Consider the following 281,029-nt stretch of genomic DNA (forward strand, 5'->3'; position numbering starts at 1 on the left):
CGGCCTGGGGCTGGTCCAGCACTTCCTGGGGATGCCAAACCCCCCCCAGTGGGTCTTTGCATCCTGTCGAGCCCCCACGGGGCAGCAGGCGCAGGTGAAGCTGGGCTGGGTTTAGCGGGTGCTGCTGGGGATGGGAGCTGGAGACAGGGCACAGGCTGGAGCCGGCAGGGTCTTTCCCAAGGAAGGGCTCCAGCACCAGTGGCACAAGGCAGCGGTGGGACACGGTGGCACCGGCCATGCATGGGATGTGCCGAGGGGACAGTGGCCCGTGGTGCGAGCAGGAAGCATGGAGCGCTCACCATCTGTCGGCAGGAGCTGGAGCAGGGAGCTGGGTGTGAGGCAGCGCAGGGATGGAGCCACAGCAACATGGGCTGTGCCTGCGGAAGGCTCAGCCTGTGCGCAGCTCCTCCTGCCCTTCCATGCCCACACGACCCCCTCTCCTGCAGGAGCTGCAGCATTTGGCCTCCAAGCACCGCAACCTGGTCATCATCCCGCTCGGTAGGTGCCCTGAGCAGGTCCCTGCCCGATTCGCCTCTCTGCCCAGCACCACAGACCTGGCGAGTGCCCTGGTGCTGTGCACACCGGGAGCCCAGAGCCGGGAGGCAGCCGTTCCTCTGGAGACACCAGTGCTGCCATCTCCACGCCAGGATGTGAGGGACTGAGCTCCGTGTATCGCCCCTGCAGAAGTCACCGACCCTGCCAGCATCAAGGCGGCTGCAGCCAAAGTCGGGGAGCACTTGGGGGGCTCGGGGCTCACCCTCCTCATCAACAACGCAGGTATCGCAAAAGCAAACTTACTTGATAACGAGACACTGGAGGACATGACCCGTGTTTACACCACCAACACGATTGGGCCCCTGTTGATGGGCCAGGTGAGACCCTCACTCAAGCTGAGCTGTCCCGGGGCAGCACCAAAGGCAGGTGGGAGGGGGTCCTGCCTCTGCTCCACATGATGAGAAGCTCGTGGAGCTGTGTGCTGGAGCACAGGAGCTGGAGCCGCTGGCTGGGGCAGTGGGAGGATGCTCCAGTGCTGGTGCCAGTGCTGACTGCTGCAAAAGCAGCTGGTTCTGTCCCCTGTGCCACCTCCATGTGTGCTCTTGTCTTCTCTTTCTCCCTGCAGGCATTCCTGCCCTTGCTGAAGAAGGCTGCCCAGGGCAGCCCAGGCTCAGCACTGAGCTGTAGCAAGGCAGCCATCATCAACATGTCCAGCTCTGCTGGCTCCATTGAGGATGTCTATATGTGGGAATATGGACAAGTTGCATCATACCGCTGCAGCAAGGTACTGCCACACTGCACCAGGCATGAGCTCAAGCATTTTCCTCTACACATGATCTCACATCACCCATCAGCCTCACATTCAGTCCCTACACCTCTCTGTGCTGTGATGGAGGTCCCTCTCACAGCACATTCCTGTGCCTGGCTGTGGTCCTACATGAGATGGACCTGCCGGGATAAGCCTTGGAATGCCAAGCGTACACAAGGGGATAGTTCAGCAGCACCGTCTGCCCTGGAGAGCTGGCATCATATGGGTGCACACCATGGGGTCTGCATTTGCAGACTTGTCCCCTTGCAGCCAGCCTTGTCTTCCCACTACCATCCCTGCGGCATCTCCCCACAGGCTGCTCTGAACATGCTGACCAAGTGCCAGTCCTTGAGGTACAAGGAAGATGGCGTCCTCTGCGTTGCTCTCCACCCGGGATGGGTGCAGACTGACATGGGGGGCTCAGGATCACATAAGGTAAGAGAGCTGTTGACCAGGGTCTGGAAGAACCAATTTATTTAGGTTCCAGTGAACAGTCCCAGACATGCTGGGCTCTGGGGCAGCTGCTGGGCAGATACCTTGAGCTGGAGGCATGTGAGGGAAGCAGATGGGGGACAGAGAGCTCTCCTTGCCTTATGCTGGCCTCTCCTCACTCTTCTCCCTCTGCCCCTGCAGCCACCCTTGACAGTGGATGAGAGCGTGCAAGGGATGCTAAAGGTGCTCTCCTCCCTCTCCGAGAAGGACACCGGCACCTTTCTGAGCTGGGAAGGGAAGGTCATTCCCTGGTGAGATGCCAGCCAGGATCTTGGCAGTGGGGCCCTGTGCTGATGCACCATGTTGTGCCCAAGCCTTAATAAATGTGTCTGTGAACAACGAGCAGCACTGTTTGAGCCTTCCTCTTGGTCTGTGGTTCACTGTCATTGTCAGTCTTCAGTAATGCTCTGAGAGAACTTCTCAGAGTTATTTCTGCGTGTAATTGAGCTGGGTTGGTCTGAAGATTGGTTCTCCTCCTACTGGGGACCTGGTTGTCATCCTGGGAGTGCTTTGTCCCTGTGCACAGGGGGGCTCATCCCATAGGTCTCCCTCTGAATGGCAGCACAACCTCCTGCTGCTTCAGACACTCCTCCCAGTGAACCCGTCCTGGTCATCCCACTGCTTTCCTACTGAAAACCTGGTAGGATCTGGTTGGTTGAGGATGGCTGGGAAGCCCTCACAGCCCTCCTTGACAGAGTTGGGGTCACAGTGGGACATCCCAAGTCAGGATGGAGCTGGAGGCCTTTGGGCGAAGTCAGAGAAGGATGTGGCCATCGTGGAGGAAATGTTTCCTTCTCACTCTCCTGCTACTGGAATTAAACAAGAGGGTGAGGATGATGAAAGCGTGAACACCCACAGTTTGGACAAGGATGGCAAATCTGTGTGCATATGTGTTTCCAGTGCTCAAGAATCTCACCCCAGCTGGTGATGCTTTCAGGAGTTATTTTCTGAATATTGTAGACAACATCAGCTGTGAAAGTAGCTGCGGAATCAGGGGGATTGGGGAGGAATGGGCAGATCTGACAGGTGCTGATCATCCCTTTCTGACTCAGACTGGCAGTCAGGAATCCTGGGTTCTCTTCCTGAGAATCTTCCTCTGTTTCTGCCTTGCTGCCCACTTCCCAGGTAGAAGCCCCTGGCATCAAGAGCTGCTGATCTTCTTGCAGAGGGGATTGCTGATCTGGCGCTCTCAGCCACAGTGGCCATGCAGAGCAGATGAGCACGGGGAGGGCTGACAGAGGTCCGTGCAGTGAGCCTCCAATCCTTCTTCCTTTACTTCCCCTGTTCTCAGGGTGTCGAATTGTTAGTAATTAGGATATTCTATGTTCTTAAAGACTGCACTGTAAACAGTGAGGTTTCAGTTGTTCAAAGACCTGTGTTTCAGATGTCCAAGGTTGTTGCAGATGAAGGCACTCACAGCTACTCTGAAGAAGATGTTCCTGGTAAAATGCATTAAAACCTCTGCCTGCCCTTGCACCACCCTTGAGGTGTATGCTAACTGATGTTAAGGCATGACCAAATGCTTCCACGTGTCCTGAGAGCAACCTCAGGTTGTTCAAGACAAACAGGCCACCAAGAAGCAGCTTCTCAGAAAGACCCCTTGGATGTCCCTTTTTTGAGGACCCTTCAGCTAGAGGATCTCTTCTTTAATTGCTTTCACTCTTGACTCCATGCCATTCACTGGTTGTTGGGACTACTGCTTTTGAACTGTAATTTATTGGAGCTGTTTTTTTCTAAAGACAAAGTTCATGGTCCACCTTTATGGCCCTGCTCACCTACTCATGAGGGCAAATACCAGAGTTTCTGCTGACTTTTACAGGCTCCTTCTAGAGCAAAGTGTATACAAGTCACTTGTAGACACAGCAGAAGCAAAGATGGGGACAAGAGTCTGTGTTTGGAGGGCCTCTTCTCTTTCACATGACCCCATCTCTTTCACATGACCACGTGTGATTGAAATATCTGATGTGTGCATGGGTTTGAGGGGCAGGAGGACAGAAGCATGCTCCTTGTGGTTTGCTTCTCCATTGCTTTTCCATGAGTGTGGCAGAGATTTGGCTGGAGTGCACTGGCTTGTTGCCAAGCACCACGGACTTTGTCATGGGATCTACGCCTGTCTTCCCTGCTCTCCCGCAGCACCTATCCCCCAGGGACACTTAGGAGCTGTCGCCATCGGATTCGGCAGGCTGCCCTGGAGCAATATCCTGTCTGAACCTTGGAGCCGTTCTGCAGAGGTGACTTTGTTCCGCTTTATCTGTTCTCTCGCTGATGTAAGAGTCATCCCTCTGCGGTGTGAGGAGGACACATGTGCAACTCTGTGTACACAAGACCGTGATATCATCCTTTCAGGCCACCTCTAAAAGACAGGACACGGACTTTGTCTTCAAGTCCATTGGCATTCTTCCCATACAAAACAGGAAAGTCACTATGAGATTTTTTTGATTACTTTCACCTCACTGTGGGCAGCACTGGAAAGCTGCTGGGAGCCCTGCTCAGTGTCAGTTGGTCCCTCTCCTGTGCTGCACCTACCCCTGACAAGCAGCGTCAATTCTGCTGTGTCCTGCTCTCCTACACAGTAGTATGGTTGACATAGGAGGATCCAGGAAGAGTCACCTGGAGTTAGACCAAGGCTTTAGCTAGCCTAGCATCACACTGTCTGTCCTAGAAATAGTAATGGTGGGCCTTTGATGGGTTTAAAAGTAGACACTGTCTACGGGAAGAGTCCAAGATGTGAGGATATGCTTGTTGCACCACTGCATACCTGGGAACCTGCAGCTTGCACAGGGCCCTTTGTCAACTCTTGTCATTGCTCCTTGTCAACTCTGAGCTGTGCAGCTTCTAGTCTAAAGCTGAGGGGCTCATACTAGGCAAAGAAAACTTTGCTATAGGATGTCCAAGTAGCCATGACTTCTCAGAGCAGAAGAAAGAATCTATGAACAAGGTAAAAATGTCAGCAGATTGCTCTCACATAACTTTGTCTCTGTTTCAGACCCCAGGGAGGAGATAAGCAGTAGTATCAGACAAAGCCCTAATTTTCACGTGGGTCCTGGCAGTGTCTTCATGGTGCCACAGTACTTGTCTTCTTGTTGGGTGAGGAGCTGAGGCAAAGTTTTCAAGTTTTCCGTAATATTTCTATTGATTCTTCTCTTCCTTCTGGGATAATTTCAAACTGGAGGGACCCCAGAATTTCCTGCACATGAATGATACAGGAAAAGCATCCTTGAGAGGATACCAGATTCATACAAGTCCTATGTTTGTGACATAGCCGTGCCTTTGGTGACACTTGAAGGCCCAAAGTGTCCTTAAATGCCTGTTTCCCAACTTTCTGGGGTCAGGAGTGGTTTCACCTCCTGTGCTTGAGAGGAGTTCCTCAGATCACTGATCTGAGCCTGAGGCTGTTCAGTAGTGTCCTTAATGGCCGTGAGGAGGGTGGCTATGAATTACAGATGCCCTGACATGAGCCTGACAGGGTCTGCAAGCAAGCTAGAGGAAAGGATTACAATTCAAACCAACCTTGGCCAATTCTACATGTTCATGAACAGAAGAAGAGGCAAGAGATGATCTTCAATAAGGGAATCAATTTCTTCAGAGTTTAGGACCAGAAGCCGCGGAGCAGACTGATGGAGTCTTACATGTGCTCCCAGGCCATGGAGGTCTTGTGCCACCCCATTTCATAACAGAGCTCTCAGGGGCGTTGCATATTCTGCTTTGGAAAGCAGCAGCCCTAAGAGAACTTCTCAAGTCTCTCCATGACAACGCTGTTAATGAAATGTGCAACAGGAATGTGGTGTGTTCTCATTTGCAGGTTTAATTTTATGCTTTCCCCTGAGAAAGAAGTCCTGGAATGTCCCTCTGTAGGACCTCTGAAGGTCACACAAGACAGAGAGGAGGAGATCTGATGGGATCTGCCTGTCATTCTTGCTAAATAGCCCCAAAGATGCTTTCTGAAGATCTTGCCCCTGTGTAGTTCCAGAGAGTCCTACTGAATGTCTCCTTTTTCCAGGAAGCCAGTCTTGGTCTCCATTCAGAAGAGAAGACTCTGGGGAGACCTTATTACAGCCTTTCAGTTCTTCAAAGGGACCTATAAGAAAGACAAGGAGAGACATTTTAACAGGACCTGTTCAACAGAACAAGGGGTGATGGTTTTAAATTGAAAGAGGGAGACTCAGGCTGAAAGTGAGGAAAAAATACTTTACACTGAGGTGGAAAAACACTGGCTCAGGTTGCCCAGAGGTGGGGGATGCACCATCCATGGAGACATTCAAGGCCAGGCTGGGTGCGGTTCTGGGCAAACAGGTTTAGTTGAAGGCGTCCTTGCTCGTTACACGGGGTTGAACTATATGAGCTTTGAAGGTCCCTTCCAACCCAAACTTTGACAATTCTATGATTCTGTCTGTCTAAGAAAGGAAAGTAGTGGAAAAGGCAAAGGAAGAAGGTCACCTGCCAGGTGAGCCTCGTAGAGAAATGGAACAGAAGGAGTGACAAAGAGAGCAAATCACTTACATTGCTTTCCTCTCTCAAACACTTCCTCCTTCTCCTGCACTGAGTGTCCCCAAAACACAGCCTTTAGTTTGTGACCACCACAGTGCAACTCACAGAAGGGACGTCATGGTGCCTCCAGGCTCTGGTTATTGCAAAAGTCAATGTTGCTCTCTTTGTTCCCTCTAGCATGTGGGTGCTAGAGTTAAACTAAGTGCTGCCAAGGTTTTCTGCAGAGCCTGGCACTGAGCTGCTCATGAGCACAAGGCAGAGAACTGCCTCATTCCATCCTACTGTCAGCTCATCCTCTTGGGTATTTTCAGCTTTCTGCCAAGAAGTCAGGAGAGCTTCTTTGAGGGTGGAAAATGACAGTGAGCACAAGCAAACTCTCGGCATCAGACCTCACACTGTACTTCCAGTTTTCAGGAAGAAATAGAGGACATTCCCATCGCACCAGGAAACCAGCCCACAGGTCAGGATCTGGATCAGCTCTGGCAGTGGCTGTAATGGGATGTGGGTGGAGGTCCCAGGGGATGCTGGACAGGGTGACTGAGGTCACTCCAACTCCTCCAACAAGCCATCTTCATGGTTTGGGAATGTGCGCTGACCTGCTGGAGAATTTCGTCTCATAGAATCATAGAATCATGGAATCCTAGAATGGTTTGGGTTGGAAGGGACCTTAAAGACCATCTAGTTTTCCATCACCTCTGCCACAGGCTCAGTCAGTCATAGAATCATAGTCACTAGATCAGAAAAGACTGTTAAGGTCATCAAGTCTAATCATTACCCAAAACAGCCAAGTCCAACCATGTCGCCTGCCCTGGGCTTCCCTGAGCAGTGCTGCCAGAGAATGATTCCCCTGAAGGGACCATGACCAAGCAGGGTGGTGACAGTGGAGCCCTGGGGATTTTGGATGAGGGACCCTGAGGACATCCTGGGTTATCTGCACCTCCCTGCTTAGATCCTGCAGCATCACTCAGCTCCCCATTGTGGTATACTAAACCGAATTGCTCTCTCTGCACGATGCTCCCAGCAGCGCTGTCCTGTGAGGCAGCCTCGGTCCCTTGCTGCAGTCTTAGCACTACCAGCATTTTGCAGTATTTAGGATCCTGTTCCAGACTGCTGCAGCTCCAAGCAGCAGCTTCCAAGTTCATTTGTAGCCGCTGTCATGAAATACCGTGATTTTGTTCACTGGTCTGTGCTGGATGCCCCATGCCAGGGAAGGGGTGGTAAAGGAGCTCTCCTCTCTGTGGTCCCCACATGTGGCAGGACTTCTGCTGTGATTGTACAGTGGTCAATACTCTGAGCCGTGGCCGCAGCAACCTCAGTTTGAATCTGAGTCACAGCAGCCGTTTAGCCAATCCAGGCTGAAGATGCAAGGGAGGCAGCTGCAAGGAGGGTGGTTTGCAAAGGAACATGCCCTGTAAGGTGGCCACGAGCTCTTATGTGAGAGTTAGATTAGATACTAGATATCTCTGGTGGGAGATTGAGATGAGATCCGAGAAAGAAGTTCTTCCCTGTGCACATTTGCATACATCTTTTAGGCCCCCTTCCAATGCCTAAAGGGACTACAAGAAATCTGGAGAAGGGACAAGACAAGGCGGTGTGGCTTTAACCTGTCAGAGGGGAGATTGAGATAAGTTCTTAGGAAGAAGCCCTTCCCTGTGAGGGTGCTGAGGCCCTGGCACAGGTTGCCCAGAGAAGCTGTGGCTGCCCCATCCCTCGCAGTGTTCAAAGCCAAGTTGGATGGGGCTTGAAGCAACCTGGTCTAGTGGAAGGTGTCCTGCTTGTGGCAGGGATTGGAACTGGATGAACTTTAAGGTCACTTCCAACACAAACCAGCCTGAGATTCTATGTGCTATCTGCTCCTAAGAGTGACCTGTGGCGATTTCCTGACCTGTAGTCAGATCCTGTAGACAGGGTCTCTCCAGCGAGGAAGCCGTTCAAACCACTGCCTTTACTCTTCAGGAGCCTTCACACCACGGAGACACCCTGATTGCTTGGTCATTGTGCCCTCTCCTGACCGCTGTGCATAACTCACCCTGGACTGCAGCTTTCAGTAAAGCCGTGACAACGAGCTGAGTGAGGTGTTGCACAGCGTTATCTCAATTTATTCACCACTGTGGAGGAACTGAGAGCAGCAAAGAGCTGCAGCACTCGGCAGGTTGGCTCAGGTGTCTCACTGAAACGCTGAAAACACTTATTTCTTTACTCAGAGAAAGCTCAAAAGGAATTTTTCCTTCTAAAGATAGTACAGAAGGAAGAGAAAACAATCTAGAGAACCAGGCCTTTAGCCCCAGCAGTACCTATCCCACTTTTACACAGCTGAGAAGCAAAACCACAAGGAAATACATAATTTCTCCATCCTGTGTTTTTTTCTTCCCCCAGCAAGTCAGCTTGGGTTTATAAAGCCATTAGGCTACATGAAGAATAATGTACTGTGCTTGAGCAACTGCTGTATGTTCAGGCTGGAAAATGTCAAAATCCCAAAGGGGATATTTTTCACCCAAAATTACTCAATTTTCTGTTAAAAGAGTTTCTATCTCACAAAAACAGCACTGAAGTGTGTGTACACATACTCAGTGCAACTCAGGGCTTGGCTGAAGCAGTGTGGTGGCCCCATGGGCCACTGCAGCCTCTGCTCTCACATGAGCTGTCTTCTCTTCAAATGACTCAGGGCTCTGCTTTGGTTGGAGTGGGTTTGGGGTGACAGACAACAGAATCACGGTATGGCTGAGGTAGGAAGGGAGCTCTGGAGGTCATCTCAATACCCTCTGCTTCAGCAGGGCCATCCAGAGCTGGTTGCCCAGGTCTGTGTCTAGACAGCTTTTGAGTATCTTGAAGGATGAAGATTCCACAGCCTTGCCGGGCAACCACAAACCCCTGTGCCAGTGCTTGATTACCCTTACAATGAAAAAGCATATGATGTTCAGATGGAGTCTGCTGTGTTTCAGCTTGTGCCTGTGACCTCTGGTCCTGACATTGGGCACCACTGGGAAAAGCCTGGCTTACCTCCTAGGAGAGATGCTCCAATCCCTTCAGCATCTTCATGGAGGTTGTCACATAGAAAAAGAAGGTGACAACAGGAACCCAGCCTTTGAGGAAGCTACTTGAAGATGGTTGGTTTGGGCACCTGAACCCCCATCAGTGAGAAAGGGAGCAAGAGGAGACAGTCTCCTCCTTCATTCCCATCTCAGCTCTCCCAGGAATGACTGCCCCAGCAGGAGGATGAGCTCCTAAAGGATAAAGCCTTCGCCTGAACAGGGGCTTGAACCCTGGACCCTCAGATTAAAAGTCTGATGCTCTCCCAGCTGAGCTATCCAGGCTGACAATTGGGGTTTTGGGGGACGCTCGAGACAGGCAGTGAGGACCCCACTTCACTGTGGCACTGGAGGGACAATGTGAGGACTTGCTTTGGCCTCTTCCACCCCAACAAAGCCACCACAGTGGAGGGCATCCTCCCCTGACGAGGAGCATCACCAGGACCAGGACTTCTACCCTGCCCTGGCAGGTACAAACACCAGATTTGCCCTGCTGGGGACAGCCAGAAGCCACGGTGACAAAGGAGGAGGGGGAGGAGAACGACGAGGGTCTTGGCACGAGCCGCGCTCCCACGGGACCGACCCTGGATGCGCCCGGGAAGCGCTGGTGCCGCAGGGATGCGCTGGCAGCAGCAAGAGGGAGCTGTGAGCGGCTGAGAAGCTCCGCTGGCTCCGGGGGAATCCGGCGGCAGGAGAGCAGCGGCCGCGGGGCCGCGCCAGGGCCGGGGCCGCACCGCGCTCAGTGCCGTGCGCTGGTGCTGGGGCGATCGCGGCTCGAGCCCGAGCCTCAGCAGCAGCCTTGCCAACAGCCAGGCCTTGGTTTGCTCTTCTGCTTCTCCAGCCCTGCAGAACGGGGCCCCTTTGCTCCAAGGGAATCCACCGGACCAGCTCAGCACCCACCAGTGCCCTCAAGCCCCACACAGACCCAACCGCGCACTTCATCCTCCCTGGGAGAAAGAAGACATTTTCCCATCATTAGAGCTTTCTTGAAGCCAACCCACTTTGCTGGGGCCCGTGTTCCCATCCTGACCAAGCTGGAAGGCAAGCCTCTCTGGAAAGGCTGTGTGTGCCTTTCTCCCTTTCCCACAGGATGTGAGGAGGTGGGAAGCAGCAGCTTTCTGCCCCAGAGCTCAGCTTCAGAGAAGATGCTGGGTAGGAAGGATTTGCATGCAGAAGATCAAAAGGCCGCACTGCGGGTGGGCTGTAACTCCCCCCACAGCATCCTCTGCTCAGCACCAGCCCATTACCCTGCTAGAGCACACTGGAAAGGATGAATCACACTGGGACGACTGTGGCACAATGGGAAGGCTGGGGCAAGCCCATGAACACTTGAGTTCTGCTCCATCACCATGGTTCAGCATCATTTACCTCTTCTCAAATGCTTTCCTCTGTCCTCTCCAACAAGGAGCAGCTCTTCACCCTGACTGCATCATCAGGTCCAGCAGGTGAAGGTTTGATCAGACACATGGCCATACTGTTCTGCTGACTTTCTGCAAACAGAAAAATAATAATTAAACCCCCCAATTTTCCCATCTCACAGCCCTTTCCCGGGCGCAGCCCTACATGTGGTCCTTAAGGCAAACCAAAGCATGGAGACCATTCCCACTACCCACAGCCTCAACCACACACAAACAGCTTTGCCAGGCTGACAGCCAACAGCAGTGATTTTAAGGAGAAAAGTTAATTATGCCATGATGAGTTCTGGGCTAAGTAGACATCCCTCAAGCAAGGGTCTGCCTAGAGAGGGGCTGCAGGGCAGAGAGCCTGATAAGGGCAGAGCATGGGGCAGGACTCAGGGTGAGCAAAGATTTCTTTTAGCTCCTGTTCATGCTCGTAGAGGCTCCTCAGGTTTCTACCCAACATGTAGAGCATAATCAAGATGCATCTACAGATCCTTCCTCCCTTGAGTCCTGAACACTCAGCTGGTGCCACCAAGCTCAGTCCAAGGGTGACTCTGAGCACTGAGATGGGATAAGGAGCCCCCACACCCTGTATCTAACCTTCTCATCTCCACAGCCAGTTTGTTCAGCTTCATCTGTGAGATTAGTAAGGCTTTCCTTGGGCACACCAAGGCTTGGGCTCACCAGGAGACTGGCTGAGTTGAGGCAATGGAGTCTCCCAGTGGAGTAGGTAAGGGTTGTGTGTCACATGGAGAACATTCCTGCATCCTCACATGGATTTGTAACCCTTCCCTACGAAACACATCACAGGGACACTTTCAGAGCAGGCACTGCGGCCGTGCATTGCAGAAACAACTGAAGCTGAGGTGTCACCCTTCTTCCTTCTCATGGGACTGGACTGTGCTCCAGGGTAGCTAGGGACCTGCCAGCAGCTCCCATCAGTGCCCTTGTGGCAGCATCAGCCCCACAGGCCAAGGGCAGGAGGAGCAAGAGGGAGCAGGCAGGGAGCAGGAGGAGCGGGTAGGGAGCAGGAGGAGTGGGCAAGGAGCGGGCAGCCCCGTGAGGTCACTCGCGGAGCACCGTGCATGGGGAAGTGCACAACGCCAGCACACAGCAGAGGGACACCAAGGTACCAGGAAGCTCCTAAATCCACATGCCCGCTCTGCCGGTACCCCCGAGCAGCGCCCTCGGGGCACGAAGAGCCGCCGGGCACCTCTAGACTTCATGGCATGTCCCCAACGCCAGTCCTTCGTCCCTCCCCGTTCCTCCTCCCCTGTCTGCAAGGGCCAGCCCCTTGCAGTTCTTCCCTCCCCTGCAGCCCTTGGCTGGACCTGCGTAAAAAATATCAAAGGCTGTTTTGCTTGGAGACGTCCGGAGGATCCCGGCCATGGGGAGCAGCAGCACCAGGCTTGTGCTGCTGACGCTGTCGCTGCTCCTGCAGCCCGCGTCCCAGTTCTGGCTCTTCAACGTTCTCTTTCCACCCACCACCACCCCAGAAGCTCCCCCGACCAACAGCACGCCACCCGTGGTACTTGGTAAGGTCACACCGGCATGGGCACCACATGGGGTACGGGTGGGCATCCCCAGACCCAGCAGTGACACTGGCATGCCAGCGGCTCAGTGGCTCTTGGGTGAGGGGGCTCTTTGCAGCCTGGTGCAGGAGCCATCAAGGAGAGGTGACACATGGCTCCCAGGTCCCCTCCAGTCCACTGGGCTGGGGATACAGGGCTGGCTATGCTTGCACAGAGGTAGGAGGTCAAGCTGAGCACCCCAGAAAGCCAATGGGGCTCTAATATCTCAAAGCTGGCCCAGAGCATATTTTAGGGCTTGCTTGGTTCTGGGGGGCTCTGCTAGCAGTGGGATGGGGGCTGCGGCACACCCTCATCTGCTGCTTCCCTTGGCTGCTGCTGCCAGTGCATCCACCACCCCTTGCTCCCCAAATCCCACCCCATCCAGTGTCACCCACCACCACTGGCAGTGGTTACCTGAAGGGCATCCATCTTGCATCCCACCCACTGTTCACCCTGCCCAGGGGATGGTGTAGAGGAGGTTGAGCCAGGAGGTGTATGGAGGGGCTGGGGCATCACCTCGAGGAGGTGGAAGCAGCAGCACCAGCTGGTCCCTCTGTCTTGCACGGCTCTGCCTTCGTTTGCTCTTTGTGCCATCACTGGGGACAAGAGCTGGGATTTTGCCATGAAACCTCTGCTGAGCAGAGTTGGGGTTTTTACTCTTTTTTTTTTTTTTTTCCTGAATCGAGCTGAGTTTCCCCTTTAAAAGGAGAAGAGAAAAAGCAGAACAGCCCTGCTGCAATGCTGAGGGCTGACCCTGCCAATTGCCCTCCAAGAGGCACCAGAGAGCCTTGGACAGTGTCTGGAGCCCCCATGTCCTGAGACTGGTCCTGCTCAGCCATAGAGACCTGGGTGGTTGTCACCAGGGGCCTCTTCTCAGGGTGATCTGTGATGGTCAGAGCATCACCCCATGCCCCTACTGCATCGTTGAGCCCCTGTCCCGTGCTCAGCTGTGTCTGGCTGCCCCACGTGCTACTCAGCATCCGTACGTAGCCCATCCCCCTGGAGCGGATGTCCCAGAAGCCCCCAGTGCCCTTGGGATCACCGATAACCCCTCTGCCCACACAGGAACTCCCTTAATAATTACCTAATGTCCTCTGGAAGGGGAGGCAGAGCTCAGGCTATGTGCCAGGGCCGGGGATGCTGGCTGTGCATCCTTGGGAGGCATCAGACCAGTTTGTCATCCCATTCTTCTCTGGCCAAGGAGACGCCCTCTGCCCACTCCCGGCCTGGGCTCTCGTATGCCAGGTCCACTGGTCAGCCTGATCTCCAGCCACATGCTTTGAAGACAGGATTAGAGCCTCCCTGTATCCCTGAGGAGATGACACAGAGGTGAGGAAGCTCTGAAGCGGGTTGAGGGAAGCAACTTCTACATCTTCTTCCACTTTCGCATGTGACAAGGCTTTCAGAGCCTGCAGCCATGCCCCTGTACTCCTTGGTCATGAATGTGCCACACTGTGAGTGCCAGGGTGAGATGGGAGAAAAGCTCCAGGATGCCCTTGTACCCCAAAACACCAGCACCTATAGACCTCTGGGTGTAGGGACACTCAAGGCTGTTGGGGACCATCCTGCTCAGGTGAGAGATGCTGCTGATTTGCATCCTTCAGCCCCAACACCAGGCAGCATGGCTCCCATCACACCATGCTTCTGGGGTTTCAAAGCCGCAGCAAAGCCTGAGTATGGGTCCAAGAGCAGCACAGGGCAGGCATCTACAGGGATTTTAGGCAATGAAGCAGCTTGTGGTGTCCTTGGTAGAAGCATCTTACACGGGTCATCTGTCAGACAGTGTCTGCAACAGCAATGAAGGTCCACACCATCCCCAGTTATGCATTGCTGGCCAGTCCTCAGACCTGCTAGGGCCATGGAAGTCACCACAGAGTGCTCCCAGCCCACCAGTCCCTTGCAGTACTTTCACCTCATGTCCTCATCGTCAGGGCCAGTGCTGGCACCAGGATCCAGCTCTTGGTTCCTGCACACCAGCTGGGAATGCTTTCCATGGTGCCTGATCCCACCACAGGCACATATATCAGGGTGGCACCGGGATGCGTGTCCCATTCCTGCTGGGAACCACACTGAAGCTCCCTGAGGCAGACCAAATACTCGGGTGATAGTCACCCTCCATTGAGAGAACACAGGTCACACACATCAGGCTGTGAACTTGCTTGAAGCCACACTGTGTTTACCACACACTATTTGCAGTAATTCCCACTGGATATGGTTCTGCTCAGCACCAAACCATTCCAGAGACCTTGTGCAGCCTGCATGGAGGGTTTAAAGTTCAGAAAAACAGTGCAGGCCTCAGGAGCCAGCACCGGGGTGACTTTCACCTCCCTGGGGACTCTGTTCACCTCGAGCTGTGCTGCCACCCCAGGACACAGTGCTGGAGGTGTGGCAGAGCTGGGCAGTCCTGTGCAGCACCGACTCGTTCCCTAAGCTACAGCCAGGAGAGGACATGGAAATCCAGCCAGGCAGGGGCAACAATCCAGCATGCTTTGTGCTGGTGGCGATTGGCACGTTTGGACCAAGGGTAGCAGCTCTGGGGGTCACACTGTGGGAAAGGCAGCTCAAGAGGTTTCTGAGGATGTGTTTTAGTGTCCATTCCATGCTCAGCTGCATCTTGGATCTGAACACCCTCACTCCTGCCCAGAGCAGGACGTTCTCTAGGGATGCTGCTCCAGCCCAGGTATCCTCAGGCAGGCATCCTCATGGAAGTCCTTCCTGGGGCAGGGAGAAGTGGGATGGGGTCTGTAGCTGTCTCTGCTCTCCCTCCGTGGTGCCTCCAGTGCCTGGGTGTCTCGGGAACCAGCTGGAAGCGAAGCTGGACAAGCCAGATGTGGTGAACTGGATGTGCTACCGCAAAACCGAGGACTATTTCACCATCTGGCTCAACCTCAACACCTTCCTGCCAGTGGGAGTTGATTGCTGGATCGATAACACCAGGTAATGCTCACCCCCATCCCAGGAGCTCCTAGGGAAATGACCTACCAGGGATCTCCCTTCCCTCTCCTCCCCTGCTGGCCATGACCTAGCACACATAGAAACCCATGGGAACACCAGGATTGTTTGGGAACAAGCTGGCTGGCTCCTGCTCCAAGTGCCCAGACCTTTCCCATGACATGTGCTCATGCGCAGCACAATGGAGGTGCTGCCACCCTGCCTGGACACAGAGTGAGAGGTCTGCTGCAGTCTGCTCCATCAGAACCTCCTGTCCTGAGATGCCAGGCCATCAACATGGATGCTGGTTTAGAAACAGTTGCCCAGGTCCAAGCTGCCACCAGTGATGTCCGTCCCAGCCCCATGTCGTAGAATCATAGAATCATAGAATGGATTGGGTTGGAAGGGCCCTTAAAGCTCATCCAGTTCCAATCCCTGCCACAGATAGGGACACCTTCCACTAGACCAGGTTGCTCCAAGCCCCATCCAATCCAGCCCTGAACACTGCCAGGGATGGGGCAGCCACAGCTTCTCTGGGCAACCTGTGCCAGGGCCTAACCACCTCCACAGTAAAGAACTTCTTCCTTATATCTAACCTGAACTTCCTCTGTTTCTGTTTAAACCCATCACCCCTTGTCCTATCACTACAGTCCCTTGTGAAGAGTCCCTCTCCAGTATCCTTGTAGGCCCCCTTCAGACACTGGAAGGCTGCTATGAGGTGTCCATGCAGCCTTCTCTTTTCTGGGCTGAACAGTGTTCTCAGCCTGTCTTCATACGGGAGGTGCTCCAGCCCCCTTGGGGATGTGGCTCTTCTACTACTTTCTGCCCTGTCCCCTCAGGGTGGTGTACAACCGAACCTCTCGGAAAATGTCCAATGCCCCAGGGGTGCACATCCGCGTGCCTGGCTTTGGCAAGACCTATTCCGTGGAATACCTGGATCAGAGCAAGCTGGCAGGTGAGAGGAGGAGAGTCCCGGGGTGTCCAGGTAGCTCACATGCTCCCTGTCAGTGTAGAGAGCCCAGTGCACATGCAAGTGAGGGACCCTGGCCTCAGGGACACACTCCCTTTGAGTGCTGGCAGGGACCATGCATCATTGACCCCAGTGCATGTGGGGCCACCACCTCTGGCTGGAGTCACCAAGCTATAGGTCTTACCAGAAAACACTGTCACCATGACCACAGCAAGGGTGGAGAAAATCAACAGAATACAGACCTCATTCCCACCTTTCTCTCTGCCCATAGGTTACCTCCACACACTGGTGCAGAACCTGGTGAACAACGGCTATGTGAGGGACCAGACAGTTCGGGCAGCTCCTTATGACTGGAGGGTTGGGCCCCGTGAGTCTGGGTTTTGGGGAGGGAAGCAGGGTGGCTGTCATGGGCTGGGAGAGCCACTGCTAGGGGGAAACCCCTGGGCAGTGGTTGATACCCATAATGGTGGGTGCTGTCATGTGAATGCATGGTGGCACGTATGGCCACTGTACCCACACCTCTGTCTGGTCAGGGTTCCTAGGGCCAGCCCTAAAACCCTGTGGCCATAAATGAGGTGGCCGAGAGCTGGTGTCTCTCTTGTCCACAGAGGAGCAGCCTGAATACTTCCAGAATCTGAAAGCACTCATCGAGGAGATGCATGATGAGTACCAGCGCCGCGTCTTCCTCATCGCACACAGCATGGGCAACCTGAACATCCTCTACTTCCTGCTGCAGCAGACGCAGGCCTGGAAGGACCAGTACATTGGGGGCTTCATCTCCCTGGGTGCCCCATGGGGAGGGTCCGTCAAGCCCCTCCGTGTGCTGGCGTCTGGTGGGTGACTGTTTGCAGCCACTTCTTGGTTTTCTTTCCCTCCTGCACAAACGGAAGGGTAGTGGTGGGCAGAGAAGGGACACAGTGGTGGAAAAGGTGAGGGATACATGGCTGAAGGGTCTGTGGAGGCAGTACTTGTGCTCTGGTGCTGATGCTGCTGCATCCTGCAGTGAAGAAGGCATCATGGAGGTTCCTACCACAGCCCCAGCAGCAGGAAAGTGGCCCAGGGCACGCTCTAGAGTTTGCTCTGGTTTCCATGGTTGGAGCTGGTGGGTTTGTGTGTATGGAAAAATGCTGGGTCCACCTGCAGCCTGGCCATATCCTTCCTTCTGCACAGTTCTTGCCAGACATCCTGCAACACAGCCTGCACTATGCAACAAGGGCTAGGGGTGCCAAAGCACCCATCCACAAATCTTGGGGCCAGAGCAGCAGTGTAGGTCATGCTTGTCCCCATCCCACCGCCTCCCTAGGCATCTGCACCACCTCCATCCGTGCAGGACAGTGAGGTTGCTGGACTTTGCTGCAAACCCTGCATCTCTTCTGCAGTAGAGGACATGGAGGCCATCCCCCAATAGACTTTGCTATCTTCAGGCTTCAATCTCCCTTAGCCCAGTTCCTCTTTAGCCTGTTTGCAGCCTAGAAAGCCACAGCCATTTGCCTAATGCTGACAACCCAGAATATCTCCAGGTCACAAGCTGAGCCTCCAAAAATGCATGGGGTTAAAAATCATGTGCTTGAAGATTTATCATCTGGCCCCTTGCATCACTCTTAAGTCACCTCCTCGTATTTTTCTCTGTTGGCACAAGGTCCAGAGGTAATCTGGGATTGTTGTGTGGTTTTAGGACTCCAGACACACCAACAATGCCAAGGCTTGCAGGAGACATGCACATTGGCCACCTACTATCAGCACCATCCTCGGGCTCAGCTCTCTCCTGTCCCTGCAAGCAGGTGTGGAGGTGCTGGGATTGCAGGGAATGTCCAGGGCTGGGTTGGTCAGGGCCATCACAAGTCCAGGTTTGTCCACACTCAGCCCCTCCAACAGCTAAAGATGTGATGCCAGAGAAGAGTTTGGAAGGTTGCTCTGGATATCTGCAGCCAGAGGGGTGAGGAGAGTGCTCAGCAGGGAAAGATCTGAGATGGAGTCATACTCCAGACCAGGAGACAGATGTGAGTCACAGCTGGATGGGCTAACCCCAACACAGCCCCACAAGGAGCCCCATTTGTGAGAGTACCTTTCAGTGCTATTGCTGACAAGCCCCTGTGTGTCCTGCAGGTGACAATCAGGGCATCCCACTCATGTCCAACATCAAGCTGCGTGAAGAGCAGCGCATGACCACCACCAGTCCCTGGATGTTCCCAACGAATCTGGCCTGGCCCGAGACCCATGTTTTCATCTCCACACCCTCCTACAATTACACCTACCAGGACTACAAACGCTTCTTCACTGATGTCAACTTGGAGGACGGCTGGTACATGTGGGAGGACATGAAGGACTTGCTGAAGGACTTGCCCCCTCCTGGGGTGGACACATATTGCCTCTACGGCACAGGCTACCCCACCGTGGAAACTTACATATATGATGAGCATTTCCCTTATGAGGACCCTGTGGACATGATCTATGGTGATGGGGATGACACAGTCAACACACGCAGTTCAGAGTTGTGCAAGCGATGGCGTGACCAGCAAAAGCAGAAGGTGCACGTCAAGGAGCTGCGAGGCGTTGACCACCTCAACATGGTCTTCAGCAACCTGACTCTCAGCTCCATCAACGAAATCCTGCTGGGGAAAGCACAGAAGCAGGGGGAGCCATTGCAGGTGAGATCCAGCTCAGAGGCGAGGAAGGCGGGGAAGATCCTACCTGGGCACAAGGTCCTTAAGGAACCCAAAAAGAACTGAAAGGAATGAGGGCCAGCTTCTCTCCATGCTGGTAGCCACCACAAGCTGTCATGCAGGGGAGCAAAGGACTTGGAGCTGAGTTTGGAAGGAAAAGGAGCAAGACCTGCAGCTCAGGTGGATGGGCTGGCACCCACTTCCACACTGAGTGGGGTTTTTTTTGGGGGGAATGACAATTAATTATACTACAGAGGCTTGTCACTTCCCACTAGTGGGTGGATAATTAACCGCACTGCCAGCTCATTAACATCCCACTTGTGAATTACACCGTATGCAAAAGCCGTCATTGCTAGCAAGCCATGTTTAGGCACTTTGGAGGCTGTGGAGCACATGGGGCTGTAGCCTCTGCTGACTTGGGACAGATCATCTTGCATAAGAGTGGGCTCTGCCTTACCAGGGTGGTCACGGAGGTGGCATGAGGGTGTTACAGCAGGTATGGCCTCCAAGAGCAGCTCTGCCAGCTGCGGCATGTAGTCAGGCGCCCTGGGCAAGACCAGCTCAGAATCAGCATATTGCCAAAATAATAAATATACTTTGCTTTCCGAGCCTGCTTGGTCCTTGCCCGGTGGGTGAGTGACACCAGCCAGCACCCAGCACTGAGCACTCGCTGGCACCCCAGGAGCTGGGGCTTTGGGAAGAGACATGTGCTTGGCAATGAAGCTGGGATTGGTGATGTGAGAGGACTGGCAGCATGATTGAGGTGACAAATGATTGGGGTTGGTGACATGACCAGGGTGATGATGCAACTTGGGCTGGTGACACAAAGAGGGTTGGTGACACAGCCCAGTTTGGTAACATAACCAAGGTAGGGGATGCATCTGGACTGGGGATGCAGGCTGAGCTGGGAATGCAGCCGGGATGGGGATACAGCTAGGATGCACTCCGAGGCCCCGTTACGGAGCGCAGCGCCACACGTCCCTCAGGCCTCCTTGTGCCGTGCCCCGCTCTTCACAATTCCGTTCCGCTGAGCCCGGGGCGGGGCCGGGCGGGCAGCAGCGCGGCGCCGAGCTCTTCGCAAGCGGTGCGCTCCTATTGGCTCTTTCTCTCAGGGCGCGGCGCCGATTGGCGGGCCGCTGCGCGTGCCCGGGGCGGCGGCGCGGACTGTGGCGGTGTCGCGCTGGAGGCCATGGTGCTGGACCCGGCGGCGACGGCGGGGCTGGGTGGCAGCACGGCACCCACCCTGGCCGCCCGCCATGGCCCGCCGCTCTGCTCCTGCCCGTCCCCGCCAACACCGCCACCTGCGCTCCGTTGCTTGCGGGGAACCCGGCGTCTGTCGGAAACCGGGGCCGTGATGCGGAGGAGCGAAGGCTCAGGGATGGGCGGGGGTCTGCGCGCCGCCGCGTCCCTGCCCCATATCGCGCGGGGTCGCGGGGAGGAGGGCGGCGGGCGGCGGAGTCCCTGCCTGCTCGTAGCGCTGCGGCCGTGCAATGTGGAGTCGGAGCGGGAGCGGTTCTTCCGCGCCAGCTTCGCGTATGACCCGCAGTTCGAGTACGCCGAGCCCGTGCCCGCCGCTGTACTGGATAAGTACGCGGCCGCTTCCGATCGCTTCGTGGCTCAGGTAAGGCGGGGACGACGCGGGGAGGTGCCCGCGGGGGACGAACGAGACGATGCTGGGCGGGAGGTGAAGGAGGAGGAGAAGGGACCGGACCCTGTTCCCCGCTTTCCTCCCGCCACGTGCCGTGAAGGTGTGGGTACCCTTCTTGTTGGGTGATGTCATAGGGATGGGTCACGTTGGGACCACTCATGGCTGGTCCATAATCCATGTGGCACTCGGCTGCCCGCCTTCCCTCCCGGCTCTCAACACCTCTGACATCCTGCCTGCATCGCCCTCAGTCCGTGATTTGTAAACGCCAAATTACAAGGCTGTCCGCGGTAACCGTGGTGGACGTACATGGTGCCGCCAGCACCAGCCTGGCTCGTGCTAATGGATGCACGGCGGTGGTTAGGAGCTGATGCTCCGTTAGGGGCGCTTCGCTGGTGTTTGGTTAGTGTTTTTATTTAACACTTGTTGCTGTAGAAGTAACAGCTGAGAAGCTGGAGCACATGGGTGACCACGTGGGAAATGGTCCTTATCTTGAAGGTTAAGTCTGGCTTGTTCTCTGGAAGTCCTCAAAGTTGCTGGTGGGGTGGCATCCTTACAGCATCACCAAATTTTGTCAGTAATGGTAACAGTTGATGTACACTCCACTTAAGGAGGCTGTTATTTTGCTTAACTGTACCTGTTGCTGATACACGACTGAAATAGTCCTGCCAGGCTCTTTGCTACAGGTAGTAGTAATGTGTGGATGTAGGGTGCAAACAGCACTGGGAACACACAGGTAGGAACGATCCTGGTGCTCTGCCTGCACACAAGCCTTTCATAGGTGCAGGCAGGGAATGGAACTGCTCCATCCCTTCACTCTGTGCTTGGAGCATACCCCAGAACCAATTCACTCCTCATACAGGGCATCTCACTTCTGCAAGAGCATCCTTTCCACCACACAGACCATTTTGGTTGCATATGTGGGAGCAGGTATAAAACCTCTTACCCTAAGTTCATTTTTGCACCCCAGAAGTGTTTTGTTTCCACCTCCAAGTTGGAGCTTACATCTGGTTTCAAATAACAACTGCTTCACCAATTTATTTATTGTGGTTTTTTGAGTATTTACTTATTTTTCCATTACTTCCCACATATCTGCCTGAATTATTATGCTGATGATTGAGGCTCTTCCTATAGCCAGCTTTCTAAGCACTTAGTATTTCCAATGCATCTTTCCTGGGTAAACTGGTGCCAGTGGTGCTGTGGCAGGGGAGATGCTCTCACCCCCATCAAGACCTTGGTGGCTTTTCAGTGTTTTCTTCCTGCATTTAAGTGCTTTTCACTCTCTTAGTAATACAGTAAAATGAGTTGTTTAGAGCTATTTCCCCACTTGCTTTATCTTTTTGACTTACAATGTAGTAAAAGATGAAGTTAAATGTTCCTAATCAGTATGAACAGTCTTATCCTGGATCCTGAAACCCTTTGCAAGAGATGTAAAGTGTTGAGTTTCTACCAGTGTTTTTCCAAGTTCTACACTGACAGTGCAATGGGACAGTTATGTCACTGTTCCTTTGCTTGTACCCTGCAGTGACCTCTTTCCAGTCTCTTTTATTTTGGGAAACCTTTTTCCTTGCCAGCTATTTTCTATAAAATGCCTTTATTAAAAAAAAAAAAACTGCATTAATTATGGAGCTTAAATAAATGAGACATTTTGCCAAGCCAGCATCCTTGGAGAAGAGGTCTGAGGACAACACAAGAGGGATGTGGAGTTGTTGAGCCCATCCAGAGAAGGCCATGGAGACGCTGCGAGGGCTGGAGCAGCTCTGCTCTGGAGACAGGCTGAGAGAGCTGGGCTGGTTCAGCCTGGAGAAGAGAAGGCTCCTTAAGGGGAGACCTTAGAGCAGCTGCAGTGCCCTAAAGGGGCTACAAGAAACTTGGAGAGGGAATTTTGACAAGGGCCTGTAGGGACAGGACAAGGGGGAATGGGTTTAGCCTGCCAGAGGGGAGATTGAGATGAGATCTTAGGCAGAAGTTCTTCCCTGTGAGGGTGCTGAGGCACTGGCACAGGTTGCCCAGAGAAGCTGTGGCTGCCCCATTGCTGGCAGTGTTCAAGGCCAGGTTGGATGGGGCTTGGCGCAACCTGGTCTAGTGGAAGGTGTCCCTGCCTGTGACTGGGGATTGGAACTGGATGAGCTTTAAGGGCCCTTCCAACCCAAACCATTCTATCATTCTGTGAAACCAACACCATCTCCCCGCTTCCAGCTTACTGTTCCACCACCTCCTCTACATGTGCCTTGTGGGGGGGGAGGGGGAGGGAGAAATAAACCAGGAGGATTTTTCTAGCCCCATGGTGGGGGATCATCCCCTGGAGATCACATCCCTGGTTTGTCATGGGATCATGAGCAGCACCAGCACAAAACTGGAGCTGGAGAATTTATGCCACTGCATATGATGGGTGCATCATTTTGGGCTGCCCGGGGGGATGCTCTGTGCCTCTCAGAATGCTGAACTTGAGATCTTAGGAATTTTGCTAGTCAGGACAAGCTGGAGTTCTTTGGTCATCCTACTCCTGGGCACCAGCTGTACTGGGTTTCACTTGGCTTGGTGCTTTAGGTCCCCCAGGAGGAGAGAGCAAGTTTCTGAGCAGAGGTGGGAGGAAGAAATGATCCTTCTTCTGCAGCTGTCAGCAGCAGGTACCTTGTGATGCTGCAAAAATCATCCTGAATATTCAGTGAATGAAATAAACCACCCAGATTAAAAAAAAACCAACAAAAACAACTGTAAAAACCTCAGCAACTCAAAAAACTGCACAACTTCTCACACAGTAAGTGATTGGAGAATAAAAACGAGCTGTGCAGAGAAGACTGTTCAGGGAAGGAAAATCAGGACCTTCTGGGGTGAAGGAGGCTGTTCATTAGATACAGACCATGAAGTCCCTCTAACAAGGTTTGGATGGTTTGAGTGCTGGAGGTGGTGCTGAGGGCCCATCTTCTGATCCTGGGTGATCTTAGAGATGAAGGAGGGGATGGGACCTCTTCTGAGAGCAAAGAGGGGTCAAAAACTGTGTAGACAAGGCCATTAGTGACATGGTTTAGTGATGGCTTTGGCAGTGCCGAGGAGCAGTTGGACTTGATGATTTTAAAGATCTTTTCCAATCTGGTTTATTCTATGACTTGAAGATTCTATGCTCAGCAGTAGGAAGGTAAACAGGCATCAGTCAGGAGCAGGAGCCTTGGCCTGGGAAGCTCAGCAGCAGCTCAGCCAGGTTTACAGATGCAATAAAACTGCTGGAAAAACTCCAGGAGTGGTTCAAAGTCATCGTCTGGTTTGGAATATGTATAAGTAGGATGGAGAAAGTCATTGCTTAAAAATGTCTACAATGAAAACTCCCTTCTGGGAAAGGAAATGTGCTGTTAAATGCTCTTATTTTATACACACTTCATAAATGTTAATGATAATAAAATAGCACGTGCTGCTTCTAACCAAGGTGAAAAAGCTGTTGGTGTGCAGCCCACTGGTTGTGCCCAGAACCTTGTCTGGAGAGGTGTAAGCAGTATTGCTGCTGAGCTTGCAGTCTAGCCCTTCAGTGAGAAATGATCTAATTGATTAACCTGATCTAGTTGAAGGTGTCCCTGTTCATTGCACAAGATTGGACTAGATGAGCTTTGAAGGTCTTTTCCAACCCAAACTGTTCTATGACTATAAAACTCTTGGAGTAAAAAGCAAGCTGGTAAGCTGGACCTCTTTGTGCAAGCGCTAGGATTGGAAAGGAGAACTGAAAGCAGAAAAGTTGAAGATAATCCTGGCTTTAACCTCCTGAGGCAGCGTGCTGTGACAATGCTCTTTCACTTCTGCTTTGCCCTGTTCCTACACCAGATGCTTGCAAGGGTGATAAAAAGCAGCAAGAATATCCTGTGGGTCATGCTGATTGTACTGAGTGTCCGTCTGTCCTGGTGGCCACCTACAACTGGCTCAGTCTCCTTGGATCTTTAGATACTGCAGAACCACTTCACAGTGGGGTTATGTCCGCTGGGTATTATTGCATGTGTGATTCTAAAATGTGTTTATAAACAGGAGAGTGTTTGCACTGATGTTTCCTTTCTTTGTGCAACAGGCAATCAGGATCATTCGTGCTGTCCTGGAGAAGTATGGGACCTACGAGAGCTTTGAAGTCGCCACAGGCGGGAGGCTGCTGAGCAAGTGCCAGATCTGGTCTGTGATCCGAAAGTACATGCAGAAGGAAGGCTGTGTGGGGGAGGTAATCTGTGTCCCTGCTTCATTGCTTGTAAAATACAAATACTTAGTTTCTGATAAAAAGGACTCATTAAGAAGAAATGTTTTGGGTACAAAGAGGAAATATGTCTTCTGTCATGGTGGCCTTTTCATATGTAGTATCCTTTCCATGTTGGCTGTGTTTGTTCTACCCTGGTGCTAGGACATGGGTGCTGGCTCCCCATCTATTTCCCATGATTTTTTCATTTTATCTCCCTTTTATGCTTGAGAAGTAGAGAGAGGAGCTGCTGCTTGTCTGCGTGGCCATGCAAGGAGCCATTTGCTGCTTGCATGAGGTATCAGTTACCATGAGGAAGTCATCTCCTGCAGTGGTATGGCAAACATCTTCAACAGCTGCCTTCACTGACATGGCCAGGCAAAGCCAGGGAAGAGATTTCCTGTGGGCTGTGCTGGATAATGGCACTTTGAAACTCCACACTTTGGTTTTAAGGCTGGGAAATACATGGGCACATTTGACAGTAGCCATGTGGGATGAAGCAAGGGGAGAAGTTCAGCATCTCTTCATCTGGTTTCCCAGTGACCCCAGCAGCATTCAGTGTGGGATGTTCTGCAGCTTTGGTTAAGGGGCATTTTGTCCCCCTTCTGCCAGCAAGGTGTGGGCAAAAAACTTCCACCATCCTGGATTCAAGTGCTGAGTATTTCTGAACCTGGCTTTGCTTTCTTTGGCTCCTGGTGCTCCCTTCAGCTGTTGGCCACAGGGCAGGAGCCCACACAGTGCTGGCTGGCATGGCGGTTTCCTCACCACTGCCTTGTGGCCAGGCTGTTCTTCCTAGCTCTGATTTTTCACCTCCATCTCCAAACAGGGTCATTCACAAGGATTTCCCTAAAGCACCAACTTGCTTGGTGCTACCCAGCATATTTCATGCAGGAGGGAGCAGTTCCTGAGGTCCCACCTGCCCAGGGGACATTCCTCTGCCAGCCTCCTTGGTTTGCCCTGATACTTCCTGGGGGTGGCCCTAGAATGTGGTTTGCGCATCTTGGTCTTCCTGAGCCTTTGCTTAGGACAGAAGGATTTCTGCAAATCTCTTCCTATAATGCCCCATCCCTGGCAGTGTTCAAGGCCAGGTTGGGTGGAGCTTGCAGCAACCTGCTCTAGTGGAAGGTGTCCCTGCCCGTGGCAGGGAATGGAACTGGATGAGCTTTAAGATCCCTTCCAACCCAAGCCATTCTGTGATTCTGTGATTCTAATTCAGCTGCCTTTTAGTACCTGGAACCAGTTCCAGTACCCAGCCTAGCAGCTGGCCAGTCTTACTTACAGATCTGCACTTATGACTTGCTTGTTGTGGTCTATCTATTGATTTTATTGACTAAATTCAGCTATTCCCCTCTTCTCCATTAGTCTAACCCAAGTTATGCTCTAGCTGGGCAGAAAAACATCTTTTTCCTTACATGTTGGTGTACAACTGGCTTCCAGCCCCGTGTAACTTTCCCTTTGCTCAAAGGAACACAGTGTTCAGTAATTACATTTGCACATCAACATGTGAGATCCATGGCTATTTTATTGAGAACTTTTGTAAGTGCTTTTAAAAACTTTAAAGCATTGATTCATTTATTGTTACCCATTAGGAATTTTGCTCAGTTGCTCTGAGGGAGGGAAGAGTTTTATGTGCTTTTGGTACAGCGATGTTGGCCAAGCTTGTTCCTTGTACTGGACAAAAACTTGCTGCAATTTCTGCATCACTGATGATTTAACACCCTGCTGGGAAGCGGGGTGGTTTCACATGTGTATTCCCCACTCCACACCCCTCTGTCTATGATTCTTGACTTCCACCTGCTGTGCCCCAGGCTGTTTGCTTCCCTGATGTGTACTAATTGTGCTGGCTTTCTTGAGATGAAAAACTCTAGCAGTGGCGGTTCTGTTAGCCCCAGACTGACCCACTGGTGTGCCAGCCACCTGCAGGCAGTGTGGCTGCACCGATGACACTCACTCATTGCAGGCAGCATGGCCACAATGGAGACATTCACTCACTGCAGGCAGCATGGCCGTATTGGTGACACTCACTCAATATAGGCGGCGTGGTTGGTCTGGTGACACTTACTCTCTGGTGAACACACTGCAGGCAGAGTGCACACACTGGTGACACTCGCTGCAGGCATAGTGGCAGCAGTGTGACACTAAATCACTCTAGGCAGCATGGCTGCACTGGTAACAGTCACTTGCTGCATGCAGCCTGGCTCCACTGGTGACACTCACTGCAGGCATTGTGGCCACATTGCTGACACTCATTCAGTACAGGCAGTGTGGCCGCACTGGTGACACTCACTGCGGGCAGCGTGGCCGCACTGGTGACACTCACGCACTGCAGGCACTGTGTCTGCACTGCTGACACTCACTTATTGCAGGCAGCATGGCTGCACTGGTGAGACTCACTCACTGCAGGCAGTGAAGCTGCACTGTTGATAGTCACTCTATGCAGACAGCGTGACTGCACTCGTGACATTCACTGCAGGCAGTGCGATTGCGCTCGTGACACTCACTGCAGGCAGTGTGGTTGCGCTTGTGACATTCACTGCAGGCAGAGTGGCTGCACTCATGAGATTCACTCACTCCTGGCAATTTAGCTGCACTGGTGACACTCACACACTGCAGGTGGCGTGGCTGCTCTAGTGACACTCACTCGTTGTAGGCAGTGTGGCCACACTGGTGATACTTGCTGCAGACTCCTTGGCTGCACTGGTGACACTCACTCATCACTGCAGGCAGTATGGCCAGGCTGGTGACACTTACTCACTCTAGGCAGTGTGCCTGCGCTCGTGACATTCACTCAACTTTGGACACTGTGGCTGCACTGGTGACGCACATTCACTGCAGGCAACATGGCTACACTGGTGACACTCAGTCACTGCATGTAGCAAGGCCACACTGGTGACGCTCGCTCCCTGCAGGAAGCTTGGCTGCACTTGTGACATTCACTCACTTCTGGCACTGTGGCTGCACTGGTGACACTCACTCAGTGCAGGCAGTGAGGCTGCCCTAGTGACAGTCACTCACTGCAGGCAGTCTGGCTGCAGTGCTGACACTCACTCACTGCAAGCAGTGTGGCTGCACTGGTTACACTCATTTGCTGCAGGCATCATGACAGGGCTGGTGACACTCACTCGCTGCAGGCAGTGTTCCCGCACTGGTGACATTCACTAACTTCAGACAGCATGGTTGGGCTGGTGACACTCATTTCAGGCAGCTGCCTTTTGTCCCCAGCGTCCATCAGTGAAGGCAGGATCCTGCTTACTAGCACTGCAGGCAGCATGCTCCTGGGTAAGTATTTGCACAATTATTAACTTGGCATCTTCAAAAGCTTCTTTATTGGGTCCAAGGTGCAGATCCTGAAGCTCTTCTGCTTTTCTCTGGCTCAGAACTGTTCTGGCACTGCTGGAGCTCAGAGGTCTCCATATGGATTTTGGGGAGCGAGCTGCCAGTTTGCAGCAGAGAAACCCCTGACCCCATTGGTAAGTGCTGTGTGGCAATCTCTGGGGTTGTGAAGTGTTGTTAGTTCAACAGTGGTAGCTGGCATCATCTTGGATCCCACCACAGGTGCCCCTCCACCTCCAAGCTGCTCAGTGATGGAGCTTTCCTGGCATGCAAGTTCCTGAGCAGTTCCAGGGAGTTGGGGTGAGGCAGGAACCTCTGCCGTGGTGCCATCAGCGGTCTTCCGTCTGGGAACAAGCTCTTTCTCCATTGCATCCCCAAAACCTGAGCAGAAGCTTCATGGACCATGAGGATGCGCTGGGGAACCTGCACAGCTCATGAGAGGTCACAAACATGGAGAGCTGCTGTTGCTGCTCCAGGGATAGGACTTTGGCTGAAGTCACAGACCCTGTTGTAACACCATCTGCAAAGCTGGGGGGTCCCAAGATAAGGCAAGTGTTGCTGCTCAGTGAGTGGATGGGTGGCTGCAGCTGGAGAAGGGCCTTGGGCTGTGTCACGGGAGTGTGCAAAGCTGTGGAGTGTCCCTTCCCATTGCTTCTGATGGCTGGCTCTGCATGTGGGGACTGTTGGCACCTCTGTTTAGTGAGAAAAATATATCACTTCATTGCCAAAAAAAGGGGAAAAGATAAAAGAACACAAGCCAGTACCTCAAAACGTCACCATAGGATCACAGAATGGTTTGGGTTGGAAAGGACCTTAAGATCATCCAATGCCACAGGCAGGGACACCTTCCACTAGACAAGGTTGCCCAAGGCTCCATCCAGCCTGGCCTTGAACATTGCCAGGGATGGGGCATTACAGAAAGAGATTTGCAGAAATCCCTTCTGTCCTAGGCAAAGGCTCAGGAGAACCAAAATGCCCAATCCACATTCAAGGCCAGGTTGGACAGGCCTTGAAGCAACCTGGTCTAGTGGAACGGGGTTGTAACTGGATGATCCTTGAGGTCCCTTCCAACCCAAACCAGGCTGGGATTCCATGATTCTTTGTTTAAAGGTTTAAAGTCTGTCCAGTGGCTCTCCCCTCCTGCATCCCAGGATTTCAGTCTCCACTAGTTGGCAGTTGGGATGGCCATGTCAGATATCCAGGGTTGTATTACCATCACACAGAGCTGACCTATGAGATGGGAATTGGTTAAAATCATACCAAAACCTGGCTCATTCCCACCTCCTTAGTTCTGCTTGTGGTGAAGCTGTAACCTTTCCTGCCTCTCATTGCTGACAACAGAAGCTGCTGCTGCTTCGAGAAGTCTTCTCCCCACCAAAAACTCCCATGAGAACTCATGAGGCTGGTCGTGATGATCTTGCTGGAAATGAACCTAGAGCATAAAACTAGTTTTACTCTGCATCAGTTCCCTGCCTCAGTTTATCTCAGGTCACCAAGGTCCATGGTGAAACATGGGAGAGGGCAGCAAAATTGCATCTTTACGTGTTTTGTCCTGCTTACTGTAGCAGAAACAGAGCTCAAGAGTACACACAACTCAGAAGTGAACTGGCAAGTCTTTTCTCAGAGATGGAGGGATTCTCCTTCATGCTGGTGTATTTTACTACAGCTAAGAAATTGCACTGTAAGCATTTGATACCAGTTTGTCTGCCTGGTGGTATGCTCTGTTCTGCTGCACTTCAGTTTTCATGAGCAGCTTGGCATAATAATAAATATAAGTTAAAGCAATCAATTCAGTCTCCTCTTGTTTTTGTTTTAAAATGCGAAGAATTGTCCTGTAGCAATGTGTGTGCACGTTTTCATTTTGAAAGATGTCAGCTGTGCAATAATAGATGGGGTTTAGAGTTAATGTGTATGTGGGGGATGAATTTTGCGATGAAATTGTTACGTCCTGAGCAAACCTCGAATGCGGGAGCTCCCGGGGCTGCCTCCTCTGCTGATGTGGCTTTCAGTTGCTGCAGGGCTGAAGTTGGATGATGAGAAAGTGCTGCTTGGCTGGCACATTACCTCCTGTTAACACAGAGCAGCAGTCTTGGCTCCATCACTTCCCAAAATAGTTGATATTTTCTTTGTAAAGATACTCACCAGTCCTTTGCATGCATTGCCTGTCCCTGCTGTGACTGCAGTGGGCACATGCAGATCCTTCTGCGAGGATGGGCTGGTGTGGATCTGTCATCAGTGCTCCAGTCGTGGAGCCTTGAAAGGGAGAATCCACGGGAGAATCCACAGGAGAGTCCATGAAAATGGAGCCAGAGCCTTGGTTCCCTTATGGGGTATTTACTGGGGGTCTAGAGGTTGGACCCACAACAAAGCAGGTGCTGTTGGTTGTTTCAGTGTCTGATTTTACTGCGCCATCCCACCACTAGTGGAGATGGAGGAGTGGGACCAGGCAGGTCTCAAGGATGGCCATCAGTGTGGACATAAAACTATGGGGAGCCCATAGGAATGAGCTGGGGGTGGGAAGGGGAATACTGGAGGCAGAGAGTTGCTGGAGGAGGCTGTAAAGAGATAAAGGAGTTATTTCATCCGTGTGTGGAATCATCTTTTTCCTCTCAGTGCCCTCCCTGCCTGCTCCTGCTGCCTGTGGTTTCTTTGAGGAGCTGCAGCACAAGCTGATGATGGTGCAGCAGTGCTGGACACATTGTCAGTGACTTTTTCTTATCATTCACCCCCCATCAGCTTCTGCTTAGAGCCAAGACCCCACTGAGCATCTCCTCCTCCTGCAGCAGTGCTGATGGAGGTTGCCTCTTTCTTCTGCAGGTGGTGGTGCAGCTCACTGATGACCTCCTGTCGCAGGCGGTGATGATGGTGGAGGACAGCCGGCCGACGCTGGCCATCAACCTGGCTGGGGCCCGGCAGCACTGGCTGGAGGGGATGCTGCGCCATGAGATCGGTCAGCAGTACAGTGACTGTGGGTGATGGGCAGAGCAGGGGCAATGCTGGAAGCATTCTCTGGCTGGTAATGGCCTTGGGGCTGTGGGGACTACAGACATGGTGGTACCCCCTGGGTCCTTGCAGGAGGCATCCTGGAGGCAGGTTTTGGAAGGGGGTGAGGCCACTGGGTCCTTCTCTGCATGAGGGGCCAGGGGGTGTCAAGCACCCACCCGTGTACCCATGTGCCTGCCCGGACTGCAGAGCAAGCTGATGTCCCATGGCAGCATCTCCAGCCAGGACTGGAGCCAGTACCCATGGATGTGACTTGGCAAAGGGTGTTGGGAGTTGAGATTTTGGGAGGCTGTGGCCACTGGTGCTCACTCCCACCCTCCTCCTCAGGCACCCACTACATCCGGGGGGTAAACAACACCCGCCAGCCCTGGCACAGCTCTGAGGGCCGCAAGCAGTACAGCCTGAAGCCTGCCAACCCCACGGAGGAAGGCTTGGCCAGCTTGCACAGCGTCCTCTTCCGCAAGCAGCCCTTCCTGTGGCGGGCAGCTCTGCTCTACTACACCATTGAGCGCGCCAGCCGCCTCTCCTTCTCCGCCCTCTTCCAGGACCTGGAGCAGTATGTCCAGGATGCTGGCATCCGGTGGGAATACTGCGTGCGGGCAAAGCGGGGCCAGACTGACACCTCGCAGCCAGGTAATGTTCGGGGGGGGGGGGGAGGGGGCAAAGCCTTTGGGATTTGAAAGGGATTTTATATTCTTTTTAGAAGAAAAAACAGTGGTGGGTTTGGTTTGCACCTGGGTGGGTTGGGAATTGCTGGTCCTGTGGCCATGGCACCATTGGAAAGGGTGGCTCTGCCCAACCCACATCACTCCCCGTTCCCATCAGGTGATTCCAGTCTGATGGGAGCGACTCACACAAGGAGGCAGCAGCCAAAAGAGAGATAAAATGAGCATTTCTGGACACAATTTAGATTCTTGCAGTGGATTGCCGTGAAAAAAAATAGTAAAGGTAAAAAACTGGTGAAAATTGGAATGGTAAAAAATGGAAAAATATGGTAAGGAGGAAGATGTAATGACAGCTTTTAGCATTTAAAGTTAGGACATATTTAAGGTTATTAAGCTTTCTTCTTGATGTTTTGTTTTGATGGGGGGGGTGGGCTTTAATGGCTGCTTTCTAGGGAATACAGACTGGAAGTGACACAAAGCTGACCTGGGGTAAAGTAATAAGGCAGGCAGGCTGCAAAGAAAAATCACAAATAATTGGGAGGAAAGGTGAAAATATCCCAGGGAGAGGTTTGGGGCTCTCACTGCTTCTGGCTACCTCCATGGTCACCAGCGCTGCTCCCCAGTGCTCAATCTTTGGGATCCAGCAATCCTGGCCTTGAACTAGAAACATCTGGTGCACTCATATCACCCCAGCCCAGTGCCATTGCTCTGGTTATAGTGGTCAGCAGGTGTTGGGGTGAGTGGAATTTGATGGGGTCCCAGGCTCCTGCTCCCTGGCCTCTCCTGCTTTTTCAGGCTGTTTCAGTAAGGACCAGGTCTACCTGGATGGGATTCTCCACATCCTGCGCCATCGGCAGACCATCAACTTCCCATTGCTGGCTGCACTTGGAAAGGTAACAGCCAAGGAGAAAGTGGGAAACACTGATCACAGAGTCTTGTCCCAGCCTATGGAGATGGGCTGAGAGCTGGGTGTGTTCAGCCTGGAGAAGGGAAGGCTCCTTAAGGGGAGACCTTAGAGCAGCTGCAGTGCCTAAAGGGACTCAAGAAACCTGGAAAGGGGCCTTGGACAAGGGCCTGTAGGGACAGGACAAGGGGGAATGGCTTTAACCTGACAGAGGGGAGATTGAGATGAGCTCTTAGGCAGAAGCTCTTCCCTGTGAGGGTGCTGAGTCCCTGGCACAGGGTGCCCAAAGCAGCTGTGGCTGCCCCATCCCTGGTGAGCTGCAGGGCTGGGACAGACACTTTTCTTGGCATGGTTTGGGATGGGGGGCGGGGGGGAGGGGGGGCTGACTCCGCCTCCCTGCTTCCCATCAGGTCTCCTATGAAGATGTGAATCGGCTGAAGAAATTTGGGGTATTGGAGAAGGCCCGCATCCCTCATTTCATGCAGGACCTGGAGCGGTACATGAAGCAGCTGGACCACATCGTCACCACCAACTGCCTGAATGAGGAGGAGCTGGAGCAGCTGCTGCCTGACTGAGGGGCAGCAAACCCCCAGAACCAGCACCCCAAGGGTGTAACTACTGGGATTTATGTGATATGTATTGGAACTGGAGCCTGGAGGAGCAGGCAGAGCCTGGGCCTCCCCCTGTGCCCAGACCACCACTGTGCATGTTCCGCTGTGTAGGGTAGCGCTGGTGTGGTTCGTGTTGATGTGTTGTGTCCCCCACACTGTCCCCTCTGCACTTGTGGGGATGGCTGTGTGGTTCCACATGGGTCTGGGGATCTGGAGAAGAGGGTTCAGAGGGAGCAAGGGCAATGCTGCAGCATGTGCTGGCACCCCAGATGAGGCTACGTGGCGCAGTTGTAGTGGTGGGGGGATGTCCTTAAGGTAAATTGGGTGCTCCCAGTAGAGTGGGGGGCACCTACTGAGGGCTTGGGTCTCTGGGCTGTGCTGGCAGGGAATAAGGGCTGGCCCATATCAACTGATCACCCTATGCATGCATTTCCCCTCCCAGTTCCTTCCCTCATACAGCAGGAAGGACTTTAACCTCTCCAAATCCCTGCTCTCCACCACAGGTATTTGCCCACCATTAACCATCGCCTTGCAGCCACTGCCTAGCTCTGAAGACTCAGGGTGGGCATTGGACTTGTTAGGAAAAAGCATGTAATAAAACTGGTGTCATGGAAACACTGTGTGGACAAAAGGTCATGGGGAGCACTGAAGGCCAGGCTGCATGCAGGCAAAGCTGCATGGCCCCAAACTGCTGTGTCAGCAGCTGAATGGGTTCACCAGAGTACATAAAACAAGTGGGCAGGGACATGAATAAACCACAGCAGGCAAAAGCAGAAGCTGCCCCTGCACTGCTCCTGGTCTCTAACATATGATCTCTACTGCAGTTGTGCCACCCATAAGAGGGCCTTTTTAGAAAACAAAAAAACCCCACAGATTTGGTTTTAGCTTCTTGTCACCTTTCATCCCACTGAGCTCCTGCAAAGCGAGCCCAGGCTACTTTGTGGCTCCAGGAAGCCCAGGCTCAACTGCAAAAGCTCCTGGCTTGACTACAAGCCCAGCTCACGGCACCTCCAGCTGCCTCACACTTCAGGTCTGGCAGGGGAGCTGTAGCCCCTCTGCAAGGTGCAGATGCTGTGGCAGCACACAGCAAGCTTGGGAAGAGATAAGATCACTTGTACTGGAAGGGATTTTGCTTCCCTCTGGTCAGATCTCCAGTATCACACTGGTGTTTTTAACAGCTCCCCCCTGTTTGAACACACTGCCAGCATGGTCAGTTAGACTCTGCTCTTTAATGTACTATTTCTTTCAACGTTGCCATCCCCAACCTCAAACGCGATGCAGCGCTGCTTTAAGAAGGTCCTGCCACACACCCCAGCACCACCCCCCTCATCATCCCGAGGAGTAAGGCCTCAACTGGCAATAAGAACCAACCAAGGGAAGACTCTTGGTGCTAAGAACCAACCAAGGGAAGACTCTTGTGGTGCTAAGAACCAACCAAGGGAAGACTCTTTTGGTGCTAAGAACCAAGGGAAGACTCTTGCAGCCTTTCTAGCAGAAATGGCAGCAATGACAGAGGGCAGCGTAGCTACTACGGTGGTTTGGGTTGCATCCCTGATGAAATAACAGCATGGAGATGAGAAAGGGTTAATCTTTCTCCCCAGCAGGGCTAGAAGCGCTTCATCTGGCGGCGTTCTTGGCGGCGTTGCTTCTTCTCGTTTGGTTCCTGACCGGCAGGTGAAGACTCAGCTGTAAACCAGGGCCCCAGGATGTTCACCCACAGCAGGTAGAGAGCACGCCCCGGAGCCTGCAACACACACATGGCACAAACTCGGTCACACTGGGGCTGCTCCCCCTGAGGAAGACAAAGGAGTTGGAATATCCCTCCATGCTGGATCACAGGATGCATGGAAATCAAAGGCAGGCATCCAGTATACACGGCCTGATTTCATATGGTTAAAGAACTTGCATACATATCCAGCGCTTAACATTCATGTATGGAAAGCCCAGCATCAGGTCCGAATTAGCTCCATCTGCTCCAACATTCTGCCTCTCCCTCCTTCAGAAAACACACACATTTCTCTGAATTAAACAAATGTTACCCAGATGGTCTCCAGGGGATAGTCCGGGTCTAGGCTGCCCTCTGCCAAACTACTTAGAAATATGTGAGTACGGACTGAAAAGAGATAAGCTTTCTAAGATTCACTGGTACAGGTTGCCCAGAGAAGCTATGGCTGCCCCATCCCTGGCAGTGTTCAAGGCCAGGTTGGATGGGGCTTGGAGCAACCTGCTCTAGCGGAAGGTGTCTCTGCCTGTGGTAGGGGGTTGGAACTGGATGAGCTTTAAGGGCCCTTCCAACCCAAACCATCCCATGATTCTATGATAAGATTGCCTTACGTACCATTGTGGGATACAGTCGAGCAAATCTGGGATTTTTTAACTAACTGGAGATTTTTCTGATCTTCTGCAAAAGCAGTTTTAGCTACAGGCACATGACAAATGTGTCAGGAGTAGAAAGAGTCTGGTGCGTTAAGGGGAAATCAAAGCCTACAGCATTTTATCTACCAAGCAACTCAGTGTCCAGCAGTTCCCAGCCTCAGACTGTGCTGGTGAATGACTGACAAAACCAAACAAGAAGAAACACAGTCTGTTTGTCACAGTCACAAAAAGGCTCTACACACAAAGATGGCTTTGGTTCGCCTAATGTTTCTTATTGCCCTTTTCACAGGACCAGAGAGGAAGGCCAGGGCCAGCAATATCCAGAAGGATCAGGACTTCTTTCCCTTGTACGGCCTCATTTTTAACAAGATGTGACAGGGAGATTAAAAAGTTTATCAGAAAACAGTTTTGGCCTGAAACAGGACACTGAAATGAAATGGATAAATAATGTCCCCAGTCTTGAAGGCATGGACAATGCAGAGCGACAAGGACAACCATAGGGGCTTACCAAGAGCCAGAAGTACCAGAGGTAGAGAGAGAAGCAGCTCAGCACTTGAACTATGGCTGTCAGCAGGATCACATCCTTGAGGTGCCTGAGGGAAGAAAAGCAAAACATGAACCTTCCATTCCAGGCCCTGCTGCATACACCAGCTCCTCTGGCACCAGAGCCTGTCTGCACTGCCTCCCGGGAGCAGCTCTGCCTGCCCACTGCGGCTCTGCTTGGCCACACGGGGTAATCTAGAAGAATCAGAGCACTAAACAACAAAAATAAATGGATCTGATGAGTTAAAGAGCCAGGCTTCCTATGAAAAGGGACATTGAGAAGGCTGAGGAATGCAGAGGGGTGGAAATCAGCAACAAAACCACTTCCCCCGCAGCATGCAGCACCAGCCAGTGCCTGCTGATTTGACACACATTATGGCATGAAGCTGAGCTGCTCACGGCTGGCTGCACTGAAGGGAAATATGCATCTTCCCCATGCCACTTCACAGACACTCAGAGTTACCAAAGGGCTAGGTGCTGCATGGACAAGCACATCACAGCCTGCGTGGTAAGCTAGAGCAAGATGGCTCCCTCTCCCCTCCTGCTTATCCGACCCTGGGATCTTCCACACCAGCCTGAGGCAGAGCCAAGAGCAGCTAAGGAGGGGAACAAGCTGCCCACACTTCAACTACTGCTCTCAGGACACCTGACACCTGGAGAGGTGAGCAGGTATTAGTTTCTTCAACAGGAGTCATGGGACGTGTCATGGAGGGTTAGAAAACACCAACTCTTTCACTCCCATTAAATCATTATCTGCCAGAGCAAGAAACGCTTGAGCCAGATCCGAGAATGGGGTCAACAAGACAAAGGCAAAGTAATCAAATAGCTTGTCTCATTCTGGGCAGCACAGCAAAGTGACCACAAACAGCTGGCTCAGACTGGGACACCATCATCAGCTCAAGATGCTGCAGAATCCACCATCAACAGCTCCATGACCAGACACTGAGGTGTGGAAATCTCGTGCCTCACCAGAGGACACAGGGGTGATGGCAGAGCTCCCACAGAACCAGCTCTCCTAGAGACCAACAAGGTTGCCTTCCTCAATTCCAGAGCAATACAAAAATCTGCTTCAGTTACAGACAGCAGCAGGCAAACCCCACCAAACCCACAGCGTTCCAGAAGCAGCTCCAAAAGAGGACGAGTTCATCTGCTGCAGCACGCTCAGCCGAGAGGCAGGGAAACATCCCCTGCATTCTGGAAGTAACCATTAGCCTGGGGTAGTTCCACCATCCCCAAAGTGTCAATTTAGAGCTCACAAACAGACAGTCAACAGGAGGAGCACTGAGTGTTTGTAAACACTTTGTGCTGATGTACCAGCAGGGTTAAACTCTCAGGGCTAAGGGCTCTGCACAGGTACAAAGGCACAGGGTAAGGATGGGAACTTGAGCTGTACAGCTTTTGTTTTGAGAGCTCAGCCTCCCCTGTGCTTTGCACAGCCTGTGCCTTGGACAAGCATCAATTCATTCCAATGTGTTATAAAACTCACCCCAACAGTGTGTTGGTCAGGCAGAAAAACCTCAGCACCGCAGTACTTGTCACCTTTTCACAGCAGGTAACGGGATCCATTGCCAACTCCTGTCAGTCATTTCCCTTGGCACCACCATCACACATCTGCATGGGGCAGGTATCAGGGCACCCACCCTGCCTTGGTGCATTACACATCTCCCAAAGGCACTTCCCTCAACCAGGATACCCTGGATGACACCAAACGTCTGTATTGTCCTTATTCAACTGTCCCACAGTGCCATTCACAAAAAAGGTATCCAAAACATAGAATCCCAAACTGATGTGGGTTGGAAGGGACCTTAAAGCTCATCCAATTTCAATCCCCTGCCATGCGCAGCGACACCTTCCACTAGACCAGGCTGAGCCAGAACAGTGTAAAATGGGAGAAAAATGCTCAGCTGACCATCAGGAAAGAGAAATCACTATATGTGCATAAAGCACCCAGCTTACAAGTCACACTAGAAATAACTCTCTCTTCCTGGCCGCCTTGTTCCTTGGCTCTTATACCAGGCATCCAAGTCTCTCTGGCTGCAGGTAGCTAATCTACTATTCCACTAACAAAACTAGAGATGAGAGCTCATTCTGTACAGACAGCAAGTTCTGTGCTGCACAAGCAGGTCTGCCTCCTGGTAACACCTGCTGGCTGCAGGAACAAAACTCATGTTAAAAAAACCAGAAGTGTATTACTCAATAGATGGCCCTTCCAGCATGAGAGCACTTCATGTGATGCAGCAGGCCCAGCTAGAAGCACCCTTGAAAAAGCCTGCCAGCGAGATGACAGAGGTAAACCTGAAATCATAAGCCAGCGATGTGGGAGGGAAGGGGACAAGGACTCCAGGTACCTCGCTCAGCACACACTTAAGAACCCCAGCAGGTGGGCCAGCAGATGGAGGCTGAGGGCAAGGAGACAGAGAGCAAAGCTATGTGTCCACAACTGCCTGGCAATTTCCTGTAACTAGTTTGAGGGAAACTGTTAGAAAACATGTAAATCTAGAAGCTGTTTCTGCTGCTTCAGTACTGTTATCTCCTTATTTTATGTAATAGAGCTCTTCAGGAATTGCCATTGTGTGTTGTCTGACCAAGCGTTAGAGCACTGCAAAGAACACTGGACATGCAAACACTTGCTGCTGTCTGCAGACACATGAGGCATTCACAAGCACAGGGAGAAGAAAAGACTGAGGAGAGAAGCTGGTAAAGGCCATGTTGGACGGGGCTTGGATCAACCTGCTCTAGTGGAAGGTGTCCCTCCCTGTGGCACAGGGCTGAAACTGGATGAGCTTTAAGGACCCTTCCAACCCAAACCACTCTGGTTCTATGATTCTAAGATAGAGAGGAGGTCTGCTAGTGTGTAGAACAGTTCTAGATGCAGCTAGGATGGGGTAACTAGCAGCCTTTCTGCTCTGTTGAGCACTACCTGCAGAGCTGGTTTAAGAAGGAACGTATGTGTCTGTGTGTTGCAGAAGCATGCACAGTATCAGCACTGTTTCTGCACTGAAAGATGGCTGTAAGCAGCTCCAGCTGAACCATTTGGTATCTCTTAACTGCGTGCCTCAACCCTTCAGACAGTGACTGTTCTAGGCTGACATACCCATACAGCAGCTGGTGACTAGTGCACGCCAGGCAAAGCATTCAGATAATGAGGGAGAAGTTCTTCACTGTGAGGGTGGTGGGGCACTGGAACTGGCTGCCCAGAGAACTGGCAAATGCTCAATCCCTGGCAGTGTTCAAGGCCAGGTTGGAGGAACCTGGTCTAGTGAAAGGTGTCCCTGCCTGTGGCAGGGGGTTGGAACTGGGTGACCTTTAGGGCCTTTCCAACACAAACCAGTCTGTGATTCTATGATTCTCAGATGAAACAACTCCAGCTCCTCTCACACCTGTGGGCAAGCTGAGGTAGGAGCAAAGGCTTGGGCTCTCCCCCAGGTCTCTCCTGGCTCTGTGAACACGCTCAGGCAGCAGGTCCTGCTCACCTGGGCTTGTGTGGACACTCACTCTGCCATCCCCTGCTCCATATTCAGGTCAATTCCCCCGTCGGCAAGGCTGCCATCATCTGTGAAAGACGGCTTTGCCATGGAGCTCATGGACCGGTAGCTTGTGCCGTACACCACGCAGCTGAAGATGAAGGCTACCTGCAGCAAGGGAACAGCCGTCAGCCGCCAGAGCCGCCACCTTCCCGAGGCACAGCGGGGAAAGGCCGCGGCTCTCCCCAGGGGCAGGCCGCGGAGCCGTCGCAGCTCACCCATGTCCAAGCGGAGGCGGAGGGGTAGAACATGACCAAGTTCACCACGGCGTAAAGAGCCTGCGGAGAGAGTATGGCCCGGGTCAGCTCAGCTCAGCTCAGCACAGCACGGCACAGCCCTTCCCGCCCGCCCGGGCACTCACAGAGGCCGCCAGGATGATGCGGAGGTAGAAGCGCAGCGTCTCCCGGTTCTCCTCGAAGATCTGCTTCTTGCCTTTGGTGCCTGCCTTTCCCTTGGGCTGCGGAACCAAGAGAGGCCAAGGTCAGCGGCCTTCCTGGACCCCCGTATCCCCGCGCCCCGGCCCCGCCACTCACCGCCATTGCCGCGCCGGCTCCGCGCTCCGCTTCCGGACCCGCCGGGAGGGACCCGGAAATGGCGGCACGGGCAGTCCGTGGGACTTGGGCCGCGCGCTTCTCCCCGTGCCCTCCCTGGGGCGCGGGTTCTCCGCTTGCCAGCCCCAACACACACCGGGGCTGTGCAGACACGGGGTTAGATGCCCCACTTCCCTCCCCCCTCCGTTCCCATCACCGGCTCTCGAGACCCGCAGCACCCACCCGTGTCAGGGCCCTGCTCCCTCAGGAGCTCTGCTGACTCCGGGAGGTGGTGGGCTGCATGGAGGGGCTGCAGAGCCCTGCGGGGCAGCGGCCTCCCGCACCCTGCCCTCACCAGCCTCGGCTCCCCAGTAACAGCCTTTGTATGGCAGGGATGCTGCTCTCCAAGCTTCAAACGCACCACTGGCCTGTTTGCAGGAGCTGAGACTGTTCAAGTTGCTCCCTGCAGCACACCTAAGCCTTCCTGGGCTGGAACCAGCCTTACCTGTAGCCCGATTGCCACTTTCCTGGTAACAGTCCTTCTTTGGCAGGGCTGAGGTTAAGGCTGGATTTGTCCTTAAAGGTCTTTTCCAACCTGGTTGATTCTATGATTCTTCAAGTGAGGAATGGTGACAGGACTCCATGCTTGCACCTTATCACCAGGAACCTGCCAGCCCTCCAGCCTTCATGCCTGGTGCTGCAGCTCCCACACCACCATCCTGCTCTTGCCTGCTTTGATCCTTTTCGTAGGATCCCAGACTGATTTGGGCTGGAAGGGACCTTAAGACCATCCAGTTCCAACCCCTTGCCACTGGCAGGGACACCTTCCACTAGACCAGGTTGCTCCAAGGCCTGTCCAGCCTGGCCTTGAACACTGCCAGCAATGGGGCAGCCACAGCTTCTCTGGGCAACCTGTGCCAGGGCCCCACCACCCTCACAGGGAAGAACTTCTTCCTTATATCCAACCTAAATCTCAGCTGTTTCAGCTTAAATCTATCACCCCTTGTCCTATCACTACAGTCCTTAATGAAGAGTCCCTCCCCAGCACCCTTGTAGGCCCCCTTCAGATACTGGAAGGCTGCTATGAGGTCTCCACGCAGCTTCTCTTCTCCAGGCTGAACAGCCCCAACTTTCTCAGCCTGTCTTCATACGGGAGGTGCTCCAGTCCCCTGATCATCCTCGTGGCCCTCCTCTGGACTTGCTCCAACAGTTCCATGTCCTTTTTATGCTGAGGACACCAGAACTGCACACAGTGCTCCAAGTGGGGTCTCACAAGAGCAGAGCAGAGGGGCAAGATTACCAGGATCACTTTTTGCAGAAGCCCTACCCCAAACCTTTGGCAAGAACACAGCTGTGAGTTCTCCACAAGTGTTTATTGTCCCAGTACATGGGGAGCAGAGGCACGGCCAAGCCATGGTGCCCTGCAGCAGCCATTGTGACAGCAGCACCCCTGGAGAAGCTGTAGGCACGAGGAGGTGAGGGGCACCGTAGTGGGAGGTAGCTTGTCATGGTGCAGTAGTGCAGCAGCAGGGCTGAAGTGTGCAAGTATCTGCCCAGGGAGGGGGAAGGCACCAGGATTGGCACAACACCATGGCACTGAGTGGCAAGTATAGACCAGGGTCTTCTCCTTGCACCAGGCATACTGGCAGTGGGCCCCTGCCCAGCTGATAAGGTGCTGGGGAGAGGAAGATTGTACCCTAAAGACCCCCCTTCCAGGACAGGGAGCACACAGGGCTCAGTGAAAAACCATTTCAGTGCAGGAGGTGCCTGGCTGGGCAGGCACATGGTGCTCTGGAGATGACATCTGCTCACCAAACCAAGGGGAAAGGGGCTTTTATCCTTTTTCTAACCATGTCTTTGTCAAGAGAGGATCCCCTGCACTCATGGGGAGAGGCAGGCAGCATGGATTAGTGCCTTTGTAGTGCTGACCCCCCCCTCCAGCTTGTCCCAGAGCTGACGGCACCTTTATTCCAGCCCTATCTTTGTCCTCTTTGCTCAAAGCTTGGCAGTGGTGGGGGGTCAGCACCACCCCAGAGGTGGTCGGCTGCCTGCAAAGTATATAGTCTTGCCTGTGACATGGGGGCAAAGCAGGCAGGTCACCCCACCTTAAACAAGAGCCTGATGCTTGGTGGCTCATCCCTGTACTCCCACAGGAGGGCAAGACACAGGTAGGGAAGGGCGGGCTGTTCACCCCGGGATGGGCAAGGTGCAGGCAGCATGTGCCCAAGCTCCTAGCCAGTGCCTGGGCATGTCCCTTTGGACTGGAGATGAGGGACAGAGAATAGGGGAACGGAGTTGATTCTGGGGGACATAAGGGAGAACTGGGCACAAGGAGGAACTCACTGCTCTGCGTGGCTGAAGTCATAGCAGAAATTTAAGTTGCTGGGGGGCTTTGGGATGGGAGGGGGTGCATCGGGAATGCTGATGTTTTCCAGGTCCAGGAGCCGCAGCTTGAGCTCCATGGACAGCAGGACATCAAGGTCCGTCTGCATTCGTTCACTCGTCATCTCCTTGCCCAGGAGCACGTTCAGCCCATCTGTCCAGAGGCAGAACTGGGGAAACAGCACAGGCACCTCTGGCAGCAGCTCAAGAGGCCACCTCTCCTCTCCTGTGGCTCCCATCCCAGGGCCACACACGTGCAGATCCCTTCCTTCCCTGCTGTCCCCTGGCAGGGACAACTGGCTGCAGTGGGCCCATGGAGCTCACCTCATACCGGGTTGGGGCAACGAAGTTGAGGCAGTATTCCTCCATGTCATACACAATGGAGAAGGCCAGCTCCAGGACATCCTGCACAGGGGTTACATGGCTTCTCAGCTGTACTCTTTCCAGCCCTGGCAGGGTTCAGGGCAGGAGCTGCCTCCCAGCCTCCTCCTCTGTGCCCCAGAAGACCCAAGAGGTCTCCAGTCTCAAGCCACTTGCTCCAGGAAACCACCCAACCTGACACCATCCACCCACCACCAAAACCCATTCACCAGATGGGGAGGGCAGCACACTGGGTCCCCTGTGCAGAGCTAGGGTGTAGTGGGACGTGCTGACCTTGTTCTGTTTCCCAGAGCTCTTCTCCTTTGTGTGCGGACACTCCTTCCCCACGAGCAGCATCTTCATGTCTGCAATAGGAACTGGGGCAAGCAGAGGAGCTGTAAATGCCCGCTCTCCTCTCCTTTTCCCCATGTCCCCAGGGCCCAGTAGAGCCCAGTTATGGGGGCTCACAGCCATCCACAGCTCGGGGAAGGGAGGGAGGCTCCATAAAGCCCCATTGGAGAGCCAGCACACACCAGTGGGCACTGGGCCAGGAGGCAGCAGCCATGCAGTGGGGCAATTCCTATGTTAAGGCATTCCCAGCATGTCACAACTTGAGTGAGCAGAGGTCTTCCTCCCTCCTTCCCACCCTCTCCTCTCCATCACCTACTTTTCTCCAGCAGGCTCTCGATGGGGGGAGAGTGCACCCCCTCCTCCACATCTCCATAGTGCAGCACCTTGTGGTTGGGTGATAGGCGGCAGTACCAGAGCTTGTCTGCAGCAGAAAGGACGTCAGAAAGTGCTCAGCCTCTCCCATTGAGGTCCCCTTCCCAGGTGGACACCCCACTTGGTCCTACTCTGTGGGTTACCCCATGTCAGCCATCCAGGGAGCCAGGCATGCTACTCTCCACAGATGAATTGTGCAGATTCATCCCCGGTGGCAGGGGACATGGGGACAAGCCTCTGTCCCCTCCTGGGACCCCCATCCAGGAGCAGAGGGCTGCACTCACCCTGCCTGCGGCGGCTGCTGATCTTGCTGAAGAGGGTGCCCTCGCAGAGGTGCAGCAGGCGCTGCTGTCGGACCAGCTCCAGCAGCTCCGGCTTCAGCCTCTCGCGCAGCTCCCTGGGGTGAGAACCAGAGAAGAGGAGCATGGCAGCTTCACCAGGCGCTCGCTGACCACCTCAGCAACCTCACAGCATCTGTCCCTACAGCCCCCAGCCTTGCCTACAGCTCACTCACAGTACAGGCACAGCCAGCGTCTCCTCCTGGTGCAGTCGCTCTGTCTGCCGCAGCTTCAGGATCTCGCTGTAGTTCAGTGCATTCACTCGGGTCTTGAACAGCTCCAGGGAGGTGGGCTTGAGGGACAGGGTCCTGGTGATCTGCTCCCGCACTACCTGCAACACCTACAGAGCCCAGGATGTCACCCCCAGTCTGGTGATGCTCCCCAGAGACCCTGAATTGGTGCACAGTTCCCATTCAGGACCCCAGTGTTCCTTCACACCTTGTCAAAGTCCTCCTGGGTAGCACGCATCTCCTTCCAGGTCTTGTTCACCAGCTGGATGCAGATGCAGAAGAGCTCTTCAAAGAAATGATCCTGCCCGAAGAACATAGGGTAAAAGGCCTGAGCAGTCTCCGAGCCTGTGGTGAAAAGGACAGATGATGCCAGACTCCCCAGTTTTTCCAGGGGACTTCAGTGTCCAGGAGAACCTGGACATTTCCCAGACCCTTTCCCTGCTGTAGGCCACACCAGTGCCTGGTGGCCCTGTGCTCACAGTTCCCTGCCCTGGCAGCTTGTCCCCACTCCTGCCAGGCAGCAGGGCAGGGAAGAAAAGCCAGAGTGCACACATACATGGCTCTCCAATGTGCAGGATCTCGCAGAGGATCAAGGTGAGCTGGATGCTGCTTCGAGCAAAGGGGCACTCATATTTGTCTTCCCGGCTGCTGTTCTCAAGGACAAACTGGAGGAGAAGGCAGTGGACTCAGAGGGCAGCCCCAACAGTGGGGCTCTTCCTGAACTTCCTAGTCGAGCTCTCCCCCCAGGTTAAGCCATTCCTAAGAGAAGTAGTTAGCTCTCCCCAAAAACCAGCCCCAGCCTTCTCCTTCTCCTGCTGCTGTGTAGGAGCTGATTACAGGCAAAGTGGGTGGCAGCATGGCTAATGGCTAGTTTCATCCAAATTGTCCTAATCTGATAGATATGAACAAGGCCTGGAAACAAAAAAACCTTATGGGGATCCGTAAGTGCCACCAGCCCCAAATGGCTGCTCCTACCCACAAGGAGAACTTGGCTCCACCTGAAACAGCGCAGCAGTAGGACACTTGCCCAAAAGGGACATCCTCTCCTGGCTTTGACCAGGGACAGGTCACAGGGGAAGGAAAAGAAGGAGGAGATCCACCAGCACATCTACACTAGAGTTCTTTAGGAGAGAGTACGCACCCTGCTATAGGCATTAGGGGTGTGCTTGGAGAAATACACCATGTTGTCAAGGGCAAGGAGACCTGGTGGGGCACGGTGGAGGTCCTCTGCTGGGTTGCTGTTGTTCTAGGAAGACATAGAAGGATGCAATTTAGCAGCTGCTTTGTTAGAGCAGCAGAGTCCTCCCAGCACAGTCATGGTGTTTGCCTTTGAGTCCTGGCAGCTAAACTTGCTGTTTAGGAGTATCATGGGAGCTGAGGGAGGTGCTGCATGGAGGCCCATCAGATCAGCAGGGACATGAGGCTTAGGGGAGCCATCAGAAGGTGCTCCAGAGCACAGGGCTGGGGAAGGGATGCAAGGGAACACACCGCGAAGCCCAGCTTGCGGAACTCCTTGGCACACAGGGATCGTCGGCGCTCAGTGCTGAAGCTGCTGGCAGGCACCTCACTCTCCGACTCAAAGGCAGTTTGACGCAGCGATTGGAGAAGGTCCCGCTGTTCCTGGTGGGAGAGCGGAGAGGAGGGAATGCTGGGGAGCCTCATGGAAACAGGTTCTACCAGGACAAACTGACAATGAAATCACATGTGCTGGGTTCACTCAAAGGCGAACCTTCACCCGCCTCTACTTCCACAGGTGGAGGAGCCCAGGGCCACACTCAAAAGGAGAATGCTCCCAGACCTGGGAGTAGGGATCCATGGAGGTCCTCATACGGCGCTCACACAGGTTGAGGCTGACAGACTGCAGCACATACAGGTAATGGGCCATCTCGTCCCCCAGCGGCTCAGAGCTGTGGATGATGTTCTACAGGAGACCATGAGTGAGAAGGGTCCCCCAGGCTGCTTCTCCCAGTTCCTCCAAGCCCAGGGCCCAACAGGTTCTGCCAAGGGGTGCAACTCTGAGCACATGGGTGCAAATGCAGCAGCACCCATCAAGGAAGGCATCAAGGAAGGGGTGTGAGGCACACAAGCAACCCAACCAGGCATTGTCACCAAAGGCTGGGGAGGAAGGATAGAGAATGAAGCACAGAGCAGACCCTTGCACAACCCCAGCTCCTCACCTTGTGGATAAACTGCCTGATGTTCTTCCCCCTCAGGTACTCCACCATGTCCTATGAAGGGATGAGGCTGTGAGATGCTCCCCAGCTCAGCACACCATCATTTCCCCCCAGAAAAGCCACTGCTCCCTCTGCAGACTCACTTCCCTGCTATGCCTGGCTTTGGGCCACAGCCGTGGTGATGACAGAAAGGAACCAGCAGTCTCTGGAGTGACACTGGTGAGCAGGAGACCTGCCCCCAGCTCCCACTGGCTCTGGCAGCCAGGACTAGCCCACCTCAGTGAGGCTCAAAGAGATCCTGCCCCACCTAGCTGCCGGGCCAGGTTATGTTCGTCAAAGAGAAGAGGCAGAGTGAGGACACTCACTTTAAACCTCTCACCAGACCAGAGAGCACAAACACTGCTGCAGAGGACCCAGCTGCCTAAGAGCCCATCAAGGGGCACTGTCACCAACCCTGTCACCATCCGGTCCTGTCTCCTGCCTCATCCCTTACCTGCCGCTCAGCATCAGTCGCAGCCAGCAGTAGCGCAATGAGCAGGGCCATCGCCTTCAGCTGCAGCTGGACGTTTGTCCTGCAGGAGGAGGAGGAGAAGAGTCACCAGCTCTGAGCATGGTCTTTCCCTCCCCGAGGCAGAGTCCTCTCCCCACCTCACTGCCAGACCCCACTGCATGGAGCTGGGGGACCCAGAGAGGCCAGAGCCATGAGTGAGCAGCTGCCGAAAATAAGGCCAAGGGTGAGATGGTGCCCACATCTGAGGCTGCAGAGCACCCGTGGATGGGGCAAATACTGCTCTGCTCACATCCATGGGTGCAGCATTTTGGAGCAGCAGGAAAACCCAGGGGGAGCAGCAGACTCCTGCCTGGCAGGAGCCCTGGGCACGAGCCTTTCCGTTTTCTAGCAGCAAACCAAACAACTCCAGACTGAAAACATGCAGAGATGCGAGGATGATGAGGGAACAAAGGAGCCGCCTTAGCTGAGGGATTTAACAAACAGTATAGCACCACCAGCCGAGTCACAGAGAGTTCACTCCTGCTCCTAAATACACCAGGGAAAGGGAAGAAAGAGCCAGTGCCAGAACAACAGCGGGTCAGCTAAAGAACTGAAATATCTGAATGGAACAGGCCATGAATGAAGGAATCTACCCTGGAAAAAGGATGGTTTTAGGACAGTACATCCCTTCCCCACAAGTTGTTTGAGGAAGAGACAGTACAACGTTGTGCCAGAGATAATCAGCGAGACCTGGAGAAATCCCCTCCAGCTCATTCCCACCAGCTTTGTGATGGGGACAAATGATGCTGCGGCCTCTCCACTTACACCTGCAGGTGGGCGAGAAGACAATCCAACGTCACTTCTTTTTTGACTAGCTCAAAGAGGAGGCGACTGGTAGGCACCATGTTCTCCAAGATAGACAAGGAGAGCTGCTGGATGGATGCATCCACCACACTCATATTGACGTAACTCACTATCTATGAGACACAAAATCATTCATCGACAGCAGGCTGAGCCTGGGTGACGAGGGCAACACGAGTCCCAAGGGCACAGGCTGTGGAGACTGCAAAAGACACTTACCTTCTTGATGAAGGCCGCACTAAGAGTCTCCCAGGAAACAAAATCATGCTCCATCAGCTCCATGAAGGCCTTTAGGGTGTGAGCCAGCATCTCCCCTGTACTGGAGAGACAGATGAGCAAACACAGTGAGGGCGGCTCCAAACACCCCACAGTCACCACCATAAGATGGGAGTGCAGTTGCACATTGGTGAGTATATTAGAAACAGCTGGAGAAGCAGCGAGCAGGAGAAAAAAGGAAAGAGCCACTGTTGGGTAAGAAATGGAGTTCTCACTTAACCATGTCATGAAGTTGACCCAGGGGAAGTTCAACAGTTTCTGGAAAGCTGTGCCACCACCATACCGCAGACAAGCCCTCGGGAAAACCAAACCACCCAAATCCCTCTCCTTGCTTCCATGAAACACATTCTGCGCTGTCTGGGTTTAGAGGCCACATCCTCTGTGAGGCAGGAGCTCAGAGGAGATGCATTATCACTTCCTGGAAGAGTCAAGCAGACACCCATATTTGGCAGCCAGGCGTTTCTCGAGCTGCCTGCAGATCTCTCACAGCTAAAACATCAGGACAGAGGGATTATTTGGTGTGGCAGGAATAACAGCAGTTGGAAGCTAGGATCATCACAAGAGGCTTCCTGGTAGAACAACCCATGAGGATGCAGATGACTCAGCCAGTGAAGGGATGGGAGGTTCAAATTTGGTCACATTCACAAGGAGTGAGGACCACAGACTCGTGGGGATGTTCCTCCAGCTGCCAGCGTGAGGGGACACAGTCACATACCTGCAGGCAAGGAGCATGCAGAGCCAACTGCCCTGCAACCACCACTGCCTTTTATGCCACAGCACCAGCAACAAGCCAGGGACATGAACAGTCCAGTCCAATGCCCAGCTTAAAGCTCACACAGCATTACTGAGGGAGAAAAAAAAGTCACAAACTGCAAGGGAAGTCCTCTCATGATACTCACTTGTTCCCTTCTTCCACTATATAGAAGATTTGTTTCAAGCCATTCCTGTTGATGAACTCCTGAGCAAAGGTCACATCCTGGGAGAGGCTTGCAAGCTTCTTCAGTGAGTCAGTCTTCACATCTGAGTTGTTGCTCTGGATCCCACTGTACAAACGCTCTGCTTCTTGGTCCTACCAGGAAGGAAGGAATCAAGAGAGCAAGGAGCTTGGAGAAGGCTGCAAGAGCTTAAGCACAAGTTTTAGAAAGAGGCTTAGGCTACAGCAGCGCTAGTGAGAATCTGGACCGAGAGAGAGCCATCAGAGGAGCTGAGGAAGAGCTGAGGAAGGAGCTAATGCTAGGAACACTTGATGACTTGGCCCACATGTCCAAAGCATCTCAAAAGGATTTAGTTTCCCTTCCAACTCCCCCAGGCTCTGCTGAGGGAGAATGAAGGTTGAGACAGGTCTTCTTCCCATGTTACTTCTGCTGGGTCTGGGGCACCATGAGGAGCCAGAAGTCACAGTGGGGACATCCCACCAGAGCATGCAGCAGAGAAGGAGATGGGGGTTTGGGGGAGTATGGGGGAGCAGAGGGATGTACCGGGGATGTGGTCAGCCGTAAAATGCTCCCGTTCTTTATGTCCCCGCGGTTCTGTGAGGAGAAAGGCAGCGGTGAGGCAGCGAGCGCCATGGCTGCGGCACTGGGGCAGGCGGAGGGCGTCTCACCGACTCGGTGATGTAGGTCTGCCGCCCGTCCACGTACTGCAGCGCGTAGTGCTCGGCGTTGGGCAGGCTCCACCTGTGGCAACGGGCACTTGGTCACCGCGCCGTGCAGACAGAGCCGGTCCCCGCTGCGCCGGCAGTCGCCGCAGTGATGAGCGGCGGATGCGATACTCACGCATCGCAGACGTCCTTGAGCACCGAGGCGAGGGGCTTGGTCTGCAAGCGACAGGGTTGCTGTGAGGTGGCGCTGAAGGGCACGGGGAAGGGTCCGGGGGTGCCGGGTGGTACCTGATGGAGCTCGATGAGCTGCGGGATGGCTCCCACCATTTGGATGGCTATCTTTACCACGTCCTTGGGCGGCGGCATGGCTCCTGTCTGCTCCCTGCTCCCGCTGCGCCGCAGTTCCGGGTCACTGCAGCTGCCACCGCCTCCCGTTGGGCCCTGAGGCCCTGCTGCCGACACTTCCCAGCCCTGTTCCGTGCCCCGTTCCGAGCAGGCCCATCCCTCTCACCTGAGCTGACGCGGGCCCGGTGGGACCCACCTCCCAGGAGAGTGCCCGGCTCCACCTTGAGGGAGCAGAGAAAGGCAGGCCAGCACAGGAGTCTCTGGAAAGTGTTTTTGTTTATTCACCTCAGAGAAGAACACTGTACAAATATTACAGGCAACTTTCTTGCAAAAAGAAAAAAAAGTATAAAAATAATCTTTATATATGAAAAGTTCAGTACATTTTTTTCCCTAGGTATCCTTTTTCCAAGGGTCGTCTTAACACAAATGCTTGGAAAGGAGGGCAAGGGCCAAGCCAGGAGCTCGAGCTACACCAAAGCCACTGAGCCTAGCTAATGTGCACAGGACCAAGGCATCCCAGCCGGCTTCCATGCCAAGGAGGGAAGGTTCAGGGACTGGCTACACCCTGGAATTTTACTGCCTGGGTCCCACACCATGGCTGCCTCACTGGCAGCTGCTGCCTGCTTCAAACTAGAGCATCCCCTTGTTCCTCCTGGATTCTTCATGTCTTTCCCAAAGAGGATGGGGTTGCAGAGATGGTCCTGGAAGCCATCCTGTTCCCAGCTCTTCTGGAGGAGACCCACATGGGTGGCCCAAGGAGCCACCTTAGGGATGCAGGTCCCAGGCATATATTCTTGTCACCTCTGTGGGCTCCAAGAATTGAAGACTTGATATCCCTTACTGGAGGTGCTCCAGCTGGCTGTGGTTCTGCTTAACAGGAGAAGTTAAACATCAGCAGGTTACATGGTCGGCTGCAAGCACCCTCTGCAAGGCCCATGCTCCTGGCCTGGAACTCTCTTCACAGTTTGTGGATGAGGAAAGGCAGGAAAGCTGCTACCACTGTGTTGGCAGGACGATGTGCAAAACTGAATACACTCAAATGCAGAACCTGAACAAAACCGAAACACTGGAGCTTTCAAAATACAGCTCAAATCCATCAGGGCATTTTACTCCACCTAAACTGCTCATGATCCAAGACTAGTACCACCCAATCACCACAACAAACCCAACAGCAGACCTTCCATTACAAAACAAGGAAGAACATCTTGAGGAAAAACGATGCAGAGAAAGCATCATGCTAGGTAAAGATTCTGCCACAGGATCAGGAACTGGAAGTGTGGGTATGAACAGTAGAGGAGGAAATCAAATTTCAAGAAAGCCTGATCCTGAAGAGATGCTGAGAGAGAAAAAGTGGGGAGGGGAAAGCACTATTATGAACACACCTATATAATTTGTCACAGCAAAGTACTACTGAACAGTTACTGCTTGGTCGCCTTTTAGACAGTTGAAGGCTCAAGTGCAATGGCTGGAGAAGACAGCTATTTGAACATATGAGCAGGCTCTGATGTACCTGGAGTACCTTACAGGCACCAGCTGGAGCAGTCTTATCCTTTCCAACATCTCTTCAGTCAGGCAAAACCAAATAAGATCTAAAATGAACCATACTGGCACTTCTTCTTTAGCCCTGTAAGAACAGCCCAGCTGTGTACAAGGAGCTGGAACCCTAGGCTCATGCCTCAGCAGACTGGGGAACATAGAAGCAGCGTTCTTGCTGATGCACAAGCACAGAAGGACTCAGCTGCTGGGTCCTCCCATGAGTGCTCAACTCCTGAGTCCTACTAGGAGGCACAGCTGGCTAAAAAAAGTGCTTTTTCTTGTAAAATGTACTAGTTGGTCTGGAGTCACTGAAAGAAATGGACACTTTGGTGCCATTTTTTTTCCCCTCATCATTCAGAAATACAACCGCCCCAATCTGACCTGCTCACATTGAGAAATGTAGCTAACTACCTCCGGGTTTGTTAACTGACCACGCTATTAGGGCTCCTTGTGGTACCCAGGAGGTGCAAAGTGCCTCTGGGAGTGCAGGAAAAAAACAAGGCATGCAGATCAGAGGAAGCTTGGAGAGGCATGTGGGCAAACTCTACAGATGAACTAGGAACACTCAAAACACAGACCCCTTGAAGGGAGGCCCAGAATCCAATGGAGAGGGAGATGCGCGGGGCAAGTTGCACATGCACTTTGCACATGCAACAGAGGAAGAAGCTACAAAGAGGTTCCCAGCCTGCAAGTCCACATCTCTTGGCTCTGAGTCCATAAGAGAGCATCTCTGAATCGCTCACTTATCGAGCTCTAGCACAAAAGGAATCCAAAAATAGACACTTTCCAAAAGAGTTACAAAAGGGTCTGTGTTTGTGAGGCTCACAGATGCACTGAGGAGTCAGAGGTGGAGGACAGGCACATCAAAGAGGTCGCAGACGCCTTCGCTCTCATCCAGATTGTAGATGTAGTCGTGATCTCCAGGTGGAGGGGAGAGGCGGAGCAAGGGAGCAAACACTGGGGAAAGAGAAGCTCACAGTTGGTTACAAAGCTCAGCACTCCCACACCTAGCCAAGAGCTGCCAGTGGGCATGGAGCTGCGGAGCCACAAGGCCACCTCACAGTAAGTCGTTGAGATTGTTTCAAATCAGCCTTGTGATATGGAAGAGACAGGCTTTCCTGGTTCTCACACTTCTCTCAGGGACTAGCAGGACAGTGAGAACAGAGGCTGTGTCCAGAGCCCAGAAAAGATGAGGGTAAGTCTGCAGCCACGAGGCTGAAGTCCCACAGCATGGTCTTCCTCCCCTAGAGAGGCCACACCATGAAGGCGAGGCTCAAAGACTCACCTTCAGATGACATCAGCTCTTCCAGCAGGTCTGAATTCATACATTCTGGGGAAGAAACAAGCATGGTTAAGCCACACACTCTGCTGTCACCCTGTGCTGCTGTATAGTTCTCCCCACCCTTCCCAAGGTGCTCCTCACTCTTGTTGTCCCTTCCCTAAGGCACAGAGTGTGCAACAGACAGTAGAAAAGGCCATGGGCAAAGGTAAATTGGTGAGAGACAGTTCAAGCTACATCAAAAAAATCTGCAGGAGGTTTCTGCCTGTTTTAGCTCAACCATACACCAGTGTCCTTCAGGTGACAGGCTGTCCCTTACCCCTGCACTGGCATGCTAGTTGGTGCCCCAAACTGCCCCCATAGGCAACTTTTCAACAGGCATCTGAAATGGAGCTGATAGAGCCCATATTCGCAGCCCTCAATTATCCACCAACTTTGCTAAGCATGAGAAAAAAAAAAAATAAAAACCAAATGAGATGTTCCAGGAGCAGGAAAACTAATAAAGCCTCCTGTCTCCTCCTCCACATTTTTGTTCTTTGGCCCCCTGATTCGCTCCCCTTGGCCCATGGCCTAATTCAGCCATATGCCCTGGCAGATTCACTGGCTGCCTGCTGCCAAACAGACTGCACAGCTGAACTCTGCATGGCCTTCCTGGATCACCAACCTCTGGGGGCCCAACATGGGAGGGATGTGGAGCTGTTGGAGCAAGTCCAGAGGAGGCCACAGAGATGCTGCAAGGGCTGGAGCAGCTCTGCTCTGGAGACAGGCTGAGAGAGCTGGGCTGGTTCAGCCTGGAGAACAGAAGGCTCCTTAAGGGGAGACCTTAGAGCAGCTCCAGTGCCTAAAGGGGCTACAAGAAACCTGGAGAGGGGCTTTGGACAAGGGCCTGTAGGGACAGGACAAGGGGGAATGGCTTTAACCTGACAGAGAGGAGATTGAGATGAGATCTTAGGAAGTTCTTTCCTGTGAGGGTTCTGGCACAGGCTGCCCAGAGAACTTTCGGTTCAATCTGAGTTGTTATCACCTGCACTTGAAATAAGCTTTCAAAAAAGAAACTCAGATGAGCCCATTTTCAAGACATTAATCCACTTACTAGAAGACAAGAACCCACTTGTCTAATTCTGTGCCATACGATGAGAGAATTCCAACACCAAGTGACTAGACAGGACTAAAACCAGCTTCAATAAATAACAATTAAATGCAGAACCTGCCTTCTTAGATTAGGTCTGATAATACAGGAGGGTGTGTACCTCTGTGTGTTGCAATTCAGTTTTTTTCCAGGATACAAGTTTAAAACAGGCAGTTTTTAAGCACCAATTTAAAAGACAGAGAAAAGCATGCTAAAAAAGTAATTCCAATACAAAACACTAAAGAAGAACTCCAGGCTTTTGCAGCTTAAATTGCCTTAAAGCAGCCATCAGTGCCTGGGCGACATTACTAGGATTACTGGGAGGACAGAGGCTGCATGGAGCTTCCTGCAAGGCCCATTTCTCTGACCTCTGTAGTTCGGCTTTTTTTCCAGTCCTGAGCTTTGCCTCTGCAGCTACCAACTCTGTGTTGTCCTTCACTCCTGGATCTCTATCTTCCCCCTCCAAACTGGGAAGAATACTCCATAAAACAACACAGACTACCATAGACAGCAAACACCTTTTTAGTAGTGTCAGCTGGAGTTGCACTACATCTTCTAAATCATCTGCGGCCTTGCAGCAGTTTATGTCTCACATTGCAAAGTCAAACTCACTCTTCAGAGGTACTCAGGCATTACCAAGAGTTCATCCACTCTGGGCGCTGGGCAAGGAGGAAGGGAGTTCTCCAGGCTGACTGTAAAACCCAGGGCTCCTCACACATGGGCTGCAGCCTTGAATTTGGGATTGAGGAGTTTTTACACAAAGGCAGCCCTTCCACAAAGCACATGCTAGACCACTGAACTAGGGTTTGTTGTACATATCCTGGGACCACCACTGAAGTGCTGGTGTGTGCTTGGCTCTGCCTAGCAGCGAGGCTAGAAAGTATTCCACCAGCACTGAAAGGAAATAAATGTGCAGACAAAAAGAGTTTCACACTTTAGGCTTATGTCAGACCAAATTCCTTCACCTCTCCTGCCCTTAGCCACAAGTCCATCCCGCCATTAGGAAGCAACACCCAGACATTCCTTAGGCAGGGGCAGAACTCCTAACGCAAGTAACAGTATCCCCTCCCCTACTGCTCCAAAACTACCAACACCATCAAAACCAGAGGGGTTTAGATGAGAGGCAGCTATCTCCCTAGAGTATTTGCTTGGATTAGCCTTGGGCAGGCGACAGCTGAAACAGGACTAACAGGGATTTTTAATTTTACATGGTGCAGATGAGTTGGAGAAGGAGGATGAGCAGCCAGAGCCCAGATCAATGTTGGCATGGTGACATGAAAGCCGTCGTGTGCACACTGTTGGGCAAACTCTAGCAAAGGTTGCTGGCAACACAAAGACAGAAAAATACATACAGAGAACAGCAATTTTAAGAGTGCCTAACTATGAGTATAGCCAGCAGCCACCAAAGGCCATAAGCACCCTACAAAAAACACATCCAAAATAATCCAAAAGGGAGTGAATAAAACAAACTGTCCCACTTCTGCAGGTAGATGAGTGCAGAACAAAGCTGAGGTCAGGGAGTGAACATACCTCTTGTTGGATCAAACATCTCTAACAGCTCTTTGGGAAGTTCCAAGACTGCAAATACAATCAACCAAATGGTTTCCATCATTACATGAACAGTCTGAAGCTTTAAGGCATAATCACCTACTATCCTACTGTACTCCTTACACACCCAAATCATCCTATGCCATCCAGAGCTCTGCTCTCACACCCAGTGTTACATATTTCTGCTGCAATGATAAGCAATATAATACTAAAGCTTGACCACTTTAAAATAAACCTATAGGAGCCCCAGGACATGAACATGTTATCACAGTCAGCATCTCCAGAGTAATTGCCTGGATGTACGCACTACATGGTGTCAGCTTGTGTGCAGCTCCTTGATTTATCTTGTGTAGGATGAGGACATGCCTTTCGAGGCAGCACAGGCCTGCTGGAATATGGTAAACTATATGCACATCAAAGGCCTAATTTCACAATTAAGATTACTCCAAGATAAAGACAGACAGTTCATGCTTCCTGGACTTGCTAGCAGCAGAAGTGTGAAAGAAGCACTGGTAAGATTTCCTCTTCTAGCCATAACCCTCTAACCTAGAGTGTTTCTGCAGTGAAGATAGGCTTCAAAACATTACAGCAGTGCATCTTACCTGGAGAATGCTTTTCTCTCCTTGGGCCAGCCTGCCATTTCCTGCCATAAAGCTCTAATGTTCCTTTTTTAAAGCCCATTTCACCTCACCAAGCACACCAAGAAGCTCCCCAGATCTACACTGGAAGATCACTAAAACCACAAGATTACTAAAGACAGAGGAAGTATTCCCAAGTAAAGGAGGAAAACAGAGATGAGAGCTCTACTACCAAAAATCCCCCAAGTGTTACAAAGGTGCTGACAGTGATGCCTACAAGTTCTATAGCTTCACGCAGTCACAAAAATTGGAAATTGTGCACAGAAGAGACTGAAAAGCAATAATCCTACACATAACAGCAGAGACGTTATCATGCGAGTGTCCCTTTCATATTTTCTAGTGCTGACAGCATGGAGAAGGCTCAGGAGAGATCTTAGAGCAGCTTTCAGTGCCTAAAGGGGCTACAGGAAACCTGGAGAAGGGCTTCGGACAAGGCTCTGTAGGGACAGGACAAGGGGGAATGGCTTTAACCTGACAGAGGGGAGATTGAGATGAGATCTTAGGCAGAAGTTCTTCCCTGTGGGGGTGCTAAGGCACTGGAACAAGTTGCCCAGAGCAGCTGTGGCTGCCCCATCCCTGGCAGTGTTCAAGGTCAGGCTGGATGGGGCTTGGAGCAACCTGGTCTAGTGGAAGGTGTCCCTGCCCGTGGCAGGGGGTTGGAACTGAATGAGCTTTAAGGTCCCCTCCAACACAAACCAGGCTGGGATTCTGTGATCACAGAAAGTGGCTGGACAGTAGACACAATACAATCCCATTCTCACCAGGTTCCCCTGTAACCTCACAGGGAAGTGCCTACTCCTCCCTTGCAGAGTGTGGCTGACAGCAAACGCAGAATGGAGTCCAGCTCCTTTCTCCGGGCCCAGCAGCCCTTCCCTCACTCCAAACAGGATGCCTTTGGAGCAACACATGAAACAAAGGTGCATACTCACCCTCTGTGGGGTCAGGCTTGATGGGCTCAAAGGCAGTGGAGGGGCTAGGTAGGATGGAGCTGCTGTCCAGCAAGGCAGAGGACTGGAGCGGCTGGGTGTCCAACCCAGCCGGCTGGCTGGGTGATACAGAGACACTGCTGATGGGATCAAAGTCATTGCTGCTCTTGGACTCTGCTGCTGAGACATCACATTCTGGGAAGAGCCACAGACACACACAGGAAATTTATCTCCCACGAGCTCCAAAGCAAGCTGCAGCAGACTCAATCCTCACTGCAATGCTGGCCAAGCTACATAGGAAGAAGTCTTCTTGCTTTTACCCAGCAAAACCTCTCTGTTCCAGCTCTGCTGGAGAGCAGTCATGGTGATGTCAGGCTGCACATAAGCCAAAAGCATGCTCTCAGAGCAGTTAATACAAGCCAAACAGTAAGCTATACCATGAGAAGTGTGGCCAACACACTGAGGGAAGTTACTATCCTGTTTGGTGTCGAGGCTGCACTTGGGATATTGGGTCCAGCTTTGGCCATCCTCCAGTTCAAGAAAGATGTGGAGAATATCCAGCTGAGGGATACCAAGTTGGCCAGGGGTATAGGGCACATGGCCTGCAAGGACGGGATGGGAGCTGGGCTTGTTCAGTCAGGCAAAGAGAAGTCTAAGGGCAATGTAACAGAATCTTGCAGCTACCTGAAAGGTACGTACAAAAATTACGAACTTCTCAGTGGTGCCAAATAACATTAACATGCACAACAGACACAAGATGCAGCCCAAAGCATCCAGGTATCTGGAAAAAGGAATTTGCTGAGACAGTGCTCTGGAAGAGCTCACCAAGGAAGCTGGGAATTTCCACTGCTGGAAGCTTTCAAAGTTTAGCTGGACAAAGCTGCAACCAACCTAATATAGTATTTTTGATAAAGTGTTTTTTCAAACTGAAAGTTGAACTTGGGACTCAAAAAGACCCTTTTACAAACTTCTGCCAATCTGTATGATCAGTCTCTTTCCACCACTGCTCCTTCAGCTTGGCACCATCCCCTGAAGCCAAGTGTCTTTATTCCATTACCACAGCCAGTTCCACTAATGAAGACAGAAGAGGCGCACTGTTGCAAATGCAGAGATGCCCCCTTTGACAGTAGCTGACATAGCTGCATGACCAGCAGTGCCAGCCCCAGCCAGGCTGAGGAATGTACTCTCCTTATCAGCCCCCATCCTGTTTCTGCCTCTTGCAGCCTCCCTCTCACCTGTGCTTGTGGGATTCTGTGCAGGAGAGCCGTGCTCCTGACTGCTGGTAGATGCTGGTGTAGAGGGCTTGGTGCTGCTGGGAACGGATGTCTCCTGGAAGTGGGCAACTGGTGAGATTGGTGGTTTTGAGGCTACAACTGCCTGGCACTGAATGAGATCTTCAGGCGGAGGGACAGGCAGTACAACAGGAGGAGAGCTCCAAGTATCTTTGTTTACTAAGAGAACATCAATGGGACCATTTGTGCTCTTCAGATGGATCTGGTATTTCTTCTGCCCATTTAGGCCCTGAGAAAAGTCAAAAGCAAAACAAAACCGTACATGAAATGCCCTTTCCAAACAGAACAGGAATTTCGCAGAGGCAAGACATCTGAGAGGGACTTTTTACAAGGGCATGCAGTGGCAGGACAAGGGGAAATGGTTTTAAATTGAAAGAGGGAGATTGAGATGAGATCTTAGGAAGAAGTTCTTCCAGTGAGGGTCCTGAGACGCTTGGCACAGGTTGCCCAGAGAAGCTGTGGCTGCCCCATCCCTGGCAGTGTTCAAGGCCAGCTTGGACGGGGCTTGGAGCAACCTGGTCTAGTGGAAGGTGTCCCTGCACGTGGCAGGGATTGGAACTGGAAGAGCTTTAAGGTCCCTTCCAACCCAAACCAGGCTGTGTTTCCAAGACATGCTGTTCAGACAGTTCGGCACTGTTCCACACCCAACTCCCCTGACTCTCAGGACTATCCTCTCCCCTGCTGCTTCTGCAAATACTCAGATACTTCCAAATAACAGTTTCCTGGCAATTATTTCATATCCGGAGCTTTTCTTGGGTTGTCGGTTTCTCTGACTCCATCAACATCCCTGATTTACGACTCTCAGCCTGGTCAATCCAGCAACAACCCCTGCTCCAATACACGCACAAGCACACTCTTACACTTTGCCCATGCATTTCTTGCTCACCTCAGGGATGGGCACCTCCAAACGTGTGCCTGATGGGGCTCGAATTGCAAGGAGGGTGTCTCCTGTGGAAACAGACTGATGATCATTAAGCACTGACTGCCATTTACACCCATGTGACCTGCTAAGCATATCAAACATTTCCCAACCTGCCCAACTGCTCAGGGCCCAAAGAACATGCAAAACTTCTCCTAAAGCAATCCTAGTGTTTTAGTGGCATCCTTAACAGGACTAACCTTTCTTTTCCTCAGAAAGGCTGGCTTAAATTCACTTCTGAAAAGACCTTAATATTGGAGTAAAGATCTTTCCTCCTACTGTCACAAGCTTTTAGATGTAAATTAGAACCAAAAGAGCACACAACTCCAAGAGCTGCACTGCCAGCAGAGAGGTGTTGAACTAGGCTGAGGAGCCAGGCTGCCAACAGCATAGCAACCTCATACTGGAGACCCAGTACCCAAAACCAATACTCCACAGTCTCTACTGGCAAGACAGCTGCCTGGTGCTAGTTGTACTGGACCTTGCAGAGAGCCCAGCACATGCAGGGCTAGGATCCCAGCTGACAACATCTTTTCTTTTCAAGTTCTGCGGCTCCTTAAGATCTGTCTCCCTACTAACACAATCACAAGTGAGCAGCTTCCAGTCAATATTCGGGTTTAGAGAAATGTGAACAGAGAAATACCAGTGCTGTGAACAATAGACACACTCAGACTAAGCAGTTAGCAGCTTTCACTTTGAATGTTTCAGCTTTAGTGTGGTTAGTATTTGCACTTCACTGGTAGTCTGCATTAAGCCTCACTTGTAATATGGAAGATCCTTGGAGCAATGGGAGAGAATGGAGAGCAGAGGAGCACAGCCTGTATTTTCAGGCAGGCAATCAAAGGTCAGATCATCTAAGATTACAGGGATTCAAAATAACACAGGACTTGTCAGTAAGATAGGATTCCTTTAACAAATATGCACTTAAGAAAAATGTTGTTAAGAAACATCAATGCATATTAAAGCTCTAAGACACAAGTTCAAGCTTTAAGACCTGTTAGTTTCAAATACAGGTGCTGTGTTTGTACCTTCCCTGATAGCTACATCCCAAATACTTTTACAAAACAGTGCACAGTGTGTTTCCATTTCCTCTTTGAGTTTGCAGTAACAGCAACAGATGGGAAAATTCCATTTCAATGTCACTGAAAACTAATATATTCTTAATTATTTTCCTTTTAATTAATCCAAGTAATGAATTCATTGACAAGAGTCCAAGCACGGAAATTCTCAAGCCCTAACTCACTTTGTGAGAGACAGTTCAATAGCAACTAATCAGAAAAAACAAGAGCTGAAATTCAAACTTGACCAAAGTTCAAGAACACAAGTGGCCCAACAAGGAACCTCTGCAACGTTCATATGCTCAGGAGAGAAAGCAAAAGTCATGTAAGGCACATTCCTACAAGAAAACTGAACAGACAATGGAAAAACATGAATCAAACCTCTCTTCTGGAGGAAATTCAGATCTGCCTTCTAATCTGTGTGTTTTGGTGAGGTCTAACTTCAAACACAAGCTGCTTTACAAAAACCAGCTGCAATAAAATGCAAAACACTCAATCAACCAAGCAACAAGCTGTCTGCTGGTCTCCAGTAAACTCAGAACGATCTGGAAGAATTATCTGGCCCCAAGCAGTGTCAAACTGAAAACACAATCCCTGCCCCAAAAGCACTAGCTTCAGTCAGAAGAAACAGTAAAGCAAAGAAGGTGGTTGCACATAGTACCAGCAGGAACTGGAGCAATATAAAGCCTGGTGGTGAACAAGGAAAGCACACAAAGGCAAAGAAGAAAAACAGAAGAGCTGATGAAGTGTTGGGTGAGAAGACTGCTTGGAAAAGGCAAAGGTGAGATTACATGTGGGAGGTCAGGGTAAGCAGCTTCAATCTCTGCTTCAAGCAGATGCAGGCTGCCCGTGGTCAGGAAAGGTGAGGTGTCCACTAAAGCAGAAAGGAGCTGTGACTCCGCACCACTACAGCAAGAACAGTTGATGTCCTGCAGGCTGCTGAGCTGCACGCTGGCCACCAGGGAATTATTTAATTAGTTTTGGTCCTACAGCTGTCATTAAAATTGGCAATAGAGAAGAGACACTCCTGTGAGTCTCCTTCACTTCTGCACCACAGAGACACATACAAGGACCTCACAGCTTTATGAAGGCAGTACAGAAGGGAGTGAGGTCACAGCAGTGTATTCCCTTCCACCCTGCTCTTCACTACTTCCCTCTTGCACTCTTGTTGGAAGAGGTCACGATGCAGCTGGGGGACCACGTTTTATGCTGTCTTCCTGCTTACACCCAGATCTCTACCATGCAATAAAATTTGCTTTATTAGAAAACTGTCCACCCAGGCCCCTAAAACTTAAGGGCTTGGGTGGACAGTGTTCTAAAAAACAGGCTTCTAACTTAACACGTGCACATCCACATAGTGACACTCAGCAAAAAGACTTCCTTAGGAATAGCAGCCACGTTCTGGTGACAGAAACCACCTGCCTGCTCTGATGGTGACAAGAAAGCTACAGCTCAGTGCTACATAAACCCAGGATGGAATCAGCTCACACTACACTTAACCTGATGCTGTTGGGCAGCCTGCGATTCCCTGCCTCCTCTTGTCTGGAGAGAGGAAGCAGCTGGGACAGACTGCTAGGACTGCAGCATTACATCTTTATGATGGAATGTCACTTCCTCACCTGTGAAGCACCTGCAGATATCTTCATGTGTCACATATGCTAATGTTTCCAATGTTAAGGAGAAAGCCTGCAGCTTCCTATGCAGTCAGAGAACTCAAAGGGCACCTGGTGCTTCCTTCCTGAGCACAAAAAACGCCATTCATGGAAGGCTCCCTGTGCCATGCTCTGAAGTGGTCTGCAAGTGAGGTCTGCAACCTACATGCTCATCGGAGCTGACATCCTAAGAGAGGCAAGCCACAGAAGCAGCTCTGCACTCCAAGGAGGTGGTACCTGTGACTTAGAGAGAAGCACTTTTCTCATTATGGTAAACATTACAGTGGTTTTGACTTTAAAAAGCCAGGCAAGGAGCCATGCACCCCAGAGAAAGTTGGTTACCAGGCTGGACAGATACCCCAATTCCAAAGCCAGGCACTGCCTTTTGACCCTTTCAGTGCGGATCCTTCAGCCGCAACAGGTCACCACCACTCCTCTGCCATGAGCAGGGTGGCACCAACCCAGCCCTCAGGTCTCTGCTTTCCAGCCCCACAAGCAAATGCAGAGACACTAATGGGTTCACACAAAGGATATTGACTGTTCTTCATGTCTTCTGTAACATTTTTGATGCTCTGCTGCACCCACATCTTCTGCTGCTCCAGCTCCTGCTCCCGTTGCTCCAGGTCCTCTATGTCCGCCTTCAGCTCAATCAGTTTGTGAGCTATTTCACGAGTATTGCAGCCAGGACCCACCCCTCTGGGCAAGATAAAAAGGAGTGACATGCATCAGGCCCTGCAGGCACCCAGACCAGCCCCAACTTCTCAGAGGCTGCCACTTCCCTTACTGCCACCCCTGTCACACGCCAAAGGCCAGATCATCCAGAAAGCCTCATCTGTAACTGCTCTAGATCCCCACGTCCCAGCACTGCAATGTTTGGTACATCTTCCTACATCCTGCAGATTGGCAGGACTCTTGCCTATCTCCAGTCCCATGACAGGCATCTTTTCTAGGCCTATGTGCTTCAAACAGTTTCTGTCAAAATAACAGCTTTGCTGTAAAAAAAGACATAAGTACTTCAGCTGTCCTCATTACTACCATCACCATAGTCCAGCTGAGGGAAGTACCAGAACACACAGATCAATGAGGAACCCTGGTTTGAGCAGCACATTTTAACCCCAATGTCACTCAGACCTGGCCTAGAAGGAACCTGTGAACAATTTAAACGTTCTCTTGTCACTCACTTCCACTGGATACTGTTCTTGGATTTCTTCTCTATCAACCCAATGCCTTCCAGGACATTTGTGATATCGTAGATCCGTCGTTTCTGTCGCACGGCCAAGGTATCTGCAGCCTGCAAAAAGGTTAGGCACTTAACTCCAAACTCTCAGTCATGTTTCACTCCTTCCTGCCTGTCAGGTTAATTCCTGGCCAAGCACTCTGCTCACCATCTTGTTCCTGTCTTGTTCCAGGACCTCAAATTACACAACCATGTTCCCAATGTCGTTAAGATCATGAGAAAAGAAGCTGCTGACCCTTCGTCCCTTTTCTTACCTTGCAACTTCCTCACTAAACACAAACCAAATTCAGCCATCCAGCTCATGGTGGATTCACAAATTATCATTCCACAGCAGCAAAGCAGTGCTAGAAGATACTAATTTGGCAGCCTGAAAATTCAGTGCTCCTTCAGGGTGGAAGAGATGGGGATGGGTTGAAGAATGCAGAGCTGCCTCTGTGACTGACAATGGTTTAGCAAAGTCAGCACTGAAAGGTCTTTTCTAAATTGGATCTGATGCAGTTGATAGAACTTCAACACCTTTCAAGAGGGAGATTTCTCTGTTTGAAAAATAGAATTCCAGGAGGAGCATAAGCATGGCTGCAAGGCAGGAGCTCCAGTGCAGCCCTGTGACTTTCTGCCTTGCTGATGCAATATTACTCCCCTCAGGCTTCGGGACATGCCAGACTGCACCAATATGCCTGTTTCCACTACCACATAGCAACCCAGCACCGCAAGAGAGAATGTGTGCTGTGCCAGCACAGCCAGGACCAATAGCAGCAGTGGCACCACACACAGAGCACAGGAATGACGCTCCCTCTCACCTGGCAGTAATAGACCAGGATTTTGGCAACCCTACACCGCACAACTGATCATATCATAGAATGGTTTGGGTTGGAAAGGACCTTAAAGCTTACCCAGTTCCAAACCCCTGCCATGGGCAGGGACACCTTCCACTAGAGCAGGTTGCTCCAAGCCCCGTCCAACCTGGCCTTGAACACTGCCAGGGATGGGGCAGCCACAGCTTCTCTGGGCACCCTGTGCCAGGGCCTCACCACCCTCATAGGGAAGAACTTCTGCCTAAGATCTCATCTCAATCTCCCCTCTGTCAGGTTAAAGCCATTCCCCCTTGTCCTGTCTTTAAAGGGCCCTTGTCCAAAGCCCCTCTCCAGGTTTCCTGTAGCCCCTTTAGGCACTGGAGCTGCTCTAAGGTCTCCCCTTAAGGAACCTTCTCTTCTCCAGGCTGAACCAGCCCAGCTCTCTCAGCCTGTCAGAGCAGAAGCGCTCCAGCCTTCATAGCATCACCTACCCAATCACACTCTAACCAACACCAACCCACTTAACGGACATTTTAACCACGAAAACATTGCCAGACATTGCCCCGAGTGCCGACTCCCCTTCAGGCAGGCCCACCCCAATCCCCTCTCCCCGGCCAGCCCCGCACCAGCTTGAGGTCGAGCACGCCGTCCTTGGCCTCCTGCAGCAACGATACGAACTTGGTGGTGAGCAGCCCCAGGCTCTTCTCGTGCCGGCTCGGCGCCGCGCCGCTTCCGGACCCGGACCCGCTCCCACCGCCCGGGGGCTGCGGCCCGCACTCCGCCATCTGCCCGCCGATCACCGGCTCCGGCACCGCCGCGCTTCCGCTTCCGGGCCGCGGGGCAATACGGAAGCTTCCGGGGCGGGAGAGGGGTCGAGGATGTTTATTTGAGGGGACCCGGGGGGGCTGCCGTGGTGGTCGCGGGCGTTGCCTGCCCCGGGCGCGGCGGGGAACAGTCCAGGGTAAAACTGGGGCGTCCCTCCCCTCGCTCCCAGCGGCACCGAGGCCACAGTTAGACCCTGCAGCACTGGGTTTGCTGCTGTGCCCATCATCCGTCCCAGCGTAGGGGCAAACGCTTTGTTCCGCGCCCCGGGCGGGCTGTGTCTGGCGGAGGGACACCGGTGGGTTCATCCCCGGCTGGGAAGGCTCCGTCTCCAATCGGGAATGGTCCGTCCCCAGTGAGAAAAGTCCGTCCCCAGTGGGGATGGTCCATCGCCGCTTCCCCCCGTTCTCTCTCCCCCTCACCACTCCCCCCCCGGCAGTTGGCTGTGCCAGGCGGAAATTTCCTGGCTGTGCTCCCGGAATGGACGGACAAGGTGCGCTGGCCGGGGCCGGCGCCCCTCGCTCCATGCTCCCCGGGCAGAGCTGTGGGGCACAGCTACTGGCTGCGGGGCCGCGGGGGGCACACAGGGGTGATTTCGAGACCTGAGCCCTGAGTCAGCCGCGACGTCTTTTCCCCTGTGCCCCCCCCCCCCCCCTCTCCTCCCCCTCCCGTGCCTGACGTCCTGAGCTGCTGGAACACAATGGGGCTCTGAGGCTGAGGAAACGGCCGCCGCTTCCTCCGCGCAGCCCTACCCTGGCTCCTTTAGCCCCTCGCAGCAGGGACACCATGGGCTTGTCTCCGGAGGACGAGCGGACTGCCAGCCCCAGAGGTAACGGGACGATGCGGCCAGCCCCGGGACGGCGCTGGGCAGGGAGGGGTGACTTGCATCACAATTCGGGGTCTCCCCTGCCCCCTGCCTCACCACCCCATGGACCTTTTCCCTGTGCCGGGTTTGTGAGGATGAAGCCTGGCTCTGTTTCCTGACGGTGATAACTGCGCCCAAAGCAGCGCTGCTCATCACATGGCTTGTCCTCAAAGCCACCGGCCTCCTCTGGACCCTCTAGTGTCCTTGCAGGCAGGCTCGCAGCAGAGCAGAGCCTGATGGTGACATCCCCACAGGCTGCAGGGAGGTGCTGGGAACAGGGCAAGATGAAACAATGAAACCTGCCGCTGGGGCTGGCGTGTGATAACTGCACTGGTTTTCAGCTCTGCTCTGCTCTGGCCAGAGGTCCTTGGCATAGCTTTGGACCCTGTGCGAAGGGGGACACTATGGCCCCCCACCTCCTCGCCTTGGCTTGGTTCTCCCTCATGCAAGAGTTGCCATCGCGCCATCCCTCTTGCTGACTCACTGCCAAAGCTTCAGCCCTGCCATGGGCTTCCTGGTGGCATCAGCCCCTTTTCAGACAGCCCAGCACTGCGCTGGGAGAGTGGTGGGGTTGTGTGCTGGGCCTGGGGGACAGTCCCTCAGCACAGCCACTGTGACAACCCCAGCCCATGGTGGTGGTGCCTCAGGGGCCCTTGCGGATGAACCCACTTGCAGTCTTTGTTTCACACATCTGGGTGTGCTTGGAAGTCTGATGGCAGCTTCCCGCCACAGAGGCCCTTCCTGCCCTGCCAGGAGAGGCTTCGTTGTGCTTCTTAACCCCTGGCTTCATCCCCAGATGAGGAGTGGCCGGAAGCAGAGAAGGCCGAGAAGTTGGCGAGAGGAGCTGCTCTGAAATGGGCTTCAGGGGTGTTCTACTGCCCCGAGAAACTGGAGGGGCTGGGGCAGTACCGGAGCCGAGAGACACAGAGGAACAGCTCCATCCAGTCCCGGCTGAAGGTGGGTGTTCAGCACAGCCCACTCCAGGGACATCCACAGCCTCCCCATGCAGAGATCCCAGCTAGCATTTTCTCCTGTGCATTGAATCATCTCTGTGTCCACTTCTGTCAAAATCTTGTCCTAAAACGAGTCTCCCGTGTCTCTACCCCTCCTTAAAGCAAACCACCAAGGATGTTCAGCACATCACACCATTCCATCCCAGCATCAAAGGCTCCTGTTCACCATGGCCAGGAGGCAAAGAGCTCCAGCCTGCCCCTGTCTGCAGATTCCCACAGGAGAAGCATCATTTCCACACCCATAAGGGCTCCCCATGCTCCCTGCTCAGGACAACCGTTTTTGCATAACCCAAGGAATAATTAACCTCAGACCCTAAGAAGGTCTGAGCACCTCTACCTTCTCCTGATGATTTTGGAGATAGTTTGTCCTACCTGGAATGTGGGTGCATTGTCCAGGAGGTGACACATTTTAAGCAATGTGGCCTCAGAAAGAAACTTGCTTCTGATGATGCTGGGTTAAAGCGCTTATTGGCACCAGGAGCTGGGAGTTAAACGAGTAGACAGAGAATGGAGATGCGCCAGCACTGCTGCAGGGCTGGAAAAGATGGAAATCCATTTGGGAGGAGGGTTTGTATTGCCATTGAGGTGCTTCATGCCATTAATATGCCCCTTTTACGGGAGCACATGGGGACCCTGTGGCCTGTTACTGTTCTGCAGAAGCAAAGTAGTCTTTTAAAACTGAAAAACACATGGTTACAGCTCACCCTGCTGCCTTGGTCACTCAAAGTGATGCCTGTGTCCCAGCCGTGCATGAGCCATTCCTCCTGCTGGAGCTGGGTGGGATGGAGTCATCGCAGAAGGGTTCAGGATGTAATGGTGTGATGGTGTGATGGCAGAGATAGGTGTGGCCCTGTGAGGCTGTGAAACTGGATGCAAAAGGGACCTTGTAGGGATGGGGCACATGATGTGTGAGTCCTCCAGCCTCTGGGAGCTGCTCCACTGCTACTTTGTCCTCTTCTGCTCCTCAGTCCACTGTCCAGTCCTACCTGGAGGGGGTAAGTGCAGGGCTGGAGCAGCTACGGTCGGCAGCCCAAGAGGTGCAGAGCTTGTGCCAGGACCTGGGGGCTGCGCGATGGGCCCTGCTCAACACTGCAGACCGCTTCCAGGGCCTCCAGCAGATGCGGATGCTGATGGCGGAGCATGTGCAGTTGGCCTCAGTGGTCCAGGTGCTGCCCCAGCTCTTCTCAGGTAAGACAGTGGCCTGGTCCTCATGGCTTTGGGCTGAAAGGCACTGGGAAGAGCTTCAGTCCAACCCTGGGCTGGTGGCAAAGCTGGAGCAGGTTGCTTGGGCTTTGCTGGTTGTGTTTGGAAAGTCTCTGTGGATGGAGATGCCACTGCATCCCGAGGGCTTGATCCAGCAGGTGTTCCCAAAGTCCTGGATCTCAGGCCCTTCTGCTCACCATCTCCCTGCTACCCTGCACCCATGACCCTGGCGGCCACCCCTTGCACTCTCTGCACTCAGTCCTGGCATTTCTCCTCCCTTTCCCGCAGTCCAAGAGGTTTTCTCCCATACACTGCAGCTGCTCCACGGGCAGCAGCTTCTGGAGGCCCACGCAGAGCTCATGATGATGGAGCACCTCCGGGATGACATCCTCTTCCAGCTGCACCTCCGGGGATTCTCCAGTGCCCAGGCAACTGTGTTGTCCTACTTCAGTGGCCTGCAGGAGCTCAATGAGACCCTGGCCAAGCAGCTGTGGGACATCGTGGGCAGCAGCCTGCATCTGGTGCATGAAGACCCAGTTCTCTTTGTCAGCGCTATAAGGATCATTGAGCGGGAGGAGAAAATAGATGATACTCTGCTCCTGGAGGCCACCTTCCTGCCCCCTGGCCGTCCAAAGGGCTGGAGGCAGAAGTTCTACCACGTTCTCCAGGAAACCATCACAGGATCTCGCTTTCAAGCCCCCCGCATGGACACGGAGGGGTCCGGGCTGGCCAGGCACTTGGCAGCGCTGCAGAAAGGCATCGTGTCCGAGCTGCGTGTGGTGAAGGACCTGATGGTCCAGTGTGTCCCAGCTCACTACAACATCCTCAGTGTTTGCACTGCCACCTTCCACCAGGCCCTCAGCAGCCACCTCCAGGACATCCTCCGGGAGGACCTGGACAAACAGGCGCTCTTCCTCCTCCTGGAGTGGGCGCTTTGTGTGTACCACAGGTCAGCACCAATCCAGCAGGGGAGGTTGTGGAGAGCTGGGCTGTCCACCAGCACATGGGTGGGTTGGGAGAGTGGCTCTGGCTGCCTGGGGATCATAGTGGGTAGAGGGAGAGGTGGGAACTCCGGGAAAACATAGGTCTTCCCAGCCCTGTCCCACCTCTGCCCTCCAGCCCAGAGATGATGGGTCACCCTGACCTTCTCCCAGAAGTGGACGTTTCTGCTCTGGGTTCCTTGATGTCCCCTGAGCTCATGGATCAGACAGAGAGGAAATACGTGATGAAAGTCAAGGTGAGTGAGCTGAATGGTCAATGGGTATGAGGACCCGGTGGCCACCACTGAGCCAGCATCTGCTCTAACAGCAGCAGAAAACTGTGAGCCTGTGGGACAAGGCCCAGAACTTGCTGCTGAGTTGTGCTGGGTCTCAAAGGGAGTCAGTACCTGACTTCTTGGGCTGACAGTGGTGGGCACCCATCCCACAGGCCAGTGTGCTTGAGTGGATGCAGAGGACCTTGGAGGTGGAGTTCAAGGAATGGTTCAGGGAAGAGGAACCTGAGACAGACCATCAGGGCTTCTTCCAGTCAGCCCTGCCCATCATTGTCATGCAGGTGGGTCAGCAGCACCATGGGTGCAGGACCATGGTGAGAGTCCCCAGGAAGGGGGTCATGGCCTGCAGCCTCTCACTGACTCCACTCGCCTCTCCATCTGCAGATGCTGAAAGAGAATATCCAGGTAGCCTCCTTGATTACTGAGTCTCTGCGGCAGAAGGTCTACAACATGGCCTTAGAGGAGCTTGAGGCATTTCTAGGCCGGTCAGTGGAGCCACTCGCACCCCTGCCCGTCCTCACAAACACGGGGTGCCATGGCCAAGCATCATAGGCTGATGGAGGAGATCTGCTGCAGAGCACCCAGTGCTCATCCACGTCACAGAAGGCTCAGCAGCCTGTCTACCCATGGGACTACTGTCCCAGCCCTCATGGGGCATCAGCTGTCTGGGCTTGCTGCCCCAGGGGCTTCTCTGGTAGCATCAGGCTCTGCTCTTCCAAGGGGGTCCAGAATGGGTCCAATTTCCCACCCTGCCCAGTAACCTGTCACTCTCCAACCCGGTGGCTGGAGCTGGAAAGAGCCATGTAAGCTGGGAGGGTTGTGGAGGTCCACATGCCCCAGGAGCACCCCAACTCCAGATCTTTGCAGTGAGACATCCAGAGCTCTGCCCATCCATGTTTGCCTCACTGTGTTGCAGGCTGCGGGAAGCCCTAGTGCAGTGCGGGAAGGAGCACCAGAAGGACCGTTCTGTACCTAAGTACTACATGTCCTACCTACTGGCCACACTCAACAACAACCTGGCTCTCAGGTAACATGCCCCAGCACCTTGTAGCTCTTATAGTGATCCCACCACCCAAAAGGAAGCTGTATCCTCTCTTTTACTCTCTCTCCCAGCTCCTCTGTCTCCTCCCTGCACCCCGACACTGCCTGCAGAGAAGTCCCGTTGTCCCTCCATGCTGCTTTTGACAGGACACAGAAGAAGGCCTGCCAGCTGCTGCTGGAGGAGATGCTCCTGGACCTGCAGGTACATTTGTCCACAGCCACTGAGGCTGGCAGGGCTACAGCAAACCCGTCCCCAGCAAGAACAGCCCTACAGCTACAACCCCAGGTAGGGTTCATTCCTGCCAAGCATCCCCACCACTACCCCCTGCATTGCTGTTGTCCTGCAGACATCTCCACCAGCCTGGCTCCCAGACCTTGGTAACCACACACAGCTCACCCCATGTGTCACCAGACATTGCTGCATCACTGCGGCAAATATCTCGTGGCCCCCAAATCACATTCCAACAGAGACTAGGAGCCACAGCACCTCCAGCTGCCCAGCGCTCCTTTTGATGTCTATTCCATGGCGGAAAACCAACAGGAGAGAGGCGATGTCCTGCATGGGATATGAGCCCATGTGCTGCCCGAGTCATTTCCTGCCAGCGTAGTCACATTTAGCTTTCCTGTACTGAAAATCTGGAATAATGAATGGTATTGCTATTTAGGGCTCGAATGCCATGAAAACAAAGGAGCAGCTAGAGGGTGAGATGGTCACAGGCAGTGTGGAGGCTGCTGTGGCCCCAGCAGACACAGAGGAAATGTCTGCCTGCAGGCAGGAAGACAGGCAAGGACAGCGGGGCAGGAGTAGGGGATCAAAGCCCTCGGCCATAAACATGTTACATCTACACCAGGGAAGTGGAGTGGGGATTAAGAAAATCACAGCAGGTCAGGCCAAAAGCTCCAAAAGGAGTAGCTTGCAGCCCAGACATTGAGTGCTGCTCACAATGGGGCATCGGGACCTAGATAAAGCCCTAACCAGTGGCTCTCTGTGAGAGAGGGGAAGACCCTGTGTGTTTCCATCATTTCCTAATCTGGAGCACCCCTCTGGTTTGATGGTGACTTTTGGCTGGCAGCAGGGGCTGGGGGGACACTGCAGGCAGAGCAGGCAGCAATGGTGGGATGTCAAGGTGCCCTGTGGCTGCGAGGGTGAGTGGACGCAGGGCACAACAGGCTGCTCCTCTGCTCCTTCCAGCCCCTCTGCCTGCAGCTGCATTCACGCAAGTGGCTCTCCGGGTCCCAGCTTGTCAGCAGCATGTGTGAAGTGATCGACAAGTACGCAAAGGACTTCTCCCGCGTCAGGAGACCTGTCTTCATGGTACGGCTGCTGCAGAGTGTCTTTCAAATGGCTCTTGTCTGTACGGTGAGGAGGGTGGCTGGTTGGGTGCCACACTGGGGTGCAGGATCCCCAGAGGAGGCAGTCACTGCTGGGTTTGCTGGAGAGCCTGTATCCTCTGGAGCAGCCCAGAGGGCACCACCATGCAGAGGTCTTCAGGGTTTCCCGCAGATTCAGCTCCTTTCTCTGTCCCTCCAGCCAGGGGCCTTCCCAGCAGGTTGTCCTCACGGCTTGGTGTCGTATGCAATCCCTTTTTCTCTGCCTTTCCCTGGGCCATTGGGATTGACACCCAGTTGGCGCTCAGTGCTAACAGCTCTCCCTGCCCAGCTCCTGCTGATGGAGACCGAGCTGCTGGTGGCCAGCCAGTACCTGTGGGCGCTCATGCAGAAGAAGGTGGTGTGCAAGAGTGAGGAAGAGCGGGGTCAGCTCAGTGCCCGCCTGCTGCTGGATGCCACGCAGCTCCGCGAGCTCTTCTGCGGGCTGGTGAGAGGTGCTGTGGTGTGCTGGGGAGCTGGGGCTGGCCACACAGTGAGGTCGGTGCAGGGAGCTCACAGCTTCACTCCATCACCCTCCTGCTGCCCTCTAGGATGGAGTTGCATACATCAGCCCATGAACAAGATATGGCTATTACACTTGGGCAGTTGGGAGTCCAGGACGGGAGGAACTGGCTGGATCAGGGACTCAGGGGACTATCCACCTTGTCCACTGAGGCTGCACAGTGGGACATGCTGAATGGGGAGGTGGAAGGGGCAGGTCCTCATGTGGGTCTGAGGACTGGGCTGCATCTCACCAGCCACTGTGGTGGCCTTGTGGTCCCACATGTGGCTGCTCTCCCTCCCAGGGTCTGGACCAGAGTCAGCAGAGCCTGGAGGCCATCTTTGCCCTGCAGGAGCTGATCTGCCTCAAAGACCCAGCACTGCTCAGCCTGGAGGTGCTGGGCTTCATCACCAAGTACCCTGATGTCAGGTAAAAGCCTGGCTCTGGCCTCCTGTGAGAAGGGGAAGGTGTGAGTCTGCCCAGGGCAGGTGCTTGGGGTGGACCCTGGGAGGTTACGCTGCAGAGCAGGCACCAACCTGAGCTTTTTCCCCTTGTCCCTCAGGTTTCCCTTTCCCATGCTCCAAATTTGAGGGGTTCTTGCAAAGTCCCATGGGCAAAGATGTAAAGGAAAAAGCAGTTCTGCTTGTGGCACTCACCCACCTGTATTTGGTGGCCAAACCAAGTGTGAGCAATCACAAACCACCAAATTGGAAATGTCAGAATCAGCTGAAACCCATGAAATGGCAAACCAAATCTATAAGGTTTGTGGGGTTATTTTCAAGTAAACTTTAAAGTTTGGCTGGTGCAAGGCACCAGCTCTCCACTGGGCTCAGCTCAGCTTCTCTGGATCATGGGAGGTTTGTGGGACACTGTAGACAGTGCCATGAGACAGCAGCACCCAACTCACTTCTTGCTCTCTCCCAGCGATGAGCACATCTCCACCTTGCTGGATATCCGGGGTGATGTCTCCAAGGAGGTGCGGCACATGGTGCTGGACATGATGGCACAGCATCCCCAGGTCATACCAGAGAGCTACCGGCCCATCTTCAGCACCATCCTGGTCCCCATGCTGGAGCTGCCCTTCTGCCTTCGCAAGGGCAAGTGTGCCTGATGCTGTGCCCACAGCCTGCTCCCGCTGCCCCACAGACATATGGACCATGCAGGACACTGCTAAGACTGCATAAGGGGAGAGTGGAAATGCCATATGGCATCCCGTACACAGCACCTTGCCCTGTGTTGGAGACAGTCTGGATATGTGCCATCCTCCTCTGCTCTTGCCTTGCTGAGCTGATTGTTCCCTGCTGCAAGCACCAGTCCCAGGAGATCCAGGTCAAGAGAAAACCAGCCTGTAGCTGCTGTGCTGAACTGCTGGGGCAGGAGTTCAGGGTTGGCCTATTGCCCGCAGGAAAGAGAGGAAACATAGAGCACAGGACAGGAGTCTGCCACTGGGGTTAGTCCATGTCTCCGTGGGGCTAAAGATATTTGAGTTTCCCCAACTCCCTGAGCCAGCACATCCCACCATGGAGTCTGTTACCACCTCAGCTCTGAGGCACGCTGGAGCCTTGCTAGACCCAAGCTTGCAGGATGACTTGCTCTGTTTTGGCTCAACCCAGAAATCTGCTGTTGCTGCTCCACCAGGCTGGGCCCTGTATGGACAGTGGAGAGCAGCTTGGCCGGCTCATCGTGGCTCACGGACACAGAGGAGAAGGGCACAAGGGAGTCTCAATGCCTGGGGTAGTGCTGTCAACCCTGTCCTTGCTGGTGTGAAGGGACAGCTCGGAGTTCCTCTGACCTGCCCAGCTCCTGGCCCGGCTCTTTTGCCAACATCCAGGACAGGACTTGAGTCCAAGACTGTTGTGTTGGTGTTCAGCATCCCCCTGTCACAAGCTTCCTCCATAACGGGCAGCACTGCCCTGGGCACTGGCTCTTCCTCCATCTTCTACTGCTGTCCAGCCATCTGTTATGTCCTCCCGAAGTGCCATGTGGAGATCAGGAGCGAAGCCTTGTCTCTCTTCCTGCATCCTGCCGCTGCAGCACCCTGTAGGACCTCCACGTTTCCTGCCTTGTGGCAGGCCACATCCTGCTCTCCTTGCATGGCACCACTGCCAGAAATAAAGGCCTGAGCTCAGCAATCACTCACCAGCATCCAGGCTCTGCTCCCCAGTGCACTAGGGCAGGGGACAGGGCATATGGGTGGCACAGAGGGGAGACAGGGATTTGTCCCAGTGCTCAGCATCACCCCAGGGATGATTCCCTGCTCCGGGTACCACGACGGGAGCATCACCCAGGGGTGATTAGACACTGTGTACCCCCGTGTCCAGGGTAGGTGTCCCCATCCTCCCTGGGGGTTGCAGTGCCTTTACAGCTCTGGCCACATCTCCTGCCTGCCTGGGGAAGGCGTTTGCACACCCCAGCTGCCCCACTGACTCTGGGACACGCTCACCTGCATCCAGCCATGGCTCATGGTCTGTCCTTGTGCCCTGGGAACATCCAGCTGGGACAGGCGCTATCCCAGGCCAGGGCTCACATGGAAAAGAGCTCTAGTGCCAGCAGATGTGAACAGGGCAGGGGATGGGGTGACCTCCCCCAGCCTGGGCACTGGCACCTGTCCCAGCACACCCAGCCCCACTGCCACCCCAGCTGTGTGCCCCCAGCACTGCCCTGCAGTGCTCCACATCACAAACACAGCTATCACAGCCCAAGCACCCCACAGTGCTTTTGACAGCTCGTTCCCACGTCCCCACTTGCATGGGACAGGATAGGTGCTGGGTTTGGCCAGGTCCTCACAGCAGGGACTTTACCCTGCCCAGTTACAAGCCATGCAGCTCCTGGCTGCTATAAAGCTGGTGGCCCCAGTGGCACAGCCGAGTCCTCCCAGGATGACATTTCTGTGGGCAGTTGCCTGCCTGGCCCTTGCCAGCACCGTCTCAGGTAAGAGCTTTGATGGCTGTGGGGAGGTCCTTGGGGTGCAGCAGGACCGAGGCACCCCAGGGATGGTGACATAGAGCCACTTACACTGGCACTGGCAGCCCCTGGGAGTGAGCCCTGAGCTTTTGGGGTCACCCCTGTGCCCATCTGCCTCTCCTGCAGGCTGTGGGGAGCCCAGCATCAGCCCCTCGCTCCACCACACTGAGAGGATCATCAACGGGCAGAACGCGGTGCCCAGATCATGGCCCTGGCAGGTCTCCCTGCAGGTACTGCACTGACTCCTCCAGGCACCAAGGGGCTCTGTGACACCCTCTGCCTGTCCCCCAGTTCAGGAGGGAATTCAGCCTGCCCAGCCCCAGTTCTTCCTCCTTCTTTCCTCCTCAGAACCGCTTCAGATCCCACTTCTGCGGTGGCTCCTTGATAAACAAGAACTGGGTCGTCACCGCTGCCCACTGTGAATTCAAGTGATGAGCAATGTCCGGCCAGCCCATGCTGGTGCCACCAGGGTCTTGGGGCGTGCTGGGCATCACAAAGTGGCACTTGGGACAGCCCTTAGGGCCAGCACTCAAGGAACTGAGCAGCCCGGGGCTTCCTCCCAGGCTGGCCCCACGGTGGCTTCCCTTGGGCACTCAGTGCAGCATGTTCCCAGTGCTGCTCCCACCCCAGGTGCTGGCTGCCATGTGTCCCTTCTGCAGGCCGCTCTTCCATGTCGTCATCCTTGGGGGATATGACTGCACCTCCAGGGCTGACTCTGTTCAAGTGAAAAATGTGGTCAGGGTGAGTTGGGCGACCCTGGTGCTGGGACGGGGCTGCAGTTCTGCAAAATAGCTGCTCTTGGAGGGCAGGGATGAATCAGAATTCCAGACTGGTCTGGGTTGGAAGGGACCTTAAAGCTCATCCAGTTCCAACCCCTGCCATGGGCAGGGACACCTTCCACTAGACCAGGTTGCTCCAAGCCCCGTCCAACCTGGCCTTGAACACTGCCAGGGATGGGGCAGCCACAGCTTCTCTGGGCACCCTGTGCCGGGGCCTTGCCGCCCTCACAGAGAAGAACTTCTGCCTAAGATCTCATCTCAATCTCCCCTCTGTCAGGTTAAAGCCATTCCCCCTTGTTCTGTCCCTACAGGCCCTTGTCCAAAGCCCCTCTCACATTTTGGTATTTCTTGGCAGGTCATCACGAACCTCAACTGGAACCCCTACACTCTGAGCAATGACATCGCCCTGCTGAAGCTCGCCTCACCTGCCAAGCTGGGACCCCGCGTGTCCCCTGTCTGCCTGCCCCCCGCTGACCTGCATCTGCCCGACAACCTCCAGTGTGTCACCATCAGCTGAGGATGCACTAGTGTCAACTGTAAATAACTGCAGCTGTGGGGAGGGCCCTGCATGGTCCAAGTGTGCTTGGTGGCAAATTAGGGGGGTGACACCTTGTCTGCATGTGCGGTAAGGGAGTTGGGCAGTGTGTAACCCTGTCTTGGCACGTACAAGTGTGCATACCTGTGTGGTGGTGCAAGCATGGGTCTAGGTGTGTGCTCAGGATGTGGATGGGTGCAAACTGTGAATGTTCACAAGCCTGTCCTTGCTCGGGGCTGTTTGGCCAAGATGATCTCTCCTGGGGAATCATGGAATCACAGAATGGTTTGAGCGCGAAGGGACCTTACAGCTCATCCAGTTCTGACCCCCTGCCATGGGCAGAGACACCTTCCACTAGAGCAGGTTGCTCTAAGCCCCATCCAACCTGGCCTTGAACACTGCCAGGGATGGGGCATTTTCTTGGGAAGAAGGAATACACTGGCATGGATGGAAAGGCGCTTTGCATGGCAGCACCTGTGTGTTCAGGTGCTGCCCAGGGTGCCTTGTACACTCCCAAAGGCCCCAGAAGAGCTGCTGACACCAGGGTGTTTTATGGTGCTTTTTTCCCCTAGCCTACGTGCTGGCAGAGAGCCTACAGCAGGTATCCCTGCCCTTGACCTCCTCCAGCAAGTGCGCCGAGTACTGGGGAAGCAAGATCACCAGCTCCATGGTCTGTGCCGGCAGTGTCGGTGCCTCATTCTGCCAGGTAAGGAGCTGTTCCTGCTGCAGCACAGGGAGGCCAGAAGAAGAGGAGGGCTCATGGGCTCCTCCTCCTCATCCTTGTATGGACAGAGCCAGAGACATGGAGCTCCATGTCCAGGGGACCAAGAACCAGTTTGGAGCATGTGGTGGGACCCCTAAGCAGGAGGTGTCTCCTCTGCAGGGTGACTCTGGTGGACCTCTGGTATACCAGGATGGGGGCCTCTGGACCTTGATCAGCATTGTCTCCTGGGGTAGTAGCAACTGCAATGTCAACACACCAGCTGCCTACACCCGTGTAAGCCACTTCTGAAACTGAATCAACAGCGTTATTCAAGCTTAGAGCCGGTGGTGGAGGGATACCGTTGCTGGTGGCTGCTCCCAGCACAGGGAGCTCAGCAGAGCTGGGAGCAAGGCAATCCACTTTGGAATAAAGTGTCAGCATTTTCGAGCACTGCCTCTGGCTCCTTTCCTCTCATGATGCAGATGATGGGGAGTCTGGGATACCCCCTCTCCTCTCCTGAAGCCCAGCACTTCACAGAGCTGGAGCTTGATGCCCACCTGGACCTGCTGGAAAGGGGGGAAGCCAGGACACGATGCCCAGTCAGAGGAAGAGGAGGGCTGGATGCAGCTTAAGGGCTGCTCATGGCAGCACCAGCCCAGAGACCACCACAGCACTGAGGGTGGGTGAAGTGCCTGTGATGGTTCTTCACTGATCCAGGTGCAGGGTCTTCAGCACCAGACAGTCCTACCAGGGAAAGGCCTGTGGAGCTGCAGCTCCTCTTGCCGGGGGAGGTGGGTGCCCGATGTGTACACAGGGTCTTAAAAGTTCCCTGCTTGCTATTTAGACCCATAACTTACATGGGAACACACACCAAGGGAAACCTGGTTCCTGGCAGCTCGAAATAGATCTGGTCCCGAGGAGCAGGATCAGACCGTCCCAGAGTGAGGCAGAGGGTGGTTTTTTCTTTAACAGTGATGAGAATGTGATATAAAACCTCTGCCAATGTCACCCCCCTGCTGCTGCTGGGATGGGGTCCCTTGCTCATGAGAACTCACCTTTCCAGGAGGGGATAGTTGAAAAGGGGTGTGCATGTTTCACTGGAGTGGCAGGTTTCCTTGTTGGTCCCCAGAAGCTGCTCAGTGGAACTGGGGAGATCACAAGCTGCTGGGGGTGAACCAGGGTATTCCACTGGCCCAGTTTGCCACCTTGCAAGCCGAAGAAAAGGGGAGGAAATGTCTCCAGGTGCCTGCTCAGCCTCCAAACCCTGCCTTTCAGCAAGTGGCTGAGCACCAGATTCCCCCAGAGCATTCCTGTAGACATCCCAGCCCTGTACTAGGTCTCCCTTAGGCACCTTCTGAGGCTGCTGCATTTAAGACCCCAGCAAACTCTTTTACGGGCACTCTGGTACCTTCTTGCTGTGCAACACAGAAGAGGGCTGAGCAGCTCCTTCCTGCCTTTCCAGACCATCATTCACAGCCCAGAAAGTGGCTCCTTGCAGCAAATCAGCCCATGGTAACGCATGGATACTTGAATCCTGTGTTCAGCTCTGGGCCCCTCACTACAAGAGAGACATTGAGGTGCTGGAACAGGTCCAGAGAAGGGCAACAGAGCTGGTGAAGGGCCTGGAGCCCAAGTGTGATGAGGAGCGGCTGAGAGACCTGAAGGGGGTTTAGTCTGGAGAAAAGAAGGCTCAGGGGGGACCTTATCACTCTCTACAACTACTTGACAGGAGGATGGAGCCAGGAGGTGGCTGGTCTCTGCTCCAAAGGAACAAGTGATAGGAACAAGTGATAGGACAAGAGGAAACGGCCTCAACCTGCACCAGGGGAGGTTTAGACTGGATGTTAGGGACAATTTCTTCCCCAAGCACCAAAGGGTGCTCAGGCATTGGAACAGGCTGCCCAGGGAAATGGTGGAGTCACCATCCCTGGAAGTGTTCACAGACCTTGAAGGCAAAGCACTTGGTGACATGGTTCAGTGGTGGCCTTGGCAGTGCTGGGGAACAGTTGGACTTGATGATCTTCAAGGTCTTTTCCAACCTAGTTTCTGGTTCTATGAGGCAGATGTAATGACAGCAGGGCAATGGGGTACACAGATACACTTCCATGTTTAGCAGACTGAGTACACAAAATAAATAATTCTGTACACACTAATTGTAACATTACAGATTAATTACAAAGGTTCAGACTTCATCCTAACAAGACAGTTTTCAGGGTAAAGACTCAAAAGGCAAGTCACAGAACTGGTTGCTTCTCGAAACAGCCCTGTAAGGAGATCAACAGGATGTGACCAGAATTACTTCCAAATCATTCCAAGCCAGTACCGGAAATTCAGCAACCAAAAATAACAGTGAGTGCTGGCAGATCTCCAGCCCAACAGCGTCCTGGGAGGTGTCTTTCCATAGTGAAAGGCAACAGGAAAACTCATGGCATCTGGGCACCCACACACGAGCTCCTCATTCCCAACCCACCTGGCCAGGGCCACAGATCTCTTCCATATTCAGCAGACAAACACAGTACAACAGTCATGTCACACACGAGGGACTCATGGAATCACCACACAGGGGAGGACAGTGGGAGAAGAAAGAACTGCCATCATGCAGGCAGAGCTCCCTCCACCGAAGGGACACCAAGGGTGGAAGGTACCAAGCTCCATGATGCCACTGCCACCATGCATCCTTCTGCCTCACATTTCTTTTTGTGGCAAATACACTGCACAGTAAAGCACAAGTGACATGCAGGCACCTGCCTCTGGAGTACCCAGGAGCTGTGGTCTTTGTCCAGGCTCAAACAGGAGACTGAGCAGTCAAAAAAGCATCAAAAACCTCCCCAGAGTGGTGTAGGCAACTTGTCATCTGGCACTAAGTGGCATGGGCACTTTGTGGTATTTTCCAGGATAAAGCCAAGCTGGTGAGGGGCCAGAACAGAGCCACTTTCCCTGCGAGTCCCAGGGCTCCCACTGCTGCTCAGACAACAGGTTGCCAACTCCTCCAGAGGGTGTGATCCCTCCAAAAAAGCCAATCTCTGTGTTTCATTTAGAAAAGTGAATTAAGTCAAACATTTGAGATTTCAATTTAACTCACCTTAAACCCTCCAAATCTTTAGTATCATCACTTAAAATAAGAATGGTCCCATGCAGTCTAATAAGAGGCTTATTAACAGCCACACACTAGTTGTCCTGTATTGTACACGACCATCTTTTGCTAAGCCTGCACTGTAGAGCCCCCAAAGAGAGCCTTCTCACACCTGCAGAACACTGTACAGCTGCTTTTATCTCGCTCCAGGACTGACCATGGCTCCTGCAGAGCCAAATCCAGAGCTGCTGCCAAGTGGTCACATTGCCCATGCCTCCTGTTCCAGCTTGTGCATTGCATCAAAGTTGACCGTATTAGTACTTCAGCCAAACACCCACATAGAAAACAGAATTGAGAAACTGAGCAGTAAATTACCAAAGTAAAAAAGACTACAAGAAGAAAATAACCAAATTCCAAAGAATTTAAGAGTTTGAGGGTTTATAATTTTCAACATAAATTTGTAACACAGTCCCCACCCTGCAGCTGGTTTCCACAACACTACCAGAGCCAGGTAAGAGCCCTTTTGTCTGTGCTTGCACTCCAATCACGGCTATAAAGCCTTCACATACAGTTGTGCATTTCCAAGAACAATGCAGTCCAGGGACTGGCAGGAGCCTCTGGATGCTCACAAGCTCAGCACCAAATAGCACAGACTTCTCCTGGGTTGAAGGAACGGAGGTTTCTACCACCACTTGGTTGACATGTTAGGTTTTTAGAAGCCTGAGAAGAGTGAGAAATAAATCAAACATGGACAAGTAACTGCTGTTTTAGCAAAATGCAGAAAAAAATACATGATGTATTCAAAATTTGAATGTAAGTCTGCAGACCACCTAATGTTATTTCTGGAAGACCTTTCCACATTCTTTTCCAATAACCCTTAAAAAAAGTATATAAAAAACATGGATCTGACAGGCCACATGCTCTGAAGCCATAAACTTCTTCCCCAAGAAAGCAGCCAAACTCCCAGGGCAAAACGATGGGGATGTCTTACACAGTTCTGCTAAGTTCCAAAAGACAATCAACCGTCATTCGCTCTGCTCCTTACAACTGCATTCCCCTGAAATAGAATATGCTGGAAAGCAACACCCTGAGCTGCACCATAGCGTCTCATGATGGGAGAAAGTCAAAAATCTAGTGATTCCAGCCTTGGTGTCTTTAGGCTCTTCTTTCTCTTAGTGTCCCCCAAGATGCCTCCCCAAGGCAAGGTGCTGGTGAGCATCTCCTTGAGACACTGGGGGGTAGATACGTTCCAGTGGGTGCACATGCTCACTCCTATGTTGTCTAATTGCTCTTCAAGATCATTGTATCACTTCAGGATAAAATGGTGCCATGCTGAGAAGGTTGCTGAACATGAGGACTGCAGGTGTGGTCCATGACCATCACTCAGCACACCAAACCCAGAGTCCTCTTTGTAGGAGCATGTCACCCAGAAACGGTGGAAGGAAACCAGGAGAGGGCTGTACATGGACACACTACAATTTGCCACTAGGTGTCATTCCAGCTTCATTTTCATTGCATGACCAAAAGCAGTCAGGAGATCTGCACCCCAGCTAATACGAAGCTGCAACTCAGTAAGGGGCTGGAACATGTGTTTGTTACCTGACTCCTCACAGCTAATTCAGCAGCAGAGGAAGTCTTCCCCCAAACCCTGCCAGTCAAATCAGAACCACCATTAAGAGCCAAACAAGGAGATCTAAAAATTAATGGAAGAGCAGGAAAAAAAAAAACCACACCAGAGAGATTTTAGCTTCTAAAATCCCCAAACAAGGCACTCCTGAAAAGCGTAAACTCCTGAGACTTGAGATAAACTGAGCACTGAGATGCTCTTGTGGAATATACATGGAAGACACATGACCAAGGTAATTCACAGTGAAGAGCTTCTTAGAAGAAGATTGAAGGCACTTGAACTATGGCTCAAAACCACAGCACTTTGCCTGTGTGTGCCCCCTCTGATCCAGCTGCAAATGTGCCACGTAACTGCAAGGGTAAAAGCACCAGAAAAATTGCTCTTAAGCTGGATCATGCACGACAGCATTTGGACCACCCCAGTTTTCCAGATAGAGTGAAAACAGAAAGATCACTAAGGACTCCAAGGGTCAGTTGGATGGAGCTCTCTGCTAGTGCACCTCTGCCCACACATGTCATTGTCTGGGTACAAGAGGTCCTGAAAATGCTGAATTTAGGAAAAGAAGAGGGATTGAGCCAGCAGTGTTATAATAAAATGATCTAAGGAAAGCCCATACAGATTTTCCCCACGTTTATATTGATTTTTCCATGCAAATAAGAACACATTGCATTTGTGAAAATAATTAGAGTTATCTTTATAAAAAAGTCAAAGCCCCCTATGGGATGGACTTGCTCCTCTTTGGTGCAATTCCCTAGCAGCAGGATGCCTGAAGACCAAACATCTCCACATCTCAAGGAGATGGGTTGCAGCTCTCCAGTATTGCTCCTGTCAGTGAAGGATCCTCCCTTCTGCCAATTCACCTCGCAGTCTTATGACCATCATCACAGGAACTTGACACTGTCAGGAATCTACATAGCAACATCGTGCTTCCTAAAACATATTCCACCCCAAAATCACCTCAAGTGACACCACTGTGAACTCCTCCTTCCACCAACTGCTGAAAAGAGCAACAAAGCAAAAACTGATACAGATGAGATTCTTGTTCTGTTTTGTGAAGGTGGAGAAACAAGCCCGGTCAAAGCAGAGTTCAACATCCTGACTTCATCTCCATCTTCATGGATCCCACCCCACAAGAGAACACACAAAGGAGCAGTATGGGTAGACACCCGTACAATGCCTGTGCATTTTGACAGCCTAATGGTTAAAAGGGAAGAGTCTCCGGTTCTAGAATCTTGGCTCAGTTCATCACTTTTGACCTTCTCACACAGGCAAAACATCTCTTTTAAGGCTACACATCATGCAAGATAATCTGGGGATGGCCATGAGAGCACCCAGGAGGCAAAAGGGAGCACAGTGCCTGCGTCATGCTCCAAGACAAGCTCAAAGCCAGAAGCCCTCTGAGAGCATCCTGTCATCTCTCAACATACAGGGAAAGAAGAATTTTCCAGTTGCTACTTGTTGTAGCATAGTTGCTGCTTTTGGAGAGTCATCTGAGGGGCACTGAATTGTTTATGAAGCAAGACAAGGCAAGCTGCCTGTTTTGTCAGGTATCAGAAATCACATCCAGCTCACAGTTCATAACAATGAACCAGGGAAAAACTATGTGAGAAGGTAAAAGAAGCTGAAGAAACTTTTTTTTTTTTTTGCAATCCACAGAGCTGAAAAAATCCCCAATTTTAGGTAATTCTGTGGTATCTGCTAAAGCTGATGGAAGAAAGACCACGCTTAGGATAGCTACTCAGAGAAAGGGCAGCCTGCAAAAGACGCACAGTTCTAAGAATAATACGCAAAACCATGCAAAGGATTTGGAATTCACCACCGCTACACACAGCTCCTGTCCTCAGATGTCCTCTGCTGTATTCCCCATCACATGCCTAGGCTCACAAGCTGTGCTCACAGTGGTTATAGCCCATCTTAGCACAGCAAACTCAATTTTCCCCCACTGAGGTTGAGCTGCTCTTGAAGCTCCCTGGAGATGCGACCAACCACTTAAAACCTTGCAGACAGTTAAATGTGATGGTACAGACATCAGTCTCGGGTGGAGAGGCCGTGCTCACCAGCCCTTGAGCTCACATAGCCTGCATCTCCAGCTCAGAGCCAAGCAAGCACTTCCAAGTGCACAGCATAAAGCAAACCATAGGGTTTCATATGAAAAGTTTCGAAGCCCAACATTCTCCTTCACTGCAGGTCTTGTCTCTGGTACCACAAGAGGCCAAATCTACCCTGACACTGTGCCATCAGCCCCAGTGTGCTGCTCTAACTTGTTGGGGAGGTCTCTCAGCAGGCTTGCACAAAGCTCCGCTCTAAAGCTTCCACCTCCCCTGCAAGGTCCTTCACAAGAGGCCTCCACAGCATCCATGCAGCCCAAGAAAACTGAAAGGCAGCTTTTTCCTGTTGAATTTAAGTCACCCCCAGCAGCTCTAAAGTGTTCATGCACTGTCTCTCCAGGGTACTGTCACTGCTGACACTGCAGGACTGGGCCTCCACTACTCAAACCCCTACCCTGATGCTATGGAGCCATCTATGGCTATCCCAACATCTCCCACCACCACTTCACTGTTCCAGAGCAGCGATGGCAGTACGAGGGCAGAGTAGGCATGCAAGCAGGGGAGCCCTGTAAAACCTGCAGACAGAGAGCAAGACCTGGAACCACTAAAGGTGAAGTGACATGGTTGGTAATGCTGGTCTGAAGGGCAAAAAACACGTATGACAGGGGCAGGTCATGGCAAGAACAAACGCTGCCTGGGAGGCACTGGTCTTGATGCAAATACAGAAAGGATAATTCAAGAGGGACAGCAAGGAACCTCCAAAAATCTTGCCTTGCCAAAGACATCTCTCTGTGTACCATTAAGTTCCTGCAGGACAATGATCATCTTCCCACCCTTCCACCAGAAGCACCCTTTGTTCAGATCAAAGGAGCCAGACTCCAAGCTCTGAGCTCACAGCACTTCAGATTTGTTCCCAAATTGCACAGTAGCTCTGGTGCGACTCCAGTAATCCCTCAATGCTGTGAGGTGGATGGCAGCCCTTGGGGAAACCTCGCAGCTTCCCAGACATCCCAGAAAACTGGCATCACTTCAGCGAGGAGCTGGTGGGCAGCACACCAGTGAATCAGAGCTATCCTACTTCTGATGCTATGATTCATACCAGCCTCACTACCAAGGCACCACAGATCAGACTAAACGTGCTCCAACTCTGTGTACATATCATTTTCAAACCAGATACACACCCACATGTGTCTGTGCAAACACTTAAGGTGTGTGTGCATCCACTTAAAGTGATTCCTTCTTTTTTTATATGCAAGTGAGAGAAGCTTAATGCTCTGGAATTAATAACTAACTATGAACAACCAAGCTCCTGGACTACAGAAAGAGCTTTTCTCCCCATGTGACTCCTTAATTTATGTATTACTTGAGACTCTTGAGCTGTGCTCTGAGCCACAAGGGCTCCCCCTTTTCAGACACAAGACCCCCGTGGCACCGCTTGCAGGGTAATAGCCATGACGAGGTTCCTCATGGTAAGGACACCTCCTCATGGCGGGGGACACCTGGAGGGAGAGAAGGAGGAACCTAGATGTTCCTCATTGAGTGTGTGGATGCTGCACACCTACACTGCAGAGAAGACGTGTGAAGATGCCTGGCAGGTCCCAGCCCAGTGCTCAGCCAGTGTACTGCTGCTGGTAGCGCAGGTTGAGCTCACGCAGCTCTCGTTCCCGAACCCGCCGTGACTTGTTGGATTTGGTGGAGCGGCTGGAGCGGGTGGACTGAGCGGACTTGGTGCTCTGGCAGCGGGAAGATGCCCTCTTGAGAAGGTTCTGTGAGATGGAACGGTGTAGGTTCTTCATGGAGGAAGAGGCTGCCATGCTGACCACCCATGGGTGCTTCAGCGCCTGAAGGGCTGTCATCCTGTCACTGGGGTCCACCGTGAGTAGACGATCAATGAAATCCTTGGCCAGGTTGGAAACACTGGGCCAGGGCTGAAACACAAAAGAGATTATTACAATGAAACATCCTGGCATAGCTTTGCTGATTAATTAATTCTTCCCAATCCCAAAAGGTGCTTTTGTTGTTTCATCCTCCAATCTTCCAAGTTGTGACCAACACTATCTGTCCAAGGAGAATCCCAAACTGGTTTGGGTTGGAAGGGACCTTAAAGCTCATCCAGTTCCAATCCCCTGCCACAGGCAGGGAGACCTTCCACTAGACCAGGTTGCTCCAAGCCCCGTCCAAGCTGGCCTTGAACACTGCCAGGGATGGGGCAGCCACAGCTTCTCTGGGAAAACTGTGTCAGGGCCTCACCACCCTCACTGTAAATAACTTTTTCCTTACACCTAACCTGAACTTTCCCTGTTTAAGTTTTAACCCATCATCCCTTGTTCTATCGCTACAGTCCCTGACAAAATGACTTCAGGATGAGAAGAATGAGTTGTGTCTTCAGAATGAGACACACTGACTTCAAGAGACTGTTAGGGGGAGAGATTGAGTTAGGGGGAATGTCTACACGTGCATAGGTGGAGCATGGATGCCTCTAGCAGCTGGGTTTAGGCACTCAGATGACCCTGGATCTCAGGCGTCTTCCCAGGTGCCTCAAGCCTACAGACACCTACACATGTATGTGCACAGACACACAGGCAGTCTTGGTCAACCCCAGACTCGAACATCTCCCCAGCAGCTGTCTGGGACTTCCCTGGTCCCTCTAGTCACCAGATCCTCATGTGGTCTCATCCTTGCCCTTAGAGTCATATACACACACACAGACATCCCCAGTTTCCAGGTCCTTTCACTCCCTTGTCCAGCTCCATCTTCTCCAGCAGTCACACAATGGTCACATATACATCTTGCTCCAGTTGCTGTACCATGAACACAGACAGGCTCCCAGACCTACATTCTGCTCCCACCTCATCTTCTCAAGTCATTTTCCAAAATTACACAACAAAAAGAGCAGTAGCTATATCTCATGAAGACCATCCTCAATCCAAGTGTTTTGTATCCAATGAAACCATTACTGCTTGAATGCAAGATGCACTGCTCAGAGAGGATGGATCACTGACCTCTGCATCAATCCTGAAGTGAGAACATTGCCTTTAGCATGAGGTGAAGGTTGGGCTGTGGACAAAACTAGGAAGAAAATGGTGGCAAAGTCCAGTGTACAAGTGGAGAAGGCAATATGGCCAGTGTGAAAACCCAAGTGATGATTTGACCCTGGCTAGAGCAGGTTTCTGCAGTCATCAGGTGTTGTGGGGGTCTCACCCCTCCTGAAACCACTGATACTGAATTTTTCAAGTACATGAAAAAAAAAAAGTCTGAGCAGATCCATCAATGAAGTGAAGATTCTGATACAATAATTAAGGTGATGTCCAAACAAGAATGCAAATGGCATGTGTGGTTTAAAAAGGAAAAGACTGCTACTGTCTTTCAATCTTCATTTAGTGAGGAGGAACCCAGTCAGTTTAAAACTGGGAGTCCAATAACTGTACAGTCAGATGCAATGCCCTTTCTATGTGCAAAAGGCCTAAAAAAGGCATGTCCTGGTTTTTTTGAGGTCCATTTATTGCTACCAAAAGCAAATTTCTCTTTCAAAAGACCCAAAGGCACCGGGAAGAGAGTTGCCGTATCCATGGGAGGATTTTATAATGAAAGACAGGATGCTCTGAGAGTTCCAGCCCTGCAGTCCATCGCATAGACATGGAAGATGTCTAGACAAGCAACCTGGTCTAGTGGAAGGTGTCCCTGCCCGTGGTAGGGGGTTGGAACTGGATGAGCTTTAAGGTCCCCTCCAACCCAAACCAGTCTGGGATTCTGTGATTCTAGCCAAGTAACCACTTGCTAGGATAATCAGGTTGCAGAAAGTGTTTCTTTTAAAGCAATGACTAAATCAGCCTGGCGTGCTCAGCTAAAATGGGATGTATGATCACTAACTATGCAAGAGAAGAGAGTAAAGATGATATGAAATGATGATATGAATTGAAAGAAAATCCTAGTATATGAATAAAAACCTATAAATGTTCCTTGAATGCATTCAGGGTAGAGATGGAAATACTTCGAGCCAGGGTGCTCAGGAGAGGAAGCACAACCTTCTACAGATCAGACACCAGTTCTGCACTGTGAAACCACATCCAAAATCCACTTCCCTCTCCCTGTCAAGAATAAAATCACCTAATGCAAAGATTTCTTAAAATTCTAGCTTTTCTGTCTCCTGCTTTCACATATATAGTTTGTCATAACCAGCCTTAAATCAGTTTTTCTTAGCTGATGAAACACATCTTGACATGAATGGTAAGAAAAAACCAGGCGCTTGTTAGAATAGAACCAGGACAATCTTTGATCAGAGACTAGTTAGAGTGTTTGTTTATACAGAGGATAAATAAAATAACGAAAAAAATCCTTTCCAAATGTAGCAAAAGACACAATAAAGTTTAAAATTTTCAATGAACACACTGCTCTGTGTTATAAATAGTGTAACTGAGCTCTTTGGTTGTGTTATTGGTAATAACACATCCAAAAAAAGCAAAATATGCCTTTGCCACAGGGAGATAAAAATCCCATTTCAAGCTACTGACTTCCTACCGGACTTCTGGGTAAGGCTTCTTTGTTAAATAACAGTGAAGGGCATCAACTTGTAGGGCTTAGTCTTCATTGGCATAATCTCCGATAATACCAGAGTCATTCCATATGTCCACTGGCAGGTCAACACATCATGTTCCTTTTAAACTCCGGATCTCTAGTTACAGATGACCTTTGGATTCTTTCTTCCACAGACAGATCCAAATGCAATCCAGCTACAAGAGGTTTTCCCTCCGCTTCCACCACACTTGCCTTCAAATACTTCAAAAACACAATTATCTGTAGCCTTTTTTTAGACTCATTTATCAGCTATTCACACAGTTAAACTCATTAAAGTCATCTGTCTAAAGTGACCTGTCTACACCCCATTAACGTCCAATCACTTCTTTCCTTGTCCTCCTCTTTGCAGACAAAGCTCACCCCACTCAATTTCCTTCATAGCGGACTCATTTTCTGCTCTAGAAATAACACTAATGAGATGTCCAAGCTAATGTCTACCCAATTTACCAACTTCAATTCAAAGTGATAATAAAAGCTGGTGACAATTCTACTTTCCTTTAGTAGCTTTTCAAGAACTCTTGACTTCTTCATCTTCATTACTGCTACCAGTAATTGAGATGTCTTTGACACCTTGAGACAGCTTTTGTCCCACTCAAATGGAGAAAACAGATTCACATGACTCCAACTGTACTGTTTTTCCTGTGTATTTCTTCCCTTCTACCTAAACTCTTTTACCTTTCTGAATATTGTCCCTCATGGAGATACAGTCATGGCAGGATCTCCATCCTCTCTTTGTTACCTAAATCCAAGGAGATGTAAGAGATGCACTCAGGTGAGAAATACTTGAGGACTGATACAATACTTTTCCTGGAAGTCTATCTTCAGAACATGCAGGAAAGCATTATTTCCTCTTGCAGATGTTAGTAACTGCTCAGATTTGGAACCTGGGGCAGCCTCAGAGCTATTTTTGATGTTCAGATGCATTCAAACTTCAGTCAACTAATGGCTGCCCAACACAGAGCAGGAGATTATGGAAGGTGAAACAAGCCTCTAAACACCAGGAACAGTATTACTTCAAGCATTTTAACTCATATTAGAAAAAGCCAAATTAGATAATTTAGAATCTGAAGAAATCCATGAAGAGCTTACCAGTCTGAAGATGTAGAAACCTTGAATACGTAACCAGCCCCAGACTTGAGAGGGCTGTGCATTGCACCAGACCAGTTTAATGAAGCCTAAAGAATAAACTCCAAACAAAAGCAAACTGGATAACTGATTATTGCAATTACTTTAGTTTCCCCACAAACGTTAACTATGGAGTACCTGCAATTAGATTTTTCTTCTGGTCAGCAAACACAAATCAGTTTATTGATCTGTTTATCCAGCTGGAGGTTTCATTTGCTGCACCATGCACATCTTTGGGTTTATTTCACTGAAGCCTTTTATCAAAAATAGTTAGGGCTACATTGTACTGAAACACTCAGTGGCATGAATTTAGCAATTTTCAGTCCCAGACTCTAAATAAATACACCCATCCACCAGAAACGTTGCATCAGTTGGCAAAACAGCAGCTTTAACTCAGCAAAATTCCAGGAGCCCTCCAGATTGATAACACAAGGCAGCAGAAGAAGTTTGTGAGAGCTGATAATGGTCAACACTGGCTGGAGGACATGAGCACCAGACATGAGGTGCACCCACACAACAGGACTGAAGTGATCTAGAGGAGGTTCTGCCCCTCTCTTTCTCTGAAGAGAAACAGAATGGCTTGGAAGGAGAATGCTCCCACCCAGTGGCCATGTAGCTTTGCATCAGCTAAACGACATCATAGCATCCTAGACTGGTTTGAGCAGGAAGGGACCTTAAAACTATCCAGTTCCAATCCCCTGCCATGGCCAGGGACACCTTCCACTAGACCAGGTTGCTCCAAGCCCCGTTCAACCTGGCCTTGAACACTGCCAGGGTTAGGGCAGCCACAGCTTCTCTGGGCAACCTGTGCCAGGGCCTCACCACCCTCATAGTGATGATTTTTTCAGACAGCTTTGCCTTTAATCTCACTGTTGCAATATTCCTCTCTTCTGTGAAACAAAAATACCACAAAAATGAAGATAAGTCACCAATACTTGTTCACCTTGCACTCCTGTTCCTCAGTGAACTGCTTTCAAACCTAATGCAGTCTGAGTGTAACTTCTGTGCCATTCTCTCTGTTAGACTGCATTTCTCCGGAAGGGAAATGTACTACTACAGACCTGCTGTCTTTCTACATACCTTAAAAAAACAGGTAAACAGCCAAAATTTGAGCAGAACCTCAGCAGCACTTGCTGAATGCCAACACAGACTTCCTACAGGTGATCAGCTTTTCCAACAACTGCAAGCAAGTCCTCTGTCTGCGACAGCTGGTGCAGCATCCACTTCACAAACCTCCTTTCTCACAAGACGAATACCACATATGGACTAGTTTAGCAATGGAGATACTGGCCCTCATGTTGGAGAGCTGAACATCCTCTGAAAAGTACTGTATCTAACTCCAGAATTTAACAGAATGGCTAAAACCATGATCCAGCAGAAATAAATTAAAAAAACGGAGGAGGGGAGTAGAAGAGTTGCTGTAAGTAAATCTGAATAGCTCATCCTAATGCAGAATTGACAAGAGCCCTTGCAACCACTAAAGGAAACAACAGTACATCTTTACTCTCATCTGCAGGCTCAGCAGAGTGGGAAGAAGGATGTCATGCCATCATTTTGCTATCCTTTATCTAACCATCAGAAAACACTACTGAAGACTTAACGCCTTGTGCTTACAGGACAACAGCCCTAAGGTGCTCTCCCCAGTGTTCACCAGGCTTTTGAGTCCCGAACAGATGTGATACAGTAAAGCTTAACATTACTGTAAGCTGTAAATGACCCTTAAACTAAAAAAAAACACACACAAAAAACCCTAACAAAACCATGCCCTATGTACAAACCTTCAGACATGTGGAGATCCATAGCAGGCAGAAAGATTTCTCTAGAGACTACATATGAAAACCAGCTCTTAGTAACTCCTGATCTTTGAGATAAGCTGTGCACTCAATCATTCCTCACTTCCATCTTTCGTGGAGTTATCCTATCCAACAACTGAATCCAAGAGGTTAAGAGGCCACCAAGAAGAGGGGAAGGAAGACAGGCTTTAAAGATGTATATGGACACTGTATATCCAAGAACTGCAGTTACTGGCAAAACTCTCTTGTCGTCAGAGTGCCTGGTCCCCTTGCATCCCTTCAGGCCCAGGAGAAACCTTTCATCACCCTGCACCTTCACAGACAAGCTAGAGGAGGATCACAGGGTCACTCTGATGCTCAAATCCTGAAGTCTCATCGTGCTTTCATTGCCTGGTGAAATCATGAATGAAGTTTGAGATGGCAACCTGGCAAACTTCAGAGACCCATTTCTCACAGGTGACCTGCTTGAGCTTGGCTACAGCATTCCCCAAGTTAAGAGCTACTCCCCCATGACCATCTGAGAAGTTTCCTTGACACCATAGACTCAGCACAAGCCTACACTCCCCTCCTCCAAAGCTCATTGACATTTTCACTAGAGACACAAAGCCACAGAGGGGTTAATCCTGTGCAAACAAAACAGTCATCTGACTGCCAAGCTTTGCTTTTAGTCTTGACAGCACCCCTAAAGGAAAAATACATGCTTATTTCCCAATACCTACCCAAGGTTAACGTGTCATTTTCAGGAGAACTGATGTGAGCTCTAAGACCACGTTAAAGAGAAGGTAAGGGACACCCAGAGGCCTGACTCTCCTTTGCCAGTCAGTCTTCACAGAAACGTGAAGCACAAAGTGTGTTATCACAGCTGCAAAAGATCGTGTTTAGGTCAAAAATACTGTATCCCAGTCTCACTGATTACTAGGATGAGTGCTGGAGAAGCCTCAAAGCACCAGGGAGGCTGCCTACAGCAGCCTGCACGTTCACCCACAGGAAACCATCAGATGGCTACTTGAAGTTTTACAAGACAAAAAACATTTATTGGGAATGAGCTTGCCCCAACAGATAGACTGGTTGAACATCTTCACTTGGGTCAAAGGAACTGCCTTCATACCATGCTGTTATTGCTGCCAACAGCAATGCTGCATGCCACAGAAGACGAGCATGCCATTCAAGAATTGTTCATCCTCATTTTGGTGCTGCACTCCTCATGCTGGCAGATGCTTTGGTCTGTGCAACCAAAGTTAGGCAAAGCAGGGAGCTCATATCAATTTTTTTGCTGGGGTTTTCAGCCACTGTTCCTTGTCATGAGTCATCAAGCGGCTGCAGAAGCAGCTACATCAGTTCAAGTGAGCTGGCAGAGTCCAGAATTAGCAGCACTTCAACCAAGAACAAAACCGGTGCCACAGTCTGCTTTACGGCTTTAATGACAAAGGGAGAACACTCCTGTGGTGGAGATTTGTAGCTCTGGCCTCTCAGGAATGAAAGCTACTGCTTCTGAGGTGCACCAGCATTTCCTACAAAAGCATCTCCTAAACTTTTGAGCCCTACAGAGCATAGCACACATTGCCAACCTGCAACTCCAGCCCTGCTAAGTAATACATTCAGGGGAAAGAAGCCTCACTGATGATGCGTTAAAGAGCTCTCAAGTACTCTATGTTTTATTCAGACTCAGGCTCTGAGCCTGAAGGAAAAGCAGGAGATACTCCTATGAGTGTCATTTAAGCTAGGCGATTGCGTGCAGCACCAGGCCCTCTGTGATTAAACCCTGTTCCCACCCCTGCCTGTTATTCACATCAGCAGAAAGGCTACTGAGGTGCCATCTACGTCCGTGCACGAGGAACAACCAACTTGTTCTCTGGTTTGAGCCACCAACCCACCTCTTGCACTTCCAGATGAAGTGAGCACGGATCTGGTGTATGCTGCAGAGAGCTCCCAACCCATTTTGAGCCTCTGACATAAAAGAGTGATCTATGTTATGAACGTGAGCCCTCTCGTCTCACTAAACCCAGGTGGGGGTGGAAGCTGGCACTCGGTAGGCAGAGCAGCCTTCAGGGCTGATTTCAGATATCAGAGCAGGGGCCCTGAATTTCACCCTGCCTGTGATGGGAGCACACACTGCTGTCAAGCCGTCACCAAAACCTGCACTGTGAACAAACCAACAAGACAACTGTTTTATGCTTTTTACTTGTTTTTACCTTAAAATACACGGCAAAGATGGTTTTGATCTGTTTTCCTGTTGGACACTAGTTCTTTGAAATACTTCTATTATATTCAGGTTTCTAAGTTACTTCCCCCCTTCCTCCCAAGTAATTTTTTCTTTCAAATCAGCTTTCAGAAGAGTCTAGATTTCAGCAGTGCATTTTCCCCCACATGCACACTCATACCCCGAACAAGGACAAGCTGCGCAGACACCAGAAGCTGAAAAGACCAGCCCTGCCCTGGGCAGCCAGAATTTTTAATATAAAGGATTAATAAGGATATAAAGGATATTTTAAAGGACATAAAAGTTCAGGATGTTAATTACGTGCATCAGGACCAGCCTTTCTTGAAGAGCCTATGGGGGATGCAAGGCTCACAACAGTTGCTTTCTATTCTATAAACACACTTAGCCATGGCACTGCTTGGAATTGTCTGTGTCCCTATACATGTCTCAAATCAGACTGCAGCTGTTCACAGTCCCATTAAAGACATGGAGCTGTTGGCATGAGTCCAGAGGAGGCCACAGAGATGTTGCAAGGGCTGGAGCAGCTCTGCTCTAGAGACAGGCTGAGAGAGCTGGGCTGGTTCAGCCTGGAGAAGAGAAGGCTCCTTAAGGGGAGACCTTAGAGCAGCTCCAGTGCCTAAAGGGGCTACAAAAACCTGTAGAGGGGCTTTGGACAAGGGCTGGTACGGACAGGACAAGGGGGAATGGCTTTAACCTGACAGAGGGGACACTGAGATGAGATCTTAGGCAGAAGTTCTTCCCTGTGAGGGTGCTGAGGCCCTGGCACAGGTTGCCCAGAGAAGCTGTGGCTGCCCCATCCCTGGCAGTGTTCAAGGCCAGGTTGGACAGGGCTTGGAACAAGTGGAAGGTCTAGTGGAAGGTGTCTCTGCCCATGGCAGGGGGTTGGAACTGGATGAGCTTTGAGGTCCCTTCCAGCCCAAACCAGTCAGTGATCTGGACCATTAAAAACCATTAAGAAGGAAGTCAATCAGGACACCAATGACCCCCTGATATCATAAATGAAAATAGCAAAGGCTTTGCTTTTCCCCACAAAAATTACTTATCTAACACGTCTGCACAGTGCTGGAGGCAGGGCGCATCTCTCCATCTTCTATGATTTTTCAGAGTAGCTGCATTTTTAAATTCAGATGTCTCTTGTGGTAGACAAGTGACACACTGTTACTTTTTTACAATTAAATTAACTGTAGGTGTTCAAGTATTCTTTGCATTCCATCTTTCACACATGCACATTGAGACAAGGAAGCACAAAATGAAATACAAACCTTTATAAATAAGTAGAATAAGTTCTAAGTAACATCAAGTTTGATGGCTTTGTAACAGTAGCAATGAGGTGTATGTTTCACAGAAGAAAAAAATTAGTCAGAGTGCAGCTAGAGAACATACTGAGAATCCTTGTATAATATAAACCATTGTAGTTGGCGTAGTTTTAGGTCCTTAAGACCGTAGTACAAAAATAAGTGTAAGAAAAACAGGATAGAAAAGCAGGAAGCGTAGATAAAGAGTATCTGAAACTACAAGATGTCCAGGATGGACTGCAGCTAAGCTAACGGATAAGTAGAAGGACAGGAGGATTATGTCTGCAGTGTTACCGAAGCAATTAAGCTGCTGTAAGAATTATCTACTGCGCATGCTTCAGAGACAGCCAGAAGTGATGAGGATTGTTGGAAGAAGTAAACGACCCTCAGAGATCACCACCATGTTTTTGTACGCATGCGGGGAAACTTTCTGGAAAACAATGTAATACATAAGTAGCCTCATGAATATGCATGTGTGTACGTAATGAATATGCATGCTTAGTGACTATACAAGGACAGCTTGTTTAGCAATTCGAAGAGACACGCTAGGAGGAGGTATCCCCCGTGTTACGCGGTGTCACAGTAAAGAATACCTGCTTGTCAACTTCAACTTTGTTGGTGAGTTCCTGGAGAGTTCTCAGAATCAATGTTAACTCAGCAGTTCTGTCTAATTTAGGAGCTGCCCACACGACTTCAAATAGAAAGTGTCAGCTCCAAAGGAGCAGGCTGGGGACAGCAGCTCTGAGCTGTTGTGTGGTAAACCAGCCCAGGACCACTCTGCGGCTCAGGAATGTTCCAGGAATTGTTCAGCCCACAAGCAGTTGCAAAGAGGTGATCAAACTCAACCAATTCAAAAGACCTAGAACAAAAGTTTCCGATGAAAAAATGTCATGTACTAAAGACTGCACAGGACAGACTCCCAAGCATTCAGCATTAATTTGTTGATGTGGGGAGGAGGAATAGATGAAGGATGAAAGAGGAAAATACAACAGCCTTTTAATAATCCACAGCATTATAAGTATGCACAGCCATCTGGTACTGTGAACTTCCATAACCCAGCTTTTCGAATGGAAATAGCCAGCCCATTTTCCCTGTACAAACACCGAGTATTCAATTAGGATCATGTAGTAAGATTACAGCAGCTACAAAACCAATAAACACAAAGCTTTTCTCTACAGTCAGGACTGGCTCTTCTAACTGTAATGCCAAAAGAAATAACTGGTACGTTAAAATGGGGTGATACCACATTTTAGCTTGGATTGCTTCACCTCCAACTCTTAGAAACGTGTCATAGAATTATGGAATGGTTTGGGTAGGAACGGACATTAAAGCTTATCCAGTTCCAACCCTGTGCCATGTACAGGGACAAGCAAGTTAGACATACGGGACTTTAACCACTGGTTTGACTGATGAATTATATATTGGGAAAGTCACAGTCAAGAGATCTGCACTTGGAAGAACACAGGCGAGAAGACGAGCTCAGGCATTGGAACAGGCTGCCCAGGGCAGTGGTGGAGTCACCATCCCCGAAGGTGTTCCCAAACTGTGTAGATGAGGCCCTCAGCGACATGGTTCAGTGGTGGCCTTGGCAGTGCTGGGGAACAGTTGGACTCGATGATCATACAGGTGTTTTCCAACACGTTGACTCTGATTCTACACAGACACTGGAGACTACCACCAAAAAGCAAGCAGGGAAAAGAGACAGAGCTTTCCAAAGTGAATCCCTATAGCACTAGTTCACACCAGTATTTGCAGTAACTAAACTAGGAAATACCTTTCCCAATCCATTCATAACATCTGGGTGTCCTGACACCTTTACCACCTTTATTCTCAACAGGAAAACTCAACTATGATCTGAACGATGTTCTTTCATACTGAACTATTACTTTAAGAGACGTATTGGCTGAGAACTGGAACTGGAGCTAGCACAGTATGTAATTCTATATGCCAATCCACAGCAGCAGTTCAACTAAGAAACAGTGGTCCTTGACAGGAAGGGAAAAATCTTCTCCACGGAAGAATATCTTGTATCACACTGATTAGTGCAGCAGAGGAGGGGGAAGAACAGATAATCTTACAACCTTCCAGATGTATATACATACACACACCTTCCTTCCTGTGGTCTTCAAGCTGTTGATGCACAAGAGAATGACGGATGGGGAGTAAATCTGAAGACAGCCTTAGTTGCTAGTCCACCCCAGCTGGCATGAGCTCTTCTCTGCTGCTCGGGACAGCATGGGGGATCCAGTAACCTCCTGGAGGCCAAGCAGGTCTTGCAGCATGCAGGTGAGATGTGTTGTGAGCATCAGATGTGCCGAGGCCCCAACAGAAGGGCAGCACGTGCCCCACTGCTTACCGTGACTTTCCTTTCTTCCTCATAGTCACTCCTTCAATTGAAATCAGAATCCAACCCAGGCATGGGTCAGTGTAGGTAAATAACCCTTCTTCATCCAAGCACTGCCCAAAAGCCCAGGTTTAGGTATCTAAGTGCTTCCCAAGTTCAGCCAGTATGGCCCAGTCTAATGACACTCCTGTTTCTCCCCGGAAAAGCAGTGGTTTGGGTAGCCAAGGATAAAATCTATTGCCACTTTGAAAATTTTAAACGCATAAAACATCAGGAGACCCTACAAGTAGACTTGCTTGGTTTATACCAGTTCAGTCCTGGGTTACTGGTTTATAGCTGTCTTTCCTGGCACTATTTGGGATGTTTTTGTTAGAATCTAGAGCAGGACAACTGTTCTGGAACTCACTCTGCTGTATTTCTCTATATTACTTTTTCAGTCTCTTTTCAGCATCCAAACTATTTAGTGAAGGAGACAGAGATCCTGCTGAACAACAAAGTATGTCACTGAAACTGCACCCAACTACATACACAAGAAGGAAAAATTAAAGCAGCAAGGACAACTCAAACACCCCTCTTTACACTTACCTAATTTCACACCTATAATCTTATGCCAATGTGACATTTGCCCTTGTTATATCTTACACTGTCATATCCTACATTTGGGTTTTGTGCCTTTTTTTTTTTTTTTGGGGGGGGGGCAGTGGTGTTTTGGGTTTGTTTTCAAAAAGATGCCCACAGGTGTTCAGTTTGCTATGTGGAATTGTATACTACCTACTGCCAAATTTGGCAACCCCGAAGTTTAAGGCAGCTGTGGAGAACAGCTGGGTGAGGGCTGCCAAGATGGCCAGGGATTGCACATGGCCTTCAAGAAGGGGTGGAAGGAGCTGGGTTTGTTCAGTCTGGCAAAGAGAAGTCTAAAGGCAATCTAACAGCAGATTGTGTGTATTTGGAAGCAGTTACTCTTCCCTGTGAGGGGTGTTTAGCTGCTGGCACAGACTGCCCAGAGAAGCTGTGGCTGCCCCATCCCTGGCAGTGTTCAAGGCCAGCCTGGAGAGGCCTTGGAGCAACCTTGTCTAGTGGAAGGTGTCAGGGGTTGGTACTGGATGAGCTTTGAGGTCCCTTCCAATCCAAACCGTTCCATGATTCTATGATAACAGAGCCACACAGCAGCTCTACATAATACAAGGGGCAACAGGGAGAAGCTGTGCCTTGGAAGGTTCATACTAGGAAACACCAGGAAAAATACCATCCCTGGAAAAGATCAGCAGGGAGGCGGGCATCTCCATTCTTGAAATCTTTGAAGACTGAGGAAGACAAAGTCATAGCCAGCACGATTAAGTATTTGCAACAGTCTCATCTCAAGTTGAATGGGATTAGAAACCACCAGAGGTCTCTTGTAACCTGGTTTCTACGACTCTACTGCTTCTCCTCCCTGTCCGTGACCAGTACCACCATCTCCATGGCAGCAGCACATCCCTCCTACCTACACACAGCACTGCCCAGGCTCCATCCCACACCCTTAATAGGGTCAAATGTGCCACGAATGGTTCAGAAACAAGTATGTGCTCATCAGCTCTCTGGATAAATTTGGATTGATATTTAATTACCTTTCCTGCAGCAAGATGGAAATTTAGTTCTCTCTCCTATGGATAGCAAGCCACGGACTTAGAAAATTCCCAGAAACTCCAGGCCTTTGAATTGCTCAAATTGGGCTTAGGAGTTACATAGTTAATTGTGGGAGACTGAAAGACAGGTAGCACAGTTCCATAAACTTTGCTCCCTTGGGAAATCAGGATAAAAACAGGCTTGCAATAGACACCCAGGGATCATCCCACCCATCCCACAGTCCCCAAAGGGTCCACCACAGATGCATCATTCCTGACAGATGACTGCCTAAGTTGTCTTCAAGACAGCTTCAGCAATCCCCTGGATAAATCTTTTTTCAGGAGCAGGAGCCACTAGTGTTGTAAAAGGCCTAACATGAATCTTTCTAAGTGCAATTTAAGGCTCTTGTTTGACATCACCTGGAAAAGTGATTATTCCTTTTCCTCTTGGAGACAGCCTTCTGCATATTTGCAAACCACCATGCCAACACCTTTGTCTAGCCTCACAGCCGAAACCATTTCAGTATTCTGCAAACTGTGGTTTGTTACTCTTCTGTCAAGTTCCCACACTTGCCCTGCAGCATTTTTGAAGGCCACTGCCCAGAAGTGTTGGAGCTTCAGCTTGGCATGTAGCACCAGCCACTAAAAACACCACATGCTGCCTGTATTTCTGCTCATACACATCATGTTCATTTTTGCCACAAGTATCATATTGCTGTCCCTCATAACAGTTTGTGATTCATAGACAGATCCTCTTCTGAGAAGCCAACACCTGCTAACCTTCTGCTCTTCACCTAGTTTTGTGCACTAGATTACTTTCACTTTTTAAATCTTTGCACCAGATACTAAATTGCCCAAATTTATTAGGGCACTCTGGAATTCAATGCCCTTTGCAGCCCTTCCGATTTAAAGTTATCTGCAAACATAATGAACGTTCCTCCCCTTCCCTCAGCTGGCTTGTTGTTCTGCTCCTGGAAAAGGACCTGGGGGTGCCGACTGACAGAGCTGAAATGAGCAGCTTGTGCCCCGGCAGCCAAGAAGGCCAACGGCATCCTGGCCTGTATCAGCATCTGTGCGGGCAGCAGGACCAGGGCAGTGATTGTCCCCCTTGTGAGGCTGCACCTTGAATCTGGTGTTCAGCTCTGGGCCCGTCACTACAAGAGAAACATTGAGGTGCTGGGACGTCCAGAGAAGGGCAACAGAGCTGGTGAAGGGCCTGGAGCCCAAGTGTGATGAGGAGCGGCTGAGAGACCTGAAGGGGGTTTAGTCTGGAGAAGAGAAGGCTCAGGGGAGACCTTATCACTCTCTACAACTACTTGAAAGAAGGATGGAGCCAGGAGGTGGCTGGTCTCTGCTCCAAAGGAACAAGGGATAGGACAAGAGGAAACAGCCTCAGGCTGCACCAGGGGAGGTTTAGACTGGAGATTAGGAACAATTTCTTCCCCAAAGGGTGCTCAGGCATTGGAACAGGCTGCCCAAGGCAGTGGTGGAGTCACCGTCCCTGGAAGTGTTCACAAACCTTGTAGACAAGGCCATTAGTTACATGGTTTAGTGGTGGCCTTGGCAGTGCTGGGGAACGGCTGGACTTGAAGATCTTACAGGTCTTCTTCAACACAGTTGATTCTATGATTCTATACTATAAAACCCTGAACACCACTTGCAATTTCTAGAGAACCACAGTCACTAATTAGCCTACTTTGTTGATAAGCCACTGCTAAGTAAATGCCAATTTTAACACAACAGGTTTGGGGAGATGTGGGGAATGCTGCACAAGAAGCTACTAACATCCTGACCCTCATCAGCTGCAAACCATGGGAGTCAAGAAGAGTCAAAATTAGAACACCCAGATAATCTCTCAGAACTGCAGATAGTGAAACAAAGAAGTTACTGAAGACAAAGATGTAACATTGTAACATTGTACCTGGGACTTTCCCAGGAGCTAATGAAAGTCTCCTATGTGGACTGATGGGACAAAAGAATGTGTGTTCAAGGAAAATGGAAAGTAATAATGTAGCAGAAAGTGGTAACAGAGAAATGTGCTTATTCATCTGAAAACAAATAAGTTGTTCAAGCAAAGGCAGGTGAACAATAATGTGATTGGTTGAGAAAAGCGTATAATGCTGCGAAAGGTACTAAAAAGAAACTAACCAATACTAATAATTACTAACTGCTAGGCAGGAGTCTATAAAAAGCCTATAAGCTTGCTCAATAAATGATTTCGGCTGCACCACAACTGGAGTCCGTGCCTCAGTTGCCACAGGGAAATAAAAGATTTGGTCTTCATGCTCTCCCTGCTTCACCTGCGACACATCCTAAAAGTGCCGTACAGCAAAACCTGCCTGCTGGCTTCTGCCTCCAGAACGACCGGAGAGCATTATTGTCCTAGTTTCTAGGACTAGGATTTCTTCTAGAACTAGGACTTCTACTGAAGGGCAGAGAAAGGCAAAATAATTTGTAGCATTAAATGAAGAATTTTTCCTAGAACTAAAATGAAGTTTTTCCTAGAGCCAAATCCCCCTTCCCATAGTACTTGTCACCTATTGATGCGAAAGGTATCAGCTGATGAAGAGGATGTGTGACGCAATGCTGCTTCCCCAAAGCCACGAACAAGGAAAGGTTCCCTGCTTCAGAACCATCACAGAATCCTAGATTGGTTTGGGCTGGAAAGGACCTTAAAGCTCATCCAGTTCCAATCCCCTGCCACGGGCAGGGACATCTTCCACTAGACCAGGTTGCTCCAAGCCCTGTCCAACCTGGCCTTGAACACTGCCAGGGATGAGGCAGCCACAGCTTCTCTGGGCAACTTGTGCCAGGGCCTCACCACGCTCATAAGGAAGAACTTCTTCCCAACATCTCATCCCAATCTCCCCTCTGTCAGGTTAAAGCCATTCCCCCTTGTCCTGTCCTTACAGGCCCTTGTCCAAAGCCCCTCTACAGGTTTCTTGTAGCCCCTTTAGGCACTGGAGCTGCTCTAAGGTCTCCCCTTAAGGAGCCTTCTCTTCTCCAGGCTCAGCAAGCCCAACTCTCTCAGCCTGTTTTCTGAGCAGAGCTGGCCCAGCCCTTGCAGCATCTCCGTGGCCTCCTCCGCCCTCTTTTTTGCCTGCAGATGCGGGTAATTCACTATCTCTGTCTGTTAACAACAGCTACCATACTCATTGGATTTGCCCATACTGCCTGTTGGTGAGCTCCATGTGTTTGGTGCACTTCAGCGCACATAGGTTTCCAATGCAAGTTTGTCCAGTGCTACAGCTCATTTCCAACCAGGGATTTTTTCAGAGACCATGGAGCAGTTTCAGGAAACAGCTAAAGATACCACCAATGTCAGATCCATCCTTGCCAAGCCCTGTGACAAACACTGGAAGTACAGAACTTCCATGAATTTTGAGAGATGAGCATGCCATGAAATGGTTTTACACTCTCATCCTAGAGCCAAACGAGTTTTCCTTGATTTCCTTAAGAAGAGGCTGCAATACCAGCCTCTTGAGCAAAATGGTAACTTAATGCCACCAACAATTCCTGAAGCTTGTAAGGCTAAAAGCACAAGAAAAAAAATATGAACGACTAAGTGCAAAGATTTAAGAAACTAACTCCGGCACTCCTATCAGCAACTGATATAACAGTACATCCCAGCTATAATGATAAACCTTTCCTTATGTCTGAGCTACACATCCATCCTTGAAACAATCACACAGTATCACAGTATCACAGTATGTTAGAGATTGGAAGGGACCTCAAAAGATCATCTAGTCCAATCCCCCTGCCAGAGCAGGAACACCTAGATAAGGTTACACAGGAATGTGTCCAGGCGGGTTTTGAATGTCTCCAGAGAAGGAGACTCCACAACCTCCCTGGGCAGCCTGTTCCAGTGTTCTGTCACCCTCACTGAGAAGAAGTTTCTTCTCAAGTTTAAGTGGAACCTCTTGTATTCCAGTTTATACCCATTACCCCTTGTCTTATCATTGTTTGCCATTGAGAAGAGCCTGGCTCCATCCTCATGACACTCCCCCTTTATATATTTATATACACTAATAAGGTCCCCCCGCAGTCTCCTCTTCTCCAAACTATAGAGACCCAGCTCCCTCAGCCTTTCCTCATAAGGGAGATGCTCCACTCCCTTAATCATCTTTGTCGCCCTGCGCTGGACTCTCTCCAGCAGGTCCCTGTCCTTCTTGAACTGAGGGGCCCAGAACTGGACACAATATTCCAGATGCGGTCTCACCAGGGCAGAGTAGAGGGGAAGGAGGACCTCTCTCGACCTACTGACCACCCCCCTTCTAATACACCCCAGGATGCCATTGGCCTTCTTGGCCACAAGGGCACAGTGTTGGCTCATGGTCATCCTGCCATCCACTAGGACCCCCAGGTCCCTCTCCCCTACACTACTCTCTAACAGGTCGTTCCCCAACCTATACTGGAACCTGGGGTTGTTCCTGCCCAGATGCAGGACTCTACACTTTCCCTTGTTATATTTCATCAAGTTTCTCCCTGCCCAACTCTCCAGCCTGTCCAGGTCTCGCTGGATGGCAGCACAGCCTTCTGGCGTGTCAGCCACTCCTCCCAGCTTAGTGTCATCAGCAAACTTGCTGACAGTACACTCAATTCCCTCATCTAAATCATTGATGAATATATTAAATAATTAATCAATTAAATAATTAAATAATTAAATAATTAATTAAATAAATAATCAGACTGTAAAAGAATCCCTTAAAAATTCTTCTTGAGACACGGACAAAGGTAGGAAACATGCACATACTTTCCTCCTCAGACAGCTCAATTCTGCCTTTTGTCAGATACAAAATAAAACTCCTCAGTTCATTGCTCCAAGGGCCTGAAATGCCGGGTGCATTTGATGCCTAGGGAGTACTTGATGCCTAGGGTGTACCATGCTGATGGAAGTTCCCAAGCCATGGACGCACAGCCAGGCATACATCTAGACCAGCAGTTAGGTGGACACTCCATTAACAGCAGGTATCTCTCAGAAACCACCACAAGAACATTCTGCCTTTCCTCAACTCATCCACAGCTTCCATTTCACCAATCAACACTAATTTGCTGTATTAGTAGAAGCTCAGTTTTCAGGAAAATCCATAAAAGCATCCACTTAAAATAACAAATGTGTTGGAAAACATGCCTGGGATTTTTCTATCTTAGCACACACTCGGGCAGCAGGAGGGCGAAGCAGGAAGGTGGTGAGAGGGGTTGAAGAGCCAGCTCTGAAGCTCACGCTCCAAACCAGGGAACTCATTATGCCTTTGATCCACCCCTTCCAACTCAAAACAACTAACACAGTTTCCTTATGTCTACCAGCCTGAAAGCTTCAACCGCAACCTTCTGAGGTTTAGGGATTTCAGGGATCAGGCAAAGATTCTACCAAGAAAAACTCCAAGGTTAGGAAGCACCATTTTAGTCTTCCTCACCAATGGAAGCTCCCCAAAACAGTTTATGCAGCTGAAAAGAGATCTTAACTACCTAAAATCAAGACCTTGACTTCCTACCCATGTCACATATGCTGGTTAACTCCTTCTGTTAGAATCATAGAATCAGAGAATAGTTAGGGTTGGAAAGGACCTTAAGATCATCTAGTTCCAACACCCCTGCCATGGGCAGGGACACCCCACACTAAACCATGGCACCCAAGGCCTCATCCAACCCGGCCTTGAACACCGCCAAGGATGGAGCATTCACAACCTCCCTGGGCAACCCATTCCAATGCCTCACCACTCTCTCAGTAAAGAATTTCTTCCTTATATCTAATCTAAACTTCCCCTGTTTAAGTTTGAACCCGTTACCCCTTGTCCTGTCACTACAGGCCCTGATGAATAGTCCCTCCCCAGCATCCCTGTAGGCCCCCTTCAGATACTGGAAGGCTGCTACGAGGTCTCCACGCAGCCTTCTCTTCTCCAGGCTGAACAGCCCCAACTTTCTCAACCTGTCTTCATACGGGAGGTGCTTCAGTCCCCTGATCATCCTCGTGGCCCTCCTCTGGACTTGTTCCAACAGTTCCATGTCCTTTTTCTGTTGAGGACACCAGAACTGCGCACAATACTCCAAGTGAGGTCTCACGAGAGCAGAGTAGAGGGGCAGGATCACCTCCTTCGACCTGCTGGTCCCGCTCCTCTTGATGCAGCCCAGGATACGGTTGGCTTTCTGGGCTGCGAGCGCTCATGTTCATTTTTTCATCGACCAACAATGTTGTCTCATCCCAGGGCACAAGAATGCTGCAACTGCTAGGGAGATCCCAAATTGTGGTTCTGAGGAATCTGAGGACATCTTTTAACTACAGATTGTTCCAAATATATCGGGTCCAACTGCTTCTCTCCAAGGGTCAACTACAGGCCACAGAATCATTTGCAACAAGGTGTGTGTTAACAGCCCTACTCTGCAGAACTCAGTTTTCGTTCAATAAAACTAGATTTTAACCTGCTGCAGGGACAGCAGCTGGAACAGCAGCCCAGACAGCCAAACATCCCCAGAGCATGAGCAGGAGGTCTAGAGAGGGGATTCTCCCCCTCTGCTCCTCTCAGGGGAGACCCCCCTTGCAGTCCAGTGTCCAGCTCTGGGGCAACAACACAAGAGGGACGTGGAGCTGCTGGAGCGAGTCCAGAGGAGGCCACGGAGATGCTGCGAGGGCTGGAGCAGCTCTGCTCTGGAGACAGGCTGAGAGAGCTGGGCTGGTTCAGCCTGGAGAAGAGAAGGTTCCTTAAGGGGAGACCTTGGAGCAGCTCCAGTTCCTAAAGAGGCTACAAAAAGCCTGGAGAGGGGCTTTGGACAAGAGCCTGTAGGGACAGGACAAGGGGGAATGGCTTTAACCTGACAGAGGGGAGATTGGGATGAGATCTTGGGAAGAAGTTTTTCCCTGTGAGGGTGCTGAGGCCCTGGCACAGGTTGCCCAGAGAAGCTGTGGCTGCCCCATCCCTGGCAGTGTTCAAGGCCAGGCTGGATGGGGCTTGGAGCAACCTGGTCTAGTGGAAGGTGTCCCTGCTCGTGGCAGGGAGTTGGAACTGGATGACCTTTAAGGTCCCTTCCAGCCCAAAACACCCTGGGATTCTGTGTAACAGCACATTCTGCCACTCAAAATGTACCTCCACTAAGGTATTAGAAAAAACACAAAGGTGAGGCAGAAGTACAAAGCAAAGGATTAAATCAGCCAAAGGTAAAACTGCCCTATTTTTAAGGAACTGTAAAAGAATCAAAGATACCAAAGGTAGTCAATAGTTCAAATCCTTTCTGTTAATAATGTATATTCTGCACAGAGGCAGCTTAATATTCTTTTTCTACCCTACCAATGTCCCTTTACCCCTCCATCCCTAATTCTGCAGAAATATTATTCTGCCATTAACAGGATTTTACAGGCGCAGGGATGCAGGAATGAAAAGATAATTCATCAAATCATGGTATTATTTCAAGCCCTTTTCCCACAGATGTGGCTCCTGCCTTCCTCCGTCCTTACAACAGTTCCATGCCATACGCTGTGCAACACTTTCCCAAACCCATACACCCAAAAATCTTAACCAAAACACTCTGCTGCTGGCCTTCACCCTGCCTTGAACCTGCAGGTACTACTTGTATGGAAAGCAGCCTGAGGGATAAGTGGCTGTGAATGAAATTACTGGGAAAAAACACATTCCTCTTCTCTATGGAGCTTCACTCCCTGCTTTCTTTGTTTCTAGGAGCTTTGAGCCTTAGACAGTTTCCACCTTGAGCTGCTCCCCTGGACACACCAGAATAAATCCAAGCATTACAGTGCAAACAAGGCACCTGGTCAAGTGGAAGGTGCCCCTGCCTGCGGCAAGGGGTTTGAACTTAATGATCTTTAAAGTCCTTTCCAGCACAAACTATTCTATGACTCTATGCGGTGTCTCCACCTCATTGTTTCAACAGCTGCTTCCAGCCACAGAAATCACAAAGCCAAACAAAAAGAAGGCCCAGCTAACTCACCTGCCACTAGTCACTGACTCAGAAAATCCCCTGACCTAATGACAGGCATGATTCTATGAAATAAAAATTCTTCCTGGGGTGCAAGCTGTAGTGGTATGGAAAAGAAAGATGTATGCAGAGAAAGACCACCCCTCTCCTTGCTTACCCTGCCCTAGGATTTGGAGTTACCTTCACAGCTGAGTTACAACATAAGCTGAAGTACATCATAAAAAAGCAAAAAGAATGATTTTGGGAAAGGTCCTTGTGACACACCAATTCCATCTGAGGAAACAACCTCAAAAAAATCTCAAGCAGCAGCCAAAGTGAAGGGGAATTGACTTTTAAATGCACACCTTAACTGGAAAAGGTGTTTCTATACCTGTAAATAAAGTGTTTCTCCACAATACATTGCACTAATATCTTGCAAGAGTGTGGTCACTGATACATTCAGGAGATTGAGGATTTTCCAGGTTTTAATTGAGCTTATCATGTTTCAGAGAGCCCAAGATGTCTGCTCCTGCTGCAGGAAACATCTGAACAAACACTTCAGCTCTCAGACACACACGGGGCAACACAACCCCACCTCTACTCCCAGACATTGAGCTGATACATTAGAAGGAAAAGAAAGAGCAGAAGCTACGAGAAGTGCATTTATGGCTGGCCTTGGTGTTTGTGCCACGCTAGGAGAGACACACTTTTATCCTCTTCAAGCATTTCAGCTCTTCAAAGCAGAACACAGTGCCCTTTTCAACAGACAGTCATCTGACTACATCTCGCCAACACTCTTGTTACTCTACTTACAAATCACTGCCTTCTCATAGCTATATGAAATGCAAAAGCACATTCCTCTGTAAATTAAGATTTCTTTTTTTCCCTTTTCCAGGCAAAGGGTTCAGCAATTCATATAAAAACCAATTCTTCCTTACATGGAAGAAAATATCTCTAATTTTTAGGATAAAATGCATGGATTTATCTAACAGCAAGACTGTTATAAATCACTTCTACCATCTAACGTGGCTCACAGGGGGGGTAAAAAAAAAACAAACAAAAAACCAAAGCAGCTGCTATAAGTAAAAAAGTCTTTCTTCACCCAAGAAGGCTAAAACATGGTCCCAGAGACTTGTATGATCATGCAAATAAGCTCCACAAATGTGGTTTAAAACCTTGCCTTCAGCTGCCCTGTGCCTGTTTCCTTGTTATGCTGTATTTCAACAGCTTGGGACACTCAAGACTCCAGGGAGGAGACTGAACCATTGGTTTGAGAACTCTCCTCTCTCCTGGCATGGAGATCAGAAGCCAAGGTGAGTACTGTGTCTTGCAAGAGCCTCTAATGGGTCTGCAGATCGACCGGCAGAGCCAGGGAGGACAACGCCATTGGTCAGTGCCACCGGCTAGGGTCCCCACGAGCAAGGGATCCTGCTGCATTCGGACCTTCCCAGGCACTGAGCCCACAGAGAACATCCAAGAGAATCGAGTGCCTTTGCGGGGAGCTCCTGGTACAGCAATAGGCAGCACAGCACACCCCGCAGAAGTAAAGCTTCAGTAACTGGAGACACATAGTAGCTTTCGTGGCCTCTTGTAGATACATCACTTTACCTTCTGTATTAAAACACATACCTACAGGACCAATAGGAACATTAGAGGGCAGTGGTGCTTCTCTGATCCTGGCAATTTTTTAACTTTGCTTTGAATGTTTTCCAGAAGACATACTTCAGTCCAAACTGGAGTTTGTCTTCTGGAAAACCTGACTGTCTGGGCTGCCCCACTGCCCATCTTAACCGGCAGACCTACTAGGAGGACATCACCAGAGGGAGTGATTTCCTCCCTTTCAAGGCAGTTGCTACCAACAACCAATTTCATTATGGAACCCACTGCGCAAAGCTTTATGATCTATAACAAAACTATGAGTATGAAAAAAACCCTGGACAAATCTCTGGGGGAAACAAAGTATAAAATAGAAAATAAAGCTAATACATGATGAAACACACGATTTATTCTAAGTTGGAAACTTTTCCTGAAGTGGTTATACTTTTTGTCATCAAGCCAACAAAAGATGGATTAATTTTTCAATTAGAGAGGCACATGTAAGTAGTTTTAAGTTACCAGAAGCACAAATATGCACGAGCCATTCTAGGACTGGCAGCCAGACAGTCAAGCGTCAGACCTGCAGCAGCATTAATGCAAAACTTACTGGTTTTTAAAAACCTCTGAGGTTTGTCCTATACCCACTGAACTCTGCAAAGCAATAGGGATTGTGGAGAGCTTGTTTTCTGTGACATGCAAGTACAATTTTCTTCCTCTCCTACAGAAAATTCATTTCTACACTAAAATACAGGTATGTAAAAAATAGGAAGTTACGCTGCTTGGGTTTGTTTTGTTTTGTTTTTCCCTGTGGATCTCTGCCACTATACATTTCCATCTGCAACTTTTAGGGGAAGAAGGTTATCAAGAATAACTGCTGTTTCTTTTTAATGCTTGTGCCTTTTTTACAGTCAGATTGTCATTTGATAGAAAATCAAACCACAGTCCTCCTAACACAATTACTGACCAGTCCCTTTGGAGAGGGATGGGCAGTTCAGTAACCAGTTCCCAATGGAGTCAGAAGCAGCCTGGGCTCAGGCTCTATGCCATTCTCTCTCAGAAAGTTGAATAAATGCAGAATATTAGTATTAAAAGTTGACAAGACTGTCATCTGTCTCCTCCATTACATGTTGTGAGGGATTTGAGGGGTTACAAGTCCTCCACAGTATTTAACCAGCCTCCACAATAAGGATGATGGAAAAACACTTTGGAAATGCTCTGCAGAAGTACTGCTGGGGTAAGGACTGATCCCATAAGCATGCATTAGCTGCTTTGAAATTGCTTTTCACGTTTTCATTTTGCTGTCTGACATTTAGCACAGGCACACAGTTGGTTTGATAGTGCACTTCCAGCATGCTGCAATTTCCCTGCCTCTGGTATCATGCACAGGCAGGGAAAACTCTTTGGGCAGAAAGTGTTACAGTTTTTTACTTACTTTCTGTCCTACTATGAGAACACCATTCACACTACTTCACTCACCTACGACGGTAACTTGTTTCTGATGTAATTAAGGCCATTCTTCAAGCCTGAATCTGTCCATAGCAGTATTTGCAATTTACTCAATACCTGCATTTTAACTTGGTGCTTTCACCTCCAAGCTAGGACAGATGATCATTAAGATGCTGAATGCTTGAGAAAAAAAAAAAAAAGAAATGCTATGCACATACAACCTGCACGTAAAGCCTCTCTCTTTCCCATTAAATTTTTTAGTACTTGCTTCTTGGTTGCCTTTGACCAAGATTTAATATGCAGGAGAGCAGGACTGCCATGCAGAAGGACCTCAACTAGCTGGAGAAATGGGACGGGATCTAACTGCATCTGTCAGTCCTGTCAGGGCAGTTATAGAGAGCACACCACCACACCAGATGTCTCAGAGATGCTCAGGGAAAAGGCAAGCAGTGACTGTCAAGCTGCAACCAGGTAAATTCTGTCAGGATGTAAAGAAAACACACGGTTCAGGTAAGACTGGGGTTGCCCCAGGACAGGGCCTAGTGTGGTCATGACATCTCCATTCTTGTAAATCTTCAAATCTTGAGTGAATAACATGCTAAGCAACCTCATTTATTTTCACATTTAGCCCTCCTCTAGACAGTGATGCGGACCAGAGACTTCCTGATGTCCCTTTGTGCCTAAATCTTCCAAACCAACTGCTTGTTGATGCTGCCTGGACTGACATTTGCCAGTCTGCTGCAAAATAAAAAGAAAAATGGATTCATGAATGCTATCAATTTCTTCATAAAGTTATCCCAAATAATGGCATATAGATTTAGAGACAGATACTCTGTATTTGACTTAATTTCTAAAGATGACATTCCTACAAAAATATTATGAAATTGCTAGTAACAGTGTTTTTATGTGCATCTCAGTCATTTTGCCATATTACAAGCACTTGGAGCCCACATGTATGAACAGCTCTTCAGGCTTGATTACCCTAGCAAGCTGCCATCCATGTCAGGGACAGTCTATCAAACCACAGCATTCCCTTTCAGTAGTACCATAGTTGCTATCAAGCTGCCACAGATCAGGTGAACTTAGGCTGAAAGCATAGGTAACCCAGGTAAAGAGATGGAGAAGACCAAACCTGGGTGGACATGGCCAAGGAAACAAGCAATAGAAAACTGTGAAGCAGAGATCTGGACGTGTGAACATAGAGCAAGAACGTAGTTGTCTAGTCAGGAGAATAAAGATAGCCTGGCTGAAGAGTTTGCTGTTGGATAAAGAGAAAAAGCCAGGTTTTAAATGAACAACGAGCAAGATGTAAAAATGAGACTTTGGTGAAGACCCCCAAGAATCCTCCAGATTGAAGGTGATGTTTCTAAACATGCCCTCATGTGAAAGGCACTTCTGTTTCTGAAGCTACAGAGGGCTTTAGATTCTGCATGAAGTCAGTGGGGAAAGGCACTGCATGGGATCGAAAAGAAACACTTAAAACACTTAGACACGGGGCTTTGGCAGCCATCCCCCAACTGCTGTCACCCTTGGACATCTGACAGCAGAAGCAACAGGGCAGACAGCATCTTGGGATGTTGCTGGGAATATGAAGGAAGTAACTCTAAACAGCAACACTAACTAGCAAGGGAAGTCGACAAAGAATGAAGCCATCATCTTAAGGGCACCAGGGAGGAAGGCAGCCAGGCAGGATGACTAGATGGATTCTGCCTTCATGCTTCAAATCTGAGTCACTGAACAGAGAAAGGCAAAGTCACAAGCAGAATGCAATTCACACCACATTTTCCTTTATAGATGTAGAATGTCAAGACAGACTCATTTCTTCCAAGGAAGAAAAAAAAAATAGTCTGCAGGAGAAGGGGAAGTTCAACTAATTTTATCATCTGCAAAATACAATTTTTATTACCACTTAGTCTGCATACATTGCCTGCTTTTCCACCTACCTACAGAAGAACTCAGGATCGAGGAGTAATTAAAGACTTGAAGAGCATTTCAGTTGAATAGATGTTTACCCTCCTCACTTCTCACACGTCTAGCCTTCCCAAAGCAGTATTATACAGCAAGCAAAATCAGCACGCGCGAGTTGATAAGCGTTGGGATTGATTTCCCATTCTCAAACTCAGCTGAAATAATGCTGCCTCCAAACCTCAAGTCAAAACCACATGAGACATGTGATATCTGCTCCATCAATGTTCAGCGTGCGACTGCGGAACAGCCCCAACACGTAGACAGGTGTCCCAAATGCTGCACGCACAACCTTGAAGCACTTCCTGCTCTGCAGACTGCATATTGCTCAGCTCAATAACTTAGGAGTGGATGAAGACCCCTACTGAGAGATGAAATGGGAGAAGGAAAGACTAGAACCTCTTACTGGACTGAAAGTGACTGGATCAAACATCCAGTATTGGAGGGACACAGAGTAGGGATCTTGGATGATGATAAGTTCCTGAGGACCTAGCTTTAGTGCGCGCTTGAGCCCAAAGCCCTCCGACATGCTGGGCTGCATCCCTAGAGGGTGAGCAGCAGGTTGAGGGAGGGGATTCTCCCTCTGCTCCTTTCTGGGGAAACCCCCCTTGCAGTCCTGCATCCAGCTCTGGGACACCACCACAAGAGGGACGTGGAGCTGTTGGAGTGAGTCCAGAGGAGGCCACAGAGATGCTGCGAGGGCTGGAGCAGCTCTGCTCTGGAGACAGGCTGAGAGAGCTGGGCTGGTTCAGCCTGGAGAAGAGAAGGCTCCTTAAGGGGAGACCTTAGAACAGCTCCAGTGCCTAAAGGGGCTACAAGAAACCTGGAGAGGGGCCTTGGACAAGGGCCTGTAGGGACAGGACAAGGGGGAATGGCTTTAGCCTGACAGAGAGGAGATTGAGAGGAGATCTTGGGAAGAAGTTTTTCTCTGTGAGGGTGCTGAGATGCTTGGCACAGGTTGCCCAGAAAAGCTGTGGCTGTCCCATCCCTGGCATTGTTCAAGGCCAGGTTGGACGGGGCTTGGAGCAACCTGGTCTAGTGGAAGGTGTCCCTGTTAGTGGCAGGGAGTTGGAACTGGATGACCTTTAAGATTCCTTCCAGCCCAAACCAGCCTGGCATTCTACTATCCAGCCAGTCCAGTGTGGTGTCTCCACCATCAGTCAACAGCAGATATGGAGTGAAAGCCCAAGAAAACAACTCATGTACTGCAATTAAAATTCTCCCCCCATATTCTCAAGTCTCAAAAATTTGTGGCTTAGACATCTCTTTATCCATTCTTGGGACTTTTTAGTGTCATTCTCTCCACTGATTTATCTTCTATGAATTGGTCCAGCTGCTCTTCAAACTCAGGCAAACTTCTAAGGTCCACAGCTCTTCCTTTCCCCATTTGAAGATCTCTGTCATCAGTGACTGTACCCCTTTTTAGCAAACCTTCTCCTTAAAGTTTTGGGCAAAAGGGAACAGATTCTTCAAACTTCACTATTTCTTTCTCCCTTTCCTGTGGACTGACCACGTATTTCAGCTTTGTGCTTACCTGCAGCAAACTGCTAGTCCATGCAAAGGCTGCTACTGTGTTACAGATGCAAAATTCCATCAAGAGTCTTTGGTGAGGAACTTTATTAAACACCACTGCAAAATCTAAGCAAGCCACATAAGCCAAATCATTTGTCTGCATAGTAGAGATCCTACAGACTTGAAATGCCCAGCTTCCTTCATGTATCAAACATGCCTCACCTTACATCCCATTTATCCACGTTTCCACTAGCACCAATATTTAGAATAAGCTTGTTAGTTGGTTGATTAAGAGATGTTCCCACACCATCACACACCAACCTCACAGTGAACATTTCGCAAAAAGGTGATTCTGATTTATGAATAGCAAAACAGACCACAAGGGGAAAAGATTTGCCCAGTTAACATATTAAAATCAGAACAATCCATGCACTCCAGCTCAGTTTCCCAATTTAATCATAACATCTATTACCTTCCACTTCTTCAGCAAGTTTCCCAGGTGTGTAAAGCAAAAGGCATCCAGTATTCAAAAGAAAGACAAGCTTTGAAACAGAACCAGAGCAAGCCTGTCAGGATAATGGTGGCCCAATGTTCATCTTTGCACTTTCAAATTCAAAGGGAACTGTGAATGGAATTCCAGCTTTATTCCTCAGACAATTTCTTAAGCTACAAAGAGATCCCAGAAATCAGTTTTATCCTCAAGATTTCAATTAGAATATTGCCAAATGTTCTTTTTGGTGAGTTCTAACAAAACAAGTGACTTTGTAGCAGGCTACATCAAACACAGTCTCAATACGCCACATAACTCTTACTCAGAAATGTTCAGGAAAAAAACATGCCAAGTTACAAAGCCAACCTTTCCTTCACTCCTCACCCTACCCATTACTTGAAGCAGCTCAGAATGTACAGAAGGAGATTGTCGTGGTTTAAGCCCTGGCTGTAAATTAGAACCACGCAGTCTACTTCCCCCCCCCCACTCCCCAGAGGGATGGGGAGGAGAATCGAAAGAATGTAACTCCCACGGGTTGAGATAAGAACAGTCCAGTAACTCAGGTATAACACAAATCACTACTGCTGCCACCAATAATAATAATGATAAGAGAAATAACAAAGGAAGAAAATATGATACCGCTCGCCGGAAAAGAGCCCGACCGAAAAGAGGAGGTGCCCTTCCGGGTAGCTCCCAGTTACATCCCCTGGCATGACGTGCTGTGGTATGGAATACCTCTTTGGCTAGTTTGGGTCAGGTGTCCTGTCCCTGCTTCCTCCCGGCCCCTCCTCCTCCCTGGCAGAGCATGAGACTCACAAAATCCTTGGTCAGTCTAAACATCAGTGTTATCAGCTCTGTTCCGAGGCTGAAAGTCAAAAACACAGTGCTGCAACAGCTACTAAGAAGGAGAAAAACTGACTGTTACTGCTGAACCCAGGACAGTATCCACCCCTTATTCCATACCATTCACGTCATGCTCAGATCCCACATTTTCCATATACCCTCACTCTCATTTCAGTGCACTGTTATCTTAGTGCACGGACCAATTGCTATAAAGCTACTGAGTCCGTTCGGTTCATGATGTTGGGCTCCATCTCTTGTAACAGTCTTTCAGAGCAGGAGAAGCTGTGTGCAGTGTTGGATCGTTGTCTGCTGATGCTGATCATTCCTTTACTGTAGAACTCGTCCGGTTCTATCAAAGTTCATTCTCTGTTGGAATGATGATCGGAGGGAAGTCAGGGCCAGTCGCTGGTGCCCTGCAGACTTCTAGTTGATGGCTATAGCAGGCAACAGCGTACAATTGAGTTCATTGTCTGTTTTCTCCTAAAATCAAATCCCCTTGAGGTACGCATCGGACTTCTCCATCTTCCCGCATTACCCACCAAGTATATCCAGGTCCCTGAGCAAAAGCAATCCCACGAGTGGGTTTGCCTTTACCTGAAGCAGGAATAACCCAGACTGTCTTCCCCAGCAAATTCTTCATGTGCACCACAGGAACTTTGTCCCCCTCTACAATATGTAAAAGTTCTGACTGGGCTGGGCCAGCCCTGTTGGCAGATCCTCTGCTGTTGACCAACTAGGTGGCCTTTGGTAAGTGTGTATCCCAATGCTTGAAAGTTCCCCCACCCATTGCTCTCAGTGCAGTTTTTAACAGCCCATTGTACCGTTCGATTTTCCCAGAGGCTGGTGCATGGTAGGGGATGTGATATACCCACTCAATGCCATGCTCTTTGGCCCAAGTGTCTATAAGGTTATTCCGGAAATGAGTCCCATTGTCTGATTCAATTCTTTCTGGGGTGCCATGTCGCCACAAAATCTGGTTCTCAAGGCCCAAGATAGTGTTCCGGGCAGTGGCATGGGGCACAGCGTATGTTTCCAGCCATCCGGTGGTTGCTTCCACCATGGTAAGCACATGGCGCTTGCCTTGGCGGGTTGGTGGGAGTGTGATATAATCAATCTGCCAGGCCTCCCCATATTTGTACTTCAGCCATCGTCCTTCATACCAAAGAGGCTTTAACCGTTTGGCTTGTTTGATTGCAGCACATGTTTCACACTCATGAATAACCTGGGCAATAGTGTCCATTGTTAAGTCCACCCCTCGATCACGGGCCCATCTGTATGTTGCATCTCTGCCCTGATGGCCTGAAGTGTCATGGGCCCACCGAGCCAAAAATAATTCACCTTTATGTTGCCAATCTAAGTCCATCTGAGCCACTTCAATCTTAGCAGCTTTATCCACTTGTTGGTTGTTCTGGTGTTCCTCAGTGGCCCGACTCTTGGGTACATGGGCGTCTACATGGCGTACCTTCACCACCAGGTTCTGCACCCGGGCAGCGATATCTTGCCACAGTGCAGCAGCCCAGATGGGTTTACCTCTGCGTTGCCAGTTGCTCTGCTTCCATTGCTGCAACCACCCCCACAGGGCATTTGCCACCATCCATGAGTCAGTATAGAGATAAAGTACTGGCCACTTTTCTCGTTCAGCAATGTCCAGGGCCAGCTGGATGGCTTTCACCTCGGCAAACTGACTCGATTCACCCTCTCCTTCAGCAGTTTCTGCAACTTGTCGTTGAGGATTCCATACGGCTGCCTTCCATCTCCGATGCTTTCCCACAATATGGCAGGACCCATCAGTAAACAAGGCATACTGCTTTTCACTTTCTGATAGTTTATTATATGGTGGGGCCTCTACAGCACACATCACCTCCTCCTCTGGTGACATTCCAAAATCTTTGCCCTCTGGCCAGTCCATGATGACTTCTAGAATGCCTGGACGACTGGGATTTCCTATTCGAGCTCGTTGTGTAATTAGTGCAGCCCATTTACTCCATGTCGCATCGGTTGCATGATGTGTAGAGGAGACCCTGCCTTTGAACATCCAGCCCAGAACGGGCAACCGGGGTGCCAGGAGGAGCTGTGCTTCAGTGCCAATCACCTCCGAAGCAGCTCGAACCCCTTCATAGGCTGCCAGTATCTCTTTCTCAGTTGGGGTATAGCTGGCCTCAGATCCTTTGTATCCCCGACTCCAAAAGCCGAGGGGTCGACCTCGAGTCTCCCCTGGAGCTTTCTGCCAGAGGCTCCAGGTAGGACCATTCTCCCCTGCTGCGGTGTACAGTACATTTTTTACATCTGGCCCAGTCCGGACTGGTCCAAGGGCCACTGCATGAACTATCTCACGTTTAATTTGCTCAAAGGCTTGTTGTTGCTCAGGGCCCCATTTAAAATCGTTCTTCTTCCGGGTCACATGATAGAGAGGGCTTACAATCGAACTGTAATTTGGGATGTGCATTCTCCAGAACCCCACAGCACCCAAGAAAGCTTGTGTTTCTTTCTTATTAGTTGGTGGAGACATTGCTGTTATTTTGTTGATCACATCTGTAGGGATCTGGCGACGTCCATCTTGCCATTTGATTCCCAAAAACTGAATCTCCTGTGCAGGTCCCTTGACCTTACTCCGTTTTATGGCAAAACCAGCTTTCAGCAGGATTTGGATTATTTCCCTCCCTTTCTCAAAGACTTCTTCAGCTGTATCACCCCACACAATAATGTCATCAATGTACTGCAGGTGTTCTGGAGCTTGCCCCTGTTCCAGTGCATTCTGGATCAGTCCATGGCAAATGGTAGGGCTGTGTTTCCACCCCTGGGGCAGTCGGTTCCAAGTGTACTGGACGCCCCTCCAAGTAAAAGCAAACTGTGGCCTGCACTCTGCTGCCAAAGGAATTGAGAAGAATGCATTGGCAATATCAATCGTGGCATACCATTTGGCTGCCTTTGACTCCAGTTCATACTGAAGGTCTAGAATGTCCGGTACAGCAGCACTCAATGGTGGTGTGACTTCATTCAGGCCACGATAGTCTACTGTTAGTCTCCACTCTCCGTTAGACTTTCGCACTGGCCATATGGGGCTATTAAAGGGTGAGCGAGTCCTGCTGATCACTCCCTGACTCTCCAGACTACGGATCAGCTTATGGATGGGAATCAGGGAGTCTCGGTTGGTGCGATATTGCCGCCGGTGCACTGTTGCGGTCGCGATTGGCACTTGTTGTTCTTCGACCTTCAGCAACCCCACAACAGAAGGATCCTCTGAGAGACCAGGCAAGGTGGACAGCTGCTCATTTTCCTCAGTCTCCAAAGCAGCAATACCAAAAGCCCATCGGTACCCTTTTGGGTCTTTGAAGTACCCTCTCCTGAGGTAATCTATGCCGAGGATGCATGGAGCCTCTGGACCAGTCACAATGGGGTGCTTTTGCCATTTCCTTCCAGTCAGGCTGATCTCAGCCTCCAGTACAGTTAACTCTTGGGATCCTCCTGTCACTCCAGAGATATAGATGGGTTCCACCCCTTGACAGCTTGACGGCATCAGGGTACACTGTGCACCGGTATCTACTAGAGCTTTATACTTCTGTGGGACTGATGTGCCAGGCCATCTGACCCACACAGTCCAGTAAATCCGATTATCCCCTACCTCCACCTGGCTGGAGGCAGGGTCCCTCTAACAGTCATCACAACGTTGGACACCTAAGTCGTATTGAAAGGGATTATTCTTCGTTATCATAGGAGCTGGAGTAAAATCAGCTCTTCCACTCCATCTGGGAACCTGCTCACTAGAGACTGAAGCCGCAGCTCTCATGGGATGATTAGTCTTGACCCTTGTTCCTATTTTCAATTCATGCACCCGTTCCTCCAAAGCTGAAGTAGGTTTTCCATCCCACTTCATCATGTCTTCTCCATGATCCCGCAGGTAAAACCATAGGGTGGCCCGTGGTGTTTGCCTTCTATATCTTCTGTCTCGAACAATAGGACGTCTTTTGTTAACAGCTGAGACGTGTGTTGGTACACGTGAGGAGCTGGATAAATCAGATAGATCGTCCCTCAATTGTTTGACATCCTGGGACAGTTTTTCCACAGCTGAGATGATGGAAGGGGTGAGATTGTCTTCGAACTCTCGGAGTTTATGAATCATTTCATCCACTGTTGGTGTTACTATGTCACCCCAGGTTACTGTTGCCAATGAATGGGCATACGATGACGGTGCATTCCGTGTAAGTTTTCGCCACATGGGTCGTGTACATTCGACTTCATCTGGGTCTATGGGTATATCTCCGTTATTCGGTTTGATGTGATAGATCATCTCTACGATGGCTGATTCCCTCAGAGACTGGATGCCTTTGTCTAAAGTAGTCCACTTGGCCGAACGACTCGTAACATCGTCCTTGTATGGAAATCTTTCTTTCACAGCTGCCAAGAGCCGCCTCCAAAGACTGAGGGACTTTTTTCTCTCTTGCAATTGCTTTGTCAATTCCCCCTTCTCTAGCAAGTGATCCCAGCTGCTTGGCTTCTGTACCTCCTAGTTCGTGACCATCGGCCCCATTGTCCCAGCATCGGAGCAACCAGGTGATGATGTGCTCCCCTGGTTGACGGGTAAAATCTTTTTGCATATTCCGTAGCTCGGTTGAGGTCCGAGGTCGAGAAGTCACCTCTTCTTCTTCTTCGTCATGTGATGATGACTCCTGACCAGATGCTGTCCTGAGTGGTGAATACATTGTTTCTTCATCTTGCTTCACCCTTCTTGCCTCTTTTTTGCTTTTTCTCTTGCGTAGAGGGGCAATCGATATTGGTACGAATTGGTCCTCTGGTTTAGCTGCAGTCATCACTGTGGTTTGAGTAGCAACAGTACTTGTCGCTGGGGGTGGTGTAGCTGCTGTGGTTGGAGCTGGGGTAGCTTCGCTGTCTGTTGCAGTCGAAGTTTGAGTAGTGGCTGTACTTGTCGCTGGGGGTGGTGTAGCTGCTGTGGTTGGAGCTGGGGTAGCTGCACTGTCTGTTGCAGTCGAAGTTTGAGTAGTGGCTGTACTTGTCGCTGGGGGTGGTGTAGCTGCTGTGCTCGGAGCTGGAGTAGCTGCGCTGTCTGTTGCTTCGCCCTCAGATCCAGGGACATTTTTTCCCTTTTGAAGGTGCTGGATAGCGTTGAACAAGGCCCGGTAAGCATAGGCCAAGCCCCAGCACGTTGACATGATTTGTCCCTCTCTGGTATGACCAGGATGACAGCACACCTCATTTAAGTGTTTTACTAATTCTTCTGGATTTTGCAGTTGTTCGGTGGTGAAGTTCCAAAACACTGGAGGGGCCCACTGACCTAGATACTTGCCCATACTATCCCACACACCCTGCCACTCATGGCTGTCCAGCCTCGGGGAAAATCTCTCGGTCCCCCTATTTTGTCGTCTAACCCCAGACAAGACCCAAACCCGACTCTGCTTAACTCTTGAGATCAGACGTAATGGTTGTGAACAAAACACACTCTGTATGCGTGCCAACATGGTGACCCCCATCACAATCAGCAAACAGGTCTCAACAATATTAAAAGGCCACTCAAAAATTTCAAAACTCTCAAACGATGCTGTAAACAGTCTGGGAGGGGCACTGGGAGGGTAAAAGAATGTCTCCTTCATAGGTTGACCACCCAGGAAGGAGAAAAAAGATGTATAGTTGCTAAGCATTTGTATTATATACCTCCCAAAGTATAAAGGTGCTGACCACACTGGGAACACAAGCCAGATCAGTTTCATGATCAATCCTTCTATTGTATTACAAGTCATTGCCACAAAATACAACGAGACAACAACCTTAGCCCAAGCCCCACACTTGAAAAACACCAACACAGCAAATACCAGCTCTAAGTAACCTACGGCATATTGAGACTGTGAGATCAAAAACAACAACTTTGAGAGCCAATAAATCAGCATTGTGACGAGTGACTATTAATCTAAAACACTGAATGCTTATCACAAATACGATTAGACACACTCCGGTCAGATCTGTCGTTATCTCAACCCTTCGTGGGTTCGTGCCCCACGTTGGGCGCCAAAAGGAACTGTCGTGGTTTAAGCCCCGGCTGTAAATTAGAACCACGCAGTCTACTTCCCCCCCCCCACTCCCCAGAGGGATGGGGAGGAGAATCGAAAGAATGTAACTCCCACGGGTTGAGATAAGAACAGTCCAGTAACTCAGGTATAACACAAATCACTACTGCTGCCACCAATAATAATAATGATAAGAGAAATAACAAAGGAAGAAAATATGATATCGCTCGCCGGAAAAGAGCCCGACCGAAAAGAGGAGGTGCCCTTCCGGGTAGCTCCCAGTTACATCCCCTGGCATGACGTGCTGTGGTATGGAATACCTCTTTGGCTAGTTTGGGTCAGGTGTCCTGTCCCTGCTTCCTCCCGGCCCCTCCTCCTCCCTGGCAGAGCATGAGACTCACAAAATCCTTGGTCAGTCTAAACATCAGTGTTATCAGCTCTGTTCCGAGGCTGAAAGTCAAAAACACAGTGCTGCAACAGCTACTAAGAAGGAGAAAAACTGACTGTTACTGCTGAACCCAGGACAAAGAGAATCAGAACACTGATGTCAGCAGTACCTGAATAACCTATTATGGGAGATCTCTCCTATTGATCTGCTAATAGCCTCTTCAAACAGACTTCACACTCCAGGAACAGGACAGTGGTAGTAAGAGGGTCCCAGTCAGAAAGCAATTACATTAGCTGGCCATAAGCTCACTTGTTTTTCAAGAACATGGAGCTACTTCTCAGGTCAGCACGCACCTCAGCTTTTGTTCCTCTCTCAATACAGCTTTGTCCTCTCTGAGCAGATATTGATGCCAGACCTTTCAAGAAGTGGGGCTTGGAGTTGATTCTTGGCAAACTCAGGGCACTGCTGCTGTGTGACAGGGTATAGCAGCACCGCTGGGAAGACAGCTCCTTTCTTCCCTACTGAAATTGGTCTGAGCCTCACAACTCAGGCTGTCAGCTCTGGGCACTTCGCAGACTGCTTTTAACATTTCCTCTTCCATTTCACATTTTTAAAGTTCATGGTACAGAGAAGAAGAGCAGTTGTTCCCATGAAATCTCTGCTTCTGCAGTGCCGTCAGTTATTCTGCCCATTCTTATTCCAAATAAACCAGGACTTACAGCTCCTGCCATTTCCATTACTGTGCTGAATTTATCAATAGCCTCATTTCTGAAGTCTTTCCACTTCTTACATCAGGAATTTGGAAGCATTTATAACTCCAGAAGATTGCTTTAAGATGCCATGGGGAACATGCCAGGCTCCTCTAAATCTCTGGCTCACTTTGTTTTCACCTAAAACTGATCCACAAAGTGGGCAGTCCAATATTGCATCTCCTGCCAATACCTGGCTATAGTCAAACATGCCTGCAATTTACAGGCACACATTTAATTACACTGGAAAATTAAAGCATCCATTTCCCTGGCTCTAGAAGAACAGAAAGCATCTGGGCAAAAGATACTGGCTACTGGCTGACACATATTTGCTTTCCAAGCAGTAAAACACCTACAGCTTTCCAAAACAACCACTCACGTCATACACAGTATCTGCAACATCTTCCTGAAGTATGTAATTTGTGGTGCATAACAAGTAAAATGCCTCAGGCCTGGGCACAGGCACTTTCTAAACATATAGTCTAATGTTTTTGCTGTGGCACATGTGCTGCCTTTGTATATACACAATATATATATTCACTATATATACACACACACATATATTCTGTATCTATACAGCAATGTACTTAGCCTACAAGCATCCGGTAGCCTAGTTGCAACGAAGTCATTAGATTTGTCAAGGTAATTTCAGTTCTGGCACAAGGACAAGAGAACGTCAAATGAAGTTACCCCAGGGAACACTCAAAACAGTTGCTTCTCTGTTCACTCTTCCTATTCTGCCCGTGGCTGTACTGAGTTTGGTCAGAGTGCCCCCTCACTGATTTTTTTGAAGGAAAAGCCCTTGTCTGTTCACTCATTTTTCAAATGGAATCCAGCCCATACCTTTGATTATTTACACTACTGTTCCTTGTGTGCTTTTCAATCCTGTATTTTATTTTCCAGAGGAAGCAGAACTGCACTCCATGGCACAGCAAGGATACCTGCAACAGTAACACTAACTCCTAACATGAGATGGCTCTTGATCACGAATATCAAGATGATATTTGGAAGTGCTTAATCTCAGATTGTTTCTTCTGAAGAGCAAGAAGAACTTTCAAGGCCCACCATCATTTATAGAAAATGCAAACTTTCCCAGTCTTCCCATGGGACCAGTTCAAGTTTGTCCACACCAAACACCAGCCGATTTATCACAGAGTCTCTCACTACTTCCTCAGCTTTGTTTTTAACCTCAGCAGCTCAGTATCATCGGCGTAACTTACTAGGTGCCAAGCCTGTATGCCACCGCTTGCTTCTAAGACTCCAGAATCACCAAATTTTGCAATAACAGGCAGAACATGCCCTGGAATCATGGAATCACAGAGTGGTTTGTGCGGGAAGGGACCTTAGAGCTCATCCAGTTCCAACACCCTGCGACAGGTAGAGACACCTTCCACTAGATCAGGTTGCTCAAGACAGATTTACCACCACTGGTTATACAGTAAACAGGACTTTGTCTTTCAGTGTGACCCTGCAGATGTTACGTGTGGCTGGCAATTCATCTGTCTCTGCATTAGGACAACACAACTGCATCCGTAAAACTCTCCAACTGGTTAACAAATCCTATTAACCAAATTAAACAAGCAACAAAGGCTCCCAAAGTCAGTAGAAGCTTGGAGTTCAAGGAAGCAAGTAATCAGTTCCTGGGAGCTCAAGGAAGCAGCTGATAGAATACTTTTGGCAAGAAATGAATCAAGTACTGCAGTTCCTGAAGGAAGCGATGCACTTGGTTCAGAAAGTAACAAATTTGGAGTTTTATGACTCCTCGCTTTTGTGCCTCTTCTGCACACACAGGGACTTTCTGAGGAGGGCCCACAAGAAGAAATAACAAAACTCACAAAGTTTCAAATCTGGGCTTTCCTCAGTGGCCTCCTATGCTATGCCAATATTCCTCAGTTTCATGCACCTGGATATTCCACCTATTAACACAAGCTGGCACTACAGCTTTGAAGCAGAAAAGACTTTGTGACACCTCTGAAAACCCTGCAGAGAGTGATTCATTTTTTTAAAAACACAATCTTAAAGCAGCTTAATATGTTTAAGCCGTAACATGTTGGAGTCCTTCCATCCATCAGTAAATGCCAATATACCTGTCACAACTAAGCATATGAGAACAATCATTAATTTATTCTGGGTTTTTGACACTTGCTTTACTATCACTTCAGAATCACAAACTTAGACACTCATTAACACTTTCCCAGTGGGCTTCCCCTCACAAGGTCATGGTGTTCAGGAACCTCAGCACTCTCCCCTCTTATTAGAGCTTATAAAAGCTAAATTTTTAAATTTTGCCAGTGAGGGACATAGGCAGAAGCACAACTTGCAAATCTGGATACCCCCACTTTCTAGTATGTGATTTTCAGTGAGGTTATGCCTATACTTGGCAATTGTGCCAGTAAAGGAGTTGGCTGATAACTGAGATCTCGCATCACAACCAGAAGCAAGTTTGCAGGAGCTGTGGCAATGGTGGAGTGATGGGACTCTAGGACGGTAGAGGCATGTAGCTTCTGCCTAAAATCTACCTCCTAAGGTTCCTCCTTTCATAGTTTTTTAAGAAAACTACCCTTTAATCCTCCAGTTTGCCACACACTCAGATCAGGACACAATGCAAATTGATTTCAGAAATGCTCATGTCTCCAGACATAGAAGCAAGTGACACTTGTCTGCCATAACCCTGTCTTTCAGCAAAGGTGTTTTTCAGACTACACTTGGATTTGTATCAGAAATCATACAAGGTCTGTACACACTACACTGCAAACACTCACCCTGGCACGAGTTTCAACAGCAAAGTATCAAGCAGCAGCTTACCACAGCTGAGGTCTCCCCAGCTAGAAACCCACAAGAATCCCTGTTCTGTTCTACAGGAAGAGACCTCTTCTTTCTTTATACACACATTTCAAAAGGAGCTCTCTATGCTGCACTGGAAGCAGTTTTGGAAAGCAGAGAGAAAACAGAAAAGGATTTTAAAAGCCAGAATCACAGATATTTTTTCAACCCTGGTGATGTTACCACCTTGCACACAACAGCCAGGTTCTGGTCATCACAAAGAAACATCTACAGAGATCTTCTTGCTTGCCTTCCCCTCACCATAACCCCTGGCACACTCACCTCGCCTGAGTAACTGTATTTTCCTTTCAGGATCTGCCGATACAAGCGGGTGCGGTTGTCATCTTCAAAGGGCATAGTGCCACTGAGGAGAATGTAGGAGATGACACCCAGTGCCCACATGTCCACAGAGTTCGTGTATGGCTTCCTGACCAGGATCTCGGGAGCAATGTACTCCGGGGTCCCACATGTGGTTTTCATCAGGCAGTCATCTCCTTTCTTCCGAGCACTTGCCAGCCCAAAGTCTGTAATCATGATTTTGGAATCTGTTCCTGGATGGTAATACAGCAGATTCTCTGGCTTTAAGTCCCGGTGCGTGATACCCAGCGTATGCAGATACTTCACACCATCCAACACCATCTGCAGCACTCGTGTAGCATCTCTCTCGGTAAAGGAGCCCTTAGCAATGATTCGATCAAACAGTTCTCCTCCAGTTGCCAATTCCATCACCATGTACACACGGTCCTGGGTCTCAAACACCTCAATCAGCTGGATGATGTTGGTGTGGCGAACCCGGCGTAGCACACTAAGCTCTGACTCACACACTTCCCTCCCCTCCCGGTATTTGGTCTCTATCATCTTGATGGCGTAGGGCTGCTTGGTGGCCTTGTGTTCCACCCGTACAACGCGGCTAAAACTCCCTCTCCCAATCAGGGCTTTAATGTCATACTTTGCTGTCACTCTGGGGTCAAACTTGGCACGGTATTTAGCCACTTTGTTCTTGCGGGGCTCAGTCTGGTCCAAGTGGGCAAGCAAGTGGTTCCCAGGGTACGGGTTAGCGTGCTGTGGAGGTGACGGAGAGCCAGCTTTGATCCCGCAGTCATCCTTGATGAAATGCTTGTGTATATCATTGTGGCCTGTGTAAGGTTCAACTTTTTTCACCAGATCTAACTGCACATCTCTGGGGGGCTCGGGAAGCACTTTGCTTGTCCCACAGCCCATCACTGAATGGTGTTAAATTCCTATCAAGGCATTTTCCCAGAGCAGCAGCAGCAACCACATCCAGGGCAATTTCCACATTTGAACCTTAGGAAAAGAGTGAGACAAACCAAATAAATATCACAAACAAGGAGTCTGGAATGTTCTCTGGACTTTACTGCAGAGCATGTAAAGTACTCTGCAGTACTTACATAATCTGACAAAAGCTTTGCTGCTTTCATCATAAGCTACTGGTAAAAGTGCCTGTAAACCCAGAGTCATGGTCAAACAGACAGTCCTGGAAACCACACAGTATCTCTTTTTATAAAGCACAGCTTGTTTACTGCTCCCAGCTGAGCACTGAAGCATGGAGTTATAGACTGGCTGAACTAGAAAGAGACCTCTGGAGGTCCTCTTGTCCACACACAACTTCTTAATAATAATTAAATTCTGGAGAGAGGCTTTTCACAAGAGCATTTAGTGATAAGACAAGGCCAAAGGGTTTTAAACTGAAATACAGTAGATTTAGATGAGATCTTGGGAAGAAGTCCTTCCCTGTGAGGGTGCTGAGGCCCTGGCACAGGTTGCCCAGAGAAGCTGTGGCTGCCCCATCCCTGGCAGTGTTCAAGGCAAGGCTGGACGGGGCTTTTGAGCAACCTGGTGTAGTGGGAGGTGTCCCTGCCCATGGCAGGGGGTTGGAACTGGATGAGCTTTAAAGTACTTTCCAACCCAAACCATTCTACGATTCTAGACTTAGTTTTGCTTCACTTCTGGTTTTCCATATGGGGCTGCATGTAGGAAGTGCAAGTGGAATTTCTACCAGCTGTTCCATACTAGGAGGAGGTCTTGCTCAGCACACTGTATTCCAACAGAACCAAATCAGGTGCACTTCAGCAAGTCTTGATTAAAACAATATGACTGGTTTAGGAGATGGAGAAATTGCCTGTCTGTGCTGTGGCAGTTAGCCAGGCAGATTTAAATTCCACTCTTTGGCTTACAGCCCATCAATATGGTGCCTGAGCATTCACAGAAGGCTATGGAGATGTCATTAGACTTGAAATGTAATTGTAGGACTTGCCATCACCGAGAGTATGTTCCCCATTCACCACCTCTCCAAGCAGCCAGTCAGCTTGAACAGCAGGAAGGGAACCGCAGCTGGTCTTCCATCAGGAGGATTACATGGAGAAATACATGTTTTAGAGAGACACCTGGAATAAGTTTAGTCTCTACATCCAATCTGGAAGGAAAACAAGGCTTTGTTAAGATTCAGTTTTAAAATCAGACATCATCAAAGTAACTCCTCATGGAAGTTGAGCATGCACGAACAGTACAGTAGAAATAAAAACCAACTTCATAGAAAGCTCAACTGACTTTCACCAAGTGCTGTCCTGTAACTTGGTGCTCTTTCAGATTCAAGTACCATGACAATAAAGAAATTAAGAACTACAGTTAGCCCTGAATAATGCCTCCCACTGAGAGCTCTTCCCAGCACTGTTACGCATTAAAACAGCTTAAGTTAACAGAGAAATCAAATGAGAGCAACCAGGAACAGATTATTAGAGAGTAATTCCACATGTAGAGAAGCATTCATGTAAAATGTCCCATATGTAAATAAAACCAAGAAGAAGGATCAAATGCTGAGCTTGAAAACATCATATATAAATCCAGTAATAACATTAACTGAGATCAGGCATCAACTACCAGTATGTCTGTGGGTTTTCCTTGTATGTGTAAGCATCTCGGTGAAGCCAGAAGAATCACACCACAGCCAGCAACAAAATGCTTAAGTCCATATCAGTGCTGGTGGAAATGCTCCTGTGTTTGCACCAGCAGTTTGGAAGAAGGAACAAAAGCACTGGAGAAATGGAACATCTCAAGTCCTATCCAAGTAGGACATCAAATACTTGGAAGGTGCCAAGGAAAGGACACCATGCCCAAGCTGCAGATGCGAGAAGGAATATAGGGTTTATGCTTCAATGTCCACCCACTCCTCTCCTTAGCACCACCAGCACATCGCATCTCACAGCTCAGCAGGGCAGCACCTCAGCTTTTACTGATCCAGAAGCTTCCTTCAGCTCTGAATTCCTGGGAGTGGCCCTGTGGTAAGGGGTATCAGGCACTGATTAACCCACCCTAGGCTGAGTGGGCCTTCCACCAACAATTAGGTTATCTCATAACTTGAAGTGATTTAACTTGGCTTTTCTATGAGCTGCCACAAAGGAAATGTTAAAACACCAACTCTTAACTGCATTACGAGATGCTCATACACAGCACCTTACTTTTGGTGTTACTAATAAACCTTAAACGTGCCTCTTACTGCCTGACATGAGTCTGGTGTGAGCAGCCGCCTGGCTGACAGCGAAATCCGGGGCTGGGGCTGCTGCAGCACAGCAGACTGCGACGCTGGAGCCGGGGCAGGCCAGAGCCGGTCAGACCACCCATGATTCCACGACTATTGTTCATAACTCATCCCGAACCACGGCGGTTTTCCCCATCCCTTCCAGCGACGGGACCCAGGCCCGGGCCGGTGGCTCGTCCCGCGGCAGGCTCGGCTCCAGGCCTGGAAGCACCGCGCCCGCTCCGGCCCGGCCTGGCCCAGTGGTCAGGGCCCCCTCCCTGACCCGCCCGTACCCGCCACCCAGCACCCCAGGCAGCGGCAAGGCTGAGCCGCCGGGGCCTGGCGCGGGCCGCACCGCTGCTGCATCGCGGGGCCGAGCCGCCAGCACCCCGGCAGCGACAGAGGAGAAGGCAGGGGCGGATGGGGTCGATGCTATTCCCCGGGGCTGGGGCGGCGCCTACCCCCGAACTCACCTCGGCCCGCTCCGACCAGCGGCTCCGCCCAGCCTCCGGACGTCATTCCCGAGCGCCGAAGACGCCCGAAGAGGGAGGGAACGCCGCGCGCGCCGCGCCAGGGAGGTTGGCAGAGGGCACTCTATCGCCCCCTGCCGGGGCCGCCGGGAAACCCGCCCCAGGGCGTGCCCCGACTCGCGGGTTGATGGGTGCTGGGAAGGAACTTGAAGTGCCTGGAATGGACATAGGAAGGACATGGAGCTGTTGGAACAAATCCGGAGGAGGCCACGAGGATGATCAGGGGACTGGAGCACCTCCCGTATGAAAACAGGCTGAGAAAGTTGGGGCTGTTCAGCCTGGAGAAGAGAAGGCTGCGTGGAGACCTCATAGCAGCCTCCCAAGTGTTTGAAGGGGGCCCGTAGGAATGCTAGAGAGGGACCCTTCGTTAGGAACTGTAGGTATGGGTCAAGGGGTGATGGGTTTAAACTTAAACAGGAAAGTTCATATTAGATCTTAGGCAGAAGTTCTTCCCTGTGAGGGTGGTGAGGCCCTGGCACAGGTTGCCCAGAGAAGCTGTGGCTGCCCCATCCCTGGCAGTGTTCAAGGCCAGCTTGGATGGGGCTTGGAGCAACCTGGTCTAGTGGAAGGTGTCCCTGCCCGTGGCAGGGGATTGGAACTGGATGAGTTTTAAGGTCCCTTCCAATACAAACCAGGCTGGGATTCTGTGATTCTATGGATCATTCACAAGTTCCTGGGACTCTGACCCCCTCAGTGCTTCAGGACCTGCCTCACCTCCCCGGGACCTGGGACTCCCTCAAGCCCCCCAGGCTGAGCAGGAGTCCCCCCTGACAGGGCTGGCACACACTCAGTTCCCCACACTCCTGCCTCAGAAGAGCTACCTGAGGAAAGACAACTCCTTGCCTCCTTGCAGCCAAACCCAGCCCAAGCAGATCTCCAGCAGTGCCTGGGATTGCTGCTCCCACAGGGGGCTTCCTGCTGGGCTGCAGGGCTCTGAGAAAACACTCCCTTCGGAAGAAAATCACCAGGAAGCATCAGCTCTTTTCCTTGGCAGGTAAAACCCAGTCCCTGAGGGCTAGCTCTTGTGCATAAGAAAATAACAAGGCACATTGCTTTCCTTTTTTTCCCCCCAGCTATTAAGCACCACAAAACCCATAGAGCTTGCTTGGTATCTGCTAGTGGACTTTCTTCCTCACACCTTTTCCCCATCCTTAAACCAGGCACTCCACGCTTCAGCCCTAGATGACCTGAAAGCAGCAGGACAAGGGAAGGATGACACTTCATTCTCTTGGGAAGACACAAACACAACACCACTGGGTTTGTTTTCCAGCCCAGCTATTGCATCATTCCCAGCACAGTTCAGCTGGAGAGGGGCTCTTTCACACTCCTGCCATGCCTTTCAAAATAGCTGGTTTTATTTTAACATTCCTGGGCTTTTTGGCTGTTTAAAATGCTCAGGAATTCGTACTATATAGAACGTTATACCTGCCGATGCATGCTGTTGTCATCAGTTGGTACATTTCCAAGCTTATAACCCCTCCATGTTCTATCTGGAGATAATTCCACAGCCAGTCATTCCCACACTGTCCCTGGGAGGTGGCTTAGCCTGTGCCCAACATGTAGAACTTTGCACATGTCCTTATTAAAGTTGATCCCCTTGTTTTAGGCTGTTTCTCAAGGTCATCCCATCTTGGTGTCACCAGCAAATTAAAAAGCATGTGCCTCTCCTCACCAGCCCAGCTGCTACAGATGGGTGTCCAGCAGCGGGCAGCCTCACATTGCCCACAGCTGCTCGGACACAGGCAACCACTATGCAAGTATGGGTTTCCCTCAGGGCTTTGCATCTTCTATTATCCGCTTCCTCTCAGCTTTGCTTTCTGACCAGCTCCTGAGAACACCAAATGAGGCAGTCACTACTTGTCAGCACAACGTCAGAGCCAACACCTCTCGAACTCTTGGGCCAGAACCATGGACTTCTGAGAACTGCAATCAGAGCAGCTCTTCCTTGTGTTGTTCACAATGTGGTAGTGCTTCGGGAGCCACTGGAGCCAAGAGAGTGTCACACCAGGCATCTGCACAAAGCCAAAACATCCACACAGCAAACTACACAGAGACGAGGCCAGGAAGGACGGTAGCTTGCTGCAGGAGGTCTGGGAGAAGTGTGAAACCTGCGACAAAGCTGGAGAGCACGCAGAGATCTTAGTGAACCATCCTTTCATCTATGATGCACCGCCCACTGGTTTGGGCACTCATTTTGAGTTCTGGGTCAGTGTCAGTTAGCCCCTGAAACCTTTTACTCAATCTTAGGTCCTTCCTTCAGCTACAGCAAGAAGTTTTATCAGCAGAGTAAGCATCTAGCACTGGGAACAGGCTTTGAAGGCCCAAACCCTCTGGGAGGCTCTTCAGCCCCTTGTCCCACCAGCATTGATCTGGCCAAACTCCAATGGCTTTAACTCCCTTCTGATAATTTTTGACATGCTTATACAGTGGTGCAGTATTTGGGCATGGTCTAACAGCTTGTTTTGCTGTCAGAGAAAATGTCATCTGCTTGATTTTTCTTGACTGATTTTCACCTTATTCTGTCTTCTGCCTTTCAAGATGTAGCTCTCCCAAGAGAGGAGCCTCACCCTGCTCCTCCTTGCTTGCCCCTTTGGAAATCCTATGCAAGCTCTTACCCCCCACCCCGGACCTGCAGCCTGCCTCTGGGGCCATGCGAAGGATCCAGGCCATCAAGACAGGGATCTCTAGGAAGAAGCAGCAGCAGAGCTGGCCCCACAGTCTGGCTGCTCCCTCCTGGGCATCACCATCCCTCTGCAAGGATGGGTTCCTCTTAGGGTTTTGTATCTCCTGTCTGCAGCTTCCTCATGGCTCCTCCTGTGGAAGCTGCTAAGTGCAGGCTGGGACCACCAGGGCAATGCCAGGTACCCAGAGCGGTAGAGAATCTTCCCTCCTTGGAGAGGCATAGCTCCCTGGAGTCAGCTTTGAGCAGCCAGTTGCAGTGCCAAGGTAAATCCTGCATGGATCAGGAGCTGTAATAATAAACCTCCAGAGCTCCCTTTGCATCCACCACCTGCCTGCGGCACTGCCATCTGAATCCAGAGTCTCCCTGCTATGTAACAAGCTGTGATTTCCTCTGGAGTGAAGGAAATGGCCGGCACCACCTCCAGCATTCCCCAGCACCCCCAAGCTGCTGGGGCATGGCTGTATGTCGAGGGCATGAGGCAATCTGGGAGCCTGTGGCTTCCTGCTGTGCTAGGCCATAGGAAGCCAGAAACGGAGAACAGAGTCCCTCATCTGCTGTCGAACAGACACAAAGGGAAGCAGGAAACACGGATTTCCTCTGAGCCACATCCCAGCCCTACACAGCAGTAAGCCCGTGGCACAGTGGCCATGCTGAGCTAGAGCTCAAGGTTGTCCCAGCAAAGCTGAGCAGAGTTAGGAGCTGGGGGATGTTCAATTAAAGCTGCTTAAAAAAGAAATCCAACTTCCCATATGCCTCTCTGGAGACAAAACAGCCCCAAAGCTGCATGCAGATGGGGTGCCAGGCTGGGGGCTGAGCACAGCGCTACAGACAAAGGTGACTCTGGCTCAGCCGTTCCAGCTGTGTCTGATGCACAAGGATTGAGGTTGCCTTTGGTGTTTTCTTATGAAAAGTTGGACATTTGGCTCTGCAGAAGTCCCCACAGGAGCTCAGATATCAGCCAGCCCTGCAATACAGTGTCCTCCAGGCTATGCACAGTCCCCGGGGCCCCCTCTGACCCTGGCACTCTGAAGAGCTGGCAATGCTGGTGGCAGCTCTGGGATGCCTTGGGTGTGCATCTCCATGAGGACACCAGACCTAGACAGTGGCACTGGGTACCATGGGAGGGCAAGAAGCCATCCCACCTCCACTGGTGGCCCTGGCACAGCTTCAGCACATCCTGTTGGAGATACCCAAGTGCATTCCCACAGACAAGGAGCTGTTCCCCAGCTGGCAGCTTTGCCAGGAGGAATTTCCCTGGTCAAAGGAACAGAGGATTCAACCATTCCATGGTGAAGGCGTTGGACAGGAGGTTGGCCCTCGTGTCTCTCTGCCACATGTGTCATCTCACTCACAGAGCTGCCCAGAATAGCATCACTATCTGGTTCCAGCTGCCCAGCCCCTTTTGTGATTACAAAGAGTAAATTCCAACATCAGCCCAATCTAACTCGGCCTTCCTTTATCCCCTTCCTTTTTCTTTCCTATAATTCAGGTTTGTCTTTTAGAAAAGAGAGGGAGATAATGTCTGCAGAGCATTTAATCTTCTGTCCAAAGAATGGCAGAGAGCAAATTAGGATCTACTCCAATTAATTTGCCTTGATGGGCAAAATCTGGAAAGCGGCCATATCTGGGAATTAAGAACAAAAGGAGGGAGTGTAAAGTAGGTCGCAGGAGTTTCATAACTGGAATGATGGGTTTTCCCAGCATGCCACGTGCTCAAGAGGCTCCTGGTGCTAGGGGCCACCGGTCCCTTTCCCCCCCATCCAGCAACCGCGGGTTTCAGTCTGGGCAGTTGATTTAAGATGCTGGCCAGCATGTGGGGAGCCAGGAACAAGGACCTTGACCCTTCCCATGGCAGGACACGGCTGCAGGACTGGCCCAAACCCTTGCCACAGACCCTGAACCCAATGGGAGAACAGACACTTGTCCTGGTTTTGGAGCACCCAAATTGCTTTCCTGACAGTTGGTGTGCCTGTCCTTGCTGCCACCCTCAGCCTTGCAGGCACCCTCTTGAAGATGATTAGGGGTGATACAGAGATAGTGAGTTCAGGGCAATGCTTTTCTATGAGCCCTTGTACCATGGGGGTTTACCAAGCAGTGGTGACCCGTAGGGCCATCCTATCCCAGCATTCCCAAATCCCAGCCCTGGCTCCCTGGAACCACCAGTGTCTGCAGGCTGTGCCGTGACATATTCTGATGTCACATATGGCAACACTTACCATGTGTGTACCTTCCAGGATGCACATGGTAGCATAACCAAGGTGCAGGCCATGTGTGGTGATATGTGCTGGTGTGCAGGACATTGATAACTTAGCCAGGGGTGTAGGATACATGCAGTGACATATGCCAGCAACCTTGAGGGGAAGGACTTGGGGGTGTTGGGTGATGAGGAGCTCCCCATGAACCAGCTTCAGTGTGCGCTTGAGCCCAGAACCACGCTGGGTGCTGGGCTGCATCCCTGGAGCGTGAGCAGCAGCTCGAGGGAGGGGATTCTGCGTTTCTGCTCCTCTCTGGGGAGACCCCCCTGCAGCCCTGCATCCAGCTCTGGGGCAACAACACAAGAGGGAAGTGGAGCTGTTGGAGTGAGTCCAGAGGAGGCCATGGAGATGCTGCGAGGGCTGGAGCAGCTCTGCTCTGGAGACAGGCTGAGAGAGCTGGGCTGGTTCAGCCTGGAGAACAGAAGGCTCCTTAAGGGGAGACCTTAGAGCAGCTCCAGTGCCTAAAGGGGCTGCAAGAAACCTAGAGAGGGGCTTTGGAAAGGGCTGGTATGGACAGGACAAGGGGGAATGGCTTTAACCTGACAGAGGGGACACTGAGATGAGATCTTGGGAAGAAGTTCTTCCCTGTGAAGGTGCTGAGGCCCTGGCACAGGTTGCCCAGAGAAGCTGTGGCTGCCCCATCCCTGGCAGGGTTCAAGGCCAGGTTGGACGGGGCTTGGAGCAACCTGGTCTAGAGGAAGGTGTCCTTGCCTGTGGCAGGGGGTTGGAACTGGGTGAGCTTTAAGGTCCCTTCCCACTTAAATCAGTGTTTGATTCCAAGTGTTTGATTTGACTTTATGTGCAGCCCATCTTTCTGCCTGCAGGACCAAACACACTGAGCATTTGGTGGGTGTCTGTGGGTCTTCCCAGGAACCCACAAGCTCCCAGCTGGATCAAAGTGGTGCTGTTTGGTGCACGCTGATGTCACCATCACTTTGGTGTCTCTCCAGCTCTCTGGGCACCTCCTGCCACCCCACAGCAGGACCACAGGGAGCATCAGGACAAAGCGGAGCAGCAGGACAATGGGGAGCAGCAGGATGATGGGGAGCAGTGATTCCCTGCTCTTGGCCCCGTGGAGCTGCCAGCAGGGTGCCGGGCACTGTGCATGCGTGGCCGGTGCCCATCTGGATTTATCCTCTTTAGCCATCCTGTGGGGATCTGCCACTAATTCACCCTTAAACACAGGATTGTCAGGAACTGGGAAGGAAAGACTTGGAGGATTATCCATCCTCCTGGTGCTGGCATTAAACATGGGAAGCAGCAGCTGCTGGATGAGGGGAGCTGGGGTGGCGGTTTGCCCTGTCCCATGGGGCACCAGCCCCCAGGCTCAGTGACATCCTTCCCACAGCAAAGGCTGCCAGCAGCATGGCCCCACTCCTCCCCGTGCAATGTTTTGTGACACTCCCCCAAGCAAGCCCAAGGCTGGTTAATGAAATAAATAACATGAAATAAATACAGGGTCCCTCCTGAAAGCTGAGGGAGCAGCAGCAACCACTCAGCCCCTCAGGATGTACCATGACACGACAATCCAGGGAGCATTTCCCAGACTCAGATCCTGTCAGGGGACCAGGGTGACATCCCAGAGCTTGGGGATCACAGAGGTAAGTGGCCTGACCTCACAGGAAGAGGTTCTGCAATGAAACAAGCAGTAATTTTCACTGGATCAGGAGGACAGCAATAATTGAGCTTCTCACTTGCATGCTGACAGCTTTTAGACACGAGCCAGTGCACAAAGGCTTTCCCAGATCAACACCCTGACCGTGTCCCATGAGTGGGCATGGGGATGTTTTTGGAACAGCCTTGATGTCACCCTGGGAATCAAAGGAACCGCAGCAACTTGGTACCCACAGCACGTCGCTGCCTTCCTCATTGCTCTTGCTAGCAGCTGAGCCTCGCGTGGGACATGGCACAGTGGGCTCATGTTGGCTGGAGGATTTTGGCAGTCAGGGTGCTGTTGCGTCTGCCAAGCAGGATGGTTTTCCCACATGCCTGCGAGAACTGCCACCACCACTGACAGGAGCTGTTGATCTGTGCACTGGATGGGGTGGCCCATTGGCAATTTTAATGTCACTTTATGTGGCAGGCAGGGGCAGGTGGCTGTGCCCTGGAGTGGGGTCACTTCACCAATCCCAGTGCAAGGAAACTGGTTTACCATGATGGATTTTAGTATTGTAGGGAAAAAAAATATCTGAAATATGCCAGCACCAGGGATGGGAATAACAGCACCTGCCACTGAGAGACACAAGTTAAACTGCAGCACATCCTCTTGGTTTAACTTCAGCGAGTCCTCATAGCAGCCTTCCAGTATCTGGAGGGACCTACAGGGATGTTGGAGAGGGACTCTTGATCAAGGGCTGTAGCGATAGGACAAGGGGTGATGGGTTTAAACTTAAACAGGGGAGATTCAGGTTGGATATAATGAAGAAATTCTTCCCTGTGTGGGTGCTGAGGCCCTGGCACAGGTTGCCCAGAGAAGCTGTGGCTGCCCCATCCCTGGCAGTGTTCAAGGCCAAGTTGAACGGGGCTTGAAGCAACCTGCTGTAGTAGAAGGTGTCCCTGCCAGTGGCAGGGGGTTGGAGCTGGTTGAGCTTTAAGGTCCCTTCCAACCCAAACGAGTCTGGGATTCTGTGATTCTAAATCCCACTTGAACCTGGATATGAGCTTCAATTCCCTGGGTTTTTTTTTCACCTGTATCATCTTGGCTTAAACGAAACCCCTTTTTTCCCCTGCAAATCCCAGTTTCATTCATGAAAATTAATAGGACTGAACATAGACAGACCAAAATAAAAAGGATGGAAAAGAGGATTTCTTTCAGAAAATTGCCTGGTGCTGCTGGAGTTGCCCATCAGAGGACAGGCTAGAGGGTGCTGGAAGGAAAAAAGAGATGCAGTCTGTGTTTTCCCTTTAAAACAAAGAAAATATTTGACCCAGCTCTAAGGGAATATCCTTTATGCCTACAGCTCTCAGGGAACACGGGGTGGTGGGAATCCCTGGTACACCCCTCACAAGGCTATCGCAGTCCTGTGGGCTCCCAGCATGGGGGGACAGAGCCACAGCCCCCTATGACCCTCCCTGGGGAGATGGTCTGGGGAGCACCTCCTCTGCAATCCATGGAGCAAACCTGGAGCCTGGAAAGGGCATGAAGGGCATCCCTAGTGAGAGGCAAGGAGGAGAAATGTAAAAGCATCTTTTAATATAAATATAAATCTGTCTGAAGGGCTGCTGGAGAAGCCCATGCCCTATGAGGGATGCCTGGGGGTAAGGTGGGCTCTGCAGGGACTGCGGCCAGCACCAGGAGGACCGACACAGGATGTCCCTGGCACCAGGATGAGCACAGGGCTAGAGCTGGGGCACCAGCAGCAGCAGGACCACCTGGGCCAGGAATGGGGGGCACAAGGTGGTGGCCAAGCCTTGCAGTGTGGCCTGGTTGGTCTCGGCAGCCGGCGAGCTGCGGGCACTGGCCAGGTGTCCCCGGGCACTGCACAGCTCCTGCAAGTTCCCCTGGAACTGGTTCTTGCGGGATTCCTGGCGCAGAGACTCCCAGATGGCAGCCGCTTCCTCAGGGCAGCTCGACAGCACCTCACTGGCACAAGCGTGGAAGTCATCCCAGGACCTGGGGAGATGGGCAGGAGTTGGGGGCACCACTGGTGGCTGGTCACCATCTGGGTGACCAGCTGATGATGCTGGGTCATCATTCCCAGCAGCTCTCATGGGGATGGAGGCACTCACTTGCAGATGGTGTCCAGCTCCTGCACATCCTCAGCATCCTCATCCTGCTGGCGCTGCACGCTCTGAACCATGCTGTCACCCAGGCTGATGAGGCAGCTGGCAAAGCCCTTGTAGATGGTGTTGCACATCCCGGCCTTGCTCAGGGGCTCCTGGCTCACGGCTGTGGGAGAGAGGAAGATGGAGCTGAGGCCCTACACATCCCCCCAAGTCATCACCTGCTCTGGGTGTCACTGGGCAGCAGTGACACTGTGCTCAGAGTGACCATTGCTCCTGCCCCAGAGCCAGTCAGGGAACAATGTAATGACCCCACAAGTGATGCTGCCATTTGCCACAGGGGAAGAATGGCAGCCAGCTGCTTTGCCCCTGCCTCCCTGAAGCCATCTGTCCCTGCCCAGATCCCCCACCAGCGAAGATTAATTTGTGATTACAGCAGGGAAAAAAAACAAGGCTCAGCAAGCTGGAGTCCCTGCTTACACTTGGGTGGGAGAGAAGGGGGCAGGGGAAGGATAAAGCGAAGGGGAAGGAGTGGGGGAACAGAGCCAGAGAAGGAGAAAGACAAAGGGAAGAAGAAAAAAGGCAGCTTCTTCTGCTTCAATCTGAGAACCCTGAATTCCCTGCTCTGCTCCACAAAGGATTCACCCCTGGGACTGGACAAACCCCAGTGCCAACAACCTGGCAACGCCTGCGAGTGCACCCGCAGCTAGGGGGATAGTCCAAAGAGCCGGCGGGGGGCTGGTCACAGCAAAATGCCCGGTGCCCGGTTCCCGAGGCCAAGTCACGAGGGTTGTGAAACTCTGGAAAGTGCACGGGCACACACTCGGTTGGTCTCTGCATTGACGGCACTAAGAAGGGGTGAGGAGTCCCGGAGGGATCCCTTGCAGGGAAGGTGACCCAGAAGTGGACAGAGTTGCCCCGTGGCTGCTGTGGCGGTAAGGATGGCTCCAGGGAGCCACATGCTGCGCCGCTGGCACCCCTTGAAACAAGGCCCCAGGCTGTGAGCAGCACTGGGGGTGAGCCTCAAACCTCAGCCCATCACAGAGCACAGGAGGTGCTCATGATGAGAAACCTGCTGAGCACAGCTGAGTGTCAGCCTTACACCAGGTACATGGGTCACACATAGCACAGGTATTGATAGTGGGATCTCTTGCTCCTCTTTCGACCTTCCCTCAGTAGAAAGCTGGGCAGGGCAGGGAAGGCAAGGAAGGAGAAACCAGGAGGGCAAAGCACCTCTGTTAAACCTCTGCAAAACCTGCTCCCAGCTTCCTAAACGAGAGAACCACAAGAGAAACACACAGGTGGAGTTTTCCTTAGGGTGCTGCAGAGCATCGCTGACTCCCAAGCGAGCACTAGCGCAGCCACCCCTCTTCTGGAGGAAAGAGCTTGCATCGTTCACCCACCGAACCCTAAAACCGCCCCGCGATTGGTCCTGGCCCTGATTCTCCCGGCCGGGATCCCCGGAACTCTGCATCCCTCTTCGGAACAGGGCTGCCACCTGGTACCGCCGTACCCGGAGCCGGTCGTGCCTCCGTGGGCTCCGGGAGCAGCGGGAGAGCGCGGCGGGATGCGCTAGAGGTGCAGGATGTGCCGCAAGAGTCACACGCCGGCTGGAGGCGGGCGGGCAGGGCGAGCCCGGCACCGCTGAGCAGCGGGCGGACCCCGGCAGCGCAGCGAAGCCGCTGTCCCCCTTGCCCGGCACCGCGGGACGGGGCGCGGTGGGTCGCGGAGCCTCGGGGCAACCGGTCACTCCGCTCCGCGGTGATGCCAACCCCCGCCCAGCTCCCCCCCCTCTGCCCGGTCCGCAGCCGCCGGCGGCACTCACCGAGGGGCAGGAGAAGCAGCGGGCACACGGCCCGCAGCAGCCGCCAACAGCCGCCGCCCATGTTGCGGTCCCCGCCGTGTGCTCCGCCGCCACCGGTAGCCCCGGCCCCGCCTCCCGCCCTCGGCACCACCCCGCGGACCTCCCCCGGCGGAGAACCAGAGTCCCAGAAAGAGGAGCCGCTGAAGCCGGGTCTGCCCCCGCGCCTCCTGCCCGCGGCCAGCGGAGCACGTCCCCCTCGGATCCACCTCCTGGCAACGCCTGCGAGTGCACCCGCAGCTAGGGGGATAGTCCGAAGAGCCGGCGGGGGGCTGGTCACAGCAAATGCCCGGTGCCCGGTTCCCGAGGCCAAGTCACGAGGGTTGTGAAACTGGAAAGTGCACGGGCACACACTCGGTTGGTCTCTGCATTGACGGCACTAAGAAGGGGTGAGGAGTCCCGGAGGGATCCCTTGCAGGGAAGGTGACCCAGAAGTGGACAGAGTTGCCCCGTGGCTGCTGTGGCGGTAAGGATGGCTCCAGGGAGCCACATGCTGCGCCGCTGGCACCCCTTGAAACAAGGCCCCAGGCTGTGAGCAGCACTGGGGGTGAGCCTCAAACCTCAGCCCATCACAGAGCACAGGAGGTGCTCATGATGAGAAACCTGCTGAGCACAGCTGAGTGTCAGCCTTACACCAGGTACATGGGTCACACATAGCACAGGTATTGATAGCGGGGTCTCTTGCTACTCTTCTGACCAAGTGGGAGAAGCACATCTCCAAACCAGCCCAGGGACGCAGCAGCTGGTAGGAGCAGCAGATGTGGGCCCTTGGCTGGTTGGTCCCTGCTTCAGTCCAGGTTTTGGCCTCCCAGGCTCAAGCCCTCCCCTTTGCCCAGTTTCCCCCATAAGAAAGCTGGGCAGGGAAGGCAAGAAAGGAGAAACCAAAGGAGAGCAAAGCTCCTCTGCTACCCCTCTGCAAAATCTTGTAGGAAACCTGCTCCTGGCTCTGTCAAAGAGAGAGTTGCAAGCAGGACACACGGGTGTTTTCCTTGGGGTGCTGCAGAGCATCACTGACTCCCAAGCCACCTCTGACTGATGCACCCCTCAAACTTAACCAGAGACCATGGGGAAGATCTAAGAATAGACTTGCGCTGCTGGCAGAAAGAAAGGTTATCACAGCTCCTCAGCTCAGGCACCAGTCCAGACTCAAGCACATGCCTCAGCCCATACATTGCTCACTCCACAGTGCAAGAGAAGCAGATCCCCACTTCACAATTTTTCCTCAAAAAGGTTTATTGAACTGGTTTTAATGTTATTTCAAGAAAAAAGAAATCCAAAACTTAGGTAACAAGAAAACCTCTGGTGTATAGCCAAAACTGATGAATGTGAACATCTGCTCCAAAACAATAGAAGCTCAGGGACTTGTGCAGCTTCCTGCTGCTGGACTCTCCCAACACAGAGGATCTCCAGCACACACAGATGCAGCCCCAGCCCTGCCTGCACTGCAGATCTGGAGTTAATGAAAGCCATGTGTGCTCTGCTGATGTCCTCCCAGCTATTCACTCCACCAAGGAGCAGGAGTTTTGAATCCCCAACTAAAAAACAGGTATAAGTTTCTGGTCAATGAGGCACCCAGATCCCCAGCTGTCCCTTTACTCAGGGCTCAGCATGTGCCTCCTTTCTCCTGCACTCATGGGAGGAGATTCCAAACTAAAGGGATAAATCCACCAGCTCCTGCTGAACGCAGCTTAGGCTGCCAGACAGGCCGCAGGGATGGATGGATAGGTGAAGAACAGACTTAACTCTCTTAAAAAGAGGCTATTTAGGAAAAATAAGCCAAGTGAGCTTTCAGTAACTATTTGGAACTTTACAGCGATAGCATTTGCCTTAGAGACATCACACACATTGATAGATTTCCTGGCAAGAGCTCTTAATATAAGTCATATGTGGTTAGTGATTACTGGACCTGGTCCAGAGCAAGCAGGCCCTGGAGCATCATCGTGAGGCGACGGGCCGGCCTGCTCAGTGTGTTGTGGGGCTCCACCTGCAGGAACTGGAAGAGCTTCTGCCGTACCTGGTTCATGACTGACCCCATGTGGTCTCGGGTGATGGGGTCACTGTGATCCAGGTGCATCACCGCCTCCTCCAAGTAACTGAAGGAGAGAGAGACCAGGGTGAGAACAAAACCCAGCACATGATCCCAATCCAATTCAGTTCATTTTAGGGCAGAAGATGCACAATTCTGCTTCCCCACCCACCCAAGCTCAGTGCAGCATGTTCAGCCATCAGAAAACAAATGCTCCTGACTCTCAGCAGAGTCCACCTATCTCTTCTTCAACTCGTAAGGGCAGCCTATAGCTTCCAGCCTGCAGTATGTGCCAGATAACCTAGCTGCCTGTGCTGAAGCTGGCACACTGACTGGCAAGGCAGAGCTCCCTGCAGTGCAGGAGGTGATACCCGGTCAAAAATCTGTAGGCATTTTCTTTGGTGCCTTTTTAGCATAAGCAGAACTAGTCACTCATTAATGACATTCTCTGTCGCCCAGAGTGGCTGCCCCATCCCTAGCAATGTTCAAGGCCAGGTTGGATGGGGCTTGGAGCAACCTGGTCTAGTGGAAGGTGTCCCTGCCTGTGGCAGGGGGTTGGAACTGGATGAGCTTTAAGGTCCTTTCCAACCCAAACCAGTCTGGGATTAGATAGTAAAAAATCCTCAGCAGCGAGTCTTGGTTTATGCAGGGATATATTTAAGGTCTTCTTCCAGGAAGGGGTGTGGGAAAAAGAAATTTTACCAACGAGCTGTTCTGAAGCTCCAACAAGTCATAAACATTCAAACCACAGCCTGAGCACAAGGCAATGCAGTCACTTGAACAGGTCTGCACTAAGAGATCAGCTCGAACTTAACAGCAGCAGCTCATCTGTAACTTAAAGCTCTTTTTCAGTTTTTCTAACTTCCTTTACTCCTATTGTAAATTGAGTTAGAAACTTAAGTCATTTTTCCATATAAGCCATGGTCAAAACCTGTAGGTAATTTAACAAGTTAGGATTTTTTAGGTAACAGGGGTTTGACTCACTCACTAAAAATGCTCATGGCAAGTATCAGCAGAGTCACTGCTTTGTGACACAAGCCTTGTTTGCAGCATGTAACAGACATTACTGCCAGTAGCTCCTGCTGCCACCTCCCACTGAATGTGTCTGTCAGTCACATCAAGAAACTGCCAACACAAAGCTCAGCAACACTGTAAGAATTAAGGACAGAGCAAAGTGGCTCTGGATACGAAACTATCTAGGAAACATGGCACCATCCCTCCTTTTGCCTCCACAGTGGAACTGTTCCTTGCAAATACAGGAATGCACAGACTGCAAATATTCACAGACTACAATGCAGGAGTAACAACACCTACAGCTTGGTACCCCTTCCACTAACTGTTGGGCAGCAAAGCTCTCTATGGCAATGCCTCCAGCTTTTCCCAAGTCACTATTGGCTGTTCACAATCCAGTAACAAGCTACAGAAGCTCCAGCTTCCATCAAAGCACCACCTTTCCCTTTCAGACAGTGAATTAAAAGCCAGAGCCAGAAAAGGTCTGCACAGGTTCAGACCTGGCGCCCTGATCATACTCACTTCAACTTCAGTTCCGTACGAGTACCCAAATCAGAGGAGAGCTGCTGAATGAGAGACAGCAGCACAGGCTGGGACAGTGGGCATGGATGCTGCCCAAATACTTGCTCAGTATCCACAGTCTCACAGACATACAGAACCAGATTGAGATCAGCTGCTGTTAGAGCCTGCAAGGAAAACACAGCTAGAAATACAGAGGAAACAGCGGGCACGTGAGAGACACAGGACAGAGCAGAGACAGCCCTCTACTTTGGGGCAGCTCAAAGGCTTGCCAGCTTCCTCTGGGAGAAGATTCTCTGCAAACCTTGCTGTACATGCAAGCAGGAGTGTGTTCAGGCTCTCAGGGGATCCCTGTGTCTGTGCTAAACTGAGCAGACTACAGCCAGCCAGAGGGGAGCAAGTTACAGTTACCAGCACGGAACAGGGCCATGTTTGCATCCCCTGCCAGCCCATTTTGCCATTATTTCCAGAGGAGTTTATCCACAACAGCTCAAACAGATCTGCCTACATACTCAAAAGCAAAGGCAACGTCAGGCCTCAGATGGTAGATCTGCCTGAAGAAGCTTATGAAGCTGCTGCTCTTCAGGGGTGCACCATGTGCCACTGCTGATGGAAAGTACTCTGGCTTACTGGAGCACTGACACTGTCCTGACAGGGCATGGGCAGGGCAGAAAAACTTAACTGCCACCAAATAATGGAATCTGCATGGCTCTGGCTTGACCTGCATGAGAGTGCAAATGCACTCCTCAAACAGTCCGTTGCCATGGGTCTTTTCAGGCAACTCCTGTATAAACTGGTGTGGGATTATGTTCCCACCTCAAGGAGCCCTTTCTCCTCACCTCCATTCCCTAGCAAACAGCAATGCCTACTGCCAGGCAGCCTATGTACCTGCTGGAATGCTTGGTTGAGGCGTCCCTGCTGGAGCAGCTGGAGGATGTGAGTTTGCTGAGACTGGAAATCCAAGTGAGTGGAGGGGATTGGAGTGCCAGCTGCTGAACGCATTGCCTGGACAATGCTTGAGGTGACTGCTGCTTGCTGCTCCTTCATAGCCAGGCTCACTTCTTCTTTAATGACTCGCTGTACTTGAGACAAAGTAGACTCCTGCATGCTAAAAAATACCCAAAAAACAAAACCCAAAGGCATTTCTGAAAGCAAAGAACTGAGAGACAACACTGCACAAAGCTTGTCCTGGTGAGAAAGTACAGGCTTGCTTATTTATTGTAGCATGGTTCCCAAAGGGTTAATAAAAGTGACTCTGAGGCACAGGCATTGGAACCATGCTGCCAAGGTAGCTCTGTGACCAACACCACAATGGCCCAGGGTGCATGTGGAAGATGCTGAGATTCTGTGTGGGAGAGTGATGTTAGAGGGAAATAAGTTTCTCATTACACAACCATCTTTAATAGCTCTGGGTTACAAACAAGGCTAAGCTACTAAGTTCACCCCCAAACAGGCTCAGTGTTCCACATCAGATCTGTTAGATGCAGCTTCCTCACCTGCAGATGACACCTTTAGAACGAGAACACACTTTTACTGAGCCTGTGACTTCTCCACAGAAGACCAGCTCACAGCACAAGCTTTATTGTTGCTACACCTTTTCCCCCTCAAAGAGAGCTGGATCCTCCCCTCTTAAAAAGTATACAAAGCATCAAACCTGTTCTACCACAGGGAAAATAACAGGACTTCTCTGGGAGCAAGCATAGCCCATGCAAGACCAGAATTTCATCTGATAGCCTTCCTGGCAAGTCTGGTCTGCTTCAAAGATCCCAGTGTGCTCAGACACGTGTTAAAGTAGACGGGCATTCTGCCCTGCAGCTGACCATCAGTGAATCTTAATGCCTGGAAACCTGCCACCAGCCTCACAGTGTGAAAGTGGTGAAGGCACCACTGGGATCACACCCTGGAACCAGAATGGCCAAGCATGAATTGCTGCAGAGCAGCTGGGACGAGACAGTAGCCTGCGAAACTGTTGGTGTGTCTGACAACACAGTGCTAAGAAGAAAAGCCTTCAGAAGGCCTGTTCTGAAGTGGTCTGCAGGAAGTGCTCAGACTTGAGTGTGCTTAGGGCTTCCTTAGGTCCTTCTGTCCTCCATCATGCATGTGGGACCCTGTGAAAAGCAGACCCTGAGCTCCCACATGCAGCATCAATACAGGTATGGTCTTTTTTTAGTGCTTTACAGGGTAGCAGATACATCAGCCCACGTGCTTTACCCCACTATGCAGAGCCAAGAAGCAGCCCCACAGTACTTTTCTGGGCCCCTCAGTTCAAGAAGGACAGGGACCTGCTGGAGAGAGTCCAGCGCAGGGCAACTAAGATGATTAAGGGAGTGGAGCATCTCCCTTATGAGGAAAGACTGAGGGAGCTGGGTCTCTATAGTTTGGAGAAGAGGAGACTGAGGGGTGACCTTATTAGTGTATATAAATATATAAAGGGGGAGTGTCACGAGGATGGAGCCAGGCTCTTCTCAGTGGCAAACAATGATAGGACAACGGGTAATGGGTACAAACTGGAACACAAGAGGTTCCACTTAAACTTGAGAAGAAACTTCTTAGTGAGGGTGATGGAACACTGGAACAGGCTGCCCAGGGTTCTCTGGAGATATTCAAGGCCCGCCTGGACACATTCCTGTGTAACCTCACCTAGGTGTTCCTGCTCCGGCAGGGGGATTGGACTGGATGATCTTTTGAGGTCCCTTCCAATCTCTAACATACTGTGATACTTGCGGTGAATGGCTTGTTTCCACAACCGAGCAGGGAGAGGTTTTTGTCACGCACACATATACCTGTCATTGACATCTCTTTCCACAAGCCCAACTGCCAACTTACTTGCCCATAAAGATATGCAGCTGATGCTCCACCTCAGCATTGACGCTGGCTGTGATAGAGGAAGCCAGCTGCTCTGTAGTGCTCTGGAAGCTGCTGGTGAGCTGTCGAAGCTGATTCAGCAGCAGGTCCTGGGCCTCCTGTTCTCGTTCATTTTTGTTCTTCAAGTGAGCCTCAAACTGCTGGACATCTGCAACAAACAGGGAGGAAGATATTTATGCCATCAATAAAGCTGGGTAGAAATCCAGCTACCAAGCTCTACATATTCTCCAGCAGAAACAATTACTGGGCCTCTGTATGAGAACAGGAGAGAGAAGAACACACAAGCTTGGTCTGGGGCTGCGTTACACTAAACAAGAAACCCTGGCTTTCAGTTTCTCCATTATGAGACACAGCAACAAAGTCGTAAGTTCTCTCATGCCAGACCTTTACAGGTGCTCTTTGTTCAGCGCAAGACAAAATACCCTCACTCCCACATTTATTTCATCCACAGTATGAGCTGTGATCTGCATTAGTGATAGAATTCAATGTCAAAGAAGAAAGAGGAGGAACATTTCTGATCAAAGAAAAATCATGTCTGCAGAGATCAAAAAGCTGCATTTTAAAGTATTTTATGAACTGGTCTGATCAAAAGAGAGAAGGTAAGCTCTATACACTTGTGGGAACCTTGTGATGAAGAGGAAGGGTGCAAAATAAAGAGTAGCTGGAGACACTCTGAAAATCCAGGGGCAATACAAGTTGCTGTGCTAGCACTAGCCAACTTCGTATGCCCTCAGAAACCAGCTCTGCAGAGTAATGCCTGCCAGGTCCCCCAAGCCAAGGAACTGGATCTCAAGTATGGTAACAGGAAAGACCTTCTTCAGTACATCAGTGCACAGTTTTCCCTACTTAAGAATATACTTCTCTTTTTAACAGCCTGACCATGCCTGACACTGTTCAGCCACTGTTTGACCTCTGATTGTCCCCATACCCTTCTCTAAACCTTCCTCAAGCCATTACCCCTCTGAGATGAGGGCTTAGCTGCAGGACTGCTAACCGCTCCATCATCAACTTTCTGATGGCAGGATGCCCCATCCTGACAGCTGGACTTTACTACTCAGTTGATGATGTCATAGATTCACATAATGAAGCCAAGTGTTTTACTGCATGGGCTATAAAGACCGGAAGTGAATCTCCGTCCCAATTGCACCACTCACAAAAATCTCCTCGCTTCCACTTCCCAAGTGTGAAATGGAACACACAGATGGGCTAAGAGGTTAAACAGTTACCAGTGAAACTCCGCAAGGCAAAGGCATAAGGCCAACTTGTCAGCCACTAATGCAACGATACTGTGCAGAGAAAACTCCGAGAAGGAAATCTACTCACATTCCTGTGTACCCTCTTTGAAGGTGTCATTAATCTGCTGGAACATGGACTGGCAGCTCTTCTCAAAGGCCGGCAACACGACATTCTGAAATGCTTCCCTGTAAGATGACTGGATTTGCCCCTGCAAGGTATCAGTCATTGTCCTCACAACAGCATCTGTAAGGTTCTTAAGAATCACACAGAAGAGATTCCAGAAAATTAATAGCAGTGTGCGGCAGACTAAACACTAGAGGTCTCTGTAATACACCCACACCATATAGGGACAGCCAAGCGTCATAAGTGTGTATTCCCTCAGCTCTTCCCACAGGCAGAATATCTGCTTGCTGAGGGGCTGCCTGAGAACATCACAATACCCCTGTAGTTCAGATGTACAGCAAGGGAAGGTGGCACAGTCAGACATAACTCCTTTCCCCTTCCCCTGCTTCCCTGCCACCAGCCACCATTCTCTGCAAGCTAAGGTAAATAACAAGCTTCTGCTTCCTACATAATGTAGAAATGGAGAACAGAGGGGAGAGCAGAAGAACCAGTCACTTCATATCACCACCTAGCTGATTGAGCTGGCCTTAGAAAGCACTGCTATAGTGAGAATCTCTAGTCTAGGAAAAAAAAAATAAACAGCTTGGTAAATGAAAGAAAGGGCTAATGAGGCAAAGCAGGGAGGGGAGTATAAATAAGCTTGCTCTTCTGATGAGACCAGGAAGGAACTTTGACCCGTGGCGGCTATACTGACCTTACCTGGAGATAGAGGTGAGGGGAAGAGGTATGAGGAGTTGCTACCCAGGCAGGTGACAACTACTCAGTGTTCCAGGAAAAGCTACACTCTGGTTCTCCTTACCTTTGATTTCACTAGCTTGGCGATATTTTCTTTCAGTGTTCCCTCAACAGTAGCGAACTTGGCAGCAATAGTGTTATTTAGCTGGCCAGCAATAGAGTCCATGCTCCTGGAAATGCCTAGACACAAACATGTCACAGTTGCAGCTTTAAGCCTAGAGTCACACTTCAAAACCCAGAAAAAAGAAAATAGAGTCAAACTGTTATTGGATATGACACAATGAGGGGCAATGGTCACAAGCTCTAGCTTGGGACGCTAAGGTTGGACATTAGGAGAGACTTTTTGCTAGGAAGGTGCTACAGCTCTGAGAATCAGAGAGCCTGTGAAATCTTCAACCATGAAGGTTTTCAAGACTTGCCCCAACAAAGTCACAGCTGACCTGATCTACAATAGTGGATAGCCCTGCTTCAAGCAGGACACTAATGGCTGCAGAAGGCTTTCCCTCCAGCTTTTCTTACATGGATGGTGCTAGAATGTGAAGGAACGGCAAAGACAAGTTAACTTTTCTCCAGTCAACTCCCAGCTTTTCCAAACTCATTACCCTCTTTTGCCTTCCTCCACTGAACAAACTCCAGAAGCTTTATGATTACAGTGGCAGGCCAGACCCCATTCCCTGGAAAGCCATCCCCCTCTGTCAGCCTCACATTCCTTCCAAAACGCAACTGCTCTTCTCACACAACAATGGGGCTCGCAACAGTCTGAAGTGCAGTGACTAGTCTTCATGTAACTTAACTTCTGCTTCATTTAATGCCAACACATACACAGCATGCTTAGAAACCCTAGGGGGCTTCCACCTTCAAAACCAAGGCAGCAAGACTCACACTGGGGTACGGTCTTCTTCATCTCCTCACGAACGGTCCTCTCCAGACGGTTACACACCATAGTGGAAAGGGATTGAGGGAGCTGCTGAGACAGATGCTCCTGGAGCTGCCCATTGCGCTGCTGTACTTCCGTCAGCAGTCGGTCTAGTCTCCTCTCTATTAAGAATGCATGTTAAGGAGCACAAACAACAGATTTCCTCTCTATTGTCAATACCCTTGTCCAGAGATGGATACTAGCCATACCTCCAGAGGCTCAGCAACAGCAAATTTACAGCTCTGGTGAAAGAGGGGTCTAATTAAATATTGCTCATTCCAATAAACAACAGCATGCTCTTAAATAAATTATCAGGGTGAGAGAATAGCTCTGGAAAGCATGACAGAAAAGGCAATACAAGAAGCTCAACAGCAGCGTTCCCTACGCACTGTGGGTTAATGTAGCTGCTCCTGTAGGCAGCTCAGTCCCCTGCAGCCACTCACTCACTCCTCTGCAGTAGGACGGGAGAGACTGCAGGAAGGGTAAAAGTAAGAAAGCTCATGGATTGAGATAAAGACAGTTCAATAGGTAAAGCAAAAGCCACACATGCAAGCCAAGCAAAACAATGAATTCATTTACTGCTACTCATCGCAGGCAGGCGTTCAGTCATCCAGCAGCGCTTCAACAGTGACTTGGGAAGACAAATTCAATCGGTCTCGTCTTCCTCCTCCTCCCTTCACACAGCTTTTACTCCTGAGCACCGCGTTGTAGGGTATGGGACATCTCTTTAGTCAGTTCGGGCCAGCCGTGCCTCCTCTCTACTTCTTATCCACCCCCAGCCCGCTCACTAGTGGAGCAACATGAGAAACAGAGGTCTTCAAAGGGATCAGCAATAGCCAAAATATCAGGGTGTTATCAATGTTGTTTTGGTCACAAATCCAAAACACACCATCAGAGGAGTTGCTATGAAGAAAATTAACTCCATCCCAGCCAGAGACAGGACAACCCAGATGGTAAGAAGTCCCATATGCATAAAAAGCAAATAGGTAAAAATGTTTCTACAGCATGGAATTGGTGGCCATGAGTGACATAGTGCACAGGAGCAATCCAGGCTTAATTACAGAATGGTTTGGGCTGGAAAGGACCTTAAGATCATCTACTTCCAACCCCCTGCCATGGGCAGGGGGCATCTCATACCAGACCATGTCACCCAAGGCTCTGTCCAACCTGGCCTTGAACACTGCCAGAGATGGAGCATTTACCACTTCTTTGGGCAGCCAGTTCCAGTACCTCACAACTCTCACAGTGAAGAACTTCTTTATATCCAATCTGAACTTCCCCATTTCAGTTTAAACCCATCATCCCTTGTTCTATAGCTACAGTCCCTGACAAAGAGTCCCTTCCTAGCATCCTTTTAGGCAGGCCCCCTTCAGATATTGGAAGGCTGCTATGAAGTCTCCATTCAGCTGTCTCTTCTCCAGGCTGAACAGCCCCAACTTGCTTAGTTCATCAATAATAAAAGCTAGTCATACCACATGAAGCAACCAAGCTCCCTGAAAGAGCCAACATACAAACACTGAGAGGTATGTGCATCTTATAAAACATGAAACAAGAAAAAAAACCCTAAAAACAACCCTCCAAAACAAACAGTGAAAAGAATTCAGCTGCTGACAGAATTCAGTGCAGTCAGGGAAAAAATATTCTGATACTACAGTATAACTCTAGACTCCCAACTTCAGTAGAAGGCTATCTGAATTACCTCTGAAAATATCAGCCTAATGGTTAAAAAGGAAAATTCAACACTAATTAATAGAAAACAGAAATCACTGTCATGCCATAGAAGTTAACAGTGGTTGCAGCCTGAAAACACGCTAGGGCTTCTTAGTATGTGGAACACAACCAAATTCAGTGTAGTACAAGATGCAGGAACCCACTATTCACCATACAACAAAAATAATTTGGTATCAGGTTTGAAAACACCAAAACACGGGTTCAAACTTAAACTGGGGAAGTTCAGATTGGATATAAAGAAGAAATTCTTTACTGAGAGGGTGGTGAGGCATTGGAATGGGTTGCCCAGGGAGGTTGTGAATGCTCCATCCTTGGCGGTGTTCAAGGCCAGGTTGGATGAGGCCTTGGGTGACATGGTTTAGTGTGGGGTGTCCCTGCCCATGGCGGGGGGGTTGGAACTAGATGATCTTAAGGTCCTTTCCAACCCTAACTATTCTATGATTCTATGATTCTATGAAAATAAAGTACTTTTCAGACAACACATAAGGGACCTGTGGACCACCAGAAATATACAGGGGTACAGACAAGATAATTCTCTATTCAGCTATGCTATTTCTGGTGCAAGTACTAACTTGCCTTAAGGAGAAAAAGAAGGAAAGGATCATCCCATAATTACTTTTGTGCAACTGGCCACTGCCTGACATACACTAACATATTACGTGCACCTCTAGTCTACTCCAGCTTTGCAGCACTTACAGTCCTAATGGTAACAAGAAGATTTAGTAGCATGGAGAAAGTGACAATTCTTCCCCATTCTGAGTTTCTTTCCCTTTGGAAGCGACTGAGAGGAACTGAAACAGTTACACTGCAGACAGGTAATTTTACTGCACTGATTACCCATTCTACCAAGATGCTTGAACTTTCTGAGCCTCCTTCATGCCTCTAGCCTGCCCCACAGGCTTCCACTTCTTATGTACAACCCAACATTTGCACAGAAGGATACGGCTCTGCTCTTGCTGGGAGTTAATCAGCCTCTCCATGTGGCCCATAAGGCTGCTCTGAATAGCACTGATGTGATCCATGACTCTTTGCACCAGCTCCATCTGGTTCTGACGCAGCCATGAGAGCTCCTGCTGTTGCCTCCTCAATATGCACATCACCTCCTCCTGGAACTCTGGTGTAATCTGTGTGAGAAGAGGACAAGGACTCATTTCTAACAGGATCAGAAGGCAGTCAAGCTTTCCACTAGCTAAGTCAACCCCTGTACCAAGGACTGAAGTGTAACACACAAAGCAGAAAACAGAAAGCAGTTTAATGCTCATTTCTAAGGCTTTTGTCCCAATAAATAAACTGATAAAGCAAGGTACACAAGGTCCCTGCATGGAATTCATAAATGGTTGCTTAGAATATCAACTGTTTAGATTCAAGACTTGCTTCAAACCTCTGGCAGCTAAAAGAAAACAGAAGAAAACAGATACTATTCACTTCTGGCCACATACTAAGAGCATGTTTAGGTTTCCTAATGTAAATCACGTCCTCAAATACTTAGGAAAGTGCTGTGCAATCAGTGTAAGTAGGAAGTTTCCTAGAGCACTTTTTCAGCTCTTTTGTTTATTTATGAATAACCAAACAACTAAGAGAAATACACATTTATAGTTTGTCTCTTCACATGCTCAAAACATCTAAAAGGAGGCACATGTACCAAGGGCAGTTTAGGAAGTGTACACAACTCACAGAATATTTTCTGCCAGATATGAGGGTATTATCAACAGGGATAAGAAATTCCAACAGGCCAGTCCCACTGTAAACCTTATTTTTCTGGGAACAGTTTATCCTGCTGCCAATGCATGTGAGTCATCTCAGCAAGGAAGAGGGAATGAGTGGGAGCGTCTTTGATTATATCGGGTATCTCTGTGTTCTCACAAGCTATGCAGAGGTGAGAAGGGAACCACCTGCCTGGATAGCACTGAGCAGCTCCTTCACCGCCCCAGAGAGCAGAGCAATGCCAAGTCCTGGCACAGCTCCATCTCAGCCTGCTGGAGCATAGCAGGGGCCCACAGGGCTTCAAGGAACTGGGATGAATTTTCTCTCAGGTCTCTAGTAGGACAGCAAACAGAGCTGAAGTATCAGGCCCTTGGGACAGACCAGAGCAGCTTTGACTCACCAGGCTGTTAGCTGATCTTGGCGACTGGTTCACATCCCTGGAAATAAAAAGAGAGAAAGTAGTAATACAATTACATCAATTAACTGCTCTTATTAGCCAAGTCTTCTGCCAACATAGGTCACACATTTTACAGTTGCTTTAGATTCTACACTCTAGCTTATAATTCTATACTTCTGTTTGCCCAGTATAACATGAAGAGTGAGGTGAAAGTGATGAAATCCTAGTCCTTACAGCACTGACACTTTATCATTTACACTGTTCACAGGCCCCGAAGTTCCCTATAGACTGGTCCCTTCGCAGGGAGGAGATTTAAACTAAGACTTAATGAAGATCGTTACAACATAAAATGCTTGCTGGCTTTTCAATTTTGCTGAAATTCAAAGCCAGGGAAGGCTTTGCCAAACAGCTTTTGAAGGTCTCCTGATATTTTCCAAATTAAAATCAAGTGGCCACTTGTTAAATATAGAATTAATGAGCTTCAAATCATCTAGAACGATTCTAGCTCTCCAGGAGAAGAAACCAGTGATGCACTCCAGCATATACAGCAGAATAAAGAAAAACACTAAACTAATCCACTAATATTGCATGTCTCCATCAAAGTCACACATCTATGAATATTCAAATGCTACCAGAAGCCAAGTAAACATTTGTTGTTCCCAGACAGCCTCCATTCAGAAACCTTAAAAAGGACTGAGGCAGGAAAAATGAAAGTCATTTCAGAGGCTGAGTTTCTGGGTGTCACAGCACAGGACCACAGCCAGAGATTTAATGCCATAGCCCATCTTTATTGTAATCTGCACAGCTAGACACCCACACCATGGAACACAATAAAAGGAGAGCACCCTGTGCTGCTTTCCTCACATTAATGCAGACACCTTGGTCCAAGGGCAGACTTTCCAGTCATCAATTTTCACTTACAAGACATTCATATGGGCATGTTAAGAAACACACTAAAGTAGCAAGCAGGTAACAAACAACAGATATTGCTGAACAAAGGCACTGTGCCAGCATTCAGAAGGCAATTAAAAGTGGAGGCCATGTTCAGGTATAGTCACACCCTGGGTGGTAGCCAGTGTCTGAATAACCAGCAATGCCTTCTGTGGGGTTACTGCCATTTGCAAAAAAGGGTGAGAGTTGGGAGCACTTGGCAATTCACTTCCCAGCCTCAGATCCTGGCCTTGCTGCTAATGGCTAATCAGGTTGTGGCCTTGCACAGCTGGTCCCACAGCCACATGTATACTGGCAAACCCAGTGTACCTGTCATCTTTCTTGCCCTTCCTCTTTAGCTTTGGGGAAGCTTGTGGGGATGTCTTGGCTTTCCAGTCCTTCACAGGCAGCCTCTGCGTAGGTGCTTTGGCACCAAATCCACCTGATGTAGAAGCCAAGCTTGCAACTTCATCATCATGGTCACTAGAAAGGAACAGCAGGAGAGAGAACTTCACTTGCAATACTTGACAGCATTAGCCTTCATTAATGGAAGGGGATTTACACTAAGCTCTTAATCCACATGCGGGCAGTCATGCAGCTAAGCAGCTCTCTACTATGATCTTTAACAAAAAGATCTCCACAGATCTCAGCATCTGCTGCTCTGTTCTGATTCAGGCCTGCTCAGGCTGAGCTCAAATGCTGCACAACAAGACTTTAATGTGCATTTGGGACAACTGTGGCTGAGGTAGTCTGGGGAAACAATGCCTGTTCTTACTGCATACACACAAAGATATGACACTGGCCGAGCACATAGCATATCTTTACAGACAGAAAGCACTTCACACAGCAAGCATTTCAGGAACAGAGGAGAATCAGGTTGAGCCTAGGAAGTACATGATCCTCAGTACCTTGGAGTCTTTCAGCTGCTGACCAGCCACACTCAATACAGGCTGGCTGGCAGTGTCAGTCTGAATTTCAGTGTGCCATATGAACAAACTCTCAGCTGTCAAACAGGGCTGAGCTTTCCAGGCACACATAAAGTGCCCATAGAGCTTTACAGTGACTCACGAGTGACAAAAGGTGTCAAAAGCAAGAAACTCCCCCCTCTACTCTGCTCTCATGAGACCTCACTTAGAGTACTGTGTTCAGGCCTGGGGCACCAAACATGAAAAGGATGTGGAGTAAGTCCAAAGGAGGCCATAAGATTATTCAAGGACTGGAGCACCTCTGCTACGGAGACAGGCTGAGAGCTGGGCTTGTTCATCCTGGAGAAAAGGCGGCTCCGGAGAGACCTTAGAACAGCAGAAGTGCCTAAAGGGGCTACAAGAAACCTGAAGAGGAGCTTTTGACAAAGACCTGTAGGGATAGGACAAGGGGGAATGGCTTTAACCTTTTAAAGCCTTTTTAATGGCTTTAAGAGGGGAGACTGAGAAAAGATATCAGGAAGAAGTTTTCCCCTGTGAGGGTGGTGAGACCCTGGCATAGGGTGCCCAGAAAAGCTGTGGCTGCCCCATCCCTGGCAGTGTTCAAGGCCAGGTTGGATGGGGCTTGGAGCAACCTGCTCTAGTGTACAGTGTCCTTGACTGTGGCAGGGGGGTGGAGCTGAATGAGCTTTAAGGTCCCTTCAAACCCAAACCATCCTATGATCCTATGAAACTAACTCCTGATACACCTTCACTATCTTATCTAGGGCACAGTATTCGGAAACTGATCCTTTAATACATCTTCACTAGTAATTAAACCAAGCTTGGTACATGCTTTTTGAAGCAGCACAGTCAAATCTTTCCCTGCAGAGAGTAAATTGGACAGTGCCCAGAGACTGATCCGGTGAGCAGCTGAAGTCATCAGAACATTACAGAAGCTGGACTGCATAGACACATGAAGTCAGGAAACAAAGCAAAGACATTCACCCCACACGTGAAGGCTCGCTGGGGACAGAAGCACAAATGCAGCCTGGACTGAGTCCATGCAGGGCGAGAGAGGGATCTAGGCACTCTGGTACCTTTGTTCTGCACTAGCATCCTGGCTGTCATGCTGCAGCAGGTGGTAGCTGTGTCGATGATAGGAAGAGCTCTTGTGCTTTTCTTCAACCACATCCCTCGGGCTAGAGGAATTAAAAAAAATACCATCATGAATGTCTCTTTCAGCTTGGATATTTGCTCACTCCACTTCTCATGAGAGATCATGATAGAAGGTCTAAACGAAACAAACCCCCACACCTATCTGCACAGATGTAGAAAGCAGCAGGTGCTGTGTACAGCCACTAAACACTCCAATTTCTCCAAGTGTTTTTCTGGGGGCCTTAAGAAGGGATAAGCAACTCAGCTACACTTCAGGCACTAACCAACAACAATCTCCTCACAGATGTTCACGCAAAACAGGTAAGCCACTACTCAAAGTGGGCAGTACAGTGCACTTCAGTGAACAGCATCATCTTGAATTTGTTTTTCCTCAGGGAATACTGATCTCTAGGACAAAAATCAGTGCTTCCCACTTCTTTCAAGTGTCTGAAGAAGTGTGTGAATTATATGGTTTAGCTTTACCAGACAGAAGAGAATTGCAGCAGTGATTCCAGTCTCAGTTTCATAAAGATTTTGCAAGCAAACAGCATGTTCCTTCTATGCTGTAAACTAGGTCTATGTGAATTCAATTGCAGGAAGATCTTTAGACAGAAGTGAGCAGTTGTTACTTTCACAAAGGTGGCTGCCTCATCTCTGGCACTGTTCAAGGTTGGATGGGGCTTGGAGCAACCTGGTCTAGTGGAAGGTGTCCCTGCCCATGGCAGGGGGTTGGAACTGGATGAACTTCAAGGTACTTTCTAACTCAAACCATTCTAGGGTTCATTCTATAATCCTGTGACTTTACTGAGCTAGAATGCCAAAACCAACCCCAACCAACCAACCAGAAATCCCTCAGATTCAGAGATATTCCGATATGAGGAGTCCTGAAAAATTCAAAGACAGACTGCAAACTTCTGTATTTTCTCAACTTTAAATTAAGAGCAAAAGCAAAAGCACCGTGTAGAGACACAGCTTCAGTGCCCTCCCCAGAGCTGTCAGAACTGTCTCCCAATGCAGAATACTCAAGTGTAGAGGCACAAAGCAAGACCTTTCTGATGCAAGGGAACAGTCCTGGATAGTTTGAGGGACAACACTGATGCTCTCAGCCTGCTAGTCCTGTTGAAGAGAGAGGTGTTTGCACACAGCCTTCACCTAGACACTCTGCAGATGCAGGTGCCCTTTGCTGCTCCCATCCCACTACAAGACAGGGACATGAATTCTGTGATGAATCCTAGCATCGCTCCAGTGTCATAGTTTGCTCCTGGTAAGCAGGCATATGTAATGATGCACCATTCTGCATGCCTGCTCCACAGAGACATTGCCATTCGTTTCTGACTTTTAAAGTACTTTATTTGTAACGCTAGCTGCACAAAGCCAATTCTAGAAGAGAGATGTACGATTAACCTATAATCAGACCTGGCAATCAATTATGTGCTAATTGATTCAACAAGAGCATGCACGAATGCATCACCTGGGGCAGAATTTCGCTTGTACTGGATTTAAAAAAAAAAAAAAAAAAAAAAAAAATCCCATCTCACATCTCTATTCCCAGGTGAACATGAAGGCCAATAAAGTAGACTTTCACCTTGTTAACAGAGTTCCTTTATGCTACAAGGGATATTGGAGAGGGCAAACTGTTAGAGCTTGCCTGGGAAGTTCAGGGCACAGCATACACAGACCAAGAACACAGGAAGATTGAATTATCAGATCCCCTAAGGAAAGGAGGGATGGAGAACAGCTCTGGATTAACTTCAACATAAGGGCTTTCACTAAGCGAGCAATTTGGCAAGTGCAAAGAAATTGCTCTAAGCAAGACAAACCCAAATGATTACCTGTCTGCCATGGTGTTCCGGGTTTCCCTGGTTATGTCAGGAGCTGCTGGCCATGGCTGACTCACAACGCTGTCGGAAGATGCATTTTCCTGAGTTAAAGCAGGCTCCAGTAGTGACGGAGCATTCAGCCTGTCCACCTCCACTGGAGGCATGTCCAGTGAGTGGTGGCTGTGCTCAGAATTGTGCCGGGTGCCTGGAGACAGCAAATGCAAGGCTGAGGCAGCGGATGCCATGCTGTCTGCGTGATGGCTGGAATCCAGCACCTCTGCAGGAAGCCCAGAGGGAGCTGCTGCAAAGCTACGTTGCAAGGTCTCAGAAGCAATCTCAGGAATATCCTGGGACATGACTGTGGAAGCAGAGGAAATGACGTCTGGCGAGCGTTCACGGGTGGGAGAAGCCTGAGGCATCACCAAGGGCTCCACCTCCTGCAGTTCCAGTGCTAGAGAAGGGTTTCCTGGCGAGACCTGAATACAAAAATCAAACAAGAGCCTTCAGGATAATGTGGAGACACCTCAAGACCCCTGGTGCCTTACAGCAACCACCCTTGGGAACAGCCAGATGTATCCTTTCCTCATGTGATCTCTGTGCTCCCACTCTGTTTGTCAGATGGAGAAAGGCCCCAAGACTTGTAACAGGATCTCAGATGGGCTAACAACCCACTTAACCCATGCTAGTTTGAACACACCTTCAAAAGAAAGTGGAACACTAGTTCTACTTCGCTGCTCTGCTCCAGGATCCCTTCTCTTTGCAGGGGAAAGTTAGTTTTAACAATGAGTATCTCCTGGACTAAACAGCTTATTTCAATTTCAAGCTTTGGTCATAACCTGTTTTGCATCATACCTGAAAAGAAAGATTTAGGAATAGGAAATGATTGTTTCAGACTTGTCAGGCCAACAAGGAGGAAGACAGTACTTTCCAGGTAGCACTGTCTCCTAACACAAAGACTGACCACATTCAACCATTGCAACAATGACAGCACAAGCTAGAGCTGTCTCTAGTTTTCAGAGAAATTCTGTTTTACATGAGGTCAAGGTCCATTAACACAGGTAAACCTGTGTTCCAGAGGGTAGCCACTGGCCCTCTTAATATTCAAGTCAGTTTAATTTCAGCTTGTATAGGCCCAGAGAGAGAGATCTCTTGTCCCACGAGAAGACTAAAGGGAGCCTTACTGGAAGAGGTGCCTTTGGTGTCAGCTTATCAGAAAGGCCTGTGATAAGAACTGAATGGCTCCTAGGACTAGTCTGGAGACCGCTGCTACCGCTACTCAGTGTGAGGCTGGTGTCCAGCTGCATCTTGGGGCTCACAGTTAAGTCTTCCGATGGCCTGAAGGAAACAGACACAAATAAATCAAGCAGGCCAACCTAATGGTACAGATCTGCATCAGACACTCAAGGTGAGGAAACAGAACCCACAAGTCAGTGGAGGAGCCCAACACAAACGCACTAGTGCTCTCCAAGCCCTTGCTCTTTCCACCATGGTCAGCTACTCCCTCTCAACTAGCACCTGCAACTCCCAGTGCCTGAGGAGATACTAGGTAGAAAGGTCAAAATAGACAAGCAAAACGAATGAAAAAAAAAAAAAAAAAAAAAAGAGGGAGAGGATTGCAATTTCTTAAATTTGAGGTGTCAGTAGAAGAAGAGACCAGATAGATATATCTTCAGTACCCATTGTATGGAGTTTAGGGAGAATCAGGACATTATTGGATATGACTTTGTCCTTTTCCCACCCCCAGAGGAGAAGTTTTCACCTGGTATTCAGCCCAATCCATTGCAACACTAGTAAGATTTTCCTAACAGCCCCAATTATCTCCCTGTCCTTGGTGGCTGCATGTGCTCTTACCTGTAAAGAACAGCCCTTTGGGAGAAGCATGTAAAGCAACAAAACTGAGATGCAATAAGAGAATCCTTCTGAGGCACAAATGAAACACTATTGTTGGTCCCTTGGATGACAACAGGCATGCTCCAAGCTGCACTAGAGATGCAAACAGTTGCCTATACAGGGACGCTGGGACCAAAGCCAGTTTCTAACTCAAGTTAGTCTCTTCTACAAGATGCACTACAGCTCTGTGCCACCCTGAAGGACTGTATCAGTTCACCTGCAGGTATATTATTTAATGCACATGCTATTTACCTGGGCATAGAGACATCTGTGACAGAAGTGCTACTCATGGCTGTGACTGAAGTCAGAGAACTGACACTGCTGCCTGGAGACACGGCAATCTAGAAGAGAACACAGCAGTAAGGGTGTGACAGAAGAGTTCAAGAGAACTTTGCCTGAGGGTGCTGGCTGCAGAACTCCTAGAGAGTCTTTGGTGAAGAGAGAATAGAAAAAAACAACATGTCAAGTGGTACTGCTAGAGTGCTCAGGTAGTGGTCAAAGGCAAGCACAATTACATGAACCACGACTGCTGTTACCGAGGAACTGCTCTGCCAAAAAGTGGCATTCTGTAGGGCTTTGCCCCAGATTCCCATTTTGCTCTTTGAGCCAAGGCTGCTCTGCCAAGGTCTAGTGAGGCCAGAGTCTGTACAGGGTTTAGGTCCTGCACTGCTGATACACTGAGGCAGAACACTCTCATCGTCTGTGAAGAGCACAGTGGGACATGCTGGCCTCAACTGCTGCTTCTGACTATCAAAACACATACAGAGAGCACACAAATACTCAGCTGGGAAAGCTGAAGTGGCCAAGCTTCTCAGGCTTTACAGCACTCATGGCAGAGAGCACAGATTGAGCAAAATTAAAGGCTGTGTCAACCCTACAGTGCTCCTGGGTGCTGTTGCCAGCCAGAAAAAGCCTGCCATGAAACAGGTAGCAGTGAAAAGCCAGGTTTAAACTGAACAGTTACACTGTCAAACTGAAGACTGAGCTGCTCCTTGCAGCAAAGACTATGTGCAATCATCACTCCAGCAACAACTTCTCTCCTCCCTTGGTACATCTTTGCATTGGGAAGGATACCCACCCACAGGCACAAAATTAACTCCTGCACTCAAACTTTGCCAGCAACAGCAAAACCTTTAAGAGAAGTTTAATTTATTCTTTAGTGCCTAAGTTGTCACCAGTGTGGTCTCTCATTAATCAGCTCAGCATGACTTCCCTTTCTACATATGTCCACGTGCCATGTGTCCTCATCCAGCCTCCTCAAGTACACGTTCCAGCTGTGGTGACAACCATGGTGTCCTCCCTTGGTGAAGGAAGCCCTGCCTTAGGATGTGCAGGCGGAGTGCTGCTCACAGGCACTCTCCTGCTTCCCTGTAAGAACCATATCAGCATAGCAAGTAACTACTGACAGTTAATTTCTCACAGGAAGGCAGAGAAACCACGAAGAGCACAGCTTCTCACCAGGGTATCCCTGTCCACACCTTGTCATTAAGATGCAGATCACTTTTCTTAAATTAAAAAGTATATTTCAAAGTGCATCCTTTATGTTTACCCCCATTCTAAAAGCACAAAGAGAAAACTCCACAGTCACAAATCCAGTACAGAGGCAGACAGGCAGGCTACGAAGCAAGAACATCTGAGTGGCTTTAAGAATAACGTGACACCTGGATGCAGAATGGTCAACAGCATTTTTCTCAATTCCTTTGGCAGCAGAGTGCAGGCCACAGTTTGCTTTTACTTTAAGGGGTGTCCAGGACACTTGGAACCAACTGCCCCAGGGGCAGCCTACCATCTGCCATGGACTGATCCAGGCTGCAATGGAACAGCAGCAAGTTCCAGAACACCTGCAACACATTGATGACATTATCGTGTGGGGTGATACAGCAGAAGTCTTTGAGAAAGGGAGGAAAATAATCCAATCCTGCTGAAAGCTGGTTTTGCCATAAAACGGAGTAAGGTCAAGGGACCTGCACAGGAGATTTAATTTTGGGGAATAAAATTGCAAGATGGACATCGCCAGATCCCCACAGATGTGATCAACAAGATAATAGCAATGTCTCCACCAACTAATAAGAAAGAAGCACAAGCTTTCTTGGGTGCTGTGGGGTTCTGGAGAATGCACATCCCAAATTACAGTTTGATTGTAAGCCCTCTCTATCATGTGACTCAGAAGAAAAATGATTTCAAATGGGGCCCTGAGCAACAACAAGCCTTTGAGCAAATTAAATGTGAGATAATTCATGCAGTAGCCCTTGGACCAGTCCAGACAGGGCCAGGCATGAAAAATGTACTGTACACCGCAGCAGGGGAGAATGGTCCTACCTGGAGCCTCTGGCAGAAAGCTCCAGGGGAGACTCGACACCGACTCCTTGGCTTTTGGAGCCGGGGACACAGCGGATCTGAGTCCAGCTATACCCCAGCTGAAAAAGAGATACTGGCAGCCTATGAAGGGGTTCGAGCTGCTTCACAAGTGACTGGCACTGAAACACAGCTCCTCCTGGCACTCCGGTTGCCTGTGTTGGGCTGGATGTTCAAAGGCAGGGTCCTCTCTACACGTCATGCAACTGATGCTACATAGAGTAAGAGGGCTTCACTAATTACACTGAGAACAATAGGTGGTGGGACTTTCAAACATTGGGATGTACATTTACCAAAAGCCACCTGGTTGGTCAACACTAGAGGATCTGCCAACAGGGCTGGCCCAGTCCAGTCAGAACTTTTACATACTGTAGAAGAGGATAACGTTCCTGCGGAGCACATAAAGAATTTGCTGGGGAAGACAGTCTGCGTTATTTCTGCTTCAGGTAAAGGCAAACCCACTCATGGGATTGCTTTTTTTCAGGGACCCAGATATACTTGGTGGGTAATGCGGGAAGATGGAAAAGTCCAATGTGTACCTGAAGGGGATTTGATTTTAGGGGAAAACAGCCAATGAACTCAACTGTATGCTACTGCCTGCTATATAACACTTTTATAGCCCACCAATTAGATGTCTTCAGGTCACCAGTGACTGGCCCTGACTTCCCTTCGACCATAATCCCAACAAAGAATGAACTTTGACAAAACCAGACAAGCTCAGCAGTAACCAGATAAATTCTGCAGTGTCATCAGCAGGCAACAATCCAACACTGCACACTGTCTCTCCTGCTCTGAAAGACTGTTACAAGAGATGGAGCCTGACGTCATGGACCGGATGAATTCTGCAGCTTTACAGGGATTGGTCCATGGACTAAGGAATGATACCTCTCTCTTTGTGTGTGGGTGCATATATATGTGTGTATATATATATAGACAGATATATATATATATATATGAGACAAGAGCAATGGTATATATGGTATATATTGAAAATATATATGGGATCTGAGCATGACGTGAATGGTATGGAATAAAGGGTGGATACTGTCCTGAGTTGAGCAGTAGCAGTCATTTTTCTCCTTCTTAGTAGCTGGTGCAGTGCTGTGTATTTGACTTTCAGCCTGGGAACAACGCTGGTAACACCAACGGTTTCAGTTGCTGCTAAGTAATGTTTACTGCTACCAAGGACTTTCTGAGTCTCATGCTCTGCCAGGGAAGAGGGGAAGCCAGGAGGAAGCAGAGACAGAACACCTGACCCAAACTAGCCAAAGGGGTATTGCGCACCACAGCACATCATGCCCAGTATATGAACTGGGGGGATTTATCCGGAAGGGTGAGATCACTGCCCGGGCCAGGCTGGGTATCGGTTGGTGGGGGGTGAGTGGTTGTATTCTCTTCCCTTGTTATTTCCCTCATCGTTACTACTATTGGTGGTAGCAGTAGTGGATTTGTGTTATACCTTAGTTACTGGACTGTTCTTATCCCAACCCATGGGAGTTACATTCTTTCAATTCTCCTCCCCATCCCTCCAGGTGCAGGGGGAGGACTGAGAGAGCAGCTGTGTGGTTCTGAGTTAACGGCTGGGCTCAAACCATGACAGTTCTTTGTCCATTTTCTTCCATTATATCACAGCTCCAAACAAGACATGTAAACCAGTAAGAACAGTCTGCCAGCTCAAACAGTTATTTAGCAAACCCGTATTTCTACACCACACATCTACATTAGCAGGTTTGCTGCTGAACATAGCACTTGAAACACAAGCTTAGGCCAGCTTAGCATTTCAGACGTGCCAATGTATCTTTACTCAGTTCGGTTACATGTGCAGAGTTTTCTACGTGCTCTGCATTCAGCTGAGATAGCCTATCAGAGTCGCTGCAGCCTAGAAAAGGTTCCCAAAAGCATCAAAATCCAAACCCACCCCTTGTACCACTAACAGCAACTCTGATTTCTGGTTACCTGTTGAAGAGATGTACTCGGTGTCATGAATGCATCTGGAGTCATCAGTTTAGGTTTGGCATCATTTGAGAGAGAAAGAAAGTCTGCTGGTACAGGCAGATCAGCAATGTGCTGCAGGTCTGGCTGAGAGCCATGCACTGATCCTTTTTCTGATCCCAGCTCTTCTGTGCTAAGATCACCCATGTGGTCTGGAAAGGCTTCCAAGGGAGAAATACAAATCAATTTACAGGATCTTCCCCCAAAAGCTAAAGCTTTAATTCCACAAAGTATGAACTTATGCCATTATCAGACATACTTAGTTCCAAAAAGAACGAACAAAAAGACCCTGCAACATCCTAGTCAGATGCTGTGTTACGCTTACAAGAGTAAGCTGAAGAGTGGATTTTATCAGGCCTTGATAAGAGATCCAAGATTCCTTTCTTCCCTAAATGCAAGGCCAGTTTAACAGCCACATCCCAGAATGGTGAATGAACTGAAAGAGCACACTACACACCGCCCAGTCCCTTCTGCTCCCAGAGCTCTGGTGTCATCTAATCTCTTCCACCTGACAAGAAACAAACATCAAGTTGCTGGCACAAGTGCAAAATCACCTATGAAGGTGCACTCAAGCATGCACAAAGCATTAGCACTCCTAGCCTAACACGTCCCCATGCTCCATCTTCACGCGTTGTTTAATCAAGGACTGTGCTTCACAGCTAGCTCATATTCAAAACCCTTTACGAAATTACAACTCCTATCACAAAGAGGCACCTAAGCTGCCTCCCTCCCCCACAACAACCACCACATTTAAAGGCTCAAAGATAAATTTAACTCAAATCCTCACCAAATTCTTCTTGAGAGCCATGGGAAGGCATGGATGCACTTGTGTCAGGGCTATGAAGAGGCTGAAATCTAATCTGCACATCCTGTAGGGCTCTGAAAAAGAAACAAGCATCTCTGATTAGTTCATAAATCACCAAAGAAAGTCGAAAGCTTAGAAGACTTCTCTTCATGGTACTGATTCTCCTGGAATATGCTTTTAGTGTTTTCTGCCTCTGAAAGAAGTAGTGGAAGCTGATACTCATTCAGCTGCGTCACCAAGTTGTTCTGGTGCCCAAGGTATTAGATGTTTCCCAGCGCTTACACGAGTACAACTCTTTTAAGTCATTGTGTACTCATGATGACAAAAATACTAGGTTGCCACAACATCATGCAGGGCTACTTCCTGGTAATGCCATGTTAACCACACCACTAGAAGTTTCTATGGGGCCAAGTAGCTTTTGTTATGAACAAAGGGAATTGGCAAGTTAAATTTCTACAGGTCAATGAATAAACAGTTAGGAGAACCACACAGCTGCTATACATACTCACTTGGTGTGTACACAGAAGAGTTTTATCAGCACACCTGCTGCTGATTCAACAGCACCAGCTCCCTGAGCACCTTCTGGAAATGAAACAAAAGTTAAACAGAAGTTGGATAGAAACTGCAGACAAAGTACTAGGAAAACATCATAGCAAGTAGAAGCAGCAGTAGAGCACCAGCACAATACAGCTTCCTCAGTTCCCTTCAGAGGTGATCCACCCTGTAAAGGTAAAATATAACCTGCACTCCTGTTACTTTTCAATGTGAGAACATTCAAGTTTGCTCTAATTCATCCAAACAAGGCTCAAGAAAGATAAAAAAAAAAAAAAAAAAAAAGGAAAAAAAAGGATACCTCATTAGTTAAGAGGAGAGGTCTGGAACTGCCAGCAATTTGTTCTGGCTGTTGAAGTGACTGTTTGGACATATATTAACAGAGACACACTAGCTTATGTCAGATAGAACTTCAGACTAGCGCTCAGACATCCTTCCTGGCTGCAAACAACTCTGGTTATGAAGAGCTCTGCAATAACTTCACATCAACCAGCACTGTCAATATTCACACCAGTATCAGTCTCACTGCTAAGAAAGCTGTGCAGAAAGATAAACCCCATTAAAAAAAAATTACCTGGCACTCCAATGTAAGTTGTCGTCATCAAGTAAGCACAAATCAGGGACCTGGTATTTTGGTCCCAGGCTACTCCTGACTTGCTACTTTTATCAGTCATTTTTACTTCTGCATTTCAGAGCAATATGGCACCAATATTGTCAACAACATGAATTAACTATTGCATATAATAGTTATTAGCATATACTAGTTATTAGCATATTACATAAAATAACAGGCATAGGGAAGCACAAAGAATAAACTACATTGGAAAAGACCTTTAAGATCATCATGGAATTGATCCTCTTGAAACATGCTTTTAGTATTTAGTGTCCAACCATCTCCCAGCACTGCCAAAGGACACCATGTCACAAAGGCCTTGTTTACATGGTTTGTGAACACTTCCAGGGATGGTGATTCAACCACTGCCCTGGGCAGTCTGTTGCAATGCCTGACCACCCTTTTGGTGAAGAAATTGTTCCTAATCTCCAGTCTAGACCGTCCTGGTGCAGCTTGAGGCTGTTTCATCTTGTCTGTCACTTGTTGCTTGGGAGCAGAGACCAGCCATGTCCTGGCTCCGTCCTTCTGCCCGGCAGTTGTAGAGAGGGATAAGGTCTCCCTGAGCATTCTCTTCTCCAGATTAAACCCCCCAGTTCCCTCAGCCATTCTTCATCACACTTGGGCTCCAGGCCCTTCACCAGCTCTGCTGCCCTTTTCTGGACCCGCTCCAGCACCTCAATGTCTCTCCTGTAGTGAGGGGTCCAGAACTGAATACATGATTCAAGGCATGGTCAAGGATTCTTTCTAACAGGAAAGATGTTACTCAAAGCATCTTTCCAAATTTTACTAACAGAAAGGTAGGAGATCAGGAGCAAGCCAAGACTTGAAAAGAGGTAGCAATCAAGGAATGGCTGCATGGGACAGTTCTCCAGAACATTCAGTATCATATTCATTATAGTAACAGTCAGAAGAATGTATCTCCTGTGTTTTTCAGAAACCTCTCCCTTAAAAGTTTTCTTGTTCGTTTCTGTTGCAAGATTTGTGATTTGGAAAAATATGCCTTCCACATACAACAGAAAAGAATCCCACCCTTTCCCTCAGGTCCGAGTGTGCACTGTCCTCACATTTGACACAGCTCAGAGGCAATCAATTGGTTTCTCAGACTATGTGCTCACACCTCTGATGTTTAATAACACAGACAGAAGCTTGTCTTAATTACTCAGGCAAACAGTCACAGACATATCCTGCCAGTTCTTCCAGGAACTCTTTTGCTCCTGTGAGCTTGCAAAGGGTGGTGGAGAGAGGGAGACTCATCCCTGTGTTGCCAGAAGTTCTGCCCTGTGTTCTGCTGGGGGCAATGATTATGAAATACTATATGATTGTATCATGGCTCAGATACCAGGCAGCTGATGTTGTACCAAAACCAAAGCCTCACTTGCACTCACTTCAGCCTGCACACTTCTGGAATGCTTCTTCAGTAACAAAAATACCTCAGTCAAGTTTCTGAGTGGTAACTGGCAATGGCTCCAATCTAGGTTGGGACTTCAGGTTCACAGTATTTTCTTTACAAAGGGGTCAGCCCTGTTACAGGGCACCAGAGCAGAGTCAGAAGTGTCACATTTGGGGTCCTTCAACATGCAGCCAGGTGAAGCCACAGGTGACCTGATTAGCCACTAGTCCTGCTTCAAGCAGCAGGTTGGACCAGAGACCTCCAGAGGTCCCTTGTACACAGCTCTACTCTGCTTCCCTGAAGTACTATAGCTGCACAGGGTGTATTTATACAAGCGAATAACCCCCATGGATTTGTTTAGGTTGAAAAAATGCTTCTCAGTGGTTCCAGGTGATAGGATGAGAGGCAACAGGCATAAATGAAAACACACGCAGTTCCACCTGAACATGAGGAAGAACTTTGCTGTGGGTGACTGAGCATTGGAACAGGTTGCCCAGAGAGGTTGTGGAGTCTCCTTCCCTGGAGATATTCAAGAGCTGTTTGGACACAATACTGACTAATGTGCTCTAGGTGACCCTGCTCAAGGACGGCTGGACTAGATGATCTTCAGTGGTCCCTTCCAGCCTCAGCCATTCTGTGATTCTGTGGGAATGGCCTTAAAACGACCTTAGGTTAGCATCACAGTCCAACCACTAACCCAGCACTGCCAAGGCTACCACTAAACTACATCCCCGAGCACCACATCTACACATCTTCTAAATATCCCCACAGATGGTGACTCCACCACTGCCCTGGGCAGCATGTTCCAACACTTGACAACTCCTTACAGTGAAGAAATTGTTCCTAACCTCCAGTCTAAGCCTCCCCCAGTGCAGCTTGAGGCCATTTCCTCTTGTCCTATCACTTATTAATTGGGAGAAGAGATGAACCTTTCATGAGAAAGCCAGAACCAGCCAAGAAAAAAAATCCTGATCTCACAGCAGCAAAATCTCTTCCCACCTACCTACACTCAAGTTGTCACTTTCCTCTTCCGGTGGGAGCACCTCAGTGTGCCTTAACCGACAGCGGCTCACTGCCTGTATGCCAAAGCTTAGGACTGGGTGCGTAAGGAGGAACTCTGAGATGGAGCTGAAGTAAGCTTTGCCCTCCTCTTGGTTCTGCATCAGCTCCATCACATACAAAACCTGGAAGAATCAGAAACAGGAAGTCACTGGACTTTCAGAGCAGACCATGCATACATGTGTGTGGACTACAAAGCCTAGCATCTGAAATGAAGTTGGAACAATGGAAATAACATGAAGAATAAAGCCTGTGCCATTTAAACCTGAAACAGAACACCGAAAGGAACTTCAACAAGCACACTACTGAGTCAAAGCTGATCAGGGACTCAATCCTACTGTGCCAGACACAGGTTTCTCCAAGTGAGAGCTTTACTAGAGTAAGAAATAAACCTGAAGGCTCCTCAGGATTCATCAGCTAAGTTGTTATCATTGGCTGTCTTACACTGAAATAGCTGAGGCCAACCTCTGCATTTTTAGCTATTAATGTACAATTCCTAGACCTAAGCAGCAGAACCAATCACACAGAAGGCCATTTCTCCTTCTGTTGCCATTACCCCCCAGCCAGCAATAGAATGAACCACCTACTTTTCTTTGCACATCACTCAGTATCAGATATTCAGCTGAGAGGTCCAGGCAGACTTTCAGGCTGGGAAGAATACTCATGGAGCTGAAGATGTCAGGAGAAAAGCTAGATTCCCAAATAAAGGGATGGAGGATGGTGCAGAAAGCAAGGTAGATTAGCACAACCAGAACAACTGTGATGAAACTGTTTTAGCTCAAACAAACAAACATCTTAAGTTTACAGCCACATTACAGTGCAACCACCCACTAGAATAAAGCCAACACTGCCAAACTCAGTGCTAACTTCAGCTAAGAGAGAGATCACGCAACAGGATCTAGTTAAGGATTTTGAACATTTAAATCAAAAATGACAGTTTGTCTTTACTTCACATGTTCCACAAACCAAAATAACCCATCTACATGCTTTGGACCTTCTGTAGTAAAAGGTGGAAAAAGCAGCACTTGGCTGAACGCCATATTCTTCTCACTTTAGAAGGGCAATTCAGAAGTGGCCTTAAGTGTGCCTGTGATCAGAGAGGCCATGACCCACCATCAGAAAAGAGAAAGCAGGGAACATAAGCTGAGTGAAAGAATGGACTAAAGCAAAATTTGAACTTCTGGATGTATATGGCTCAGCAAATAAGACTTGTATAATTGCTTAAGGTCTGTCAGCATAGCAGCTTCTGATTATTTAAATCAGAAAAAGCAATAATGGGAAAAGATCCTAAATTGGTTATTGAATCTCTAGTATTTTTACAGAAGCACTCAAGGTGTGCAATTTTGGCATGCCTCTTCTTATGCTACAGGTCTGTCTATGCTCTGCAGAACAAAGCAAAGACAACAGCTCTTGGTAACACCAAAGAGACCGTATAGAAGGATCAACTTCTGCGGCCTTGCCAAAGGTCAACCTGACACCACCACCAACTTGACGCTCAATCTGCTACCACCCTGATTGCCATCTCTCCTATCTGTTGAAAGCTAAGGAGGAGGCTCTAACTGGGGCTCGAGAAGACTACACTGGGGATCAAGGATCACATCTACAGAGTAAATATACCTGGAAATTGAGAGCTTTGTTACGGTCCACTGCTCAAAGTAAATCCAACCCTTCAGGGAGTCAGCACATCAACACCTACCGAACAGTTTGCAGACAGGTCCAAGACACAGTGCACCACATCTTCAGTTCTCTATTCTGATCTGCTCCCGTGATGAGAAATCTCCAGAAGGGAACCCTGCAGGCACCACAGAATTAAGTTCTCTTAAAGAAAGCCTGGTCCTTCCCTTAAGGACATTTCACAGAAGAGCTCCCCATAAGCTACCCATAGCTGATTGTGCCCCACCGTGTCTTAAAGTTCACAGAAAATTTCTGCTTCTGAGGCACAACTGCAGCTCTCAAGAACATTAAGGCCACAACTGCCTACTGAATAAAAACTAAACAAACACACGCAAGAAAAACCCAACCCTCCCCACCCCAAAACCACCCCACCACAAAACCAAAAAAACAACCCAAAAAACCCAAACACAAAAAGGCCCTAAAGAAACAAATTAGCAAACCTATTTCTCAATCAACTGCAGTTGATATTTGGAGGATAACAGACCAGTTTGAACTGACCATATCATAAACCTGAAAGGGCTCATCAATTTACAATTTTTGTTGCTTTCGTGGAACTGACACTAGAATTGTCACTTAAGGCTGTGCTTCACAGCCTTATCTATTTCTCCATCACCAGAAGAATTATTACAAAGAGGACAGGACTTGCTCCTGACACAAAGCTAAATTTTTATGAGTACAATGCAGTTACAAGGAACCCTCCAAAAGTAGAGTTAGAAGACACTACTAAACCTTGATACTCCAAAGTACAGGACTGGAGACTTACTCTGGGTCTTGTTTTTTATGATTGTCACAAAAGAGCAGGCAGGAAAGAGGCCTACCATCATGGGGTTTCCACTCATGAAGACACCTAGCAGAGAATCAGAGAAAACAGCCAAGTGTGCAGCGAGTGGTAAGCGAAGAAGATAATATGTGGGCGCTGAACACACTACTCCTTGTCCAAAACATGCATTTAAGTCAGCAGCTATCAAGAGTTATCAACTTGTAGGTGTGTACAGCCTTATAAAATAAGAAGATCACAACCCATGCAGACAGAACTGTGACCAATAAATAAATGTTGCCATTTGGTTTGGTATCTTAACAAAGGTACAATAGATGAAAGAACTCAACAGTGGGAGGAACAGCTCAGAGAACCTTTCCGCATTTACAGGGACAGTGCAAGAGAGTTTGCCTACAGGCTGTTCAAAGCACAGAACTCCTGTTGCCAGACACAGCTCCTCGCTTTTTCCAGCAGCTCACCAAACCTTGTGTAATATTTCATGATACAACTCCTCAGTACCAAAATACTTTGCAAACACCCTGTAAAGTAAGTTCACCCTGTATCTTTACAGTGTGCCAAGAATGACCACTGCAAGTGACTCTATAACAAGGAAATTCTCACAGAGAAAATGCTGCTCTCTGTTCCAAGATCCTTTATTTTCTAATTCTCCAGTTACCTTGGCTCATCCTGACCCTCAATATAGATCTGCCAGAATTTGACAAAACCATCATGGCTTGCTGTGGCCAGCACAGTTCCATCTGGAGAAAGTGCTCCCTCACTCAGGCACTACACGAGAGAGAAAAGAGACACAGAAAATCATGTTATAGCATTTTTATTTCACAGGAAGACACCTAGAGTGTCTCTTCAAACAGGAATCTGACTAACAGTTTAACAATACAGGCCAGAGTGATTTCTGACAGACATGTCACCAGGCAGCTTAACCCTTCACAGAACTGTGAGGACTTTGCTGTGTTGTTTGTTTTGATAATAATTAACAATAAAGTTTTCCAGACAGCAAATTTAAGTACAATGGATTGTGCTACTGCTGGTCCCACTGTTACTCATATTATGAACATTTTGGTTTGCGATCTTCTGGTTTTCACCATCATTATCATTTCATAATCATTGTTTTATTTAAGTGATACAATTACTCTGTCATTATCCTGTTCAAGAAGTGAAATTGGGCTCTCTCCAGTTGTTTCTTTTATATTCAAAATACTACCTACTAAAGACTCAGCTGCAGTCCTGGTGCGCTGTATTCACAGATAGAGCTGTACTCTTTGGGAAATCATAGAAGAATAAAGATGACACTGGGCTTAATTTTCCCCTTCTCATCTAGCAGTGAATCACAGCAGTGTTAAGTGTTTCATGTACTAGGAGGTATGACAAAATAGTTGAAGTACAGCCCAGGTTGTCAAACAGGCCCTTGGAAATACAGATTACTTTTATCAATAGCCATTTTCAAAGCAAATGACTACTCATTCACCTTGGCTCTTTAAACAAAAGCTACATACCAATAGTATGTGTACAGTGTACACAGCTAGCAGGTTGTGGCGAGTATGGATGGGTAACAAACTGGGGTTTTTTACAGCCAAGTGTCCTAAGAACTGCAGCTCCTGAGACATTATAACCCAGAGAAAACCTGACTGACTGCTACTGATCTGTAGCAGTCATCTACAGGATGACAGTAAAGAAAACAAAATAGGTTCATACTGTGCTGTGGCCTTTCACTACGATGAAGCCTTCTTTGATATTAGGCACTTCCACTGGCCAGGAGGTGTTGTTCGTTCTGATAATGTCCAAATCCCACACCTCTGCCTGGAAAACAAACATGTAGGCACAGAGGTTTATTTCTACGACTACTGAAGAATTTCTTATATCCTTATTTTATATTCTGATATACCAGCCCAATGAAAAGTATGTGACATAAACCTTCCTGTTCCCACCTGATTTGGCCATTAGATGCTTCCCCGGCACCTAGCTGTACACACATACAGGGAACTGCTTGTAGCAGCTGTAGTTGCTGCTCAACAAACCCCTCCCCTAGGTATTGAATCAGCCTGAACAGACGAGTGATGCCTCTGGCCCTTTGCATTGTTTCTAGTGGTCCTTGCTATCCAATGTCCAGCAGAAGTTACCACTTTGTACCCTCCTGAGGCCCAGAGAAAGATTAGTATGGCCTCTCTTTGGAAGAGAGGAATCCCACATCTCGTATTACAGCAGGATCCCCAGCGTGGACTAGACAAGAGCCTTTACAACTCTAGCTGTATCACCTCTTTCCTTCAACAGATTCTCTCCCTCTAAGGATAATAAGAGATAACATTTCAAGTAGGTTTCCTTACCCTGTCCTCATGCAGCAATGCCAACGTCTGACTTCCCTCTTCACCACTCTCCTCATTATCATCCGGGATGAAAGGGCACCAGATGATTCTTCGAGAGGTGTTCAGTGGGGTATTGTCAGGCCGCTTGATGTTAACCAGGATCTCCTCTCTGATCACCACGGTTAAGGAACATAACGTGCTGGCTGTGTTACTAATGCTCAGGAGTAACCTATTCAGGCTTTGTCCTCTGTTAAATACTATTAAACCTCAAGAGTTTTTTGATCACTGCGATTCAAAAAGAAAGCAGGCAAAAAGATTCTGCTAAGAAAGCAGACAAGCTGGTGTTTCTTCACTGGCAGGAGAGGTTAAGCTTACAAAAGTTAACAGATTCTCATCATTTTCCCTTGCAGGCTGCAGACAAGGACAGGATAAGCACAACAGGCACACAATCTGAATGTGCAATCTGCACAACTGCTGATGGACAGAATAAAGGAGTGCAGCTAGCATCACAACACTACCACAGAAAGACAGCAAAGCTACAATATTCCACAGGCTGAGCACTCTAGTCCACCCCTCCAGATCAGATTTTATACTACAACCACCCTTGCTCCACCTACTTTTGAAATTATGGTACACAATTAAAAATAAGAAGTTATAACCTATGACGACATATCCCACAGATTGACATGCTTCCCAGAAGGACTGGGCAGTCCCTCCTAGCAATGAAATTATTTAGGGCAATGAATCAAGCACAGAAAATAAATTTCACAACCACTAATGAAGGATGACAGATCTGGAAAGAAGACAGTGAGTGGAAATATACATACTTAAATACTCTTCCTCTCAAAAGTAACTACAGAAAAGAGCTAGACTTGGATAAACATGAGTAAAAAAACCTCTGTTACAGCTGAAGTGACACTGTCCATGTGTAAGGCCAGCTTGTACAGGCTGACATTGCTCACCAACAATTTTTGTCTGGACCCGAAGGAGCACCGAGGTGCACTTCCAGAATTTCAAGTTGGGTGCAATTTCAAATGATGGCTGCACCAAGTACAGGCACATGTTGACTGATTCGATACTCTGGAAGGGGCAAAACTGTCAACATTTCCTCTACAAGCTGCTCTTCCGGAAAGGCTACAAAAGAAGTTGCAATTTTGATGTTGCATTCACATCTACTCATTACACAAAGACTGAAATGAGGTCTACTTTGACAAGATACTGGATTTTCTCTTTATCCATGGTCAGGCGCCAGACAAAAAGGTTGCCAGCCTCATCCAGGCACCCCACCTGGTTGGAGTTAAGATGAGCAAAAGCCAGATCTGCCACACCACCTGTGAATCCTTTCAGCAAGGTCCTCTCAGCAGCACTGATGCTCAGGACCCGCACCATAGCGGAGCCATTGCTGGCAGCTGCAGAAAGAGAGGGAGAAGTCACTATCCATCCATGCAGTTTCCCTTCAGGATTGCCTCTGCTTTCAGCCCCCATCCTGCCATCAGCTGTGCCTGGCAGCACTCTGAAAACCCATAACAATAGGTACTATGTTAACAAGCCCTTTCAAAACAGGCACAAATATTCACTGCACTCTTCCTCTGTGGTGCAGAAGATTGCAGCGGCAGCATCATGAGGGATTCTGCCTGCCTTGCAAGGGGCATCTTAATTCTCCACCTCATCTGTTTCTAAAGCACTGCAAGTTCTAAGTTGTTCTACTTAAAAAGAAGGCAATAGAAATGGATTTCTCATGATTTCCAGGATTATTCTCATAAAGATGCGTTCATTAAATGTAAGGCCTAAATCTTGTTTGTGAGCTCATGATAAAGCTACCAAACCTCCAAGGCTGACCTTCAGTGGCAGTGAATTAAGTTTAATTGCAATTTCATTTTCAGTAACTGGAAAAAAGGAGTCACTGAGAGGCAGGTAGCTCAAATACAAGTTCTGAAGAGGAATGTAAAAGGCACAGACATTGACCTAGCAAAAAGCACTGTTCTTTAGCTTGCATGACTGAAAAGACCATGCTTTAGAGCATGCACACAGCAAGCAAAGTTTCCAGCTTCCCCATTTCAGACAAACGTTACTATAATGCAAGCAGTCCATCCAGCTTTCCATTGTGCTACTGCACTCAAACTTTAATGCTTTAAAAAAAAAAAAGGGTGAAACACCCTAAAACTGCTCTAAAATAACCCTAGCTGGGAAAAAACCACAGCAGCAGAGTAGTAGATTTCACAGAAGGCCAAACTGATGGGTGCTAGCACTAAACGAAAGTGAAGAGATGACGGAGTCCCAAACGCTGTGTTTGTAAATGAGAGCAGAAAGAGACACTGCAGATGACCAAGTGTTCATTTGCTTCCTATATGTTGTGAAACAATCTTTCCCTGCATGGTTCTGCTTTTCTTTCCCTTTCCACTGCAAAATACACTGCATTGCTCTTTGGCTCCTCTAAATTTAGCCTTAAACTCAACTCTAAATTTATGCAAGCAAATCCATCACAAACATTTACTTGCTCAAATTACCACAGGGCTGTTTCTGTGCTTAGCTACTGAGGAGCTTGCTCACTGCAGAAATATTTAATTAGAGGAGTAAGCTGAACATCAGACTACTGTCCAGTGAAACCAATGTAGTTCAACCTTTCCTCCATCCCCACAGAGTCCTTCTCTTTTATTTCTAACTTCACAGAAAGTTTCTTTCTCATTGAAAGCTCTCCTACACAACCAACTCTTTATTCCCCTGTAGATCCAGCTTCACTTATATTCCCACTAGAACAGCACCCTGAACTGGGTATCACAAGATGTGTTTCAATTACTGCAGATTACCTCCTTCTGATGCAAACTTCAATTATTTTAGAGATACGCACAGCAAAAGAATACAAATCACACCCAAGACAAGAAGGTATCTCACCTCTAATGGCATAAGCCAGGTAAGAGTTTGAAACTGCTATCAGATTTCCATAATAGTACTTCTGTTCCCAGTCATATCTAGCAACAGGCTGTATCTTCACCTGCTCAGGATAAAAAATAAAAGAAAACACGAGAAATGTCTGGAATTAACTTTTCCTGAAACAAACCCACCAAATATACATTTTCCTCCAGGGAAGATCCGTAATGCTTAATAGGAAACTGTTAGAAGCAGGAGTTGGTAGGAAGAATTGCACACTGAATGCCAGGTAGCAGAGCCCTAAACATTCAAAGTTCTGGAAGCAGATGAGTATTTCCTTCCATTGTAAAAAGGAACACAGCTCACTGAAGTTATGTTGCAGAACACTACTCTATCCTGCAATTACAACAAAGCAGACTTCACCTCTTCATGAGAACTGGGTCTGGATTCCCAGTTCTTGAAAAGTTTTTTGAAATACGGAAACACATTTGCTGCGTGGACACTTGCTTTTTAGCCTTAATACTGCTTTCCAAGAAACAGAGTCCCAGTCTTATTCAATAAACATTGCCTCTGTGAGCAAAGAATTAAGAAATACTGTAAGAATTATGGCAATGATCCTCCCTTTCACCAGTATTATCTATCAAAACCAACATGTTTTTCATATGCTAACACGGTACAGTATTCATTTACTGTCTCTGTGGTCCCTTAATTCACTGCACGGTAAGGAACAAAATGGTATAATGCAGAAAAGGGCTGAGAGATCATGACCAGAGTTTTCTCTCCTAATTCCTAGCATTTGTTCTGAGCACATCTTAGTACTCTGCTACAGCACCAGCTCTGATCTCAGCAGAACCTGCAGCCCTGATCTGTGGGGTGGAGCTCTCAGCAGGACTAAGGCTAGCAAACCACCAAAACAACCCTCCCTTCATAGTGAAGATCTGCCAGGATAGAAACAATCAGCAGGAAGAGCTTGTTTGTGAAGGAGGAAGATTAGAGGATAACTTGGCCAGACTCTGGAATAACAGTAACAATCAGCTATGAGATACACCTCCAATTTTTCCCTCCTTGTTAAGCTCTTTGACAAACTTCTACCTAATTACAGATTCCTATAACACAGGAAAGATGGTAATTACAGTTTAAAAAATATTCAAGCATGAGGTGATGTGACTAAGAAAAAAAATACAGAGAACCATACTTTCTCTCCCTCCTTACCTTATTACTCCCTCTGGCCTTACTGGTGATGCTGGAATCACTGCTGGCCACTATCTCCACATCTTTTGCTGTTATCACTATGCAAGTGGAACTGTCATCACCAGAAAGGCAGCTTTAATTAAAACAAAACAGAAAAAAAATCTCAGATAGGACTCACAGGAAGAGAGGTCAGAGATTTGCTACTCATAATTTTAACAGCAATGAGGCATATCTGTGCAACTAAGAAGTCTGAGCAGAACAACTGAAAATAAAAAGAAACTCTTTCAGTTAGGAAAATTCCCCATGTGCCACAGGTCTGAGAGCACCAAACACCTGGTTTGTTTAACTTAAAAACCTCCAGTCTATTAGACTTGAGTACAAACCTACATTTGGTTGAAGTAGCCCTGAGTACTACCAAACATTAGAAGGTGCAAAGAGACCAAAGCTAAGCAGTTGAACCTCATCAACAGTGCATGCAGCATCCTCTCTCAAAACTGTCAGCAGAGAACCCAAGCAAAAGCTATTCACATGAGCTCTAACGTTAAAAGTCAGTATGTGAAGTCAAGCATTACACTAATTAATCTGATGTGGATTTGTACTATTACTCCCATGACAAATCCAAAGTATTCTATATGCATATATTCTCTAGCATGTAAGTAGTAAAAGCACAGGTACTGTCCAAAACACACTGGACATATCCATGAGTCAGCAAACAGTTAAGTAAAACCCTAGCGCAACATCACTTGTCCTGTTTTAAGTTATATGGAGAGAAATATCTGGACAAGTGGAAGGTCTGCCATACTGCAGACTGATGAAAGTCAACCCTCAGGTAACTTGGGGCCCAGAAGGAGTCCAGCTGGAGGTCTACATGAGAATGCCCAGTTTCACCCCGTGCCCTGCTAAATAACCTCCATCCTTCCTCCTGATATCCACCATACAACCAGTCCCGTTGCTCTTCTCTCTACACAGCCCTCCCAAAACTCTTCAGTTTCTGAGCTGAAAGGATGGCAGGCTGCACACATCAGCCTCACAAAAGCTACAAAAGCTCTAACCACCAGCACTGACCCACAACTGTCACCTGAACTCAATGTGAAACTTGTCAGCTTCCCAGCATGCTTGCCCAGGCTCACCAGAACCATTTTTTCATCATTTTCTAGTCACTCTCAGCCCTTCTTTGATGTAGCAACAGACAAAGAGTAATAGGTTTAAACTTAAACAGGGGAAGTTCAGGTTAGATAAAGAAGTTCTTCCCTGTGAGGGTGCTGAGGCCCTGGCACAGGTTGCCCAGAGAATCTGTGGCTGCCCCATCCCTGGCAGTGTTCAAGGCCAGGTTGGATGGGGCTTGGAGCAACCTGGTCTAGTGGAAGGTGTCCCTGTCCATGGCAGGGGATTGGAACTGGATGAGCTTTAAGGTCCCTTCCAATACAAACCAGTCTGGGATTCCATGAAAACTTACATGACTTGCTTCTCCTGCAGGGCTCCCAGAGAAACGGTCCGATGCACTGGCTTAGCCAGAGAAGGTACATCTCCAGCCACAACAGGGTCAGGCACCAGCAGTCCATTCAGGTCTCCATTATACGAATTTGATGGTCCCTGGTTCTCATTCACCGAACCTAGGGAGAAGCATGACCAACTGAGCACAATATTCATTCAACAGAAATAGCACTGTGTGAAATACATTACTGCCAGCTGGTTTCTGTCAGGTTCTTCTACTCTATCAGGCAGAATATGCTAAATTTGTTGGGAAAAGTATTTTTCTCTGAAAAGGATGTGTTAAGAGACCTCCTGTGTAGGAAACTTATCTCTACAGAAAGTGAAGTCGTGGCTCTTTTCTTACACAAGCAATTCCAACAGACGAGAAAAAACACCAAAGAACAAGTATAAGGAACTTGCCAGGTTCAAGGAGTAAATAGTCTTGGATCAGAAAGACTAAGCTGGCAATTCAGATTACTGAAACAAGTGCCAGACCAAAATGTTCTTGAAAGGTCACTTCCAACCCTGATGCCTGCAGAGAGATATCTGAAGTCCAGCAGTGCAGTAGTTAGCTGCAGCATTTAGGGTTGGCTGGACATAATACATTTCTCACTTCCCAAAACTGGCTTTTGACTGAGACCTGACCTCGAAGTCCAGATGTTTGAGTACCTTAGCTATGAAAACATGCAGCTGTGCCTATAGGATTCCTTATACTCTTCCCTTGGTTGACTAGTCACCTGGAAGTTTACAACTCTTGAATTCTGTGTTCAACCCCCTGTTCAGCATTTCAGCTGTGCTCTGAAGAGTGCATGTGCCCTGACTGCAACCTGGCACAGCACAAGTTGACTGGTGTCCTCTGTGCCTTCTGAAGGCTTTTAGAAAGGGATAGATGTAACAGGAGCTTAAGGAGACCCTGCTATTTCACCAGCAAGGCAAACAGCTGACGATTCACACAGAGGAGCCCACTCCATCAGCACTTATACACTGAAGTCAAAGCTTCTTGTTTCAGCAAAACCCTGGCTTGAAATTTACACTGGTTTTGAAAAGTGACATTTCAAATACTGTTGCCAGGAAACGACTGCTGTGGAGCTCTTGCAAAATGGCTGCTCCAGGACCATGAGCTCCACTCTGCCCGGCACACGCAACAAACCCCAACATGACTGCACACAAGAGGCACATCCTCTGAATGTAAGGCAAGCTTTCAGTTACCAAATAGGCTTGAACATAGACTGAGTGCTGCTGCCTACAGACATAACTGCAACCATTACTCATTTGCCAGAAGAATATTTAAAACTTGCCTGTTTATGAAGAGAGTCATTATATCACTAACTACTGTGCTCACAAAAAGTCTGTGCAGTGACAGCATATCCCACTGCGAAGTCCATTTGAGTGCTCACCTCACTGCATGGAGACAACAGCAGCAGCACTCAGCACAAGGAAACTACAGGCCAGGGAACATGAACCTGTAATCACCTAACACATTTGTGCTGTGCCTACAAGATTAAGATTTGTCCCTTATTCCTATAGCATATGGTGGGTGCTTGTCCTGTTGCAGCTACTTCCAACAGACTGCAATCTATCATTTGTTAAAAAAAGAAAGAGGAAAACATTCACTACAGAAGCAGCATCCAGGCCGTCAGAGAAAGATGATGCACTCTTTGCTCTATCTGCAGCAACAGGAATGCCTCACCTAAGTATCTCTGCTCTTTTACGGATAGCAGGACAGTGACTTTCATGCCATGGGGAAGAGGAGAAAAAACTCCGCTGAGGCTGATGAGCACAACAACAGTGCACCAAAGTTCAGGAAGGGGCTTAGCCCATCACTGTTTTAGGGGGAGCCAGACAAGCACAGGTGCTGCCTGAACACAATCCTGAAGGCATAAAAAAAGTGAAGGGGCTCAATGTTTCATAGGTAGATAAACAAAACCAAAATGTTAATGGTAGATCTAGACCTTCAAAGGGAAAGAAGTGCAGTTGTGTTCAGTGCCTTTTTAAAGAGCAGGAACAGAGGAATAATCAGAGCTGAGATCCTGAACTCCTACTCTCACCACCACCTGCACCAGGGGACTCTACTTTGCACTAAACAAAACACTTCCCTGATAAACACAACATGAGCAGGGGCAGCCCATGGAACACCTGGTTATCAGCAGAGATTTCAGTATGCTTTGAAGGATCCAGCAAGGACACTCATCCACAGCAGACTGGCATCAGCAGCCTGTATACATGCCCCAGCTGGGAGCTCCATGGCTTGATCATGCAGCCCCCCTTGCTTAGGGCATGGCATGGGAAAATGGCAAGGAGCTGCCAAAGCAATGGGTGATGTTTGCAAAACTGGGAGAAAACTGCATCAAGACAGAATGGGCAGTAGATAACATTTTCACAATCGCCAAACCCAGCAGAACTAACAAAGCACTGTGAGAGTTTAAAATCTTTAGAGCAGGGTGTATTTCTTGTCACCAGTCTGGAGAACACCCAGAGTAACATAACGCTGTTCATAGCCACCTGCACTGCAAACCTTTCTTCATGGCAAGCAGCTACACTAGCCTTTGCTGGGTATTATATCTGTAAGTGAAATCCAGGCTATAACAGAAACACAACTAGAGAGAACCTTGACCACAGCAACCTGATGCCAGACAAGACCAGCTCAACCCATGCAATTCATGAGGATGCTTCTATTCTCCTTCATAAGTCTTGAAGGACCACCCAGTTTCCCTTTCCTCTGCCATCCTAACAGGATTTTCAGAGGCTTTCAGTTAACACACATGTACTCTTGCTCTTCATCTTCTTATGTCCTGTTCTTTCAAATCCATCTGCTATTACCCAGGCAGTGATTTCTGCTGAGAACAAGCACGGGTTCTTTACTGCCTGACTTACTGTCCAATAGCTCCTTGTCCTCTCTATTGTCTTGTGCACTAGTGACGACAGAGAAAGTATAACGAGAATCAATAGAAGAGAAATTAAAAGGAAGAAGCCACTCAGTAAATACCTCATTTCTTTCAACCAGCAAGAGAAGCTGCTTCAGGGAAAGGCAAATCACCTTGAGAGAATAGAAGCAATTCCAAGCATTTCACAAACATCACGCATTTCTTCAGCTCAGAAACTGCTGTGAAAACAGGTGCTCCCCATCACTGCTCTGACTTCTTTGAGGTTTTCAAGTACAGAGCCCTCCACAGCTGATTCCTGAGCCTGCTGCTGTTCACCACAAGTGTTTTATAGGCAGAAGGGAGTCCGCTAAACTCTGAGCAGAGAAGTAGAATAGCTCAAAGCAAAGAGAGAACAATCACAGCCACTTTAAGAGAGATATTTGTGACAAAAAGTCTGTGGAAAGTTCTTCCCTGTGAGAGTGCTGAGGCCCTGGCATAGGTTGCCCAGAGAAGCTGTGGCTGCCCCATCCCTGGCAGTGTTCAAGGCCAGGTTGGACGAGGCTTGGAGCAACCTGGTTTAGTGGAAGGTGTCACTGCCCGTGGCAGGTGGTTGGAACTGGATGAGCTTTAAGGTCCCTTCCAACCCAAACCATTACAGGGTTCTATGATTAAGATTGCACTGATCCCAGAGAGGCCTGGCAGTCCTTTCCACTGGGCCCAGCGAGACACCTCGGGAAAACTCAAAGTGTTCTTAATAACGAAGGAAGGCTTGGGTGGCGAAGGTCAGCGCTGTCAGCTTCCAGGGCGACACCTCTCGGACAACAAGAGCCCAGAGACCCGCAGCAGCAGCAGCAGCAGCCAGGTTTGTGTCCCGACTGCTCCCGCTCTGCTCGGCCACGAGAATCCTCTCGCACCAGTGAAACTCCTCACACCGGGTCTCTGCTCCTCTCCTCGCCCGGCTGCACTCCCCAAGCACATCTCGGGGACAGCGGCAAGGCCGAGCAGGTCCCTCGCCCTGGGCGAGAGAGAGCCAGCGGAGAGCGATGGCCCCTGCACCCTAAAGGGAAACAAGCCCCTGCCTAGTAGAGTCCCGAAGGCCCGGGACAAGGCAGCGCGGCCCCAGCGCTACGCGGCGGCCCCGCCCCGTCCAGGCCCGCCGCCGGCGGCCTCCTGCTCCCCTCGGTGCCAGCCCCTCACCTCCCGGCCGGTCCAGCTTGAGGATGTCCCGCAGATGTTGGGTCGCGTCCTCAATGTCGATGCTGGAGGAGGAGGCCATGGGGCCCGGCCCGCGCGGAGCAGCGCAGCCGTCCCCTGCCCTGCCCGACCCGGACCAGGCCCGCCCAACTGTTTCCCGCACCACGGCCACCGGGCTGCCCCTGCCCGTCGCCTGAGCTTCCGCCTCCGGCCCGACTCCTAATGCGCCGGATGGAAACCGCCGCCGAGATAAAAGGGTTCCGGGCGCGGCGCGGAAAGAGCCCAAACCCGGCCCCTCCCCTCAGCGAAAGCGGCGCCGGGATCGGAACCGGGTGTTGCGCAGGAGCTAGTTTCTGCAGGGCTTAACGGCCTACACCGGCCCCCTCGAGGCATCTCATGGAACCCCAGCCTGGTTTGTATTGGAAGGGACCTTAAAACTCATCCAGCCACGGGCACGGACACCTTCCACTAGAGCAGGTTGCTCCAAGCCCTGTCCAGCCTGGCCTTGAACACTGCCAGGGATGGGGCAGCCACAGCTTCTCTGGGCAACCTGTGTCAGGGCCTCAGTACCCTCATGGTAAAGAATTTCTTTCTCACATCCAGCCTGAATCTCCCTCTTTCAGTTTAAAACCATCATCCCTCATCCTGTCACACAGGCCCTGGTAAAAAGTCTTTCTCCATCTTTCTTAGAGGCCCCTTTTAAGAACTGAAAGGCTGCAATAACGTCTCCCCAGTCTTCTGTGGGCTGAACAAGCCCAACTCTCTCAGCCGTTCCTCACAGGATAGGTGCTCCCAACCTTAGATCATTTTTGTTGTCTTCCTCTGGTTCCTCTCCAGCAGGTCCATGTGTTTTCTGTACTGAGGACTCCAGAGCTGGACACAGTACTCCAGGTGGGATCTCACCAGAGCAGAGGGGCAGCATCACCTCCCTTGACCTGTTGGCCACATGCCTCTGGATGCAGTCTGAGATACGACTGACCTTCTGGGCTGCAAGCACACATTGCACAGTCATGTCCGGTCTTTCACCCACCAGAATCCCCAAGTCCCTCTTCTCAGGGCAACTCTCAATCCCTTGTTCTCCCACATGCCCTGACCCATGTGCAGGACTCTGCACTTGGCCTCATTGAACCTCATGAGGTTTGCATGGGCCTACCTCTCAGGCCTGTCCAAGTCCCTCTTGATGGGATCCTGTCCCTCAGGTTTGTGAACTGCACCACTCAGCTTCGTGTCATGTAGATATCAGACTGTCATTTAGATTGGATATTAGGAAAACCTTCTTCCCCAAAGAGTGTTCAGGCATTGGAGTCACCGTCCCTGGAAGTGTTCACACACCGTGTAGATGGGGCCCTCAGTGACCTGGTTCAGTGGTGGCCTCAGCAGTGCTGGAGAACGGTTGGACTTGATGATCTTAAAGGTCTTTTCCAACCTGGTTGATCCTATGACTCTATGATCTGCAAACTTGCTGACGATGCACTCAGTCATCACTGATTAAGATATTAAACAGTATCATAGAATCACTGAATAATAGAATAGTTAGGGTTGGAAAGGACTTAAGATCTAGTTCCAACTCCCCTGCCAGGGGGGTTGTCCAGGGCTGGGACACCTGACACTAGATCATGCCATCCAAGGCTCTGTCCAACCTGGCCTTGAACACTACCAGGGATGGAGCGTTTACCACTTCTCTGGGCAACCTGTACCAGTGCCTCTCCACCCTCACAGGAAACAACTTCTTTATGTCCAACCTGAACTTCCCCTCTTTCAGTTTAAATCCATCACTCCTTGTCCTATCATAACAGTCCCTGATGAAGAGTCCCTCTCTGGCATTCTTGTAGGCCCCCTTCAGATACTGGAAGGCTGCTCTGAGGTCTCCAAGCGTGGACCCCTGAGGGATGCCACTTGTCACCATTGTCCATCCAGATATTGAGCCATTGACCATGACCCTCTGGATATGACTATCCAGCCAGTTCCTCATCCACCAGTCTATCAAATCCATATCTCTGCAGTTTAGAGAAGGATGTTGTAGGGGACTGTATCAAAGGCTGTATCAGAAGTCCAAATAGACAGCATCCATAGCCCTTCCTTTGTCAGGCAACTTCGGCCATGCCTGTGGCAGTACCACCAATACAAACTCCTGCCAGGCCTAGCACCATGAGGGACATGTAAAGCCTCTCTTGTGAAGGCTCAGGCAGGCTGGTTATGGGCTCAGTGATCTCCTGAGGCCTCCCAGGCCTCCTCCACTTTGGCCACACCCCCTCACAGGTCAACTAGCTCTGAGGGGACTACTGGGGCTCGACCTAATGCTGGCATTAAACAGGTACCAGAAACAAAAAATACCCTGGGCCTCAAAACTGACCTGCAGGTGTCAAGAATATTAACCAATATTGATTTAGAAACAGCAGTGTTTATCTCATCCCAGTAAGGAGCCAGGAGTGACTGTGTAGAGAAAGGCAGGAGAAAGAACCCCTGAATGAACTACATGGCCAATTCCAGAGGATAACTGCTTTGAGCTTTAAATGGCCTAAAAGAATCTCATTTTAGATAGTTCTAAAACTAACACCTGCCCTGTGTATCATTCCTTGAAACTGACTTTTAAGCAAGCTCTCTCCTGGCTTACTGAGCTCATTATTTGGAGGAATAACCTTATGTTGGAGAGCATTCTGCTCTGTGATCCTTCTGCAAAGCAAGGATCCTTCTGCAGAGCAAGGTTCCTAGGTCCTCCCTCCTCTGCCAAGCTTCATTTGGAAATAGAGCCCCAGCACAAGAATCCTTGCTTAGCAGTGACCACACAAAAAGCCTCTTTCTACTGAAAGAGCTAATCTCTTCAGGTGAGGAATTTTGAATACAACTTTTATAGCTTAGCAGCACTGACAGGAGAACAGTTCTGAATTTGAAATGGAGAACATATAAGAATGATGCAACAGTGAGCAGCAGGGTCCTTAACATCAGCTTCCAAGAAAGCTATGTTCCAGTTCAAAGGCTAAAGCAGGCAGATTTGAATCACAACTGGCTCAAGCATACCCCTTTCCAGGCTTTCCTCAAAAAAAGGGTAATGCCATGGTCATAAACTTTAAAAGCAAGCCCTGAAAGGCATGCTAATCTCTTTTAAACCAGGTCTTAAGAGCTCAGTGAGATCTGAAGGCAAAGTGAAGGCAGTTCTGCTCCTGTGCCACCTTATCTGCTGGACAGAACCTGAAGAAGGCTCCAGGGAGACCTTAGAACAGTTTCCAGTGCCTAAAGGGGCTACAAGAAACCTGGAGAAGAGCTTTGGACAAAAGCCTGTAGGGACAGGACAAGAGGGAATGGCTTTAGCCTGACAGAGGGAGATAGAGATGAGATCTTGGGAAGAAGTTCTTCCCTGTGAAGGTGCTGAGGCCCTGGCACAGGTTGCCCAGAGAAGCTGTGGCTGCCCCATCCCTGGCAGTGTTCAAGGCCAGCTTGGACGGGGCTTAGAACAACCAGGTCTAGTGGAAGGTGTCCTGCTGGTGGCAGGGATTGGAACTGGATGAGCTTTAAGGTCCCTTTCGACCCAAGCCATTTTGTGATTAGTAAACTCCTTCAGTGGTGAAACACTGCCATCTCCAGGGTGGAGGACACACGACAGCCGATTATGTCCTGGAAACCCGCACAGCAAAGGCTGTGCTACCAACCGGTTCCATTGACAGTGCAGCGATGCTTAGAAAACCCAGCAGAGCACCGATCTAGTTGGAGCTTCATAGCTGGATACAAACTGCGGGAGGACAGTGGTGAAATAATGTCCTGTCTGTGAAGAAAATACAACTGGCCTGTTCCACTTGGAGGGTGAACATAATGACTGTCATGAAGATTAACAGGCTGCTGTGACTGTTGGCATCTTTGAGTGTTATTTGAAATGCTTGTCCTGGTAAAATCCAGCAGATGAGAACTAACCTGTCTAGAAGTCTTGTCATAAAAGCTGCTGGGAAGGAGGGAGAAAGAAGTTGTATGGCCAAGGGCATATCAGAACTGCCTCTCCTGGTACAACTGTCAAGTGCTCTCCAGTCTGAGTTGTAAGTTTGTAAGCATTTCCACACCAGGCAGACGCAGGACATCCACAGCAAGTACTATCACCTACTCCATATCCAACTCACTAAAACAATTTAAACTGTTAAGAAAATCTCAAGGTTTTATTGTGTAACGCAGCATTGGAACATCTGAACAAATCAATATCTGGGCTGTACAGGCTGCTGTCCTCTCATGTCTTTGGGTTATAGAGCATCTTGTCAGTACGTAACAACAACCTTTTGCATTATTACTTCTTTCTGAGGCATGCTGGTACAACACAAATTTCTCTTGTCAAATGCATCTAAGTCTAACTTCCAAACATCATGCACAAGAAACTCATCTCTGACAATGTAAACTCAGCAGAAGGGCAGGTCACAGCTCTTGCTTTGCTCACACTCCGCAGTGCTGCAGGTTTGTGTATGATATTTGGAATGTTCTGTGAGTGTGAATAATACCAGTAAGAGGAGAGAAGGAAAAAAAAACAACCAAACAAAAATAAAGCTGGGGTGCTTCGGGGTTGCCAGCTCAGCCAAAGTTGTGCAGTGCTAGCCTGAACATGTCATTGGTGCAAACCCAGGCATCATTGATGTTCTTTAATAGAAATATCTGGTGGAATCCCATGATAGGATCTTCATCAGCCTGCAGAGAGAAGAAAAAGAAGTTCAAAAATCTCTTTTACTGCAAAATGTATTCCAAAACTCACAGTAAGACAACTGAAAAGCTGATGTTCACAGTGATGTCACATGCTGTAAGATGCAGAATACTGAGAGAGACACTAATACAACCGAAGGAATCTGCTCCAGGGCACCTTGCAGACAAACACTGAGGGCCTAAGGACACAGAACTCCTGCAATGATCCGAAGTTGAGGTTTTCTGGAAGACCCGGGGCCATGTCATTCCTGCAGCTTCACCACACTGATAAGAGCATGCCTGCCTCAGTGCTGAATCACACATCTGCTTTGGGCCTTGCCTGGGAACCAGGCATAAACCAGGATGCTTCAAAATCAGATTTCAGCTGCTGTGCTTTGGTGACAGAAGGGAGTTTCTGTGGAAGTCGGTGTCAGTATTGCCTCAACGACCTAGGCACTGACTGAGGCTTTTGAAAGTGTTCCCAGAGTAGGTTCAGCTGACCAGCAACACTGTACTTTCCACCTCTGCCATCAGGAACAGCTCAAAGGGAGCAAAGTATCTGCTACAGGTGCAACAAGGTGTTCCAAGCCCAGGGAATCTTTGCAGCAAAGCCTCAACTCCTGCCTTTGACAATTTACCTGCATGCACTAGCATAGGGCCTGTGCTATATTTGCTATTTACTACAAAGGTAGAACATAGTATTAGAGGGAGACTAGTTCTCCCACCTAATGCTTACCAGTCTCCTCAGAGACATCATGCAGGAACTGCAGCCTGAAAACAACAGAAATGATTCCCAGATGAGCCGGAAATCACACAACAGGACATGATCTGAACAGCACGGGACCAAGCTACAGAACAATCTTCTCATAGTGACCACAGTGTGGTCATTCACATTCACAATTCTATTCAGCATTTTGGGAGATTTTAAGCTCTATTCTTTCAGCACATGGCCATGTAGCTTCAGAAGAAGGGAGAAACACATTAAAAAAAACAAGACACTGAAAAGCAGCAGCAAGAGCAGCACATGAAGCAGCCTGTCAGAGCTGAATAGTTATTCACAATGCTCTACTGCTCTCCACCAAGAACAGCACATGAAAAGGTGGAAGAACAAAGCAAACTACAGAATAAACAAAAATATCTTTACTTTAAAAAGTAATACATAAACAATAAATTGACTGGGAAACAAGTCAGCTTTGAGGAGCACTTGCTAAGGCCATCAGTTACACCACAAACCAGCAGGTCTGCCAAAGCACTGGCAGGATCAAGTGCATGTAAAAGCAGCACTCAGCTCTAAAACCACTGCCAGGATTTCACAGTGACAACTGCCTAGGAAGTAAAGTGGTATAGATGAAGTGCAGTTTCAGTAAGTATATGCTAATTGTCCTGGGTTCAGCAGCAGCAGTCAGTTTTCTCCTTCTTAGTAGCTGGTGCAGCGCTGTGGTTTTGACTTTCGACCTGGGAATAATACTGATAACACCAATGTTTTCAGTTGCTGGTCAGAATGTTTAGCCTGACCAAGGACTTTGTGAGTCTCCTGCTCTCCCAGGGAGGAGGAGAAGCCAGGAGGAAGCAGGGACAGGACACCTGACCCAAACTAGCCAAAGAGGTATTCCATACCACAGCACATCATGCCCGGGGATGTAACTGGGAGTTACCCGGAAGGGCATGCTCTCTGCTCTGTCGGGCTCATTTTCGGCGGGTGGTATCGTATTCTCTTCCCTTGTTATTTCTCTTATCATTATTATTATTGGTGGCAGCAGTAGTGATTTGTGTTACACCTTAGTTACGGGACTGCTTTTATCTCAACCTGTGGGAGTTACATTCTTTCGATTGTCCTCCCCATCCCTCTGGGGCGGGGGGGGGGGGCGCCACGGGGGAGTAGAAACTGCGTGGCTGACTTGCCGACTGGCTTAAACCACGACACTAATCCACAGAGGAAAACCAGATTAGCTATGACCTCTCAGGAAGGTGATGCTGAAATCACGCTGGACAGGTTTTATTTATTTTTTAAACCAGCTGGGAGCTCAAAAGCTATCAGGGCAAGCACAGGGTTAGCAATTATTAGAAAGGAATAGAGAACCAAATAGACAACCAAACCAAACCAGCTGCAGTAAGCAATTGCATAAGTACACAGAGAACACCCACATACCAAATCCTGCATGCATTTCTTAATATGAAAAAATAAATAAATTATACAATAAGGAAAGGCCAGAGAAGGACAATAAAGATGATCCAGCTACAAGACAGCTTCCTACCAAAGAAAGTCAATAGAGTCTAACTCTCTGGCTCGGAAAACTGTAATCAGGGTGAGAGGAACAGGCAAGATAAATTGCTATAACATGATAAAGGACAAAGTGAATAAGGAAAATAGAGCCAGAATTTAATAAGGGAACAAGGCCAGAAGTATGAGCAACTCAAGTGTTCAGTAGACAAACAAAAGAAAAGTCCTCAAGCAAGACAAGTGTTAATAAAGTCACTCTTCAACTGGGCAGCTTTATGTCACGTCGATATACACCTTCCTTTGCATTAGGCAGAGGCTCCCTAACAATCAGCACAGCATGAACACAAGCAATTATGCTGACTTAAACCCACCATCCATCTTGCTCATTAGCACATGGCAGTAGTCATGCCAACTATTTCAGGGGAAGTATTATCACTGCTACAGCTGCTAAGAACAGATGCTTGCTTATCCACACTGAAGAGCTGGCCTGTGAACCAAAACCAGTGTGTTTATGCCTCTTTTAGCTTTACACTATGGCCTCAATGCTGCTTGATAGTTGGTAGGTTTCTGGCCATGAAGGAATCTTTACAGAAACTGAGTAGCATTACAGCCATACATTAAAGTTGGAGATATGGTCGCACACAGACAGTTGCAGTCAATGGCTCAATGTCCAACTGGAGACTGGTGATGAGTGGATATTGGTGATGAGTGGTGTCAACATCTTTGTTGGTGACACAGACATTGAGACCAAGCACCTTCAGCAAGTTTGCCGATGTCACTGAGCTGTGTGGTGCGGTCAACACGCTGGAGGGAAGGGACGGGATCCAGAGGGGCATGGACCTGCTGGAGAGGTGGCCAATGCCAACCTCATGAAGTTCAACAAAGCAAAGTTCAAGGTCCTACACCTGGGTTGGGGCAATCCCAGGCACAGCTACAGGTTGAGCAGGGAAGATATTCAGAGCAGCACTGCAGAGAAGGACTTAGGGGTGCTGGCTGATGAGAAACGGAACATGAGCCAGCTCCAGCGTGAGCTTGAGCCCAGAAACCACCTGTGTCCTGGGCTGTATCCCCAGTGGCATGACCAGCAGGTCAAGGGAGGTGATTCTGCCCCTCTACTCTGCTCTCATGAGACCTCACTTGGAGCACTGTGTACAGTTCTGGTGTCCTCAGCATAAGAAGCACATGGAGCTGCTGGAGCAAATCCAAAGGAGTCTATGAGGATGATCACAGGCAGGAGCACGGCCTGTACTATCAAAGGCTAAGAAAGTTGGGTCTGTTCAGCCTGGAGAAGAGAAGCTGCGTGGAGACCTCAGAGCAGCCTTCCACTATCTGAAGGGGGCCTACAAGGACGCCAGACAGGGACTCTTCACCAGGGACTGTATCAATAGGACAGGGGGTGATGAGTTTAAACTTAAATGGGGAAGTTCAGGTTAGCTATGTGATAAATAACATAAATAGTTTGCTTCAGCAAAAGCTTGCTTTATCTTTGTTTTTGCATTGTATCCTGCTTAAGCACAATCACATAGGCGGATGAGAAGAACGTAAGTTCCTGAAACTGTGAAACAAATAGGAACAAAGGACTTTTACAGCCGGACATAGGATATATGGCAGTCATGCTTGATCGAACCAACATCTAGTCTGGAAATAACAGAACAAGTTATAAGGGCTTTAGGCACATGCATGGGGTTAAGTAGGTCAAAAGCCCGTATCAAAGAAGACTACTGGCCATTATCAATTTGCTCTTAAAAGACCCTCCGGGATATGCGCAGAAGAAAGAATGAAGATTGCATCAGCCATCAGGAGGTGGTATTCATCTTCCTGAAAGTCCTATGAATATGTAAAAGGCTTAACTATAAGAAACTTTTGACTCTGTACTCAGAAATGTGCATGCAGGATATGAAGGCATGCACCCAGTGCTGTAAATAAACCTTTGCTCCACTGACCTTGTCCCCAGTTAAATTTTTCTAAAGGTGAGCTTGTTTCTCACAGATATAAGGCAGAAGTTCTTCCCCGTGAGGGTTCTGAGGCACTGGCACAGGGTGCCCAGAGAAGCTGTGGCTGCCCCATCCCTGGCAGTGTTCAAGGCCAGCTTGGACAGAGCCTTGGGTGACATGATCTAGAGGGAGGTGTCCCTGCCTGTGAAAGAAAGTTGGAATTCGATGATCTTAAGGTCCTGCCCAATTCAAACCATTCTATGGTTCTATGACATGACTTTGTAAACCATCTTAGTAATGCTATCCCTTTTGACTAATCACAAAATCACAGAGTACCAGGTAGGAAGGGACCTCAAGGATCATCAGGTGCAACCTTTCTAGGCAAAGCATGATCTAGACTAGATGGGCCCAGCACCCTGTCCAGCCAAATGAACAGTGTCCAGCACTGGGGAGCCCACCACTTCCCCGGGGGGATTATTCCTGTGGCTGGTTGTTCTCAGTGTGAAAAACTTTCCGCTTGTGTCCAGTTGGAATCTCCTCAGGAGTAATTTATACCCATTATCCTTTGTCTTTTAGAATCACGGACTGGTTTGGGTGGGAAGACACCTTAAAGCTCTTCCAGTTCCAAACCCCTGCCACAGGCAGGGACACCTTCCACTAGACCAGGTTGCTCCAAGCCCCATCCAACCTGGCCTTGAACACTGCCAGGGATGGGGCAGCCAAAGCGTTTCTGGGCAATTTCCACAGTTTTAGCTCTCAAGCTAATGAAAAAGAAAGAACAAGGTCCTACTTTTCCATGTGACTCCTCATAAAAAGAGAGTGCCTTCTTTGTAGCCATGACCAAGTTGAAATGAATTCATATTCATGTCAGCTCCTTTCTAATGGCTTAGTTTAAACCAAACAGCCAGAATCATTTCAGCTTGAATTGCTTCTAATCACAGCTGTTACTAAGCATTTAGTATACTCTCATTTGTCCCATGGTCTTCTCACGTCACTGGGGCATCTATTACAAGTTTTGTAAGTAGTTTGCATACCAAATTTGAGCATGTCATTACTGACACGAGTACAATTTAAAACTATGCTTCTGGAAAAAAGATACCACCACCAGAGTGGTTTTAGCATGGATTTAATCCATTTCGGCTAAGCCCAGGTGCACTGCAACTCTCAGTGCTTTGGCTTGAGGAGAATTTCCTACTCTCTTGCACAATTCAGGACTGGACACGTTAAAAAAAAAAAAAAATTAAAAGGGAATTCTTCCTCAAATACTTGCTGTTGTTCAGATGGCAAATTCCTCAATACAGACACATTATTGCTTTCTTCATTCCTTTCATGTTGTATCTTCACAGCACAGAGGAGCAGTATACTTTAAAAACAAGGAAAATCCTAGACTATATTTAAGGCAGAGAATTATTTATAGTCTGTTCCCAAAATTCTGAATATGTCCTATTAACACACAGCAAAGACCCACAGTTGAGTGACTAGAGATGCTCTAGAAGGCATAGACTAATCCTATCCCATTTTAGTTTGGATCTTTACCACAGCTCAGATAACATCACTGAAATTCTTTACCCTTAGCTTCCCCTCCAAAATCAGCTATGCCCAACTCAAAACTTGCATTCTAGATGTAAGGCTTGAAACACAGGGGCTTTATTTTTCCCCACAAAGCTTTCCTTTATGCAGTTCTAATTCTTTCATGACATCCTTCAATTAAAACAAAAGCAGAAGCAGATTGGAAGGATCCTCTGGTTTCCAGGCCAGCCTCATGCTCTGCATGAGCACAGACTACCAGCAGCAGTGTGTCCAGAACCACAGCACGGTCTGGGTTGGAATGGACCTTTAAAGATCATCTATTCCAGCATCCCTGCCATGGGTAGGAACACCTCCCACTAGATCAGGCACAGCTTTGTCTAGCAGGGTCTTCCAAGCCTCCAAGCACAGACATTTCACAAGGTGTACAGGCACCAGGGTTTTAGCCTTCCAGTGAGAATCTTCCCTGGTGCTCAGTCTGAACTTCCCAAGTTCTGGTTTGCAACCACTGTCCTTTGTTATACTGTCTGGCACCACAAAGAACAATTTGCTTTCAGGTTAAGTACTCAATTACTTTCCACCTACAGGGCAGATTTCCCTTAGTCTCTCCTCTCCCAGCTCCACAATCCATGTATAGAACACTGACAATCTTGGCAGCTTTCTGACTACTTCCAGTTTTTCTACACCCCTTCTGACCTGCAGGCTCAAACTGTAGAAAATCCTCGGCTCAGAGAGCCATGAGTCATGTTAGAGTATTAGATGCAACACTACTCTTCAATCCAAGTTTAGCTGCATAGCTCTTCTCTTTTCTGGTGAGAGAGAGCTTTATTCTTTCACTAGCACACCACAGCATCTGCTGATTGAACTGTAGGACTGCAACTATCCTTATCTCAAAGGAAAGGCTAATTACTTAAGATAGCAGGTTCTTTCAAACGCTAAGACTCATTTAACAGGCTTTAAGCACCGCTTAAGTGTTCAGCATGCATTACAAAACCATCCAGTGATTTTAGTTGCAAACTGCCTTTCCCTTTTAAGGCTAGGAAACACTCCACAACAATTAGTTATTCAGAATTAATTCTGCAACAACCACTTCAAAATTCACACTCTGTGGGAGAGCCACAGGTCTGCCAGGTTGCTCTGAGAAGGCACAAGCCACAAACATGCTTCTCAACCGAGCTCAAGGGACAGAAGAGTGAGAAGAGATCACTTCTTACTCAACCAGGACAGCGAGGACTGCATAGAAGAGTGGTAAGGCAGAGGGTTAGACGTTGTGGAGGGCTAGCCTGAAGACTTCGTTGGTGCACACCCAGGCACCTTGAAAACTTTTCAACAAAAATGACTGGTGGAAGCCTAGAACCTGGTCATCATCTGCCTGAGCATGACAGGAGAAACACATTATGAGGTGAAACACACTCAGTAACATTCTGGATGAACACTGGCAAAGTAGGGTCACACCAAATAAAACTCACACCTACAGGGTTAAACTGATGCTTATTCTTCCTAGTTGAAGCAAGCAAACATGCACCCAGACAAAGAACAGCAATAAAACATGGTAAGAGAATTACAGTAAGATCCTTGCTAGTAACATGCACCCCATTTAGATGCTCTATTATTCTCCAACATCATCTCCAAGAAGCTGTTGTGCCCAGTCCCCTCACTGCAGATGATTGTTCTGCTGCAAAACACGTTGCTTTGTTTTAATTTACAGCTCATACTGGTATTAGTTTGCTGGGCTGGAACAAATACACATCCTGACCTGGTCACACGGCAGTAATGATTTCAGTTGACCCCAGTTAAATCCCCCTCTAACAGGGAAGGCCAAAGGCTTAAAACAACTCAAACCTGCACATTTACTTAAGGCATAGTATTCTGGCAAAACAAATAGGGTCTGACAGTAATAGTCCTTGGCCCTGTGGTTTCTTCAGAACTCCTTGTGCAGTTAAGAAGAGAGCTGAGGCTTTGTGACAGTTTGATAGCAGTTCACCCCACAATATATGCAGGGAAAGTAGAAGGTTCCTCTGTTTTGGTTTGAGTTTTTTCTCCTCCCTCTAAAATCAAACAGTATCAAAATATAATGCTTTAAGAAATGCAAGATGTGCCCAGCTGACTTAAGAATGAGTTTCCACTGAATTTTTGGGACTAGGAACTCAAGCAACTAAGGCCTCAGAAAATCCATTTAAATATCATGCCAGTAACGACTTCTTAGAAAGGGCATGTCACAGGTATTTTAGCATTTATTATTTTCTTAATTACTTATTAAAAGCATTATGCATGCTCCATTATATAAAATGATGCAAGTTTTGGAAAACGGCAGAGGATTCAAAAGCATATACATTGATTATACTGGGCTTTGAAGCATCTGGCTCACAGGGCCATGAACAGGATAACTGTAAGCGTGGCTTTTCCCTTCTGCTACTGGTGGATTTGGAAGTGCCCTCCCTTGTGCAACTTTCCCTTCAGTTTTTCTTGAGACCAATGGGTGCGAGCTGAACTACGACACCATTAAGAAAGCAACTTTTAAACAAAAGTAAGTATGCAGCTCCATGTTTGTGTGTTGAAGTGCACCCTGTTCAACTGGAGCTACAGAAGAACCACTCATTACAAGGCACTAACTGAACCCAGTTATTCCCAGTTACAGTACTGCATCTAGAACAGCAGCACTACGATGCATTAAAATCGCTGTCAATGCAGATGTAGTCACACAAGTATTTTCTACATATGGCAACAAGGTTCATGCTCATGTCATGACCATGTCTTGGGCAAAGAGATCACAGAATGACTGACTTTTCAATTTTTGGAGAAGTCAGGAAGAAGGTCAGCAAAGCCTCCACCTTAGACTTCGAGAGGAATGACTACAGTCTGTTTAGGACACTGGTCAGCAGAATTCCTTGGGAAACGCTACTGAAGGAAAAGAGTCCAGGAAGGCTGGACACTCTTCAAAAACTGAATCTATAAGGTGCAGAAGCAGGCGGTCCCTATGTGCCAAAAATCAAACCAGCAGGGAAGAGACAAGCTTGGCTGAACACAGAGATAGTGCTGGAACACAGGAAAAAAAAAAAAAAAAAAAAAAAAAAAGAGAATTTATCACCTATGGAAAAAGGAACAGTTACCCCATTAAAAGTTCAAGGATGTTGTTGGGTTACATAAAGTTAGAAATGCAACGCCACAGCTGGAACTAAATCTGGCCACTAACATAAAAGATAAATAAAAGTACTTTTTAAAATATATTAGCAAAAAAAGCAGAAACTCCATCCTCTCCTGCATACTAGCAGAAACCTAGTGATTGAGGATGAGGGAAAGGCTGAGGTACTTAATGCTGCTTTTGCCTCAGTCTTTAATAGTCACATCAGGCATCCTCAGGGTACTCAGTTCCCTGAGCTGGATGGCAGAGATTGGGAGCTGACTGAAGTCCCCATAATCCAGTAAGGAATGGTTAGTGACCTCCTGCTCCACTTGTAAGTTACACAAGTTTATGGGGCCAGATGGGTTACACCCAAGAGTGCTAAAAGAGCTGGGAGAGGAGCTTGCTAAGCTGCTCTCCATCATCTATCAGCAGTCCTGGTCTACTGGGCAGGTCCCAGAGGACTGGAGGTTGGCCAACATGAAGCCTCTACAAAAAAGGGCAGGAAGGAAGGCCCAGGGAACTACAGGCCTGTCAGCCTGAGCTCAGAGCCAGGGAAGGTCATGGAGCAGATGATCCTAAGTGAGATCAAAAGCAAGTGTGGGAAAATGGAGGGATCACGCCCACTGAGCACAGAGTTCAACGCCAGGCTACATGAACAGCAGGTCCTGCTTTACCAACCTGATCTCCTTCTACAGTAAGGTGACCCACATGGTTGATGAGGGAAAGGCTGTGGACATTGTCTATGTGGACTTTAATAAAGCATTTGACACTGTCTCCCACAGTATTCTCTGGGAAAAACTGGCTGCTCACAGCCTGGATAGGTGGATTCTTTGCTGGGTTGGAAACTGGTTGGATGACTGAGACCAAAGAGTGGCGGTGAATGGTAATCACGTCTAGTTGTTGACTGGTCACTAGTGGTGTCCCTCAGGGCTCGGTGTTAGGGCCAGTGTTGTTTAACATCTTCACTGAAGATCTGGATGTGGGGATTGAGTTCAATCTCAGTAAATTTGTGGACGACACCAAGCTGTCAGGGAGTGTTGATCTGCTGGAGGCTCTGCAGAGGGGTCTGGACAGGCTGGATCAATGGGTTGTGGCCAGTGAGATGAGGTTCAACAAGGCAAAGTGCCAGGTCCCGCACATGGGTCACAACACCACCATGCAACAAGCCAGGCTTGGGGAAGAATGGCTGGAAAGCTGCTCATGGAAAAGGGTCTGGGATTGCTGATTGATGGAGCTTGTGCCTAGGCAGTCAAGAAGGCCAAAGGCATCCTGGCCTGTATAAGTACCAGTGCAACAGCATGGCCAGGGCAGCGATTGCCCTGTACTAGGCACTGGTGAGGCTGGAAATATGCTTTCTAAAGCTCAAACTAGAGACACATAAAAGAGTGGAAAAATGTTGCCTCTCCTACTAAAAACTCACAAACAAATTAGATTTGATCATGACAATGAGAATACTTTCACCCACTATGTTCTTTCCAAATACACAGATGCACTAGCATATGATCCCTGAATTTTTCTGGATAATATCAAGAAGCTGAAGTTATTCAGAGAATAAAAACAGCACTACTCCAAGCCATGGTATTTATGGAAAGCTGCCAGATTGCATCTACAACCCTAATGACCATACTGAAGGATAAGAAAACCCAAAAGCTTTACAGAATCTTTCAAAACTTGGTATCTTGACACAGGATTCAACACAATCACTGTTGCAAGCAGCGATCTGCTTGATGATTTTGCAACAACCTTAGAAACATGACAGTGCAAAACGAGGTGCAGATATGAATGACCTAAGACACTGAGTCAAAAAGTTTTAAGCTCATCACTGAGTTTTGTGCACACCCAAGATTATAACAGATGAGCTCAGCACATCTTACTTCATGCCTGCCCTGCAATTAAGTGCTCCATGGCCATGTGTGGCTGTCTTTCTTCAAAAGTGTGCGCAGGTGGGACTGAGCAACAAGAAAGCTGGAATCCGACTTCCAGCTAGTAAGAGGAGCAGCCGTGGTGAGAGCCAAAGCTATCTATGTTAGGCTTAGAAAGGGATGCAATACACTGGGAACCACTCTTCTCAACTGTCTAGCCCAAAACAACTAGGAGGAATTCAGACTTTCAGTCCTACATTTGCTTAGTTAACAGTTCAGTCAGTGCAAGTTCGAATGTTCTGATACCGAAGGTGCCATTCAGAGTTAACAGGAAAAGGAAGCCTAAACAGCTACTTTAAAAGAAACTGAGATCAAGTAACTCTAAAGACTGGATGGCTTTAGGGTCCTGACTTGACTGCATGGCTGGACCAAACCCTGACAAAACTACCACCGGTAATTTTAACTACTGTTACGTAATTTCACTTTGTAAATAATCACTGCCCACTGTGAGCAAGTTCTGCCTTCAGCTGACTTCACATATTTTTTGCAGATTCCAGGACAATTTCTTTCATAAGTAGTCCTATCAATTTACAGATCTGTGCCCCTGGTATAAGATGCAACATGTCCTCAAAAGAACAGGACTGGGTCAGGTTACATAGTTCAGCTGTGTAACTGAACAACAACTTAAACCACAACGTAATCAAACTACAGCTGAAAAATAATCTGATTTCTTCAAAGAAGCAGCTGTTTAAACAGTAAGTGTTTGATCTCAGAGGCCACACTCCCATTGTTGAACCAGTTTTGACCACAGACGGACTGCACTGCATTAACACCAGGACTGTGTTCTTGGGTACAGTGATAACAAATAAAAAAGCATGGTCTTACTGAAGGGTTGACAGCTAACAAAGTGTCTGCAAAGTCACAGCTCAATGCACATGTTACATCAAAGAGCACATTAACTGAGATGTGCTTATATTATCCAAGAACACTGTAATAATGCTTTCAAACACAACAGAAGACACTGAAACCTTACTGCATCAGAGTAAGGGCAATACCGATGTTTCCAGAGCTCCTGATATTTGCATGCACAGTAAAAACCATGGCACTTTGATTGGCAGGAACATAGTCTGTCAAATTACAGGTGGTCTACCTAATGCTAGTTATCTGAAGGGATGGGCAGTTTCTTGATAGTCTGGAAGATCAGCAGAATGATGCCCCAATACAACTTCCTGGTGTTCCTTCCCCACCCAAGAGAGCATTTGAATGTTTTCAGAGATCAGATTATTTAGAATCCTAAAAATAAAACCTATGACATAAGCATTTGTTAACCTGCCATGGAAGGAGGTTTACCTTAAGCTGTCCCACTACCATACTGAGTATACAGCTGTCAGGTGTAGGTTGGTGGTCTTGTGCTGTGATGCTGTGTTGTATTTTTTGGAAAGGGAGGCTCTGCAATGAAAAGAAAGCAAAATAAGGAAGTGTACAGTCATTGCATGATGACAAAGATCAAGCAAATTCAACATTATGAAGCATTTGACTATTTTGGCAGTACTGTTGTAACTCGGCACTACTCAGGCTGGGTTGATCACAACAATTGTGCTTTTCAAATACCGAGACATGAAATAATGTCACCCTATACAGTAAACAGCATCTTTTCCTGGTCTAATTACACTGCCTGAAGAGTTTCAGATCAACTCTAAGCTGAAAGTCCACACGATGAAGGCACAAACTAGTACACACACACAAATAGTGCTTTGAACAGTGTTCAAAGACTGTATGATCCCGTACTGGGGTTTACCAGACAACTCCCAGTTGGCTATTTTGTTCGAGTGGCTATGAACAGAAAGGAAACGTGGTTGACCCAGAACCAGTTTCTAAGACTGGAAATCCACATATTCACCTCTCCCCTTTTTTCTTCCCTTAATGCTCATGTAGCCAGTGCAAGTGTGCCTGGAGCTAAGTGTGCCTGGAGCTAAGTGTGCCTGGAGCTAAGTGTGCCTGGAGCTAAGTGTGCCTGGAGCTAAGTGTGCCTGGAGCTAAGTGTGCCTGGAGCTAAGTGTGCCTGGAGCTAAGTGTGCCTGGAGCTAAGTGTGCCTGGAGCTAAGTGTGCCTGGAGCTAAGTGTGCCTGGAGCTAAGTGTGCCTGGAGCTAAGTGTGCCTGGAGCTAAGTGTGCCTGGAGCTAAGTGTGCCTGGAGCTAAGTGTGCCTGGAGCTAAGTGTGCCTGGAGCTAAGTGTGCCTGGAGCTAAGTGTGCCTGGAGCTAAGTGTGCCTGGAGTTAAGTGTGCCTGGAGTTAAGTGTGCCTGGAGTTAAGTGTGCCTGGAGTTAAGTGTGCCTGGAGTTAAGTGTGCCTGGAGTTAAGTGTGCCTGGAGTTAAGTGTGCAAGGAATACACGCTGAAAACCACCAGACATTGGGGGGCAATTCCTCTCTTTCAACCAAAACCACTCTCATATTCCAACCATGAACAACTCCAAGCTATGAGTATCAAATATTTAGGGGATCTCAGAATCCTGTCACACAAATGACATTTTGGCACTGTTCTATCAAAATCTGTGTTAATGCTGACGCTTTAGAAGTGGCAGTTCAGCACAATGGAGCTCTGAGAGACCACAAAACCCAGAGTCCATGCAATGCACAGGACAGCAGCATGTGGTCATTTAAACCTCAGAGTGTACTTCGATGTCTTTGCTTCATTTCCTTGCTTTGCTAACAGACTCAAGCAGACCCAAACACATTCTTTGACAGGTTCTGCATTTCATTCTAGCAGAAGGAGCCTGAAAGACTTCCTAGAAGGCCTAGGGTACAAGAATGGGAGACCTGAGTCCCAGTTTCAAGAATGTGAAGTACAGTTTTGCCTGTGCAAGCTCAAGGCACTAGGAAGAATACCAACGAGCTAAATCCTTAGATAAGAGAGAACACAGAAACTGTGGAAGGATCAGGACCTGCGGAAGCAAAGGAAGTGTAGGGAACAGCCCTCTAATCAGAGGGACACTATTCAAGAACACTCACTAAAGCCTGCAGTGTTTCCTCTTGGCTGGGAGAAGAATCCCAACCTACTATGAACCGCAAAGTGAGCCAACTGGTTTGTAATATGGAATAGACATTTAGGAACAAAAAACATCCATAGCACTCTTTCCTGAACCACCTGCAGAGTATTTTCCAGGGTCACCATCCCAAACTTGAATGTGCAATGTGTCCACATGGCCTGTACAAACATAGGCTGGAGCATTGCACACCCTTCCTTTGAGAAAAGAGTACTATGAAGCCTGGTTTCACCTCAGCTTCCTGTTGAACAAGTCCTGCAAGAGTCTCTTGAAAAGGCAGAGGGATGAAGGGGAATTAATGTGGTTGTACACAGAACTCACCTTTCAGTGTGACAAGATGCCAATGAGAGGTGAGACCGGCGGGAGAAAACTTTCCAGCTTTGGAGTCAAGAGTGCTACAAAATGGTGACAAAGAACCAAAGACAAGGCTGGGTAAGACAGTGCCTGTTTCAAGTACCTGACTGTCCCCTTCAGAGACAAGGACCTCAACAGTTGGCCAGCCAAGTGAGCTACTCAGGTGATGCAGTGGGGAAAATCCCACTGGAAAAGTACAGTCATCTGATAGGAGAGATCACTGATTTTTACAATAGAGAGAGGCTACCTCAAAAGGATGATTGCTTATGGACATCCATCTGTACTGGAGAGAAGCACTTCTTGATCTGAAGAGTACAAAAAAGCAATTAACATGTGAGAAGCTACAAAACAACCAAGGCTTTTGTGTCCTCTGACACTGAAACTTGTCTGTGCTTTCACTACCAAAACTGATGAAACCTCACTGAAGCCAGGTAAGAGAAATTCTGCAAGAATAAAGTTGAGTAACTGAAACTCACTCCTGGCAACAAAGCTACCTGTCCCAGCCTCCTCCTTGGTCCAGGAGGTTAATAGAACTACAGGATAATTACTTCAAATGTTCAATGAAAATCAGGCTGCCCCTGATTAGGACAGGCACTCTATTACAAACAACTCTGAAGTCCAGCACCAATTAAGAAAGAAGGATCAAGTGTTAACTCCCACTCTGTAGAAAGGTACAGGTACACCAGCGATGACCTTCTCAAAGGCAATGCAGGCATCTAAAACACAGACCCAAGGGCAAACCTCAGCCTTCACAGTTTAAGACGTCCTGTATGAAAGCACTGATTCCAAAACACAGAGGCAGTAGCTGTGCAACAAGACAAGTATCCAAGTTAAGGACTTTTCTTCTCAATCTGCAATAATAATGGTGTATCTGCCTGATATACCATGCTCTGAGCAGAACGTCTGAGGACCTAAAGCATGCCCTCCACATCTTGAGAGAGAAAGAAACTTTCGAGTCTCATGACAACTTGTAAGTACACCCAGTTTTATAACAGAAGCACAGATTTACTCAAAAAGATAAAACTTCTCCAAGTTTAACTAAACGAACACAGAATTTCAGTCTCTACGGAGTTAAGGAATGCTCTCCTGTCACTTGCTGAAGAGGAAACACTGCTTTCAAAGTCATAACCATAACTGCTCACATCTGAACAGCTGAGAAATGATGCATTGAGAAGTCAGGCTCTCCACTGTAGAAGTTATTTGCAGTTTATGTATCAGAAAGCAAATGGCTCCTTGTAATAACATTTAGTCTGTCACAAGCAGATCCAAATAAGTTTGCTATTGCTACTTCCTTGACATGCTTTAAAAGAGCAAAAACCACCTTTTATTCCTGTAGATCACAGGGTCACTTTACGAACTATACTTTCCTTAAAAGTAAGTTAACAATGTCAAATGTAATTACAGTCACAAAACAATCTCATACTAAGGGAGTCAGTTAACATTCCACCAGTACAGCCCCCAGTGGAACACCACACTACATAGAATCAACCACAAGTAATGTTTTTTGAAGACCAGAAGTTGGAAGTACAGGTCCCGCATTTGATATTTTTAAACTGCTGAAGTCTAACTCAAATTTTCAGAAGCCATTCACTTAAGAGTCTTCAGAACTGTTTCCCAAAGCATTCAGGAAGGATTACAGACTTACAGAGAGTTTTTCAACAATAGCTGCTTTGCCCTGGAATTGCTGTCCTTCCCACGTAAGGCATGATGCATCAATCTGGGGGGAAAAGAAAAAAAAATCATCAGCCTGCTTAGGTAACCCTTAAACAAGCCTGGTGAGGGACTTCGTTTACTTCGCACAGATCCTTAGGATCCAGCTATTTGAAAACTACCTCCGAGGAAGACAGAAAGAAGCTACAAAGAGCAACTGAAAAAGTCTGGAATAATCAACTAGAATTTAAATAGACTAAATTTCATTATCATGATTCTACCAGCAAAGAAAGTTCTGCCTTTGGATCAAAGTTAGCTCTCAGAAACAAATCTAAAGGGTACAAAAAAATAGTAATAAACCTATGGACACGAAGTCAAGCATGTAGAAAGACAAAAAACATATTAAGAAATCTGGGAAAATGAGTTTCTCAACCAATTTTTTTTCCTCTCAGGTATCAATTTGCATATCCTATTCACACCCAGACACATAGAATGTGCCTCTAAAGGTTTTCTAACAGACTGCCCTCTGTGGCATGAAGTGACTGTGGTGGTTCAGCTTACAAGCACTTCCAGGATATGAGGGAGGGTGTTCTGAGCACGGTCTGTCAGGTGCAACAGCAACAGACAAGAAGCTTTCCGCGCAGCTTAGGATCTTCTGTTTAAACCAGAGTCACAATATCCAATTGCTGACACAGGTCTGCCTTTTCAAATCCAGTCTTAAACTGTGGCAAACAGACATTTAAATTAGTTTCCACTGAGCTCAAAGTCTGCCTGCTGCCATCTCCAAACAGCATCCTCACCCTATACCAAGTTCTTGTGCACCCTATCATAGATGGGAATTCCTTCCACCTTTTTGAGTTTAAATACCTCCAGGAACACAATTCCCAACTCTTTCCCATCCAGTTTTTAACTCTCACTGAAGCTCTGAATGCCTCAGCAGAAAATGGCAGATTCCTAAGAACTCCACTTGCATGCTCTCTGGTAGACTTTTCAGGGCCTGTTTTTGACTCACACCATGTCAAAAAGCCACTTCTTCCAGCCACACTGTGCTGAACCTGCACAACATCACAACCACTCTGAAAAAGCTTCTGGTCCACCACGTATCATCAGGAGGAACTAAACACTGCAGCAAGAGCCAAAAGAACAAAGAAGGGAACCAGGGGCCACAGCATGAAGCATTTCAGGGTCACAGATGCAACCAAAAGCAGTATGAAGAGCCCCTGAATACAGCCTCAAGGTCTTGAGTTTGGACATGCTCCTTTTATGAGAAGATAGACTGTGCACCCTGAGGTCACACAGCAAATCACTCGGCCGATGCCACTGACATCTTACACGACATCAACCTGACACTGGGAAGTTGAGAAGCAAAGCCAGGGAATGAGGCCATCCTTTCAAGTATTATTGCATTTAAGTATAGAAAGCTACAAAAGCAGAGGGGACCCAGAACTTGCCTTACTGAATCCACTTCAGCAATCAGCTGGTGAGCACACAGTGATGCAGGACTTTCCTGATGTTTCAAAGAGCAGCAGACAACAAAAACTAAGCTGGTGAGGAAATCTGCTCTTCCTGAAAAATACTCAGCTTCACACTGTACCTAATTAGGGTCCACCTGACTCCCTGCTACAGGTTACTATCACAGCCACTTGCTGTATCAAGAATCTGGGAGCAACTGCTTCAAAAATAAAAAGCAACTCCTCCTCTAACCCAAAGCCTTACAGATTAAAAAATGGCATAAAAAAATAACAAAGTATTTCATTATAGGTAGCGACACACGCAAAACAGAGGAAAGAAGTAGCTGCAGCCTTTTCCTGACAAACAACTGCAGGGGGTAACTGCAGAACAAGTCTTTGGCTTGGTACTCCAATTCGTAATTCAAGCAATTCACAGCAAAAATGGCTGGCCCACATCCCTACCTGGAATCCGTGAAAAAACTCAATTGACTTGGATTACACCACTAAAGCAAAAAACTGAACCTTCAGTTAAAGGAGATACAGGAATGCAAAGCAAATCCAGGAGCTCTCTGCTGCATTCCCACATGCTATAAAATTTGTTTGCTCCCACATGGTCTACGAAGGGAAACCTGGACAGATAATGGCAGAGCGCCCAAGCCCCCATTGTGTAGATACTTACATATATTGCTCCTAACTGAGTCCTATCTGCATCAAAAAGCTGGTAGTAATGTTGTACGAAGCTGGACCCAATCTGCTCCCAGATAGGCTTGTCTCCCATTCTGTATCCTCACTAGAGACTGTAAAAAAAAAAGAAACAAAACAAGCCATCATCAGAAAGGTCACAGAAATAATCATAACACTTTGCTTCAGTGTTAGGCAGCAATAAACACAGGTCCTCTCAAGTGGCCAGAATTTGTCTTTAGAAAAAGAAGGATAAACCTCACTTGTGTCCTCCAGACTTGTAAATAAAAAACTTGGATACCAATTGGTTAAATTCCTTATTATTTGGAGACTTCTAGAGTTATTTCAGTGTGAATTCACAACTCACATACGAAAGTGGAGAATGAAAACAAAACTGATCAATCGTTACCACCTTATATTCACATATTTCAATAATTATACCAGCTCAAGAAGCTGGCAAGCACTTGCCATTTCAACTTGATCTCATTTACTGTAAACAACTGACATGTTAATATGGACTGTTTGCACGTGCCTCACACCAACTGATTTATCTGTTCACCTCCTCAGTATTTCACCATCCCCACACCGCTCTAAGGAAGTGTCCTCTCAATGGTACACAACAGGAGTTAATTCACGAGCTCTTTGCTTAACACACTTACTTCCCTCTTCTATCCTGTCACTAAAGGTGAAATACACTTGGCATTTGTCTATGAGCCTGCAGCAATTTCAAGATACAAAGCATGATATTTCAGAGTGGTGAGAACCTGCAGGTCCCAGGGTAGGTACTGGAACCTCAGAGACATCCCACACTTCCAAACACAAGTCCCTCTCTATTTTAGAGGGATTAGACATACAGCATGTGTAACAGGATCAGTACAAATGATTGCTTTACCATGCCAGTGAGCTTTTCAAGACAGCAATTTTCTTTATCCTGTTCTCTCTCTGAAAGACTGAAGAAATGTGCTAAAATTCAAAACAGAACACCACTGCACTAAAAAAAAAAAAAGATATGACATTACATTTCAAGATCTGAGTTTACTTCAAACAAACTAAATTATAGTTGCTAAACATCAAGATCTGCCAGCCACTAGACCCTCTCTGCAATCCCTGGGAACCCCTGAACCACAGGTCTGTGTTGCACTGTGAATGTGCAAAGGGGTGAAATTCTGGTTTAGGACACAAGACATGACAGCTATTTTGGCTTCCTTTAGATGTCAATTACTTACATATCTAAGATTTGACAAATTCTTAAAAGCAGCAAAACACTGTATTACCAAGTTCTCCACATCAAGTGTCACCAGGCCTAGCTTTCTGTGCATCAGACAAGAAAGCTCTTTTCATGTTTTAGGCCTCTGGCTGCTTTGAGCTTTACTTATACAAATGGGAACTGAAGTGGATTCAAACCCTAGGCCAGCAGTATTAGTGTTACACAAATCTGGCCAGACTTACAGAAGAGCAAATATATTTTATTAGACCAATGGTGTAACAGGAGATAGCATACAAGTTTTCAGGGTGGTTAATTCAACTACCAAAATAAAACAAAAACCAAGAACTGCTAGAGCTTAGATACTCAGAACTACCTGTGGGAGAAAATGGCTGGCATCTGTGGAGCAGAGAATGTGACAGCACAGAGAGCTGGCAAGGTGGTTGTCCCTGCTGAGAACGGAATGCTCTGTAGCGTGTGAAAGAGGAGAGGTTCAGCAGGAGGAGCTTTGGTGGGGCAGTGCGCCCCAAAAGCACGCTGTGAGTTTTGACTTCCAACTAATACTGGCTGCATGCCAGCTCTCAAGTGCACTTCAGAATCTCAACTTTATTCAAGGATGAGGTCAAAGACGAGCTGAACATACCTATTCCATTTTAAAATGTGTTGGATGGGGCTTGGAGCAACTTGGTCTAGTGGAAGGTGTCCCTGCCCATCGCAGGGGGTTGGAACTGGATGAGCTTTAGGGTCCCTTCAAACTCAAACCAGCCTAAGATTCCATGATTATCAGCCACCTGATAATCAACATCAAGCTCAGCAGCCCTGCACACTAACACAGACTAGAAATTCAAAGACTTGTTGTCACATAACTTATATTTGAACTTCTCCAAGGAGATCTACAATCTGGCATCAGTCACCACCACAAGTGCTCTACTAGTATTTGCAACACATGACTTGGTCTGAAGGAGTTTTATCCAGTGTGGTCGCTCCTCTGGGAAAACAGATCACAAATTAAAAAGCCATGCAAGTACAATGGATTTAAAAACCAAAACACACCCACCAAACAACTTAAACTTACTTCTTTACAAAAGAAAAAGTTGGATTGATTGCACATCCACAGTTGTCACATACTAGCCTAACCTAGAGCAGATGCAGAATCACAGAATCATAGAATAGTTAGGGTTGGAAAGGACCTTAAGATCATCTAGTTCCAACCCCCCTGCCATGGGCAGGGAGACCCCACACTAAACCATGCCACCCAAGGCCTCATCCAACCTGGCCTTGAACACCGCCAAGGATGGAGCAAATAACTTCCACTTGTATTACAGAATTTTATAGTGAAAGAAAATCACCCTAAAATCATCACACTACCTGGAAACTCTACTGCAGGATGCCCACCCTGCTGTCAGGGAAGACACATGACCAGCAATACTTGTATTTAGTCTTGAAGTCTGCTGTTTCCATTCCAGACCTGAAGGTACCTAGAGGTGTGCAGCTTGGGATGGCAGTGGTGGAACCAACAAGCAGTCAAAGTGAATTATCACTTATTTTCAGTTTTTATGGATGGTTGTAACTTCAACTCCAACCCATGAACTCACACCACTATCATACACCCTTTCTAAATATTCCAGCGCAAATATAGTTGACAGCATAAAGGTTAAACTGCCACACATCTAACGTTGAGATGAAGTAGTGAACAACAAAAATCCACAGCTTATTCTCCTGAAGCTAAAGCAAATTAGCTATTCCTACATTAAACTGCACACACACAATGTGTATTCCCCCTCAGCAGCTCACTGTACCATCATACCAAGCCAGGATCAAGTTGTATGCTAGCACTGCGCCTCATTTAGACCTGAGGCTTTCAACTCCTCAAGGCACAACAGTTCCACTCAAGCACCAGATGCATTCTGTTCAATCCTGCAACTGTGAGAAAGCCTTTGAGGCTGCAAGAAACGAAGGAATTAATATTTTAAATACAGAGAGTAGTAGTATGGTTTCTAACACTAAAAGCATGCTAACTTGCTATCTCCTTCTAAAAAAATGTATCTGTGCCTTGGCAAGTAAAATATCCTTAAATAAAAATAATCAGGATAAACTTGACCAGTTATAGTGTCGATTTTACAGAAGGAACCACACACAAAAAAGTTGTTCCTTGATTTTTTTTTCTGCTTTTGTTACAACCTTGCTCTCTTTCCTGTGCCACTCATATGGTTTTGCTGAACACTCTCACTCTCCACAGAAGGGTTTTTTATTTTGCTTTTCTGATTTGCCACCTTTTCCTCCATGCTCTTTTCTGCCTGCCATCACAGACACAAGAAGCTTACTGATGTACCTAAAGAAAGAACAAGACAGAAATATTCTTGCATGTCAAGCCCAGTCCCTTTCAATAAGGCATTATCCATATAAGATCATATTGATACATTTATTAGGCTGTTTAACAAGATACGTGTAATATAAAAGGCTTTTAACATCTATTCCAACACTAGGAAGAATGCAGATGTTCTAATGTTGTCAAACATGAGGACAACACTGATGTGCCTCAGAGCCATCCAGTCAAATCTATCTGTGGTTCACTCAAAGCTTGGTTACAGAGGCAAGAATATCCAGCTAACATTAAAGCATATAAAAGAAGCTTCAATAAGCTACAAAGCACCTAAGATGTGCCATATTTATCCTTCTAATGGCACCTGCTGGAAGTTACCACTGTGTAAGTGTATTATTAAATATTCTACCTTAATTCCTTACTGAAAATGAGACATTTTCCTTTAGCCAATTAATTTTCTTTCCTTTGTCACTGCAAAGCTACCTCATCACATCCACTTCAGAACATCACAGCCAATTTGATTAACAGCTTCTACGCAGAAGTACAGCAGCAAAGCTGAGCTACCATCATGGAGCACAACACTTCAATTCACATTACTCACTCAATTTCCTGGAATATGCTCATAATAGAGCATTTATCTCCCACCTCAAATACCACCCAACAGTCAGTGCTCGAGCTGAAACCCAATCCAGTGCACAAAAGCTGCAGCTGCCAGCAGCAATCTCTTCAACAGGTACACAGTGACACTGCATAATTAGGATCGTTGCTCCACAGGGGACTATTCCAGAGAGACATCTAAATCACATTTTCCAATACCTTTGCCAGGCCACACACTGACACATCCTCAGGGGTAAACTCCAGCCCTCCACACATCTCTCACCACACTTCCTACAAGCCTCAGCATAAAAGGTACCATGGTATCCCAAGTATCTTCATCCCATGCCCATCCCTTGGCCTGGCACTGCCACTGCTGCACAATGCCTTGGGGTACACAGCATCCTTGCACATACAGCAAAGCTCTTGCGTCCAGCATTCCACATTACAGGAAAGGGAATTCATGCCCTAACCCACACAGAACTTTCCAATTTCCCAGCATAACAGGCTTTCCTACACGCTGTCACTAACTTCAAACATCAAATGGATGCCACAGCCCCACAATCCTGGCAGCCCTGCCTGCACAGTCTATATCGCCCAGTACTTCTGTTGCTCCTTAACCTTGCCAAACCATCGAAGGTGACATTACACAACAAAGCCTCTCTTCCCACTTCCCCATAGGTTCCTCCAGGTTGTCCTGTGCCACCAGCCATGCTGGTCCAGGAGGGAGACAACTGCCTGAATTAAGCTCCCCCCTCACTTGCTTTTGGCACATGGCAGATGGCAACAATAGCATGGGAAGCTGCATGACCCAGAGAGCAGTAGCCCCAAGGAGGAAGATGCGTCAAGGTATGAAACAGCAGAAGACTAGAAGAGAATGGCGCCTTCACATGAGCCATAAGTGACCTTGAATTAGACCAGGGTTACACTGGCCTCAGACAGCAGGTTTTCCGTCCACAGAATCTAAAACCACAGAATCTTTTCTATGACTAGACCCAGCTTTTAAATTCTTATCTACACTTATCCCTCTTTCTTTTCTGTAATAATTCTGGGCATGAGAGATCAGCACAAACACACCAAGACTGCCCGTAACTCCTAAAGGGGAGCACAGCCCTTATAAGACTCATTTCTGCAAAAAGGTCTGGATGAAACCTCTTCCCATTGCCCCCTTCACAAATAAGGAAGCAGAGAACAACCTGAAGATGATTCTCTGTCAGCATACTGCAGCACAAAGTCCAACCTTCTGTTCACGTGACATCACCAAAGCTACTCAGAGGTGTAACCTAAGGAAAAGGTTTCACCTTTTCACCTGACAAAGTATAAAGAGTTGGCTGCCAACAGACAGATGGCTTTCCCTGGAATATATAAGCACCAGTGACATCTGGAGCACATGGGCTACCAGCACATCTCTGCAATATGGAGAAAGACACAATAATTGTTTCAACCAGCAGTTACATTTGCTGCATTATCAGACCTGGACACATGCAACCTGACAGCTATCAATTAAAAAAATTAAGTCTTTTTTAATTCAAGCATGGCAGACCTGCACATCTAAAGAGTCCCTGAAGAACTCAACAAAAACTAGTATGAGCAATGGTAAAGTATAATGTAAAGCGATAGAGGAAATGAAGGTGGTCTCCCAGGGACGGCCACATTTAAAAAGCAAGTTGGATTCAAAGAATCAATGAACAACCATCACACGCAAGTAAGCTCAGTGAAGACTTGCTGATCTGCAGAACACCAAGAAAGAAACAACTGAATTTAAGGAGAAAGAAAACTCAAACCAATACATTCTAACATGCAAGGGAAGGGAACAAAACCCCAAAACATTTACTATCCAGTTATGACTACGCTTATTCCATAAGTAATCAGAGCATAAATAAACCACACTCCCTGGGTATTCAGGCTGGCCCTATACACCACTGCACCAAAGTTAAACTCTCTTAACATTGAATTCAAGCCTCTTTTCTGGAAGGTTTTAAAGTCAGCACCAATGCTTCCCTTAAATCAGTGCTATTGGTCCAGGGGTACACGTGAATCCATAGCAAACACAATTTAGACCATCAGTTGCTGCACCCTTCACTACTAATTAACGAGAGAAAATAGGTACAATGAAAGAGCTCTCAAGCTGTTTCAGTTCCTGTCATTCGTAAAATTTCTAACACATATTTTTGATCGCTCAGATTAAAAATGGTGAGCAGACTTTAGACAGCAATAAAAACCAAAAAAGTAAAACAGCAAACATGTTTTAGACTATTTTTCCTTCAATCTCTTTTCTATTGCTACTAAAACTGAGCTATGAGCATCTCCTATGCACACTTCTAGGAACACAATGGGACCAGCATCACAGGACCACTTAATTTGCTCTCAACCAGATCATCTGTTCAACTACACCCAGAATTACCTGGTAACAGGTAACCTTCCTTTAGCAAAGGCACACACTCTCAACAGAAGAAACCATACAAATTACCATAGAATAATTCAGGTTGTAAGGGACCTCCTCCAGCTCAAAGCTGAGTCAGCTAAAAGATAAGACAAGCTTGCCCATGCCTTTATCCACACCTTGATCCCCAAAACCTCTTGATGATGGAGACTACATAACCTTTTTGCCAATCTGTTTCAATGCTTGACTGTCCTCATGCAGAGGGCAGCTCTCCCATGTCCCTCTTGTTCCAGTTTATGGCCTTGTCCTCTATCCCTCCATCCAGTATCCCTGTGAAAAGCCTGGCTCCATGTTCCTGATAATGGCCTAACAAGTACTAGAGGTTAAGCCTAAGCCCCACTCAACCGTTTTCCCCAGGCTAAGCAAGACCTGACCAGGTGGCAGGTACATTAACACAGGGATGATAGGAATACTGGAATTTACTCAGGGACACCATGTACCACAAGTCATTTACCTTAAACACACTGTACTTCTTTCTGATAAATGCCAATTCAGTGATCAATGTTTTTCCATTTGAAAACCTCCCATTGAGAGGCAAATTCAGGCAATGATTGAAAGAAAGAAGTGCTTCCCCTAGGTACCTTTGCTATCATCTTCACAGCAGCTGACTGATCCATGGAGGTTAACAATCTGAAAATTACTGCTCCGGGATCATCAGAAACTATTAATTCCAACAGAGACCTTCATCAAGTAATTGCTATGGGCTGCACTGTGGAAAGAATAACATTATTCTAATTATGCTTTCCTATCTAGAAGTATGTCTAGATATGTGAACAGTGGAAGGATGGAAAGGGAAAGAAGGGAAGAGTGACAACACGCAGTCAAAAAATATGGAAAATAAATTGATTTCCCCCTTCTCAGTCTTTTCATTCCTGTACTTCAACTTCATTAAAAGAAACTAATGCAGGAATTATGACAACCTGAAGTACATGGGTTTTTTGGTTACAGATGTACAGCATGTACAATGCCTCTAGTAAACAAAATACATGGGGAGGACTCTGGAAAAGCTTTTGTTGTGCCTACAGCTTGATGCTTGTCTTGTCTGCAACCTGACAACCCAGTAGTCACAAAGCATCAGTCACGGTGATTTTCAAATACAGAGACATCTATTACACATAACTGAAAGGAAAACACAATATTTTGTTGTTAACACATCTGCCTCTTTTTTTTTTTTTTCTGCACAGTATTCTTTATGCAAGCCGAAAACTGAATTCAAGTTTCTATTTCTTTTCCGCAGGATGAACCCAAGCTTGCTCAGCTTTAAAGCGACAGAGGAGGCATCAGTGAACTGGAGGAAAAAACGGCTGCACTGTATTTTATAGTTCACCTTACAGGCATTGCAACATAACATTAAATCTCCAAGACACAGCAGAATATAAGATAGTTCTACCTATCTGTCTCTATCATGACAACTGTTTCCAGTCAGGAAAAAAATAGAAGCTGATTTTTAAGTTATAGAAGCAAAACCACCAGATTTTAGTTATACATTCTTCTCTATCAAATCAATCAAACTTAACCAGGTTCATTCATGAACTCAATAGGAAAGTAACATTCAGTGTTAATTTTCATTCTAACTAGAACTTCTACCAACAACTGCAATCTGACCCTTGAAAGTTTTCCTGAGGTTCACAACTGAAGTTTTGGACATTTGAAAACAATCAGTATTGTATGTTTGTCAAAGCAGCCAGTTGTGTAAGTAACAGCCCTGACTTAGATGAACCAGATGATCTTTCAAGTCCCTCCCAACCCTAACCATTCTATGATTCTATGAAGACAGCACAAAGTAATCATCCTTGTGCAGTGCTAAATGTGAGAGGACCAAGAGGACCATTGCTATTTCACATTATACTGCCCCATAATTTTAGGTTTAGCCCCAGTATTCCTCTACTATTGACTGGCATCATTCCAAACATAGAAAATTTTCTCTAATATGCTTTACGATCCGTAAGCTCTTCACATGTATACGCAAGGCTGCTTGTACCTCACCTCCATTTGACTGGTATCAGGTCTTCCGTTGAGATTAAAATTTCAAAAAAACCGCTGGGATAAAAAAGTCACCAGGAGCTGTCTGACACTGTCTACCTGTCTTACACTTCCAAACCCACACATTTTCTCTCCTGCTTTGTTTCCTTTCCCCTCCTCGCAACTAACAACACTCCTGCTTCAAGAAACATGGTAAGTACACGACAAATACGAATACCTAAACTGTTTGTGAAGCCACAACAGCTAGGAATTTTAGAACAACTGAAAGTAATCATTACTTACAATGTTATTAGTATATATCATAGTCTTTACACAAAATGTATTCTATATCATCACTAACTAGACAACCTCATTATTACAGAGACAAAAGATATCCCATCAGAGAACTGCAGAAAGTTGTTCCCGCTTCGCACTGTTCAAAAGAACTTAACAAACACAGGTGTTAAAGCAAATCTATTTCAACTCATCTACCAAATAATTTGCAATCATTTTGAGAAGAACTTGAAATAATAATTAGGATCCCAGTGAGAACACTGCTAAACAGTCCAAAACTGAGCTAAAATACTACTGCACTTTAGATTATGTGTTTCATTGGTAATGGTAACTATATATGGTAAGTATTTCTAGACGGAGATCTGTGAAATGCCTGTTTTTACTGCTGCTAAAAGAAAACTCGAAGTCATCAAATAGAAAGCATTACTCGAACACCAGAAAAAGAGAAATCAAAAGAGGATCAACTTCAGAAGATGGCTGATTAAGGAATGAGATTTAACTTTCAAGTAGCAGTCCTGCAACCAATTCCTACGCAGGCATTTACCTGGGCTTTGTTCCACTTCAACTGCAACACTGTGTATGCCATAAATCCAGCTCTAAAAGACACATTTACACTGAAAGTGTTGGACTTCAAATGAGAACAACCAGTTGAAGTATTATCACAGCCTGCGTTTAACAGGAAGTTAAATGGAAATTGCAAGAACAGCATCTTGGGTACTTAATGTCTTCAGAAACCTGTACCAAACCAACAAAATGCAACATACACTCCTTGCTGCTATAAATTATTGCAGGTTTATATTGTTTTTTAAGCTAAAAGGGTGACAACAGCTAAAGAGGTAGAAGAACAAAAAAAAAAAAAAACAAACCTCTTCCAGAATCACACCGGAAACTGGCAACTCAAACGAAAACCCACCCAGCTGCAGCAGATCCCCGCACACATGCACTTTCGGTAGCTCTCCTCCAAGGAAGCCTGAACCTATGTGACAAAGCGATTCCACTTCAGCCCTCACATAATCTCCTGGCAAGGCAGTAATACAGTAAGAGCATCAAGAACACCCGAAGAGCACTCCAATGCAGATTTCGGCTACACAAATCAGCTCTGACAGTTCACCCCCTCTACCTTCCCTTCCCCCCCCACATCACACACACACACACCCCCGACAACAAACTATCGCACACCGAGGTGGGAGCACCGGTGGGCACCAGGGAGAGGTCCCGGTGCCTCAGACCGCCGCTCTCTCGGGCAGGGCAGGCGCTCCGGCGGCGCAGGCGTCACCGTCCGGCCGCCGGGAGCTGCATCCTCAGGGCTGAGACCCCTCGCTTCCCCCGGAGTAGCAGGACCGGGTCTTCACCCCCGCACCACCGTCCGTTCGCGGGGCCGCACCAGGCCCCCTTAGCCCCGAGCAGCGCCGCCGCCTCATCCCTCTCAGCCGGTAAGAGAGGGCACTGGGCCCCGACCGCCGTCCCTCCGGGACAGCACTACCGGCGCCTCAAAGACGGGGAAGGTCAGGGCGGCTGCGGTCGCCGACTCCAGCCCGGCCCGTGGCGGGCCTGAGCCCGGACCACGGGGCTGAAGCCGGCAAGCGCGGGGTGGGGCTACACCATGTGCCGGTCGGCCTGAGGGAAGGCTAGAGGCCGGTGACCGGTCCCCGGCCATGCCGCTCCGATCTCCCCCTGCCCGCACTCACCCCGCAGCTCCTACTATGGCGGCGGCGTCACCGTGCGCGGCGCGAGCCCCTTAGCCTCTCTCGCCCGCGCTCACGGCCCCACCTCGGCCACTCCGCCCCGGCGGCCCCCGCCCCGAGGCACGCCGGGAGAACGAGTCCCGCTGGCGCCGGAAAGCGCTGTGGGAGGGGCGCAGAAGACTACAACTCCCGGCGTACCCCGCGACACCGCCCGTCGTGGCTATTTTAACTGAACGGAAGGGGGCCTCGCGGCTCTAGCATCGCAAGGCGGTGCTGCGAAGCAGTTTGGGATAGTGGCGGAGCACGGAAGGGCGGGGGAGGGGAAGGCGGGCGGTCTATCCCGTGGGCTGCGTATCCCGCGGGCTGCGTATCCCGCCTGAGCGGTGCCCGGCCAGAGGTTTCCGTCGGGCTTCAGGGACCGCTCTCAGACAAGCGAGCGGCCCTACCCGTGCCGCCGCCACCCAGGAGTCGCCAGGAGGCCCTGTCCTCCCGCGGGCCGGCGGCAGGAAGGTCGCGACCCTGAGAGGTGGCCACGGTGGTATGGGTGAGGACATCTTCAGTCTTCCCTGGCCTCTCGCTACAGCTGTCCCGGGGTTGTAAGCGGGACGAGATGTCACCCCGGAGAGGGAGACGAGGAGGGGTTGTACCCTCAGAGGGGTGTGGACCCCGAGCAAGGAAGGAGGTAATGAGCTGCAGCCAGAGCTGCAGATCTTTGTGAATCTGTGATTCTCCCCCTCTGCTCGTCTCTGGAGAGACCGCCTTTGCTGTTCTGTGTCCAGCTCTGGGGCAACAACACAAGAGGGATGTGGAGCTGTTGGAGCAAGTCCAGAGGAGGCCACGGAGATGCTGCGAGGGCTGGAGCAGCTCTGCTCTGGAGACAGGCTGAGAGAGCTGGGCTGGTTCAGCCTGGAGAACAGAAGGTTCCTTAAGGGGAGACCTTAGAGCAGCTCCAGTGCCTAAAGGGGCTATAAGAAACCTGGAGAGGGGCTTTGGACAAGGGCCTGTAGGGACAGGACAAGGGGGAATGGCTTTAACCTGAAAGAGGGGACACTGAGATGAGCTCTTAGGCAGAAGTTTTTCCCTGTGAGGATGCTGAGGCCCTGGCACAGGTTGCCCAGAGAAGCTGTGGCTGCCCCATCCCTGGCAGTGTTCAAGGCCAGGTTGGACGGGGCTTGGAGCAACCTGGTCTAGTGGAAGGTGTCCCTGCCTGTGGCAGGGGTTTGGAACTGGGTGAGCTTTAAGGTCCTGTTAGAGAAGGGTGAAATTTTATGTTTGTCATAATCGTATAAGAGTGATAGACGTGATTATATTTGAAAAGTTTGCAGTTTGCAAAGAAAGCCTTTGTACATATGTTAAAATTTTGTAACTTTGCTGTTGTGTATTTTAGACACTATTCCAGTAGGCTATTGTGTTTAGAAATCATAAATCATTAGGAAAACAATTGTACATTTATCTTTAGTTACTTTATAACTAAGCATTATGTTAGAAACCTAATCAAGGAACGATTTGTACGATGACTGAAAATATCCAAAAATAAAGTTAGAACAGAAAACTTTGTTTGAAACCTGGCTGGCACTATCGTTCTGACCAGTTGCACTTAAGAAACTAGTTAACAATAGTTCCACAGTTTGGACCAAGGTTAAGTCATCAGAGTGCAGGTGCAAGTGTGAAGATCATTATAAAACAAAGCGGGAATAGATCATAAATCTGTATAGGCGTATTGCATCAGCCGATTTGTAGTGTATAAATTGCGAACGCGATGTGACAGGGTTAGAACCAGATTTGGGTGAGTACCCCTGGTTCTCGGCACTTTAATAAAGCACCTCATATAACCATTCCGGTGGTTATGTGTTTGTTCTGACACTAACAGTCCCTTCCCACTTAAATCAGTGTTTGATTCCATGATTTTATATGCAGCCCATCTTTCTGCCTGCAGGACCAAACACACTGAGCATTTGGTGGGTGTTTGTGGGTCTTCACAGGCACCCACAAACTCCCAGCTGGATCAAAGTGGTGGAGTTTGGTGCACGCTGGTGTCACCATCACTTTGGTGTCTCTCCAGCTCCCTGGCCACCTCCTGCCACCCCACAGCAGGATGACAGGGAGTTGGAACTGAGTGAGCTTTAGGGTCCCTTTGAACACAGACTATCATAGATTCATAGAATGATCCTGACCTTAATTTTAGCTCTTTTAAGAAGAGCTAGACAGTGAATATTTTGGGTTTTTTTAAAGTAATTGCTCAGCTTGTTTGCAGTGAAAGAAGTTGGCACAGAAGATACAGAGTGGTAGAAAAACACCTTCAAATAAATACTTTCAAACAGAAGTGGTTTGGCCCACATTACCTCCAGTCAAGTGGCAGCAGAGAGGACCTACAAGGGTGCAGAAGTCTTCATCATCAGGTAGTTTAAACCATAGGGCTGAGACTGAAAGACAGCTCAGTGTTGTCCCATCCCCAGTTTGACATTTGGGTCAACTCTGAAGGTTCCCAGGTCTCTGCTGGCAAAACTCTGTGTTACCTTTTTGCTTCCTAGAGAGAGACTACATTGCACAACCGTGGAACAAGATGTGTCTGGGCTGGCTGTTGAGTACTAGGAAAGGCATTAAAGGTAGCTGATTTGAGCCTCTTTCCTCAGCTCTAATGTTGAACTAACAATGTCTTCAACAGGTTTCTTCCATTTAAAAAAGGTTAACCTGGGTGCTAGTACTGTGTCAGTCATTGTCTCATGGCTTCTTACCCTGTGTGGCCTGGAAATGGAGACTGCAGGCAGCTGATACTCCACTAAGTTCAGGTGAAGAATAGCTGAACAATAAAGAGGTGATTTTCTTCCCTCTCTCTGCCTTGTTTTCTGGCTGAGGTACTGGTTCATGCCTGAGAGAACATGATGAGCTTTTTCATTGACTTTATCATACCATTTTCAGATCTCCAGCTGCCAGCCTGAGATGTGTTCATGTTTTCTTCACTTTGTGTCTGCCACCGATGTCTCTTTGCCCTGGGGGAGGGAAAGATGTCAGTGGAATGACTGGCACCATCCTGATCACAGTTCTTTGTGGACTCAGCTTAAGGATTTCCATCATGAACAAAACCTATTTTTTTAAATTGTGGAGCCTGTGACACTCTTACACGAGTGAACAGTTTGTGCACAGTGGGCCTGACCCGTCAGATTTCTCTAGGAAGGTGTAGGAACTGGGTTGATTACACACCAATGCAAAGCTGTGAATATACAGAAAAAGCGACTTCTCATTTGTTCTTCATGAGGGAAGACAAAAAGGAAGGATTTCCATGATACAGTCTTCCTGGAGCCCCTCATCTTAGCTGATGTGATGTGGAGTCATTTCCAAACATAGATCCCAAGCCTGGAACTTGCAGACTTTCAGATGAAATGGTGTTAATTATCCTTCTGCTATTCCTCTAGTAGCCACTGTAGTGGGATAAGGATCCATTAGGATGTGACTACCCAGCTAAAGTAGTCCCCTTCTGTGAGTGAGAATTTCTGTGCGATTTGGGAGGAAAAGTAGAACTGAGATGGTGAGAGCTGAATGGAGCATCCCGAGACAGAGGGAACTGGGTTTGGGGATGTTTGGCTTATGTGAGAACCATTCCTAAATCATACTTCACCAGAAAGTCAGTACATACCCAGAAAGGAGTGAAGCAGTGAAGGTCTGTCAGCAGATGGTAACCTCCAGATACACGACAGCACACCATTTTTGCTCTTTTCTTGCCTGGTGACTTCCAGATGAGTTGTGGGACCAGTATGCCTATCTAAACTGTTCATTTATGCTGGGAACAGTCAGCCCTTTGAAGTGAGAACTGACTGGACAGCAGCTGAATTTTGCTAATCCTTTAGGCTTTTAGCAGATATTAAGAAGGGTATCACTGAGGAGCCTAGGCAGCTCTGAAGCCCTGCTTTGCTGGGCACTGTGTACAAGTGGACAAGAGGACCAATCTTTACACCACACAACGTACAATCTAAAAACCAGAGAATAATCAAGGCATTGGAGATGGGAGTGCTCTCTGGAGGGCCTGTGGTTTGACTACTGTAGCAGATCATCTTGCCCCACACTCACCAAGTGGGATGGGACAGTCAGGAAAAGTCATCTGCTCAGTAACTTAATGGGAGCAATACTGAGGTGAACTGAGCAAGCCTGGTGTATATACAGAGAAATCAGTTAGGGTTTCATGTACAGGAGAGAGGGGCTTGCATTGGAGAGTAGCTTTTCTGCCTTTCTCCTGTTTGGTTCTCCTTGTTACCTTTAGTCATCATGTACGAGCCACTCTGTCCCTTCCCACCCATAGATTGTGAAGAACTCAACATAGAGCTCAGGCTACTTTGGTCTCACAGGGCCTCTGTGGCCAAAGCTCGCTTCTCACAATGACTAATTTTATCTTATTAAACCTCGAAAACATTAGTCTTTGGAAATGCAAACAATGGGTAGAAACAAGTGATTAGGTGCACCACCTTCAGAAAACGATCTTTGTTATTTAACCCAGAGGTGGGGACCACATGGTTTGTACAGATGGAGAGAGCTGTTATATGAAGACTGTGCACGTTAGAATGCTGTTTTCGCTCAGTCTAGCCTGAGCTTCAACCAGTCCTGGTGTGGTATTGTCAGCTAGCTTCGGAAACCAGGGAAGGAACAACCAGAAACCTTCTGCAGATGGTGAAAATGCCACCAGCCAGCTGGCAGCCTGGCTAGCAGCTCTCCCTCTTCCAAGCAGGCTGCATTGTCTTCATCCATGTTGTCAGATTTTAAGATTGCATGGCCAAATGTGCCATGGTGGGAGTTTTGTTTCTAGATTTCTTGAGTTACTGGAAAGCTGAGCTGGTGAACTTGCACCACAACACTTAGGGACTCATAGAATCATAGAATAGTTAGGGTTGGAAAGGACCTTAAGATCATCTAGTTCCAACACCCCTGCCATGGGCAGGGACACCCCACACTAAACCATGTCACCCAAGGCTCTGTCCAACCTGGCCTTGAACACCGCCAAGGATGGAGCATTCACAACCTCCCTGGGCAACCCATTCCAGTGCCTCTCCACCCTCTCAGTAAAGAATTTCTTCCTTATATCCAATCTAAACTTCCCCTGTTTAAGTTTGAACCCATTACCCCTTGTCCTGTCACTACAGGCCCTGATGAATAGTCCCTCCCCAGCATCCCTGTAGGCCCCCTTCAGATACTGGAAGGCTGCTATGAGGTCTCCACGCAGCCTTCTCTTCTCCAGGATGAACAGCCCAAACTTTCTCAGCCTATCTTCATATGGGAGGTGCTCCAGTCCCCTGATCATCCTCGTGGCCCTCCTCTGGACTTGTTCCAACAGTTCCATGTCCTTTATATGTTGAGGACACCAGAACTGCACACAATACTCCAAGTGAGGTCTCACGAGAGCAGAGTAGAGGGGCAGGATCACCTCCTTCGACCTGCTGGTCACGCTCCTTTTGATGCAGCCCAGGATACAGTTGGCTTTCTGAGCTGAGAGCGCACACTGCAAGCTGATGTTCATTTTCTCATTGACAAACACCCCCAAGTCCTTCTCTGCAGGGCTGCTCTGAATCTCTTCTCTGCCCCAACCTGTAGCTGTGCCTGGGATTGCTCCGACCCAGGTGTAGGACCTTGCACTTGGCATGGTTAAACTTCATAAGGCTGGCATCAGCCCACCTCACAAGCGTGTCAAGGTCCCTCTGCATGGCATCCCTTCCTTCCAGCGTATCAACCGAACCACACAGCTTGGTGTCATCAGCAAACTTGCTGAGGGCGCACTCAATCCCACTGTCCATGTCACCGACAAAGATGTTGAACAAGACTGGTCCCAACACCGATCCCTGAGGAACACCACTCGTTACCGGTCTCCAGCTGGACGTTGAGCCATTGACAACTCTTTGCGTGCAGTCAGCCAGCCAGTTCTTTATCCACCGAGTGGTCCACCCATCAAATTGATGTCTCTCCAATTTAGAGACAAGGATGTCATGTGGGACAGTGTCGAACGCTTTGCACAAATCCAGGTAGATGACGTCAACTGCTCTACCCCTGTCCATCAGTTCCGTAGCCCCATCATAGAAAGCCACCAAATTGGTCAGGCAGGATTTGCCCTTAGTGAAGCCATGCTGGCTGTCACCAACCACCTCCTTGTTTTTACCGTGCCTTAGCATGCCTTCCAGGAGAATCTGCTCCAAGATCTTGCCAGGCACAGAGGTGAGACTGACAGGTCTGTAATTCCCCGGGTCATCCATTTCCCCCTTCTGGAAAATGGGGGTTATATTTCCCTTTTTCCAGTTGTCGGGAACTTCACCTGACTCCCATGATTTTTCAAATATGATGGACAGTGGCTTAGCAACTTCATTTGCAAGCTCCTTCAGGACCCACGGATGGATTTCATCAAGTCCCATGGACTTGTGTACGTTTAGGTTTCTGAGATGGTCTCAAACCAGGTCCTCTCCTACAGTGGGGCAAGGGTCTTCATTCTCACAATCCCTGCATCTGCCTTCCAAGACTTGGGTGGTGCGGTCAGAACTTTTGCCAGTGAAGATCAACGCAAAGAAGTCATTAAGAACCTCAGCCTTCTCCAAATCCAGGGTAGCCAGTTCTGCTGATAGCTTCCAGAGAGGGCCTACGTTGTCCCTAGTCTGTCTTTTATTCGCTACGTACCTATAGAATCCCTTCCTGTTACCCCTAACATCCCTAGCCAAGTTTAATTCTAACTGGGACTTAGCTGTCCTAACCTGGTCCCTAGCTTCCTGGACAACATTCCTGTATTCTTCCCAGGCCGCCTGTCCTTGCTTCCACCTCTTATAGGCCTCTTTTTTCCTTTGAATTTTCTTCAGTAGCTCCTTATCCATCCAAGGAGGTCTCCTGGCCCTCCTGCTGCACTTCCTTCTAGTTGGGATGCAACGCTCCTGAGCTTGTAGCAGGTGATCCTTGAATATCAACCAACAGTCTTGGGCCCCCCTGCCTTCTAGGGCTATATCCCATAGAACCTTCCTAAGCAGGTTCCTGAAGAGGCCAAAGTCTGCTCTCTTGAAGTCCAGGGCAGTGAGCTTGCTGCACGCTCTTCTCACTGTCCCGAGGATCTCGAATTTGACCATCTCGTGATCACTGCATCCAAAGCTGCCCTGGAGCATCACAGTTCCAACGAGCCCTTCCCTGTTGGTAAGCACGAGGTCAAGCATGGCACCTCTCCTTGTCGGCTCCTCTATTACTTGCAGAAAGAAGTTGTCTTCCACACAATCAAGGAACATCCTGGATTGCTTGTGCTGGGCCGTACCATCGCTCCAAGAGATGTCAGGGTGGTTAAAGTCCCCCATGAGAACAAGGGCCTGTGAGCCTTGAATACATGAGTTGTTGGTGCTTGAGCTCCACAGCCTGATGCTGAGCAAGAATGCATCATTTTAAGTAAAATAAAATTATTAACCCTCTGGGTTAAAGGCTACAGAAAAACTTAAGAATAGTTACAGGACCCAGAAATGGAGCTGTATTTATCTCCAAGAGTGACTGTTATAAACATGAAATTAAGGTTTTTCCTTAGAACCATAAAAGCCATTTCAAATAAAAATTATTCAAGTCTTATAGGGCTAATGTCTGATAATACATACACAGAGGAATGTGGCAAGGCCGGCAGAGGAAACATGCTCATCAGTTAGATACAGGATGCAGAAAGGTGAAGAGCTGAAGAAAAAGCATTTGCACTGAGCAGTAACAGTTTATTTATTAGCACAGTATGGTGCCTTCATTCAGTTAGCCTCTGAATTCACTGCCAGGACTGCTCCCTTGCTTGATTTAGCAGCAAATGGGGCAAAGTGTTCAGTTTTGTCATGCTGCTTTGTTCAACATTCCCAGTTCAACTCAAAAATATGCTGTTTGAGGCACAGCTGATTTTTTTTTTTAAGCTTATGATGATTTGAGACTCGTAGCTCTAAAACAATCAGACATTAGGAGCTTTGGGAAGTGGGATTAAAAATCCAAAGCCACTATACACTGTTCCCTGCACTAGATTGCCTCATTAGAGGCTACTGGCACTGTCCCTCCAGCCAAAGCACTGCAAGGAAGCTCAAATCCCTCCTGGCTGTTTGGGGCTCCCCTGCCCCAACAGCCATTTTCTCATCAAACCAACTCCAACCCCTGTGTAGGCAGGTAGTAACGCACTAACAGACTTCAAACTCCTCTTCCTCACCCTACATGAATGTGAAGCTGTTCATGCTGTTGCAGCTGTGGAGTTCATGAGGAATACAAAAACACTGCAAAAGAGAAGACAAGCCACAACCTTTGAGAAATATGTATATATATATATAGATACACACACACATATATATACACATGCAGCAGAGAAACAGGAGACATAACAAAACAAAATATACTTTATTAAAATTAAGCATATTAGCACCTCAGTGTAACCTGGAGAAGTCCAAGAGCCCAGCAGTTAACCAGTCCAGCAGGGCCAAAGGGCTGAACGTCCTGAAACGCATTCCAATGATAGAAGAAGTACCACGAGTGTTGTGCCACACACATTCTCAAGAAGCTAGGACATACAACCAGTCTCATTTGTGAGGAGAAAGGTTGTGCTGCCTGCTGTCCTGATGGAAGCATATAGATCTGCTGGACTAATTACATATGTGAAATCAGATGGTGTATCAGGACCTTCTTTCCACACAAAACAAACCAAAAAATCCAAACCAACCTATTAATCCAAAACCTTGCTGCTTTACTCGACTCACAGGAAAATCAGGATATCAGGGAGTTGAAGTTAAGAGCTACATATCAGATCTGAAAAAATAAATTAAAATGAAATAATGGCAAACACTTAGTACATAAAGAGATGTGTAGTATCCTTACAGTCAACCATCCAACTTGGTACACATTAACAGAAAAAAGAGCCATGCATCACATAGCAGGCTGTGACAACCACCACCTGTAGCTGACTGGGCTGCACCATCAACAGACCAAATGCCACTGTGCCATTTTCTTCGGTCAGAAAACAACCCACAGTTGTAAAGCTACATTAGCCAGGGTTACAAAGCTTACAATATTTTCAAACTAAAGAGAACTTCTTGCATTTAAAAAATACTTCTAGAAAATTTCGCAAAACTGGCATCCCAACCTCACAAGTGTAATGGGCTCTGGTCATGGAAGAAAGATCTCACAGGGCCGGAGGCCCCTGGGCATTCCTCCCTCTAGTGCAATTATGGGCACACTGTGGTGAACTGCACTTGTTCTCAACACCCACCGCTAGCAAAGCCATACCCCCTTACACACACACTGCCACTGAGCTAGAGAGGTGCACCAGATAACCCCTCTTCCTCCTCTGAAGTGCTGAGGTACCTGTTCTACCGGCTAACCAGCAGTGTGTATTCAAGCCCAAAGAGTGGCCTTGCTGCCCTCATGCCACCCTCTTTCTAGCCAACGTTGATTTGGTTTCCTGTTGCTGAAAGTGAAGGGACTAACGCTGGCTAGAACCAGAAACCACACAATCATTCCACATGGTTTGTTATAATAGTCTTAAATCTCAGTTTAGAATACACAAGCATGTTTCAGTAAGGTCTTGCCTAATGTACAGATTATTAGTGATGCTGACTAGTTTAGGATTAGATAGCAAGGGTTTGCAACCACTGCAGATAAATTTGCTTTGCTTCTGTTCCATCCTGAAAGAAAGCCAAGGATTTCAAACCCAACGTGTTACAAGGCCTCCGTTTCATGAGGAGTTCGTAAGCTGACGAGATAAAACTACAGCTGTCAAATGCCACTGGACTCCTTGTACCAGACTGTAATCCTTACTCAGTGTTGAGACATCTGTAACAAATACATGTGCACTGCAGAGAAAGCAGAAACTACATAGGACGAGCACTTTTTAACCTAGGGATTCTTTCACTCTAGAAACAGCAGTCTTTTATGGCATCAGTAATTTACTGAAGAAACACATCACCCTGAGAGGGTTTATAAAGCTTTCCTCATGCCTCTGCTATGCAAGGCCAAACACGACATCCTTGTTCATTCCTATGAAGGGCTCGGTGCCAACCACGCTTCCAGCTGTGCCTTCTCCAGGGTAGTGTTGCAGCTACCTCACTTACCATGGGCGAGTTTATTTGCTGAAAACCGACACCATACTTCCACTTGGTGGTGACACGAGTTCCATCCGCACTACGAGAAGCGTTTTCTGCCACTGTCGGCACGGACGGTGCTGATGGGCGTGCTGTAGGCGGGACGCCGGCAGGTGCCCGCAGTGCTAAGCTTGGGGAGAACAGTAACGGGGCTTGGCACTGAGGCGACAGCGGCCGCCCCGTCTAGGAAGGAGGATCCCTATGGCGCGGGTATGCTTCGGTGGGGACAGGAAGAACCGGGCAGAGAGGGCCGGAATTGAGGCCGCAGCCCGCGCCGTCCCCGCTCTGCCAGGGCACCTCCCCGAGGGCGGCGGAGGCTCCGGAGTGCAGAGCCCCACGCCGGGCGTCGGCAGCCTCAGAGGCCGTGGCGCTTGCGGGTCCCGGCGCTGGCGGCGTGGAGCAGCCGATCCTTCTCACGGATCTCCTCACGGAGCTGGGCCTCGGCCAGGCGCAGGCGGCGGATGCTGCCCTTCATCTCCTTCATCTTCACCTCCAGCAGCGCGATGATATCACGCTGCTCGTTCAACTTCCTCAGCAGCTCCTCAGACGTGGTGCCCGACGACAGCGAGTACGAGTGGTCCGGGGGACCGCCCTCCAACGGGCCCTCCTCCCCTGCCGCCGGTAGCCTCCCGGGGCCGGGCCCTACGGTGGCCCCGGGCCCGAGCTCCACCTGTACCGTCAAGTCGATGGGCTTCACGTCCTCGGCCGCGCCCCCTGTCGGGACCGCGACGGCAGCGGCAACAGCGGGGCCCTGCGCGGCGGCAGCGGCAGCGGCGGCAGCAGCAGCGGGGCGGGGACGGCGGGCGGCCCGCTGCGCCTTGCGCTCGTTGACGCCGCGCAGCGGGAAGATGGTGGGGACCCGCACTAGGTAGGACTTGCGGCCGCCCTGGAAGTGCTCGCTGCAGACGCGATGGCCCGTGGTGGGCTGGAAGGTGCTGAAGCAGCCGCTGACGCCCGCCCGGGAGACGTTCTTCAGCCAGAGGCGCCTCAGCTCTTCGTCCTTGGGGAAGGTGTAGAAGTGCAGCGCCTTGTCGCGGTGCGAGTTGTTGTAGCAGCCCGGCACGCAGCAGGTGAAGCCCGGCATGGCGGGGCGGGGGGAAACGGCCGCGGGGGGGGGTGCCCGCCGAACTACAGCTCCCACAAGGCCAACCGCGGCCTCTCGCCGCCGGCCGACGCCGCGCGCCTCAGCCGCACCGGAACTACGCGGACCACAATGCACCACGGCGACAGCGCCGAGCCGGAACTACCCACCCCACACTGCGCTGCTTCCCCGCCCCCGCCAAGGCTCCGCCCGCTCCCGTGAGGCGTCGCGCGCGCGCGCGCCGTTAGGCTGCCGTGACCGCCTGCCTGAGTGGTTGCCATTTCCGCTCGCGGCTTGATCACCGGAGCGGCAGCTATACCTGCCCGCCGCTCATCCGGCCCCCGCTTGACCACCAGAGCGGCCGCTGTCTCCGCCCGCCGCTCGACCACCGGAGCAGCCGCTGGTGTCGCCCGCCAGTCATCCTCCCTCCGCTCGACTACCGGAGCGACCGGTATGCCTACCCTCCGCTCGTCCTCCCGCCGCTCGACTACCGGATCTATCGGTGTGCGTGCCCGCCGCTCGACTACTGGAGCGCCCGGTATGCCTGCCCTCCGCTCATCCGCCCGCCGCTCGACCACCGGAGCGGCAGCCGAGGTGATGGATGGGGCCGGGGAGAGGATACGGGACGAAGTGAGAGAGAAAGCCGAGGTGGGACCGGCCGGCATGCGCTGCCCGCCTTTCCCGAGAGGAGCGAGGCCCTCGCGGCCGGGCCGGGGAACACGGGGTGCTCCTTTTTTGTTTAATGTGTAAAACGGGCCGAACACCCTGAATTCCTCGCTCGCCGAGTAGCCAGGGCCCTGAGAGCCTCGCACCTCCCTTATGGTTGTGTTTTGTTACCCTTTTTTGCGGCTTTCGCGTGAGGGGCCGTGGGCCTGCCCTCAAGTCTCTCAGGCTTTGGTTCACGATGAGGGTGATGCATCACTGTGAATTGTCTCCTGTCCAAAACCAACGTGGCAGTACTGTTAAAAAAACAGATGTGTTTTGTTGTTCCAACTTGTTTGGGAATTTGGAAGATGTGTTAAGTAGCTTAGATTGTTATTTGAGGATGCATGATGAATGCTTTTGATGCTAAGAGTCGTCTCTAGTGATAAAAATACAGTTTTTGAGTTGTGTTTGTCTAATATCTCTCTTTAGACCAGATCTGATCCAGGAAAGAAGAATTTGGGCAGAAGTACTTTGGTGGGGCCAGGGCCATTGTTGTGTGATTTTACTGGTGACACACCACGGACTTTGATCAAGAAAATCATCCACATCTGTAAGCATCCTTTATTTTCAGGGAAGCAGAGAAGGACAATATTTTGGTGGAGTTGAGAATAGATGTTCTTCTGTAGCTTGTTCTTACCCTGTTACATCGAACAGAAATACAGACCCTTGCATGACCAATGTATGTACATCCTGGGTTTGGCTGTAACTTATATTTCTCCTTCCCAGTAGCTGGTACAGTGCTGTGTTTGGCTTTAGTCCGAGAAAAATGCTGGTAACACACCGATGTTGTAGTTGTTGCTCAGTAGCACTTACCCCGATCAAGGACTTTTCAGTCTCATGCTTTGCCAGTGATGAGAGGCACAAGAAGCTGTGAGGAAGCAGAGACAGGACACTTGACCCAAACTAGCCAAAGGAGTATTCTGTACCATAGCTCGTCATGCCCAGTATATAAACTGGGGGAGTTACCCAGAAGGCCCAGATTGTTGCTCGGGTTGGGCTGGATATAGGTCAAGTGCTGAGCAATTGTGTTGGGCATCACTTGTGTTTATTGGTTTTTTTCCCCTTTCCCTTTTAGTTTTATATTCTTTCCCTTGTTATTTCTCTTAGTAGTAGTTTAATATTATACTTCAGTTTTTAAACTGATGTTATCTCAACCCGTGGGGTTTACATTCTTCAAATTTTCCTCCGCATCCCACCTGGAGGTGGGAGGGGAAAGGGGAGGAGTGAGCGAGTGACTGCATGGTGCTGAGTTACCAACTGGGCTTGAACCACAACAGTGTGAAAGAGAAATCACTTCAGTGGCAGCTGAATGAGAACAGATGATGCAGCTCTGTCTCAAAGACCAGGTCTTGCACTGGCAAAGTCATATTCTTGAAAATTCTCTTCACTTACTGTAATTGTCTTGGGACCAAGCACCTAATCTTTGTGCTGCCTTTACCGTTAGGACCATGGGTAAATCACAGAGGCACACACTATCACATACTCCAGCGTGTAGGACTCTGTTGGCTTTGTCACTGTACAGGCCATCCTTCTGAGTAGAACCCAAATAGTTTTAACCAGTTCTTTTAACCCATTAATACACGTAACTTACAGAATATAGTGTAGGTTTGTCACTCTGCTGCATTTTGGCATTCTTGCTGGATTGAACTGTGAAAAATAATAATGTTTTGGTTTGTTGGCAGTTCCACCAGCTTCACCTGTGGTACCTGACATATCAAAACATGAAGAACCAGAAGCGGCAGCAGAAGAAGCTGAAGCAGAACTCTCAACTGGGAGGCTTTCCAGCATGTAAGTAATTATTAACATTTTTACTTCAATTTTTTTTTTTTTTTTTTTTTTTTACACTGTAGCTGCAGTTCTAATGATGGGATTGGGGAACAGGATTTCTCTGCTTCTGTTTCAGTGATCAGCACTGCGTTTCGTCCAGTGAGATATTCATAAATACCTCTCCAGCTTTGAAAGTCACATAGGAATCACTGGAACTGAGGGACTGAGAAACAAATACTGTGGGCTTGTGCCTAGTCCCCCTTCTTAAATACAGACTTCTAATATCTTTTTGCAGTGGAAGTGCTGGTTAGGAGAATCATAGAATCCCAGACTGGTTTGAGTTGGAAGGGACCTTAAAGATCATCCAGTTCCAACCCCCTGCCACAGATAGAGACACCTTCCACTAGACCAAGTTGCTGCAAGACCTGTCAAAGCTGGCCTTGAACATTGCTGGGGGTGGGACAGCCACAGCTTCTCTGGGCAGTCTGTGCCAGGGCCTCAGCACCCTCACAGAGAACAACTTGTTCCTAAGATCTCATCTCAGTCTCTCCTCTGTCAGGTTAAAGCCATTCCCCCTTGTCCTGTCCCTACAGGCCCTTGTCCAAAGCCTGTCTCCAGGTTTCTTGTAGCCCCTTTAGGCTCTGGAGCTGCTCTAAGGTCTCCCCTTTAGGAGCCTTCTCTTCTCCAGGCTGAACAAGTCCAGCTCTCTCAGCCTGTTAAGTCTGAAAATCAGAAATCTCTTGGTGGGAATGTACTTTCCTCAGTTGTCTGTGACATACTAAAGAAGTTCTTGGATCTCTTCAAGGCTCCAGGCTGCATGCTGACAATTCTGGTTTGTAACGAGTGACTGCCACGTCTTATATTCAGAGCACAGGCTGCTGTAGCTTTATACAGTGTTGCTGCTTCTTGATTGTCCTTGTTTTGGACTGCTCAGGATAACTTTCTTCCTGTAGAGTGGTTTGGAGCCCAGCTGCTTTTAGGCATTAGCTTCCATTAATATTTTAAGTTACTAGGCCTGACTGAATTGGAGAGGCTAAAGTATGGTTCATTGACTTCATTATGAAACAGAAGAAAGTCAGTTGTGGTGATAAGTCGTAATTTGCTTTAACCAGTTTTGTCACAACAGTGGTGCCCATTTTTGCTTACTGCAAAACAGACTGTTCTGAGTAATGTGATTTCCTTTGCCTTTGTAGCTAAACTCTTTACATTGACCACAAGCAGCCTTAAATAAGGTCATGCGAAATACTAAGTGAGCTTCTATTGATATTTTAATAGAGGAAGAAACACCTGAGTTTTCTGTAAGTGTGGCAGCTTGTTGATTTGTATTTTGTTCTTTTTTGTTTCTTAAAAAAAAAAAACCCAGCAATAGTATTTTAGTTCCTTCTTGATTTTGCTTGTTGTAGTTCTTGAATCTCTTTGTGCTTTTTCTCAGCCTTTCTCAATTGAAAAGCCAAGCCAGCTGATACTTGCAGGGTTCTATATTCCATTGTTAGCTAGTTGTTGAATGTAAATAGATGTAGACTTTTTGTTTTAAATCCTTTCTCACAGCCTTGCTTTAGTTGATGTGGGCTTTCCTTTGTTTGGACAGGCACTGCCTTCCTTAGCTGTAATAGTGCATTCCAGGAGAGATTTGGGGGAAAAAAAAAAAACAAACAAAACAGCACAATCTTTTCCCCAGTGCTTCACATCTGTTCCCCATTACAAGCCACAAGCCAGTTAATTCTAACCACTTTAGGCTTACATTATAAGAAATGAAACTTAGCTACACTTCTGTGTGGTAGAGAATGTGATTTGTAAGGGGAACAGATTTGTGAATGCGATGGTCTTACTATTCAGTGCGGTGCTGGCAGCAGCTCACTGCATGAACATGACCTTCATGAGAAGGGGACTCTTGGAACTTCTCACTAAAGGTGGGCAACAAAACAGGAACTTACTTCCTTATCTTGACCCAGTACCTGGCTGGGATGTGACATGTCCATTCCATGTACCACTGTGCTTTGTTGTACCTACTGTTGTTTCATGATGATGGCTTTTTCATTTCATCCCTCTTTGGATGCAGGAGAGGGACTCTTCATCAGTGACTGTAGTGATAGGACAAGGGGTGATGGGTTGAAACTTAAACAGGGGAGACTAAGATGAGATCTTTGGCAGAAGTTCTTCCCTGTGAGGGTGGTGAGGCCCTGGCGCAGGTTGACCGGAGAAGCTGTGGATACCCCGTCCCTGGCAGTGTTCAAGGCCAGGTTGAACGGGGCTTGAAGCAGCCTGGTCTAGTGGAAGGTCTCCATGCCTGTGGCAGGAGGTTGGAACTGAATAAACTTTAAGGTCCCTTCCAACACAAACCAACTTGGGATTCTATGGTTTACATTGTAATGATTGCCAAGCCTAATTGCTCCTTTGGGCTGTTAGGAGGAGACTGCTATGGAGCTTGTTGAAAGTCCAAGCTTTTACTCTAGTCTGACCTTTCTGAACCTTGCTATTTTGAATATACACTCAAGTTTTGATTCTCCTTGTGAAATTTACTTTGATTTAGTAGGAGGGAATGACATGTTCCAGCATTTGCCAAGCTGATCACTTAGTTCCTTAATTCTGCTGCAGCAAGGTCAAATCATTTTAATTTGATTTTCAGTGGCATTACAGGGGCCTTATCTTAGGGTAGCTAAGTGATGATAGCATCCTCTGTTAAAGGCTTGGTTTGTGTTGGCAGGGAGGAAATGCAGCTGCCAGAGCTTGTTCCTGAGGAGAGAGCTGTCTTCGTACCTCATCTGAATAAGGAGACAAAGCAACTGAAAATTTCTGAGTTTGAGAGAGCAGTAAGCCAACAACTTGTCCAGAACCAAGGTAAGGCCACAGTGAAAAACTGCCTTGTTCAGCACTGCTTTTGTTGTCACTGGATTTTCATCTGCTACAGTTTAGTTCTTAGTAGCTTCTCAGCTGAGCAGCTATAAGTTTGAAAGCAAGATTGCAGCATCTTGTGCAAAGCGCGTAGCAGAGAAGGGAAATCCCTTCCTATCAAATTGAAAATAAGCCTTTTTGAGCAAAGTTACAAACTCTGCCTTGACTGTAACCTCTTGACTCTTTTTATAGCTGGGTGTTCTTTGAGTTTTGAAGTATCTCCATAGAAAGCAATCCCTATCTTTCCTTCAATTCCAGAAACTTGAAAATACAGCAAGTTGCAGACTTCACAGCAGTTACATCAAATAAGTTATTAAGTTCTTATTTGTGAAAAAAGGATCTTACAGCTTTATAAAAGAAAATGTTTTATATTGGACTGAGTCTTCCATGTAAATACAAATATGCAAAATTTGTTAAATATAATTTTGATTTTAGTTGCAGTTTAACAAAGACAGTAAAAACACCTCCTCTTAGTTTATATATCCTATTGGCAGTAACAACTGGAGTAGAATTCAGGGGTGGGATTCAACTCCAAATTAGAGACCTCAGGGCCAAATTACAGATGCTCTGTGCCTGTGTGTACATGAGGTAACTGGAGTCCTCCTGAAGTTTAGAGAAGGTCTGGTCAGTGGAATATGAAGAGTGATTTAGCTTACCTTAAAGTAGACACCTACTTTTGATTAATGGTGCTTGGCTGTATTGGGAACATAGACACCTGTGTTTGCATACTTTAATCTGGAGATGAATCCCACCATGAGTCACCTGTGGTGAAAAAATCAGCTTGTCTGCCTTTAGCCTGGTACTTGGTCTGAACATGTGCTGGTAAAATGTAGGCAGCTCTGAAAAGCAGACCATTGCATGCTCCAGTGTTTTCTAGTATGACTGTGATTTTGTCAGTGTGCTCCAGATCTGCTTTCTGCATATTTTGGGGAATTCATGAGTAGAACAAGTTTGGGTTACAGTTTCACACACAATCTACTTCTTAAGTTTCCAGGTGCTTTAATGTTTGATTTGTGTTGCTGGAGAGTGGTTATGACTGAGGCCCTACCCTAGCATCTTGCTATTAATGTAAGATTAATATTATTGAGTGGGAGGGCACCTGCCGTATTCAATTTTCTTTGAAGTAACTTTTATTACCCTTTCAGAAACTGCTTATTAGAATTCTCATACACAGTTCTGAAATGCGGACAGGAATTTGTAAAGTGAACCCGTCATCTAATTCTGTTCTGTCTAAAATGTAACTTCTGAGAATTGTAGCACATAGAAGGAGGACCATTGGGTTGCTCCTGTAGCCTGTGGTGTAGAGAGTAATTTCTCACTTGCTGTGCTTTCTCAACTAACATATCACCAATGTTTTCTAGCTTCGTCACTGCTGGACAGCACTGTGGCTGGGTGAGTTTAAACTGAAATGTCTTTACTCCTAGCTGTCCTAACTATAGCTGCCTTGATTCGTCATCTCTGTAGTTGGGAAGAGCAGTATAGACCTGGGTGCATGATGAAGACCTCTGTCAGTAATAACACAATCATATTCCACCCCCCACCCAGTGATGGCATTTGAATGTGTCACACTACACACCTTGTGATTTTCGGAAACTATGGTTCTGCTATGCTCAGGTTGGGCTAGCTCTAATTGCTGCTATCACTAGTCTCTTTACTCAGTAGGATCACTACTTCTTTCCTTTCATTCTCTTTCCAATTTTTCATTCTGTTTCCAAAAATAAATCAGTACGTAGTAGACCTTAGAATATTTAATTATCTCTGCCTGTTAATTGTCTCATCACGTAAGTTTCATCTGCACAATCTTTAATTCAACTTCCCTGGACTTCAAAAGCTTCTTAGCAAGTCAGAGAGCTTCTTTTGCTGTGTTGACCATGCACTTTGCTAATGATCCTAGGCATAATTAGCAGATTAATTCACCTTTCTCACTGCAGCCCTTGCCTGTGGCCCCACACAAGGCTATTGCACAGGGCTGCATTCTAAAAACCCATGGGTTGAGATAAGAACAGTTTAGTAATTGAAATAAAAGTAAAATGTAATAATAAAATAATAATTATAATGGGAAAGAGAGAGGAAGGAATAAACTTTCCCCCCCAAACCTCAAGTGATGCACAGCACAGTTGTTCACCACCAGCTGACCAATCCCCAGCAGCAGTCAGTGCCTCCTGTCAACTCCCCCCAGTTTCTATCCCGAGCATGATGCTTTGCGGTGTGGAATACCCCTTTGGGTGGTTTGGGGTTGGTGTCCCTCCTGATTTCTTGTGCCCCTCCTCACTGGCAGTGCATGAGACTGAAAAGTCCTTGATCAGGGCAAGCGCTACTGAGCAATAACTAAACCATCATTATGATCAGCATTGTTCTCACACTAGGGCAGAAACGCAGAACTGCACCAGCTACTGGGAAGAGAAATAACTCTGTCCCAGCCAAAACCAGGACAGTACCTACCTACCTACCTACCTATTCCATGCCATTTGTGTCATGGCAGTGCACCAGCACCTTTCCTGCCTTTCAGTGCATGTACCTGTGAATCCTCTGGACCCCCTTTTTCATTAGGCTGCCTTGAGAGAGGGAATGAAAGTAGCTGAGCATGGCCAGTTTCTTTAAGATGCAAAACATTTACAATGAGGTACATCTCGTCCCGTGCTTCACAGGTTGCTATCTTAGCTTCTGTCTTAAAAAGTTACAGTGTGTTGGTAGCTGCACTTAGCTGTGAATACTGATACTAAGCAGCTTCTTAGACTTGGTCTGAAGTCATCCTACCACACTGCTGTCATCTAGAAGACAGCTTAGTCTCAAGCGTTTATTTTCCCCCCTTTTTATTTCTTCTTTTTGTTCTTTAAATCGTCTAAAATTCCTGAACCTTTCATCAGATGTGGTGTTGCAGCCCTCTTGAGGCTGGAGGCTGTAAAACAGTCTGTTTCCTGTCTCTCCTAATACACATCCTGATGTTATGTGGTATCATGGAATTCAACTATTTGTTTAAAGTTGGCTGGCATGTAGTCTTCAAGGTTTTTTTGGGGAAATTTCTCTTACCTAAGGGATTTGTGATAATAATTGATAATAATTGTGATAATGATTGTAGTAATTGATAATGATTATGACAATAATTGTCTTGCTGTTACTGGCACCATGTTTGTAATCTGAGAGTAAAAAGGAGTATGTAAGCTTGGAAAATTATTTTTTCTTTCCTCTTTTGACAGATCTCTTAGCATGTCTCTTGGATACTTGGTCCGGCCAGATACTGTTGAAAGGAGGCGCCTTTGCCGGAGACCAAAGAATCGCAAACCTGTTGACATAAAAGCTTTTGAAGACAAAGTGGAACAGGACATGCTGAGGAGAAAAGGTTTCTTTCATGTTCTTCCTTCTGTTTTGGGAGGGAGTGCCTTCTATAAGGTGGCTTGTAGAAGCAGTTTCTGAAGCGTGGGTCTGTATTTTATGGTTTAAAGGGTATTAGCACGCTCACAGAAATCCAGTATAATTTGGGAAGCAAGATTAGAATGAGGCTCTGTATCTGTACTTGCTTTGATTCTATGTGCGTAAGTATGTGCTCTACCCAGTTTAGTGATTTATACCAGGAATCATTTGATATCATGTTTGTAACTGTGGGTACTGGGGAGACACTTTGGTGGAGAAAGTTTGGGACACTGAAGTGTAGAGATACCATTTCAGGTTTTCATCTATGGAGAATGAATAAAATTTGGTTGAATGGTTTCAATTTTGTATTATGCAAGTCCTGGTAATAAATGTGTCTCCTGTGACCTTAAATGCTTTTTGACATAAAACTTGTTTTAAAACTTTCTAAACAGCACAGAGCTATCTTGTGGACTCAGAAATGTCACCTGGGAGTCAAACAACCATGCTGACAAGTGTGGGTACAGGCAAGAGACTGTCCCAAGGATATTCTCAGGACTTAGTCCTTGATCATGAGCATGTTGACAGTATGACTCCTGTATCTTCAAAATCGCCTGAAAACCCACCAGAAAATAAGCAAGATCATTCCCAGTGGACTAACTGGAAATAATAACCCAATGGGTCAGCTCTCTGTTTTAGAAGAAGTGGTGGTTGGCGGTGAATACTATGGGTTAGGACTTGGGGCTTAGCAGGTAATACCTGAAATCACAGGATGGTTAAGATAGGAAGGGACCTCTCGAGGTCATCTTCTCCAACCCCTCTGCTCCAGTAGGGCCACCCAGAGCAGGTTGCCCAGGACTCAGTCACCCTCACAGGGAAAAATTGTTTCCTGATGTTCAGACAGAGCCTCCTGTGTTCAAGTCTGTGCCTGTTACTTCTCCTGGAACTGGGCACCACTAAAAAGAGCCAGGCTCTATCTGCTTTATACTGTCAGTCAAAGTTCCCTATGCTTTCCATGCAGTGTGAACAGGTGATGTTTCATTTAGGGTTTTTTATGATCCTTTACCAGAAGGGCCATGGTGTTTAAAAAATGGTTGATGAATTCAGTACTGCTCAAGCCAGGAGAAGAGTTCTTGCTCTGGAAACCTTAGAAATTAATTAATTCCTAGTGGACTGTTGCAACATACTCTGCTTCTGGAGGATTGTCTGTGGCATGCTGGAGGGAAAGATTGTGTTGAAAGGACAAGAGAAGAGATCAGTAGAAAAAAGTTGGTTGCTTTGAAGAGTCCAGCAGTAGGCATGGAGGTAAATGGGGAGGACATGGAATAGGGGACTGGATCAAATGAGAAGAAGAGAAGAAGGTTAAGAGTGTATCTGAAAGATGCTGCAGGTTGTAAGGCATTAAGGTAAAATGTGAATGGTTACCTAGTTCTGCTGTTTTACCAAAAGTAGCTGATGCCAGTGTTGCTCCACAGTTTGAGCTGGAAAAATAGTTGCAAGGACTTTTCCAACTGTTTCCTAAGATTCAGTGTGAACTCTCTGAGCTGTTCCATGTAAAGAAGAAATGTTTTCTTGTGTGTACCTCTCTCTCTCTGCTTGATTGGTTTTTTTTAACTTACCAGGAAAGTGAAAAGGTTTAAAAAGAGACTAGGGGCACATTAATGCTCTCAGTTACTAGCTGTTAATAGACAGAGCTCCTCTTTGCCATTCAGAAGTTCAAGTAAATGTTTGGGGTCCTCAGTCACTCAAAAGCCTAAGAGATCTTTCAGCAAGTCTTTGAGAGATGTTGTGGCCTGTATAATTGAGGTCCTAGATGTAAGTGATACAGAAGAAAAGATGGCTAAGACAGTGGACAGAGCGGATCAGGAAGAGAATTTCAGAGAGGGTAAGAAGTGCTTTCAGTGTTGGAAAGGAATGCAGTGCTTTAATCTGATTAAGAGTTTTTTAGGTGACTCACAGGGTGAAATCAAGACTTTATTGTGCAGTAGATACTGGAGATAAAGTAATTGAAGTCTCGTCAGAGAGAGACTGATGCTATGAGCATTTCCAGACAAGCTTTCTCAATGGAGTCTGTGACTTGCTCATGTGTTTTCTTGTCAGTATTTTCTCTGTTCACAGTTCTGCAAATGGAATATGGGTTAATACGTTTTGATAGGTCCGTAGTACTGATCATCTTCCCAAAGGAAAGATGAATAGCTCCCTCCTGGCAAGGAATGCATCTGTCTAATCACTCTTTTGGTTTGTATGCATTCTAATGCTTTACTATAATTATTTAAGCCATGTTGGCTGTTATCTTTCTTCAGGACTAGCCAGCATCTTTTTCTCTTTAGACAAGAGCTTGAAGGTTGCCTTCTAGTAAGTAATGAAGATCCAGTTTAGGATCCTTTTTAAGTCTTTTCCATTGTTCCTTTCACAGAAGCAGCCCCTTCAGAAGAAGAGGGAATAGCAGAAGGAGGCGTTGAATACCAAGGCTCTCCTGAAGCTGGTGAGGACAACCTCTAATACTGAATCTGTAATGCCAGAGATGTCTCAAGATGATTGTTGGCATCATTGGTGGGGGAGATACTTGTTAACTCTGTTTGCATTCTGGAATCTGGGCTAAATACTGGGAAAATAGCAAACTAATTTTAAGCTGAAAGATTGCATTCTGCTCAAATGGGAACCAAAACTGCTTTGGCAGTAGTGTTTAGAAATATATAATTGCAGAAGGCATCTTCAGTTAAAATTTACCAGTGGAAGTTCTAGAATCAGGCAGAGATTGATAAAATTTGGAGATCTTTTGAGTGTGTTGGCAAATCAGGATCTCCCAACTTACTTTCCCTGAATTGTTGGGTCTTCTGTGTTCAAGATGCTGCATTAAGGCTTTGGTAAGACTTTTCTTGAGATAAAAGTATTTACTAAAGGGAATTCATTTCCAAAGGAGCTCAGATTAAAAATTGCACTCAAATCTCATGGTCTACTCCACATTGCCAACTGCTATTTTTTTGTTTTGTTTTGTTTGACACCTAGATGTAGCAGAGGGAAAAGCTGAGGGTTTTCAATGCTTTAGCTTGTCTAGTTTAGTGTGCTGATGCTTTATCCTTGAAGATAGGAATATAATTGGCAGCAGTGTTGTCAGGAACGGAAAGTTGGGTTTTGTTCTTATGAGTGCTCTGAAATTTTGGCTAGGATACTTGTTTCAGTGATGTATTTTTTCTGTTTGGAAATCCAGAGCGTGAGATTGCCCAAGGTATTGGAGCTAGAAGTCTGAGTAAGCATTCTAATCCTACCTTCTCTGAAAAATCTGGGATGGAGCCCTTGAAGGATGCTGTTGAACAAGCAGATGAACTAGAGGACCAGGCTATTTTGATAGAATTGGATAGTCTAGAAGAAAAGCCTACTGAGGATGAAGCTGAAGACACTGAGAATGAAGGTAAGTAGTACCTTCAGCAGTAGCAGAGGCAGTTGGAGAAATTTTTCCATTATTTCTTGATCGATTAAGGAACAACGTAGGATAATAACATTATTAACTGTTTAGTCCATCAAGTAGTCCAGGGGAAGCTGCTGGCTGCTGTTCCTAGGGCCAGATTTTACTGCCTCATCAGGTGCTTCAGGGACCTAGATCATCTTGTGCTTTTTAAGCTGAAAGTAGTGGAAGTGCACAAATAGGTGAAACCGATTGTAAAGTGGTTTTATAGAAGTGACACAGGAGTATCATAGAACAGTTAGGGTTGGAAAGAACCTTAAGATAGAATCATAGAATAGTTAGGGTTGGAAAGGACCTTAAGATCATCTAGTTCCAACCACCTGCCATGGGCAGGAACACCTCACACTAAACCATGACACCCAAGCCTCTCTCCAGCCTGGCCTTGAACACCGCCAAGGATGGAGCATTCTCAACTTCCCTGGCAACCCATTCCAATGCCTCACCATCCTTACAGTGAAGAATCAGTGAAGAATCTTTACAGTAAAGAATTTCTTCCTTATATCTAATCTAAACTTCCCCTGTTTAAGTTTTAACCCATTACCCCTTGTCCTATCACTACAGTCCCTAATGAAAAGTCCATCCCAGCATCCCTATAGCCCCCCTTCAGATACTGGAAGGCTGCTATGAGGTCTTCACCCAGCCTTCTCTTCTCTTTTATTCCTTCTTTCCTGACTCCTAACTTCATACTAACTTTGTAATGCCTTAGCATGGAACTGCTGCTTCCACAGCCATTCATGAGTCCAGACTTGAAACCTAATATAGAACCCCATATTTTGTATGTGCAGCTACAGATTTTGTTTCCAATTAACCAAAAGAGTAGGCTGGTTTTTCCAGAAAGCTAGAAATGTCTGTTCCTAAACAGTCCTTCAGACACTGCATCAGTCTGTTCTGTTGCCCCAAGAGTACTTACACCCTTTGGAAGAACTTATACATCAGACTGAGTTCTCTTTGATCGAGGCCGTGTTTAAGAATGGCCAGAGTGTGTTTTGTGGTGGTTTTGGCACTGGTCTTAAAGTCTTTTGATGCACAATATACACCCTGATATAAAACTGAACTAAGGACATTCTAAAATAATCCCATTACTAGGATTTGAGGCATTGTGGGGAAATTCAGCTGTAATGAGATATCAGGCCTGTATGTATTTGTGCAGTGTGAAAGGCGCAAAGATGACTGTTTGGCTGGCACAATTCTGCCACAAGGAAAGCTGTGAGGGTTTTTAGGGTGTCTACAACAGTGTGTCAGTGTGGTTGTCTTTAACACAGCTATATGAAGAGATGGAAAGGTCTTGATGAAGAGATCGCTGCTGGCAGGGTGAAACAAAGAGTAGCATCTCTTCCTGTTTAACATCTTTGTTGGTTACACAGACAGTGGGATTGAGCACCCTCAGCAAGTTTGCTGATGACACCGAGCTGTGTGACGCAGTCGACACACTGGAGGGAAGGGGTGGCATCCAGAGGTCCTGGACATGCTGGAGTGTTGGCCAATGCCAGTCTCAGCACACATGCTACCTGCCAATGTGTGTGCACACTGTGTGTGTTAGCACGTTGTCCTGGGTTCAGCAGCAGCAGTCAGTTTTTCTCCTTCTTGGTAGCTGGTGCAGCGCTGTGGTTTTGACTTTTGGCCTGGGAATAATACTGATAAAGCTGATGTTTTCAGTTGCTGGTCAGAATGTTTATCCTGACCAAGGACTTTGTGAGTCTCATGCTCTGCCAGGGAGGAGGAGAAGCTGGGAGGAAGCAGGGACAGAACACCTGACCCAAACTAGCCAAAGAGGTATTCCATACCACAGCACGTCATGCCCGGGGATGTAACTGGGAGTTACCCGGAAGGGCACGTCCTCTTCTCTGTCGGGCTTATTTCCGACGGGTGGTATTGTATTCTCTTCCCTTGTTATTTCTCTTATCATTATTTATTGGTGGTAGCAGTAGTGATTTGTGTTATACCTTAGTTACTGGACTGTTCTTATCTCAACCCATGGGAGTTACATTCTTTCGATTCTCCTCCCCATCCCTCTTGGGGGAGGAGTAGAAACGGCATGGCTGACTTGTCGACTGGCTTAAACCACGACACACGTGTGTGCAACATCTGCATGCACATACAATATCTAGCAGTGTGCCCTCGCAGTCCAGAACCCTGCCATGTGCTGGGCTGCATCCCCAGAGCATGAGCATCAGCTCCAGGGGGGGAATTTTCCCTCTCTGCTCCTCTCTGGGAAGACCCTACTTGGAGTACTGTGTGCAGTTCTGATGTTCTCAGTATAAGGATGACATGGAGCTGCTGGAGCAAGTCCAGAGAAGGCCACAAGGATGATCAGGGGCTGGAGCACCTCTCATATGAGGGCAGGCTGAGAAAGTTGGGGCTGTTCAGCCTGGAGAAGAGAAGGCTGCGTGGAGACCTCATAGCAGCCTTCCAGCATCTGAAGGGGGCCTACAAGGATGCTGGAGAGGGACTCTTCATCAAGGTCTGCAGTGATAGGACAAGGGGTAATGGGTTTAGACTGAAACAGGGTGAGATTTAGGTTGGATCTTAGGAAGAAGTCCTTCCCTGTGAGGGTGGTGAGGCACTGAAACAGGTTGCCCAAAGAAGTGGTTGGACAGAGCCTTGGAGCAGCCTAATCTAGTAGAAGGGGGTTGGAACTGGATGAGCTTTAAGTTCCCTTCCAACCCAAACAAGTCTGGGATTCTGTGATACTCGTAAACTGGCCCCTGTAATATGATTTTTGTTGCTCTGCTCATCCCTGTGTTAATGAGAATTTGACACTGATTTAGCAGGATGGTGAGGAGGTAGCTTGCAGACTTTGAAGCTCTCTATGGGAAAAGAGGCATCAGCTTTGGCAGCCTCAGTCTACACAGCCAACAGCCACTGCAGCCTGACCCCGAGCATGTCCAGCACACGAGGGAAGCCACCATCCCACGTGGCAGCAGGTGGGGTGGATGGCATTGCAGCAGAAGGCAGTTGCTCTGATTCAGTGTGCTGTGGAGCCACAGCCTGCGCACAGGCAGTGTGGCTCCAGAGCTGATGTGTGAAAAGATGGCTGGATTTCTGTCTGCTGCTACAGCACTACCTGCTGGAGAGCTCTGCAAGTAGAATCCAGTTCCTTAAGTACGTTTTGTCCACAGAGGGTATCATGAAGACGCCCCCATTTGTCCATGCTGCAGCCTACAAGCCACCACTGTTAACTCCATCACTTGCAAAACCTGCTGCTCCTGAGTAAGTATGAGCAACCTTCAGCGGTGGCCTGGTAGAAGTGTCTCTAGGAGGTGTGAATGCCAGGGGGAATGAGTTGAGCCCTGCTGCATTGGTTCTGTGCTTTATCAGCTGCGGCAGGGAGTAGAGAGTCCAGCCACTGTTTTAGCAATTGAATAAAGGTCTATCAAGCAAATGTCATCAGAACCACTAACAGCAGGGCCTGGGGAACTTTTTTAGCCCATGACTATATTTTTGTTTACTGAAGCAGTAAGTGGTAAAATCAAATTCTTGTGCCCTTTCCTGCTGTGAACAGAGATGAATGATGCTTCCAGAGTTGCTGGATGATTGCTCTAATCATGAATAGTAAAATATATTTATAAAATAGAAAAAGGTGTTCTTGATACTCTGCTGAAGTGGAGCTATGTTACAACTTATGACAGTGGAATAGAGGTGACCTGTGGATGCCTCAGACATTGTGTACTCCTGCCACACGTCCTACAGGGATGCAATGAAAACTGCATTGGTATACTGGAGAGAACTCTGGTTTGCCAACTGTTTGTTATGCTAACATGCTTGTCTTGGGAAATTCAGGCTGGATTGCTTCTCCCAAGGTCATGATGCCATGTGAACTGTTCACAAACTGAACTTCATGGGCATGAGGGATTTGAAGAATTGGGAGGGATTAAAAATTAACAGCTCAAAGTAGTTCTTAGACCTTCAATTCAGCATAAGGTTTGCCCAAACTCAGCACTGTGTTTTCTCCCTCTACTCTGTGTTTGTTCATTTGATGTGTGCATTTTCATTTTGCCTCAAAGGCCTCCTCTGCAGCCACAGCAGGCAAAGCCAGTTCTAAAGTGCTCATGGAAAAAGCCGTTGGAGCCTAAAGTGTCAAGTAGTTTGGTAAAGAGTGTATTTAAGGACTATGCGAAAATGCCAGTGGCCACAGAATCATTCAGAACTGTTGAAAAATGGTAAGTGGCAACAAACTGCTTCCATTCTCACTCATTTTAGTTGTTTTTTGGGGGTTTTTTTGGTGTTTTGGGTTGGTTTTTTTTTGTTTGGTTGGTTGGTTGGTTTTTGTTTGTGGGTTTTTTGTTTTTTTTTTTTTTTCCTTCTGGTCCTCCCCTGAAATAAGAAACGCATCAGGAGGGCTGCTGGCAAGCAGAGAGCCCTCCCTCTTCAGGTGGGGACAGTCACAGGAGCTCTGATCAACAGGAGGACAGAAATGTGGCAGGTGATGTTGGTTTCTGTGTGGCTCTGGAGAACTGTTCTTGTGCTGGGCAAGGTCAAAGTGTCCCACTTGTGCACTGTTACATTGGGATCCCTTTTTCCCACTTTCTTGAATTCATGGACCATGTTACCTTCATGAGTAAGACCTGTGGGTTGTTTGAACAGCAATACCACAAGAGCCAACAGTCTGATCCTCACTGCTGAGTTTTCCCCTGGGGTTAACCCCTGTTCTTGCGCATGTGGGCGGTTTGGAAAGGGTTCTGGCTGCAGTCGTGCAACTCATTCGCAGCTGTCTTGGCTGTAAAGTTCCAGGGCACCCAGGCTGAGAAGCCAAACTTTGTTCCGGGGCTGGAGTTTCTTCTCCCAGAGTTTTCAGTGGCAGGCTGTGACGTGCACGATGAGCAGCTCTGGTGCAGCTTGCCCTACAGAAGTGGGTGAGTAGCTGGTGCTCACATACTCCACAGCCTGACCTCAATCTTCCTTCAGCACCAAGAAATACTTCAAGCAGCTCTGGAGTGATCTGGCAGCTTTCGCTAGCCATGCTGGGAGGAAGACAGTAGAAGTGTCTGACGTAGAAGTCCTCATGAGAAGGTAAGGGAAGGGTTGTCTTTAACCTGTAGTAATCTTACGTGGTGCTTGGATAGCCCAGTAAGACAGTCATTGCCAAGGTGTGCACTGGCAGTTAAGTATTTCAGCAGTAAGTCGGTATTGTGTGACTTACTCTGCACAATGCCACTTGGCCTTCTGTTCCAGGAGGGAATTGGTGGACTTGGGTTTTTATACTCCACAGTGGTGGAGGGGCAAGAGTAAGTAGTGGGGGGTTGGGAACACAAGGAGTCAGCTGAGAAACTAGTAGCAAGAGGAGGGTCATATATGCAAGGATGAAGCAGTTACAGCTGCAAAATAGGTAGTGTTAGTCATAAAACAGAGTAGCAGCAAGCGTGAGGTGGGGCTTCATAGTTTTCATCCCTGAGTGCCTTCTGCTAAAAGCACTTGCAATGGAAACAGTGTGAGCATTTCCCTATGTCCTGCTGTCTGGTTTGATCACTTAACTCTTACGAACAACACCCCACTCTCCCTGCTGCTGCAGCTGCTGGTACTTGGGGTTCAACCTGGGAGCTCCTCTGCAGAGCAGAATGAACCTCTGGCCTGGGAAGCCTGGGTTGGCCTCTCCTGGCAGTCGTGCTCCCTGGCCAGCAGCCTGGAGTGATGGTTCTCAGAGCCTCTTCATTGCTGCTCTTCCCTGGGGGCTGTCTCAGTTGCCCCATCTCATGCCTGAATTTATTCTGTGCTGTTACCAAAACACAGGAATGTGCTCATGGCTTGGGAGCCCTCTTCAGTTCAGTGGGGCCCAAAACAGTCATCACTCATTTTGACTTGTCACTCCAGGTTATTATTCCTTGTTTCCACTGGCTTTCAGATGGAATGTTACAAGTAATCCGAGGGATTATGCAGGACATGCCTGGTTGAGGGCATTAGTTTTGCATGGGCCTGTGTGATGGACCTGGGGCTGTTGGTTAGAAATAATCACCTGTTGCTGTCCTGATCTGGAGATTTTCATTTTCCCACCTGACAGGTGTGTACTGATGTTAGTATGAACAGGCTGAGGAAGTTGGTTTTTTTGGCCATGGCTGAGGATTCTGAACACGTATTATTTTACCTTTTTGTAGATGTCTAGGGGCTTTTGACAAGGGCCGGTAGGGACTTGGGAAATGGCTTTGACCTGACAGAGGGGAGATTGAGATGAGAGTTCAGGAAGAAGCTCTTCCCTTTGAGGGTGGTGAGGCCCTGGCAGAGGTGTACGTCTGTGTGCTGGCCCTTGCCATGGTGAGCATGTAGCTCTGTGGGAGCTGCTGCAGTTAGCTGCTGTGTCCCTGTGTGTGCAGGTGAGCCTGGGCTCTGCACTGTGTGCAGGACCTGGAGCATTGCCTGCAAGTAGGAGCCTGTATCTGTCACAGCAGCCACAGCATTTCAGCTGTGAAATGCAAAAATGCCACTGCAAGAAACTTCACAAATTTTACTCTAGAGTAGAAACACTTTTCACTAACGACTCTGTCTTCTCTGGTTTCCTCTTTCTGAACCAAGACAAAGGCTGGTGACAGATGAGATACCGCTGCATGTGCTGATTGAGCGTCACCTCCCTCTGGATTACAGGAAGCTCCTGATTCCAGTTGCTGTGAGTGGAAATAAAGTGATCCCTGAAATTAAACACAGCAGCAGCTGCAGGCTGTGGAAAAATGCCTGATGTCTGGCACTGCTCCGTGCAATGGTTTTCTACCAGTAACCAGCGGGGCAGTGAACGGTCAATGTTTTCTGGAGATGATGGTGTGCTGTGGCTGTCACCAATTGTTACCACAAATAATTTGACTACTCTGAATTTGTTGTAACCTTTGAATATTTGTGCATCACAATAAATAAAGTATGTGTTCTGCACGATGCAAATGCTGCTTATGGAAGTGGGCTGAAAGGCTGCTGCATTTAAACTGACAGAGGGAAGACTGAGATAAGCTCTTAGGCAGAAGTTCTTCCCTGTGAGGGTGGTGAGGCCCTGACACAGGTTGCCCAGAAAAGCTGTGGCTGCCCCATTGCTGGCAGTGTTCAAGGCCAGGTTAGACCCAGGGGCTTGGAGCAACCTGGTCTAGTGGAAGGTGTCCCTGCCCGTGGCAGGGGGTTGGAACTGAGTGAGCTTTAAGGTCCCTTCCAACTCAAACCAGGCTGGGATTCTACGGAGGAGCGAGGCTCAGTGAGCCGGCGGAGGGCGGCCCTCCGCGCCACCAGGGTGCGCTCTGCAACGTGTGGCGGGGTCACGTGGGCGGTGGCCTGGCCGTAAAGGCCTTGACGGGGAGGGGGCGTGTGGCCGGTGGCGCCTGGTGCCGTGCGAGAGCTGAGCGACGGGTTGTGCGAGGGAAGGAAGGTGGCAGCGCTCGAAGTCGAAACGTGAGAGTGTGGAAGGCCGGGACGGGGAGGGGAGGGGCAGGCAGAGCGGGGAGGCGGGGGGCTCGGACAGCGGTGCTCGGGGGGCTTCCGCAGTTCCCCCCTGAGGGGTTCCGTGAAGGGGTCACCCCGCCGCCCAGGCCCGGAGCGCTGGGAAGGGCTCTATTCTCTCTCGCCCCGAAGCGGCTCCGTGTCTCCCATCCTCGCACCAGCCGCCCCTGAAGTTCATCTCGGAGCCCATCGACTTCTGGGCCGGGCGCGGGGCCGGGTGGTGTCCTGGGTTCAGCAGTGGCAGTCAGTTTTTTTTCTCCTTCTTAGTAGCTGTTGCAGCACTGTGTTTTTGACTTTTGGCCTGGGAACAAAAAACTGATAACACTGATGTTTAGACTGACCAAGGACTTTGTGAGTCTCATGCTCTGCCAGGGAGGAGGAGGGGCCGGGAGGAAGCGGGGACAGGACACCTGACCCAGACTGGCCAAGGAGGTGTTCCATACCACAGCACGTCATGCCAGGGGATGTAACTGGGAGCTACCCGGAAGGGCACGTCCCCTGGTCGGTCGGGCTGTCTTTTCCGGCGGGCGGTATCGTATTCTCTTGCCTTGTTATTTCTCTTGTCGTTGTTATTGTTGGTGGCGGCAGTGGTGATTTGTGTTATACCTTAGTTATTAAACTGTTCTTATCTCAACCCGTGGGAGCTGCATTCTTTTGATTCTCCTCCCTGTCCCTCCAGAAGCGGAGGGAAGAAAGGTGTGTGTGTGGGGGGGCAGTAGACTGCGTGGTTCTGATTTACAGCTTGGGCTTAAACCACGACAGTTCTATTTTGGCACCCAGCGTGGGGCTCGAAGGGTTGAGATAACGACAGATCTGACCGGAGTGTGTCTAATCGTATTTGTGATAAGCATTCAGTGTTTTGGATTGATAGTCACTTGTCACAATGCTGATTTATTGGCTCTCAAAGTTGTTGTTTTTGATCTCACAGTCTCAATATGCCGTAGGTTACTTAGAGCCGGTATTTGCTGTGTTAGTGTTTTTCAAGTGTGGGGCTTGGGCTAAGGTTATTGTCTCATTATATTTTATGGTAATGACTTGTAATACAATAGAAAAATTGATCATGAAACTGGTCTGGCTTATGTTCCCAGTGTGGTCAGCACCTTTATACTTTGGGAGGTATATAATACAAATGCTTAGCAACTATACATCTTTTTTCTCCTTCCTGGGTGGTCAACCTATGAAGGAGACATTCTTTTACCCTCCCAGTGCCCCTTCCAGACCGTTTACAGCATCGTTTGAGAGTTTTGAAGTTTTTGAGTGGCCTTTTAATATTGTTGAGACCTGTTTGCTGATTGTGATGGGGGTCACCATGTTGGCACGCATACAGAGTGTGTTTTGTCCACAACCATTACGTCTGATCTCAAGAGTTAAGCAGAGTCGGGTTTGGGTCTTGTCTGGGGTTAGACGACAAAATAGGGGGACCGAGAGATTTTCCCTGAGGCTGGACAGCCATGAGTGGCAGGGTGTGTGGGATAGTATGGGCAAGTATCTAGGTCAGTGGGCCCCTCCAGTGTTTTGGAATTTCACCACTGAACAACTGCAAAATCCAGAAGAATTAGTAAAACACTTAAATGATGCGTGCTGAAGAGGCCCCACCATATAATAAACTATCAGAAAGTGAAAAGCAGTATGCCTTGTTTACTGATGGGTCCTGCCGTATTGTGGGAAAACATCAGAGATGGAAGGCAGCTGTATGGAGTCCTCAACGACAAGTTGCAGAAACTGCTGAAGGAGAGGGTGAATCGAGTCAGTTCGCCGAGGTGAAAGCCATCCAGCTGGCCCTGGACATTGCTGAACGAGAAAAGTGGCCAGTACTTTATCTCTATACTGACTCATGGATGGTGGCAAATGCCCTGTGGGGGTGGTTGCAGCAATGGAAGCAGAGCAACTGGCAACGCAGAGGTAAACCCATCTGGGCTGCTGCACTGTGGCAAGATATCGCTGCCCGGGTGCAGAACCTGGTGGTGAAGGTACGCCATGTAGACGCCCATGTACCCAAGAGTCGGGCCACTGAGGAACACCAGAACAACCAACAAGTGGACAAAGCTGCTAAGATTGAAGTGGCTCAGATGGACTTAGATTGGCAACATAAAGGTGAATTATTTTTGGCTCGGTGGGCCCATGACACTTCAGGTCATCAGGGCAGAGATGCAACATACAGATGGGCCCGTGATCGAGGGGTGGACTTAACAATGGACACTATTGCCCGGGTTATTCATGAGTGTGAAACATGTGCTGCAATCAAACAAGCCAAACAGTTAAAGCCTCTCTGGTATGGAGGACGATGGCTGAAGTATAAATATGGGGAGGCCTGGCAGATTGATTATATCACACTCCCACCAACCCGCCAAGGCAAGCGCCATGTGCTTACCATGGTGGAAGCAACCACCGGATGGCTGGAAACATACGCTGTGCCCCATGCCACTGCCCGGAACACTATCCTGGGCCTTGAGAACCAGATTTTGTGGCGACATGGCACCCCAGAAAGAATTGAATCAGACAATGGGACTCATTTCCGGAATAACCTTATAGACACTTGGGCCAAAGAGCATGGCATTGAGTGGGTATATCACATCCCCTACCATGCACCAGCCTCTGGGAAAATCGAACGGTATAATGGGCTGTTAAAAACTGCACTGAGAGCAATGGGTGGGGGAACTTTCAAGCATTGGGATACACACTTACCAAAGGCCACCTGGTTGGTCAACAGCAGAGGATCTGCCAACAGGGCTGGCCCAGCCCAGTCAGAACTTTTACATATTGTAGAGGGGGACAAAGTTCCTGTGGTGCACATGAAGAATTTGCTGGGGAAGACAGTCTGGGTTATTCCTGCTTCAGGTAAAGGCAAACCCACTCGTGGGATTGCTTTTGCTCAGGGACCTGGATATACTTGGTGGGTAATGCGGGAAGATGGGGAAGTCCGATGCGTACCTCAAGGGGATTTGATTTTAGGGGGAAACAGACAATGAACTCAATTGTACGCTGTTGCCTGCTATAGCCATCAATTAGAAGTCTGCAGGGCACCAGCGACTGGCTCTGACTTCCCTCCGACCATCATCCCAACAGAGAATGAACTTTGATAGAACCGGACGAGTTCTACAGTAAAGGAATGATCAGCATCAGCAGACAACGATCCAACACTGCACACAGCTTCTCCTGCCCTGAAAGACTGTTACAAGAGATGGAGCCCAACATCATGAACCGAATGGACTCAGTAGCTTTATAGGAATTGGTCCGTGCACTAAGCTAACAGTGCACCGAGATGAGAGTGAGGGTATATGGAAAATGTGGGATCTGAGCATGACGTGAATGGTATGGAACAAGGGGTGGATACTGTCCTGGGTTCAGCAGTGGCAGTCAGTTTTTTTTCTCCTTCTTAGTAGCTGTTGCAGCACTGTGTTTTTGACTTTTGGCCTGGGAACAAAAAACTGATAACACTGATGTTTAGACTGACCAAGGACTTTGTGAGTCTCATGCTCTGCCAGGGAGGAGGAGGGGCTGGGAGGAAGCGGGGACAGGACACCTGACCCAGACTGGCCAAGGAGGTGTTCCATACCACAGCACGTCATGCCAGGGGATGTAACTGGGAGCTACCCGGAAGGGCACGTCCCCTTTTCTGTCAGGCTGTCTTTTCCGGCGGGCGGTATCATATTCTCTTGCCTTGTTATTTCTCTTGTCGTTGTTATTGTTGGTGGCGGCAGTGGTGATTTGTGTTATACCTTAGTTATTAAACTGTTCTTATCTCAACCCGTGGGAGCTGCATTCTTTTGATTCTCCTCCCCGTCCCTCCAGAAGTGGAGGGAAGAAAGGTGTGTGTGGGGGGGGGCAGTAGACTGCGTGGTTCTGATTTACAGCTTGGGCTTAAACGACGACAGGTGGGTTGCCCAGCGCTGCGGCGCAGCGAGGTGAAGCTGTAGCAACTTGCTGGACACGATGCTGCGGCTCTCCTTAGAGGTGGCCAATCTGGGCCAGTCCTGATCGAGGCTGGGGGACATGGGGATGTCGCTGGGCTGTGGCAGGAGCAGCAGCAGGCCGTGCCCATCGTGCGGGGCCCGTGTCTCGTCAGCCTGGCTTCCTGGGGCCATCCTACCTCTCCCTGAGTTCTCCCAAGCTTATCCCGTGCTCGATCCCGGCTGTAGAGATGGGAAGCGGCTGCTTCACCCCCGGGCATTGGGTGTTCCTGGAGTTCTTCCTGTATCGCTGCTGTTTGGGCAGAGCTGGGGCTTTTCCAGTGCCTTTCGCAGACAAAGGTCTGCAGGAGTCTGCTGGCACGGCCGTGCCCCCTCTAGCGTTGCCCATAGGTGCTCCCTGGGCTGTGTCTTGCTCTCACTGTGCTGGGTGCTTTGTGCTGCTCCAGTCCACTGCTTTGCCTGGGAAAGACTGTGTCCTCCCTGGGCACTGCCTGAGAGCTCAGCTCATGGAGCAGAGCCAGAGCATCCTCTTGGGACAGCCCAGCACAGGGCTGACCGAAGCAGGACGGTGAGTTTCAGGTGGGAGCTGTGGCTATGGTAAGCCTGGAGGGGAGCAGCTGGTGTCATGGGGATAGAGCTTGCTCTGCTGAGGATTCAGTGGGAGATATGGGAGGGATTTGGAGTGGGAACCACATGCCTCAAATGCAAAGGATTCTGTGGGGATGGCTGTGCATGGGCAGCAGAGGAAGTGGCTCTTGGGACACGGTGTGTGTTTGCTCAGGTACAAACCCAACCCAGCTAGTCCCTTCTTGTGTCTTGTATGTTTACCTTTCCCTCATCTTCTCTCTTTGTTGTAAGAATAGTTTCTTAAGGTTGGGTTGTGGCAAATGTGCTGCACTGCCCTGGTAACTCCAGGGATATTTCAGTAGCTGCCACTGTGAGTGGTGATACTCCTTGTCTTATCCAGCAGCTCTGCTTTGGCTTACTCTGCCCCAGGATTAGAGTTTTGTGGTTGGCTTGTACCAACCAAAGTTGGATTTGGGGTCAGATGGTTGAACTGATTGAGCTGGAAACCCAATTTGGGAAGGATGTGAGGAGGAGGAAGGCAAGGGTCAACTCTTTATACAGATACATAGGTTTAGATGAGCTAAAACCCATCCCAGAACAGTAGCAGCAGCGTTTCAGATGTCTCTGGCATGGAGTGAGGAGGGACACGCTGCCTCTCAGTTTAGGTGTCTCCTCATGAAGCAGCTCCTGCTGCTTGAAGACTCTGATGCTGCACATTGCTTTTCACTGCCTTTTACCTTAGTTAAATCCAGAGCCATTTAAACTCTTGAAGGAAGCCAGTGAAGTTATTCCTGATCAAACAAAGCTCCATCAGTTAAATATAGGCAGCAAAAGGATCACCCTGATGGTCCATACTGCTGGAGCTCAGGGTGGCCTCCTGCTGGAGGAGGACTGGAGATGGAGCCGTTTGCTCTAAAGCAGCAGTTTGTGAGAGTGGGTTGGGCTGGAACTATTGAAGACCTCGGCTTTGGAGTGGGTAGAGCGACGAGGGGCTTCGTGACGCCCCTATGGAGCACAGTGTTCTGTGGGAACACTGAGGAGGCTGGTCCTCAGCTCCATCTCTGGGTGGCCTGAAGAGCTGTCACAGAGGCAGAATGCAGGTGGCTAAGGAAGTGCAGATCCCCTTGTTTGGTGCTCCAGAGCTCACTATGTGTAGGTGATGCCCAGCACCAGCTTTCTGTCCTGGCACCTCAGGTGTGGGAGCAGGAGCTAGATGAGTTCAGTGTGGGGCTCTGAGAGAGCTCCCAGAGAGGCAGTACACATTACCTTTAGCCTGAGGATAACGCTGGTAATGCACCGAGGGTTTAGTTTTTGCTCAGTAGCACTTACCCTGATCAAGGATTTTTCAGTCTCCTGCACTGCCAGTGAGGAGGGGCACCTGACCCAAACCACCCAAAGGGGTATTCCACAAAGCAGAGCATCATGCTTGGGATAGAAACTGGGGGGAGTTGTCTGGGAGGCACTGACTGCTGCTGAAGGTCGGTCAGCAGGTGGTGAGCAACTGTGCTGTGCATCACTTGGGTTTTCTGAGTTTCCATTTCTGGATGTTTTTTTTTTCATTGTTGTTGTTGTAACCTGTTATTATCATCAACATTGTTATTGTTGATATAATTTCTGTTATCATTACATTTTACTTTAATTTCAATTATTAAACTGTTCTTATCTCAACCTGTGGATTTCACATTCTTCCAGTTCTTGTCCCCATCCTACTGGGGTGGGAAAGGGGTAGCAGTGAGTGTGGTGGTTAGCTGCTAGCTGGGGTTAAACAACAACAGAAGGGGATCTTTCCCAAGGAGATCTTCCTGCACTTGGAAAGAGTTGTGGCCTGGGACATTCAAACCTTCATGGGGGCACAGACAGGAGCCTACAAATACTGGAAGACGACAGGGAGGCTGGATCTCTCGAAAACACTGCTCATCCCCTGCCAAAGTTGTGCAGCCAAAGGTCGTCCCTTCTCCATTGGGCACCACTTGAATCCAATCTCTATGGGCCACAAGTGGCAGCTTTCCAGTCTCCATCCAGTCCCAGCATATGGGGCACTCTGCCTGTGGCTGCCCCGATGCCAAAGCACCCCATGGCTCCCCTCCATGGGCACCCTGGTCCCTCTCCCCCACCAGTGCAGCACCTGATAGGGTTTGTGGCCATGGTGTCCCCCTTGTCCTCCTTGCCCACCAGATCTCTGCAGACAGGCTCAGGATGAGCTCAGAACTGTTTCCCTACAGTGTGTTGGAAAGAGCACAGCAGGTTCTTAACATCTTTATTAGCTGCTTGGTTGTTGTTTTCCAACACAGTAAATCCTCTCTACAGCAACAAGTTAGTTAATCTGGTTTACATACTGCTGTCTCGTGAGTGCTGCGGTCTTGATGACAAGCCCAGGTTGCACTCAGGAAAACGCATAAGTTCCGCTCTGACTGGGGAAAATAGGGAAAACCAATAAAAACCAAAAGAACAAACCACCAGGGAAAACCAAACTGACCAACAAAACCAGGGTGAGGAACTGAAGGCAAGCACAGCCAGACCATCTCCAGGGGAACCACACGGCACTGCTGAGACAAGAATGCAAGGGTGGATGAACCCAGAAAAGTCAAGGACTGCACCAACCCTTATAAGTATCGTGTATATAGGTATCTTTATAATATATCATCTGGAAGGACACGCTGAGAAGATGAGATCACAGCAGTATCTACAGTAAAAAGGAGCTACGCAGCTTTCAGGGTCACACTGAGAAGGAAACACACAGCAGAACCAAGTGGGGGACAGATGGGGACACTGGTGTTTTGGGGTGGCCATTTGATAGGGGAGGATCAGGGCATGGGTCTTATGGCCAAAAGCTCTCATACATGTGCTGGGAGCCCCATGCCCTTCACTGCAGAGCGGGGATGGGGCCTGGGAGCAGATACTTTGGGGATTGGTTCTGCTCACCCCAATGGTGGCACCCAGTGGGTCCCCACAAATCACCATGAAGGCTTGAGCACCCATTTGCCACTGCCCCTGTGAGGGAGGACCCAGGCTCTGCACAGGGCAGGGCAGGGATGGAAACAGAGGCCGGGTGGGTTATGCAGTGACACAGCTCTACATGCCCAGCACAGACTGGATCTACTGGAGCCAGTGCCTGGATGGGCCCCACAGCTCGGGGAGAGCCAAGCCCTTGAGAAACACCCTGCTCAGTGCGCAGGCAAGATACTGGAGGTGGGTGGGGGTCAGTGGTGGCCATGATGGGTCTGGCCAGCTCTGTGGGCAAACCCAGCCACTGACGAGCTCCCCACATCCATGGTCACACTGCCAGCGTCCTGCAGTGATGCACCCTGCAGGGCAGAGAATGCTGACCGGTCCCAGCATTGTGGAGGGGGGTGGGAGTGTCTCATCTTATTGCTCATGGCTCCACTGCAGTGACACCCACAGGCCGTAGTGAAACTGGAGGGGGATTTGCGATGTCGCATCCCAAGCCCGGTGGCCTCTGACTAAGAGCTGTTAGTAGAAGTGCCAGTGTGGCAGGAACTGAGCTAGTCAGGGCACAGAACTCCCCTTTATCCCCAACCCCAGGGTGGCGGTGGTGGCAGGCGATGATTGTCCTTGCAACAAGGAGCCAAGGAAATGCTACCATGGGCAAGAGCATAGGCAGAGACAAGGGGACCTCCCGCCATGCCACCCTCCTGCCTCTGGAGGAGGTGAAAGGCTTCCGGAGCAGGGGTGAGCCCACTGCTCCAGGGCAACCCTCAGGGTACAGGACCAGGACACGGGGACAGTTTGGGATGTGATTTCTGACAATGCTGCGCCAGCTCCAGGGCAGCAGGTCGTGGGTGTGCTGGGGTTCCTGTGCCAGCTGTCCTCAGGGGGGACTGGTGGGAAAAATGGGAGCTGCATTCCTGGGAAGGGCCCAGTGGCCTCCCCCAGTGAGCACCACTCCCTGTCCCCATCTTCCTTCTGGCTTGGCCAGATACCAGTTGATATTGGGGCAATAACCTACCTCCTGTGTCTGTCCATGTCCTGCTGTCCCATCCTATCCTGCCATCTTATCCAAACCTCACCACATCGCCCCTGCTCCTCCATCCTGTCCCCGCCGCCACCCACCCTCCCAAGCCAGGGCCAGGCCAATGCTGGGGAGGGTGAGGACCAATGCAGAACCATGGTGACTGCTGGACGGAGCCAGGAGCTGGAGGCTGGGATGCAAAACCCCTCTCGTTTTCTGGTATCAGACAAAGGGATGAGGCCAATGGCCAAGAAGATAAATTGACTCCGAAGGAGCGAGGGCCCTGGTGGAGGATGTTCACAGGGCAGGCAGGTGGTGGTGGGATGCTGATGAATAGGAGATGGCTCTGGAGAAGATGTCGGCGGCAGGCGTGGACCTCAGCACGATACCTCCATGGTGTGGTTGATCTGCCCCATGGCCTCAGTGCTCTCCGAGTGGGTGCAGGCACGTGGACGGGTGCCATCCACTGAGCTGGCACTGGTGAGGGAGGCCGTGCGGGAGCGGGCCAGCCGGGTCATGCTGGCGGATGGCACTGCACGGGCACACAGACATGAATGGGCTGCTCAGTTCCATCCAAAACCCAGCAGGATCTGAGCCGACTGTGGCTCACACAAGCAAAGCCACAGATCCCACTCCCCAGGGTGAATGACACAGGCACAAGCTTGCAGCATGCGGTGTTATGACAACACGAGCAAGCTCCAGGCTGGCAAAGGACAGCAGGGCAGGGACAGGGGTCTCCAGACAGGCTGCACGCTGGGAATGTCTCTTGGGAATGTGACCATTGGGCATGAGGCAGTGGGGACCCTGGTTGCTGTGCTCTGGGTAAGGAGTGAGCTGGATGCCCTTTGGGCTCACCAGAGTGTGCAGGGACAGTGCCAACCCTCCTGCAGCCAGGATGCCCAGTGGGCACAGCAGCTGCCCTTCTGGAGGAGGGCACAGTGGGCACTGCCAAGACTTGCCCACTTGGTGGGGGATGTCTCTGAATCTCATTTCTCAGCCCCCAACCCTAGGTAAGGGGGCTCATCTTGGGCAAAGCGGAGAAAGACAGAGGGCATCTGGCTGGGAAGGGCCATTCCAGCACCCAGGCTGCTCCCAAAAGTGCCCAGGCAGCTTGAGGGCACAGGCCAGGCGGCACCATGCAGCAGCAGGCACTGAGCGGTACCTGAGCCTCCACTCAGCCGCCGATCCTTCAGGTGGGCAACTGGCAGCAGCAGGGTGTGAGAGGGGCAGGGAGGGCAGAGAGACACCATCAGCCAGGAGACCCCCCAGCCCCACGTGTGCATGCCCACGGACCTGCACACCTGCACACACACATGTATACATGGACCTTCAGCGTATGCACACACAAATATGCACACAGACCTGCACACACACAGACCTGCACACACGCATACATACACACATCTTCATGGACTTACACACACCTATGGGCACACAGACTTGTGCACATGGACTCTGTGTGTCTGTATGTGCACACACAGCCCCTTCTTGTGCATGCTCACACACACATACGTGTGCATGCATACAGAGAGGTGCTGTCCACACACGTATGTACACACAGAACCCTTATACACACATCTGTGTGCACACAGAGCCTGTACACCCCACATCCCTATGAACATATGGAAAATACACCACGAACACACGTGCAGCTCTCCCTCAGTACAGATACACCAAGGTACCAGGCTTCTCTACTACAGCCAGGTCAGCACACACACAAGGGCACACATGCATGTGTACATGAGGGCACACTCCAGCCCCATGCCCAGCCCAGCACTCACTGTAGCCCATGCCCTGGAGGAAGTACTTGAAGGCCTCGGTCAGCTTGCCGGGCTGCAGGAGAGAGCAGAGGTGAGGGACAGCATCAAGATATGTCTCAGGCCAAGTATACCCAGTCTGGGGACACGGGGGCTCACCTGTGTGACCTGAGGCAGCCCACCACAGTCAGCCATCTGCAGAGAGAAGGTCCTGCTTAGTTTGGGAGGGAGCTTTGCCACCCACCCTGTCCCCTGGTACCCAGGATGGCACTGCTGGGGGCCACCCTGCTTTCCCTACACCCTCCAGCCCCAAGGCCAGGATGGACCTGGAATGGAGAGATGGAGACACCTTGCAACCCTGGGGAATGGGTACTTGCTGGGCACCAGGGACCTCCTGGCTGCCCCTGCCACAGGCCTACCTTCAGGAAGGTGGTGTTGGTGGGATCCAGCTTGGAGTTACACTCCACCTGCGGGCAAGAGGGGTGGTATCAGCACCCTGGAGTGCCTTGAGCCGGGCAGAAGTTGCCTGTGGGTAGTTCCACTGGCCCATGGCACTGCAATGGAACATCTCACCGCAGGCAGGTGGAGAGAGGGAGGCAAGTCCTGAGCCCACAGTCATGGGACAGAGGGGACCTTCCTCCTGCCAGGCATCCTGAGTGTCACATGTGTACCAGCACAGAGGTACACATGCTGAGGGGGTTGCGCATGCAGTTACACATTACATACAAATGTGGTCACCTGCACAGTACCTGAGGCTGATTGTGCAAGTGTGGACAGCCACATGGGTGTGTGCAAGCATATGCCTGTGCCAGCAGCTCTTTGAGTGACTGTGGCCAAGGGGGGAGGGTGCCTGTGTGCCAACACATCTAAGTGTGCACACTGAGTGCATCTGGGCATCTGAGGAAGTGGAGGTTTCCAGCTGTGTCACTGGGCACATGCACACATGAGCAGGTGGGTTTGCACATGAGCATGGTCCTGCACATGGGAGCACACGTGTGTCTGAGCAGACAGCACATGTGTGTGTGCCCATGTAGTGATGGGCACTACCACCCTGCAGGCACTATCCCATCACTCACCACCCCTTCTTCAGCTGGCGCGTTGTCTCCGACCACCAGCATCACAGGACAGCTGGAAGTGAGAGGAAAAGGCACAGTCAGGGCTTAGCCTGAGAGGACTCCACTGCCCTGGGACCCCCCATGCCATGCTGGTGAAACTCCTACCGCAGCGTCTTGGCGTTGGGCACAGTCCCAGGCCGGTTGATGTCCAGATCCCTGCGGCTGATGGAGGAGAAAGAGGGCAAGTGTGAGCCCATGGGCCAGTGCTGCCACTGATGCCATAGCACAAGAGCTGCGGCACTGCCAGCTCTGGGAAGCAGAACCCTGCCCCACTGCCCTGGCATGCTGTGAATGGAGAACCCCACATCCATCTCCACCATGACCTGAGCAGGATGCAGCACCCAGTGCAGTAACATGGCTCCCAACCCCTGCACAATGGGACAGCACCTCTGTCCCCTTCCCCTTCTGCACCCAATGCAGGAGGAGGCCTGAATGCATGCATCCACGGCTGTGGGCTCTGGGACACGGCAAGGCTCTGGCACAGGTACCACCATTCCTGCATCCCTGGCCAGCACCAGTAGCCAGCTCTGCACCCACTGGGGCCACACCTCCCACCAGCACTGCAGCCTCTCACCCTCATGCAGATGGGAGCAGCCCAGGGCACTCACCTGTTGTACATGTTGAGGAAGAGCTGGAGGTTGAACTGGTTCACCACGCTGCCTATCTGCTGCCGGTAGCTCTGTACCAGCTCCGTGTTGTTCATCAGCTCTTCCTGTGCCAGCAGGGATAGGGATCAGGGCAGGGATGGAATTAAGGCAGGGATGGGGATTGGGGCAGGGATGGGGATTATGGCAGGGATGGGGATTATGGCAGGGATGGGGATTATGGCAGGGATGGAGTTAGGGCAGGGATGGGGATCAGGGCAGGGACAGAGATCAGGGCAGGCACTGCCTGGTGCCATACAGACACCCTTGCTCTACCCAGCCTGCCCATACCATGCTAGACAGTGGGGCAGGGAGAGAGGATGCTGGGCCATGCACCTGGGCATGCTGGAGCTGCAGGCAGGATGCGGGAATGAGTTGCACACTTGTCAAGGCTAAGCCCCAGATCAGGCAGGAGCGATACAGGCAGGGCTTGACTAACCCCATCCCTGTGGATATGGGGCAGGTCCAGTGGCACATGGCAGGGCACAGCCCACAGGCGTACAGGGTGAGGGGCTGGTGACGGGATGCATCAGGATGCATCAGGGTCCCTTACCTGGCTGAAGAGGTGTGACAGAACAGTGTCTGGCAGTGTGCTGGTGAGGCCAGAGAGCTGTGGAGAGAGCACAGGGAGTTACGGCACCACTTGGCTGGATCTTGCCCCAGGGAGTGGGGTCAGGGCTCTGCCCACCTTGGCAGCTGCCCAGTCAATCCAGCCTTTGCCGTTGGGATCAATGTTCATGAGGACCAGTCCTTCAGCCAGGTCAGGGAAGATGAGCTGCAGTGACCAAGAGGGGCAGCATTCAGCAGGGAGGGGAGATGTGCCCAAGGCAGCCCCCACCAGTGCCACTGCCCACTTCACTGAGGGCAACGGAGACCTGTGGCAAGACCCAATCACCATGGCCATGGCACTGCTGTCATGGCCCCCCATTTCTCCAGGAACAGCCTGCCCAAGGGTGTCAGCTCCTGCTCTTCCCCATGCCCTGAGCTGACAGCAGCCACAGCAACACTGGGCCAGCCCAGCTCAGCCTCAGCTCACCGCAAACTTGGCCAGCACGTAGGCTCCTGCCCCAACACCGATCCCAATCACGTACTTGAACCTGGAAAGTGGAGAGGTGCATATGAGGGGCCAGTGGGCTCCAGTATGGGTTCCCTGGGGCACCCCTCTACGCACAGCACAAGGACACACGCAGGATGCCAGCTTACTGGGACACCTTCCCAGCCTCAAACCACTGCCCACTGCTCCTCTCCCTGCCCAGCAACTGCAGTTGGCAGTGTGGAGGGGAGGTGACTTACCCAAAGTGCTGCACCACGCTGGGGAGCATGGCAGCCAGCTGGTCCATGGATGGGTACTGGTACCTGCAGCACAGGGGGACATAGTATGATGTTACAGGAAGCAGAATGGGAAGACTGGGACAGGGCTGCCTGGAGTAGGCAAGGAACTGTCACCCACTCACAAATCACCGCGTTTGGCTGCCCTGAGCTTTGACATGGTTCAGAGACCTGCAGGCAGGGCACGACTGCTCAGGCACCAGCAGCTCGCGGGCAGAAGGGTGACATCCCGGGGGGCAGGGGGCTGACAACATGTGAACAGAGCGAGTCCCTGAAGCTGGCACCTACCCCTGAGGGAACTGCGAGGCTCCCATCTGCTGGCCTGGCGCGTCCACGTGGCACACCACAAAGTGCTTTGTGATCTCCTGCATGTCCTCATAGTTGAAGAACGTGTTGAAGCAAAGCTTGTCTGTCAAAGGGTAGGCAGGGATCAGACACTAGACGCCCTGGCACAGGGGCCAGAGACCATGAAGAGATGTTACCTACCCTCCCACTGTTCTTCAACCAGGTGACATGTCACCAAAGCCCTCCCATCCGTTTCCTCCCAGGCTCCTCATCCCCACAGCCACTGCTGGCCAGGCCTGTATCCCTGCTGGTGTTGAGAGGCAAGGTGATGGATGGACACAGTCAGGAGAATGAGGAGTTTGGGATGAGCTTTGTCAGCTTGGAGGGATGTGACTGGGTGCTGCAAAGCCCTGAGCTACAAAACCCTGGGCAGCAGGATCAGCAGCCTGGGGTGTTATCAGCCCTATCCGAAATCCTCAGCAGGGCCTCAAGCAAACGTGGGATTTGAGAAACAAATGCAAATCTCCCTGCTTGGAAACAGTCAAAGAAACAGCCCTGGTGTTGCTGTGGACAGGCCACCACTGTTGCAGTGGGATACAGCCGTTGCCGGGGCTTGGAGGGGTTCTGCCCATGGCACTGGTGCCAGGACACCTCTCTTAAAAGGTGGGGGTGAGGCAGGTTGTAAGGACCATTGCAGCCAACATGACGCATCCCTGGAAGCAAAAGTGCTCATTTCCACCCACGGTGACTCAGCCTCAGCTCCATGGAGCAGGAGATGCTCCTCCCCACACAGGGCACTGTGCATCCCAGCTCAGCTCAGGGACACAGCCCACAGTCTGGGCTGCAGATCCAATCACAGAATTGCAGAATCAACCAGGTTCGAAAAGACCTTTAAGATCACCACATCCAATTGTTCCCCAGCACTGCCAAGATCACTACACCCAACTGCTTCCCAGCACTTACTGACACGGTTCAGCATGACTGAACTGTGTCGCTAAGGGCCTTGTCTACACGATTTGGGAACACTTCCAGGGACGGTGACTCCACCACTGCCCTGGGCAGCCTGAGCACCCTTTTGGGGAGAAACTATTCCTACCATCCAGTCTAAACCAGATAACACAGAATCCCGTCATCCAGAGCCCCAGCTCAGGTCCCCCCTTTCCTACTATTCCCGTATCCATCAGCCCTCACAACATCCCCCAAGTCTGTGCTTTGGATTCCAACAGGCATGCGGACCCATCCAGCATCCCCTGTGTCCCATCCCTCCTGGTGTGGCTGGGTGCCACAGGGTGGCCAAACACTCCTGTCCTGGGCTTTGAGTTGTGCTGAGCATCTGGTGCTTTCAGATACCTGGGGATACACAACACAGCCTGGGAATCCTTCATAGGAGGAGGCAAAGGAGCTGAGCTGGGGCTATGGCTGATGTCCTGCACCCAGTGCAGCCCCAGGCTTGCTCCCCCTTGCCCCTGCACCCCATGGCCCAAGAACTCACGGTTGAGGCCCACGTCGTGATATGTCAGGATGGCCGGGCGATTCCCCTTGGGAGAGCCCCGGATGACCACGTGCAGCAGCCCATAGGGGGTCTCAATGTCATGCTCCTGGGGGAAGAGAAGAGATGGGGTGGTGCCTGCCTCAAGACACCCTCACCAGTGCTTCCCTGGGCAGCTGGGTCCTGTGGAAGCACATGGGAAAGATGAGAAGCCAGCCTGAGAAGAACCCCAGCTTCGGGCATCCCTGTGGTAGTAGAAGGTAGGTAAATCACAGGGAAGGAAAGGGAGGACTTGGGATAAAATAATGAGATTTAGGAAAATAGTGCATCATGGGATGGGATCATGGGATGGGATCAAGTGATAGAGGTTTGGGATGGAATGGGGTGGATGGCATGATCCAAGGCAGAGATGAGGATCATGGAACAGGGCAGGTAGACCACAGCATGGGACAGGAGATCTTCAAGGGTCTGAGACTGAGGGAGCTTGGCAACAGGGTGTGGATGGCAGCACAGCCCAGTTGGCCTGGATTCGTTGTGCCTGGGGCAAACAGGCAGAGGTTGGACCCCGGACATTGCCTTGGGAAATGCAGCAGCCCGACCCTGAAATCACAGCTAAAGTTAACTTAAAACCTCTCTGGTGTGATGTGGCTGTGCCCCCATAGAGAGATCAGGGCTGCCCTGTGCCTCAGTTTCTCTGGCTGGGAGGCCTCACAGCCATTATCCCCAGCCAGCAAAGGAAACTGAGGCTGTGAGCCCAAATGCTGCCTGGAGACAAGGGACCAGGTTCCCCTCCGGATGCCAATCCCTGCCAGCCAGTGACCTTGAAGCCAGGATCTGGTGGGTGCAGCAACATCATGGGCTGGCCAGGGGCTGCTGGCACAGTTCTCACTGCAGGAACTGGCAGCCCCATGGATGGGCTGGCAGGAGGGGACGAAGTACATGGATGATCCTGTGGGTTATGTGCTGCCAAGGACTCTGAAGGACACAGGCCTGAGGTGGGAGGAACTCCTGAGGACACGGTCTCCTCACTGCAGTGCCTCCCCTTGCTGAGATCCGCTGTCCTCGAGGGGATGCAGTGCCTGAGGGCAGCACAAGCACTCTGAGGAGACAACACTCAGCTCCCCAAGGGCACCCCGACTCCAGCCCTCATCCACAGCTGCCCCTCCACTTCCCAGGGCTGCATCAGGCAGCAGGCAATGAGCAAGGACATCCCCCTGCACAAATGGATGGGGAAACTGAGGCAGAGGAAGGGCCTGGCCCAAGGTCACAGAGGAGGAGACGTCCATGTAGTCTGATCCTGGGCACAGGGCTGCCTCTTTGCCATCATTGTGCTCATGGTCCCTGTCACAGCCCCAACAGCTCAGACTGCATTCCCACCCCAAAATCACATGCCCAAGGTGCGGCTCCTTCCCTAGCACCCCACGTTCGCCCTGCCCCAAGCCAGGCACATCGCTGCTCATGGTGCAGCCTCTGCAGCATTCCTGGGTACCACAGCCCTGCCCTTTGCTGCAGGGACGCTCACTGGGGCCAGGGGGGAGGAGAGTGAAGGACAGGGATGCAGGGCATGCAGGCAGTAAGGAGTGGAGGGCACTGACAACCCATGGCCCTAGCAAAAGTGGGGTGAGGTGGAGGGGTTGTCACAGCACCCACAGGTACCTCGGGCATGCAGCCCTGTCCAGGTCACCCACTTACTGCTGCAGTGCTCAGCCTCCTCTGTACCAGCCTGTTGCCATCACTGCAGAGACCAGAAAGCATCCAAGAGATTGCTTCAAAACAGCAGGAGACCCTCTCCCTCCGCAGATCTGGGGTGGGGAAGGGGCAACGTGCCACCCATCACCCCATCAGCAGCCTCTGCAGCCACACTCAGCCAGGGTGCAGCATCTTGGCTTGGCTTGGAAGGACACGCTCAAGGACACTGTGTCCCTGAAGCCTGTGGCACATCAGAGATGCGGCAGCAGGGCTGCGAGAAGGAAAAGCTCCCCAGCACCAGGTCCCCACTCACCAACCCCTGCCTGCCCCACGTCAAGCGCTGCTGGGAGCAAAGGTTCAGCCTCAGCAAGGAGGGGAGGTACCTCAAGCAAAACTCAGCAAAGGGAGGGCAGCGAGCACGGAGCGGTGGTACCTACCCCATCCCAGCACTCAGGCATGGTGAGGAACCGGGAGGACGAGGCTGTTCAGGCAGGGTGGACCAAGAGCAGGTCCCGGTGCAGAGCACAGCAGTGCAGTGGGCTGAGTGAAGCGGAGCTCTGCGCTGGCTCAGCCCCTCGCCTGGCTTTATAGTGGAGCCCCAGCCCTGCTCTAAGCCCTGCCTCTGCCTCCCTTCCCCCTCGACACAGGCTGGGCTCCATTGCGGGAGTGCTGCGATGGAGCCAGCACTCAGCCATTGGCTGCCAGTGGAATTATTCATGCTCCAATTGGCCCCAAATATCCTTGTTTATGAAGGAAAAACTGCCTGGCACCATGCAGAAACCTCCTCCATCTTCCCTCCTCGGGCACAGCGGGACAGGCCAGGGTGCCTGGGTCCTCAGCACACGCGTGAAGCTCCAGCCACATGCAAACATGCAGAATCATGCTGTACCTGCAGCCTGCACCAGCGCACACGCATCAGGAATCACCCCCAAACACACTCACAGACATGGGCACTCGCTGAACACACAGGGGAAAGTCACATCAGGCATGCACTGCAGATGTGTGTGACCACGCACATGCGTGCACAGGAACATGCACCAACACAAGACACACTGTGTCATGTCCCCCTCTCATTTCTGTGTATGCAGACTTCTGGAGAATAAAGAGAATAAGTCATGCTGGAGCACACACAACCCCAAAAAATGCTTGTGTGTACCCACACATGGGGGCTGGCCCCTGTGTGTTTGTGTTGGTCCATGTTCCTGTATATGTATGTGCATGGTCATATGCACATAAGGAACATACCCGCTGCATCCTTCTCCTTTGTGCTTCCCATGTATGCCATGGCTATCACTCATGCCCATGGATGCACAATGATCTACACACATGAAGAACCTTGTGCACATGTGCGCGGAGGGGCACACACATGTGAACACTGCCCAGATATGTGTGTCACCTTACCCAGCAGCACAGCCATCCTGCTGGCTGTGAGACACTGGCAAACAGAGGATACACAGGATTTAGTCCCAGTCTGGCCATCACCAGTGGCAGGTAAACAAAGCAGGAGGAAAGACAACCCAGAAATGCTGAGGGGTCAGATCCTGTCTGACAAGTGCTGTGTATGCACATGCACACGTGTGTATTCCTGTGTGCACGTGTGTACAGGCAGATGTTTTCTGCCCTGGTTCCAATGAGGGCTCCCTGCAGCTCACATCCATGGGTGGCCTCATGCTCCATGATGGGCAGCCTCTGGGTGCCATCCCCTTTATCCTGCCTGCTCCTGCCCAGTCAAGCTCAGCACAGCCACCTCCAGAGCCACTCTAGCATGAAGCTGGGCAACCATGGATGGAGAAAGAATGCTGTGGTCCCCCAAAGGGGCTGAAGAGCCACAAGCAGTGCTGGACCATGACAGCATTCAGTGGGGACCATCCAGCCTCCCTGCCCACCACAGGGATGTGCCACGCTGAAGCATGTCACCACCTCTGCATCATGGATCATGGCCCACCCTGGCCATGGCTAGCTTCCACCATGGCCTGCACACACCACAGCCATGGATCCAGCTGCCACCACCAGCACATGTACGGGCCTCCTCCCATGGCAAAGCCCCATGAGCTCAGCTTCACCCAGCAGGCTTGTTCTCATAGAGTCTCTGATGTCTAGTAACAGAGCTGAGCCCCTTTTCCTTGGGGACAGCCCTTTCCCTGACCTGGGCAAATGATCATGCAGAGCTTGTGGGGGGCTACCGAATGTGGTGTCCTGCAAATAAGTCGGGGGGTCTGGATGCTGGAGAAAGGAAGGACAGACGGGCAGAGGGACGGCATTCACCTTGCCGGCCCCAAATAACCTTTCCTCTGCACCGCTTTGTCCTGCAGGGAGCTCAGAGCCAAGCCCAAGCTCCATCTCTGTTAAGGAAGGACCATGTGAGGGGTAAACTCAGCTTTCAGGGGGTTCTGGCACAGGTACAAAGCTGTTCATGGGTCCAGGTGGAATTTCTGCTGCCTGTGGAGTCAAAGAGCACAAGCAGCCACAGCCTTCAGGGAAAAGCCAGAGCTGCAGAGGGGCATCAGCAGGCAAGAAAAGACAGATGGTGGCAAAATAGAGGGAGAAGGGGTGGAAAAGCTGAGGTGAAGTAAGGCATGAATGCAGAAGGGCTGCAGGGACACGGGAGGGCTGAGCAAGGCTGACTCCACTTGAATGGCACTGAATGGCGTTGCCACCCCACTGGCAACGAGCCCATCCGCTGGTGGGTGGTCCAGACCTTCAGCATGGCTAGGGCCACCAGGTCCCAGGGCAGGGGCTTCTGCCCCCTGCATTCCAACAACTTGGCTTATTCCAGCAGCCCCAAGGGCTTTACTATGGCTGGTGTGGGAATGAGGGACCCCTGCTCCCCCTCACTGCCCCTGTAGGCCAGAGCATCTTGGCAACGGAGCAGTAATGGCCCTGGTCAGGAGCAGAGGGACAGCCAAGAGTTCAGCTGGGGCTGGATTAAATACCCCAAGGAGGTGAGGGAGAAGTGCTGGGATGGGGGGTAAGGGGAGGTTGCCCCTGCACAGCCTGGGGAGCTCATCCCATCCCACCATGAGGTTCTTGGAGGGGAACCAGGAGGGCTCAGGGCCTGGCTGGCTCAGGAATGCTGCTTTGATCCTTGCCCAGGTCATTCTCTAGGTACCAAGGTGCATCGCTGGGGCATTTACTGTCTGGTCCCACTACAATGGGCACCAGCAGGGACAAGGGTCAGCGTCACTGTGGGCCACTCCCTGAGATACTGGCATGCAAAGGTTGTCCTGGGGGAGCTGTTGTTCTTTAACATCCCCTGCATGCCAACCAAGCCCTGCCCTGGCACAGGTGAGTGAGTGCCATACTGGTGCCCATGCTGCATTCTTCACCTCCTCACCCTCAAGTCACTGACACCAGGAGGGTTCATTTCCCGCACAGCTGTCAACAAGAACCCTGAGCAGGCAGAGCAAGGAGCAGCCCAGACCCACACAGCTTGTCACTCCCAGCCCCAGCATCTCCCCAGCTCTAGGGCTGCTGGGAACGCTGGAATTTCTTTTCTGCCAATGCCACCTTTTTATAATTCTGTGGCCTCCAAGACAGACACTGAAATCTTCCACTCTGCAAACCACTAGCCCAGCATCCTGATGGCATTCCTTGTTCCCCACCTGCATGGATGATGGAGACTGAGCAGGCCAGCCCCAAAAGCCTGGTCACCACTTTGAGTCTGCCAAAAAAGGGACCTGTGCTTCCCTGCTCCTCTCCCAGGATGAATGAAATCCAGATTCATTTTACCCTTGCAAGTGCTGTTTCAGTGCCAGACCTGGCTCAGACAGCACCATTCAAGACCACCCTCCCGGTGGTCCCAGCCACTGACAAAGCAGTGACATAGAACCTGAAGCCGGTCACTGGTGTCCCTTGGGAAGGGGGCATGCTTTGGGAGAGGAACAGGCAGCAAGCTGGGGTGTGGCAGCCTCATTGCCCTCCCTCTCCATCTACTGGCACTCTGGTCTCTGGGGGAAGCCCAGTGCAGGATGAGCTTGGGTGTGATGGTGAAGCCCACCAAAGCAGGAGCCCGCACAAGCTGAGCCCCACAAGCCCCAAGGCCATGTCATGGAGCTCCTACAGAGAGGTGAAATGGAAGTACAAGGTGAGCAGGTTCCAGCCAGGGAGGGGAGGGGCCCTGCTCTCCAAAAGAGGGGGGAATGCCGAAGCCTCCAAAAAAGAAAGGCTTTCAAACATCCTTATGTAAGACAGAGGCTGGCATTGCCTGGGAAACCATTGCCATGGCAATGGTGGAGGGGCTGGAAAAGCAGCTCAGCCCTCCTGAGAAGAAATCAACTCTTTTAAAGAGATTTTGTCCCCGGCCCTTCGCCAAGTGCCCACAGCCACATCCAGTGCCAGCACAGAGATGCCTGGCACCATTCCCTCCTACTGGTGTCTGCAATAGACGTGCAGTCCCATGTACAGACGCTGCCCAGGAACTGTGTCCTCACGGAAAGGGGGGACAGCAGCACCCCTGGATCCGTTCAGCACCCTGCAGCCTTCCCCAGCCTCAAGCTGCTGTCCCCTGCAGGACCCAAGGTGGAAACACCCCCTATGGCTGGTCCTACCTTCCAGTCTGTGTCTTCTGTGGAGAGGAAGACATCCGAGTTGTCCTGGGGAGAGAAGGAGCCATTAGGGACAGAGACATCCTCCCTCCTTCCATCCAGCTCATGAAGACCCCTAGCTAAATGAGCACCCGCTCCCAGGGCAGTGCTGGCTGCAGGGGGACACAATGAGCACAGGTGTGCACACACACATGCACATCTACAATATCCACACACACACTACCTGCCAGTGTGTGCACACACTGTGTATTAGCATGTATGTGCAACATCTGTATGCATATACAATATCTAGCAGTGTGCACTTGCAGTCCAGAACCCTGCCATGTGCTGGGCTGCATCCCCAGAGCATGAGCACCAGCTCCAGGGAGGGGATTCTCCTTCTCTGCTCCTCTCTGGGAAGACCCTACTTGGAGTACTGTGTGCAGTTCTGATGTTCTCAGTATAAGGATGACATGGAGCTGCTGGAGCAAGTCCAGAGGAGGCTACAAGGATGATCAGGGGCTGGAGCACCTCCCATATGAGGGCAGGCTGAGAAAGTTGGGGCTGTTCAGCCTGGAGAAGAGAAGGCTGTGTGGAGACCTCAGAGCAGCCTTCCAGTATCTGAAGGGGGCCTACAAGGATGCTGGGGAGGGACTCTTCATCAGGGACTGTAGTGACAGGACAAGGGGTAACGGGTTTAGACTGAAACAGGGTGAGATTTAGGTTGGATCTTAGGAAGAAGTCCTTCCCTGTGACGGTGGTGAGGCGCTGGCACAGGTTGCCCAGAGAAGCTGTGGCTGCCCCATCCCTGGCAGTGTTCAAGGCCAGGTTGGACGGGGCTTGGAGCAACCTGATCTAGTGGAAGGTGTCCCTGCCTGTGGCAGGGGGTTAGGAACAGGATGAACTTTAAAGTCCCTTCCAACCCAAACCAGGCTGGGATTCTATGATTCTGTGATGACACCAAACCAGAACCTGTGCTCACCTACACACCTGCAATATCAGCACACATCTGCACACATGTACACTGAATGCCACACAGGCACTCCATACCAGCATGCACACACCTCCCCAAGCTCTCACTTCAGCATCTGCACCAGACTCACCAGCTCAGCATCCTGGCTCCGCAGCAGTGGCTTCTGCTCAGTGAAGCGCAGCTCATGCAGCCCTGCCATGGTCATCTCCTGCAGCAGCAGCCCTGCAGTGGAGGTGTCAGGGCAGGTTCTGCTTCCAGCCCCTTCACCCCATCCCCTGTAGCCTCCCAGGTCTCCCTGCTCATAGGTACAGGATCCAAATCAGCTTCACTCCAAACATCTACCATGGGGACTTGGTGATGCAGCTTGTCCATGGGCTGCAGCGAGCCCCTCTGCTGGGAGCTGGGAGCAGGCAAGGGGCAGGCAGTTCCTAGAGGTCCAGTTCTTCCAGTTAAGGTCAGACCAATCTCCAGGGCACAGTCCTAGGCAAACTGGGAGACCAACCTGGTCTATCCGTGGTGGTCACCCTTTAAGCACTCAGTTCACGGAAGAACATCCCAATTCCCACCCCACCTTCCAGCATCACTTGGAGAGAGAAAATCCAGTGTTTTGACTGGGTTTAGGCTGCCGCTAGATACAGATGGGACAGAGGGAACTCTCCCTGCACAGCTAGGGTGAGTGGTGGTGTTTCTCAGCTGTGCTGGGAGGCAGAGGGATGCTTCAAGCAGCAGGGGAGCAGAGAGGCAGCCTGAAGTTTGTATTGCAATGATGGAGAAAACCGAATGTGGAGCCTTTACCCTCAAATTCTTCTCCTTCCCTGGGAATCAGGTGCTGGCCAGTGGGCAGCTCATCCCAGAGCTTGCAGGGACAGACTTTACTATGGTGCTGCCTCTGAGCAGATGCTGCTGACCAGGGACTTTGTACCCCCCAGCACCAACATCTCCAAAATACCCTCAGGCTCAAACCCAGCTTAGAAAATCAGAAAAGAGCAAGGGGATGCCTGTGCTCCTAGCAGCTGGCTCTGCACAGGTGGTGACAGACAGGCTCCCCTGTATAGATGGGGTGGGTAACTGGCACATCCTAGTTCAAGGGGGTTGTCAGTGCTCAGGCAAGATTTGGAAGTCAGGTGTTTGCCTTCACTGCCTCTGTTTCCACCCCTTACCCAAGGCCAAGCCTTCGGGCAAGGGCTGCTCTGAATGGGCCAGCACCAGCCCTACGCCTCCTGCACCTGCTGCCCGCCCTCTGCAATGTGCCCAGAGACACTGGACATGGAATGGGGCTGTGCTAGCACCGCAGCAGGCACAGACCCTGCTCCATCCACAGCCTTGGCTAAGCCTGCTCCATGTTTACCCACTTTCAAACCTAGGTCATTGTGGGTGAGCTACATGGAAAGGCCAGGCAACGCCATGAGCATTGCAATGCCACCAGGAATACTGAAGCTGGTCATAAGCTCCCCTCCAAAGCCAGATTTGCTCATCCAGCTGGGTTTTCCATTCAAAACCCAAGCAGGCTGTGCCACCTGGCTGCTCTCTGCACACATGGCACTTTGCTCCCTGGGAGCCACCCAACAAACCACAACTGTTTGGAGGGAGAAACACCACTGCGAAGCCTCCAGGGAAACTCAGGGCACCCAGCACTTGGGGTGTCCACGTCAACCGAGGGCCTTACTGAACAACACCCTAGTGGGGAGAGGCGTCAACAGCCCCGTGGAGGGGCACCTGCCTGGGACATGCTGCTCCAGGCTGGACTGCTGCTGGGCAGATGGCTTTGTGCAAAGGGACAGCCCTCGCCTGCAGCCCACCAGCACAGCCCAGATGACGCAGCCCTGCAAAACCACAGACCGACAGCCCTCAACGCCCTGGGACACCATCCCAGGGTTAAAAAATGGGAAGAAAATCAGCCTCACTAGTAGCAGGTCTGGAAGTGAGCAGGAGCGTCCGACGCTGAGTGCAGGAACCCACCAGGTCCCCGCAGCTCCCAGCACTGCTGGGAACAGCACTTAGTGTATGGTGAGCGCCTTTAGTAGTTAAAGCCTCCAGCTAATATGGGAGGGAGGGTGGCCCAGCCATGAGGAAAGGCCCCATGACCTTGCTGGTGGCAGAGGCAGAGCTGGCTCACAAGGGACGTGGCAGAGCCCTTCACCAACCTGCATCCTCAGCACAGGGTGGATAGGCCCCCCTGGCATGGCACTGAGAGTGGGAGTGGAGCAGGGATCAGTACATCGTGGAGTCCCATGGGTGCAACAGCCTGCAAGCAGGATTCCCATAGATGCTTTGCTCCCATGGCACCCCACAGGTACCCTTGTCCCTGCCCCTGCCAGTGCAGCAGTGGGACTGTGGGCAGCCTCACCCAGCCTGGCTGGGTCACTGTCACTGTGGAGGGCTGGTGGGTAAGCCACAGCTCTGGGTCTCCTGGCCAAAACAACTTGGCTCTCATCACGATGGGGCAATGTGACTGGCAACAAGCCCTTTTCCCTCCAGCTTGCCCCAGTGCTCCTCCACAGCATCCATCCCCAGGGTGCTGCTCCAAGCGTGCCCATCTCTGCTCCCACTCTGTCTTCCCACTGCGATGCCACCATTACCTGAGCACAGCTGGACACGTCTCCTCCCTAATCCCAAATCAGTCCCAAACCCAGTGCTCTGTCTGGGACAAGCACTTCGCCTTGCGGTGGCCTTGGCACTGCATACATAGACCTGGATGGAAACAGCCACATCGGCTTCCCCAGAGATCTGCAGCTTATTGGAAAAGAACCAGCTTATGGCAAGTAAATACACATTATTATTATTATCATCATCATGACGGGGCCGTGGGAAGGGTTTAACACCGGGCAGCGTGCCTGGTCGGAGCCAGGGTGCAGGATGAACACCCCCAGCTTGCTCTGCCCCCATGGCGGGGGCCTAGGTCTGTACTCCAGCACATCCCTCCCCTCTAAAACTAGCCCAATGCGGGGGGCGCGGGAGTGGGAAGGACCCAGCCGAGGGGATCCGGTGCCACCGGTGAGGATCTGAACACCGCGGGCATGGGGAGCAGCAGTGGGGGCTCTGCCGGAGGCGGGGGCTAAGGGGAGCCGCGGCCCCATGCGCAGGGAGCGCAGGCGCCGCAGGGATGCTCCAGCAGCCCCACACGCACCCCCCAGCCCACCACCCTGCCGTTCGCTTGGTGGGCCCCCCGTGCCGGGAGGCTGCCGGCTCCGTGCATCCCCCCACTCCCCCCCCCCGCACCATGGGGCTGGGCTTCCCCCGCTGCAGCCCTACACCTCCCGGACCCGAAAAAGCCGCGTTCCCCCAGCACACCCCGGCCGGGCCGTTACCTGTCAGCAGCTCGATCTTGTGTCGGAGAACCTTCATCCCGGGCGGAGCGACCGGGCGGGCGGGAGCGAGCGGAGCCGGTGCTGGTGCGGGGCGCGCAGGGCGGCGCTCGGGCAAGGCTGGGCACAGCCCCGCCGGGCCGGTTCCTCCCCTCATCGGGGCCGGAGGGTGGGAAAGGGGCCGGAAACGGGGGAATGCCAGGAGGACAATGGGTCCGGCCCGGGAATGGGGGCATTAAACGGGAGAGGGAGCCCTGGGGCGTTGTAAAGGGTGATGGATTGCTGGAGGGGGAGGAGGGCTACAGGAGAGACGGAGCGCTGGGGAGGGACACGGGAGATGGATCGCTGGGGCGGGGGGGGTGTCATGGGAGATGGAGCGCTGGAGGCAGGTAAACAGGAGATGCAGTGCTGGGGGGTTGTCCCAGCACTGGACCGTGATGGCCAATGGGTCCAGGGGTGTTCCTGTGTTCATGGAGTCTCAGGAGCAGGGGACAGTGGAATCCCTGGGGAGACCCAGGTATGGGGCCACGGCCAGACGGTCTGGGGGCCCCCAAAAGCAGGGGAAGGTGATGATTAGAGGGAATTCTAGGACAAGAAGGGACCTGTGCTACTTAGAACTGAGTAATTATGGCCAAGAGGACTAAGGAGTCTGGCGGGTGGGGGCATGTAGGCCAAAGGAGCTGAGAGCATCCAGAAACAAGATTAAGGATGACAAGATACCTGGGGGTCCTCTTGGAGCATGAGGGTGAAGGTTCCCCTGAGCATGGGATGGTCATGATCAAGAGCCTCAGGTGGTGCCAGGATAATGTGTAGCTGTGCAGTGAGGGTCTCCACAGCAGGGCCATGGGTGGTGTCAAGGAGTGAGGATGGTGATAGCTGCCGTGTCATATGTGGTGTACCACTGGGGAGTAGAGGCCATGACTGGAGTAGTGTTGATCCCCCACATATTGATGATGGCGTGGCAGCTTGTTGCCTAGAGCAGGTTTGTGGGGTGGCTGTTTGGGTGAGGCAAAACCAGTGGCTGTGAACACCACCATAGGGGTGGTTGGAGAGAGCTGGTGCCACAGTGGGGAAGATGCAGGATGCTCATCTTCTGCATGACGTGTGGATGCTGGTGGTTGCCCCCTCTGCCCTGGCTGTGATCCTGCATTGTCAGAGGCCATCAGCTTTGCAAGGCAGCCAGTCTGAGGAGGTTTGCCCACCACCCTTGTAATAGTGCCCAAGTTTCTAAAGGAGCCTGGACTCCAAAGGTCTGAAGCAAGTCTCTGTTCTGAACTGGGACAGCTTGTCCAGCAACAACAGAGGGCCCCAGCCTGCCCCTAGAGCAAGGGCTGATTCCAACTTGCCTCCAAGCCAGGCAAGCTCATCCTGCCACTGTTCCTTCCCCTGTACTTCTTTGATACTGCTTTGAATCATGTTTTCCACATTTGGGGACACAACAGCCTCCACTCCCATGTTCATAAAATCACAGAATCCCAGACAGGTTTGGGTTGGAAGAGACCTTAAAGCTCATCTAGTTCCAACCCTCTTCCATGGGCAAGGACACCTTCCACTAGATCAGGTTGCTCAAAGTCTCGTCCAACCTGGCCTTGAGCACTACCAGGGATGGTGCATTCACAAACTGCACAAGACATGCCATTCAGAACTGGCTCTTCTGTCATGGTTTAAACCCTGTCACCAAGTTAGCCGCGCAGTCCACTCCCCCCCTGCCATTTCTTCCCCCCTCCCCTGCTCCTGGAGGGACGGGGAGGAGAATCGAAAGAATTCTAAGGTATAACACAAATCACTACTGCTACCACAAATAATAATAATGATAAAGGGAATAACAAGGGAAGAGAATACAATACCACCTGTAGAAAACCAGCCTGACCGAGCAGTGATCTAGCCCTTCCGGGTAACTGCCCCCAGTTACATCCCGGGCATGATGTGCTGTGGTATGGAATACCTCTTTGGCTAGTTTGGGTCAGGTGTCCTCTCTCTGCTTCCTCCCAGCTTCCCCTCCTCCCTGGCAGAGCATGAGACTCACGAAGTCCCTGGTCAGACTAAACATTGCTAAGCAGCAACTAAAAACATTGGTGTTATCAGCGTTGTTCCCAGGCTGAAAGTCAAAACCACAGCACTGCACCAGCTACTAAGAAGGAGAAAAAATGACTGCTACTGCTGAACCCAGGACACCTTCCCAAAACTTTCCTATGCAGAACCTGCTGAGGACCCCATCACCTGTCCTCCATGGGCTTGTTTCCCCATCAACCCAGGCCCAGGGTTGTTCACCTGGAAGGACTCCCAAGGGCACGGCTGTGGTCTGGTGTCCAGGCTAGCACTTGTACCTCTTTCCTGCTGGGCATACCTGCCAGGAGAGTCCAGGGAAAACATTCCAGATCTTCCTTGCAGAGATAGTGCACATGAGTCAGGGCCTGCTGCTGCTCCATCCTGCATTTCAGTGCTATGTACTTGTCAGCATGGGAAAACCAAGGTTTCTTGCAGGTTGTGTGAGGCTCAGGTTTTCCTACACAATGCAAGATGCTGCAAGAGGGTAGGGATCTTGGAGACAATCTCTGGAGGTCCCCCCCAGCTGTGGATCTAGGCTAGCCCTAGAAAGGAATTTCTTGGCATTCCTTGTAACCACCACCCATAGGAGCAGTGCTGGTGTTTCAAGGAAGGTTGAACCAGGGTCTTGTTAGCATCACTCTCATCCAGAGATCCAGGTTTGCCCTAACCCTAAATTCCCAGGATGGCAGCGGGTGCCTACAGGTACCCCAGACCTCAACCTCATCACCCCTCAGCCAGTGGCCAACACAGCTCTGTGCTTCATAGCACCTTTAACTCAAGGGCCATGGGCTGCCTTGAGAACGGCCATGGAAAACATCCTACAGACACCTCCTGAGGAGCTGGAGGAATGTCTGCTGGTACAGATATTCACCTCCTTCCCAGGTTTTAACAGCTTGTTCCAGGCTTTTTTGATGGCAACCAGTTTTCAGCTGACTTCAGCCTCTCCTGCTGAGTCATCAAGGCTCTGTTCACCTTCCCACCTTGGAGAGATGTCAGGGAGCACAACCCTTGAAACTCTCAGCTAGGAACCAACCCAACACTTCAATGGGCTCAGATCTTCCCTGCTTTCAGGGCTGCCCCCCTGTGGGTCCAGCAGCCAAGGAGTTTCCTCTGAACTGGTAAGGGATGTGTCAGGGTTGGATTAAAATCTTTCTGACAAGGTGCAAATTTAAACCTCCACCTCCTCCTCCAACTGCCAGCGATTTCTCTGGGAATAAATGATTTTTCACACCAGGGATTTACCTTCTCTGCATGAAGTTCGACTTTATCAAATGATAGCTTTTAGAAGGCTGCCTTGCCAAAGGAGCAGAGCCGTGTGATAAGATAACTGCATGATCAATTAGGCTTGAGAAGAGCACAACCTCTCTGTGCTCTAAGGTGGGGCAACTGGAGTGTCACCCCATGTAGGGGTTCAGAAATCACCTTCACATAGAGCCTGCTGCGCCCTGAATTGTGTGATTAAAGGGAAGCAAGGGAGTTCTACAGCACAGAATCTTCCACGTTACTTTTCATTGCACTTCTAACACAGGTCAATGTGGCATTTCCCACATGGCTTTCCCTGTGCTTTAGACCAGCCATGCAACACTAAGCCAGTCGAACAAAGGTCTGGCTCCAGAAATGGCATCAGGGAGGTCGCAGCCCCAGACAGGGACTCCCCAGGACCTTGCTGCAGGGTTGGGGTGCTGCTTGCAGCCTTGTGTCATCTCCTGGCATTTAGACACATACCCCGATGCTCATTTCCATCAGCACTTCCCAAGGACCCAAGGAGCCCTCTTTCCCAGAGATGTCAGTGATGATGCTGAAGTTGGGCCACAGCTAAGGGATGTCCTGTCCCTTGTGCCAAAGAGGAGTGATTGTGTTGGGGATGTCAAGCACAGGGGATGCACCAAGTGCTGCCACATCCAAATCCCTTCGTCTCTCCCAACTGGGCTTTGCTATGGTCTCCTGGGACCACGCCTGGATTCCCACTTTCATTGTATTGCCACACATACCAGAGCAGTTGATGGACACAGGCTCAAGGCTGGCCATCAGGCCAACACCTCACACTCAGTTCACCAAAGCAAGTGGGTCTGAGGGGATGAGCAGATCTCTGCGCCTTCCCCTCCTGCTGCTCAGAGCTGGGGCCTCACCAGCCAGCAACCAGCCAGCAGCACAGCGACTCCTGGCCAGGCTCCTGCAAAGCCTGAACATCCTGGGAGCCACCAGCTCCAACGAGATGAAAGCCAGAAGCGGGAGGAAGCATTTGGATGCTGTGGGGTAAGTCAGGTCACAAATGGCTGCCAGCTGCGTGATGCTTGCCAGACCCAAGCCTCTGTCCCAGCACTGTGGGCTGCCAGGATGAAGCAGAGTTTGCCATCCCAGGGCCATTCACCCCCTCATTCCCAGCCCACAGTGAGCACAGGGCCAAGCAAGCAGCAGGAGATGCTATTTTAAGCCTCCTGGCTGGGTGCTGAAGCCTGACAACTCAGCTTTCTGCTGTGTTTCCCAAGCACACACCTCAGCCAGCCTCATTTTGTACCCCCTCCTTTCCCCATGCACGGATTGATTCCTGCAGCAGCAGCACCAGGTAATTTTTCATGGCATGGCCAATACCAGCGGCAGTGTGGGGAACTATCATCACCAGTGCAGAAGTAGCAGCTCCTTTCTGTTCCCTGGCTGTAGCCTTTCTGTCCTCATGGCTCCATAGCCAGAGGACAGTGGACAGACAGGGATCTGTGGTACCAGGTCCTGGGACAGCTCCAGGTGACCCCATGTAGTGACAGTGAAGCCTGGAGCTGAAGGGTTACATGCAGGGTTGGGGATGGGGTTTTACACTGTCTGCCTGTACTGAGCATCAATGCAAGCTGAAATCATAGAATCATACAATCAACAAGGTTGGAATAGATCTTTAAGATCATCAAGTCCAACCACTACCCCAACCATGGAAACATCCATGTTTCATATCTCTCTATGCAGGAAGCCATCCTGTGGGATTTGCTGGTAGGGAAACTGAGGCACAAAGCAGCTGGGCCTGGGCAGGGGCTGCCAGGCTCACAAGCCTATTCCACAGGCAGCCTTATGGCAGCTGTACTATCAAAACAGCGTGGTGGAGAGTGGGGCACATGGATGGGGAAAAGGTTACTGAGATGGGGATGCTGCTGGGGCTCCAGAGGAAAGCTCCAGTGAAAGCTCAGATCCCAGCAGCATTTCTGCCCATCAAGAGTCACCTCTCTTGAACAAGACCAGCCTGAGAGCAATGTGCTGCTCTTCTAGCTGGGACTGCCAGCACTGTTGCTGCCTCAGCTCCAATGTCATGCCTGCAACTGCTGAACCCAGCAATGCCGCTGTGGGCAGAGGGGAGATGGCAGGATGCAAGGCCCTGGGACGTTTCATTTCCTCCACCTCTGGAAGAAACCTGGAGAGATATTATGTAAAAGAGGATAAAGGCCATAAAACCAACAGTAATGCTCCAGCACAGCCCTGTTCCTCTCCAAAGCTGCTGTTGCAAGGACCACGGTGCTATCTCAACCTGGCAGATGCAAGCTGGCACCTCCATCCCCGCTGCAGGTACCTCTGCACCCCTTGGCCACCTTTCCGCAGCAGCACCCAGTGCTGGTGATGCCATGAGGACCCATGGTGGAAGATGGCTGGTGATGGGTGGAGCACTGAGCCACCACCAGCAGAGAGGGAATGTTCAGATGAGCAGCAAGGGAAGCAGAGGTCTGAATCCAAACTCTAGAGCAGGGCAGGGTTTGATGCATGGCGAACACATGGGGCTACTATAGGGACACAAGGAGAAGCAGCCTGGGGCAGATGTGCTGGGTGCCTATCTTGGCAGTTGCGCAGTGTGGTTGAGCAGTGCAGTAGGTCCCACCCCGAGGCATGTGCGTTCCACTGACGATGTGCAGAGAAGCTGGAGCTAAATTTAGCCTTGGTTGTGCGCAAGTGTGATGTTTGTATTGGTGCCCTTAAAGACATTCGAGCATGTGGCTGCTGGCCCTGCCTGGCTCAGACCTGGACCTTTGATAGTCAAGCTGTTCAAAAAGGGGAGAAACAAGGAGCATTAGCAGTTGGTGAGACATAATCCCAAGGGCCTATTTCCAAAAATGCCCAGGAGCCAACTCTCAGAAACCAGCAGTGCGTACAAAGCAGTGAAAGGGTGACCTTGGCAGCCACGGGGGTGTCCTTGTGCTGAGGTAGAGGTGTCTGCCAGGTAGAGCTGCTCCATGGGTGTGGGACTGTGTGCTCTGGGGCCATGGCAAGAGCAAGGGGGCTACCAGGCTGGCTTGGCCTCAGAGCAGTGGTATTAGAGCACTGTCCATTGGTGATGGGCTCCATTCTGCATCCCATAGCCTGCCCACCTTAGGGCAGGTATGATTTGACCCAGCCTTGCATTCAGAGGGCAACAAAAGCCCCACAACTTGGTAGCTCCAAAACAACGAGGGCCAGAATGACAGAAGGGCAATCAGAGCTTGGACACCCCAAGTAGAACCCTCAAACCTTGGCTAGAGCCTTCAGGGACAGCTTGATTCCCCCAGAACTGCTGGGCTTCATACAGAACAAGGGGAGGCTGCTATGTGGCATGACCTTATGTCTTGGGCTGCAGGCAACAGGCAGGAGCCAGCCATACTGCTCTCCAGCAGGGATGAAGCTGCTTGGGAAGATGCAATCCTGCAGGGAGCTCAGCATCCTCTCCCTGCAACACAGCCTGGGATGGGGAGTGTTGCTGTCAGGACCTGGCAAAGGGCAGGGATGCGCTGTGCCCTGTCTGCTCCCCTGCTGCAGCACAAACCATGTGCAGGGGCTGGCAAGCTTCCAGCCGCCCCCAGCCACCTCCTGCCCTCCCGCCATGGGACTACCAGTAATTTTCCATCCTGGCTGCAGGCTCTGCCTTGACAAGATGTTCTCCTGTGTCCTGCTAATAGGGCTGGGCCCAGTTCAAGTTCCTCTGTTCATTCAGATCATGAGTTCCCTCCTTTCATTGCTCGAGCTACGAAACAGGCTGCTCCTCTGAGCCCTGCTCCTCCCTATGCTCACAGCCCTTCTGTCTCAGCCAAATGAGAGGATTTTGTCCTAAAAACAGGGGGGAAAAAAAGCCTATCAACCCACCAAGAAAGATTCCCATGATTCAGCTGCACTCTTAGTCCAGGAACAAGGCAGCCCTTGGGATTTGCCATCAGCCATTCCCAAAGCTGCCTATGCACAGGCACCTCCTGCCTGGTATTGGAGGTCTGGGTCCATCAGCTGCATTGATTGGCTGAGGATGGCAGAGTAAAGTTGATTTACAGAGGGAGGAATCTGGCCCTGGAATGCAGTGTGTGTTGAGTGTGCTGCCTTGGACTCCCTTCTCCTTGTAATGAAGCTGCTTGATTCTGATCCCAGCTTAGGCAGTGGATTTCATGGGTCTGGAGAGCTACAGGGAGATAAGCTGCTCCTAAGTGAGCAGAAGATGGAGAGGTTGGCCCTCCTCCTCTTCTTTCTTCTCCTCCTTCTCTTCCTCCTCCTCCACCAGCCAAGCAGGGACGATGAGACTGGGCATCACTCCAGCACTTGCTATTGGTGCTCCAGAGCCGGGCAGAGAGTGCAGGGATCCACATGCCCTTCACTGCCACAGGAACTGCTTGTCCTGGTAGGGCAGAGAGGAGGTTGAAGGCAGTGAGGGGAGCTCACTGCTGCTCTGTGCTCCAGGGAGCCAGGGAGGAGCTGTGCCTCCAAGAGTCTTCATCTCAAAAGTCTCAAACCATCTCCCGGAGCACTAGAATCTGGATCAAAATACCTGGATTCCACAGAAGGGCTCACCCATCTATCTCCTTGGGTTTTGCAGGCACTAAAGCATGTTCTAAAACTTCACCCCCACTGCAGTGTCCACCCCTCCAACACCCCTCGTAGCTGCACCAGGAACAGAGAAAGGCATTCCAAGCACCCATGCAAAATGCAGGATGCTTAATTACAGAATCACAGAATAGTTTGGGTTGGAAGGGACCATAAAGATCATCTACTTCCAACCCCTTGCCACAGGCATCAAGATGTCTTAGTACAAGCAAACATGTTGCTTTGGACTAGAGGTAGCTCAACTCTCCTGATGTAGAGATGCATCAGGAGAGAGACAGCTGTGGGAACAGGCCTGGTGCAGGAAGAGTTCTCCCACCACCAGGAGACACCCCTTCAGGAGGTGCCATTTTGCAAGTCCTCTCTTGCAGAGCTCACCTGCAGCCCACTGTGACATTCTGGGCTGCCATAGGCCCACCTCTCCTGCGCAGCCCCCTCCATGGCTGCCTGCCTCCTCCCAACTGTAGAAGCCAGCACCTGCAGCTCCCAGCCCTGCTGTGCTGCTCCTGCAACAGCCCCTTCTCAGAGCCAAGCCAGGCTCTAAATAAAATCCTGTCAGCAGAGCGGAGCGGAGCGGAGCAGAGCGGAGCCAAACTGTTCAGACTGACTGCCTGTGTTTAGCAAGCTGACAGGCGTGAAGCAGAGCAGAGAGAGCAGCGTCTCTCTCCTCAGAGGCCAGAGACTGGCACGTTCTCAAAGGTACCCACCCTCAGGGAGCACAGTTGGTCACTCTTACCCTCCTTGGGAGAGCAGGATAATGTCACTTCCAAGGGCTGTGAGCTGCTGTGATGGTTTAAGGCGGGGCTGATGGAGTGAAAAGACTTGATTTTTCTCTGAGTTTCCACAGTTCACCCATCCCCAGCAGCTGTGTTTGGGGATACAGGATGAAGCTGCTCCTTTCCACTAGCTGGTTATGTGCAGCTTGGCCTGGAGGTGAGGGAGCCCCATGAACTCCTTCCAAGGTCAGCTTGTGGTGAGATTTAGAGTTGGATATTCTGCCTTTTGCAGGTGCTGAGGCCCTGGCACAGGTTGCCCTGAGAAGCTGTGGCTGCCCCATCTCTGGCAGTGCTCAAGGCCAGGTTGGACCTGGTCTAGTGGAAGGTGTCCCTGCTCGTGGCAGGAGGTTGGAACTGGAGGAGCTTTAAGGTCCCTTCCCACCCAAACCAGCCTGGGATTCTGTGATTCCTGTGACCAGGATATGCCAGCAGCTGAGGGCACTTGAGTCCAACTTTCCTGTGGGCTGGCAGGGCAGATTTTTTAAAGCAGATTATTTGGCTTCTAACATTGGTAAGACAAGAAGCAAGCTCAGGTCAGCCCAGCAACCCCCTTGCTGAGTCAGCAAGATGCTGCTGATCCCAGCATAAGGCTGGATCTAGGCTTTCCCTTCTGTGCTCAAACTGCAGGGAGCCATAGTGGGATGGGCACCTACCACCTCTATTACACCTGTGCTGCCCAAACTCCCAGGGCCTCCTCAGCGCACCTGAGATGGAGCCAGGCTCCTGGGTGGGTGGCAGGGCTAAGGAAGGGCTGTCACACAGGAGGGACAGCAAAGCCTTGGGCAAAACCAGCAAGTGAGTGAATTCCCTGTGCTTGGAGGCAGGGTGCTAGCAGGAGTGGAGCCAGCTCTGCCACAGGAGCTGGGGGGCTCCCTAGGGTCACAGTCATGAAAACAGAGGAGACTGGAGCACAGGGAAGGCATTTTACAGGCATCAGCTTCTCT

General features: G+C 49.5%; 15 protein-coding genes across 31 annotated transcripts in view; 6 read left to right on the forward strand and 9 right to left on the reverse strand.

Annotated features, from left to right (window-relative positions):
• Window positions 1-2,050, forward strand: part of LOC308232409 (C-signal-like) — a gene marked incomplete at both ends in the record, with an annotated part of 2,103 nt that extends 53 nt beyond the window's left edge. The window contains 6 exons of the mRNA XM_080638598.1: window positions 1-94; window positions 447-498; window positions 685-872; window positions 1,121-1,279; window positions 1,619-1,738; window positions 1,937-2,050. The exon at window positions 1-94 is cut by the window's left edge and continues 53 nt beyond it. Coding sequence (XP_080494724.1) covers window positions 1-94; window positions 447-498; window positions 685-872; window positions 1,121-1,279; window positions 1,619-1,738; window positions 1,937-2,050 — 727 coding nt within the window. The remainder of the gene's footprint in view (window positions 95-446; window positions 499-684; window positions 873-1,120; window positions 1,280-1,618; window positions 1,739-1,936) is intronic.
• A 10,049-nt stretch (window positions 2,051-12,099) lies between these two features.
• LCAT (lecithin-cholesterol acyltransferase) lies at window positions 12,100-18,913 on the forward strand (the record flags this gene model as incomplete). Its single annotated transcript, XM_080638187.1, has 6 exons — window positions 12,100-12,247; window positions 15,064-15,220; window positions 16,054-16,169; window positions 16,456-16,551; window positions 16,793-17,017; window positions 18,291-18,913. The coding sequence occupies 6 exons, from the start codon at window positions 12,100-12,102 to the stop codon at window positions 18,911-18,913; spliced, it is 1,365 nt and encodes a 454-aa protein (XP_080494313.1).
• Window positions 18,914-20,036: 1,123 nt separating this feature from the next.
• MATCAP1 (microtubule associated tyrosine carboxypeptidase 1) lies at window positions 20,037-33,179 on the forward strand (the record flags this gene model as incomplete). Its single annotated transcript, XM_080638596.1, has 6 exons — window positions 20,037-20,468; window positions 24,544-24,687; window positions 30,850-30,982; window positions 31,363-31,668; window positions 32,496-32,593; window positions 33,015-33,179. 6 exons carry the CDS (start codon window positions 20,037-20,039, stop codon window positions 33,177-33,179), a joined length of 1,278 nt encoding a protein of 425 aa, XP_080494722.1.
• Window positions 33,180-34,442: 1,263 nt separating this feature from the next.
• TMEM208 (transmembrane protein 208) lies at window positions 34,443-40,225 on the reverse strand. Of its 2 annotated transcripts, XM_080637988.1 has the most exons (6): window positions 40,192-40,225; window positions 40,020-40,115; window positions 39,877-39,936; window positions 39,630-39,766; window positions 36,100-36,184; window positions 34,443-34,959 (listed from the first exon to the last, which is right to left on the reverse strand). In XM_080637988.1, exons 1-6 carry the CDS (start codon window positions 40,195-40,197, stop codon window positions 34,822-34,824), a joined length of 522 nt encoding a protein of 173 aa, XP_080494114.1. In that variant the 5' UTR covers window positions 40,198-40,225; the 3' UTR covers window positions 34,443-34,821. The 2 variants fall into 2 exon arrangements, with proteins under 2 accessions (XP_080494114.1, XP_080494115.1); XM_080637989.1 differs by lacking the exon at window positions 40,192-40,225 and having other exon boundaries at window positions 39,630-39,762; window positions 40,020-40,057.
• Window positions 40,226-41,655: 1,430 nt separating this feature from the next.
• Window positions 41,656-50,088, reverse strand: ELMO3 (engulfment and cell motility 3). The gene is made up of 20 exons (XM_080637657.1): window positions 49,911-50,088; window positions 49,798-49,838; window positions 49,626-49,698; window positions 49,501-49,551; window positions 48,922-49,091; window positions 47,966-48,065; window positions 47,711-47,862; window positions 46,889-46,967; window positions 46,399-46,449; window positions 46,020-46,142; window positions 45,710-45,841; window positions 45,363-45,467; window positions 44,778-44,886; window positions 44,430-44,566; window positions 44,168-44,331; window positions 43,938-44,050; window positions 43,598-43,702; window positions 43,225-43,307; window positions 42,895-42,975; window positions 41,656-42,740 (listed from the first exon to the last, which is right to left on the reverse strand). Exons 1-20 carry the CDS (start codon window positions 49,986-49,988, stop codon window positions 42,528-42,530), a joined length of 2,160 nt encoding a protein of 719 aa, XP_080493783.1. The 5' UTR covers window positions 49,989-50,088; the 3' UTR covers window positions 41,656-42,527.
• A 200-nt stretch (window positions 50,089-50,288) lies between these two features.
• Window positions 50,289-67,104, reverse strand: E2F4 (E2F transcription factor 4; the record flags this gene model as incomplete). 3 transcript variants are annotated; one of them, XM_080637698.1, is made up of 10 exons in its annotated part: window positions 50,289-52,460; window positions 52,789-52,833; window positions 55,442-55,489; window positions 57,027-57,218; window positions 58,259-58,544; window positions 59,202-59,263; window positions 61,912-61,953; window positions 62,477-62,640; window positions 63,126-63,235; window positions 67,048-67,104. In XM_080637698.1, the coding sequence occupies 10 exons, from the start codon at window positions 67,081-67,083 to the stop codon at window positions 52,345-52,347; spliced, it is 1,101 nt and encodes a 366-aa protein (XP_080493824.1). In that variant the 3' UTR covers window positions 50,289-52,344. The 3 variants fall into 3 exon arrangements, with proteins under 3 accessions (XP_080493824.1, XP_080493822.1, XP_080493823.1); XM_080637696.1 differs by lacking the exon at window positions 67,048-67,104 and adding an exon at window positions 64,602-64,760; XM_080637697.1 differs by lacking the exons at window positions 55,442-55,489; window positions 67,048-67,104 and adding an exon at window positions 64,602-64,760.
• On the forward strand, window positions 65,584-73,244 carry EXOC3L1 (exocyst complex component 3 like 1; the record flags this gene model as incomplete). Its single annotated transcript, XM_080637694.1, has 13 exons — window positions 65,584-65,626; window positions 66,459-66,619; window positions 67,644-67,863; window positions 68,167-68,827; window positions 68,998-69,115; window positions 69,307-69,432; window positions 69,536-69,636; window positions 70,068-70,178; window positions 70,265-70,394; window positions 71,385-71,507; window positions 71,853-72,008; window positions 72,367-72,491; window positions 72,987-73,244. 13 exons carry the CDS (start codon window positions 65,584-65,586, stop codon window positions 73,171-73,173), a joined length of 2,262 nt encoding a protein of 753 aa, XP_080493820.1. The 3' UTR covers window positions 73,174-73,244.
• Window positions 73,245-74,941: 1,697 nt separating this feature from the next.
• On the forward strand, window positions 74,942-77,362 carry CTRL (chymotrypsin like; the record flags this gene model as incomplete). The annotated part of the gene is made up of 7 exons (XM_080638372.1): window positions 74,942-74,993; window positions 75,153-75,256; window positions 75,375-75,454; window positions 75,686-75,767; window positions 76,161-76,317; window positions 76,913-77,046; window positions 77,224-77,362. 7 exons carry the CDS (start codon window positions 74,942-74,944, stop codon window positions 77,350-77,352), a joined length of 738 nt encoding a protein of 245 aa, XP_080494498.1. The 3' UTR covers window positions 77,353-77,362.
• Window positions 77,363-79,133: 1,771 nt separating this feature from the next.
• On the reverse strand, window positions 79,134-125,782 carry PSKH1 (protein serine kinase H1). Its single transcript, XM_080637559.1, has 2 exons — window positions 124,765-125,782; window positions 79,134-85,719 (listed from the first exon to the last, which is right to left on the reverse strand). Exons 1-2 carry the CDS (start codon window positions 125,701-125,703, stop codon window positions 85,402-85,404), a joined length of 1,257 nt encoding a protein of 418 aa, XP_080493685.1. The 5' UTR covers window positions 125,704-125,782; the 3' UTR covers window positions 79,134-85,401.
• Window positions 125,783-136,804: 11,022 nt separating this feature from the next.
• Window positions 136,805-141,167, reverse strand: NRN1L (neuritin 1 like). 2 transcript variants are annotated; one of them, XM_080638212.1, is made up of 3 exons: window positions 141,084-141,167; window positions 137,215-137,374; window positions 136,805-137,098 (listed from the first exon to the last, which is right to left on the reverse strand). In XM_080638212.1, the coding sequence occupies exons 2-3, from the start codon at window positions 137,340-137,342 to the stop codon at window positions 136,825-136,827; spliced, it is 402 nt and encodes a 133-aa protein (XP_080494338.1). In that variant the 5' UTR covers window positions 137,343-137,374; window positions 141,084-141,167; the 3' UTR covers window positions 136,805-136,824. The 2 variants fall into 2 exon arrangements, with proteins under 2 accessions (XP_080494338.1, XP_080494337.1); XM_080638211.1 differs by lacking the exon at window positions 141,084-141,167 and adding an exon at window positions 139,034-139,116.
• Window positions 140,365-182,351, reverse strand: EDC4 (enhancer of mRNA decapping 4). 5 transcript variants are annotated; one of them, XM_080638207.1, is made up of 29 exons: window positions 182,144-182,351; window positions 178,066-178,222; window positions 176,631-176,742; window positions 175,443-175,542; window positions 173,770-173,959; window positions 172,572-172,719; window positions 171,943-172,047; window positions 170,906-171,015; window positions 170,236-170,319; window positions 169,495-169,590; window positions 168,386-168,488; window positions 167,743-167,923; window positions 164,694-164,766; window positions 164,167-164,258; window positions 163,344-163,540; window positions 159,285-159,373; window positions 158,324-158,477; window positions 157,155-157,618; window positions 155,265-155,366; window positions 153,593-153,745; window positions 152,336-152,372; window positions 151,175-151,355; window positions 148,467-148,622; window positions 147,649-147,764; window positions 146,814-146,979; window positions 145,452-145,638; window positions 143,514-143,733; window positions 142,629-142,792; window positions 140,365-141,162 (listed from the first exon to the last, which is right to left on the reverse strand). In XM_080638207.1, exons 1-29 carry the CDS (start codon window positions 182,220-182,222, stop codon window positions 140,967-140,969), a joined length of 4,212 nt encoding a protein of 1,403 aa, XP_080494333.1. In that variant the 5' UTR covers window positions 182,223-182,351; the 3' UTR covers window positions 140,365-140,966. The 5 variants fall into 5 exon arrangements, with proteins under 5 accessions (XP_080494333.1, XP_080494334.1, XP_080494332.1 ...); XM_080638208.1 differs by having other exon boundaries at window positions 146,814-146,934; window positions 175,443-175,545; XM_080638206.1 differs by having other exon boundaries at window positions 175,443-175,545.
• A 3,845-nt stretch (window positions 182,352-186,196) lies between these two features.
• NUTF2 (nuclear transport factor 2) lies at window positions 186,197-215,280 on the reverse strand. Of its 6 annotated transcripts, XM_080637672.1 has the most exons (7): window positions 215,148-215,280; window positions 214,326-214,435; window positions 205,532-205,630; window positions 204,638-204,755; window positions 202,503-202,574; window positions 198,809-198,907; window positions 186,197-186,799 (listed from the first exon to the last, which is right to left on the reverse strand). In XM_080637672.1, the coding sequence occupies exons 4-7, from the start codon at window positions 204,734-204,736 to the stop codon at window positions 186,686-186,688; spliced, it is 384 nt and encodes a 127-aa protein (XP_080493798.1). In that variant the 5' UTR covers window positions 204,737-204,755; window positions 205,532-205,630; window positions 214,326-214,435; window positions 215,148-215,280; the 3' UTR covers window positions 186,197-186,685. The 6 variants fall into 6 exon arrangements, with proteins under 6 accessions (XP_080493798.1, XP_080493799.1, XP_080493800.1 ...); XM_080637673.1 differs by lacking the exon at window positions 215,148-215,280 and having other exon boundaries at window positions 205,532-205,602; window positions 214,326-214,589; XM_080637674.1 differs by lacking the exons at window positions 214,326-214,435; window positions 215,148-215,280 and adding an exon at window positions 206,487-206,536.
• Window positions 215,281-223,474: 8,194 nt separating this feature from the next.
• Window positions 223,475-226,599, reverse strand: THAP11 (THAP domain containing 11). The gene is made up of 2 exons (XM_080636607.1): window positions 223,816-226,599; window positions 223,475-223,738 (listed from the first exon to the last, which is right to left on the reverse strand). The coding sequence occupies exon 1, from the start codon at window positions 226,314-226,316 to the stop codon at window positions 225,588-225,590; it is 729 nt and encodes a 242-aa protein (XP_080492733.1). The 5' UTR covers window positions 226,317-226,599; the 3' UTR covers window positions 223,475-223,738; window positions 223,816-225,587.
• A 28-nt stretch (window positions 226,600-226,627) lies between these two features.
• Window positions 226,628-245,312, forward strand: CENPT (centromere protein T). Its single transcript, XM_080636606.1, has 12 exons — window positions 226,628-226,907; window positions 227,448-227,568; window positions 228,701-228,806; window positions 231,490-231,623; window positions 233,039-233,069; window positions 234,875-235,017; window positions 237,442-237,510; window positions 238,237-238,437; window positions 241,611-241,701; window positions 242,496-242,651; window positions 243,397-243,501; window positions 244,996-245,312. The coding sequence occupies exons 1-12, from the start codon at window positions 226,767-226,769 to the stop codon at window positions 245,153-245,155; spliced, it is 1,458 nt and encodes a 485-aa protein (XP_080492732.1). The 5' UTR covers window positions 226,628-226,766; the 3' UTR covers window positions 245,156-245,312.
• Window positions 245,313-254,720: 9,408 nt separating this feature from the next.
• NDRG4 (NDRG family member 4) lies at window positions 254,721-271,492 on the reverse strand (the record flags this gene model as incomplete). Of its 4 annotated transcripts, XM_080637573.1 has the most annotated exons (17): window positions 254,721-254,875; window positions 255,506-255,544; window positions 256,125-256,176; window positions 256,260-256,295; window positions 256,520-256,567; window positions 257,177-257,228; window positions 257,321-257,377; window positions 257,824-257,927; window positions 258,413-258,469; window positions 258,548-258,634; window positions 258,896-258,956; window positions 259,153-259,215; window positions 259,477-259,597; window positions 260,966-261,071; window positions 267,199-267,243; window positions 268,278-268,369; window positions 271,456-271,492. In XM_080637573.1, the coding sequence occupies 17 exons, from the start codon at window positions 271,490-271,492 to the stop codon at window positions 254,721-254,723; spliced, it is 1,212 nt and encodes a 403-aa protein (XP_080493699.1). The 4 variants fall into 4 exon arrangements, with proteins under 4 accessions (XP_080493699.1, XP_080493700.1, XP_080493701.1 ...); XM_080637574.1 differs by lacking the exon at window positions 255,506-255,544; XM_080637575.1 differs by lacking the exons at window positions 267,199-267,243; window positions 268,278-268,369; window positions 271,456-271,492 and adding an exon at window positions 263,089-263,109.
• Window positions 271,493-281,029: the final 9,537 nt, after the last annotated feature.

Source organism: Psittacula echo (assembly GCF_963264785.1).
Source record: "Psittacula echo genome assembly, chromosome: Z".
NCBI lineage: Eukaryota > Metazoa > Chordata > Aves > Psittaciformes > Psittacidae > Psittacula > Psittacula echo.

Coding starts and splice junctions, on each gene's coding strand:
- TMEM208 (XM_080637988.1), bottom strand. Junction 39,767..39,876: donor CCGCCTCCGCTTGGACATGG/GTGAGCTGCGAC, acceptor CCCTTGCTGCAG/GTAGCCTTCATCTTCAGCTG. Junction 34,960..36,099: donor TCTGGTACTTCTGGCTCTTG/GTAAGCCCCTAT, acceptor TGTGTGTTGCAG/GCTCCGGGGCGTGCTCTCTA.
- ELMO3 (XM_080637657.1), bottom strand. CDS start 49,988: ATGCCGCCGCCCAAGGACGTGGTAAAGATAGCCATCCAAATGGTGGGA. Junction 49,092..49,500: donor TACGGCTGACCACATCCCCG/GTACATCCCTCT, acceptor CCTTCCTGGTAG/GACCAAGAAGCAGAGCGTTT. Junction 45,468..45,709: donor TCCGCAAGCTGGGCTTCGCG/GTGTGTTCCCTT, acceptor ATGTCTTCCTAG/AACAACAGCAACCCAGCAGA.
- PSKH1 (XM_080637559.1), bottom strand. CDS start 125,703: ATGGGCTGTGGGACAAGCAAAGTGCTTCCCGAGCCCCCCAGAGATGTG. Junction 85,720..124,764: donor AATACAGTTACTCAGGCGAG/GTGAGTGTGCCA, acceptor TTTGTGTTTCAG/CCCTGGCCCAGTGTTTCCAA.
- NRN1L (XM_080638211.1), bottom strand. CDS start 139,094: ATGGGCGGCGGCTGTTGGCGGCTGCTGCGGGCCGTGTGCCCGCTGCTT. Junction 137,375..139,033: donor GCTGCTTCTCCTGCCCCTCG/GTGAGTGCCGCC, acceptor TCTCTCCCACAG/CCGTGAGCCAGGAGCCCCTG. Junction 137,099..137,214: donor GAGCTGGACACCATCTGCAA/GTGAGTGCCTCC, acceptor CCATCTCCCCAG/GTCCTGGGATGACTTCCACG.
- EDC4 (XM_080638206.1), bottom strand. CDS start 182,222: ATGGCCTCCTCCTCCAGCATCGACATTGAGGACGCGACCCAACATCTG. Junction 178,223..182,143: donor CAAGCTGGACCGGCCGGGAG/GTGAGGGGCTGG, acceptor GCTTCTCCCTAG/GTTCGGTGAATGAGAACCAG. Junction 153,746..155,264: donor GATGCTAGTGCAGAACAAAG/GTACCAGAGTGC, acceptor GTTCCTTTCTAG/TGACCATGATGATGAAGTTG.
- NUTF2 (XM_080637672.1), bottom strand. CDS start 204,736: ATGGGAGACAAGCCTATCTGGGAGCAGATTGGGTCCAGCTTCGTACAA. Junction 202,575..204,637: donor CTCAGTTAGGAGCAATATAT/GTAAGTATCTAC, acceptor TTTTCCCCCCAG/ATTGATGCATCATGCCTTAC. Junction 186,800..198,808: donor TGGTAGTGGGACAGCTTAAG/GTAAACCTCCTT, acceptor TTCTCTCTGCAG/GCTGATGAAGATCCTATCAT.
- THAP11 (XM_080636607.1), bottom strand. CDS start 226,316: ATGCCGGGCTTCACCTGCTGCGTGCCGGGCTGCTACAACAACTCGCAC.
- CENPT (XM_080636606.1), top strand. CDS start 226,767: ATGCCTACCCTCCGCTCGTCCTCCCGCCGCTCGACTACCGGATCTATC. Junction 228,807..231,489: donor ACTGGGAGGCTTTCCAGCAT/GTAAGTAATTAT, acceptor TTGTGTTGGCAG/GGAGGAAATGCAGCTGCCAG. Junction 238,438..241,610: donor TGAAGACACTGAGAATGAAG/GTAAGTAGTACC, acceptor TTTTGTCCACAG/AGGGTATCATGAAGACGCCC.